The sequence below is a fragment of the Phodopus roborovskii genome, unplaced genomic scaffold (assembly GCF_943737965.1).
Source record: "Phodopus roborovskii unplaced genomic scaffold, PHOROB, whole genome shotgun sequence".
Taxonomy (NCBI): domain Eukaryota; kingdom Metazoa; phylum Chordata; class Mammalia; order Rodentia; family Cricetidae; genus Phodopus; species Phodopus roborovskii.
This window is the reverse complement of record NW_026126461.1, coordinates 14,952,844-15,190,000: the sequence shown is the minus strand read 5'-3', so window position 1 is coordinate 15,190,000 and position 237,157 is coordinate 14,952,844. Positions and strand designations below refer to the sequence as shown.

Here is a 237,157-nt window from a genome sequence, read left to right as displayed (position 1 = left end):
GGAAGACGTCCACCTGCCTCAGACAGCTCATCAGGCTTGCCGGACTGGTGACCCGACTGTGTCGACAGAATTTCCCGCTCGCCATTTTTCCTTTCTAAAGACTGGTGAATATTAAGTGAACAAACAGTTTCGTTGTGAGGTTTTCATACATGCATGTGACACACTTCTATCAATTTACCACCTCTGACATCCTCTCTCGTCCTCCCAACTCCTACTGGTTCTCTCTGTGGAATGTTAGTTTAAAGTATGTTACATTCATTTATGTGTTACTATGTGTGGCTAAAACACCTGATTGGTTTAATAAAGAGCTGAACAGCCAATAGCAAGGCATGTAACCCAGCCATGGGAGACTGAGACAGACGTGAGGCTGGTTTGGATGATGATGAGTTCAGGACAAGCCTGCACTGTGTAGACCGCGTCTCAGAACACACACGCGCTCACACGCGCTCACACTCACAGGAGTGGTAAGCAGTATGCTTTCTTTAGTGATACTCTGGTGCCTGGCGTGGCATTTTGCTATCCTTGACCACGATCCCTAATATTCATTCTTTTGTTTGATTTAGTAGTCTGTTGACAGTGCTTTACTTCATGTTCTTATTTGAATTACTGAGATTCTCAGTTCCAGTATTTGCTGGGAGTGTTTTAACTTCTGAGCATCTCTATTCTCACACGGAATTTGTCACTGAAGGCAGGCACTGCCACTCTGAGGCACTGCTTTGACCCTGGCCTGTGACTTCCTTACTCCACTCACAGATTCCTCCTCAGGGTCCCTGATCGGTTTGGGAAATGGACTTTTAGATTCTTTGTCATTTGCTGTGGCAGCGGTGAGCTGTGGCAGACCGGCTTTGCAGGGCCTCTGTGCCCCCCAAGTGCTGCCCTGCACTGCTCCCCCCCCAGGTCCCCTGCTGTCCCCCCCAGGTCCCCTGCTGTCCCCCCCCAGGTCCCCTGCTGTCCCCCCCCCAGGTCCCCTGCTGTCCCCCCAGGTCCCCTGCTGTCCCCCCCAGGTCCCCTGCTCCCCCCCCAGGTCCCCTGCTCCCCCCCCAGGTCCCCTGCTGTCCCCCCCCAGGTCCCCTGCTCTCCCCCCCAGGTCCCCTGTTCTCCCCCCCATCCCCTGCTCTCCCCCCCCAGGTCCCCTGCTCTCCCCCCCAGGTCCCCTGCTCTCCCCCCCAGGTCCCCTGCTGTCCCCCCAGGTCCCCTGCTGTCCCCCCAGGTCCCCTGCTCTCCCCCCCCAGGTCCCCTGCTCTCCCCCCCCAGGTCCCCTGCTCTCCCCCCCCAGGTCCCCTGTTCTCCCCCCCAGGTCCCCTGTTCTCCCCCCCAGGTCCCCTGTTCTCCCCCCCAGGTCCCCTGCTCTCCCCCCCAGGTCCCCTGCTCTCCCCCCCATCCCCTGCTCTCCCCCCAGGTCCCCTGCTCTCCCCCCCCAGGTCCCCTGCTCTCCCCCCCAGGTCCCCTGTTCTCCCCCCCCAGGTCCCCTGCTGTCCCCCCCCAGGTCCCCTGCTGTCCCCCCCAGGTCCCCTGCTCTCCCCCCCAGGTCCCCTGCTGTCCCCCCCCAGGTCCCCTGTTCTCCCCCCCCAGGTCCCCTGCTGTCCCCCCCCAGGTCCCCTGCTGTCCCCAGGGTCTCTGTTCTGTGCCTTTTAGTTGTCACCGCTGTGGGTCCTGGTCAATCTCTTTTTCTTTTCAAAATAAAATCCATCCTTTATCCCCCAGCTCTGTTCCTTCATAGTGTTTCCAAGAGGCAGCTCTGTCCTCGGTAAGAGGTTCCTCTCGTGTATTTGTTTCAGTGCATTACTTATTAACGGAAAAGCCTTTTGTCCAAAGTTGGTTAAATGCACAAAACTGAATTTTTATAATGACCTTTCTGATAGTAAGTCCTGGAGTTTTAAGTCTGATCTTTGATCTCAGGCATTTACATTTCATCACAGGTTGGGCGTGCGTGCCTTGCGTGCCGGGGCTGCTGTAGCGCGGGGTTGTTGGAACCTACAATGTGAAAGCTGACAGTCCTGACTGTGGATGGCCTGCTCAGGGCTTGTGGGATGGGAGACAAGACGTCCCTTCCGAGTAAAGTGTCCGTACAGTTTAATTCTGAGGTTCACATTTCTTACATTGTATGAGATAAACACGCGTTATTCTACTCTGCTCTCGCCAAACAAAATGTAAAAAACAGAAGAGATAGTTTTCTCCTCTCTGAATTTATAAAATTTGAGAATTTATAAATTTTGGCTTAACTTTTCAAACTTTTATTCCAGGGAAGGCATGCATGAAAGTCAGTATTAGACCTAATCAATATTAAACGAAAATTTTGTTTTTAAAGTGTGGTATGCAGGGAGTGTCCACCTGGTGTCCACCAGGCCCTAGGCTTGACCGTCAGCAGCACATACTCCAGCTGCTGTCACACACCTGTGTTCTCAGCACTCGGGACAGAGGGAGGAGCCTTGGCAGTTCACGGTCGTCCTTGTTATGACTTGAGTGCAAACTGTCCCTTCTTGGGTGTGAACCGTCCCCGTTGCTCATGTGTTGAAATGCTTGGTCCCCAGCTGATGGTGCTGTTGGGACTTTAGGAGGGGACGCTGCTGGAGAAGTCTCACTTCCTGCTCATTCTGTGTCCTGCTATGGACGAGACCCACCAGGAATTGCAGGTGTGCACACCTGGTTACACAGTGCAGGGGATTGAACTGAGGGCTTGATAGCATTTTAGCAACTGAGCTGTATCCCAAGCCCTGGTACCCAGTTTTCATGCTCACACTGTTTATTGAGTCAGTGAAAGTTGATGTTCTGTGTCATTGCATTGCCTTCCATGTCTCACACACTCACACGCTCACGGGCACACGCGCGCGCGCACGCACATACACGCATGCACACGGCATGTGTGCATGATGTGCATGGGCGTTCCTGGCTGACTGTATTTGTGCTACCAAAGCCCTGGAGTCACACTCCAGAACCCTGTGAGTAGTGGGTAGTTTGCAACCTTGATTTGCTCAGTGAGTGGTTCTCACTATTTTTTGCCCTTTCTAGGGATAGAAAGTCTGGAAAACACGCGGTCGTTGTGCTGGAAACCACAGGTTAACATACAGAGCCTTCATTCCAGGGGACTAGCAAAACGCTGAGTGTTATAATCCGCGAGGAAATAAATTTTTATTCCCTGTGTTTCCCCAGGGATGTGTAACCCTCGGAATTACAGCGACACCCCTCCCACTTCAAAGAGCACTGTGGAGGAGCTGCACGAGCCCATCCCTTCCCTGTTCAGAGCCCTCACTGAGGGAGACACACACCTGAACTGGAACATCGTCTCCTTCCCAGTGGCAGAGGAGTTGTCCCACCACGAAAACCTCGTTTCCTTTTTGGAAACTGTGAACCAGCCGCACCACCAAAATGTGTCTGTTCCCAGCAACAATGTCCACGCCCCTTATCCCAGCGACAAAGGTACCTGCTGCACTGTGTGGTGCCTGACGTCTATGTCAGGCCGCCTTTCCGAGCAGCTTCTAAGTTTGGATTTGTGTGAATGGGGGGACACTCCAGCTCGGGGGCTGTGCTGGAAGGTGCTGGAAGGTGTGTGTCTTCCTAGTGCTACGATTTATGTGGGTCAGACTGTGCATGGTGTCGGGTGAGTGTCAGGACTCCTCCTAAGTTAGATGTTTGCAAATGATGCCAAGGTCATCAACTAATTTATTTTTGTTTTGTTACTGTGTCTGTGTGTGCTTCTGAGTGTGGATGCACACATCATTGCACACACACTTGTGGACTTTGAGGGCTCAGTCCTATCCCCTCCCCCAGCTATGGACTCTGGGAGTAAATCCGGTGGGGTTTATACAGGACAGGTTTTACCTTCTTGCTGCCCATCAATTAAAGTGTTATGGACAGATTGGTATTACGGACATCTGACTTCCGGGTGTAAACTATCCCATTCTCTGTGGACATGATGATTGTTGTCCACTGTCTGAGAATCACAGCAAAGGACATTTACTGATAAGAGTAGATCAGGTCATAATTGTGAAGTATAGAGAGCTTGTAACTATGATAGTCTCCAATGTGTTCAGTATAATTTACAGAAGAAGAATAAGGCATTTATAAAGATACAATTGATGTGGCTTTTGTTTCAGTTTGAGATAGGGTCTGAGATGTAGACCAGGCTGGTCTTGAACTTGTGGCAATCCTCCCTCTGGGACACAGCTGGACACAACCACATCTGGCTTGCAGCTGAATCTTAAAGCATTAGATGACTTGTGTGTAGACACTATCATTTGAAGTCCTTTTTTAATGTGGCTATTTATTATGCCTTCCATTATAATGAGACCAATAAAAAATGGAACTTTGTGCATTAATGATAAAAGCAAAATGGTTTTGTTAAATGACAGTATGAATTCTTACCTCCTTTCAGATTAAGTTGCTTTATAAATCAAATGCTAGACTTTGGGAAAGATTGGAAGTGTGTAGAAAGTGTTGCTAACCACTTGCTGCTTTTTCCTTATATGGAAGTGTAATGTCATAGACATGTATTACTCATAAGATCTGCTCAGGGGCTACTTAAGTCATGACAGTGTAGACTGAAGCCAGTTTCTGAAGGAAAAACATAAAGTGTTTCCTTGGCGCCTCTCCCTCTCCTGGTATTTACAGGGTAGACTCTCAACTGTCAGTCTGTCTTTAGTGATAGGTCTACTTTCTTACCTAGCTCTCTGGACTCTGATCACGGGAGTCTGCAATGGCTAGTCCATGGTGGGTGTTCAGTAAACACACATGGAGTGACGTTAGATGAAATGAATTTAGTAGGCCCTTGGTGACTTGAGTGTCCCAAGGACTTGTCCCTGCCAGTCCGTCCGCTTCCCAGGGTCCCTCACCTCTGAAAAGCAAGGACTGTTGTTACTGTGCATGTGAGCCACAGCCCTTCTGGGACGAAGGGGGGGGTCTAGGGGTCCAACCGGCTCGCATGACAAGTCCTTTACCCACCAACCACCCACTGGGTTTCCCCTTTCTTTGACACAGTTTGATGCGTATTTGAATTCACTCTGTGGTCCTGGTTAGTCTTGAACTCATGATCTCCTGCTGCAGCCCCCACACATTGGGATAGCATGTGTGTGCCACTGTGCCTAGGCCTTTGCCATGTTCCCAAGGACACTCTGCTCATAGCCAAGGCTCACCCTTCAGTGCCCGGAAGCAACAGGGCTTTCTTGACCAGTCTTGGCTGCATAAGCGAGAGACTGTCTCCAGGGCAGCAACAGCATGCTCCTCCCCCCCCCCCCCCCGGGGTGGGGGAGCAAACAAAACAAAATCCCTGAGCCTTTGCTGGTGGACTCCCTGTTGATGACTCTTATTGTCTTTGGTTTGTTTTGTTATATGTTAGCTAAGCAGCCACGTGGGATTAACAGCTGCCAAGTTAAAAACGTGGCCATCCTGTGGCAACCTCTCTAGTGACGTCTGCTTGCTAACATGTTGACCCCTTCGCATCATTTGGATTACTTGCTTCAGTACAAATTCTCAGTATGACCTCCGGACAGTATTTTTCAGTCTTGTCTGGACTGGAGAAGAATGTCTGGAGAAATGTCAGTTTAGGAAGCAGCCATGTTGCTTCGAAGATGGCTGTTAGCCAGACAGTCTAACCTTTGTGTCTGCTTCTGCGTGTGAAGAGATCTGCCGACAGGATTAGCAAATGAAGCCCCCCCCCCCATTTTTGTCCTGTGCTGATCAGCAGTGAGAGAACTAGGAAGTGCTGGCATTATCCACTGAGTGGCGGAACTCTTGTTGCTTGTGCTGAAGTGTCTGTCTGTTTGATTTTTCAGAGCACTTGTGCACTGTGGTCTACTTTGACGACTGCATGTCCATACACCAGTGTAAAATATCCTGTGAGTCCATGGGAGCGTCCAAATACCGCTGGTTTCATAACGCCTGCTGTGAGTGCATCGGTCCAGAGTGTATCGACTATGGCAGTAAAACTGTCAAGTGTATGAACTGTATGTTTTAAAAGAAATGCAGAGCAAAGCCGTTTAGTCACTAGGAGGACATGGGAAAGACTCAGTGAGTCACGGAGTGTGCAGAAGTCTTGAGGCCAGTGTGCTAAGGACACATTAGCGTATACTATTAGAACTGTGCTTTCTATGTTTGGTGCCTGTTGGTGTATGTCTTTTCCATTGGCTAGAGTAGAACTCAAGTCCTAGGAGAGTAGGGTCAGAGGAGTCCTGGAAGATCTCGAGTTCTGACGGAAGGGCTGGTGCCTTCTGTTTCCAGAGGGGTAGAGAAGGAGGGGTTACGAGGAGTTGTGGCTTTTACCTGCCAATCCAGGACACCCGCCAATCCAGGACACCCGCCAATCCAGGACACCGCCAATCCCAGGACACCTGCCAATCCCAGGACACCGCCAATCCCAGGACACCCGCCAATCCCAGGACACCGCCAATCCCAGGACACCCGCCAATCCCAGGACACCCGCCAATCCCAGGACACCCGCCATTCCCAGGACACCAGGTCTCGACACTTACACCTTTCCTAACTGTGCTTTGGATTGCTTATCTGTTTTATATAAATGGAGTAATATTATAGTATATAATTCTAACAACTCATATTCAAGCCACTGTAAAAGCCTAATTTCAAACCATTTTACATTGGTTTTAGAAAGCAAATACTTACTATATTTTACTTTATATTACAACAGAAAACTTACGTAGGGCCAGTATGCTGACTGAGTGGGTAAAGGTGCTTGCTGCCACACCTGACAACATGTGTTTGGTCCCCAGTCCCCGGAGCAGAAGGAGAGAACCAACTCCCGAGAGTTGACCTCTGACATGCATGCAGATGCGCGCACAGGCACGCGCGTGCGCGCACACAGGCACACACACACACACACACACACACACACACACACACGCATGTTTAGAAGGCTGAAACAGCTTGCATGGTGAGGTCTGTCCCACAGCACTCTTGCTGACAGTGACTTAGACATTGTCTTCCACTCCCTAAGCCACAGTCCTGATGCCTTATGTGTAGGCATCGAATCTTCTGCACCAAGAATTGCAGCATACCTCTGAAACTCCACAGAAGCCCAGGAAGAGCGGCCAGGCCGTAGATCACGTGGTGCCCCATGAGGTGCTGGTGGCAGAGGTGACTGTACCAGGACCAGGGCCAGCTCAGCACTAGCAGAGCAACCAGCGCCCCCAGCTGGTGAGAGCCTGCCTGCACAGGGTTGAGGAGGAGTGCCCAGGCAGGCGAGAACTGGGAATGTCTGCAGTCACTACTGTCGCTACTTCGTAACATCACATCTGTTTCTGGACATCTGGATCTAGTATCTGATTAAATAAGCGTCCTCTTTTAGGGAGCTATATTTCTGAAAGTAGGAGGGGAAATCTGTTAATATATTCACTCCTAGCATACTGTGGAATCATCTAGTTTCTTATGTAGTGTTTCCATAGAGACAAGCAGAAAGGGCATACTATATGCCCTTCATAGAAATAAAATCCTTACCTTCAAGCATGAACCTAAAACAAATATTTATAATACATAGACTCAATTTAATAAAATTGCTATTTTCTGTAGTGTGTATTTGAATTAAAGTAACTTTTTAGGAATACTCTACATATTTTAGTACATAAAATAGGAAGTGCTCTTAAACACATTTTGCATTTTTATTTGAACAGTAGCTACTTACAATATCATTTGTGATATTATGGCTATCCGTTATAAAACCTGTATTCTTTCCGATAACTGAAGAACACTGAAGGTAAGGTACGTGAGCCTTCTGGACGGATCTGACTGTTAAATGTCAAAGTGTCCCCTCCCTCCCTCCCTCCCTCCTTCCCCTCCCCTCTCTCGTCCGTACCTCTGTTTAAAAGTGCCTTGCAAACATTTCAGCTCCTTTCTGAGCTCCGACAGCGGCAGACTGCCGCGTGCTGCCCACTCAGTCCGCTAGTTCTGGAGAGCTGTCAGGCCGTGACCGCAGAGCAGAGCGCGTCTGTGGTTTCAGGCAGTAAGCCTCAACTTTTCTGTTTTTGTTTGTTTTATCTTGATACAGGGTCTCTATGCAACCCCTGCTGGCCTGGAACTTGCTATGTAGATGAGGCTGGCTATCCTCATGTTTGCTTCTGATGGCCACAAACATTGTTAAAATATGTCTTAACCTTTTGTATGTCTTTTTTACCCCATACATTTCTATGTGGACAATTTGATTTTTTTTTTTTTTAAGCCTTGGCTGTCCTGGAACTGGGTCTGTAGACCAGGCTGGCCTCAAACTCACAGAGATTCACTGCGTCTGCTCCCCGAGTGCTGGGATTAAAGGTACGCCACCTCCGCCCGGCAAGTGGACAATTTCTTAAACCAGTTGCTTTAACTGTTTTGCTTTATTGCTTTATTTCTTTATTGCTTTATTCCCCATTAGAAATGATTTCCACAGATAAGTTTTATAGTTATATTTTGCATATGTCTCCTGCTTTGCCAAGGCCTTGAGGAAAGGGCAGCATTCAGCTGACAGATTGTTTTCAGAGCCAGGGTTGTGCACACTTGTGTTCCCACCACTTGAGAATCAGAGCAAGGAAATCGGGGCCAAAGCCAGCTGGGGATATATAGCAAGACAGTCAGAAAAGCAAAAGAAAACCCCTTCGTCTAATTCTGTACTCAACCTTCTGAGTAATGCTTTTTTAGTTGAAATTAAACATTTCAGAAATCAGTAGCCTCGATTCGCACCATCCTAGCATATTCTTCCGCACTGAAGATTTTTGTAATGGTTTGTTTCTTTTTCAGTAAAGAATGATGTTGTCTTTATTATAGCTAGGTTTTAAAAAACACTAGATTTAAGGGTGGAGGTGGAAGCCCGCCATGGTTACTGTGGGTGCAGCCCTGGGCCCCACCCTGAGTGCCAACAAGAAACAAACACCGGGGTGCGAATCGGGGTATTACTAAATTAAATCTATGCACACACACTTTCCTATAGCAAGGCACGGGCGGGCTGCTTCCCCGTGACATCTAATTATGACTGGAACTATAATTATGGTACAAAAGCAAACGTGGATTCAAGTAAAATGTTTGTTTTACTCATGATGCTATGAAAGGGTCTTCACACCAAAGAATAACTTTCTTTTTTTTATTTGGTTTTTCAAGACAGGGTTTCTCTGTGTAACCCTGGCTGTTCTAGAACTCACTCTGTAGATCACAGAGATCCACCTGCCTCTGCTTCCCAAGTGCTGGGATTAAAGGCGTGCACCACCACCACCACCACCACCACCTGGCCAAAGTATAGCTTCTAAAGTTTCAGGAAATAAGATTGTCATTAGCATATTTCAACAAAGATTTATAAATCAAAAAAACTGAAGCTTCTGTGGGAAAAGACTTAGAATTGGGTACAGTTGAAGGTTTGTACTTGGAAAATGTCATTTGAGACTTTCAATTCTTTTGTTCATTCCCAAGCGTCCTACAACACATGTAATTGTGTATATTCTTATTGGTTGTCTCTGTAATCAGAAAAGTATTTTAATAAAAAATAGAAGTGAACATGACTCAGGTTTTTTATTAATTTCAGCAGAGAATGCTGACTGTAGCATTGTGCCTGTGATATTAGCATTCTTTGCTGAATGTCCCCACAGAGTTGCAGGACCAGCTCGCATAACTATAACAAATGCTTCTGCGCACAGCTCTGACCTCGGCCATGCGCCCCAGGAGCCCCAGTTTAGCCAGGCTTGTGGCAGGCGCCGATGCCATGCTGCAGTGTCAGAGGCCAAACAGTCCTGACCGGGTGGGAAGAGGGGCGGGGCGTGGACGTCTCCTTCCTAGCTGTCCCACAGCAACGAGCGCACAGGCCAGTGTGACGGTTAGAACTGGGGAAGAAGGTGACAAGCTTCTGTTGCTGCGAGGACACCATGACCGAGGCAACTACCACAAGCACAGTTCAGAGGGCAGCCCGGGCCATCATGGTGGGCAAATGTGCTGGAGCAGAAGCTGATGGGTGATCTGCAGGCCCTGCACGTGTGACAGCCCCAGACCCTGATTAGCACAGCCGACGCCATGATAGAAACACTGTTGGGGCTGCCCAAACAGGGGCAAAGGTTACGGCAACGGTTCCAGGATGTGGCTTGAAAAGTTCCCAGGTGACAGTCCCTCTCCACTAACCCTGCAGGGTTGCTTCTGAGGGCCCACTTGGTGACTGAAGTGTGCCCGCCACCACATGGGTTTTTGCACAAAAGCTGTGAGGCTCTGGCCTACATATTTGGGGCAAAAACTTCTTGCGCAGCTGCAGGCCAACAATACCGTTTTCAACTTAAAACCACCCAAGTGGCGGCCTCTGCTGGGCTTACCGCACAACAGCAGGAGGCAGAGAGATGGAGACTACCCGGACAGAGTGCCCTTTCCAACCGTTAAAGACCAAGCTCCTCGGTGACGGTGACGCACCTCCTAACCCTCCCTAGCCCTCTGCTAGCTGGGAACCAAACATTCAAATACTGGAGCCCAGGGAAGCCACTCTCATTCAGACCACACTCGGTAAAAAATCACTGCCAAGTCACAGGCCGGTGTCGTCATGGACTAGTGTGTGTAGATGCCATGCCGGCAAGAGAAGGTAGGGCTGAGATTCGGAGTTGGAGACCACCCCCAGCCCGAAACTCAGGCTTCCGGACGGCAGGACAGTGCCAGGTACACCTGCCCCATCCCGAGGCCCTGGGAGATTACCTTTTTGGACCAGGGGTGGCGGTTTAAAAAGTTCCAGCACCTTTGAGGTGAGAGGACCTCTACTTTCCGAGTTCGACACCAGCATGGTCTGCATAGCAAGCTCCATGATAGACAGGACAATGGGGAGAGACCCTACTTCAAAAAAATATGTATTTTTAAATCGGTACATAGTGACACATATTTGTGGGACACAGTGTGACCCTTCAGGACATGTATACATTGTGTAATGATCACACACACACAGGTCACCTCTGACATTGTTTCTTTGTGTTGGGAACGCTAAAAAAAAAAAAAGCTACTATTTTTAAAATTTGCATTAATTCTTGCAGTAGTTACCCTGCTGTGCCATGAACACCAGAACTTCGCCACCCCCCCACACACACACACCTGCACGGCTGCACACAATGCCACCCCCCCACAATGCCTCTGACCCCAGGGCCTCCAGCAGGAGGCCACCTCTGCTCTGCTGTCTCCGTGTGCAAGCAATGATGGTCTTCTGAGCCCAGCTCATGTGACCTAACAGGCCCTGTCCCCACGGGACTGCAGAACACAATTCCTGATGTGGCTAAGACACACCTGTGTGTGCTCTTCCTATGCTCAATCTCACATTGAGCCCTTTGGGGCCCAGTAAGCCTGGTGTCTGTTATAGAGCAAAGAGGTGGCCTGAGAAACTGTGCATCTTCAGTTAAAAAGTAAACCCAAGCTGGGTGGTTGTGGCATGTGGCCTTTAATCCCAGCATTGGTGGGGGGGGGGTGGCAGAGGCAGGTGGGTTTTACCCAGTGTTGGTGGAAAATTACAGAGGCCACTGTTTTGGCCAAAGCCTCTGCATCAACAAGCAGAGCAAAGTCTCTCACCCCTGGCTCCAGCTGTGAGGAAGCTGGGAAGTCCCCTGACAGACCAGTTTTTCTAGAAAAAGCAGACTCCGGTCTGCCTGAGTATAAAAAAGCTCATTTGCTTTAATCTTTACCCAACAAATAACTAGCTGTAACTGGATCATAATCAGGGTTTTTCCTGTGCCTTTTCCTTGTGTTTAATTTACAAAGCCCACTGTGGTGAGGGGTGGAGGCTCTCTCTCTGTTTTGTAGAGGACAAGGACAGATCTGTGGCCAGGCTCCTACAGTATCGTTTTTTGACGAGGTCAGACTTTATTGTCTAGGCTGTGTAGTACAAATAATATAAACCCAGAGACAGATACTGGGATTTAAGATGAAGATCAGAGAAGCAAAGCATCCAAGCCACCAGAGAGCCCTCACCTCTACCTAGGCTGCAGTGACCTGCCCTCACCGAGGCTGGAGACTGATTGCCCAAGACTGAAGGCCAGCTTTGAGACCAGCTCCTGTCTTACACACCTCTCTAGTGCTGGGATTAAAGGCCTGACCTCTGTTTCTCTTTTAGACTGGTTCACTCTGGTGTAGCCCTAGGTGGCCTTGAACTCACAGAGATCCATCTGCCTGTCTCCTGAGTCCTGGGATTAAAGGTGTGTGCCACCACTGCCCAGCCTCTATGGCTGTGGCTGGCTTTGCATTCTGATCCCCAGGCAAGCTTTATTAAATCATAAACAATGTATCACCACACGGCTGGGCTCTAATTCTTGAGCTCAGTGACCCTCTCTCCGAAGTCTCGAGTCTCTGGCCCACAGGCACCAGCCACCTCTCCTTTTAACCAGCAGTGGCGTGTAGTTTGCGCATAGCCCCAGACATGTCAGCATGGAAGCTCACAGAAAAGAGCCTGCGAGAGTTCTCAGACTAGCTCCGTGGAAAGCCGAGGCCCTTTCTGCTGGCCAAAGACGCAAACATTCCCTCTCTGCATTCCTGGGAGCCACTGAGGTCGGTTACCACCAAACTATATCTAGGGCAGGATGGCCCTGTGCCCCGGGAAAGCCAGACGAGGAAATAAGATCTCCTGGAACTGGAGTTACAGGTTCTGGGAACTGAAACAGCGTACACACACACACAGGACTAGACAGCCACAGTCTAATAAAAATCCTACTTCCTTGAGGACTGGTTGTGTGGATTTCAGTGACTCCTGCTTACCTCACTTGCCAAGGGCAAGGACCCGCGCTCCCTCAGCCACCACTATAACAAAACAAACAATGCTGCCTCCATAACCCAGTACTTGGGCTGCTGTTTTGCCTTGTGTTTGCTGTGCTGGGACATGACCCCGGGGCTGGGTAAGTTATCTGCCATTCAGCCATCTCAGCGTGTACACATATTTCAGACAGATACTGTAGATTCATTTCTCAAAAATAGTTTCCAGGTGGTGGCGCACGCCTTTAATCCCAGCACCTGGGAGGCAGAGGCAGGTGGATTTCTGTGAGTTCCAGGCCATCCTGGTCTACAAAGTGAGTTCCAGGACAGCCAGCTGCACAGAGAAACCCTGACTTAAGAAAATGACAACAAAAATAGGGTCTCCGTCTGAATGATGGCTTTAGGACAGATAATCCTACGGTTTGTAACTTTTCCTACCATGGGATTTTTCCTTCTCTTTCCTCACAGGGGAGTTCAAGAGTGTAAATTCAGTTCATAATATCCCTTTAAGCTACTACATCCAAGCATCCTTAGAGTTTTTCCCAATCAAAACACAAGGGAGAAATTCCAAGCCATTGATTCACAACTCTTCAGTTCAAGTAGAATGCAGAGCATCCGTGAACACGGGAGAAGGGGGAAATTGTTTCTATTCAATAGTTGAGTCTTCTGATGCCAATGAGTTACATAGATGGATTAAAAACAAAACACCCATAATTTCAGTCGTTTTCAATGCAGATCTCCCTGCTGGAGCAGGACATGGCCAGGCCTGCAATGGGGGCCTTTCGCAGGGGAGGCAGCTGCACCCCGGAAGGGTACCTCTCCCATCATCCACAAGCCACTTATGGCATGTCCTGGGTGTTTCATGGACACAAGCTAGAGCCATCTGAGAAATGGGAACCCCAATTGAGGAAATGCTTCCCTAAGATTGGGCTGTAGGCAAGCCTGAAGAGCATTTTCTTAATTAGTGACTGATGGGGGAGGCCAGCCCATAGTGGGTGGGGCCATCCCTGGGCCGGTGGTGGTCCTGGGTTCTATAGAAAAGCAGGCTTTGTAAGGAGCAAGCCAGTAAGCAGAACCCTCCATGGCCTCTGCATCAGCTCCTGCCTCCAGGTCCCTGCCCTGTGTGAGTTCCTGTCCTGACCTCCTCCAGTGATGAACAACGATGCTGACATGTAAGTCACATAAACCCTTTCCTCCCAACTTGCTATTGGCTGTGGTGTTTTGTCCCAGCAACAGTGACCATAACTAAGATGCCCTCTTTTCTTTCCTCTCTTCTGTGTGTGTGTGTCTCTGTGTGTGTGTGTGTGTGTGTGTCTCTGTGTGTGTCTGTGTGTGTGTGTCTCTGTGTGTGTGTGTGTATCTGTGTGTGTCTGTGTGTGTCTCTTTGTGTGTCTGTGTATCTGTATCTGTGTGTGTGTGTGTGTGTGTGGCAGCCAAAGGGCACCTCAGTGTCATTCTTCAGAAGCTGTGCAGCATGTTTTTTGAGACCAGGTCTCACTGCCCTGGAAGCCGGCTGGCCAGTAGCCTCTCAGGCCGTCTCTGCTTCCCCAGTGCTGAGTTGTGTATGCACCATGCCTGGTTTTTTGTTTTTGTTTTTGTTTTTTTTTTTCTCCTTTCTTCAATCCTGGTTCTTGGGATGGAAGCGCTTGGCTGACAGAGTACTCTCCACAGCTGCCACACACACACACACACACACACACACACACACACACACACACACACACGGGAGGGGGGGAACGGACGGACGAGGAGAAGTGCTGGAAGGCTGGGCTGCTTACAAGGCGGGGTGCAAACATGGAAGCTCAGGGACGGCCTCTCAGTAAAGCAACCTGAGTGAGAACTGGGCTAACCCATCCTAATTACAGGGCTGGGGAGGGTGGGGCTGATAAGCTGTACAAGTCTCGTCTGTGAGGGGAAGAGAGCCAAAGCGGGCGTGAGAAACTGGACAGTGCCCAGTGACATGCCGGTGCGGCTGAGGCGCGCAGCCCGGCCGTGATGCCGGAGTTCTCCGTGTCTCCGTGCGCGCCTGCATGCTCGCCGGCTTCCTTGGCACCAACCCATTAGTTCTTGAATAATTCCAGCTGATATTTACAGCCCAAACCCTGAGAGCTGAAACAGTCTTAAACTTTGTGTCTACACAGATCTAACCGTATAGTTATAAGATGAATCGGATGGAAATGATACACTGAGACCTTAGCATGACAGTATATTGTGAACATTCCCCTGAGTTACAGGACCCTTGCAAGGCGCCCAAGCCTGTGAGCACTGTTATCCACACAGTAAAGCCCAGGTGGGTGCCATCGTACTGACGTACCCCACCTGCAACAGACTTCCAGAGTGTGGGGCAGGGACTGGGGGGCTGTGGGGGGCTTTGGGGGCCAGGCTGCCTTCCTGGAACCTGGACAGACCACCCTTTAGTCTGGGTTCCCTCAGCAGCAAGCACTTAGTGGCTTCTACTAGGAGGCCACAAGTAACTTTCCCATAACAGAAGCATAATTGTCACAAAAGCTGACCCGCGTTCCATCCCCAGCACTCACATAAAAACTGTGTCCCATCACCCCAGGGACAGGACAGAGTAGAAGCAGACAAATCCCTGAAGCTAACTGGCCTGCCAGCCTCCCTTAAAGACTGTCAAATAACAAGGCGGCCACGCTGGCTCAGCAGGTCAGGGTGCTTGCCACCTAGCCTGCAGGCTCAGCTCAGTCCCTAGGTCCCCGTGAAAGCTGGGAACCGGCTCCTGGAAGTTTCCTCCGATCTATTCACACACACAATCGATCCACCAGCCCATGGGAAACTGCTAAAAGCGAGGTGGGCTGCTCCTGAAGATAGACAGCCAGGTGTGACCTCTGGCCTACACACACACACACACACACACACACACACACACACACACACATCTGTGTACCTTTTGTAGGTCTGAGGTAAACATTGATGACTTTTCTTACTTCCTTTTCTGAAATAGCTATTCATCAATTACCTTTCTACCCGATAAACTGGCTACCTGGTAAACTCCTGCCTGTCTCTACTCTCCAGATCTCCAGTTACAGGAAAGTGCACTCTTGCCTGGCTTTTATTCAGGGATTTGAGCTCAGGTCCCCATGCAAGCACTTTACTTACAGAGCCAACTCCCCAATTCCAGAAAGATCTTTTGAGCCGATCATGGGCATCTGTCCTATTTAGCATTACCTGAGGCTAATTGGCCGGCCAGCCTACCTTAAAGACTGACAGTCTAGATTCATCTGAGAAGAAACAATTCATTAAGGCATTGCATTTCTGTGGGGGAGTGTCTTGATTGTTAGTTGATGCAGGAGAGCCTATGTGGACAGCACCGTGCCTGTGCTATCTGAGAAAGTTAGTTAAACAGCAGCCTGTGAGTGAGCCAGGAAGCAGTGTTCCCCCAGGATTCCTGCCCCAAGTTCTCACCTTGAGTCCCTCAAAGATGAAGTATAAACTCAATAAACCCTTTCTAACCTAGTTACTGTTGGTCAGAGTGTTTTTATCACATCAGTAGAAATCATACTAGGAGCTGGATGGGGGTGGCACACGCCTTTAATCACAGCACTTGGGAGGCAGAGGCAGGCGGATCTCTGAGTGAGTTCCAGAATAGTTAGAGCTACACAGAGACCCTGTCTCAGAAACCCCCCCCCAAATAAAATTGGGAGAGCAGCATAGACGATGGGTGATGGATGGATGGTGGATGGGTGGATGGATGGATGGTGAATGGATGGATGGGTGGATGGGTGGGTGGATGGTGGGTGGGTGGGTGGATGGATGGATGGATGGTGAATGGATGGTAGATATACTGTCTTAGGGTTTTTATTGCTATAAAGGGACAAAGCAGCAACTCTTGTAAAGGAAAATATTGAGGCAGCAGCTTATATTTTTAGAGGTTTAGTTCATTGTTATCATGGCAAGGAGTATGTTGACTGGGAGTATGGTGGCATGCAGGCAGACATGGTGCTGGAGAAGTACCTGAGAATTCTACACCTGGATCTGAAGGCAATGGCGAGGTCTGTCTTGATGGGTGTGGCTTGAGCACATTTGAAGCCTGGCTTGCAAAGTTGTCTCCTAGGATATTTGGGTCACTTGAGTCTTCAGTTAACTGGGTTTGGTTTGTGCTCAAATGATTCTAGCAACTGCTGAGCTAGCAAGGTTGAGTTGCGTTTGGCACACATGTGCTGTTTGAAGTGGTTACAATCCAGAGTGGTTATGGCACAATCTAAACTGATTGTGCCCAGCAGAAATGCCTCAAGTCTGAAACACTGGCTCACTCTGTATTGTGTCTCAAGGTTTTACCTCAGAGCCTGTCCCCCTCAGAAAGTCGATGATTCATTGTAGTCAGCTGGGATTCTGTGTAAGTTAGCTTCCCATCATGTGGCAATCGAGCCTAGATGGTACACTTCTGGGAAGACAAGGTTTATTGGGCACTTTAGGAGTGCCCATCCTCATGGCTACCCCACCGCACGACTCCGGCAGCAGTGGGGGTTTGTGCTCAGGGAGCCTGTTGCTTAATGTCCAGGAAGTAAGCGTGGAAGGGGCCAGATTCCCAGTACTTCTAGGGCACAGCCCAAGACCCAACTTCCCCTGGCCAGGCCCCTCTTTCTAACTGTGTACCACCTGTAGAGCCTGAAGGCTAGAGACTAAGCCTTCAAACCCCCTGCCTTTCGGGGAACATTCTGGAACTAGCTATAATGGTCCTTATTTCATATGGCACAAGAAGGGAAAACGTGAACGAATACTTATGGTACAAATGCAAAAATATATGAAAGCCTCGCCATGGTCTCTTCAAGTACTTCCCTTCCAGGGTTCTAGAATTGGAAGGAGGTGCAGTTGTGGGAAAAGCAAGCGCTACTCTTCGAGGAAGCACTTAGGGGAGACTTAGGGCAGCAAGGGGCTGGTGGGGAAACCTTGCAGGGGCAAACCATGTGTATCTGAGGGGTGTCCACCTAGGCAAAGTCAGGGTACCCCCTGAGGGCTGTCTCCCAGGGAACAGCCTCTCTCTTTAGGGTCCACATTTTGAGGTTGAGGTGATCTGAGCTGGTAATTTAGTTTCCTTCCATGATTGTCTCCGCATCCCTCCCCTGCCCCAGGCTATCTTGGGAGGCCTGGGAAAGCCAAGGGAAGGGACAGGAAGGAAGGTCCACCTGCCTCTTCAATCCTCCAGCATTCTACAAGGGGAACTCCCTGACAGCAAGAGGCACGTAGGGAGACTCGCCCAACCCTACCAGCGTGGCTAAACAGGGTCAATGAATGGAACAGAGGAGGAGAGTTTCCTTTGAAGACACACTCATGGGCATCAGGCATGCCACTGAAATCCTAGAGATTTTATTTATTGTAATTTAAAAAGGAAGTCTGGGTTGCCTGACAGACAAAAGTATGGCCTTGGGTTTGATTGCCGGCCAAAGACATACATCCACATTGTATGTGAGCAGAGGCTCATTTTATGTATTTGAAAGATGAGGTTCTATTTATTTTTAACCTTTGTACACACAAGTACAATTTTACAAACCATAAACGATCAGGGTGTGTTGGTGTTCAATACAGCGGGCGCTTCCATGGCTGGGGAAGGGTTGTGCGATGGGGGCCACTCTGGGCCTCTGGAACAAGATCCTGTCTCCCTCCCTCCCTTGAAAATGGAAAGTGCAAACGGATTTCTGTTGAATTTACTGTGACTGGCAGTTTTCCTTAGTATATTACAGTTTTCTGTGCCTGTGCAGGTGGGTCTGTTTGATCTTCCAAATGCACAGAGTACCTTCCCAGTGAGAAGAGGTTGGTGCAGGGTAGGTCCAGGGCTCCAGTGTACACAGCAGGAAGAGGCTGGAAGACAGGGGTGAGGCCAGCGCTGGCAGCGACTTGTCGGCATCTGCCCTCTGAAAGCCCCTTTGCGGCTAACCGCCATGCCCTGGGGTTAGCCTCCACCACTTGACACTGCCTCTCCTCTCTATGGAAGGGGAATGCCAGCTGCTGTGGGAAACCCCCAAATTCTACCACTCTGAAAAGGGTTCCATGCCCTTTCAAGTTTACATAGCACAAGCCCCCCAAGCTAAGTCATGTTAGGGCCCATTCCTCTGCAGGGCATGGTGGCTCATGCTTGCAATCTCGGTGCACCCCGGGATTTCCACCGGTGGGAGGCCCACCAGGAATTCTGGGCCAATCTGGACTACATAGGCCAGCAGGGGCTGTGGTGTGAGGTCCAACGGCCCCAAATAAGTGAGTCAAGCAGCCCTCTCCCTCTCCCCGTTTTTTTTTTTTTTTCTCGTACTTGTAAGGAATCAAAGAAAAACTTCCAATGTATATGTAAACTGTCAACTGCCCAGCTCGGTTCTTTTCTATGTATTGCCAAGGAAGAAATTTCTAGAAGCCAATCTGTAGAGATGATCTTCATGAGGGGGCAGGTGCCTGGCCATGCAGATGCCTATCAGTAGGTCAGGCTGTTTGTTCTCTAGGCAGGTCTCACCAGGGAGCCCTGGCTGTCCTAGAACTAACTATAGACCAGGCCTGCCTCGAACTCACAGATCTGCCTGCCTCTGCCTCCTGAGTGCTGGCATTAAATGCGTCTGCCACCATTCCCAGACCCACAGGATGATTTTTAATGTTGAAAACTCTTCAATTATTATTATAACTTGAACTACAAAAATATTTTAAAACTATGTTTAGGTTTTGTTTCTCTCTCTCTCTCTCTCTCTCTCTCTGTGTGTGTGTGTGTGTGTGTCTGTATGTGTTCACACCATGGTGCTACTGTAGAAGTCACAGCACAGCTTGTAGGAATTCTCTTTTCCACCTTGTAGGGCAGGGACTCAGGTTTGTGGAGCTTGGGATCAGGTGCCTTTACCCACTCAGCTCTATCTACTTCTATTCTTTTTTTCTTCCTTTCTTCCTCTTTCTTCCTTTCTCTCGAGACAGGACTTCTCTATGCCTCCCTGGCTCGGTCATCTATTTCTTCTTCTGTTATCTTTCTTACATGATGATTATCAGCATTTCATTATCAATAAAAAGGAATGCTAGAGGTATGAGTAAAATAAACTCTAAAAAAAAATAAAATAGCTGCCATTCTTTTATAATCAATTGTAATTATGTTATGTTCAGGGTCAGGGGTTCTCAATCTGTGGGTTGCAACCCCTGCATATCAGGTATTTACTTTGTGATTCATAACAGTAGCAGCATTAGTTATGAAGTAGCAAGAAAATAATCTTATGGTTGCGGGGTCACCATGACATGAGGAACTGTATTAAAGGGTCACAGCCACTGGCCTAGATCATTTTCATGTGTGAGCCATAACTACCCTAACTGTCTGTGTTTCCCGAATTCTCCATGCCGTTCTTGCGTGTGACAGCCAGCCAGCCAGCATGCCTGCTCTCCGTTACACATGTGGGGCACATCTGTTCCTTCAGCATCTCAAGTATTTTCTGTCGGCTGCTCCACACCACACATTGCACTAAGATGTGCAGTTCAGTGATCTTCCTAGGAGGGATATGTAAACATATTCTTTCTACATTTTGTGTGTGCAGGTGTGTCTGTGTTTGTGTGTGTTAATGTGTGTGTCTATATGTTCATGTGTGCACATGTGTATTTGTGTGTATACTTGTGTGTGGCGGCCAGGGGTTGATGCTAGCATCTTCTTCAGTAGCTTTATTATTTTTTTTACAGTTAATGATTGTGTGTCTACGTGTGTGTGTGTATGTAGTGACTGTGTTCAATAGCATGCTCTTGAAGGTCAGAGGACACCTTTTGGATTTGATTCTCTCTTTCCACCGTGTGGGTTCTGGGGACTGAACTCAGATTATCAGGCTTGGTGGCAAGCGCCTTTACCTGCCGAGCCATCTTCTTGGCCTTCCACCTTATTCTCTGAGATGGGGTCTTTCACTAACTCTGATTTGGCCAGGCCTGCTAGCCAGCAAGCTCCAGAGGCCCTCCTGTCCCCACCGCTGGGATGCATGGGCACACTGTGGCATCTGGCTTTTTTCAATGGGTACCAAAGATCTTCACACTGAATAAACCATTTCCTAGCTCCTCTGAATTCTTACCAGTGAGCAAATACCTTTATTTTACTTTCTCCTTTGGCCAGCAGCTTGGTTTATAATGGGCCTTTTAAGTTGAAAGCATTTTGAATGTGTAAGCCAGCGCCCTCATTTAACCTTGTTTTGCCCCCAAATCGGTTTGTGACCACAGCATTTTCCCTCTTTCTAGCATATTCTTGGATCCTTAGTTGTTCATATTTACTCTCTGAGCGATTGGGGGTCTACCCTCCATTCAAAAAGGCATGGCTACAGGATGGTAGCAGAGACATTTTGGTAGTGGAATCAATTTTCTGGTAAGAAGGGTCTCTGAAAAAAAGTCCCAAGCCAAGTGTGCTATAGGCCTTGCAGTCAGGAAGCCATGACTTATTTCTGTATGCTACCAGGTTCTAAAGACTGTAGAGTCAAGCTCGTTAGTGCATACAAGTCCCCAGAAACTGCTAGATATCAGGAATAGGACTGGGGTGTGCTTCAGCAGTAGAGCTAGATGTGGTACCACCTTCTGTAGTATTCACAGGTCCAAGGTTAAAATATATAAATGTGTTTCTTGTCTCATGAGGAGGTAAATTTTATTTGATAACAAGATAAATGGAAGGAAGCTGGGTATAGTATTGCATGCCTTTAATCCCAGCACTTGGGAAGCAGAAGCAGGTGGATCTCTGTGAGTTTCAGGCCAGCCTAATAGACAAAGCAAATTCCAGGACAGCCAGGACTACACAGAGAAACCCTGTCTCTAGAGAGAAAAAAGGATAATACTAGGCAATTTTAGGAGAATGATAAAGTGTAAGAAGGGGAAATTATGTTGGTATTGTATCTCCCACTTTCTGTATATAAACCAACTTCTTTATATCTTTTTTCTTTCTGAGATGCTCCTGCTGTGTATGTAGCTCAGGCTGGCCTCAAAGTTGCGGCAATCCTGCTCCAGCCATCTGTGAGTTGGTATAACAGGTATTCAGCACTGTGCCTGGCTCTTAGATCAGTTTATTTTTTCTTGGATGCGGACTGTTTGAAATTTGACAGCTTCATACGTGTGCACAATGTATTTTGGTCACTGCCACACACTCGTTGCCCTCCCTTTCTCCCCTCCCACTAAATCCTCCCTTCTTGGTAACAGCCTGCCTTCTACTTTTATATCTTTTGTTCTGGTTTTGGGTTTTTTTTTAACCCACTGAATTTAATTAGTTACTTAGATGAACATTGGTATGGGTTATCCGCGGGCACACAGGCAGCCTACCAGTGGTTATACCGCTAGTGAAAACAGCTCTCCCTCCCTCAGCAACCACCGACGATCCCTTTCCCCATCCACGATAGGATGCTGATGGCCCCATCTTAAGCAGGTGTCCGTAGCTGTTTTGAGGTCAGGAATGTTCTGGCCACGTCATTTCCAATAGACAGTCCTTCATAGTACTTCCGCTCATCCTCCGGCTCTTACATTCTTTCTATCCCTTCTTCCATGATGTCCCCTGGGGGTTTTGAAGAAGGTAATATGAATATCTCGTTCCCACTCAGCGGTATTTTCAGCACGTTGTTCAGTTTCGAGTCTCTGCAGTTCCCATCACCCACTACAAACAGAAGCCTGTCTGAGCAGGGTTGAGAACCGTACTTGTCGTGGGCATAAGCTTGCATATTCAGAAGGCAGTTTGACAGCACATCCCATGGGGAGACAGAGACAGCTCCGAGTGAGTGAGGTCCTGAGTGATCTGTGCTGGTGACACGATCATGGCCATGTCAAGGACTCAGCTCCATGAGGAAATGGTTACTCCTATCCCCACCCCCTAGATGAGGCTCAGAGGGATAGCAAAGCCTTCCTCTGGCCCATGTGTGGATATTGATAGTGTGTGGGAAACACATCCACCATAGCTTTCTGCCCCTGGATATCTGTGGCCTGAAGACTGCTGCCCTACAGAGGCTGCTCCTACCTAGAGTAGTTAAACCTGGCTCTGTGAGCCACCTGTATACCACTAACCCGAATTCCTTGTTTATTTTCAGCTGTATGCAATAACCCCACCTCTGTCCAACTGTATATAATAAATGTGCCAAGCTTCTGAGCTGATAGGTTCTCCGTCAGAGGGTGCAGGCCTCCCCATCCCAACATTCTTCGTGTGTGTGTGTGTGTGTGTGTGTGTGTGTGTGTGTGTGTGGTCTGTATTTTCTTCATCCCTTCATCCCCAATCAGGCCCAGGAGTCATGCAGGATTCAACAACATTGGATAAGCAAAACAATAGTAGTAGGTTGTCTCCCAGGGCCTATGACCTCTCTCCAGTCATTAAAAAAATCATGTCTATGGGTGTTTTGCCTGCATGTACCATGTGCTTGCCTGGTGCCTGCTGAGGTCAGAAGGGGGCATCAGATTCTCTACAACTAGAGTTATGAATGGTTGTGAGTCACCATGTTGGTGCTGGAAATTAAACCTGGGTCCTCTGGAAGAACCACAAATGCTCTTAACCACTGTGCCATCTCTCCACCCCAGAAGCTGCTTTTTTTTCTTTCTTAACTAGTGGGGAGATATTTATAATTGCTAGGAGGGAAGGGTGGGATGTAGGTTAACAAAAACTAAGGACATGTTGAAAGTCTTATGAATACCATTACTTTGCAAGCTTATTTTAAAATAGGGGTTTGTTTGTTTTTTAAAGAAGGTGTTTGGACAGAGGCAACCTTTGTTATGAGCAGTTTTCCTGACAGCCTGGTCTCTTCAGCCCCAAATAACATACAGAGACTGTATTATTTATAAAGCTGTTGGCCAAGGGCTAGAGCTTCTTATTGGCAAGCTCTGTCTTAAATCTTAACCCATTTCTATCAATCTAAGTGTTTCCACGTGGTCTTATCTTATCCGAGGGAGGGTGTGGACCTCTTCTCTCAGGTCTCTACATCTTGAATCTCCTTCTACATCTCCCAGAATCCTCCTTGTCTCACAGTCCTGCCTATCTTGCCTTCCCATTGGCCAATAGTACTTTATTCATTAACCAGTAAGAGAAACACATTTACAGAATGACATTTTCCATCGAACCTTCATGGGTGAATGTTTTCCCCAGAAGACATGGGTTATTAAATGGCAGGTGTGTGATACTTCCTACAAGCTGTTTATCAGGGGGGCCCAGATGCCCCCCAAACAACACAGGCTATTGCAGTTGCCCTTGGGTGCTCACAGTAACTACTGCCAACACCACATACTTTGGTTGCATGACAGAAATAAAGTCAGAACGGACCTGGAAACTCCTTCCTTATGGACAGCTTTGACAGTAGAGGCAGGAATTCTGCAGGTCACTGGGGAAGGAAGGTCATCTGGCCTTACTCAGTAATGGACTATGCATTCTCTAAGAGTGACCAGTCAGGTACGACATACAGATAACAACACAATGGTGCTACAACTGCTCAGGGGGAAGCCAGCTGCTTTCTGATTGGATTTGGAGTCTGTCCCAAAGAAGGAAATGCTTGCCTATTACTGCACACCTGGTCAGAGACCCATGGCTGGAGGGGCTGAAGAGACGGCTCAGTGAGAGCACTGGCTGCTCTTCCAGAGGGCTGGGTTAATTCCCAGAACCCACATGGTGACTCACAACCTTTCATAACTCTAGTTGAGGAGGACCTGAGCCCTCTTCTGACCCAAAAGCACCAGTCATACATGTAGTACAGACATACATGTGTGCAAGACACACATAAAAACACAAATTAAAAACATTTTTAAAAAAAGCAGTTTCCTTCAGATGGTGGTGACTTAGTCTTTTAATTGATGCCTGAATGTAGAATCTCCTCCATTTTGTCTTCTATCCCTGATATTTGTTCTCCTGCTTTATCTTGCTTACTGGTAATACTTTTCCCTGTAGTTTTTATTTGATGTACTGAGCTTTTTTTTTTTTTTTTTTTTTAAGTTTTATTTATTATGCATACAGCGTTCTGCCTGCATGTGTGCCTGCAGGTGGGAAGAGAGCACCAGATCTCACTACAGATGGCTGTGAGCCTCCATGTGGGTGCTGGGAACTGAACTCAGGTCCTCTGGAAGAGCAGCCAGTGCTCTTAACTTCTGAGCCATCTCTCCAGCCCCCTTAAACATTATTTTTATGTGCAAGTGTCCATGTGAGTGTGCTGAGGGTATATGGGTGTTCACAGAGGCCGGAAGGTGGCACCAGACCTCCAGAGCTAGACTCAGAGGCAGTTGTGGGCTGGTTGTTGTGGGTGTGGGAACTGAGCCCAAGCTCACCGCCTCGTTTGGAAGAGCCACACGTGCTCTTTAATAGGTTGTCTGTAGCCTGATGATAGGTCTTTCTGCCGATGAACTAAGCCAGATCAGGCAAAATTGAAAAAGGAAAAGAACAGATTTGTGTTGAACAAAGCAACTCCCAGGTGAGTCCTCCAGCCCCAGCGATCAAGGTGGGAGAAGTCACACACCTGAAATAAAGCAGGGAGCTTAAATGCCCTGCAGGGAAGGATGAAGGTGGTGTGCCCACACAAGTTGTGTTTGTGCCCAAGTACCGTCAAAAGCTGAGCACTTCAGGCAGGAGCTTGGGCTGCTGTCAACTTTAGGGGAGGAGCTGCTATAGCCACCAAGAATGTGGGCCTGGACTTTTTGGAGCTTTTCCTTTGTTGGAGATTCTCTGAGAGGGCGGGGTTTGGAAAGACAGGGATGGGGATTTTCACAGGTGCAGCTGGAAATTCCAGCTGAACACTCTTAACCACTGAGTTATTTCTCCAGCCCCAGGTTTGCTGAGATTTTTGTTCTCAATACAGATGTTCACTTTTTGTTGTTGTTCTTAAGAAGCTCAGTTTCCATGTTAAATTTCGTCTGTCACAGACTTTCTCATCAACACGGCCAAATTTCTTCTCCAGATCCTGCATTCATTTCCTTACTTCATTCATTTCGTACGTCAAGTCACTGATAATTTTTCCAGGTAGACTTTTAAATTCTTCTAGCATTTCAATCATTTTATTTCTTCAGATTCAGTAATAGAAGAGTGGTGATCTTTGGAGGAGGGTTCCGTGTGTAAGAATGGTGATCTTTGGAGGAGGGTTCCGTGTGTTTCTGTGCTGTGATTTGCACATCTTTTGGTGTGGCTATCTCTGTTTTGTTTGGAGATCTCAGTGTCCAGCCTTATTTTGACAGCACAATTCCCACTGCAGCTCAGCGAGTAGAAATCACTGTAAGGACTATAAAGCCAACACACAGATACAGTAATATACTCCATACCACAATGACCCAGCCACGCAATGAAGTTAAATATTATATAGGATAAATTCATAATGGTAGTTGATCTAAAAAGTGTGGTAGGTGAAGTATAAAAAAGAAAAACCAGATTAAATGAAAGAACTACAAAGAAGAATGGGAAAATGTTATAAAGGACGAAAAAGAACACATGTTAAGAAAAATCTGGTTGCACAATAAAGCAAAAAGGGGATAAACAAAGTTAGGTAAAGGTAAGAGGCTAGAAAATAAAGTAAAATATTACTAAAGTATAGGAAAGGGGAAATGGGAAAATACTTAGGAACAAAAACACAGTATCAGAAAAATAAGTTTCCCAGTTCTTTTTTTTTTTTTTTCTCCTGGACCCTTTAACAGTGTAGCCAGATAGATGGGCAGGGCAGTCTGTCAAATTTGGAGTCTTTTTTCTTCCCTAACACACACACACACACACACACACACACACACACACACACGTGCTTGTGAATAGCATTCATAGCCTTGGTCCTGTAAATAACAGTGTTTGATTTAAATTATTACAAATAGGTGTATTGGGGGTGGGAGAGAAAAAGTTACATGTACATGGCTTGAGTATGATGTGGTGGAGGGACTGGATTAGGGAAAGGACGATTCCTACATATTTCATGTGACTAAATCAATTGTTAGATTAAAAGTGACAATAACTGGAGGGAGCTGAAGTTTGATTTAAAAAGGTCATACATTAGCCTGTCACAGATCATTGATGCTGATGGGGGTTATGAGATTTCTGGGTCATGACTAATTTTCGTAGAGCAGGGGTTGCCTAAGACCATCGGAAAACACAGATATTTACATTACGATTCACAACAGTAGGAAAATTACAGTTCTGAAGCAGCAATGGAAATAACTTTATGGTTGGGGGTTGCCAAAGCATGAGCTGTAGCAGCATTCGGAGGGCTGAGAACCACAGGTGTAGAGCAACGAGCACTATCAGCTTTCTGTTCACATTGACTGTCGGTGTCCTCCCGCGGTGGTTCGCCAGGCAGCTGAGATGGATGTTGCACAAGCATAAGGTTTGCATCATAGGTGAAGAAAGTTTGAATTAGAAAACCCTGGTCTTGTCCTGGAATTCAGTGGTGTGATGTCTGCGTCGTGTGTGTAAGGCCCTAGGTTCGATCTCTAGCGTTGCAGCAAGTAACAAAGCCAATCTTTTTATTAAGAGGGTGCAAACAACCCCACCTAATTATGCCCTAGAACACACGGTACTTGTTTGACATTAAACTGGGTTCTCTCCCTGAATTCTCTCATCTGTTTAGCTTTTCCCTGGTAGAAGCTAAAGTGGTCCCTGCATTTGCAACTCTCAAATAATTAATTGTGCCGGAAGAGAGAGGGACTTCCGGTTAGTTGAAGCCTCGGTCCTTGTGAGCTCACTGGTTCTGGTTGGACACGATGCCTATTTCTAAATTTACTAGAGGACATCGTTATGTGGTGCCTCTTGAGTGGGAGGAAAAAAATGCTGATAGAGCCGATACATATGCTCTATATTTGTACCTCCTTAGCACAAATAAACTGTATAGATTTATTATTCATGCACTGGCTCGCCCAGGAGGGCTCACATAAACACAGCACTTAAAGATCTGCACAAGCTGCTGCTCAGAAGGGGGTCAGTCTTGCTGACATCCCTTGCTTTTCTGTGTCCTCCCCGGGATGTTACAGTAAAAGTGACCACCGGTAACAACTACTCAGTGAAACGCCTTTCCCCACCTCAGAATTCTCTGGCGATGGCTCTATATAAAGATCTGTTTGGGTCAGTGCCTATCTCTTGGCCAAATCAGTGCTGCCAGCGGGAAGGAATATTTTAAAAGGGCACACTCTCACAAGGCCATCTCCTCACGGGGCTATTTAACTGCCGCGGGGGGGGGGGGGCGGCCTGGGAAGGTTCCTGTAGCCCTCGGTGTTGCCCTGGGAGGGACCCTTTTGTACGAGGCTTGGGCTTGTCGCATTCGAGGAAAGACGGGATGGGGACATAGTTCACGAAGGACCACAGCGATCGATTTAAATAAGCAATGAAGTTCTAGCACGTGGCTCCCGAGAATGGCGGTGATCGCGAAGAATCGACCACCAGAGACCCTTACTTCTCTTCTTTCTGTTAATATCACACAGGCGGAAGACTTCAAAAGACTGCCGCTTTCCTCGGTTCGCTGTGCCCCGGCGAGCACTCCCGAGGGTCTTCTGCAGGACTCGCGGCTGTTTGTGCGTGCCAGCTGAGCACGATGCTGTAACCCGGGCGCTGACTGAGTGCTGAGTGCTGAGGCCCGAGGTGGGAGACAGCGGTGGGCAGCCGTCAGGGATGCTGCGGACGGCCCCGCACTGGCCCCACAAGCTTCCTCTCTGCAATGCCCCGGCAGGGATTCTGCAGGCGAAGATCCCACCCAGAGAAGGCCAGCGAGGTGCTCCGCCCAGAGGCGGGGTGGCCCGGCAGCCCAGGCCGGTTTATCCGGTTGGAACCGCCGAGGTACGCGGACGCAGACAAAAGTGTCACTCTAGGGAGCCGAGGACGCCAGGCCGGAGCTGGAGGGGGAACGCGCTCTCTTTCCTGCAGCCCGCGGCTTTCGCTAGGACTCGCTCGGGTAGGTGCGCGCGCGCGATCCCCCCCCCGGGTGCCCGGGACTCTGCGCAGGCGCCTGCAGAGCTCAGCGCTCGGCACGTCCTCTCGCGGGTTCCCCGTCTTCCCCAGCGCCTTCCAGCCCCGGGAGGCGCGGTGCTTTCTGGGTGTTGTGGTTTACGTCCGAGGCAGGGCTTCAGGCGGCGGGGGTTACCAGAACTACGACTCCCGGCGTGCCCCGCGCGGGGCCACGGGGCGGTTTGCCCTGGGCGGCCCTTGCCGTCAGAGCCGAGGCTCGGAGGACCCGGGAAGCCGGCTGCGGCGGGAGGAGGGCGTGCGCGTGCGCGCTGGGCCGGCCCGGCCCGTCCCGCTCCGTCCCAATCATTGTAAACAGGCGGAGGCTGGGCGGGGCGGGAATGGGGCTCCCGCGGCCCGGCAAGCGGGCGGCGCAGGAGGCGGCGGTCGAGGCGGCTGCGTGAGTGCGTGCGAGCGAGCGGGCGGCGGCGGCTGCTGCAGCGGAGCCGACGGTCAGTGGCGGGCGGCGGGCGGCGGGCGCTTGCGGGGGCCCGGGAGAGCCTGTGCCTGTCAGCAGCGCGCGCCGGGCTCGGGGTCCCGGGCTGAGGACGGGAGTTGGGGGTGGGGGGCGTGGCTCCCCGGGAGGTGCGGCCCCGAACCTGCGCCCGGAGCCGGCGCCCCGAGCCTGCGCCCCGAGCCTGCGCCCGGAGCCGGCGCCCCCCGAGCCTGCGCCCCCCGAGCCTGCGCCCCGAGCCGGCGCCCCGAGCCTGCGCCCCCCGAGCCGGCGCCCCGAGCCTGCGCCCCGAACCTGCGCCCGGAGCCGGCGCCCCCCGAGCCCCCCGAGCCGGCGCCCCGAACCTGCGCCCCCGTGGGGCGGGTCACGCCGCCTGCCTCCCCGGCTGCTCCCGGGTGTGTCCAGTGCTGCGCTTGCAGCCGGGGGCGAGCCGGGAAGCCAGCGGTTTCTCGGAGCTTCCAGGCCGCGGGGCATCTCTGCGGGCCACACCTGGCCGCGGCTGCGCCGGGGGACGCGCCTTCCTCAGCCCTCGGGTCTGCGAGTGGCAGCCGGCATGCTCTCCTGGCCCCGGGCTTGCCGGGTGGGCTCGGGGAGCAGCTCCTGCCCTTGCACGCGGCTGGCGTGGGGCACGGGCAGCTCCTGGTGCAGAGGTCCTGGGTGCAGGTCTCAGTGGCGATGGGCCGCAGGATCTGGAGTTCACTCCGGACTCAACGCAACTGTTTTGTTTGTTTGTTTTTTGTGCCACGGTGTACTTAATCGAGGCCAGCTTTCGTTTTTAAAATATGTGCTTGGGAAACAGGTTTGACAAAATTTTCCACTTCTCAGTCGCCTGAAGTAGTGCCGGTTCAAGCTTGGAGATTATTTCAAGCGTTCTTCCGGGGAGGGCAGCTTTCCTTGCCCAGGGTTTAGTATGGTTCTTGAGGCTCACTGATGCTTCCGTGGGAGGTCTGTGCTTCTGACAGAAGCGCGACAGTCGGAGACACTGAGCTGCTGCACTGCCCAGCCTCGGTGGTTTTAATGGAGTGGGTGAGGGCTAACGCTGTGGCGCTCTGGGTATCGACCCATCACAAAATATTTAACTGATAAGGAACAGGCCCTCCTTTGGTTCAGTGTTTAGGTTGCCAGCACCTGGAAAGGAGAAAGAACACTGGGAATAGAGGTCACATCACTTTTCTGTGGTAGGGATTACCTTGGCGATGTCAAGATCCCAGGTATCTTTCCTGAAATGAAACGTCTGCGGTGTTGGCATTAATAGGGATTGGGACTCAGTAGAGTGGTTCCTTCCCGCTTTTCAGAGTGTCTCATAGATCCAGGAGAGAGAGATTAGTTTAATTGTAGCTGCTGCTAAATAATTTTCTTAAACAAAGTATCTAAGATCAGGCTGGCCTGGAACTCATGGAGATCTTCCTGCTTCTGGTTCTAAGCGCTAGAATTAAAGGCATGTGCCACCATGTCTAGCTAGTTGTTCTTTTCAAAAGAAAGCCCCTGATAGAACTTATGCTGGTACATGTAAGACAGAAGGTGGGAAAATGAATATTACTGAGAATACTAAAGTTACTGTGTTTAGGTTCTCTGCCAAGTGAAGAGTATTTGAAGATGGTTAAGACCACCTGTGATCAGATGGTCAAGTGTATCTCTTGAATTGTCAACAAGTGATAATCCAGTATGTATAAAAACACATTGTTTTGTACACCCACATACACAGATACATGCTATGCTGGGGTTTGAACCCAGGGTCTTGGAGGCAGTCAACCACTGTACTACAATGCTCAGCTCACAAACTACTATATGTTTCTAAGATTGCTTTGTACAAAATATGGGGGTTCTGTGAATGTATAAAGAGGTAATGTTCATTTCTTAAGGGAGAAGCTATGGAAGAGGGCAGTATTTAGAAAAGAGCCATCTATAAACTGCGAGGAAAACATTGCTGGGAATACTCAGTGGAAGATGCCTAACATATAACCAGACAGCTATAGAAATCATGGGCAGTTAGATAAGTAAATGTGTGTAGAGTAGCATCCGCAAGGGTGTGTGTTTGTGTATGCTCGTGTGTATACCTCAGGGTTAGCTGGGGCTGGTGGTGGTGAGACAGGGAGCTGGGGACATAGTCTGTACCACCAGCACACTTTCCGCTTTGTCCTGCAAGCAAGTAGTCATTGAAACAGAACAGAGAAGGGGACAGTAAGGGGCTGGGAGAAACCGGCCGAGAAACCGGCCGACTGGCCTACCTGTGACAGTCCAACCAGTGTTTAATGCTCTGTTACAAAGGGTACGTCCTTAAGGAGCCATCAAAATTAATTAGCAAAGGAACGTAAGGCTGAAGAGGTTCAACAGACAAATGGCAAGCGTGAGCCCTTTTTGGAACATTGCAGAGAGCTGGGCTGTTTCTGTATCTGTGGCATTGGTTGTGGACAAGGGAGCAGAAGTTGAGGCTGTACTGATCTTCAAAAACTGTATGTCCAGCTAAGGGTTTTAGCACCTCCCCCACAGGGGATGTGTGGGTTTTAAAATCATGTTTTCATTCTAGAAGGATCATTCTAGAATTGCACAGTGTAGATGTTAGAGCATGGAGACTGTATAAAATTGAGTATGGAAAGGCTTTATAAAGCCTTCGCTCTTGTCAATAACCGAGGTGAGAAATGGGGACTAAAACTACCACAGTGTGAGGATATATAAAAAGAGCAGAAATACTTAGAAAATACACTGGCTAGGGTTAACAAAATTTGGTATTGGAAAGTGAGGGTCAAATAACTGGGAACCATGACCTGGATTTCATCCTGGGTCCTTGAGAAAACAAAGATAAGATACACAGAATTCAGGAAGGGGAGTAAACTTGAGGAACTGAACGCTTGCTTCTGGCATGTTGAGTGGATGTTATTTGTGAACCTCCAGGTAGCATGAATCCTCTGCTTCAAAGTTTTCTCTCTCTCTCTCTCTCTCTCTCTCTCTCTCTCTCTCTCTCTCTCTCTGTGTGTGTGTGTGTGTGTGTGTGTGAGAGAGAGAGAGAGAGAGAGAGAGAGATGTAGAGCGAGCACAGGAGAGGTCAGCACACTATCTTTTTAGTTGTGAACATTCAGGAGTTGAGCCGTCGCTCTGGTCTCATAAAGTATATTGTAAGTGGTAGCTGAAGCCTTGATTTAGAGACCACCCTACAGTAAGGGCGTGTTACAATAAGCAGTTCTAGGAATAGGTCACAGAGAACATTTAAATCCAGACAGGAGGATGTGTTGGAAAGTGACATTCAAAAATGGTTGGTTGGTCAGATGGTGGTATCGTACACCTTTAATCCCAGCATTTGGGAGGCTGAGGCAGTGGATCTCTCTGAGTTTGAGGCCAACTTGGTCTACAGAACACGTTCCAGGATAGCCAGGACTACACAGAAACCCTGTCTTGAAAAGCAGAAACAAAAACGTTTGATGTCAAGGCATCCACGAGGAAATCTTGTCCTAGAAACAAAAATAGGGTTTTTTATTTTGTTTTAATTTTTTTTTGAGATGGGGTCTCATTCTGTAGTTCAGGCTAGCCTGATCTCAGAAGGAGTATTCCCTTTGCCTCAGCAGTCTGATGCTGGACTTTAGGATGTGACTCACTATGTCTGGCTGATAGGGTCATTTTTAGAGAAGGCTACTATCTTCACAACCAACTCCAGGAAAGAAAGTAGGAGAAAGGTCCTGCCAGGTGTGGTGTCAATACCTGTAAGCCCAGCACTTGGGAGACTATGGCAGGAAGTTTGAGACCAGACAGCAACGCCTATCTTATAAAATACAAAATAAAACAACAACCCCAACAAAAAAGATGCAAGCCTTACTTGAAATTCTCTGAGTAGGGGCTGGAGAGATGGCTCAGCAGTTAAGAGCTATCCCTGTTGTTCTAGAGGACCTGAAGTCAGCCCCCAGCACCCAGAGTAGGTGGCTCATAACTAACTTCCTGTAACTGAAGCTCCTGAAGGATCAATGCCTCTGGCCTCCGGGCCACCCAAACTAACCCACACATATTTGTTTGTTTTTTTAAAGGGTCTTTCTGTGTAGCCTTGGCTGTCCTGGAACTCACTTTGTAGACCAGGCTGGTCTTGAACTCACAGAGATCTGCCTGTCTCTGCCCGCCAGGTTTTTAAGTGGGCTGTGTTCTGGTTTTTGTTTTGTATCTTCACATGCATAAACATTTCTAATTATGTTTCTTTGATGGAGTTACCCACTGCCCACTTATTATCTAAATTCAAGAGGTAGTTTAGTTCTGGCACTCTAGGTTACTGCTCGTGTGTATTTCTTGACACACACACACCCGGTTTTTTGGTTTTGAGACAAACTGTCTGTGTAGCCCTGGCTATCCTGGCTTTCTCTCTGTAGACCAGGTTAGCCTCAAACTGACAGATCTACGTGCCTCTGCCTTCCAAGTGCTGGGCTCAAAGGTGTGCGCCACCACTGTCCAGCTCTTGTCATCTATTTTAAAAAGTATTTATTAGTAGGAGGGGTTTGTCTGTGTTGTCCAGGCTGGCCTCAATGTGGGGTCCTCCTGTGTTAGCCTCCTGAGTGCTAGCCTAGCATACGGGAGTGTGTCACCATGTCTAAGGAGGGAGATTTTTAGCTGCTTCTGTTTTGTATGTTTGATTTTTGAGACAAGGTTTCTCTGTGTAGCTATCCCCCTGCCTCTGCCTCTGTCTACAGACTGCTGGGGTTAAAGGTGTGTGCTACCACCTCCTGGCTAGATTTTAGCCTCTTGAGGTTAATTTTACACTGACAACAGTTTTCTAACGTGACTTATTTTTTTTTCCCCCTGCTAGTTAGTCCTTTAATAGTTGCTGTTAATAAGGAAGGGAGTATATATGATACCTGTTGTATTGTAATTTTAAAATGTCACTTTTGATAGGATAATTTCTACCTGCATGGCTTGCTTTAGGCATGTTATTTTACTCTGCCTGGGGATGCAAGGAGGCTGCATGGGAAACAAATTATGTAGCTCAGTGAATTTCTGTGAGTCACATATGGGGACTGTAATTAAAAGTTCATTTGTTTGGATAAGCACCTGGGGGTAGGGGAAACCCAAGTCAAAGCTTAAGGCCGAGGACTTACAGGGAAAACAACCAAAGGAGTGAAGTGGCTGTTAAGGACCACCTGAATGACGTTAACAGATCTGAGGGGATTAGCTGTATAGGAGCTCAGCTGGGTAGTGATGTCCATAAGGAGTCATTCCTCTGAAATGTGTCCACATGAGCCTAACACATGTCACATGTGATCATGGGGAGCTCTCGCCACTCTGTCTGGAGAATATTTCTGACCCACTTCAAAGTTAACGAATAGTGTTCATATTTTAGAGTGAGCTTCACCTACTTCACAAGATTTATGATATTTTTCTTCTCTCCTCTTCCCTCCCTATTCCCTCCCCCTTCCCTCTCCACCACCCCTGCTCCATGAACTGGCCATGGGACTTCATTTTAGACTCCCTGGAAATAGACACACCTGTTGTGAGTGTGGAGTAGAATACGGACCTTTGGAAGGGACGAGCCATCTTTTTAAATAACTCATCAAACTTTCTTTACGGTTTATACTCAGTGAAATACGACATTTGATAACTTTTAGCAGCTGTGTTCTGTAGCCCACATGCCTGTCATAACAGCATGCTTCTGTTCCTGATGACATAGTCCCCACTCAACAGTTCCTGGATGACAGCTAGTTTTAGACCCTCACCGATACGGGAGCACAGGGTTGAATGTCAAATGTCAATGTCACTTGTTGCACTTGGAGAGGACCCAGGTTTGGTTTCCAGCAAGCACGTTGGGTAATTCATAGTTGCCTGTAGCTCCAGTTTCCAAGGGCTCTGATGGACTCTCTGGCCTCTATGGGGACTGCACGCATTTCATGCACATGCGTGAACACTTTCTCACACAAGTATACCTGGAGTAAATGAACCTTAAAAACAAACAAAACTGGCATTATCTGCAGGTCTTCCTGCCCTTAGGCTGTGCTTAGCTTTTGCATTAATTGGTTGCCCTGGAGCTTGCTGTCTGACAGCCCTGGTCTCTTGAGTTTGGGGGTTACAGGTATGGCCCATTTCCCCTGGCCACCTTTGCTTCAGAAGCTGCTGTGTTTGGACCAGTGTCCTCTGCTTTCCCCTAAGTCCCATGTGTGCCTGTTTGTGGGTTTACCCCTCATGCTGACCTTTCTAAGCATACACGAATGAGCTCAGTGTTGTGGAAGGGATGTGGGTTTCATCTTTCTCTAGCTGTGTGATTTGCGGAAGTTGCCCTTAGGGTTTTTTTTTTTTTTTTTTTTCTGTTTGTAAATAGAAAGCCATGAATTTCCCTGTAGCTCTTGCCAAATGTATTCATTATGAATTCCCAAAGCCAGAGGAATCCTGTAAAGACCCTACACACACCTTTTCTTTTTTCTTTTTTTTTTTCTTCCTGAATTGGAGTTGAAAGCTAAGGGCAAGGTTTGTGATTTCCTCATTTTAACAGCAGTACACATACATGTTAGGAACAGATAATAGTTCATTGAGTAGACATTGACTATGTGGGTGCTTTGGGTTGTATTAATCAAGCAGATAGATACATGAATGTATAATTCAGATAGGTCCATTCAAGTTGCTGGGGCCTGTGGGTAGTGGATGGAGTGGCTGGCTAGGGCTGCTGGTGCTTGCCTTTTCTTTTTTTAAAACGTTATTAAGGTCATTTTACGTACCACAAAAATTACCAAGAGCCAGGTCTGGTGGCCCTTGCCTGTAATCTCAGCACTACAGAGGCAGAGGCAGGCAGATCTCAGTTCGAGGCCAGCCTGGTCTACAAAGCAAGTTCCAGGACAGCCAGGACTGTGTTAACACAGGAAAACTCTATCTTAAACAACCAAAATGATAACAATAAAAAAATTAAAGAATGTTTTTGTTGTTTGTTTTTTAAGGACAGGGTGTCATTGTACAGCCCGGGCTAAAATTGAACTTGTTTCTTTGTAGCCCAGGCTGGCCTTCACTTTGGGATCTACTTGGCTCTGACTTCCGAGATTGGGGTCACAGGGTGCACCACAGTGTCTAAGTAGCTTTTGAACACAGTACTTTGTATATAATCTGACTGAAAAGGAGCCGCAACCAAATTGAACACCTCTTCTGCCTGTCTGCTGTAGCGAGACCACTTCTGTGTAGGGTTGGTTAAAGAAGGTTCCTTTATTTCTTTGGTATAACTGTCAAACAGAGTGGATTTGTTACTCCCAACACATGAACCATCTGACTACACATAACATAAAATTATAATGAGTGACTGCTACTATGTGAGCCATTAAACATTGTTGCCAATGTAAATAACAGTGATAGACATATCAATTGTTCTTGTATATAGTTGTACTGCTTTTGTAATTAGTTATTCAGTTACATGGATGGATCCCTTTACATTGATGAGTTCTTTTTAAAATTTATTTAAGGAATTTTTTTTTTTTTTTTTTTTTTTAAGATGGGGTCTCTCTATGTAACCCTAGTGGCTGTTCTGGAACTCACTAGGTAGATAGACCAGGCTGGCCTCAAATGCACAGTGCTGCCTCAGCCTGAGTGCTGGGATCAAAGGTGTGCGCCACCACCACACCCAGAGATGAGTTGTTTCTAAAAAGAACTCATTGTTAGTACTGCTTTGTTTGAATCAGGATCTCCCTCTGGAGCCCAGAATAGCCTAGAATTTACAGTGTTGCTCAGACGTGTAGCTCAGCTTCTGACTGCTTGGATTACAGGAGCCTGAGCCCTGAGAACTGAAGTCTGTGACACCTGGAGTGTTCCTTATGGTACAAGATCAGGGGGCTTTCGTTAGTGGCCGAGTGTCCACGGCGGCTCTGATTCTTGCTGACTGGGCGTCTTCTTCCATGCAGGTGTGATGGGTAGGTAGGAGAAGACGGCTTCCCTTTCTTGTCAGGGCATCAGCATGACAGAGTGCTTCCTGCCCCCCACCAGCAGCCCTAGTGAACACCGCAGGGCAGAGCATGGCAGCGGGCTGACCCGGACCCCCAGCTCTGAGGAGATCAGCCCTACAAAATTCCCTGGATTGTACCGGACGGGTGAGCCCTCGCCTCCGCATGACATCCTCCACGAGCCTCCTGACATAGTGTCAGATGATGAGAGAGACCATGGCAAGAAAAAAGGGAAATTCAAGAAAAAAGAAAAGAGGAGTAAGTGCTGGTTTTCATTTTGTTTATTTAAAAATTACAACAGTTTTTATTCTTTGGATATTTCACATCATGTACCCCATCCCACTCATTCCCTAGCCCTTCCATATGCACCTTCCATCCTTGTAGCATCCCCTGGATGTTAAAAAAAGGGGGGTGGATGGGGGAGCTGGAGAGACGACGGCTCAGAGGTTAAAGAGCACTGGCTGCTCTTCCAGAGGTCCTGAGTTCAGTTCCCAGCACCCACATGGTGGTTCACAGCCATCTGCAGTGAGATCTGGTGCCCCCTTCTGTTGAGCAGGCAGAGATGCAGGCGGAGCACTGAATAACAATAAATAAAACTTTAAAATAAAAAGAAAAGAAAACAAAGCCGAAACACCATTTGTGGACCCCTCTGGGCAGTCGCCTGCCCCTCCCTGTCAACCGTGTTCTGTGACGTGTTCTGCTCCTCTGTCTTTCCCACATCTCCACCGTATATCCATCTGTTCAGTGGCGTTGGAGGTTGTGGCTTATCACGCAGTACACCCTTTTGCCCAACCGCTTTATTTGGGAATGTTCACTGCAATGACTCCTTAGGCTAGGTCAAGGCCTCTGGCTTCCTCGATGACGTCCATACTGGACCCTCATGGAGACTCAGCTGTCCTGCTGTCCTGAGTCATGAGGATCCTGCAGCTATGGGTCAGCAGGGCTGGCCCCTTCACACAGTCCAGCAGCTCCTAGGAGGGGAAGATGTTGGGCTGGGCCAACTCTAAGCCCTGGAGCTAGGCCTGGGTGGTGGTTGAGTTGCTGAGCCTGCCTGCTCACCACGGTTCATGCCTTCAGAGCCGGCTCAGTACTGGCTTTCTTTATGCTTTTGGTGTATAGTAACAAGTTGCTTCAGCCTCTTGAGCCAACAGGCACATGCCAATGCATCTAGCTTGGTATATTATAGAGCTTCTGCCCTGATCACATGCTCCTGGTGTCTTCTGGAAATAGTCTAGGCAGATGAGCTCATTTGCCATTCCTGTTTTTTATGTTCTTCATTTTTCTTAGTGTTACAAATAAAGACACCAAATTTCCAGAAATGGTAAAATTTTCCAGTCTGTGTTTTAAAAGTAGTAGTTCAGAATAATGCATAAAAAGTAGAAATTGGAATTTTACCCAGATAGTTACCCTTTAAGGTTTTGTTGTCATTTTGGGCACTCTAGTGGAACTGTGAAAAAAAATATTTGTCCGAGCGTTCCATTCCAGGTGCCTCCTCCTAGGGAGCATTAATCGCCTAATTTTGGCTGTTTGGTATGTTAAAAGCTTATAAGGTGATTACTTAGGAATCATAGTGTTTTAAAATTGATTGCCCGGGAACTGTGGCACACAGATTTCATGAGTGCTGTGCAGCTTGATGGTGGATTGGACCATGGAACAGCACAAAGACCTGGAAATCAAGCGTGATTGAAATGTCCTGACCTTTCACAGCCAGCCTGGTCTACACAGAGAAACCCAGGGCTATATTTTTTTGTGTGTGTGTGGGAGGGGGGAGGGATTAAGAAAGTGGAAGAATAATTCTTTTGAGTCTAGTTTCTTTTGCCCAGTATAGTTTTGTCAGTCATTAATACTGTCCTGTGTGGCAGTACTGCTCCATTCTGTAAATAGGGCGTATTTATCCATTCTGGTGGTGTTGGTCATTTGAGTGAGTTCTTTTTGCTACAGTGCTTGCCGTTGGCTTTTGGTTTACACGTACTGCATTTCTTTGTGTGTCTGCCTGGGTGTAGAATTGTGCACAGGCTCTATGCCCTCCAGCTTCAGCCTGCGAAGGCGTTCTCCAGAGTGCTGGGACCAGTTTTTACCCCGGGCAGACAGTTCTCACTGCTTTCCCTCACGGTGTTTGCTTAAGATGTCAGCAGGGTTTCTCTGTGTAGTCGTGGCTGTCCTGGGTCGCCTCCAACTCAGGGGTCCAGCTGCCTCTGCCTGTGCCGCCACCGCCTGGCTTGCACCTAAGATTTCTGTATTCTGGTTAGTAGTCCACGGTTCATGGTGTTTGAGTTAAAAGATAACTTGTGAGCTACTTTTGCTCTTTGTTATAAAGTAACTTGAATTGGAAAGTCATGGCCATTAAAGAACAAGGAATTAGGGCTGGAGCATAGCTCAGTGCTTCAGAGTGCTTGCTGCTCTTCCAGAACCTCCCATCACGGTGACTCCAGCTCCAGGGGACCTGACACCCTCTTCTGGCTTCCACAGGCACATGGAACACACATTGATGTGAACATACACATAAAATAGTAGTATGAAAAACCCTGCCAGGCACTGTGGCGCACGCCTTTTATCCCAGCACTTGAAGGCAGAGGCAGGCAGATCTCTTTGAGTTGGAGGCTAGACTGGTTTACATGTGAGTTACAGGACAGCCAGCTATATCAAGCTTTAAATAAACGTCCAGGAGCAGTGGTGCATACATGCTTATGGTTGAACTGTTGTGGAGGCTGCTGCAGGGGCATTATCTGTGTAAGTCCACCTAGGTAACACTGAGATTCCACCCTAAAAACAAACCAAAAGAAAAGCAAGCTGGCAGCTCAGTGCAGAAATTAATGTGTCAGCCACAGTGAGGGAATAATCGCATTTGGCCTTCAAGAGGTCTGTGGTCCCCGCTCCAGCTCCCCCAGAACGGGTAGTTAGTAATGGGCGGGAGAGTAATGGGCAGAACGGTACCTGCCGCACGGAAATGACTGGCCTCAAATCCGCCATCGATGCGAGCCTCCCGTTAGGGACGGACAGGCAGAGCAGCTAAGCAGCAGCAGCACGGGCTCTGTTCTGTAGTGCTTCATGTGTTCAAACCTGGTTTCTCAGAACCCTGCTTGCTTATACATAGTGAAATACCAAACTGCTTTCCTCCCAATGTTGATACCCAGAAGATAGCTGCTGTCCGTTGCCCCCTTGTGGCCATTAGGTGTCACAGCACTCTTATTCTGGATGGTTTTCTGGAGGCCCCAGATGTAAAGGAAGCCGTATAAGCTGCTGCCAGGCGGTACCTTTTGTCCTTTGTAGGAAGCATGTGGACAGTGTGACATTAAAAACAATTTATACCTACTGTATTTCTTTGGCAGCCGAAGGCTATGCCGCCTTTCAGGAAGATAGCTCTGGAGATGAAGCCGAAAGTCCATCCAAGATGAAGAGGTCCAAGGGAATCCATGTGTTCAAGAAACCCAGCTTCTCTAAAAAGAAGGAGAAGGATTTTAAAATCAAAGAAAAACCCAAAGAAGAAAAGCACAAGGAAGAAAAGCATAAAGAGAAGAAATCTAAAGACTTGACAGCAGCTGATGTTGTTAAACAGTGGAAGGAAAAGAAGAAAAAGAAAAAGCCGATTCAGGAGCCAGAGGCGCCTCCGGTGGATGCTCCGAGTCTCAGACCCATTTTTGGCGTTCCCTTGGCTGACGCGGTAGAGAGGACCATGATGTATGATGGTGTTCGGTTGCCGGCTGTCTTCCGTGAGTGTATAGACTACATGGAGAAGCACGGAATGAAGTGTGAAGGCATCTACAGAGTTTCAGGTATGGGGACGTATGTGCCGCTTGGTGTTTTTATTAACTTGACTTTAATTTCCTAAAGTAAGGAAAGGATGTTAACTTGGGAGGGACATTTTGGCTTGGATCCTAACCCTTGGTTTTTTATCCCAGCACTCAGGAGGCAGAGGCAGGCGGATCTCTGAGTTAGTTGAGTCCAGCCTGTTTTACAGAGCGAGTTCCAGGACAGGCTCCAAAGCAATACAGAGAAACCCTGTCTCAAAAACCAAACCAGAACAACAACAACAAAATAGGTTTGCCCCTAAGTCATTCACAGCTCACAGAGGCTGGGCAGAGTGAAGTGTGTGAGCTGTGCCATATTTCGGGGATGTGCCAAGCCTGTCTTGCCATCCTTCTGGGCCCAGTGGTGGGGAGGCTGAGATCTGCTGCAGGAAGCCTCAGCCAAGAGATACGGTTAATGTCACAGCCTTGTCCTGTGTTTCCTGTGCCTGACTAAAGAGGAGACGTGTTATTTTCTAAATAACTGGGCTCTAAATGTGAGTGCTCTGTCAGCCACGTATAGTTATTGCAAATGTCAATGAAACCGATACCCATTCATCTACGTAGAGCTTATTTGGACCACTGTAGTTCATACTGGTTATCTAAAATCAGCAACCTGTAAGTTATTTAGAAGTACAAAGATTTCTTTCTTCAAAAGCAGCATGAATTTTGTGCTAACATGGGATTCAGGTTTGCATCAGTCACTCTGTTCCCGTAGAGGATTATTATTGTGACATTCTCTTCAAGGGGGGAAGACAGTCACACATGTCTAGAACAGAGAAAAACTAAGCAAGTTTTCCACTTAATTGGTTTATATTCTTTCCAGCAGATAGATTTGATGTTTGGGATAACGTTTATATAACCCAATAGATAAAACACAATTTTATAGAAAGTAAAACACAGTGTATGTAAATGTATAATTCCTTACTTCCATATAAAGTTCAACACAAAGTTACAAATTTGATTTTTAAGTATTTATTATATATTGAAATATCTTTATCTGCATCTTTTGGAGAATCCCATCATTCCTAATGGGTTGTCTCTTGTTTGTGGGAGCTCAGTGGTTCCCACATGAGCTCTGTGGTGGTGAAGGTGTCTTCCTGAGTGTCATGCATACTCTTCAGTCTGTGACGGTGTGCTGCAGGCTTCATAGCTGCGTCTCCTCTCTGCTCGCCTTGTCTTTGAGAGATTCCACCCAGGGCCCTGTAAATGCTGAGGGGCTCTGCCACTCAGCTACCTCCCCAGCCTCAACCCTGACTTTGCTTTTTGAATGCCAATATTATAATGTTTTTTGCTGAAGATTTTGGTTTCTCATTCATAAGTCAGTTCCAATTTAAAAGCTAATAGCCAGGCAGTGGTGGCACACACCTTTAATCCCAGCACTTGGGAAGCAGAGACAGGCTAGCCTGGTTTGCTGATTGAGTGCCAGGACAGCCTCCAAAGCTATAGAGAAACACATACAAAAGTACTTTATACTGTCCTATTTCTCACTGGAATTCCTTTTTTTGAAGTTTCCAGATTTTAAAAGAAACATTTTAATAAAATTGTCTATGGGGGAGGAGTGAATGAAAGGTGTGTGGTGGAGTGTGCTTATAGGTCGAGGCAGGAGGAGTGTGAGTTGATTAAGGCCAGCTTCGGCCACTACATGACAAGACCTTCTCTCCAAAAGCCGTGGCCATCAACATGACATCCGAGTGTGACGGTGCCCTTCGACAAGACTCTCAGTGAAGTTGATAATCTTGTTCTACTCATACTGTCATAAAAATAAGAAAATGGAAATTACTTTCTTTTCAATCTCAAAATAAAGACCCATCAAGAGAGACATGCTGCTATCTTCATAGTCAGTGCCGTTGACTTTGTCAGCGATAGGGAGCAGATGATTATAATGCCATTGACGGTTGGCACATAAGGCGGAAATGTCAAGTCCCAGTGCAAGCATCATGTTGATAAAAACGTTCAGATTAGCTGGCAGTTTGACATTGTCAGCCTTAACCTGTAGAATGTTCTGCGAAGCTGGTCTGCAGTTTTACGTTTTAAAAACCACAAACTATTCTGACCACTGTCACGAACTGTGTCACTTATATAACGGCACTGAAGACATAAACTCTGGCGTTTGGAAAGTGTTCACCTCACGTTATTTTTTTCAGTACAGCATAAAGAGCCAAATGGTTGTATTTTAGTCTCTATTTTCTTGTTCTAGCTAGGTTCAGATTTTCAAAAATTATTATTTGTTTTGTTTTGAGACAGGGTTTTTCTGTGTAGCTTTGTAGATCAGGCTGGCCTCGAACTCACAGAGAACCACCTGCCTGTGCCACCTGGGTGCTTGGATTGGTGAGTGCCACCAATGCCCGGCTTCAGATTAAGAAAATTCTTAAAGAATTCAAACTTTAAGATAGGAACGAGGTGGGTGTTCCATAGTGGAGAGCGCCTGCAGTGTTTTTACTACACTCTGTAAGTCTCTGACTTAGAGAAGCAGCTGGCCCACTGCACTGGGAGAGGGAGCATCCTGCCGCCTGCCTTGGGGACTTACGTTTCTATGGACAGTGTGTATGCTTGGATTATGGCTGCTTTCCCCAGGAACTTCTGTCTAATTACCATCATTTCAGTTAAGCGTAGTTTTTAATATACCATAGCTTCTGGGAATATTACATTTTTCAGCTCAGGTTTTATGTGCTGGTGTTTGTAAAGAAGTCCTGTGACTATGCAGTACTGATTCCCACGCGGGGAGGGGCTCTTTATTAGGTCCAAGCGGGGCCTTGTTATGTAGCCCAGGCCTGGCTTGAGCTGGTAGTAGCCCTCTTGCCTCGGCCTCCGAGTGCTGAGTTAGGGTGTGAGCCACCACACCTGGTCCTGGAGGGGAGTACTGGCTGTCCCTGCTACTTGGCAGCAGGTGTGGTAGTAAGGAAAGCATATCTGATTTCTGTTATTCTCTCTCCTGCATTTCATGTTTTAAGGAATCAAGTCAAAGGTAGATGAACTAAAAGCGGCCTATGACCGGGAGGAATCTCCCAATTTGGAAGATTATGAACCTAACACTGTAGCCAGTCTGCTGAAGCAGTATTTGCGAGACCTTCCGGAGAATTTGCTTACCAAAGAGCTTATGCCACGTTTCGAAGAGGCTTGTGGGAGGGCCACGGAGATGGAGAAAGTGCAGGAGTTGCAGCGCCTGCTCAAGGAGCTGCCGGAATGTAACCACCTTCTGATTTCCTGGCTCATTGTGCACATGGACCATGTGATTGCGAAGGAGCTGGAAACGAAAATGAACATCCAGAACATCTCCATAGTGCTTAGCCCAACCGTCCAGGTATGTCCTGGCCACACCCCCTGTTGTGCTGACACTGGGAGTTAGGAGGAGTCTGTTGCTGAGTTGCCTGTGAAGCGGTGAATCCAAGAGCAAGCCTGGCATGCATATCTGGCATCTTTGTGTATGTGCGTTCAAGTTCATATGTGGCTGTACATGTAAATGTATGCATACTTATATGGAGGTCGTAGGACAAACTCAAGTATTGTTCTTAACACCAACCATCTGTTTCCCGCCGGCCTGGTCCCACAGCCACACCAGCCCAATAACACACAGAGATGCTGTATTAGATATAAAACTGTTCGCCAGTTATTAGTGTTTCTTATTGGCTAGCTTGTCTTAAAACATTAACCCATTTTATAATTAATCTAAGTGTTTCCACGTGGTCTCATCTTACTGGAGAGAGGATCGGGACCTCTGTTCTCTTGGTCCTACATTTTGAATCTCCTACCTCTTCCCTGAATCCTCCTCATCTCCTAGTCCCGCCTATCTTGCTTTCCTATTGGCCAACAGTGCTTTATTCATTAACCATAAGTGAAACATTTACAGAATGACACCTCCCATCAACCATGCATCTTTTCTTTTCTCCTTTAGACAGGGTCTCTTCACTGGCCTAAACTGACAAATAGACTAAGCTGGCTGGCCAGCAAGGTGCAGGGACTCTCCTGGTCTCCGCCTCCCAGCGCTGGGATTTACAAGTGTGCACTGCCATGCCCATGAGCTTTAGGGAGGGTAACTTGGGCCTCCATGCCTGCGTGATAGATACTTGAGTGACTCCGCCACCTTCCTGGTCTCCTGTCCGTTTGTCACTGCTCAGTGATGCTATCAAAGGCTGTGTTTGCCCTTACAGAAAATATTTTTGTGTCAAAAGAACAAAGGAGATAGTAGCTCTAATTTTTTTCGTTTCGTTTTTCCTTTTCAAGACAGGGTTTCTCTGTGTAGCCCTGGCTGTCCTGGGATTTACAGAGATCCATCTGCCTCTGTCCCCTGAGTGCTGGACTAAAGGTGTGTGCCACCACCGCCAGGAAACAACTGTTTCTTAAATTTCTCAAATATCATTTTTGTTAGCCTGGGTTTCAGAATTTGTTCAATACTACATTGTTACTCAACATTGCCATAATGTGGATGATTGGACCACAGAAGCTCCAGGGAGATTTTAAGAGAGAGTTTGAGTCGGGAAGAATATGCCTTTTCTTAGTTGTTCAGCCATCCTGCAGTACTGGCTTCCTAGCCTGGGAAGTCATGGAACATTGTGAATGTGTCCCCAAGAGCTTCCAGCGTGTGCACCTGACGGGTTCCACCTCTGTGGAAAGGTCTGCAAATACAATGAGAGGTCATTAGATACTTAGGACCAGTTAATGGGTGGCAGCAAAGTGCTGACTGATGGTAGGGTTTGTACCCTGTAGGGCTCCTTCCCTTGTGCTTGAGACATGGTTGATGGTTGGTTAGTGGCCCGCTTTGTCCCTGCTGTGGGGAATTCTCCCTGGTCCAGGTTAGAGGACACAGTGACCAGGGCAGATGGAGTGAAGACCGCTGCAGTGGTTTTCTGAACCCTGACCCTGTTTTCTGCAGATCAGCAACCGTGTCCTGTATGTGCTCTTCACACATGTGCAAGAGCTCTTTGGCACCGTGGTCCTAAAGCAAGTAACAAGACCTCTGCGTTGGTCCAACATGGCGACGATGCCCACACTGCCAGAGACCCAGGCCGGCATCAAGGAGGAGATCCGGAGACAGGTGTGTGCTTGGACCCCGCCTCAGCCCTGCCCTGACCCCGCCCTCTCCTTCCCCCTCCCGGCCTGCATCTGTGCTGGCCACAGCGGCTGTGGACTTGAGGTGATGAGCTCTAGTTTATTGAACAGTGGTTCCTGAGCTGCTCCCTTCAGCTCTTGATGTAGAGGTGTGGCACACGCTCAGTTCTATGCACTCCTGGGCCTGGAGTCCAGGCCCTTACGAAAGCTCTGCCCTCCCCCCTTCGGCCCTCCCCCTCGGCCCTCCTCCCTCTGAGGCACATTTTCAGCTGGCCAGAGTTCACATCATGGAAGTAAACAGCCCCGGTGGAAATGACATAGGATTTTACACAGTACGAATTGGTTTTAAGCTCCTGCTCAGCTCACTCCTGACATGCTAATTTTCAGCATATTGTTCAGTGTTAAAGCCTTGGTATTTTCATCTTAAAATGGATGAGCTCTGGAATTAATATGGGAGATGACGCATGGGGGGGGGACTCCGCCCACGGCCGGGAGCTCAGAAATGTTTGTTTTTCTAGACTAGGTGCTCTTGTTATCCATCATGTTTTACAGCTAGAATAGTGAAAAGGGAAGTTTAGTAATTTACTCTGGCATAGTTTCTAGACAGTGTGACCAAGACTTAGCTCAGAACCTGAGCCTTCTCCATTCTACCTTGCTGTCTAAAAGCAATCCTGAACGCGTGTGCGTGCGTGCGTGTGCGTGTGTGTAGAGGGGGTGGGGGACTGGATAAAAGGCTTGCATGAGCACTATCACATGCCTGCTGTCTGTCTGCTGACTTCTCCTTAGCAGTTGCTGTGAGAAGGAAATAAAGGACACGAGTTGCTTGCTTTTGAACTACTGGAAGCATGATGAGGGTCTAATTCCCAGGGAAAGCAAATAAGGATGGTGTTTGCAGTCAGCGCTGTCCTTGTGGAGAGACCAATCAGAGCTGCTGCGTCACACCGGAGAGCCAGGTCCTCCTCATAGGGTCACAGGTGCTGCTTTGACACGACTGGACACTGAACGGCACTCTTTGTTTTCTAGGAGTTTCTTCTGAATTGTTTACATCGAGATCTGCAGGGTGGGATAAAGGACTTATCTAAAGAAGAAAGGTTATGGGAAGTACAAAGGATTCTAACTGCTCTCAAGAGAAAACTGAGGGAAGCTAAAAGACAAGTGAGTGATGGTCTTACACCCTGTGTCTGCTAGAGGTGCACAGTGTAGGAGACTTCTGTGTAGCCGGCCTTCTGGCCTGCCAGCCCCCGAATCATGACTGGAGGGTTAATATGGGTTATGAGTGCGTGTTGTTATCTGGGCTTGTCCCAGTAGCTCTTATGCCTTAACCTGTTGCTCTTCATCTTGTGCTTTGCCTTGGGGCTGGTTACCTTTCCTTAATTCTGTGTGTCCCGTTTTCCTGCTTCCTATGTGTCTGTCTGTCTGGAGCTGCCTGGCTGCCTCTCCATTTTTTCTCCCTTATTCCTCTCTCCAACCTAGATTCTTCCTACTTATTTATCCTCTGCCCGCCAGCCCTGCCTACCCCTCTTCTGCCTAACTATTGGCCGTTCAGCTCTTTATTAGGCCAATCAGATGCCTTAGGCAGGCAAAGCAAAACAGCACTTCTTTACCTAGTTAAACAAGTTCAGCATAAACAAACGCAGCGCGCCCTTACATAGTTCAAGTGATATTCCAAAACACTACAGTAAGTTATTTCCTTCAGAAGTAATAGATACATGCTTGTTATGTTAACTCTCTGGTGGGAAATTTATTCACATAAGTGTTTGCTGTTTTGTGTTATTTATATATAAATCAGATGTTTCATTAAGTTCAGATTTTTTTTTTAATTAAGAAGGTGGTGTTTTATTTCCTGCCTAGTTTGTGTTGTATACAGCTTTCTAAGGGTGAGAAGTATAGTAGGTAGGCTGGGCGTGAGGCCTGCGGAGCTTGCAGAGACGTGTAAGCTTTGAAAGGCAGTGCAGGGATGAAGGCCCAGGAGGGTTTCCTACATCGGGGCAAGAACTGTGCTGCTGTGCACGAGTCGCTCTGTGGACTTTGTACTAGTTTAATGTGTGAGGCTGGTTCTGGACTCAGTTTCCCGGCTGCACCAAAGCTAAAATACACATCCCTGAAGACCTTGCAATTTACATGCAGATCCAGCAACAAGTTCTAAGAGTTCTCTACAGAGTCGCATCTCTCAGACTTGAAGAGTGGTGCAGGGGTTGTTACATTTAAAGATAACCACCTACGTCCTTTGCTTCAAGGCTACGGGCTTTGTTGGGTGAACAGTCATGCTGTGTTAGACCTGTGCTGCAGGTGTGAGGACCTGTAGTCTAGCAGGGGCCTCTGCATAGTTCTGTCCTCCCCCCCACTCATTAGATTCTTCTGTTTCCCAGCCTCTTTTTTAAAACACGATGTCACATGGCCTGTGATATTCTCACACTTGTTCTGTAGCCAGCACGACCTTGATCCTGCTGCCTCTACCTCCCTGGTTGCGGCAGTGGTCTCCGTGGGTCACTTGCTTGGCTTTGGATGCAGGTCTTAGTGTCACAGGGCAGGCCACAGTTGTGGATTGGATGGCATTGTTCAGCAGCCCTCAGTGTGATGAGTCCCTGACTTAGAGCACAGTGAATGGAGGTTTGGCTTTTGTTTCTCATGTTGTACATCTGTTTCGAATAAAAGAATCATGGTGTAGGGGCTGTGGAGACAGCTCAGCTGGCAGAGTCCTTGCTTTTGCAAAAGTAAGGGACCGGAATTCAGTCCCCAGCACCCACATAAAAGCCAGATGAGATGGCTTAGCTTGTACTTCCAGCTCTGAAGAGGTGGAGACAGGAGACTCTTGGCTAGCTACCCTAGGGCAGTCTGTGAGTTCCAGTTCAGAGACATTGTCTCAAAAAAAGGTAGCGAACTGATAATGACACAAAACAAATGACTTCTAGCCTCTACACACATGCACCCAAGTACCCAAACATTTGTATAGATGCGCACGTGCGCGCGCGCGCACACACACACATACACACACACACACACACACACACACACACACACACACACACAGCTCTGAATTGAAACCAGAGGCGGTATGCAAAGGGGATGGATATCTTCATTTATCAGCTTGTTTCCTCCCCTATCATTCCCTCTCTTGCCTGCTTTTTGGTTTTTTGAGACAGGGTTTCTCTGTAGCTCTGTATAGACCAGGCTGGCCTTGAACTCAGAGATCTGCCTGCCTCTGCCTCCTGAGTGCTGGGATTAAAGCTGTGCACCACCATCTGGCTCACTCTCTTCCTTCCTACCTTCCTTCCTACCTTCCTTCCTACCTTCCTTCCTACCTTCCTTCTACCTATCATCTGTCTATCATGTATCGTCTACCAATCTATCTTCTATCATCCATCCATCTTCTATATCTATCTTCTATCATCTATCTTCTGTCTGTCTGTCATCTATCTCCTGTCTATCTATCATCTATCTATATATCTTCTATCAATCATCTGTCATTGCTACACACCCAGGCTCCATCATGTTGATGTCACTTTCGAGGGGGAAATGACATAAAGACAGAAGAATCATTCAGTGGACTAATGACTAAAAATAAGAAAACATACAGTATCAATTTAAACTGTATCATCTTGGCACTTCCTTATAAAATTAAACATGATTACTTATTGTATAACCTAGAAATTTATCCCCTAAGACAGCAACAACCCATGAGCTTTCACAGGACATTTATCAAATGCTCAAAATAGCTAAGAGCAGCGGAGGCCCCTGAGTGGATAAGGAAGTTGAGGCCCATCCATGCCCTGGCTGTCACTCAGCAACACTCCCATCCATCAACACAGGAGGCAAAAGCGTCTTACAGCCAAGTGTGAAGCTGGAGAGCTACCTGAGTCAGTTGTTCGGAAACAGGAAGAAAGGCCGTAGGGTTAGACAGCAGGTCTGGTTGCTGGGCGTGAGCAGATGGTAGAGCCCAGGGGTCGTTTCCTGACAGAGGGTGGTGGTGGCAGTTCCTTGATTAGATGTATTTGGTAAAATGAGTTAAATCAGGCCCTTAGAACTGGCAGCCCTGGACGCGTGGTCCAGGAGTGACGAGTACTCCATCAGAATGAGCCCCAGACCAAGGGGACCTGCCATGTTCTTTCCTCGCTTTAAGTTTGTCATTATTTATGTGTGTTAGTGTGCACATGGTGTGGACATGCCACGGCACGCGTGTGGACGACCAAGGACCACTTGGAGGAATCCGTGCTCTCCATCATGTGGGTCATGGGGAGGGATGGACTCGGGTTGTCAGGGTTGTTGACAAGTGTCTTTACCACGGCGTCACCTTGTTCTCGCTACCCACATTATATTCTCTTTTGTGTTTGTGCTTTTTGTGATAGGGTCTTTCTGTGTCATCGTGGCTGTCCTTAGAACTCACTCTTACAGAGCTCCTCCGGCCTCTGCCTCCTAAGTGCTAGGGTTAACAGCGTGCACCACCATGCCGGGCTCTACCACGTTATAGTCTAACCCCAGTTAGCAAATGCCCCCCCATCATGTCAGACAGCGCACCTGACTGCTGTTGGGGTTCTCTTTAATTCCGGCGTGTGAATGTTTTACACACTGAACAGTTCATCCTGTGTTGTCTTTAACAGGAGTGTGAGACCAAGATTGCACAGGAGATAGCCAGCCTTTCAAAAGAGGATGTGTCCAGGGAAGAAGTGAATGAAAACGAGGAAGTTATAAATATCCTGCTCGCCCAAGTAAGCTAACCTCTTAATTTCCGAGGTCATTTGTTGGCTAGAAGCTCAACCAAAATTGTGAAGAGACCCCCAGGACTTGCTCTGTTCACTGGCCCTGCCCTCCTCTTGTGTTTGTTGAATTGTTGTGTGGAGAAGCTACCTCCATCTGGTTTCTTAGTCTCGTTTAGTCCACGCAAGTTCATGTTGTAGGCATTTTTTTTGATTTACAGGAGAGAATAAAGTTCCAAATTATCGTCAAGGTTTCCCGTCTGAGGTTTCTTGGAGTGTTATCTCCATACATAGGAGAAACATCTGTGTTTAAACACAGAGGAGAAAAAGAAAGTGTCCTTGATAGCCTTTCAGTACTGGGGCTTGGCCATGGCGTCCCCTTCTTTAGAAGGACGCTGAAGCTCTGTCCTCTCCAGCTCCTCCTCCCTGCTGACTGCTTTCCAGGGTAGAAGACCCTGGATGTGAGCCCACAGGAACTCTGTGATTATCTGTCCAGCAGAGTTCTTTCTTTCTGTATCTGGAGGGCATGGCGGAGTGTGGCAAGGAAGCCTTCTCTCTGGTCTGCCTTAGACTTGCTACTGCAGCCAGCCAGCTGCACATCTCTTGGGTCCTCCTTTTCCTGCTGACCCTGAGTCCTGAGAGACAGGAAGCTAAAGCAGATAGTTTTTAGATTGTGTCTATTTGTGTATATGTGCTGCACACATATGTTCAGGTACCTGCTGAGGCCAGAGGAGGGTGTTGGATCTGGTGACGCTGGAGTTGCATGTGGATGTGAGTCCTCCAGTGAGTGCTGGGAGCTGAGCGGGCTCTCTGGAAGAAGAGTGAGCTCGCCTAACTGCCAGCCCCTAGGAAGTTCAGGCAGGTGACCTTTGCTCCTTGGTCTTGGGTGGTAGGCTCATGGGGAGAGAGTCTACACGTTCTCTAAACAACTTGGTGTAAGTGTCCTTGATTCTGAGGAAATAGTGAGGCTTTGGTTGAGGTAACCCGTGTTCAGCACCGAGCAGGGTGGGGACCCTGGACAGGTGGCATTTCCTGTAGCAGAGCTTGGAAAGGTGTTCTGCAATCATTTCAGGAGAATGAGATCCTGACTGAGCAGGAGGAGCTCCTGGCCATGGAGCAGTTTCTGCGACGTCAGATCGCCTCGGAGAAGGAGGAGATCGAACGCCTCCGAGCTGAGATCGCAGAGATCCAGAGGTAAAGGGGGGTTGGGCGTTCCTGCCTCGTGTCTAAATGGGGACAGAATGTTTAAACCCTCCTGCACACGCTTCTGAAATCCATCGCTTCACGCTTCATAGCAGGCCTTAAAACAATGTGGTGACCTCAGCGAGCTGGCTGCCAAGCCACAGCAAAGTTCCTTTTGTCTGTCTCCTCACAGTCGCCAGCAGCATGGCCGGAGTGAGACTGAGGAGTACTCCTCTGAGAGCGAGAGCGAGAGTGAGGACGAGGAGGAGCTGCAGATCATTCTGGAAGACTTACAGAGGCAGAACGAAGAGTTAGAAGTGAGTTTGGGAGGGCAATAGCCAGAAATCACTAATTTTTGAAATGTGCTCCCGACTACCTATTTTCCCACTGCAGACTTGTAGAGAGGAGGCCAAGGGTGTTTTGCCCACCATGAAATGTGTGTTCTGGGTTGCTTTAAGTGTGGTAGCCTTGACCTTAGTAAACATAGGTGGCTGTACCTACCACGGTCCCCAGCAGCCTTGCGTGGTCTAGTCTCCACTGGAAAAGATGTGAATGGTAAAGTGAGGGACGGTTGTCTTTTAGTCCCGGAGCCCCAGAGTAGTGTGTGTCACAGAAAGCAGCTTGCTGGGAAGGGAAGGGCTGATCTAAGCAATCTCCTTTCTTACCCCAGTGAAACATGGTCTTTTGTGGTGGGACTCCATGAACAGAGAGGTAGCTGGCTTCGTTCCCGGTCACTGAACTGGCAAGCCAAGCATAGCCATGCCCACGTGAGCCCCTAGGCCCAGCTTCTGAGCAAATCTCGACTCCCACGTGGGCATGGCAGCCAACCTGGTCTACAGTGTGAATTTCAGGACAGTTAGGCTCAAAAACAACAGAAGACACGAAAACTATCATTTTAGGGGCTGGAGCGTTGCCTCAGTGGTTAAGAGCCCTGGCTGTTCTTCCAGAGGACCTAGGTTCGATTCCCAGCCCCCACAGAGAACTTAGGTTTAATTCCCAGCACCTGCACGGCAGTTCACAACTGTCTGACTCCAGTCCCAGGAGATCTGGGATCTCTCCTGGGGAGAGACACAGAGGTGCATGGGGATGGTGAACCAGCTGCTCTGTAGCCTGGGGGGGGGGTGCTGAGTTACAAGAAGGCTCCCTCCTGCAGGGCAGGTTGTCCTCCGATCTCCATGTACAGTACCTGCACCTGTTAAGTGGTACCAGCACTCGGGAGGTTGGGGCAGTGGCTCTCTGTGAGGTGGAGACCAGCCTGTCTACAGAGTGAGACCTTGCTTAAGACAAAACAAGAGGGGAAGTGAGCAGGGATGAGATGGGGGTCGCTGGGGATTCTGTTGTTTAGAAGACCACATTGGCACCTTAGTTTGATCTCTGCATTTTACTGACCAGGAAGATGGCAGATTTAGCATAGTGTTTTATTGTGTGGATTGTGTAGGCCCCTTGTTCACACAGCTTCCCCACTTGGGGCCAGAGTGGCTGCCCTGAGCCATGCCATGTTCTTAGGAGGGACAGGAAGTGTCTGGGCACACCCAGTGTCCTGTGGAAGGGCACAGTAGGCCTTACGCTCACCCCATTTAAACAGGGTCTAGTCACATGGCATACCCAGCTGCTTAGGATGAAGAGAGGGTACTGATGGGTATGGGCTGCCAAGAGACAAGGATTAGCTACTCTTGAATTACCCAAACTCTGCCGAATAAGTGTATATCATTTAGAAGTGATTGTGGTTTCCTACGGACTTTAAGTAGCACATTTGGATGTAGTCATGAAGACAGATTGTGACATGGAAAAGGATCTCAGCTTTTATCCTAGCTCCAACTCCGTCTCCTAATTCCCCATAAAATTACCTTTGTACTCTCCTTGAAGGCTGTAAGGGAAAAAAAAAGCCCATTTAAATGCTAAAATACTTCCTAAAGTAACTGTTTCTGTTGATAACTTTGTTTTCTAGATATGTTTACTCGTTTGTAACTCCGACAGAGTTTGTTTCTCAGAGTATATACCCATTCGGAGCTGTATTTATGTTCCTGGCTTCTGTTGCACCAGCCAGGTTGGCTAAAGTAGAACTAGATCCTTCTCTGGGGTCCTGGCTCCTTGTCCTTGTGGCCCTGTGGAAGAGGTAACTGCTCTTTTTGTCCTTAAGATCAAGAACAACCACCTGAACCAGGCAGTCCACGAGGAGCGGGAGGCCATCATTGAGCTGCGCGTGCAGCTCCGACTGCTCCAGACGCAGCGAGCCAAATCTGAACAGCAGTTGCAGGAGGACGAGGAGCCCGAGAGGCGAGGGGGCGTAGGCCCACCGCCCTGTGATGGCGTCCTGGAGGTCAAAGCAGCTAAGGAGCAGGTGAAGCCCTCCCCCAGCAAAGACCGGAAGGAGACGCCCATCTGAACTGCGTGCCGGGCCCTGTGCATCACTGTAAGCGAGTCAGCTGACTGCTGTTCATGCTGACAAGGGCCTCAGATCTTCCTCTTGCACACCTCTGACTCCTCATCAGGCTCAGGCCCTGGGAGGCAGTGAACACACTGGGGCTTACAGGGGACACACGCGTTTCCAGATAGTGTCAGCTTATTGGAAAATTAATTTTTCTTTGTTAAAAATAACTATTTTAACCCTTGAGTGGCTTCTTTTTAAACCAAAAATCGTCTTTCTTTGCTTTTTTTTTTTTTTTTTTTAAATCACAGCAGAATCAGGATCTCTTATGGAAGGGTGGGAACCAAACCAGGCCCCTTCTGCACCTGCCTTGTGGACGCTCGTGGTCTCGCAGGCCCACGGGGCCCTGGCTACTCTTGATTGTGCCTTCCACACCTTTCGGTGCAGATTGTTCAGTGAGGAGCCGCCTCACATTTTCTGACTGGGTGACCCTTCACCCCCCCCCACCCCCCCGTATCACTTTGCTTTTATGGTTCTGAATCCAGTTGGTCAGTGTGAGTCATCAGGATGACCTAGTTTGGTTGCAGATAGAGAGGGTGCCTGTGGAGCCTGCCCCTCACTGCCAGGGATCAGCAAAGGCCTTTTCACTGAGGTGGTGAGATGTGACCACCTTGACCCTGAGGCATTAACACAAAGGATGCTTCTGAAATCGGAACCCTTTTATACACCTGACCTTCCAGAGTGACCCCAGTTGTTTGCATGGGCTAGGGTGTGCACGCCTCTGCCAGGATAAGCCATGTACATGTTCTCCCGCAGAAGTTTCCACTCTCCCTCAGACAAATCTGAGCAGCAGAAAGTGACAGCTGCAACTGATCCCACGTTATTTTGCTCCTAGATCAGGTGACTGCTCCAAGGTGTGTGGGAGGCCTGACTCTTAGGCAGATTGGGTAGTCAGGTGAGTGGCCCCCTGGGAGGTCCCTTGTGGCTCTGAAGAGGACTCCACACACTAAGATGAGAAGCGGACCCAATGAGGGCTCTAGTCTCCCCTCCAGCTAGTATTTATTTCAGCACCTGTCCGATGAGATTCTTTTTAGTCTCTGCCTACCTATTGCACTGTTGTGAACTGTTGGCCATTATTTGATTTTTGTACGGGGGGAAAAGCTTTGTTATAGAAATCAGCATACTATTTTTTTAAATCTGGAGAGAAGATATTATGGTGACTGGAAATATGGTCAGGTGTCAAATATAAGCATACAAACGCCTTGCTGTGTCCTGTCAGACATACTACATTCATTTTTATATTTGCTGGCAATATTGAAGACTTCTTTTTGTTTGTGTAAACTCTAATTTCTATCACGGTATCATGGGTTTTTAAATTAGTATTTCATTACAAACGTCTCAATGTTGGTTAACTAACTTTTGCCAGGATCATTATTGATCAAGGAAATAAATTGAACAGCCATTTGAGAAAAAAAAAAAAAAAAAAAGCTTTTCCTTGTACAGTGTTTTCTTTGCAATAATTGCATGGCAGCTGGCAGAGCTAGACAGGAACATGAGGGGGGTGGGTAGGATGCCGGTTCACCATGTGTTCCTCTCTGTGTAGACAACGTGGTTCCGCTCATGCTTTCCATCCTTCCTCACACCCATGCCTGCTCCTGACTGACACTGTTGCCCACAGTCTGCAGCTCCTGAGCTCAGTTTCCTCGCTTTGCCCTTAGGTCAAGTCCAGGCCCATACCGGCCCCCGTCGTTGGTGTTACAGAGGTTTGCAATTCAATGTGAAAGGAGGGCTCAGCATTTAGCATGCTAGGGATGGAGAGGCGGTGGCGCACGCCTTTAATCCCAGCACTCAGGAGGCAGAGGCAAGTGGATCTCTGAGTTCGAGGCCAGCCTGGGCTACAGCCAGAGCTATTACACAGAGAAACCCTGTCTCGAGAGAACAAAAAAAAAAAAAAAAAAAAAAAAAAAAAAAACAAAACAAAACAAAAAAAAAAAACCTAAAATTTAAAGCATGACAAATATCTGGACTTTCTATTGTATAGTAAACCATACCACAGAATTTATGTAGGTGACTTGGTTTACAGAAGGTTCTAGGCATCCCAGTGTAACATCCGGAGATTGAGGGCTGAGAATGTGGATCAACTCCCACAGCTTTCATGGGTTAGCTTTTCACTGCAGATGTCTCTGTGAACTGTTTCCCATGGGCTGGGGTTAGCACTGAGGCTACAGTGAAGACTTGAGTTCGGTCCTCAGGACCCACACAAAAAGCTGCGTGTGGGCTGGGCTGGGAGATAGCTTAGTCTGTCGGTAGCCAGGAATGCTGGGGAGAACCTGTAACTCTGCCTGTGCACAGGTGCAAACAGGAGGGCCCCATGTTTGGTAGCTAGCTAGTCCAGGCAGGTCAGTAAGCCTTGGGTTCAGCGGGAGACCCTGTCTCAAAACATACAAAAGGAATCTTCTGTCCCGATCGTGTCCTTTTGCTGTGCTGTGTTGTGTTTGAGAAGAGACCATTGTGTATCAGATGTCCTGGCCCTCAGCTCTTAGGCTCTCTGCACTTCCCTCCAGGATGTGCCGAGCCTTAGGAATGGAGGTTGGGTTGCATTGATTGGAACAAACTCCAGTTGTCCTCTGCCTTTTGACCAGTTGTGGCCTTCTGTACACTCCTCTTGCTGCAAAGAGCACCTTCCTTGACGGTCTGTAGTAGGACGATAGGTAGGGTGACCCTGGTTAGGAGAGTGGCCATTGTAGTTTCTCCCGTAGGTCCCTGATCTCATCAGGCATAGGTAGCTGGCTAAGTTGACAGGGCTAGGCATGGATTCTCTATTAGGTGGGCCTTAAGTCCAGCTAGGTGACTGTTGGTTACCCATGGGATAGAAGTGCCACTATTGTACCTTTTGGAATACTTTACATGTTGGTCTCTGTTGTAGTTCATTGGTGTATTAGCTAGATGGCGCTTTTGATAGCTTTACTCTGTTGGCAGCTTGCATGATTCCATCCAAAACTCTCAAGAACTTTCTCAGTGAGGAGGGTGCAGGTCAGTTCTTGTGAATCCTGTGTTGTACATATATGATACCTTCAGCAGTGGGGTCTTGGCTTTTTTTCTGAGAGATTCCAAGGCAGCAGCAAGGCCTGAATTGTTTGGGGTCTCTTGGTCTCCTTGACTGACAACTCTGGCACTACTGTGTATTTTGGGGAAAGTTGTCACTCTAAATGGCAAAACTTCCTTTATATGATAATGTGTGTGTGCATGTGTGCATGCATGCGTGTGTGTGTGTGTGGTTTTGTGACTAACTCTATAGCCTTGGCTCTCCTAGACTCAGTATGTAGACCAGGCTGGCCTCAAACTCACAGAGATCCACCTGCCTCTGCCTCCTGAGTGCTGGGTTATAAAGGTGTGTGCCACCATGCCTGGCTGTGTATGTAGTTTTGAGTAATCATAAAATAAAACTCTCTGTAGCTTTTCCAGTATCCTTGGTGTTACCCTCCTCCTCCAGGTAGCTCTCCACCCATTCTCCTTTTCATGGCAATCATGTTTTACTGTCCCCTCTCTGGTGCCGCCCCATCACCCACCACGAAAAACCAAAATCCAAAAAACTCCTTTTCCTGGTATCTGATCCTCCTGGTGTATTTGTATCTGAAGGTTCAGAGTGAGTATCTACAAATAAGAGGGAAAGGATGTTGCTTTTCTGGGCCTGATATTTTCTACTTCCATTCCTTACCTGCAGATTTAACGATTTCATTTTTTACAGCTGAATAGTATTCCGCTGTGTGTATGTACCGTGGTACTGCTTGAGATGAGGTCTCATGATTCTTACAGGTTCATCTGGACTGCTGGCCAGTGAGTATTAGGGTTATAGGCACATACCAGTGTTGCCCAGCTTTTTACATATAAAATGCTGGGGAGTGGAGCTTACGTTTTTATGCTGTATGGCAGGCACACCACTAACCACAAGGCCAACCCGATATCTGTCCACCCTTTCCTAGATGGCAGCGTCCACGGTCACTACAGCTGGAGGTGAGAAACTAGTGTGTTTACTGCTCACTCTGGGCCCAGGGTTCCAGCAGAGTCAGACAGGCAGATAGGTTTGAAGCTGATGCATGTATTCCTGGCCACTGTCTGGGGCTGTAGCCTGTAGATCCCCGGCAAGGTAGCGCTGAATATCCCAGCTCTAAGTAGAGGTGTGGGAGGTGTCTTTGGCTGCAGAAGGTCCACCAGCTGTCTCGAATTTCTCAGAGATTTTAAAAATTATTTGCATTGCTGCTCTTTGTTGTCAGATTTAACACGGGAAAGGCAGTTTATAGAAGGGATGGTCACAAGTCCTGTGACCCCTCTGCCTGGCTGTCACCTGGGCATGTCCGTAGGAGGAGAGGTAGTCTGGAGCGCGCTGTGGTGTCTCTGGACTTCATTCTGTCACCTGAGGTCTGCCCCGCTGCATGGCTGCCTTGTGAAACAGCACCAGCTTGCATTGAAACTCAGACCCTGAATGTTTCAGGGTGTGTCCTGCATTCTGATTGGCTACATCTGGCCACCCTGCTTTAGTCTCGTGTCCACTACGGAGGTTTATTGGGTCTAAGGACTGCATAACAGTTAGCTAAGTGGCACCGTCTGGGCAGTGTGAGGTGTCCCTGGCACCTGAATGGCCCCTGCTATCTGCTGTCCTGCCCGAGGTGCTTCCCCGTAGATCTGTGGTCATGTCAGCCTCTTCATTACCAAGTGAGCTGGGGACCTGGGCACAATGCCTTTGCAAATACTGATGGGGGGGAGGGCTGGAGAGATGACTTGGGTCAAGAGCACAGGATGTTTAATTCCCAGGGCCCATGGGCAGCTACCTATACTATCTGAAAGTGTAATTCCAAGGGATCTAACACCCTCTTCTGGCCTCTGCCAGCACAGACAGGCATGCAGTCACACTCCTCACCGATAAGATAAAATGAAAACACAGATTAAATGCTACTGTTCTCTTGAGTTCTGCAGACTCCGTATGGTCTTACTTAGCACAGCACCCTGTCAGCGCCCCCCCCCCCCCAGGCCGGTCTGCCTGTCGGAGCAGCTGGGACTCCGAGGCCCTACCATGACGCCTCCCTCAGTTACCAAGTCAGTCACAGTGACATCCCAGGATAATCTGGGGTTGTGGGCTCCCAGTCTCCTGTTCCTCAGAGCCACATAGGCCCTGGGACTTGTTCTCTGCTGCTTAAGAATGCGAAACTCTTGGAAATTCGGGAGGGTCTGAGGGCTGGACCACTCCTCACCATCACCTTAGTTAGGATCAGGATTTCAGGATCAGGATTGGGGAGGAGAGAGACATGACTTTGTAGGTCCTGACTCAGGCAGGCCACTTGAAACTCCATCAGAATCCCTATGGGAGCCCCCACCCCCTGACTTCCCATGGCCTCTGGTTTGAATGGACCAGAAAGCCTGCTGATGGCTAAAGGACAAAGACAAGAATTGTAAAATGCAATAGAAACCCAAGTTTTTGCACACATGTCCTTATTTCCAGATAGTTTCTTTTCCAGCACGCACCAAAAGACTGATTTTAAAGAAGTCATTCTCCACTTTTAGTTGGCAGGAGTCTCTCTGCTTGTGCTTGGTTCTGTGGGGCACTGTGGAAACACCACTGGACTGGAATCACTTCTGAGAGGCAGTCAGAGCCTCCCCACCCTGGGCCTGCACTTCTGCCCTGTGCTAGCTCTCAGTCACTCTCTCTCCTTAATACACAGCATGGCTGATGCTTTAGGCAGTGTTGAGATGCCTCCAGAGAGGTGAGACCCTGGCAGCTAGGGCCTTGTCCCCTGCCTGCCCAGCAGCCAGAATGGCCCAGGATAGCTGCTCTGTCAAGGTGACGTTCTAGGGACAAAACAAAACAAAAACCCCAGTGTGAGTACCACAGTTAACCCAGGAAAAAAGGCCATGTGCCGAGTAAGTGGCCGTTCACAGGCAACCCTGCATACAAACAGCAAGTATCAGCAAAGGGGCATGGGGCAGTAGCGCTAACCTCGGGAGGGGCAGTGGGGACAGCTGGGGTAGCCTGGGTAGAGCCGGACCAAGCTGAGCCTGGTCATGGCGGAAGTGGAGAGAGAGGCCACAGTGCTCCCAAATGCCCGCCTTGGTGCCCAGGGAGTTAGTGAAAATGCCAGACTAGCGCGTGCCCATCTGTTTGAAAAGCATTCTTTGCCCACCTCAGGTCTGACCTGTACTCTGAGCAAACCATTAGCGTCCACCGGTCCAAAAAGAAAGATCGTCACTAGATAACCCGAGGTCTACAGCAAAGTTGTTTTACTGTGACTGCCCTCCCAAACCCAATGTTCCCACAATGTGGAAAGTGTCACTTAACTTTGTTCTGTTACTAGAAAAACTTGATGACACCAGTGCCCCATTGGAACACCAGAGCAAAATGAGTTTGTTCCCGGGACAGAATAAACTTACTTCCTTTTGAGGTGAGGGGCTGAGTTTACTGTCACCCACTCAACAGTTGAACAAGGACATGCCATGGTTAGCTACACAGCATCAAGCAGCTAGAAGGTATTTATTAGTTGTTATTTTGTACTGTCCATAACTGTCATGGGAATATGTTATACCTTTGCTTGCTTTTACATCAGGAAAATTACTTCAAGCACTAACTGCTCTTTGGCTTTTCCCTACAAAGCATGTAGCTTTCTCCCTTAGCAGACTCCCAGTCTCCTGCGGTGCCCTGCAGCTGCTGGCCATCCCTAGGGCCATTCCTGAGCATCCCAGCTACCAAAGAGCCTGCATTAAAAGGTGCTGTGTGGCCTGGGGGGTGGGGTGGGGGGTAGTGGTGGCACCTGCCTTTAATCCCAGCACTTGTCAGGCAGAGGCAGGTGGATCTCTGTGAGTTTGAGGCTAACCTGGTCTATAGAGCGAGGGGGTGATGTGTGTGCTAACCTAGCACAAGGAGTCACTGGGGGAGATACCCCCCTTGAGGGTGTTTTTGCCCGTGGGGCATTTAGATCAGTGATTTATGGGGGGCAGTGTCACTCTGAATTGTAGGAGAAAGCAGGCTGAGTAAGCTAGTAAGCAGTGTTCCTCCAGTTCCCGTTATGTTCCTGCGCCAGCTGTCCCCCGTGCTGGGTTTGACCTGGGCAGGGCCAGGACTGCAAGCATCTCCCTTTCTTTTTGAGTTAATGATTGCCATGGGAATGTCCGGCTCACTGCCACCCTGGGCAGGTGGCCCAGAGATGTGTGAGACACCAGCTCCTGCCCTGGTTTCCCTTAGACAGTTATCATCTGTCACATCAAAGTCTTTCCTTCCCAAGTTGCTTTTGATCGCAGTGTTTACCCTCGAAGTTGAAAGCAGACCAGGATGGGAGCTGGTCTCGCGGGACTGGAGCGATGCTGTGGCAGATGCGCCTGTTTGTCTGGGTTATAGAGGGTTAGGAACTTAGTCTGCAGAGACGGTTGATCAGCAGGCTTGGTGAGCCGTTCTGTAGGAACGGTAAAACTGAGACACGCAGATGATGGAGTCTGATTTGTGAAATTTGTGTAGCATTTTGAATAAAGTATTTGTGTTTTGGTCGGCTAGGGTAGAAAAAATGAGCTGTGATTAACAGGAGACCAGTACTACCGAGTGAAAACTTTGCTTTACAGAGACAACTGGTGTTGGTTGGCTCAGGCTGAAAACTCAGCTGTGATTAAGGAACAGGCGACACTGAGATCAAGTCCCTGGGAAGTATCTCTAAGGGTCAGCACACAGGTGTGGGCCAGAGCGGGCAGAGCTGCATGAGTTCAGTGCTCAGCTTAGCAATGGCTTGGTGCCCATTCCACGTGGTCCTGGTTTTGAAGGTGTGGGAGGATGAGCCACTGGTGGAGAGGCTGGGAGTCAGTTGTAGTGGAGACTCCAAGATTGAAGAGACCCTGGAGAGAAGCTAAGGCTTGCCATGAAAGACAGGGTCAGTCCTAGAGAACCGGGAAAGGCTACTTATGCTTGAGGTCTTCGTTACAGTGACGAGGCCAGGACCACTGCTGGGCAGTTACCAAGGACAGTGCAGAGCACAGCAGACCTGTGTCTATGAGACACGTGTGCACAAGGTAGAGACATGGGGGCCACGGAACCCTCAAGATTGAGCTCAAGATTTCACACACAGAGATTTACATTGTTGAGAGTTTGCTTTTGCTGTTCTTTCTTCTTTGAGTAAGAAATTGCATGAATCTTGGACTTGTGCAATGTTTTGTGATGTTAACACGAGACCTCGGGGACAAAGGAAAGGTTAGGATTGAACAGTGATGTACTTGTGCATAGGAAAGGGCTGATTGTGCCGAGTCAGTCACCTGGAAAGGGGACCTTGTAATTGACGGAGGCCATTTTCCTGGCTGACTGTAGTGGGAGGGCTCAGCCCAGCGTCGCTGATGCTGTCCCACGGGCAGGTGTCCTGGGGGGGGGGGTGTAAGAGCGTGCCAGCCAGCAGTGTCCTCCATGTTTGCAACCCTGACTTCCCTCTGTGATTAGGAAGTGTAAGCCAAAGGTCTTCCCTTCTCATAGTGGGTCCTGGTGCTTACCCAGCAATGGAGGTCCTTGCACCGTTAGAGTCGTTGAAGGATGCGGGGCCTTTCTGTAATGGTGGTCAAGCAGCAGGAAGAGCACACTTTGACAGATGCTCTATCTAACACAGCAGACTGCAGCTCCTCACTAAGATACCGTTTCCATTGCCACTGTCTTCAAAGCCAGTGTTAACCTAACAGAACGCGGGTTCTGAGGGGCGTGAACTCTGAAGTTAGGAAGGAAGGGTGAGGCTGCCCTCTCCCTGGCCCACCCACTCCCCACACAGTGTGTTAGTGCGGGTCTCCTGCACATTCCTGCTGTTCCACAGTGGGATTCGTCCACTTGGGTGTTTATTGCACAGGCTTTCCTGTGGGAGTTTACAGGGAAGCAACCCAGTCCTTCGCAGGCTCCCCAGGACTGACAGGGATTGCACAGTTGCACCCGGAGCCTTCTCACGGCCTTGTGCAATTGCACAACCCCGTGGGAAACTGGGCTTTCCCAGGTCCCATCTTACAGATGAGGAAATCCAGACTGGGGGATGTCTGTCTGTGTTTCAGGTAAAGTTGCTGATCACAGCATCCCTGGTCTGAGGCTGCAGCTGTGTGCCCAGGGTATGGCTGACTGATGAACACCTGGCAGATTCCAAAGACACTACTGAGCTAGGTAAAGACAAATATTTTAATCTTTCCCCCATCTTATGCTAAGTAATACAGGTCACATATTACATTTATTTGTAGACATTTAGAAAACAAAGTGGGTGGTATCTCTTTATAGATCCTATTAATAAATTTTATTTGGAACTTGTACCACAACAGTTCTAACCGCATGATTAAGGCTGCACGCCCCAGAGTGGTCACAGGTCTGTGCAGCGTGGGACGAAAAGGTTGCACCTCAGAGCTGACCATGATCAAGTTAAAACACCTGACACAATGTTTGTGCTAAGAAATTCCCTTCAGGTCATGACCAGCATGAAAAAATCAGGAGATATTCTGTAAATATACAGCAATGTGCTGCAATAGGATTCAGAGTCAGATTCTAGTTAGTGTTAACGTCAAGCCCTTAGGAGAAAAACATTCTCCTTTGTCATTTACATATGCCAAGAACTATTCACACTTAGGGCTGGGCAGGGCAGCCAAGGAGCCGGGCAGGCTCGCACCTGTGAGGAATGCTTAGGCTAATACTGAAGGTTTTTCCCATCCGGTGCACATCCTCCTTCTGGCCTCGGGAATCTCTTATCAGCCATTAAATAAAACCAGGAGAAAGCAATGCAGGCCTCTGGGAAACCATCCTTTCCCAGGGAAACCGCTCTGCCAATTTTCAAGTCATTCAGTCAGGAAGATGAAGTAACAAGTTAAGGCTTTGGTGACATTATAATCCTCTGAGAAATTACTTTCCCTTAAGTCAAGATAAGATAATAGTGTTTACTGTACTTTCTCTTGACTCTTAAAGCCACTGGTATTGGGAGTAGGCAACTTGCACTGCGAATGAGTGGCAGGAGGAAGGCCCCCGCAGCTGTCCCACACTGGGCAGGGCAGTTGAGCCTGGCTCTGGTAGAAGCAGAAAGGACACGATTCTGGGGTTCAGTATGTTGAGGAAGCTGTACTCATTGCATCTTCAGAGATTTTGGTGCTGGACGGGTGGATGCTTGCAAAGTACTTGACGTCACTGTCTCGATCCATCTGAAGGGCCATGATTGTCTGTTCCACGGCCTCTTGATGACAGCTGGCAGAGGCTAAGAAGTATTCTACAAATGACATATGCAGCACACAAGGTTAATCTTGACATTTTAGAGCAAGTGTAGTCAAGTATAAAAGCTCACTAATAAATACCGCTCTTTGCAAGTGTAAATAACCATGTGACTCATAGTTTGAAAGCACTAGAATCAAAAGGGATTGTAAGGGTTCTTTAATCAGCTCATGCTTATTAAAATGATAACTATATGCACACTTCTTGGAGGGGAGGGAAGCATCAATTTTATGTAGCATTTGGAGAAGGCAGTCATAGTACCCAAACCAACAAACCAAATACTCAGGGTGCCTGTGTGTTCTGCCTAACAAATGAAGGGAAAAGACGAACCTCCTCGACCCTCAGCCACAATGCCTGACAGCCAAGTGGTACACGACAGGCAGAGTCTCCACAGTCCTGTATGTATGTAACGGGGTGTGCATGTCTTGGTACATATGTATGAACGTGAGAGAGCAACTTTTGGGAGTCTGCGAGCATTCTCTCTCCCCTCCCTCCCTCCCTCTCTCTCTGGGTGCTGGGGGTTGAACTCATTCATGTCTTCAGGCTTGGAGCAAATAGTTTGGCTGCTTCCCATTAGTCAGATTATTAAAATTGTGTGTCTGCGTGTGGAAGGCAGGAGTTGGAGCATGCCATCCCCTCTATTTGAGACAGGTTCTCTTACTGAACCTTGTCACCTTAGCTAGACTGGATGGCCAGTGACTTCCAGGACCTGCCTTGCCTGTCCTTGCCTGGGAGCACCCGGGCCTCTGCCCACACCACACTTTTCCACACAGGTTCTTGGGATCAAATGCAGATCCTCACACTTGCAGAGTTAATCAGACTGAGCCTCTCCCCAAACACCATCATTACCAAACCTTTAAGACTACTAAGTTTTAAGTTACAAAAATACGGTATGTCCAGGATAAAAGAAACAGTTACCCCAAACACCAGTATCTTAATTAAAAGACCTTTTAGTGTTCTGTACACTCAGAAAACAACCATGGTCTTATCTCCCTGCCACATTCTTTCTTCCTCATGTGTGATCCAGGGAACCTCCTTGCCCACCACACACGCACTCTCAGCCGCCACCCACCTTTCTCTAGAAGAGTCTGGCGCAGGGTTTTTGCAAGCAGCACTCTGACATTTGGAACCCTATCGTTTGCCAAGGTCAGCAAATGTGGCATCAGGTGCACAGCAAACTGGTCCATGGGGAGGCAGTCATCTTCAATGACAGTCTGGTGGGAGAAGCAAGCGCCTCAGCCACTGCGCTAGTGTCCAAACCGGCACAGACGACAGCCCCGAGTGACTACTTAGTGTCCATGCTTAGATCAGAATTCCAGGTGCATGGACACTCAAAACCCAAACAACTTATGTATATGGTACATGCTAAACCAAACATGTATATTGTGCATGCTAGGTAAGATACCATCTCATGCTGCAGTAGCTTTATGATGTTCCAATCAGGGTAAACAGGTGGTGTCTACTAGGATGCTTCCCCTGCCCCTGGTGCTGGTAAAAAGCTACTCTTCCCCCATCCCTTTTAGGTGGTTAGGAATTCATGATTCTTCCTGCGTGTACTTCTCAGGTGCTGAGGTTACAGATGTAAGCCGCCCTCTGTGTGCACTGTGGCATGTATAGAGTATGTGGCCCATGAGGATGTGCTGGCTGAACGAAGCACACAGATGCTAACTGAGAACCCTGCAGCCTCACTAGACAGCCACAGTGACTTATGGCTAGGGTGGTCTAGAAGTTTGAGTAGGTGTGCCCAGACCATTCTTACCTGGCAGACAAAGACAAAGGCTTGCCGTCCAGACCATTTCGGACACCTGCCAAAATTCTCTACCAGCTCATTTATGAGGTCTACTCCAAATGTTGGGGGCGTTGCTGTGTGGAGTTTCTTCACCATCTCACTGACCTAAAGGAACCATAAGGTAAGGCTGGCTCCCATCAGTCCTGTGACTGGGCAGCAACGATGGAAAGGCCAACAAGCTCAAACATACCAACTTGTAGGAAATCCAACGGACTGAAGAAACCTTGTCTGCACACAGATTCAGAGCAATGGGACGCAAATAATCATAAACATCTCTGGGACTATACAGTTCTAGAAGTAAAATCAGCTGTCTACGAAGATATAAATGACAAAAACAATTAAAATCCAACCAAGCTTCACAAACACAACAGGTTATCTGTGAAGTGACTGTGACACTGGACACCAAGTTCTTAGGATGCAGTAGGCTTCTGTGCGCAGTGACCTCGAGGTCTCCTGGACTACATGCAAGGGACAGCCACACCGGTGGGTTCAGGGCCTCTGCGGCCCTGAGAAACAGGGTGGGTGGGGAGTGTCCTTCCGCGCTGGGACAGCAGACCACTAACACTTCCCGCCACTAGCGTCATGTGCCCATCCCCGGCTGTCAGGTGTTTTGTTACTGCATCAGCAGACTGAAAGCATCGGGAATGGAGACAGCAGAGCCTTTTCTTGACTGGAACGTCACGCATGGTTTTCCTATGGCATTGGTTTAGAACAGCGATTCTCAACCTGTGGGTTGTGACCAACTGTTTCACAAGGGTTGCCTAAGACCATCCTGCATACCAGGTATTTACATCAGGTTTCATTAACAGTTACACTTCTGAAGTAGCAACGAAGATAACTTTATGGTTGGGGTCACCACAGCCTGAGGAACTGTATTGGGGTCGAAGCGTTAAGGTTGAGAACCACTATGCTACGAGGTTCTGAGACCACAGTAACAGAATTGAGCTCCGCAGAGAGCTGAAGCGCACAGCCACCGCACGGGAGGACAGGGCACTTGCTGTGGTCAACAGGATTTACAAGTCCGCTCCTGACATTATGCCCACAGAGGCAAGCCCCAAGGGGACACAGTCATCTGGGGATGGTGTGAGAAGCCGCGACCAGACAGGCTACAGCCACCTGTAACCCCAGGTGCCTTACACGTGGTGCAGGTCACACATGGAGGCAGAGCCCTGACATAAAATTCAACCCTGAAACTCAGGGCCTCCTTTTGATGCCAGGCAAACGTCCTAGTGCTGGAGGCCTGCACAAGACAACACAGCGCACCTGGGTGCCGGGGGACAGCTCTGACAAAGGCCCGATGCCAGAGGTCTGCCAGCAGGGACCAGAGGGGGGAAAGGAACCCTAGACAAAGGTAACGGCACGCCAGCCCACTCTGGGCAAAGGCAACCCTGCCCTGAGTGACAGTGACCGCTCCGCAGGAGCGATGAGGAGGCCACGGCCTAAGACAAGCTCGGAGGTGCACGAGGCAAGGAGACCGTGCAAAGGGAAAGCTGCAAGACATCGTCAACAGGTAGAACTTACTCTGCCAGTTCGGCACGGAAGCGCCAATTCCTACTGTTATCTGTCACCAGAAACTCCTGGAGCTGATAGAGGTACTCCCTCCTCTTGTCAATGTGAAGGAGCTGTGGTAGCATAAGGAGACACTGTTACTGACTAGGACGGGGCACAGACGCTGCTTTTATCCAGAAGCAGGCTGAGTAACATGGCATGGCGTTCCCTTGGAGAGGCCACAGAGGGCAACTCCACTTGTTTCTTGAGTGAGCAGACTTAATGCTATTATTGAAGTGTCAACAAACAGCTAGGCAGTAGTGGTGCATGCCTTTAGTCTCAGCACTTGGGAGGCTGAAGCAGGCAAATCTGAGTTCAAGGCCAGCCTGGGTCTACAGAGTGAGCTCCAGGACAGGCAGGACTACACAGAGAAACCCAATAAAGTAAAATAAAAACATTGCTAGCAAATACAACACATAACTTTTAGGCTTAGAGTAGACTTTTAGCACAAAGATTTCAGAGTTACCTTCAGGAAGTCATGTAAGTGTTTCAGAACACCTATCCTGACTTCATCTAGGTCTTTTAAAAATCCATTAAAAATTGGAACCAGATCTGCAGCTGTCAACTGATCTCCAAGAATAACAGCAAGTTCATGGATGGAGAATGCTAAAGTTCTGCGAACTTTCCACTGTAGAAATAAAAACTGTGTTAGAAGTTTAAACACAAAATCTTTTGTTCTTTAAATGTTATTAACCTCAAAAAATTACATCAGGGCCAACGAGATGGCCCAGCAGGTAGATGCACTTGTCCACAGAAAGGTGAGCTGTGTGTGACTTGGGGGTCCCACAGCTTGCAGGGGAGGGCGGAGCCAGAGTGTCCTCAGATACACACACATACACACACACACACACACACACACACACACACACACGTATTTCCAGGCACCCGCATGCATAAATACATTTTTAAAAAATTACATGACGTCTTAAATCCCAGCACTTAAGAGGCAGGTGGATCTCTGAGTTCAAGGCCAGCTTGGTTTACATACAGATTCCCAGGTCATCCAGGGCTACATAGTGAGGACAGCTCACGCTGCTTTACGCCTCCTCGGTTCTCTGTGACACTAGCCACTTGCTAGGACACGGGTTCTCGAGCCTCGCCCACACCCGCCCTCACTCGCCATCACTCGCCCACACCCGCTCACCTGCATGTCTGATGCCAGGGTCTCGTACGTCTCCCTCAGGCAGTGCCAGTTCTGTCTCCCCAGAGTCAGGGCCACGCCAGGCAGACTGTACGCACAGTGCTTCGCGATCTCCGTGTCAACCGTCTGTGCTCGAGAGGGGTCGGTCATCGACAAGTACTGATCTAGTAACGCTTGTGGTACAACATCCTAACCAAGAAAAGGTGACATAGCACATTCGGAACAATTAAGACACATTTTCAGCAGCTTAGACACCAGTGTGACGAATTAACTTTAAAACATACCAACATTAACGTCAAAAACAAAAATGCCATGGCTGGGTGACACCGAGGAGCCAGCTAACCAGGTACAGTGCCTGAGTCGAGACCCCACAGCCATCTAGAGAGTCAGGCATGGCGGGTGAAGAGAGGGAAACATTCCAGATTGTTGAGCTCCAGGTTCAGTAAAGACCTTGTCTCAAAAAAAATAAGGTTGCGGGCGCTGGAGAGAGGGCCCAGTGGTTCAAAGTACATGTTGCTCTTGTAGAGGACCTAGGTTCCGATCCCAGCCCCCACACGGTGTCTCACAGACACCTGAAACTTCAGCGTCTGATGTCCTCTTCTAGCCTCCAGAGGGGACCAGGCACACACGTGGTGCACACATGTACACATGCAGGCAAAACACTCATACACATAAAATAATAAAAATTTTAAAAAAGAGTTTGGGAGTGACTGAGGAAGACACCAATATTGAGCTGTGGCCTCACACAGTGCACAAAAACACAGCACACGTCATAAACATAGACCCTTAAAAAAGGCCATGTACTAAGCAAATGTATGTATGAATGCACACATACAAAATACAGCAGCTTAAGACAGGTTAAAGGCCAGAATTAATGACCAAGTTGAAAAGACACATTACAAGCAACGCGGTGGTACTTTCCTTAGAGCTCCTGCCTGGGTCACATGATAATCGACATGCTTCCTAGCAAGGGCATGCCAGGGCGCCTGTGACCCCAGAACTCAGGATGCCTGGGCAAGAGGGTCAGCCTGTGCTACATATACGTACCAGAACTCTGTCCAAACAAAGGAAAAAAGATTAAAGCCATGTCCCTTCTGTGGAAATTTTAAAATGTACTGGAGCTGGGCATGGCTATGCACGTCTTTAATCCCAGCACTCAGGAGGCAGAGGCAGGCAGATCTAAGTTTGAGGCTGGCCAGAGCTACACAGTGAGACCCTGTCTCAAGAAAACAAGCAAAGGAAAGCCACATTCCTTTTACAGAAATTAAAAAAAAAAAAAAACCCAGAGTGCATATATCTGTTAGGAGATGTGTGAGGGAATGTGTGCATACACTTGCTAAGGTGTACACTGTACTTCTGGAATGGATGAGTGGGCTAGAACCCTCTGCCTTTCCCTTTTAACTCTGCTGTATGTAAGCAAAAGAAGTTTACTAAACATGAGATGATCTACGTGAACCGACTTTAAATATTGGTGAGAAAAGCATGTTTCAAAAGAAGATGCATAATGATTCTATTTTAATTAAGAAACAATTCTGACCACGTACTGTTTGACCTAAGAGTCTACTTACAGTAACCCCTCCCGGAAGCCAACAACACAGATACTACATTAGAGAGTGCTGGGGGGGGGGGGGATCTGCAGAGCCCCACAGGCAGCCGAGAAGATGAGGCTGGGCCACAGCTGTCAGACTAAGAGGACCCGCCTGCTTGTGGGAAGACTGCAGGTACATTTCCACTAAGGAAATGAAGGACAAGGTAAGACATAACCCTGTATTTACAAATCTGACAAATCTTGAGGATTGCTGTGGCCGGTGGCCAGCCTGGCTGCACCACTAGGAATGAGGGTAGCCTGGACCATATAGGGAGACCCTGACTAAAGAACAAACAAAACCAGGAAAATAAAATCTCTACTATCAATGATATTTTATATTGGCTTTGAGCAAATTTTTACATTCAAATGTCCTAAATTGAGCTATACTTTATAATCTTTGCAATTTACACCCGAGGAAATAACTAAGTAGCATGTGATGCCTGGATTATCTCCACAGATAAAACCCTTTCTTTACATACCCATACACACCAGGACTTAGCAGGACCATGTGCTCTGTGTTAGCTGTCTGAATTTCTCAGCGCTTACAAAGGTTAATTGGGTCAGAAGCTCTGGAGGAGGACAACAACTCCGTGTTACGTGTCTGCCACTCACCTGCACTTTCGATCTCCTCTCTTCGTCAGGGCTGAAGCTATCACTGGCGATCACATCTACACCTCCATGGACACAGTGAGGGGCGGCATCCATACTCTGTAAAGAGAAAAGTCTACTTTCAAAAGCTGCCTCCCAGAAACACTCTCCTTATTAACCTCTCACTGGGCTACTTACCCTCACAAATGTCAAAAGATACAGAGAATTCTTTAGGATTTCAGTGTTTATAAACCTGCTCAAGGCCTCCTAAGAAGTCCTGTGCTTTAAACCAAGCTTGTGGACCAGCTGTTAAGTGTACAAAAATGAGTTTTGGGAAAATGAAAGTAGGGGCTGGAGAGATGACTCAGGAGGTTAAGAGCACTGGCTGCTCTTCCAGAGATCGTGAGTTCAGTTCCCAGCACCCACATGGTGGCTCACAGCCATGTAATGACATCTGGTGCCCTCTTCTGGCCTGCACCATACACACAGGCATAACACTGTAATGAAAGAATGAATGAATGAATGAATGAATGAATGAATGAATGAAAGAAAAAGGAAAAGGAAAGTTTGTGGGGCTGGAGGGATGGCTCAATGGTTAAGAGCACTTGTTCTTGCAGAGGATCTGGGTTCCATCTTGAGCACCCACATGTTGACTCACAACCTCTATAACTCCAGTTCTAGGAGACCCAACGCCCTCTTCTGACCTCGACGGGCACCAGGCATGCACATGGCGCACAGACTTCCAAGCAAGCAGAACACTCATACACATTTTTAAAAACTTTTATAAAAAAGGGGAAAAATCAGTTCCTTTACAAGTTATCTGTGATTCCTACTCATGGTTTCTGATAACTGGTTTTACAAGTAGGTGCTTTTTAACAGCCACACTCCTGTCCAAACACACACAAATGCGCTCTACAGAGCAGCTGTTTCACGGCAGTCAATCTCCACCATGGCCGGTTCCTCTCCAAAGCACAAGTACCGAACATATTTCCAACTGCGTCAGATGCCAACAACAAACCAGAAATGCACTAACACACTAAAAACTCTCTGGCCCCCACTGCGAGCCTCTTCCCTGAGGGCTGTCACTTAAGCTGCATCCTGGCAGCGAGTGGCATTCCTTCTGTGTCACAATCATGCTGTGACTGGGACTCGGGTGCAGCAGGGAACCGGGGTAGGATCATGTCAGCTACATGGATGCAGCAAACAGCAAAGGCGATGCTGGTAGCAGTACCCACCCTCACACTTGAGTCCAGACAATGCCACAGCCCTCCGCAACATGGCCTCAAGTCCCGATCTTCTGCTCAGAGTACTGTGTTGCTTGCTGCAGTGAAATGGTCCGATCAGAAACAAAGCGCCTCTCCAAAAAGAAAAGGGAACAGTTAATTATTCTTGATAAAGGGCTTTGTTTCCAGTAAGACTGTTTCACTGCAGTGAGCTACGTTAACACCCACGCATCTAAAACGGTCACATTGCCGGGACTGGGCTTGACCTTTCTGAGCCTTTACCATAGCACTGAGGTCAGGACAGGCGTGGTGAGAACACTCATCTTTACTGGGTGCGAAAGGAACAGCTAGGAAATGAGCCACAAAGCAGAACCCACTAGAGAGCTGGTCACAAGTGTCCCCAACAAGACTGCATGCTCACAGACCTCACTCGGTAAACGCCACTGAGCTCATTACCTCCTCGACAGCGCTGACTAACGGCCCACGAGTGTCTTCATCTCTGCTACAGTCTGGCAGCTCCCCGACACCCAGGTCATCCTGGAGCACACTCTGATGCTCTACACTGCTGGCCTCCTCGTGAGCATCCAGGCTGGACGCGCGAAGTGCAGCCGACAAGACTTCTACCTGTGCTGTGGACAGAAGGAGACCGTGAGCAGGCAGCCACAGCTGCCGGATGCATTATCTGTTATCAGCACAGCATGTGTTCCTGACACTGTGACCAAATCGTAGTCCTTCAAGAGCGAGCATTGTGCTGTCCAGCTGCTGGAGACACCTCAGTCACCACAGGGCTCATTCTCAGTGACCAGCCCTACTCACTGCCCTATTCTAGAAGAAAGCTGCCAACATGGATTAATGGCAGAGACACTTAAACATCTGATTTTACCCCAGCTCACCGTCCTTTGTTGATGCAGAAATCACTATAGCTTGCTCCAAACACTGGGATCCCAAGAATATTGTCTTAGTTGCCCAAAGTCAAAACAGCTTAGCACTAGTTGCTAAATCTGACAATCAATACTGCTTTCCTTATACAGAAAAATCAAATTAATATATTATTTTCCCCACCCAATAAATGAGAAATTCACACACACACAGACCTAATATTTAAGTACATTCCCCTTGCACATATAAAATATACCATTTAAAGTTCAAATTCACATGTGACAGCATTCATAATTCCCTGCCTTGGACAGAGTCAGGGCAGACTCTCGTATCTGTCTGGGCAAAGTGCTAGGAAAAGCAACTGCTGACAGCCAGCGTTCACCTGGCCGTGCATGCTAACCCTCCTGCACTAAGGCAGGGGTGTGCAGAGCCAAAGGATAGGCAAGGCTGCCCTGAAACACTCGCCCAGATATGCATGGCTAGTGTCACTGTGAACCCGGCAGAGGGCGCTCACGAGACCATCCCTCTCCAAACGAACCGTTAATGGCAGCTAAAAGAGGAGGCCTGTCATCTTTTATGTTGTGGCCACTGGGTACTAGGTGGGAAGACAGAGCACAGAGGGAAAAGTAAGGGGGGCGGACAGTAGACAGTAACGGGGGTTCAGTATAACCACAGTATTGCATTATGTGTAAGAAACTGTCAAAAATAAAGAGAAAACTTTCAAAAGACCAAGAAGCCAGTTGACAGAAGATGGCAGTTTCCTCGCCTTGGTTATGCACACAAAGCGAGCACATCTGGGAAGCGGGCTCTGGGTCAGGGACCCAGGAAGGGTGGCCAGCCTTGTGGCAGAGCTCTCTGCTTGTGACCTGACTAGCCTCCTCTGGGTCTTCTTAATAAACTGATTTCTCTGGGGGAGTCTGAGTGCATTAAAGCACCTGGCCACGGACATGTAAGGAAATTCTGTTTCAGTGGGCCAGATCACCTAAGCAAAGCCAGCAACAGTGTAAACAGCTATCATTTGTAAATATCACTTCATCACTTCAGCTCTCTCTGGTTCCAAAGCTGAAGAGAACTGTGCTCGAAGCCGACTACAGCAAGCCACTGACATGCACATATGGATTGCTGCTCTTAACTCAGAGCACTAGAACATGTCTGACACAGACAGGCAACTTGTGTCCAGGCATGTCCACCCCGAAGGCCGTATGTGTCTCAAGATATGGACCGAAGTTCAACTGGCCATGAGAGGGCGTCTTTCTACCATCCGGGTGTGTCACCCTGTAGGATCTGTTCTGTCCTCCTTTCCATGGGAGCCCACTGTATAACAGTTAACAGAGGCCTTTTCCTTTTCCTAGTATAGTCTAATCAAAGGTTTAAACTTAGGCCAAACTCAAAGGAGGAAAAGGACATTAATGACCACAGGAAGGTTAATACTGCACTTAGCCGAAGCTGTCTTGTCCCCATGACAATTCCTACAGGGTAACAAGGGAGCAAGTGGCACTCAGAAACCCCTCACAGTAGCTACCACGCCCCCTCTTGCTAGGCTCCCTTACAAGGCCGCATTGCATTGGTATCAATCAGACCTTTGTGTCTAGTCTTGGGTCAGGAGTCTGCCTTTAAAAAAGCCAGACGCTTTCGGACAAGTTAAAGGGAACAGATGCTCTATAACACACCCTTTTAGAAAAGAAAAAGAAGCCTGCCGGTAGCACACAGCATTCGCCTTTAATCTCAGCACTCGGGAGGCACAGGCAGGTGCTTCTCTGTGAGTTCTAGGCCAGCCTGGGCTACAGTGTGAGTTTCAGGAGTTTCCCATCTCAAATAAATAAATAAATAAATAAATAAATAAATAAATAAAAATTGCAGGAAAAAGAAAAGGAGCCCCAAATTATAAAATGGGCACCCTTATAAAAATTCAGAACATTTTATGACACAATACAAAAGTTACTTAAATTAGTAGTTTAAACAAAATGCTCTCAGATTTCCACAAAACCTAAAAGTACTGCATGACAAATTTAAATTGTCAGTTACATTATAATATTTATATTATATATATACATATATATATACAGAATTTACAATGAAATCTCTTAACTACAATGTTACCTTAAGTCAAATAGTATATTAGCCATCTTCAGAAACAGACGTATTATGAAACTTAAAGTGATTATCACTTTATTCATTGGAAGAATTGAAAATGCATCAAATACTTCTATTAATATTTGTTGAGTGCCTGCCTACTATGCATTAGAAAACTAGCAGGTACTGTAATGAGAGCCCTAGAATAGATCTAAAAACTGGCTGGCAAGCCTTTTTCATAAAAATTAAGTTAAAAAAAAAAAAAAGAGCCAGGCAATGGTGGCGCACGCCTTTAATCCCAGCATTCAGGTGGCAGAGGCAGGTGGATCTCTGTGAGTTCATGACCAGCTTAGTGACAGAGTGAGTTCCAGGACATCTATAGACCCTCTCAAAAACCAAAAACAGAAAAATAGGAGAGTTACTGAATTTAGATGAATTTAATAAAACAGGTTGATTAATAAAATTAAAACAGCTCATCAGTGGTGGCACACACCTTTAATCCTAGCCCTTGGAAAGCAGAGACAGGGAGTTTGAGGTTACCCTGGTCTACAGGGTGAGTTTCAGAACAGCCAGGACTGTTTTACAGAGAAACTTGCCTCAAAAAAATAAATAAATAAAACATAAAGCTGGAGGCTGAAGAGATGCTCAGCTGTTAAGAGCACTGGCCATTCTTCCAGATGTCCTGAGTTCGATTCCCAGCAACCATGTGGTGTTTCACAGCCATCTATCTGTAATAGGCTCTGATGCCCTCTTCTGTTGTGCAGACAGACATGCAGCTAGTGTACTCATACGCATAAAATAATTACATAAATCTTTAGAAAAAAGCTAGAAGCAATAGACATTAAAGACTTGACTGTCGCCGGATACGGACAGGGCCTCCTAGTTTATTCTCATCTGGGGCTGAGGAGAATGGAGGATAGGTCCAGGGCTCTGCTGACAATTCCGCTTTACCAGCCCTCAGGACGGCTCTGTCCCCGAGCTGTCTGAAGATGCAGCACAGTAACTGCATCCCCAGTCACTTGGCTATTTCTCAGATCCCACAGAACTGTTCATTCAAAAGGGTGCTGACTTTCACTGATATGAATGTACGCTGGTGAGTCTCAAAGGTCAGAACTAGAAATATGTTATGCAAAGTAAGCCAGACTCAGACATACATAGTATGTTCTGTCATTTGTGGGACATGTATGTATGTATGTGTGTATGCATGCATGTATATATACACATGCAAATATTAATAATCACAGATGTAATAAGATGTAATTCTTTTCAAGTATACAATCACAACAGGGAATATTTAAAAATTAGTGAATGGAAGCAAATGCAGATGTCTGCTGACCTGACAGACAGCTGGGACTTTGCAAAGTTTAAACAGGTTTCAGCTGGGTGTGCTCTTATCTTCCCCACAAACAAAGAAACCAAAACAAAGGTTTTGTTTTAAAAGGATTACTTAAGATTTACTTTATTTGCATCAAAAAAGGAGGTTTCTCAATACTGAGCAAATTGATAGCTTAGAAATTATAGTTTTTGGAACAATCTTGGGGGGGGGGGAATCCAAAAAGTGGTATTGGATCTGAAAGATTTGCAGTTATGAGAGTCACAATTTTTTGTTCTCTCTGGCTGGCCTAGAACACACAGATCTGATGCTGTGATTAAAGGTGTGTGCCTTGATGCCTACACTTCAGAAGATTTCAGTGAATGGCCACAGAGTACCAAGGACAGGAAAGCATCAGCTGGACTACATCTGGCTCCTAAATCCCAGCAGGCAGAGCAAGGAGGAACTTGTAACGTCCTGTTCTCCACTCTCAGGGACTTCAGATACCGTCCACTTGAAATGAGGCCATGGTGTACTTAGAACTGATGCCATTGAGACTGTTGTCCACAATGGAGGCCATGCATGCACAATACCCAAAACAAAATACAGAACTGAAAAATCCTTCTTGTAAAAGTCACAGCTCCTAAAACAACATATGTGTGGGAAAACAGAAACCTATGCCCACCATATGGACTACAGTTCTTCCTTTAAAGTGAGACCCAACCTTGGTGGTGGCGATCTCTGTGTGTGAATTTTAGGCCAGCCTCTTCTACAGAGTGAGTTCTAGGACAGTCACGGCTACAGAGAGAAGCCCTGTCTCAAAAAACATTTTTAAATATAATATACATGGTAAATTTAAGACAATGAACACTGTAAAAATGATTTCTGAATTAAAACATCTATAAAATAAAGGAGAGGCACACATCTTAAACATCATTTCCTACAAATTGGATCAGTGATGTCTTCTTAAAATGCATTTGTAAAAATATTTTAACAAGTCTTTTTATTTTCAAATATTTAAAATTTATTAATTTATTTTTTACATTCCAATCCCAGTTCCTCTCTCTCCTCTCCTCCTGCTACCCACACTTCCCTATTAGCTCCTTGGGTAGGGTAAGGCTTCCCCTAAGAAGTCTACTAAGTCTGTCCCCAACATCTAGTTGAGTCAGGACCAAAGATACTCCCTAAACCCCCACCCCCGGTCTAGGCTGGGCAAGGTGTCTCTCCATATAGAACAGACTCAATAAGTCAGTCTGTGCATTAGCGTTAGGTCTCTGACCCACTGCCAGTGGCCTCATATGTTGTCCCAGTCACACCATTGTCACCTGTCTAGTTCAGGTTCCCCACGTGTCAGACCTGAGTCAGTGATCTCTCACTAGCTCGGGTCAGCTGAGCCTGTGGGTTTCCTCATCATGGTCTCCGGGAGCTTGGCCCATTGGTTAGTTGTGGATTTCCGCATACCTTCCATCTGTTTCTGGAAGAGGATTCTAGCTTCTTTGGGGTAGGCTGGGTGTCTTTTGCTTTATGTGTGGTACCTGCTTATGAGTGAGTACATTTTTTAAATGACCTTTAGAGAAAAGGAAGAATATGATGAACTCTTGCATACCTTTAACATTCGGGTCATCCATGTGTGGCTCCAGGTTCTCTATCATCTCTTCTAGCTCCTTCCGGGTAGCCATGGTGACATTGGGAGACTCTGGTTCAGTGATTCCATGTGCATCTTCTGTTCTCTCTGGGCTGAGTCTCTCCCCAGAGTCCAGCTGGAGCTCTTTATCAAGATCTATTTCAGGTAGAGGAGTCCTCCAAAAATGGAAGGAGTTGAACAATTCCTCATCTAAAGGAGCGGAATCTGGGGAGCTGGTGCCAACCTCTGGCCGGAATGCAGACTTGCAGTTAGCAGGCTTTTTAACATTTTCATCGCTAGCTGCTTCCTGATGAGACTCTGAGGACAAAGTACAGAGTGAGGAGCTGTCCTCTGGGACACTTATGTCACCTGCAGAGTCCCCAGAGGTCTCAGCAGCACAGTCTCTGAGTGTGCGCTCCAGGCTGGTGCTAAAGTCTGCAGGAGCATCCTCTGGCTGGGTCTGCTCATCTTCTGCAGCATCGTCATCTTTGAACCTTTGATCCATTTAGGAAAAAAAAAAAAAAAAAAAAACATGGAAGCACAGAAATAATTACTGGGAAAAAACAGGGTTAAGTATGACACACAGCATTTAGACTAGCTAAGTGTTTCAGAGTACATCACCCACGGGGACTCAACAGCCTTGCACGGGCACACGGCTGCACTTACAGCTGTCATGTATAAGCACCTGTCAAGCTGTCTAAACAGTCAGGCTTTATATTTAGTCAGAACTGGAGAAGGTGACACTTAAGAATCCTGGGATGTGCTGGGCGTTGGTGGCACACGCCTTTAGTTCCAGCACTCGGGAGACAGAGGCAGATGGATCTCTGTGAGTTCAAGGCCAGCCTGGTCTTCACAGCTAGTTCCAGGGCAGGCTCCAAAGCCACAGAGAAGCCCTGTCTCAAAAAAACAAAAACCAAACCAAAGCAAACAAAAAGAACCGTGGGCTGCTACAAAGTACTGGAATATCAGTAACAGCAGAGAGAAGAGGATTCTGAGACATAAACTTTATTTATTTGGGGAATGCTTGTATTGCCACTGTTCAATCACAGTCAAAGAGGACAAAAATCATTTTTGCTTATCAAAGAGGAATAAGGAAAAAATTCATTAGGGCAATAGAGAAGATACTTATTAACATCTCGTAAAATATATTAAAATCTACTTATGTGTAAATAAAGGATTATTTTTTCTTCACTCCCATGCTACTTCCAAACAGGTTTTTCTAAAAGGAAATCATGATGTAACAAGGAAAATCAGTACAAGCTCCTGGTGAACATCTTTCTGGCTACTGCCATCTGTCACCTCAACTACAGCCTTCAGTTTCACAGTCTCTGTCCTCCTGTCCTTTATTAACAAGCGCTCACTGGGCACCTATAGGGTTCAGGAATAAATCAAGTTTCAGGATTTGGCATGTGGGGCTAGGGAAAGTGTCTGCTGTGCCAATGAGAGGAATCAAGTCCAGTCTCCCAGCACTGATGCACACCTCTAACCCCCGTGCTGGGAGGCAGAAACAAAAGCTTTCTGGGCCTTGCTGGTATCCGTATCCCAGCAAGGCTGAATTGTCAAGCTCCAGGTTCAACAGGAGACCCTGTCTCAACAAACAGGGTGGAAAAGAACTGAAAGATACCTGGCCTCTGGCTTACACACACATACACATGCACACCCGCACACACACACAAATACAAACACACGTGTGCACACACACACAAATACACGTGCAGACACACACATACACACAAATACAAACACACACACATTCTAGCACAGTAATCTTTAGCATACACAAATAAATAACAATAAACAAAAGGAAATAAACTCTTGTGGTTATAGACCAATAACTAGAAACCAAAACCCTGAAAACTGAGTGTATGTTGTAGCTCTACCCCTGAGACTATAATTACAGTAAACTTCAAAAGCAAATCACCATGGTGACAATTAAAATGCAGGAAGGAGTGCTGGCTAGCAGCTTACACCTTTAGTCCCAAGAGAGGAAGCAAGAGGCAGGGGGATCTCTTGTGAGTTCCAGGTCAGCGTAGTCCACAGAGTGGGTTTCAGGACAGCCAGGCTATACAGGGAGACAAGTGTCTCAAAAATAGCTTTCCACCCCATCCCCAAATGAGGGTGTGATTCCCAGAAGAGAAGTATGCACACAAGCACAGGGCACAGAGAAGGAAGTGGCCCCAGGCTCTAGGCCCGGATAAGAGACCACCGCGTGACTCTAGAGCTAAGGGGAAGGACAGGGTGGCATGGAGGGACTGTCTTTGGAGGGCCACTGCACCTCAGCCACATACTTCCGAGTTTACCCTGTGGCCTACCAAGAAGGAAGCACGTAAGCAGCCTGTCACACAGGCTGTGACTCTACCAAGAAGGAAGCACGTAAGCAGCCTGTCACACAGGCTGTGACTCCGGAGGCTTGGGTGTGGACAGTGACACACGGACGAGTATTCAGCTAACAGACTACACACGAAATGAACTGCTTCCCAACAGAGAGCAGTAGGGGAAACACGGGGTAACCCACAACAGTAGGCAGCCAGAAACAGCACAACTGTTTCAACAAAGACAGCAGTGTCCATTGTGCAAAGTTACTTTGTCCTGATAGGAATCAAATTCGGGGCACATTCTAGGCAAGCACTCCACCACTGAGCTATAGCCCAGACCTTTTTATTTAACTCTGCCTCTGTAAGGACTGACACCCGACAGGTCTGATAAAGAGGAGAGGTCTATAACCAATAAACTTTTCTAAGAATACTAAATGACAGTAACATTTCAGGACAGATAAAACACTACACACAAAATTAATAAAGAGGAAAACCTAGAAAGAAAACTTTTCTCCGGGGGCTGCAGAGGTACTCAGCCACGAAGACTCGATGTTCCTGGTGAGGACACAAGTTAGGGTCTCAGCAGCCACAGTGGGTGGCTCACAACAGCACACACGCAGACATACATGCACGATGCATGCACACGCGCACACATAATGAGAGGGAGAGGGGGAGAGAGAGAGAGAGGGAGAGACTACAAAAACCTCTTACTCAGTCTGACACTGAGAAATGAATCCTAGAGAACTGAGAAACCCGAGAACAGAAACCAAATTCCAGTTTATACTGGGTTTTCAGCATTTATACTGGTTTTGAAAACATGCCAGTGCTTGTATTTAAGGCAAAGCAATCAAACCTTTGGTTCTAAGGTGGCAATCCCAGACTAGATGCATAAGTATTGCCCGAGCTTTTATTGCATTCAATTTTTATTGCATTCCCTCCCTACTCAGGAGTTTCCCTTCCTTTACTGAGTCGTTAACACAGTTCAGTGCTACAAATAATACAGACTCGACACCAAGACATGGCCGGTATCATAGTGCACAGACAGACAATCAAGAAGGCACACTACAGTGAATGGATGCTCTGTAAAGCCACACCCTCCAGCCATCAAGCCCGACAGCTCAGCAACTGCTCTCAGTAATGACATGTCACACCAGGGCACCATTCATACCCTGCTGATGGCACTTTTATGCTACAAGACGCCTAGCATTGTGACAGAGAATGAAAAAGATTTACTATCTGTCTACAGGGAATGTTCCATGCTGTCTTATAAACGTCCCTATTTATTTACATGTTCACTTATCAGGTCCTCTCCAGGTTTAAGACCAAGTTATATGCTATCTTCAGTATACCAAAATTGATCATTAAAAACGTAAATAAGTGATTATTAATAAATAAATGTAAGCTGAGTTCAAAAATGAAAAGCAAGTGACATCCACCCCACCCGACCCCACCCTTTTTAGAACATTCCTTCCAGCAGCTGTTCCCAAAGGCACCAAGCCCACGCCTGCCAGAGAGAACAAGTCAGAAGCCATCGTCTTCCTTTACAAAAAAACAGTACCTCAGACGTGTTTGGCAGGGCAGCAGGAGAACAGGCAAAGAGGTAAAGCAAGGCAGCAGGGGACAGAATTGGGCAATCAAAACCCCAAGAAAGCAAAGCACAGGCCAAGACTACAGGAGAGAATGGCCATTAACATCAGGCAGGGTTGTCTCAACAATATGTCCTATGCAGACGCCACACACACTTCCCGTGCACTGTCAGACCGATAGTTCTCTAGATATGTAACTCTAACAGGTCAAAACAACTAAGTAAGTGTCAGCTAAAACTCTTGAATGCAGAAATCTTAAAATAAGACTTTCAACCTTTACTGCAATTTTGGTTATCTTTAAGTTATGCTTTTATTTAATAAGCACATTAATTTAGGACCAATTATTAAAATGCTTCCTTCAATTGAAGGATCGCAATCATCGTTTTTATAAACAGAGAATCCAAGATCCACATTTAATTAACTGTAAAGAAAAGAGTCAGAGTGAACTATAAACAAAAGCAAACACATTAAAGTAGGTATTAGAGATAGAATTTAGAAACTACTTAATACATGTATAAGCCTGAGTGCTGAGCACCAGCAGTTTCCTAGGCAAATCATCATTAAATACTCAGAAACTACCAAATCTGTCACTCATACGTATTAAAAAAAAAAAAAAAAATTGTAAAACATTTACTAAAGAACACTTGGGTAAAACAGTGGGAATACTGCTTACAAACAGTACAAGTGGAATGCAGAGCTTTGTTTAACATACCTGTTTTTTTTGTCTTCTGCTGGAAAATCTTCTGAACTTTTGCCCTCGTCTTTAAAACACTGGCCTGAACTAGATGGATTAGCAAATGTAGATATGAAAGGCCCCAGAGACTGAAAGGCTGCTTGGCGGACCTAAGGAGAAATAAGGACAATAAGAAAACAATAAAAGAATATGATGAAGTAATGCACACACAGTCCATGACTACCCTGCACACACCAAGTACAGGACAACAGAAAAGCCTTGTCAGGGAACCATGAGTCTGTCTTTCCTTGGGATTTAGAGAGCATTACAATTTTTTTTTAACTTTCAGTGTTTCTTCATACTTGGCTATTCAAACAATAGGAGCCTGAGTGCAGCAGACTATAAAACACAGAATAGAACAGACCCTTACAAAGTCTTCTTGTAAGCTTTGAAAACAAGTTAAGTGACGAGAACAGAGACTATCCAATAGACAGTACACTCAGTCTTTCAATGAGGACAAACTGTTTGCTATAAAGAGGACTCTAGATTTAGAGGATCTAACACCCCCTTCTGTCCCAAGGGCATACACTGTCCCAAACACACACAGACAGACACACTTACTCTAGAATGGCAAAGGGTCTCACCATGTAGCTTTGGCTGGCCTAGAACTAATTATAAAGACCAGGCTGGTCTCTAACTACTGCCTCTACCTCTTCTTGAGCACTGAGACTAAAGGTGTAGACCCTCAGTGCCTGGTAAACGTGCATGCGCGTGAACACACACACAAAGCCAATGAGTGTTAAGCATCAAATCAAATTAAAACCAACATGATTTCTATTTGCAAAAACAAACAAAATTAAAAAAACAAAAAATTTCCAAGTACCAAACAGACAACCTTCAATAACCTTCTATTACCTTCTCTCATATACATCAGTATTGTAAACTCTTCCCTATTCAGGGATGGGGGTGGGGGCCTCGGCTGCCCTGGAGCTCACTCTGTACACCAGGCTGGCCTCAAATTCACGGAACCACCTGCCTCTGCCTCCCGAGTGCTGGGAATAAATGTTTTCACCACCACCACCTGACATTTTTAAATTATTTCTTAAATTTGAAATCATGGGGTCAGAGAGATGGCTCAGTGGTTAAAAGCTCTCCACAGGACCTGCCTTCAGTTCCCAGCACCCACATGGTGGCTCACAACTGTCTATACGCCCTGTTCCAGGGGATGTGACACCCTCTTCTGGCATCTGTGGGCCTCAGACACACAGGTGGTGCACATACTTACACGCAGGCAAACACTCATACACAGAGAAGAGAACAAAATCAGTTAGTTTGAAATAGACTCAATGTTAAAAAAAAAAAAAAAAAAAAATCAATGTTACCCAGCGTGAAGGATCACTGATCAAGTTAATGAACAGAGCTGATAACTTTGTCCGCCGGATCTCCTGGCACGTCGCACAGGAGACAGCCATGAAGCATTCAGCGCAGGCCTTTCGCACTCCCCACACGTTATCAGAGCACAGCTGGAAAAACCTGGGCAGCTGTGTGAACACAAACAGAAGGCGGCCACCGTTACCGCCCACTGTTTAAATGCTGGGCGCTCTTAAAAGGTAGAAAAGGTATTAATGATGAGTTACATCCACACATAGGTCACTCTCAGGTGCATGAGCACACTGCACACACGGGGTTTCCCAGGAGCTCACACCTGCCTTCACTTTGATCCAAGAGCTACAAATGCTAAGCACAGCAATTGTACGTGGGGTACGCACATGCTACAATGTAACTACTCTGCTACTAGGTCTACCTGCCAAAGTGAGTATCGTATAGTAAGACTGAAGACTCAGTTGAGTAAATGGATTTACTAAGTAGAAATGTGGAAGCTAACCCTGTGCCAGTGTTTCTCACACGTATTTTAATTTTTAATGAACCACCCTTTATAAAACACATTTCAAATGGCACCTTGCAAAAATTTAAATACTAAACTTATAAACATCATTCTGGTTTGGAGTCCTGGGGCCATGTTAATAAGCTCTCTATTACTGTGTAATACAGTGTTTAATTCTTTAATATCTGTGACACTTACCAACATATCCTCTGTAGCTTGCTGGCCAACTACACTGCAGATATCTCCGAAGTTGGCAGCACAGACCTGAAACAAAACCATTACCAACATTTCAATATCACATACAGAGTTCCTTAACAACAGTCTATTAAATGTCACTATTAGAGCTCCATGCATTGTAACACAAAGACCAAAACTAGATGCAAACACACCTTCCGAACGTGAAACATTCTACAGTCGCAGCACATCTCACAGAACCGAGGGAGAATGAGACGCTCCGTAATATCCTTCCCGACCATAGGAGCCATCTTGCACATTATCTGAAATAAGTGAGAAAGAAATTCACACTGAAAATCTCTCTCTAAGGCTTTTCAGTTAAATAACTTAAAAGAAATATATATCAACCCCATACACAGCAAATATACTAAATCTAGAAAAAAGAAATCCCATCTTATTTTTCTATTATTTATTATTCAATGACTTAATCACTCTGCTAGTAACTTTCAAAGAAATAAGAAAAAGAGAAAAAAGAAAATTCTACCTTTAATCCTAGCATTTTGGAAGTGGAGGCAGGCAGACCATGAGTTCAAGGCCAGCCTGATCTAAAAAGTGAGTTCCAGGACAGCCAGCGCTACACAGAGAAACCCTGTCTCAGAAACACAAAAACCACCACCACCACCCGCCGCCAATAACACCACCACCAAGAACAACAGGAGTCCCGTCTAAGAAGGACAGGGATGAGTACTATGTCACTGTCAGCTTGGGATGGGGTTAACTGAAGCAGAGGGCAGAGATTCAGGACACAGCTAACAGTGCATGAAGCAGAGTTACTCAAGTCTGTTATAAGTTAGTACAGAAGGAAGTGTGATGCCTGTCAGCATTTTCCAGATATTCCCAGATGTGAAAAAAATGACAAAAAGGAGAAAAAGAGCCAGGCAGTGGTGGCGCACGCCTTTAGTCCCAGCACTCGGGAGGTGAGGCAGGTGGATTCCCTGTGAGTTCCGAGGCCAGCCTGGTCTACAGAGCGAGTTCCAGGACAGGTTCCAAACAATATGGGGAAACCCTGTCTTGAAAAACAAAACAACAACAAAGAAGTAAAAGATACACAGATTGGAAAGAAACTCTTTGGTCATGTATGGCAAGATTTCCTATATAGAAAACTCCAGTGAATCTACAAAGAAGCCATCAGAATAAATAAGTAGATTTAAGAAAGTTGCAGGGTAAGAAAGTTGCAGAATAAAAAAAGATTATATTTCTAAGAATTAATAATGACCTGGAAAGCTTAAAATATACGTTATCTATAAAGTTAAAATAGGAAATCTAACAGTAACTTCAAATATAACTATATAATCAAATACTTCAGTGAGTCCCAAGGTCTCTCATGATCACAGGCTGTTAGGCTGGCCGTTCCCCCTAACTGACCTGCAAGTTCACCAGGATCCCTACCAACAACCCCAACTTCACCTGACTGCAGGGAGAGTCACAATCTCCCAACCCCCACAGCCAGCTTCTTGTTTCACTGAAGCACAGCTGAAAATCTGAAGCTCTGTCTACTCACTCATATAGGCAACACATTAGAATGATTTTTTTCCTAAAACAAACATAAACCAGATGTGTATGTGTTGGGGGTGGGGGAGAGGAGGCCACAGGCTTCCTACCAGTGCCAAACATTATAATCATGTTTTTAAGATAGGCTCACCTTAATATAACCAACATTATGCCTAAACTGATTTTATTTTTCCCGAGAAATTTCTGAAATTAAAAGCAAGTACTTTGGAGCTAGGAAAGGGTGATGACTAAATACCACTGAACACTGGTTAATTTTATATGAGTTTCACATCAACAAAAACATTACTGAGGGGAAAAAAAGCATCTAAATGGATTATCAATTGGCAGTGAGTATCTTGGGAATACTGAAAAAGGAATTCTTCAGGGAACAGAGACTAGAGGTCACCTCGGTTCCCATGGACGACCTGGACGCCCAGCTGTTACAACTTGTGTTACAAGGTCAGTGTTTAGGGATTATAAGAACAAATGCCAAGTGTCCAGGGAAATGTGCATAAGGCCTCAGGTCCATTAGTACTTTGCTATCTTGTTATCAGGAACCACAGAGCTGAATGACAGCATTTATTACAAGTACGGAGACAGACTCACAGCCACGGCCTCTGTCTTCACGTCGTCGTTGCTGTCTGGGGCAGTCAGCTCTATGAGAACTGGGCACACCTTAGTCTCCACATCAAATCGCTCGATCAGCTCCTGCTCCAGCAGAGCCAGCAAAGCTGCCTGACTGGTTTTCCTCACCTGCCAAGAGAAACACCATATTATAAACAGAGCAGCATGACTTCATCAAATGCAACATGAGCCAGGCGGTGGTGGCCCAGCACTCAGGAGGCAGAGGCAGGCGGATCTCCAAGTTCTAGGACAGCCAGGGCTACTAGTTTCGAAACCTGGTTTCGAAAAACCAAAACAACCTTCCCCACCAAAAAGCTACAACATGATTATGAATTTTGCAAATGCTTCTGAACACAATGTAGTAACTCATACTTGCAGAACCTAGCAGACATCTGTGGGTATTGCCTCTATTCTTTTCCTGTTGTTTCTGTTTTTTGTTTTGCAAGACAGGGTCTCTCTGTGATGCTCTGGCTGTCCTGCAACTCACTCTGTAGACCAAGCTGACCTCAAACTCACTCAGATCTGACTGCCTCTGCCTCCCAGGATTAAAGGTGAGGCCATCACCACCAGGCTCCCTTCGCTCTTAGAGACAGAGCTTGGCAAACAGGGACACTGAGGACGGGCACTGGGAAGACTGGTAAGTGGGTGCCCAGCACGGGAGCATTGAGGGGCTCTCAGCACACCTTAATCTAAAACAAGTACTTCCTTCTGGAAAGAACAATAACCAAGTTAGACCCGAAAATTATTCCAATTCTACCACGTAGGTTAGGCCCGCTCTGCATGAATCACACAGCAGAATGAGGAGCGTGATTCTTACCTGGTTATTCTGATCTGCGAGATATCTGACCACAATGGGCAGTAAGTATTTGGAAAAAGCGTATGGTATGGAAGGCCGGTTCTCTTGACAAAACAGTGCGATGTGCGGCACCTGCTCCATCAGCTCCGCTCTCACAGTTGGCTCTAAAGAGACAACAGCAACATGAACAGACACACCCTTTCACGGAGACACTGGCTCTATGTGCGCTTGAGGCTACTCAGGAACCAGCATGCTAACAACTGGTCATGCTCTCTACCCCTGCAGATCGTCCCTTAGTGAAAGAGGAGGAAGTCACTTCTTACAATGCCTCTACAGTGAGTGACAGTGAGCTTGGGATTAAACGCCTCACCTGGAATATCTATCAAGTCTAAGGCACCGTAGCATTTGTAAACTATTTCAATGCTATCACAGAATGCCATCTGCAAACTCCAGAAGTTAAGAACCTCCTAGGACAAGTTATGAGGACCAGTGTCTCCTCCTCCCCACACCATCGATGAAAAACTCATAACCAGACCTAAAGCAACTAACTTCACTGTATAAAAGCATCATTATAGACAAAAGGTATCGCATTAGTAAAAAGGTGAAACAGCCTAGGAGAAAATAAGTATTAATAGTTATATATATTCATGTCACTGCTGAAGGGATCTAAGAAAAAAATTGAAAGTTTGAAACCAGCAAGTATGTGGTTGAAAGAGACACAGTCGCCACCATGTTAGGAGACCCAACGGTCACACTCATCAATCACATCAGACCTCAAGAGAACCCTGGCACCTAAGAGTGACTATGCTACTATGCATGAATATGTTCAGTAGAATTCCAGACCTCAAAAGAGAGAAATTAATCTGTCTTCAGTAAAAAATGCACTGGCGTTTTACAAAGCTGAGAATCCTAGCAACAAACCCATTTGGAATCTGGCTACGCTGTTGTGTGATGTGAGATGACTTCACTTGAATAAAAGTGTAAATGTGAGTCGCAGGCATACAGGCTTATGGTGTTCTCCACACGCTCTATTTACAAAGCTAACGACAATTTCATTGCTTCGTGTGTCTGTAAAGCACGGTCGCAGCTCAAGTTTCGGCTAAGAATGAATGAAGTCAGGACTCGCTAGCGAGAAGTGAGCTCCACACACAGACGTACAGAGGGAAATCAAGAGCAGTGAATGCTGCTGTCACCTGGCTGCCCTCAACAAAGGCTGGAGACGGCTCGGCAGTTAAGAGTGCACTGCTCTTGCAGAGGATCTGGGTTTGGTTCCCAGCACCCACATGGGGCTCACAACTGCTTGTAACTCCAGTTCCAGGGGATCTAACACCTTCTTCTGACATCTGCAGGCTCCTGAACACATGGTGAACACGCGCGCGCGCGCGCGCGCACACACACACACACACACACACACACACCCTAAAGCAAAATAAATCTAAAACATGTTTTAAAATGTGTAAAAAATAGTTCTATCAACATGTACCCTGTAATATATATGTGTGTGTGTGTGTGTGTGTATCTATCTTTTATTTGTCAGTTTTATGTGGACTATAAAAACATAAATGTCAAAAGCAAGAACAATAAAGGCTGTACAGTAGAGAATACATGAAGGTAGTTATGACTGAGGTGGGAAACGGCACTGGCTGGGAAAGCTGGGCCCTGATGGCGCACATCCTGATCTGGGCGCTCAGGACGCAGGTCTAGTCCAGTATGTGATCTCTGTGAGCTCAAGGGCAGTTTGGTCTACACAGGAGCAAGTTCCAGGCCAGCCAGGGCTGTGTACAGAGACAGCAGAAGAAAGCGAAGCCAGGTGCAGAGACACAGTGGGGTGAGCCCCAGCCACGCAGGCCTGTATTAGCAAAGAGCCTCAGGGAAACGCCAAGGAAAACACACGCTCGTCACACACACGCTTGTCACAGCCTCGTGACCCAATTCTGAGTTCCACACCACCGCCAGCTGCTAGCAACAGTGTTAGCAGCTAAAACTGGAAACACTACGGAGTGCAGCATGCTACTACACATCAGATTAGTATAGATCCATATATACCGCGACATGCATAGCCACACAACAGGGACTACATCACGTATGATCTACAGGGAGTCTGGACACCACTCTTTCAGGGTGACTGGGGCTGGCACAGGGATGGCACCAATGTAGACGCTGGCTGCACTTCTCTTCGTCTGAGTTCTAATCTTATGTATGGCGGGGTCTTCACTGTGGAAAAGAGGTAAGACTCACACACACTTACTCACGGGCTGCAACATGTGCTGTACTCAGGGTTAAAATAACAACAGCAAAAACAAAACAAAACACCCGCTCCACATATTTCTGGAAACCTGGATAGATGCTAGGACTGAACAGAGCTCCGAGCTTACATCTCCAGCAGTCACAGGGCCTCTCCTCACTCGCGGCATGGGACACTCACTACCAGTGCTAACATCTCCAAGTCACTGTGGGACACTCGTGACCAAAGCCAATACTAAATTCCTGAGGACCCACTAAATAAACTCACAATCCCCAAGGGCCATGAAAATGAGCCCTTGGCAGCAAAAACTCCAACAGAAGACTCAGCATACCAAGACTTCAGCAAACTAGACAGGGCTGACCCATTCCAACCATTCCACCTCAGAGGTGGCTCACACATCAGGAGACATAAGCCAGAACAGAACACAGAGGGCGAGAAGACAGGAGCCAGGGAGACCGGAGACTGAGAACTTGAAGCTCCTAAAAGGAAAAAGCACTGCTAACAGCAGCAACCCTCAAAGACCAGGTGTGGGCCTGGGCTTTCACAGCAGGTACATTGCTGAGAGAGACTATCAAAATGCCCGTGGAAAAGAGCGAAAATAAAACCAGCGAAAAGCATGGAGGCCTACGCTATAGTCACACACAGCTCCACCTTCTCAACCGCGTCAAGTGTCTACTCAGCTGGGGCTGCAGCTCAGGTGGGGTGCTTGCCTAGCGTGCACCAAACCCCGGGTCCAGAGCTGAGCACTGCAGAAAACTAAGCAGGGCAGACACACCTGTAGCCCCAGTACCTGAGAGATGAAGGCAAGAGGGTCAGAAACGCAACATTAAAAGAATAAACCAAAAGTTTTAGGCTGTATGATTTTTTTAAGACCGAGATTATTCTCAGTTACATATTCCATAGTTGAGGCCAATTGGACTACATGAAATCCTATCTCAAATACATACATAAAAACACACAACCCAAACTAAGCTTAAAAGATTTTAAGGTAGAAGAAAAACAATACTGCAAAAGTTAATGGTTGAAATTTCCTGAGAGTCACCCTCAAATTCAAGGAAAATGAAAAATATTAGTAGAATCTATTTACACACACACACACACACAAAAAAAAAAAAAAAAAAACCAGCACAATAAAACTAGAGCTCACCACATACACAGGGCTTTTAAAGGCAAGAAATAAAGTAGGAAGAAGCAAAGGCAAAATTAGACAAGCTAATTTCTACATACGGAAATAGTGCATTTCCGCACAGCCTCTTTGTTGGCCACTGCAGCCAGGCCAGCCCAGGCCAGCCAGGGGACCTCAGGGTCAACCCAAGCTTCCTTCCTACTCCTCACTGCTCAAGTCACTCCAGAATGGCTCCTGGCACCTAACAACTGGTAACATCTAGCATGACTTCTCTATTAGTCTTCCTGTCCCCCACATCCCCCAGTCATGCATACTGCTAACCTGCTATAAACCACAGCATGCTAACTCTAACGGCATCGGCCCACCCCACCCCCCACACACACACGTGACCAAAGCTGCCTTCTTGAACTTATCCGGCTCCCACCTTGTTTTCCTCACAAGTATGTGCTTTCCCAAGATGCACTTTGTCAATCTAACAAATCCAAAATAACCTGTCACATGACTGAATACCTTATCTTAAAAAAATCTGAAATTATAGTTTATCAGGCCTCCCTAAAGCCCTTTCAGAGTAAGTAAACACAAGACAGTAAATACATGACAAAGATCAATGAATGACTTAGCAGTGTTCATTTCACTCTCTGAGAAAAAACAAACATTTTACCATGAAACTTTAAGGCTAATAAATGAACTGCTTATTAAATGATTAGTTCATCTCAAGTTAAAAAAAAATGAGCCTCGTTTAGAAACCAGAGTTGGTGAGAAATTAAAACATTTAATAAAGAGACTTCAGGAAAAAGAGTTCAACATTTATTTTCAGATTATTTGTAAATTCAAGTATAAACATGTGCTTAGGACTGACTTGCAGTTGGGCCGGGCTTGGTGGCACACGCCTTTAGTCCTAGCACTTGTGGAGGCAGAGGCAGGTGGATCTCTGTGAGTTCAAGACCAGCCCGGGCTACAGAGTGAGTTCCAGGACAGGACTGAAAGCTACACAGAGGAACCCTGTGTTGAAACAAAACAAAACAAACAAACAAACAAAAAAGAAAGAAAGAAAGAGGCTTGCAGTTGGGGCTGGGACGATGGCTCAACGGGTTGGTGCTTGCTGTGCAAACAGAAGACTGGGAACTTCAGGCAGCCACCATCCTAGCCAAACAGCAAGTTCCAGGCCCACCGGGAAACCTGTCTCAAGGGGGTAAGAGCCACACGCACAACAGCCAATACCCTCCTCTGGCCTTTGAATGCACACATCACACACACAATTTGTCTTAAAAATGTCCTATTTTATTATATGTTCATTTTACCACAATCAAAAAATTCTTTTAAAAAATGTCACATCATTATTATGTAATTTTCAAACCAAGTTCATCCCCTATCTCTCTTGACATGGTCTCATTCTACAACCCATATTAGCTGGAACTTATCATTCGCCTAGGCTGGTTTCAAACTAGAGTAATCCACCCATCTCTGTCTTCCAAGAGTTAGGATTACTAACACGAACCACATGCCACACTTAAGTTTACCTCCTTCCTAAGAAAACTGTCTTTTCTTTCAACAATAAGCCAACTTCATCTTACCATGATTAGACATGGGCATGCTGGCAGACCCTTTTAATTCCAGCATCCAGGAGGCAAAGGCAGGTTGATCTCTGTGAGTTCAAAGCCAGTCTGGTCTACATAGAGTTCCAGGACAGCCAGAGTTATGAGACTGGTGTCTCTGTGTAGTACAGGACAGCTCTGAACTCAGGCTCTTCCAGAATGCTGGGATGAGAGGACCGGGCCACTTGCCACTCTCTCAGGAGGTCTTAAGAAACCCCCCCACCACAGTAATCTCTCCAACAGGGTAGAAGAAACAACACACTTGTGTTCTGTGTGTGTGCGTGCGCGCGCACATACCTGAGTCATCAGCTAATCTGCCAATTCTTTCCAAAACAGCAACGCAGTCTCCTTCATCGTCACAGACCTCCCTCAGGGTATCCAGCAGACTCCGGGCCACCATTTGTCTACACAAAAAGAAATCCATGGCGTTCAGTGCCATTGACACTCGCTGGCTACAACTTTGAGATACAGACCCCTTATGTTTCGCCAAGACAACATTTCTTATTGCAAGTCACACAGGAAACTTGGGATTGCCCAGACAGCAAAAGCTAGTGCAGACACTGCTGATAAGATTATTACTAATTTTTTAAGCCTTTACCCAAATAATTGGGGCAATTTCTAGTCACTGAATTTTCATTTCAATTATCCTCCCATCACAATAACGGTAAAATATATTCATTATTACATTAAATGTTGTATTTACTAGTATGAGGTTTTTAAAAATATATTCAAAAAATTCAGTAAAGACTGAGATTCCAGGAGAATCTGATACAGACTCTCAGTTTCAGCAGCATAGCAGGAAGGATCCTGTCACCGCTGTGCTGTGTCCTGGTACACATGACGTGTGTCATGTCTTCTGGTAGAGGGATACACTCCCGGTAAACAATACACGAATAACAAAATGAGCTCAGCAACTAACAAAAAGCAATGGCTAGAGGACAGCGTACAGATCACGCTATGGACTTGGCTGTGAACTCGGCGACAGTGACTGCACCTGACATCTCCTGTGGGGTAGGTAGCTTCCTCCCCCGTCATGCTAACGAGGGGCACACACCTGTTAAATATGTTCTCACTTGCAGCATACTTGTCCAGCCTCCCCAATGGTGTCAACATTTCATCTTGTGAGACGAAGTCCAGGGCTGAAGGTATAATAATCACGTCAGACTCTGAGCAGCAGCCATCCACACCAGCTAGCAGAGACATCACAGATACTCTTTATAACATCGAGACTGGAACCCACCCTGCCTGCCTGCCTGCAGAGACATCGCAGATGCTTCTTAAAACACTCAAACTGCACCGTGCCCCCCCAAAAACAACTACAGGAGAACCCCAGAAGCAGCCCGGTTCTAGTTGCAGCTCAGGACATTGTCCCCCTCCAAGCACAGTTCTAACAGCCCCTCTCTAGCAGGACATAGCCAGCGGCTTCACAGACTCAGGAGAAAGGCACACGACTCCCTCAAGAATGCACTGTTTAGCTGGGTGCGCTGCCGCACACCTTTAATCCCAGCACTCAGGAGGCAGAGGCAGGTGGATCTCCGAGTCTGAGGCCAGCCTGGTCTACAGAGTGAGTTCCAGGACAGCCAAGGCTACATAGTGAGACCTTGACTGAAAAAACTTGAAAAAAAATATTTTTTACATGCTCAGTGAGAGCAATTTGTGAACAGCAGGTAAATAATGCCTGGTCAGCTGTGTGACCCGGACACTGGAGAGCGTCTCGTCTCACTTACTAGAAAAGAACTAAACGCTATAATCAGTGTTGACAGGCATTAAACAAATACTAAATACTCTTGTGTCAACTACTACGTGGCTTATGCTGGGGAAACAATCATGAAAATACTTGCGTCTTCTAAGAGTCAACATTCTGGTGAGAAGTGTAAAGACAACGGTTATGGCTCACGCAGGTACGCACCCCCAAGTAAGATCTGCTGCAGCTGTGGGGAAGACTGACCTCAGCCGAAAGCTAAGAGAAACGTGTGAGTTCAAGAGAGCTAAGCAGAGATTTGAGAGGCAGGGCTAAATAGTTCTGACCACCAAGAGACGGGGAGGACGGGAGGGACGCCCCCTCTGCTTGCTAAGTTTCTGTCACACGTCCTCACGGGAGGACGACGACTGTGCAGTAAAGGGGATCCGGGGCCGTGAGGCCACAACAGCCCTCCAGAGCTGCAGCTGCCAATCAATCAGCTGGGTCCGACTAGCTCCAGAGCCGGGGGGTGTTCCAGTTAGTTGGAAGAGGAGTGTCAACTGAGGAACTGCCTCATCAGACTGGCCTATGGTCAGCTCTGGGGCAGCACCGTGGTCGGGTGGCCCTGGGAGACATGAGAAGCTTAACACAGGTCCCGGATCGAGCTGTGTGCAGCAGCTCCCCTCCATGACTCTGCCTCTGCCCAGTCTCACTCCCAACTCCAAAGCCGAGTGTGATCAGGACATGCAAGCTAAAGAAATAAACCCACCAGCCATAATAAACACGCAAATAAACACAGATGAGCTAATATAAACAAATCCACCAGCCATATAAACACGCAAATAAACGCAGATGAATTAATAAACGCTTTTGCTCATGGTGTTTATCACAGAAATAGAAAGCAAATTTAGTACACAGGGTCTTACTATATAGTTCTGATTGGCCTGGAACTCAGAGATTCACAGGAAGAATAGTTTTAAATTTTATATTTTGTTTTAATTTTCTTTCTAATACTTAAAGAAGCTGGGTCTGGTGGTGCACACATACAATCACAGCACTCACAAAGCTGAAGCAGGAGGATGAATTAGAGGCCAAGGCAGACTACTGAACAGGCAGCAGGCCGCCTGGGGAGGGAGGGAGGGAGGGAGGAAGGGAGGGAGGGAGGGAGGGAGGAAAAGCAGCTGAAAATGACAGACATGGACTAGAGAGACGGCTCGGTGTAGAATTGGCCTACTGCTCCACTCCCAACAGGCAGGAACCTTTCAAATGAAGCTTTTTCAGACATGCAAAGGCTGGAGTCAGCAGACAACCAGGAGAGGACCAGAACCTACATCCACACGAAGGAATAGAGTATCAGAAATGGTGAAAAACAAAGAGGCTATCAGCTTTGAAATGTAAAGCAAAAACATAAGATGAGTAGTATACATAGTGCATGCATATATATAAACATGCAACACTCACAAAACAAAAGCACACAGAACCCTGATGCAGATGGCTGTGACAAGATACATGACACCCGAATTATAAACTTGAAAGCAACCGTTATTTTACAAATTAAAGATGAGTAAATCCTATAAATAATGCAAATGAAAGGAGAAGATAAGGGGGTTAGAGATAGGACCCACAGGAGGAAAAAAAAAAAAAAGAATCAGAAAGGAAATTTAAATCCAACATATTACAATTGGGAACATTAATTGTAAATAGCCTAAATCTATTACAAGTACAGAGACTTCAAACTGGGTATAAGAAAACATGTACATAACTACTTAGTGTAAACATTTTCAAATCTGTAACTCATAAAGTACCTTATTCATTATGAACTAAAGAGCTAAAAATGCCACTGGACACCCATTTGCCATCAGTTTTCTCTCGCAATGTAAAGACTGCTGGACTAGCTTGGCCTCGGGCGCCTTCATGCAGACTCTAGAATTCTGTGACTATGACCACACTGTTTCATCAGAGCCTCGCGTGTGTTCACCTTAAAGATAAACATGTTTCTGGTTCATAAAAGGTGGGGAAGAGCAGGAGAGCCGCGTTTAAGACCAGAGCATCTGAGATTCACCGAAAACGCACGCCCCTAGACCATATGCTCAGATATTGATTATGCAGGTCTAGAAAGGGGCCTCCAGATACCTCTGTCTGATGAATACCCTCATAATTTAAATGTGGACTTTTCAACAATCATATCTGAGAATATCCCCCCAGACAATGACAAAACCATCTGTCCCTACCTTCGGTCACCATTCTATCAATCATGGATGATGACACACTCCACTCTGCCCAGTCTGCGAGGACATGGTAACTGGGTCCTCCTGAGGCATCTCCCCTAGTCTGTTTAGAAGAGCACCTCCCCCAACCTCAGTCTTCCTGCCCCCGAATTCTAAGTCCGGGGTTCTCCACATACACATGTACATGTGCACAAACATGCACATACCACACACACACACACACCGTGTTTTCTTCAATTGTACAATTTAAAGTGTTTTTTTCAATGTTGCTCTTAACAAATTCTGACAAACAGTAGACCAATCTTTAATGAGAAGGCAGCAGTTCTTGGCAGCACAACACAAACTCGAGTCAGCTGAGGAGGAGCTGTATGTACACAAGCAGCATTAGTGTCTCAGACAGGTGTAGTATGGTTAGATGTGGAATTACTTTATTAGCAATTGCTTACAGACTCCAGGAGGGAGATTCAGTTCCCAGCTCCCTTCCTACTCCAGCCCTGAGGGAGAGGAGCAGGGTTGCAGAACATGGCCCTCCAGACAGGCCATGCCATTTCACTGTGAACTCATACAACAGCTGTGCTGACACAACACAGGTCTGGGCCTGTCAACACTGTGAGGGAAGGTAGGAGCTCACAGGGCCACACCCTCCCCGGAGGACTTTATAAGCAGTTAATGGAGGTGAGGAACTTCAAGGAGCCTCAACCCACCTAAGAGCTATTGGCAGTTAATGGTTACTGGGGGGGGGGGAGAAACACTATGGTGAACAAGCAACCCCTCAGCCTTGCTCACAGAAGCAGCCCTAAGTAAATTGGCGGCTACTGTCCCCAAAGGCATAAACACAGGAGGCAGAGTAGAGAGAGGGAGGGAGGTAGCGGGGAGTAGGAGAGGCATGATGGGTAATGAGCGCCAATTAATCAAAATACATCACCTACTGTGTCGGCAATACCCGATAATCATTGACTACATCTGGGGTCAACTGAAGCCCAAGCAGCGGGGATGGGGATGAGCGGAGGATTTTCTTCAGTGGGAAGCCTCACTTTTAATCTTCATCTTTTTTGTCTGTTTTTCAAGACAGTGTAGCCCTGGCTATCTTGGAACTCACTTAGTAGACCAGGCTGGCCTTGAACTCAGAGATCTGCCTCCTCAGCGATGGGATTAAAGGCGTGTGCCAGCACCGCCTGGCTAATCTTGATCTACAGTGGAGACACCTATCTATAATGTAGGCCACCCTCTGCAGGCAGCCTGCAGAGAGAATGCGGGAGAAGGGAGCGTGCTCTCGCTTGCTCTCGTCCTCACTGCAAGTCTGCCCTTTTACTGACACTGGAGCACATTCCCTGGGAATCCCAGTGAAGACCAGAGGAGACATCCAGGCTCGTGACCAATTATTAAATTCTTGGCCCTTCCATTGGCAGACAGCAATTGTATGGCGAGTGGACGACAGCCTGCAAGCCAATCAATAAATCACACAGACACACACAGACACCATACACACACATACATACACACACACACACACACACACACAGATACCATACACACACAGACACCATACACACACACACACAGACACCATACACACACAGACACCATACACACACATACATACACACACACAGAGACACACACAGATACCATACACACACACACAGACACCATACACACACACAGGACCACAGCCTGCAAGCCACTCTAATAAATCTCTCACACACACATATGTATGTACATACATATACATATATATTCTATCAGTTCTGTTCCTCTGGAGGCCTGAGTAATATGTCATGTGTGAAATTATTATGAAAAAATAAGAAACGGGGCTTTAACACTTGAGCAAACGAGCATACCAATCGGGCCAGGCTCCTCTGCCAGCAGAGTCCCAGCTAGTTAGTATGACGGACTCAGGGCAGGTCAGCATGGGACGGAGGGCACCAAGGCTGTGGCAACCCTCCATTCCTCACACCACGGAAACCCGCTGTGTCTTCACAGCGCTGAAATCGGGCCGCCATGACGTCAGAGAAAGTGGTGCTGAGAAGCAGGGCCACCACCGTGGGCTTGACAAATACCGGCAGCCCTGGCTGAAGCACTCACACGCCCTAATCGGACTCTGCAAAGTCTGAGGTCAGCCAGCTTCCGGAACAGAGGAAACACTGTCTAAGGTAAAAACAAAATAGGTAAAGGAGACTGGAAATTAAAGCATACGGCAGCATCACAGGTGAGAGCTGAGGAAAAGAAAAAAAAAACGAGACAACGCAATGTGCGAGCTTCAGTCACCCGGCCAGTTCCGAGAAAGGCGGACAGCTCTGCCTTTCAGTCTACAAAGTCACTATATTTGTGCTACTTTTGTGTGAGAGTGAAGACTTAAAACTAGTAAGCTTAATTTTAAAGTAAATTGTATAAAACAAGTTAGGATTGTGTTCTAATTTATCTTGCTCAGAAAGTAAAGGTCCATCCACCTCAGTAGATCTATCAAAGTCATACAAAGATATCAGGCCTATGTCCTGGGGGCTCAGCTGTGGGTAAAAAGAAACATGTCAGACCTTGGGTTCTACAATAACGGACTCAGTAAACTATGGCCAGCAAGCCAAAAACAGTTCCATCTTCAACTTTTGTAAATAAAATTTTATTGAGGAACAGTTATGTTTATGCAATTATACAGGTACTTTTACTACTTCGTGGCAGATCTTAGCAGCTACAAAAGCAGCCATAAGCTAACAAAATGGAGTGCTTATACCACCTGACCCATTATAGACTAGCTTAGTGATGTAGCAAAAACATGAGCCACATTTTGGGGGGAAAATACTATGTAGCTTTCTCTGGCTGTGTTAGAACCCACTCTGTACAGCAGGCGGGCCTGCCTCCGTCTGGGATTAAAGGCATGTGCCATCATGCCTGGTGTTTTTTGGTTGTTTTTTTTCTTTTGGTTTTGGTTTTTTGTCTTTTGTTTTTGGTGCTGGGGATGGAACCCAGAACCCTGCACATGCTAGGCAACAGCTCTACCACCAAGCTACAACCCCAGCCTACACACTAGTGTCAAAGAGACAAATCTGAAGAGCATGCAACTCTGTCCTTACAGCCTCAGGCAACAGAGAAGTCAAACTGTCAGATTTGAATTTGTACTTTGCAATCACGTGCCAGATGTTCATTAGAACACATTAAAGTTACTGAGGTAAATAAAGTCACCCAGCCTTTAGAAATGCTTTCTATGAGTAATTCAAACACTTTCCAGGTAGGTGGTGGTAACACATGCCTTTAAGGCCAGCACTTGGGGTCTCTGTAGGTTCAAGGCCAGCCTGGTTTACAGAGTGAGTTCTAGGACAGACAGGGCTACACAGAGAAACCTGGTCTTGAAATAACAAAAGCAAACCCATCATCACCACCAAACCACCATCCTACAGTACAATTCGCAGACGAACTTGAAGCAGTTTTTTTTTTTTTAATTTTGTTTTGCTTTTACACTTATTAATTTATTTTTCTATGCACACGCACAAAGTCAGATGGTCAGAGGCTAACTTACGGGAGTTGGGTCTCTCTTCTACCAAGTGAGTCCCGGCCGATTCATCTCACCAGACCATACTTTTGGTTTTTAAGACAAAGTCTAGGCCTAGAATTTGCTGTTGTGTAGCCTAGAGGGTCTCACACGCACTCTCTGCCAACCTTAGCCTCTCTCGTTCTGGGACCACAAGTAAGCTTCCCCACAGCCGGTAAGGCTAACAGTAATGTGCAGTACAATGGACTCCCATGACTGACTGAATGAAGGGAGGGGGTGGGGAGCTTGCTTCTATACTGAGCACATACAGTGTCTGCATTAGGCAGGAGTGTAGAGCTGACTCAAGGCAGGCCCAAGCTGCAATCAAAGGTGTCACTTGGTAAAGGGACACGCTACAGCGTTCTGTTCTTGGGTGCTGGCTGACTGTACACACAGCATAGACAGTGAGCTCCCAAGGTTAAACTTTCTAACTGCTGCTCCACACAGAGTCATGGATGGTGTGCCCTGAGGTGCCCACAACTGGTTCCCCTCAGTGAGAACCAGTCCCCTTACAGTCTTATTAGCCAATTACTTTGTTACTAATCCTTTTTTCCCATGTGTAGTTCAAATTAAAAATGTGAACCAGCCCATGTCCAAATTACCATAAATTCCCAGCAAGCCAAGAGTTAAACAGATGAGTTATTTCTACCAAAACAAAGCCGACATACTTACATGCAAAAAAAAAAAAACGATCTGCACTAGAACCCGGCTGTGAAGAAGGCACAGCGCAGCACTAACCCTGTACTGACCAGCGCACACAGCCCGTGTGTGCCCGCTCCCCGCCCTCCGCTCAGAAGCGCACGCTGGACGGGATAAAGGGAACATAAAGCGCAGGGAACATGACAGCTCACCTGCTTTTGTGTGTGTCTAAATTCTTACCCTAAAATAATGTTTTTAAAAACGCAACAAATCATATTGGAAACTAAAACTATGCAATCTTCTTGCTACTGGACAAAATCTAACACTTCTTCCTAGTTTTCAAAACTATCAGCCAACTTTAGGGACTTTCAGTCTGATACAGGCTGGAGTGTGACAGGAACACAGCAGCGCATTCTAGACTCATCCTTTCTGTCCTCTGCTTTAACACCCCCATACCCCCAAAGCAAGCTGAAGGACTCTAAAGCCTCCCCAATGGAGAACCCGGCTCCAAAAGCTCAACACTGCCCTGTTACTGTTAAAACAGGAGGAAAGAGAGCTGAGCTGGACCGGCTGGTGCCGCAGCACCCCAGCTGGGACTAAATGGACTTTCAGAAGAATTTCAGGCATGGCTTCCAACAAATTGTCCACATGGCTATTAGTGTTATAGACTAGGCAATTTAAACCCTGAGTGTTTCGCTTGGATGTCTATGCACCACCAGGCCTGGTGGTGGTGTTGGAGCCCCTGGAACTGGAGTAACAGCCCGTTGTGAGGCATCATGGGGTGCGAGGAATTGAACCTGGGTCCTCTGGGGGAGCAGTGCTCTTACCCTCTGAGCTGTCTCTCCAGCCAAGAAATATGGTATTTTTAGGAAGGAAGGCACAAGTTAAAGTTCCACCTGAACTAGGTAGGGAGTCCTGTCCGTGTCTACAGACCTCATCAGCATCAGAGGGCCACAGCCCACAGCCCAGCGGGAGGAACATCTCTCTCTGAGCCACTATAAACTAACAGGTGTTTACTTCAATATGCTACTTTAACACTCTCAATTTTAACTAAACTCCTACAGCAACTTTCTATCCACAGTAACAACTGTTACTGTGTAAGTCCTAGCTCATCCATTTAAGAGAGTCAGCAACATCAAACTGTACCTTTGGAAAACTAACAGTAAGATGCCTAAGCATTTCTCTAAAAATCTAGAGTTATGTATTGATTCCATTATTTGAGAAAGGCAATCACAACATTTCAATTTTTTTACTCTGAAATCTGCTGAAGTGTATGTTCAAAGGAGTCACCTGTTGGACTACACTTTAAAAATGAAAGTATCTGGGCTGGAGAGGGGGCTCAATGGTTAAGAACACTGGTTGGGCCACGCATTGGTGGCACACGTCTTTAGTCCCAGCACTTGGGAGGCAGAGGCAGGCTCATTTCTGTGAGTTCAAGGCCAGCCTGGTCTACAGAGCGAGTTCCAGGACAGGCTCCAAGGCTACAGAGAAACCCTGTCTCAAAAACCAAAACACTAGCAACTACATGATGGCTCACAACCATCTGTAATGAGATCTGGTGCCCTCTTCTGGCCTGCAGGCATGCATGCAAACAGAACATTATATACATGATAGATAAATCTTAACAAAAAAAAGAAAAAAAAAAGAAAGAAAATGAAAGCGTTTTACACAATATAGTACTGAAAAGTTCTAAACATAGAAATACATTTTACTATATCTTTACCTTTATGGCCTTTTCATAAATAACACAACTATACACATTTTTCAGGTTTTATAACTGAAGGGTTCAGCTACACTGGTCTTTGGTCAACCCTTTCTCCCACACTACAACTCAGAACACACTGAGGGCCCAAAACCAATTATAAGACCTGGTCCCCACCCGTGTTCTCTGTGTCCCTTCCAACATGGCCTAAGCACGCATCTAGAAAAGAAATCCATGCTGGATTTTCTCTCTATCATAAGGGCCCCCAGCTGGCTGCAGGGGGGACTCTGGGTACTTTGATGGCTGCCCTCCATAAACCAGAGATTCATGCTTGCAAGACAGCAAACCAGAGCCTTCTACCGTCCCATGCTCTAGCACAGCGGTTCTCAACCTCATGGGGTCAAAAACCCTTCCACAGGGGTCACCTACAACCATCAGAAAACACAAATATTTACATTACAAATCACAACAGTAGCAAAATTGCAGTTATGAAGTGGCAAGGAAAATAATTTTATGGTTGGGGTCAGCACAGCATGGGGGACTGTAACATGAGGAACTGCATTAAAGGCTGCATCCTTAGGAAGGTTAGAACCGTTACTCGAGGATATGAACCCTTCATCTCTTTAGCGGCCATCCTGTTCTCTCTGTGGCGCTAGAGCCAGGTTCTCTCCTCCCTCTTTCTCCCCTCACAAGAGATCAGAGTGGCTGTTCTGAACACTCTGGGTAAAGGTGTTAACTCTGAAAACTTCAGCAACAGAAAAAAAACTAGCAATTTCTCTAAGAATGTCTTCAACCAAATTATAAAGAGCTAATAAACTGTTCAGGCTTCAAACATGTAATGTTTTCCCTAAAGGAACAGCAAACCAAGCCTTAAAAGGGCAAATTGCAAGCATTAAGCAACATTTCTAAGACCCCACAATGTCTGCAACCCTGTTTCCTTCTGTTTCTGGAAGCCACCTTTGCTGGTGGCCACAGCGGCACTGTTCTGAGTACCACACACACTAACTGGTGTCACTAAGGGGACTTTTCTATACCTGTGCCAATGGCAATGGGCACGATGGAGCTAGGTGAGCTGCAACAAGGCGGGCAGGGGGCACCTTCCGGATAGCTCTCAGTGAGTCACATATAAGCCACTAGAGGGCTCAAGGGGTACCCACTCTTTCAGGCCCAGCAGCCCCTGGCTCCCTGGTGAGTGCTCCCTCCAGAGTGTGCTCCCAGCAGCCCAGGAGAAACTGCTCTGTGCCTTCTTCAAGGGTGCATGGCGCCTAACTCAAAGTGAACCAACACTCAGACGTTCCTGCTACAGCCAGCCACAAAGGCCCTTTACACAACAAAAGGCCCCTGCCTCAAGACAGCAGCAATCAAGGCCACAAATGGAAGTTGACCTCGAGGAGATCTAAAAGCAATAGGTGCCTTGACTGCTATGTGAAGCTTAAGACCAGGTCACTAAGTGAACCGAGTGGGAAACTAAACAGCTGTCTTTCACAGTGTGAGCTTCCCCCTCAGAACAGCTACCCTGTATCCCCACCGACTCATTAACAGCTAAGTCTGACAGGCAGGGCAGGGCGCATGAGCTCTGAAGACCCTCTTCAGAGAAGTCTCCAGGGCAGGTGGCAGGCCCGCTCTAAATCAAGGTAGAGAAATCTGAGAAGAGGGAGCCTCGTCATCCTGCCGCGGGCACACCTGTGGGGCATTTTCTCAACCACAGATGTAGGAGAGCCCAGCCTATTGTTGGCAGAGTCATCGATGGCTGGGCCCTGGAAGAAAGCAGGTTGAGCAAGCCGGGAGGAACCGGCCGGGAAGCGGTGCTCCTCTGGGGCTTCGGGATCAGCTCCCCTCTTCAGGATGCGGCCCTGTTTGATTTCCTGCCCTAACTTCCTTCGGGAATGAACCGTGATGTGGGTGCCCGAGCCAAATTAACCCTTCCCTCCCCAAGCTGCCTTTGGTCATGGTATTTCATCACAGAGATAAGACACCCTGGATGAGACACTTTCCCGGCCTTTTGCTCACAGGGCAGGAATTAGAATTGGGTAAAGAATGCTAAGGATTATGTACACGGCGTCTGGAAGGGCCATTTCAACTGTGCCATCTGTGGGTTACCTGGGCAGGGACTAAACCTCACTTCCGGGTCTGGGCAGGGCTTCCTCTAACTAGGCAGCACTTGGACCAGGGCAATCAGCTCAACTCTGCATAGTCTCTGGTCCCCCTGAAGCCTCCCACGAGCTACACTTCAGTACATTTTGAGCAGTCTTTAACGCATTTCAAAATCTAGGGGTTTAATTTTTCATCAGTCATTACCTGCCTCAGCACGGGTGGGACTCATTTCTAGTTAAGTGTAAGCTACAGCTTGTCCCCACGTAAACTTAGCTAACTCATCGTAGTCTCCAACCCACAGCATTTTCCGCTTAGAAAAACGTATTCAGAATGGGAGCTATCTTCCTACAGCTCACTTCCTTCACCGCAGGGGAAACAATGTCCAAAACTTGAGCAGCTTTCTCTTTCTCTTTTTAAAAAAATAAAAATGTACAAAAAGAACCAACTCTTCCAAAACTTCAGTATCTCAACGAAACCTGCGACGGTGAGCTTTGAGCATCCCCACGATGGTCACGAAACCTGCTCTCGGGACCGGGTCCCTGCAGACCGCCAAGGCCACACCTTCCCTCCACCCCGAAACCCCCAAATCAGGAGTGTGAGTGGCGGCGGGAGTGGGGGGGACCTAAGGCGGCTCAGAGCTCGAGTTAAACCCGGGTCTGCACTGTGCACGCACTCGGGCGAGGGAACCCCGAGAGGGCGAGCCGGCGGCCCGCTGCGCAAACGCCGCCCGGCGCCGGCCGCCCGCAGCTCGGGGCGAGCGTGCGGGAGACCCTGGGGGGCGGCGCAGCCCCGTCCCGTCCCGTCCCGTCCCGTCCCGTCCCGGGCCCCCGCCCCACGGCGTCCGCTTCCCCAACAGCCGCCCCGCGGCCCGAGCCTGCGGGCGGCGGCCCAAGTGGGGCCTCGCGGGCGTCCCCGGTGCCCGGCCGCCCGCCCTCCGGGAAGGGCCGCCACTCACGTCCGTCCGCGTCCTCCGGCAGGTCCTCCTGGAGCAGCGACAGGTCTGCGCCGGGGGAGAGAAGAAAGGCCGGGTCAGCGTGCCGGGCCGGCGCCGCGCCCCAGCCGCCCGCCGCCCGCCCGGCGGCGTCTCCCCGCGCCGGCCCGGCCCGGGCTCCGCCGAGCGCGGGGAGCCGCCGCCGCCGCCGCCGCCGCCGCCCGGGGAAGTGGGGCCACGTACCCGCCATCTTGAGCTCGCCCCCGCCTCCTCGTCTCCCGGGATCCCGCTCCGCCGGCCGCGCGAGCCGGGAGCCGGTGGGCGCGCGCGGGGCGGGCCGGCGGGGGCGCGCGCGGGGCGGGCCGAGGCCCGGGCCTCCTCCTCCGGCGGCGGCGGCGGCGGCGGCGGCTCCCGTGCGCTCGGCGGAGCCCGGCCGCCCGCCCCGAGGCCCCGAGGCCGGCGCGCTCCCAGCCGCGGCTACGGGCGCCCTGGCGCCGAGCGTGCGGAGCGCGGCGCGAGCTGCCCGCCGGGGCCCTGCGGCGTGTGCCCCAGCCCCAGCCCCAGCCCCAGCCCCAGCCCCAGCCCGGCGGGCGGGGTCCCCGCGGCCCGCGGCTCTGTTGGGTCACCGGCCTCGCCCACCGCCCCGCCGCGCCGCGCGCCGCTCGCCGCCCGCGCCCCTCCCAGACCTGCTCGTGCGTCGCCGGGGTCCGCGGCCGAGGCTCCCGCCTCCGTGCGCAGCAAGCGCCGCCTCCGCCCGCCCGGCCGGCCGGCCGGCCCGGGCCGCGCGAGTGACTGAACAAAGCCCAGGCCCCGGGCGGACGACGGTTGGGCGACACAAGCTCGGCCGGCCCTTCCCGTGCGGCCCGTTAGAGCCGCGGCACCGGCCGCGGAGCCCGCGCGCCGCTCGCACGCCCGCCCCAGCTGACCCTGAGCGGGCCCACGCCAGCCACGCCGGGCTTCTTAGCCTGAGACCGCGGGGAGGACGGACGAGGACACCGGCCCCCTCCGCCTCTCCGGGGAGTGGCACACTGCCGCGGCTCGAGCGCGGCGCCGGCCGCCTAGGGGATGCGGTGGCCCGGTGCCTGGGGTTGGCCTGGGGTTTTTGTTGCTGTTACTTGGTGAATTAGCAAACGCGTTTCTCAAGTGAACCCTCCACCACAGACCTTACTGTCCCCTTTGTTTGGAGAGACTTAAGTGCTGCTCTGGGGCTCCCACGAGCAAAGTAGGGCAAAACCCAGGCTTTCTGACTCTGGCTCATTGTCCCATTTTTGAGTCTCCGGTCTAAATCCAGCGCCTGCAAGGTCTCCAGATGGCATTGCCCTGAAGCGGGGCAACGGAACACCGACCTCCGTACTTGATGCCAGTTTGCAGATATGAAAAAGGGAGAGAATTTTTAAATGCTCAGCGCGTTCCTTTCTGTGCTGTGATCCTAATAAAGGCTATATATTGACGTTTTTAAAACATCGGAGGACCAGACCCGTGTAATCAGATCCTCGGGAATGCATAAATCTTCTTAGAGAAAAAGAGTTATCCGTAGCTACTTCAGCATCTCCCCTTTGGATACATCACTTAACAACAGATAACACAGAGAATGTATAGCGTGAATTCAAACGCCAAGAGACTAAAAAAATTAGACCCCTAGCTCCAAAATGTGTCTAACTTCTGAAATAGAAAAGACCAAACTTACACATGCGTTTCTTTTCGTCGCAGAATTTTCTTTTGTGAATTCAAATAACAAGGAGTTGGGAGTTCACAGATTAGGACGACAAACCTCAGGTGTTTTTCAGCCTCTCTCTACCTCCTTCCTCTCCTCCCTCTGCTTCTCTTCCTTTCCCTCCCTCTCCTCCTCCCACATCCCTCCACAGGGCCTCTCCCTGGTCTGAAGTCACCATTAGGGGTAAGCTTCCTAGAAAGCCCCAGGGACCTGCCTCCCCAGCACTGAGACCACAAAGGAGCTTTGGGGGTTAAATGTGGGTCTTGATGCTTGCAAGGCAAACACTTCGCCAACTGAGCTAACCCCTCAGGCCTTGTATCATCTCTTCATAAAGGGGCTGGGGGGCAGAGGTTTATTTGAAACAGGGACTCAATACTTGCTCTGGCTGGCCTAGAACTTGCTATGTAAGATCATGCTGACCTCAGATTCAAGAGATTGGCCTGCATCTGTCTCTCCAATACTTGGGATTAAAGATGTGCACCTCCATGCCTGGCCCTTATTTTAAAGTCTTATTACTGTATAATCATTATACAAAGTGGTGGGTTCCATTATGCCATTTTCATACATATTTAATAAATGCTTTGGTCATATCCACTAGTTACTGTTTAAAATGATTTTGTTCATCAGAAAACGAGAAAGCCATGATAAAAATGCTTTTTAAAATAATGCCTTGAGATTTGTTTCTGTGTTTGAAGCCAGGTTACCATGCTGTCCGTTAGCAAAGCCATTTCCAAGTACTGGGATTGTCATTCCATACTGCAGGCCTCGTCTCCGTGGTTTTAATTTCATGAAGGCAAATGTTTGAAATTGTTCTCATCCTTCGGACGTTTTTGATTCTCTGCTCAGTGCTCCTCCTGGAGCCCTGTTAAATCTCCCAGTCAATGGGATGTTCCCCAATGGGAAATTTTAGCCTTCCCTTGTGTTTTCACAGTTGAGTTTTTGTTTTCCAAAAACCCATCATCTCTTTTTTGTTTGCTTTTCCTGAATATGTGTTTTCGAATACCAAAAATAAGAAGGGAAGTATTGCTAAAAGTCCTTCCCTAGGAGGAACTTAAGCAAAGTCTACCCCTCCTCCTCAGGCCCAAGGTCAAACAGAGGCAGTATTCTGCCAAAGTTCATTCTGAGGAATCCATGAGTTTATTGGACTTCCTTACAGAGCATAGGCAGGAGGTTACAGGGGTGTGGCTACCCTCCCTGACACGTCACACCTGGAAGGCCTTTACCCTGCAGGGATGAAGGCTTTCCCTTAGGCATCTCTATGGTACCCTCCTTCCCTTAGTCTTCCCTGGCCTAAAAACTCTAGGTCCGCCCCAAGACCATGTGCAAATAAGGCCAGTGTTGCATACACAGGTGAGGGCCTGGCCCTCCTTTACCTCCTTGTATGGGAGTGCAGCGGTCAGCAAGCCAGGCTGGGGTGATTGTTAGCAAGCCCCTGTAGCTGAACCCCACAGGGTGGCAGTTGTTTGGTTTTGAGGACAATCACCATAGAGAGAGCAGAAAGGAAAGAACAGAGTGTAAGAAATGCATCAAGAAAATTAACATTGTTGCAGAATCCACGCACTGCCGTTTACACACTCTGGTTTCTCTAATGGAATTAAGTGTTTACAGAGGATGTGTGAGATGCCCCGGCTAGGTGGGAAGAACTACAGAATTCATCTTTGACCCTGCTCACTCAGAGCAATGTAGAAAGCACTAGAGCTTAAGGAACAGGGTTGGGAGGGGTGTTCACTGGGAGTATAGTTCAGTCCTGGAATGCTCGCCCAGCATATGCCCGGGGCCCTGGGCTCCACCCTATATACTGCAACAAAAAAAAAGGCAGGGCAGGGAGGCGCCGGAAGAGAAAGACGGGGCCCTGGAACTGAGTCCTGCCCGCAATTGGTCCTGCTTACTAGCATACTGTCCCTTCCCTGATTACAGGAGCAGGCTTATCAGAGAGCAAGGCCTGCCCTAGATGTGGGGCACCATTCCTTGGTCCTGAGTGAAACACTGGCAGTTCGTTCTCTGCTTCCTGATACAGCGTATGTGGGCAAGACGCCACAGCTTCGCTAAGGTATTTTTTTAAAGTACTGTGTTCCTGCAGAGATGACTTTGATTTTTTTTGTACATGTCTTTGTGTGCGCTCATGCGCATACATACATGCTGTGGCATGCTCACGAAGTCCAAGGAAAACCTGCAGGCGTCTCTTCTGTCCTTCCACCATGGGTTCCAGCGACTGAATTCAAGGTGCCAAATTTGGCACAAGTGTCTTTACCTGCTGTGTCATTCCGATGGACCCGGCAGTCAGGCTTTATCTGTCTACTTCTGTCTTTGGTACGGTCCAAACAAGAACTTCTCGAATCGAGAAACATGATCAGCTTTTAAAGACTGGAAGGAATTCTTTTTTTTTTTTTTTTTTTTTTTTCACCCATTAGATTGTAAAGACTGGTCAGTTACTTTTTTCTGTTGGAAGAATCCCGTACAGAATCTTCTGCGATGAATGATCTTCTGTTGCTTAGGAGACTCCATAATCCTACTGCACGAATAGCTCCTGATTCTGAGATGTGGCAAGCTCTCGTTTGGACCACCAAACCAGCTCCCAAATCATGGCATGGAGACTTATTACTAGTTAGGCATGCTCAGCCTCATCTTACGAGTGCCCCGATAGCGCTTATAACTTAACTGTTCCTCTTCGTCTGTTTTGCCCCAGGGCTTTTTTCCTCTCATTCTGTATGTCTTACTCTGTTCGGTGTGACAGACATCTCCCCTTCTTCCTCCCTCTTTCTCCCAGCTCTCTCCTCTTGAGCCTGGATTCCTCCCCCTACTTATCCTCTCTGCCCACCAACCCCACCTGTCCCTCTGCTGCCCAGCTATTGGCCCTGCAGCTTATTAGGGCCAATCAGGTTCCTTAGGCAGGCAAAGCAGTAAAACTTTCATCATTAAACAAATGCAGCATAAACAAACGTAAAGCAGCATCTTTGCCTAGTTAAAGCAATATCCCACAATACTGAGACCACGCTATGAAAATTGAAGCTGTGGTCTCCTAGACCCTTGGGTGCCACAGGAAACTAGTGTTGTCTGAACACCCATCATAAAGCAGATGAAGGTCCTACTTGAAAACTGCCCCAGACGAGCCATAGAAAGGCTTTAAAGTGTTTCAGATCATTTTAAAACCTCTAAAATCAGAGGTCCCTTAAGTTCTCATGTGGCCAGATAATTACATGCATGTCTGTTTATCCCCAGAGTCATTGAAAAGGGCCTTGGGGTTGCTACTTCATTCACACTGCGTTATTAGCAGAAGGGTTTATGATAGAGACGGAATCTGAGTAGTTCCTTAAATGATGCAGTTCTTCACGTGATGGGCTGAGAAGAGGCTGGTGTGAGGAGGGTGTCTCAAGGCCTGCTGGGGAGTTAAGATTCCATCCTGGAGGTGTTGTTGTTATCAGTCAGCCCAGGGCAAGAGGCAAGCAGTGCCAACCAAGCCAACAGGGACGCTGGAGACGCTGCAATCTGGTTGGTGTTCCTGTACTGGTGCGATGTGCCTGTCTTTACTCTCAGAACTGAGGCCCATGCTTGCCTGCCTGCTCATGTGCCCCTAGGTCCTCTGTGCTTGGTAGGCAGAAAGACGGCACACAGCTCGTTATTGTCACCTGAGGAATGTCATATAGTAGCCATCGGGCATTCTGCACGTGGAGAGATTGAGGAAGATGCTACAAGCTTGGTAGGGAGCCACTAATGCCTGGCCCTGGCTGTCCGTGACTATGTCCTGTGAAAATCGGCTCCTATGCAGGGGGTGGGCAGGGGAGGGGGGATGGGAGGGTGAGGTGGAAGGGCGGGAGTGGGGGAGTGGGAAGGGGGTTTCCAGACACTGAAACAGCACAAAAGTGGAAGCCATTTTTAGCACGCTGGCTTTTCATTTTACAAAGTACTGAAGAGAAAAGCTTTTGGCTGTTACCTACAAAGTTATATACAGCTCACTTTCTTGCTTCCTTCCTTCCTCCCTCCCTTCCTTCCTTTTATTCTTTCCTTCAAGACAGGGTTTCTCTATGTAGCCCTGTCTGTCCTGGAACTAGCTCTATGGCTCTGTAGACCAGGCTGGCCTAGATAGAACTCAGAGATCCCCCTGCCTCTGCCTCCTGAGGGCTGGGACTAAAGGTGTACACTGGCTAGCCTTTCAGCTTTTCAAATTGTGAGCTAAACCAACTTCCTTATAAGGTTTGGGAGCCTCAGTGACAAGACACCTACTAACATAATGAGCCTGTCCACTTACTTTAGCAGAACAAAATAGAGAACATTGTGCTGTTAGAAACCTGGAAGCTACTTGGGATCCATTGTTCCCAGAACATCCTGTCGCACAGCGGTCAGATCATCTGCCTTCCTTCCGGCCACAGCCTTATGCAGGTCCCAGGCTTGGTCATGTGATCATGGGGATCTGGTTGTCAAAGTCTCCAGAGGGAGACCTTGGTGAGGGAGAGAACAAACCCATGAGCACATCTGGTTGACAAACTAACAAAGCCAGGTGTGGTGGCACACGCCTGTCATTTTTAGTGCCTGGGAGGCAAGATAACCAAGAATTCAAGAGCAACTTCCACTGCATAGTGAGTCTGAGGCCAGCTGGGCTGTGCAAGATCCTGTCTTCAAAACAAACAGCAGCAGCAGCAACAAAAACCTGAACCCCAAACAATACCCGCGCCCCGCCAAGAAACTTGACTACAGTAAGTTAGGAATGAGGTAGTTTTTGGGTGGTCCCGGAACTGGGAAGACAAACAGGAAAAGTTTTGGCAGGGGACCTTGTAGGGAACCCTAGAAAACACTGGTGACTCTCAGACACCTAGACTAGGCAAGAAGAGCAGAGTAAGGAACCCTACAAAGACTAGGCAGCAGGAGGGCGCTCTGTCTGCGCATGTCCTACTGGGCATAGCCCTCTCGGCAGCTACTCAGCCACCGCAGTTTTATGAATCGCCCTCCTCGATCCACAGGTCGTGATGAATGGTCTTTAGAAGGGACAGGCTTCTGTATGGAGGATCAAATCCTACTGGACATGGGACATTTAGGGAAAGCAGGGCAAAGCCCTGGCCAAAAGCGTCTGGAGCTTCGTATAACAGTTGCCCTCAGCTAAGCAACCCGGGACATAGAGGAGGTATTGTGCCCTAGCTGGACACTGTAGCCTGTCTCCAATCTGCCCGCACAGAACTGGCTGTCCTTGGATGCCCAATCAGGGAGAGATACTGACACAGAAGAGATTCGGGATAGGACCTGTGTGATCTGTCCACGCGGCTACTTTTTGACCAATTCAGTCCAGAAAAGTTGGCCTCTATAAGCCTGCACCTGCTTGATGCAAACTTCCTGTTACTCTGGGCAATTTAAGTAATTACAAGCCTGTCAGGCTCCAGGGATCTAGAGCTGTTCTGTTTGTGGGCCTCGCTTTGGAATTCTCACCATGAGGGGCCACTTCGGGGTCAAGTAGCTTCCATCTGGCTTGGAGAGGAGTAAAAGCCAGATGACGACCAAGGTCTGCTGGGAAAATGGAAGGAGCCATTGGTCAGATGTGAAAAGTTATGAGAGAGGACAGAGGATTGAAGATGCTGAGTGACTTGTTAAGACTGGCTTCGGGGACCTGGAGAGACAGACAGCTCAGCACTTCAGAGCACTGGCTTCTCTTCCAGAGGACCTGAGTTCAAAACCCAGTTCCCACATTCCAGCATCCCACATGGCAGCTCACAATCATCTACCTATAACTGTAGTTCCATGGGATCCAATGCCCTCTTCTGGTGTGCAGCTGTACATGCAGACAAGACATCCATATATATAAAATATATAAACAAATACATAGCCCGGCGTCGGTGGTGCATGCCTTTAGTCCCAGCACTTGGGAGGTAAAGGCAGGTGGATCTCTGTGAATTCAAGGGCAGCCTGGTCCACAGAGTGAGTTCCAGGACAGCCTCTAAAGCTACACAGAGAAACCTTATCTTGAAAAACACCAAACCAAAACAAACCCAAATACATATTAAGACTGGCTTTTTGGGCCAGCGGTGGTGATACACGCCTTTAGTCCCAGCACTCAGGAGGCAAAGGCAGGTGGATCTCTGAGCTTGAGGCCATCCTGGTCTACAGAGCGAGTCCCAGGACAGCCAGGGCTGCACAGAGAAACCCTGTCTCGAAAAACCAAGCAACAAAACAACCAAACAACAACCAGACCCTGGCTTTTGTTTTGTTTATTTGACACAAGGTCTCAGGTAACCCATGCTGGGTTGGAACTTTCTAGGTAGCACAGTGTAATCTTGAACTTCTGATCTTCTTCCTGCCTGAAATTAAGGGTATATGCCACTGAAGGGTTAATGACTTATAAGACAGGACTTCAGAGGAGCCGAGAAACTCCAGACTCAGCATACTGATAAGAACACCTGCCTGACAAGAAAGCCAACAGGGTAATGAGAACATCTGCTGGCATTCAGGGCCTTTAAACTGCAGGACAGGCATCTACAGAAAACACTTCCTCTCCCTGACATCCCTCTTTTGCCCTACAAAGCCCCAAGCCTCCCTAGCAGTCCCCACCACTTCCTCTGAGACCGCTTCCCTTCATTCCTATTAAAGCACAATTCTGCTTTCTGTAAAAAAAAAAAAAAAAAAAAAAAAAAGCCTGTGTCTTTATTTCCATGTTGCCTGGGTCAATTCAGATCTAACACCCGCCATGCTGGGGTTTATGGGGGAGTACGTGAGGGGATCTGGCTCAGGGCTTCAGGCATGCACTGAACCAACCCAGCCACATCCCAGGCCAAACCGGGTTGTTGCTGTTTAAAATAAAGGTTACATTGAGAAGGACCAGTAAGCTTAGATTACTCCCCCCCCCCAAAAAAATAAAAGCTAGCATTTGTATGCGTCAGCAAATGGAGCCCTCCCAGAGGCTCGAGGCACAAGAGGCCTCACAAGGCGTCCCTCTGTGTCAGAGGAGTCTGGAGAAGGGTCGCCAGCCCCCATCCTAGCTCTGCCTCTGGCTGAGCTCCTGCCCACACAGCTGTAGGGTTTTCTACGTGGAGGAAAGGGGGCTTCCTCTCCAGGGTGCGCCCTTCCTTTCCCAGGCTCACTCTGGCCAGTGTTGGAAGCGGGAACAAACGACCGCTTCTCGGATTTTCTTTCTTTACACACAGAAAAAGGCACCGCAGGGCAAAGTGCAGTACTGGAAGGGAGCGATCTGAAGGCCGGGTAGTAGATGAGGCAAACTGATCCTTTCCTCTACTCATCCCGGTCCTCGCCGCCCTCCTCCTTGCATCTAGCCGTCACTTTACGGCGGGACTGACTACCCAGCGACTTGGAAGCGCCTTCTTAGGACCACAGCCAACAGCATAAACTGTACGAATGGCTCTTTGTGACGCGACGGGTCGTGGGTTCAGGTCTCCCGGGGCAGGTGGTGTCCGACCGGGCTCAGATCTGATTGCGGGAGGTCTGCCCGCAAGTCCGGTGTTGGGTGGCCACCGAGGCGGACGCCGACCGGAGCCGGGCGGAGCCGAAGCCCGGCGGCTGGGCTAGACTCGACGCGCCGGGAGGAGCCGGCCGGCGGCACGTGACCGACCGCGGAGGCCGCGGCCCAGAAATAGCCGCGGCGACAGTTCCGCCCCGCGGCGGGCGAGCCAGAGCGCTGGGAGACGGCTGGACGCAGGCTGGGCGCGCTGCGGCCCGGACGATGCTGCTGAGCCCCGGCCCGGCCCGGCCCAGAGCACATGATGGCGATACGGGAGCTCAAAGTGTGTCTTCTCGGGGTGAGTCCTGGCTCCATCCTGCGGGGATCCCGGCTCCCGCGCGCCTTTGTCCCCTCGCTGCCCGGCCCCGGCGCGCTCCTTCCCGCGCCCCGCACCGGCCGCCGGGTCCCAGCTGCTCCCGAGCGACTCCGATCGCTCCATCTGCGCCCGCGCGTCTGGGAAGCTTGGGTCTCGCCAGGCTGGGGGACGGGCAGGGTAGCTGGGCTGTCGAGGACCGGACGACAGCGGGCCCTGCAGCCCCGCGGGGCCTCTGGGGCTCTGGCTTCCACCACGGTGGTTCCCTCCCAGAGGAATGTTTAAGTTACTCCGCGGAGGCACTGGTTTTCCTCTGCGTCCGGCGGGGGTGGGCCGGTGGCAATTGCTTTATTCGCTGGGAAAACAAGCCAACAAATCAATCCTTCCTGCCCAGGGTGGGAGACCTGGGGCTTGGACTGACTGCCGAGCAGCGGAAAGAGCGAACTATGTGTGAACTCTGTGTCCGGCACACTTTTCTCGCGGTGGATGAAAAGAAGTAGAACGAACCCCCCCCCCCCGTCACCCTTCCCCTTCCAAAATGAGTCTTTCTTAGTCCCAAGAAACAGAAGCAGTCAGAAACAAAGAAACAGCACCAGACCCGGCCCGTGCGACCCAAGGACCAGACCAGACATTGCTCATCACACAGGGCTGCTGTCCCTTGAAAACCGCCCCAGGGGATTCAGTGTTTGGGGGTCACTTCCTTGGGGCTACCCACATCAAATTCCAGAAATCTTCCAAAGTTAGGGCTGGTGTTAAGCCATGTTTTCTGTAGCCTTTGGCATCCATCCGCACCGGGTGTACCGCCCTTGACGTTGGCAATTCTGGCTCTGCAAGGAAAGTATTTCCCAAATAAAAGAGCAGGGCAGGGTAGGGCCACATTGGTTCTTCTGAAAGAAATGTCAGTGGGTCTGTGAGGATGGATGTGGAGGTGTACACAGGCCATGACTGTAGGTTGATTAGGATCCCACGTCCCGATGGGCTTCCGTGAACCCTTCGGTGGAGGAGTATTGGGAACTGAGCCCACGCTTTCCTCACCGGGTACCACCAGTAGCTGTGGAATGGGAGGAATCCCAGGGGGTCTTTAGTGTCCAGGGAGGCCTTGGCTGGGCTCCTCACCCTTGGAGACTGGGGTTCTGTTCTTGCCTCTCTCTCTTGAAGTTCTGGTATTAAAGCAGTAAACTTCATGTCTTCCGGGCTGTCCAATATAGTCTAGACCTAAATTCCACAAATCCGTGGGAGAAGGGCCTTTGAAGATTTAAAAGTTATGTCGGGCCCCAAAGAAGGAAGAGGAAGCTTGGGTACGAGGGACTTGTGGCAATTAACCTTGGGAAAAGATGGAATAGGAAACATTTTTGGCTCTTGAGGGTGGGTGACACCTTTTCCTTTGTCCATACTCATGCTTCCAAGACATCACCCTTACTTTTTAGTTTCATTGTTTGTCCACCCTACTAGGACAGTGACTTGGTGGCAAGGGCTCAGAAGCAGAAGTTGGGGGCCTGGTCTGTCTTCTGGTGCAGGGTCTGGAAGGGCTGAATGAGTGGTTGAATTGTACAATGGGCCCCTCATCCCCTTCTCCTTGAAGGCAGAGAACTATACCAGATATACATGTTACCGGGCGTTGGAGGCACACACCTTTAATCCCAGCACTCGGGAGGCAGAGGCAGGTGGATCTCTGTGAGTTTGAGGCCAGCCTGGTCTACACAGAGCTAGTTCCTGGACAGGCTCCAAAGCCACACAGGGAAACCCTGTCTTGAATAACAAAATAAAAGAACAACAACAAAAAACCCAAAAAACAAAAACAAAAAAAGATATACATGTGACCGTTTGCTGGTGGCCCATGATGCCAGAGTAGACTATATAGCAAGCCTGGCTGAGCCAAGGCCAACTAGACAATCTCCCCCATCTCTCCCCCCTCCCTCTTCATTGCTGTAAACATGCAGTCTCCACCAGCTTTCTGGAGGCGGTGACTTATTTGAATTGCTGTCTTTTTGTGATGGGCCTACAGGTAGGAATTTGAACTGGGGGTGGAGGATTCTGTAACAGGGAAAGAAGTAACTTATGAAAATTTTGAAAAACTTCATATCACACCACATCGGCATCATCCTGGTTTTGAAGGTAGTTACACATTTTATAGTCTTATTGAGATGGGAAGGTATTTTATTACAAGGAGCCGAAGAATTGTGTCCACACTGAGTGCTGGTCTTCAGGCTCCCTGGCTTGTTTGGTTCTTTTCTGAGTCAGCCTGCATCTCTGTCTGCTTTTGGGAAATAGGCTGGTTCTCTCTATGAAATGGTGCCTGAAGGGGGTCTATGGCCCTGGTGTACTGTCTGGATTTGAGAGATCCTCAGGGCCTGAAGATGGGTGAGGGGGTCAGTGATGAGCCCTATGGTCGCGTGAGGATTTTAGCAGGAATCCTAGGGCCTCTCTGTTGTCATGGTGACGGCCATGCATCTGTTCTGGGTGAACTAGTGCTTGTAGATGTCACACACCTCCATGAAGTCTTAGTGTGACCAAGACCCTGCCAGCTTTACCCTCGGTTACGGAGAAGGTGACAGAGTGTATTCTCCACCTAGCAAAGCCTTACCCTTGCTGGAGAGGCTTGCTGGCTAGTCTGTGCTGGAAGACATGCTCCCCGCTCAAGCAAGGCACAGGCTGTTTTTAGGGTGGGTCTCTGCTGGTGACTCTTTGCTATTGTCTCAGGCTCTTGCCCTTGGGTTGGAGGATTTATTGAGACCAGTAGAAGTGTGAGTGGGCCAGGTGGCACTGTCTCTACCTGTTCCCGTGATTCCAGAATGCAGATGCGCCTCCTGTTTACTTGGTTGTCTGACTTTGTTCCTTTTGATGAGTGTTCCACATTGGATTGGCTTTAGCCTATCAGACATTCTCTGATAGTTGAGTGTATTGGCTGTTTTTTTTTTTTTTTTTTTTTCTTTTTTTTGTGCAGTGGGGGAAGAGGGGCATTTAAGACAGGTTTTTTTTTTTTTTTTCTGTGACATAGTCCTTGGCTATTCTGGAACTCACTCTGTAGACCAGGCTGGCCTCAAACACACAGAAATCTGCATGCCTCTGCCTCCCAAGTGCTGGGATTAAAGGTGTTTGTCACCAATGCCCCGCAACATGGATATCTTAAAGGGAATCACCTGGTATAGTTTTCTGCCTTCAAAGAGAAGGGGATGAGGGGTCCATTCTACAGTTCAAGTGCAAGTGCTGGGATTAAAGATGTATATCACACTTCCTGGCATTGCATGGACTGTTTTTTTTTTTTTTTTGTCATCTTGACACAAGCTAGAGTCACCAGAGAGGAGGGACCCTCTACTGAGAAGATGCCCCCATAAGATGCAGCTGTAGGGTATTTTCCTAGTGATGATGGGGGAGGGCCCAGCCCACTGTGGGTGGTTCCAAATCTACGCTGGTACTGTGTTCTATAAGAAAGAAGACTGGGCAAGCCATGGGGAGCAGACCAGTAAGCAGCACCCTCCATGGCCTCTGCATCAGCTCCTGCCTCCAGATTCTGGCCCTGTTTGAGTTCCTGTCCTGACTTTCTCTGGTGTGGAAGTATAAGCCGAATAAACCCTTTCTTCCCTAACTTGCTTTTTGGTGTTTCATTGTAACTATAGAAGCCCTAACTGAGGGGCTGGAGAGATGGCTCAGCTGTTAAGAGCACTGGCGGTTCTTCCAGTGTTCTTCCAGGTCCTGGGTTCAGTTCCCAGCACCCACGTGGCAGATTACAACTGCCTGTAACTCTTCTTCCAGGGGATCCAACATGGACATGTGTGCAGGCAAAATACCAGTGCACATGAAATAAAAATAAACAAACCATAAAAAAAAAAGAAAGAAAAAGAAACCCTAACTAAGACAGTGGTCTTGAAAGTCGAGGGCTCAAGAACACGGTCTATTTATGTTGCCTGCTATACATCTGTGGGCTTCTCATGTTTATGGCACATGTGATACTGCAGCCAGCCTCTGTGAGTACCCGCCCTTCCCTGGGGTCAGTGGGCACACTATGGAAGCCAGCCGCCATTGCCATTAGGGGCATGTTTGACCATGCTGGGCCAGGTTCAGTGGACACGCAGGACCCATTAAGTCAGTTTTACCAGTAATGTGCCAGGCTATCACACTGTGGAATCTGTGCTAGTATTATGAAACAGGATGCTTAAAAAACAACCTCCCCAAAGTTCACTTTTCAATCCCGGACAAAAACAGCTGTCTGAACCTCAGAGGTGGAGCGCTTCCCAGTCCAGATTTTTCACACACACATAGCCATGTGGCGAGAGCAGGAGACAGAGGAGACAAGGAGGGGGAGGGGGAGCCTGTTTCTTCTGGGCATGTGTGCTTAAAAAACTGCTTCCGGATGGGATCCCGAGCAGGTTTGTATTTGTGCTTTGGTTGTCTTGACAACAATTTAGAGATTTCTGCTACTTCCCTAGCAGCTGAGTGAGTAGTTAAAACACAAGTGAGGGCTTCCCTGCTTCTGGTGAGGGTGGTGGGAGCCTCTCTCGGTGGCCTTGTTAGTGTCTATATGTGTGTCACCAAACAGCGTGCACACACCAGGGTTCTATGAGACATCTGGGTGATGGGGATGAACGTGTATGCAAGGCTTGTCCAGGGCAAGGCTCTGTGAATGCAAGGGCACTAGGACCCAGAGTGGGCGGTCTTCTCTCACCCCAAAGCTCAGAGACGGGAGCCACGGGACGTCAAGGGGAGCTGCGTGAGCTTTGCTGCTGCCAGCATCTGATAGGGTTAGCTGGGAGTTACTGGGAATCCTTGCCGAGGACTGTGAGTTACAATAGGAAGTTCCAGTCTTAATCTGCTTTCTGTTTCTATGTAACAAAATACTCCAGGCTGGACACTTTGGGAAACCAAGATGTGGTTTATTGCTCTGGTAACTGTAGAGTCCCAAAACTATGTGTCTCTGCCCTCTGACTGCATCAAATGTGTGGGGAGGGGAAACCAAAAATGGTGGGGACTCTGTGGGGCAGTGGAAGGGAGGTTGTGTTGGGAGAGGAGCCCGCTTTTCTCTCTCAAAGCCTAAAGTGACTGCTCTAACCCTTTGCAGTCAGACTGTCTGGGTTCCTTTTCTCCAGCTTCCATTATGTCTCAAGTACCCTGCACTGTCTCTCCGCATCACGCCATCAGTACGGTCCATGACTGTCACTTTCTGTGCACACCGCTGTTCCTGCCACCTCACGAGTGACCTCTCTACCTTGGATAGGGACAGGATTTACCTTACCTACTTCTTCAAGTAGGGCTAGTGCACACAGACCTCAGCAGGCAGCCTGGTCTTCACAGGTCCCTCCTCCAAGGAGAGAACACTCAGTCCCATGGTCACACTGCCAGGCCCCTTCCTTATCTCCCTGTTCCAGTCCTGTTCTGTTGCTCTGATAAACAGTACTCTGATCAAAAGCATTTTGGGGCAGAAAGGCATTTTTTTAGTTTACACTTTTAGGTCAATCCATTATTGTCTCTTAAAAAAAAAAAAATCCAAAATCTCTAATCTGTGTGTTCCTGTAAAAATGAAAAAAAAAAAAAAAAAAAAAAAAAAAACAAACCAACAACAACAACAAAATCAAAACAAAACAAAAAAACAAATAAACACAAAAAGTAAATACTTCTGATCCCAAAATGAAAGAACCAACCAAGAATAATCATTTTGAAGCTAAAGGCAGGTATGGTGGCACAGACCTTTATCCCAATCCTCAGGAGACAGGAAGAATCTGGTGCTCTGAATTTGAGGCCAGCCTGGTCTGTATAGTGAGTTCCAGGACAGCCAGAGCCATGCAGAGAGACTCTGTCTCCAAAAACAAAACAAACAAAAAAGCTTTACCCAAATCTGTGTTCTGTAGTTCAGTGTGTAGTATCTGGGACTCACTTATCTTCTGGGCTCCAAAAGGCTCTGGATTCTGTTTCTCCGGCTCTATCATCTGCATAATAAATAGCTTATTTCACAGCCTCAGTTTAGCTCCACTTCACAAAACCTGCTGTTGCCCTTGGTACTCTTCCCCTGGCCACTGCAGCGCCCATACCCCGGGGGTCTCCTCTACAACCAAGGCTGTGATAAAACACAGTGGCCGGAAGGGACTTGGGAAGGAAAGGGTTTATTTAGAAAATCTTACAGTTCTTTATCACAGGGAAGTCAGGAATTGATGCAGAGGCCATGGAGGGAGCTGCTCACTGACTTTTCTCTCTTCCCAAATGACTACAGCTTGTGTCAAGTTGACAGAAAACTAGCCAGTATAATTGATCCTTTGTCAGCTTGACACAAAAGCATATCGCTATTCATCTAGAACCTTTCCTTTATGATGTGTCCCCAGTGATGGTGTGCTAACATTAATATCACATTATAAAACACTGAAACTTTTAAAAGTCTCATAGTTTTTCTTTTCTTTTCTTTTCTTTTTTTTTTTTTGAGACAGGATTTCTCTGTGAAGCTTTTGTCTGTCCTGGAACTTGCTTTGTAGACCAGGTTGGCCTTGAACTCACAGAGATCCATCTGCCTCTGCCTCATGAGTGCTGAGATTAAAGGCATACACCATCCAGCAAGTTCTATAGTTTTTAAAAATTCAAACATTTTAAAAGTTCAGCATCTTTAAAACATCGAAAGTCTCAAGTCTTTCTAAAATATTCAAAGTCTTTGTAAAATCCCAAAGTCCCTTTTAAAAAGTTTCCTCCCTCCCTCCCTCCCTTCCTTCCTTCCTTTTTTCCTTTCTTGCATTCTTTCTTTCTTTTTCAAGACAGGGTTTCTCTGTGTGTGTCCCTGGAACTTTCTGTAGCTCTGTGGACCAGGCTGGCCTCAAATTCACAAAGATCTACCCGCCTCTGCCTCCAAAGTGCTGGGATGAAAGGTGTGCTTCGCTCCTGCATGGCTTTAAAAACTGTGAGCTCCTATAAAATAAGTCACAAACTTTCGTAGTCTCCATGAGGGATGAATCACGGCACAGTTATATTTAACATGGACTACGGCATCCTCTCCTGCCACCCCCCACCCCCCACCTCCCCACCCCCCGGCAGTGAGTGAGGGTGGATGAAGACACCATGTGGCAATTTGACTTTCATTGTGGTGACAAAATACTTGAGAGAAACAACTTTGGCAGGATTGGTCTTGGCACACTGCTTCCAGGCATGGCTCGAAGGGCATGAGGGAGTCAAGCTGTTCACCCCAGCGTGAAACAGAGGCAGACAGACAGACAGACAGACAGAGGGAGGGAGGCATGGGATGGAATGGAGTCTCCAGAGGCCTCCTGCTGAGGAAATGGATGACATGTAGCAATAGTTGGGTTTAGTGGAAATGACAGGTAAAGGGTTAACACTAAGAGGTGAGTTTGGGTCAGAGGGGCCTTGGGATTTGAGTCTCTGCCTTTGTGTGGAGTGAAATGGCAGGTCTGGCATCATCAGGACAGGTCTCTCCCTGGGGACAGCAGGAAGGTATGTTTTTATTTGTGCAGGCTGTACTAGACCACTGTTCCACGCATGGACCGTTCTCAAAGTTCAAAGTGTGATGCAGGAAAGATGTAAGTCCACGGGTATGATCTCAAAGTTAGGCAGCTTTGTGTACACGCTCTTTCTGTTTCCTGAGAGCTTTTTCATCCCCTCCCTTCCCTCCTTCCCTCCTCCTCCACGAGTAGGTTGAACCAGGACCATAGGCACACGCGCGTGCACACACACGAGCTCTACCACTGAGCAGACTCCAGTGTGCTGACTTGGGAAAATTCCATCCTGGATCTTCCAGGCTGTCATCCTTTAATACAACTCTGTAGCATGCCGGGTGGTGGTAGCACACGCCTTTAATCCCAGCACTTGGGAGGCAGAGGCAGGTGGATCTCTGTGAGTTCAAGGCCAGCCTGGTCTGCAGAGTGAGTTCCAGGACAGGCTCCAAAGCAATGCAGAGAAACCCTGTCTCAGACAACAACAACCATCACCACCACCAGCAGCAGCCAGGCTGGTTTAAACTGGTGAATGCAGAGAAGAGGCAGCTTTATTGTGGAACTCGCCACCCCCACCCAGCTCAGATAAGTGTCTCTGGGGCAGGAACCACAGGTATCTGCCAAGTGCCTGCTGGGTGCTGTGGACCATTCCAGAGATGACAAAAGGAACTGTGACCTCTACCTCACAGAGCTGACAGCCTCGGACTGACTGCTAGAGAAAAAGGAAGGGAAAGGGTGGTTGATGGCGGCCATAGGAGGGTGGAGAGGGTGGTTTCAGGAGCCATAGCCGGTGTTCAGCCAGATTGAGTGTGCGTGTGAGAGAGCGTGTGTGAGTGTGAATGAATGGGCTAGGTTTGTGGCACATCTAAGGAGGGAAGATTGGTGGACCAGGGACTTGGTCAAGGCCTTTTGTTTTTAAAGATTTATTTTTTATTTGCTTGTGCATTCATAAGTGCATGTGCCTGTCTGTCTGTCCAGATACAGGAGGAGGCCGGAAAAGGGTGTCAGATCCCTGGGAGCTGGAGCCAGAAGTACTTGTGCTCACCCCATGTGTGAACTAGGTGTTTCTCTGACAGAACAATAAGCCCTCTTAGTCACCCAGCCTCTGCAGCCCCTCTCAGTTTTGTCCTGAGCAGGTGGGTTGTGAAGGGGCGGGGCTAGCCACAGTTCCCAGGCTGGGTTGCTCACCAGAGAGTGCGCACTCAGTGTTCACCACACCTTGTTTCTGGTCCGAAGGTGGTCTTTTTTTTTGGGGGGGGGGGTGCGCCACTGCCGCCCGGCTCTGCTAGTGGCCTTTTGGGCTGTTCCGTGTTTCACAGCTCCCTTACTAGGAAGTAACCCTGTGACATTAACCTTCCCCCTTGGGTTCCTCATAGGCCACACAGAAGCACTCTCATTTGGTTCAGGAAATGTCAGCTTGCAAAATGTGATCAAGCAGGGGGACCGGGGTGGGGCCTGTTAGATTTAGAAGTTACTTGACTGCCAGGGTGGGCAGTGGGAGGTGGGTGAGCCCAGGGGTGGGGGGTGGGCACGGGGTGAAGACTGGCACCTGCTGACTGGCAAACCTCACGTCTGGGGTGCTCGGCGTCCTTACTTGTGAAATGCTGACACTTCTACCATAGTCCGCTCTCTTCTCCCTGACAGGGCGCAAGGGAAGTGGGAGAGTTCAGTTCATCATGTTGGGGAAAGCTTAGCGCCTGGAGTGGCTGGGTCTGTGGCAGCAGAAGTTTGCAGGGTTTGCTCACACATCAGGGATAAACCGAAAGCCGAGGCATCTGACCAGGATTGTCAGGCCGTGACCCAAGCCCAGTCCTCACTGGTCCACGTCTGTCAGCCTGACCTTGCCTTTTAGGGGTTCTACAGCCTCCCCAAACAGTTCCACCAGCTTGGGGCCACAGGTTATGAACCTCTAGGGGGATGCATTCCATACACATGCCAACTGGAGCCTTGGCTGGCATGCCACTTTCAAAAACTTTCCCGACCAGCTTGTTCCCCTAAGTCCATTTTACAACCGTTGAAAGGGTTTTAAATGGATGCCTTTGTAGGAGGACTCCTGATGGAGAAGTGTAAGGAAGGGATACTGCACATTTCATGACTTCCTTCAGCTGACCAAGTTTATGACAAGATTTTTACGTACAGCAAAGCATACAGATTAAGTTGAATCCACAATGGTCTAGCACAAGGTAGCCAACCTGTGTAGACACTTGGATTAAGAGGTTGTATATTTTAAAAATAGCAAAACAAATAAACAAAAGAGGTAGAATATTGTCACCTCTCCATTCTCCCATCCAGGCATTACCTTCCGCAGGTGGGGTTACCCTGGAGATTTTATTTTTGCTTGTTTTAAAGTTGAACTATATGCATATTATAGGCTCATCCTTATTTTTATTTTATTCCATCCTTTTTTTTTTTTTTTTTTTTTTTTTGTTTTTGTTTTTTTAGTCAGGGTGTCTCTGTGTAGCCCTGGCTGTCCTGGAACTCGCTCTGTAGACCAGGCTGGCCTGGAACTCACAGAGATCCCCCTGCCTCTGCCTCCCGAGTGCTGGGATTAAGGGCGTGGCCACTGCCCGGTGTTCTTCATTATCTTTAAGGCTCTGTCCTAGTGATGTTTGCCGAAGTTCCCAGGACAGGGGATTGCTAGGCGGGCTGGGGACCGCCCTGGTCCCTGGGATGGAGGTGTGGAGGCTGTCCTTAGCAGGCGGAGCTGGGAAGGCTGCAGCCTTAGTCCTCAGGCTGTCTCTGCTCCTGCCCTCCTGCGGTGGCTCCATGCAAACCATGCCACCTGCAGGGTTTTCTGGGATGTGGCTAAGGTAGTAAAGCATGTCTTCTTAGAAGTCTTTTTAAACCAGTTAATTGGGGAGCTAGAGACATGGCTCAGCAGTTACAAGCCCTCCCTGCTCTTACAGAGGAGCCCAGGTAGGTTCAGTTCCCAGCCCTCACACCAGATGGCTGGCAACCACCTGCGACATTAGCGCCAGCAATCTGATGCCGCTGACCTCTGCTGATGCCTCCAGTTTCTGTTGGCACATGTTCTCCGGTGCACACACCCACGCACGGCCACACACACAATTAAAAATAAGACAAATAAGTTAATTAAAACAGGGAACTCTTTCACTGTTTATAACAGCTTTTACATTGCTTTCCAAAGTGTTCAAAACAATTCTGTCAAGTCTTGAAAGCGTTTCTTGGATTGATTGTTGACACAGAGTATTGATTTGTAGTCCGTGCTGACCTAAAATTCACTGTTTTTTTAACCTCAGTCGTGTCCCCCCCCCCCCCAGTGCTGGAATTTCAGGTGTGAGGTATGCATATGACTCCTGCTTCCTGTTTCCTTTCCTCTTTAATGCATAGGAGAGTTCTGTCTGATTATATACCTGCACATCTGAAGAGGGCATCAGATCTCACTACAGATGGCTGTGAGCCACCAGGTGGGTGCTGGGAATTGAACTCAGGATCTCTGGAAGGACAGTTGGTGCTCTTAACCTCTGAGCCATCTCTCCAGCCTTTTAAGGTTCATCTAAGAGCAGGGTTTCTCTGTGCAACCCTCCATCCTGCTCTATAGATCAGGCGGACCTCAAACTCCAAGATCCACCTGCCTCTGCCTCCTGAGTGCTGGGATTAGGGGCGTGTGCCACCACCACCAGGCTGAGAACTGAAGCTTTAAACTGACTACCAATGATTGAGTCAGTTATGCCTGCATGATGAAGCTGCTACCAAAATCCAAAAGCAGCACAGGGCTCATAGTGTCTGGAGGGGCTTCCAGAACTTCCATACCTCCTTTCTCTTTTCTCATTTCTCACCCTGCACATCTCATGTGTACCTTACGATAAACCCCAACTCCTCATGATAAACCAACGAGTACTTCCCCCAAGTCCCGAGAGCTGCTAAAGTTAATCAAAGCTGGGTAGAAGGAGGTCATGGGACCTTTTGTTATAGCCCTCCAATCAGAAGAAAAATGTGTATACCCTTCACATTCTGCTTTTGAATCATCATAACACAACGTGAAAAACCGAAAGCCAGCGTCTGAGAACCCTGCCAGTGTTTAGTGCGTAGGGTACAGAACACAGACGATCCACAACCCCACGGATAGCCACTGTCCTCATCCCTTGTCTCTTTCAGCTCCTGTCTCCAGGAGGCCCTGCTTTCTTGGGTTCCCCGAGTCACCTGACTCGGGTTGTGGCCTGTGCAGGTTGGTTCTGTGTTTCAGGAGACGAGGGGCTGTGCTCAGGCTGGCACAGACGAAGATTGGACCAGCTGGGGGCTGAAATGTCACTAAGTCTGCCCAGAGTGCTTCCTCAGTAGTAGAACCTAATATCTGTGTCCCAGTGGGACAGATCTGTCCCCGTAAACAGATAGCATAGTCCAGCCCTGGAGTGACAGTAGTTACCAGCTGGCAGGCTCCTCCCCTGAGCATGCTCAGTAATGACGTCTGGTTCCCCATCAGTCTTATTAGCAAGATCAGGTGCTGATGGAACAGGCCTTGCATCCAAGCCTGTAGGGAGGGGCTAGCACGGAGTGCTGGCTGGGGTGGTTCCCCGTTCTGAAATGTGCAGGCCACTGCATTTGGTCAGTGGTGGGAAAGCATGTGAAGTGTGTAAAGCTGTGTTTTGTTCTTTTGGCTTTTTGAGAGGTCCACTACCCAGCTGCCAAATGAATCACCCACAGAGGCTTATTCTTAGTTATGAGTGCCTGGTCTTAACTGGCCTTGTTTCCAGCCAGCTTTTCTTATCCTAAATTAACCCATCTATGTTTTCCTCTAGGCTTTTATCTTATTTGCTCCTGTATATCTTACTTTCCGTCTTACTCTGTGGCTGGCTGGCTGGCCGGCCCCTAAAGTCCTCTCCTTGTTCTCCTGCTGCTACTCCTCTTCATTTCTCCTATTTATGCTCTCTGCCTGCCAGCCCTGCCCGTCCTTGCTCCTGCCTTGCTATTGGCCGTTCAGCTCTTTATTAGAACGGCAGGTGTTTTAGGCAGGCAAAGAATCATAGCAGCCCATCCTGTCCCCAGACCTGCATCAGCAGTATCAGGGCTTCCAGAAGCCCAGGCTCTCTTGATTAATTGCTCAGCCTAGAACTCCAGTCCTTACTATCTGCATGGAGGTGCCAGCTGAAGTCTCAAGTCCCACTCCATTTCCTGTGTCCCAGAGACGGTGTGGACAGCGCTCGGGATCCCGGGCAGCTGCCCACCGCAGCCTTGTTTCTCTGCCCTGCATCCTGGCTGCCATCTGCCATCCATCTGCAGCTTGCCTCTCTGTCAGTTTGCCCTCAGGCTTGGGACCATCCTTCTCTTAGGGACATAGGGACTTCATGTTGTAGTTTTCAGTGTTCCCCTGGGGGAATAAGGCCACTAATGTTTGAAACAGTGATCATTTGAAAGAACAAGCTAGAAAAGAGGGGTGGGAGGCAATAAAGTTGTTATTAAAAATTACATAGCCATATAAATAAAAGCAGCTGGATATTGGTGGCTCACGTCTTTAATCCCAGGACCCAGGAGGCAGAGGCAGGCGGATCTCTGTGAGTTCAAGGCCAGCCTGGTCTACAGAGTGAGTTCCAGGACTAGCCCCAAGCAAGACAGAGAAACCCTGCCAAATAAATAAATAAACAAACAAACAAAGAAAAGCAAATTTCTGCGTGTGTTCAGGGTGTAGAGGTAGAGTGTCCATCCAATGGGTTCAAAGCCCCTTGTTTGAGACCCATCATCACCATCATCAATATCAAAATTCTGTGTCTAATGCTCCTGTTGACAAAGTTAATTTGGCATCTGAATCCAGTTAATTTTCTGGAATGGGCCTAATTCTTTTTTGGGGGAGGGCGTTTTGAGACAGGGTTTCTCTGTGTTGTGGCCCTGGCTTTCCTGTTCTGGAACTCACTTTGTAGACCAGAGATCTACCTGCCTCTGCCTTCCGAGTGCTGGCACGCCTCACTACCACCTGCCCTAATTCTAACTGAAAAGAGAATTATCGGAAAACATGGAGGGGAAGAGATGTGTTGTTAGACGGGAGCAGATTGTAGCCTGGTTAGTGCCTACACTCACACCCGGCCCCCAGACGGTTGTAAGAAATCCAGTGTTGGTGTGCTGACTTTGGGCGTCACCCTGAGCCAGTGAAGGGGCTGTTTCACTGCAGGAAATCACTTAAACCAGAAAGGAAGCATTGCTCGTTGCCTCTAACCCTGAACAATCGTGAAGCGAAGGCTCCCTGGCCAGTTTCCCGGTGCTCAGAGAGCTGTTCACAGAGTGCCTCACGAGTGTCTTGGGAGAGGGCACTCCTTCCAGCCCACTAACCCCAACTCGTCCAGAGTGGCCAAGCTGGCCGAGTCCCGCATCTCCATTACACAGACCATCGGATCCGTGTGACAAATGGGAAGGTGTTTGCCTTTTATTTCCTTGTGAGTCCCACCTTGTTCCCTTCAGGTCCCTTCTGACCAGAGGCTGAAAAGACCAAACCCTTCTCTTCCATCTGCGAGTTAGCAGATGACCAGATGCTCTGGATGCGCTCTGAGAACAGCCCCCGAGGAGCTGAGATGGAGGGGGTGTGATTGTATGGGACAGACAGTGATCACGGTGGGTCCAGGTGCCATATGTTGGGCAGACGTCCCTCGACAGCCTGGTAGTGTGGTGTGGTTTTGGCTATGACCAACGCTCCAATTCCCCGGATATCTTGTGGGAATTTGATTGTTGAGGGGTTGGGGACCGAGCCCGGAGCCTAACGTGTGCCGGACAAATCCTCCACACTGAGCCATACTCCAGCCCTGCGCGTCCTCTCTGCACACACTTAGTGAGTCTTAGTTTTGTCTCTGGTTGCTGTGATAAGATACCCGGACAAAAGCAGCTCAAGAGAGAGAGGGCTTGTGTGGTTCCCAGGTCTGGCTCACACAGCTCTTCACTGCAGCGAAGTCAGTGCAGGAGAAAGGGAGCCGCTCACCTGACAACCCGGTCGGCAGCAGAGAGCGGTAGATGAGCGCATGCTTGCTTGCTTGCTCCCAACTCATTTTCTCCCAATTGTATCTCAATCAGAGAACTGTCCCCACTCAAAGTGGGTGGGTCTTCCTGTCCGTGGGTTCTGTCTGTTTCCGTTTCTGACCAGCACCAGTCAGGAAGTAGGCGGTATACAGATACATATAGTGTATATGCAACATGTGGTATATGATAATAAATAATATAAAGACACAAATCCATTAGCAATGTTTTTGTTTGTGAATTATATTTGTTTCTCCATTAGGTGCTTGGTTTATGGCAGGTAGATAATGCAGGTACTTATGTGTTACCACTAATGAGCAAGTTAGCATCATCTGCACTATAGCTCTTCCACAGAAATGTTGCTCCAAGGGGAAGCACATGTATTTATTATTCTGGTCATGGTCTAGCACCAGGTGTTACAGACAATCATTCATGGGTTGGTAATAGGTTGTCACAAAGGCAGAAAATTGCAGGCAAAACCAAGTTGTCCTATGCTGATTGCACAATCTCCAGCAGTTATGGCTGGCGATGTTGGCAGGGGCAGAAAACACTCTGCAAAGAAGGAACGTGGCAGAGGAGGACTCTAAATGGGTCAGAGGGTTCTAACAGACCCCCCCTCCCGCCGTGCTTCTTTTAATAAAAAGCTCTTGTTACTGAATGGTCATAAAAAAGAGTTTGTCTAACGGACAGGACCGGATTACCAAGAGCATGATTCTGGCAGGCACCCAGCCTGCTGGAATTTAAATGATGCTCGCTGCTGTGACAACCTATGGGACCCTTTCATGACGGGAGGCCCAGCTGCCTAGGGAGGTGCAGGTGTCACTTGGAAGGTGGCAGCCAGGAATATTTCCCTGGTCCAGTCCTGTTAGGAGTTGACAGTCTACCGGGCAGCTAAACATGGTTGGATGTGATGGTACTGGGAAGTGTATATTTGGTCTTAATCTCTGTGTTCTGACACCACCAAGGTTTAGGGCTCTTGAAACGCTTGTAGTCTCCAGAATGTTCTCTGACAGTGACGTGACCAATAAGTCACTAGTCACTTTTCACAGCAAAGACCAAGCAAGGCATGATGAAGAGATTTTTCGTTCTTACTCAGGACATCCGGGAGAGGGCGTGAAGGTTGACTTGGTCACCAGTGGCTAATGGTTTAATCAGATACACTTGTGCTTGGTGCAGTGACCTAAAGGTCACTCCCTAAAGGTTCAAAAGGTCAGCATTGGAGTGCTTGAAGACAGAAGAACTTTCGGAGGGAAGATTCCTGGAGGGGGGAGGGTGGGGGCGGGGCTTCCAGAGAGGGTGTGGCAGCACTGAGCTCTGCTCCCATACCTTACTCTCTTTTCATCTCTGTCGTGGTAGTATCTGTTGTAGTAGACTGGAACACAGACTTACGTTTTGCGGGCAGGTGAAGAGAATTTGAGGGGGTTCAGGGGAACCCCATAGATTTGTAGTTAGCTAGTCAGAAGCAGAGGGCACCCTCTGGACTGGGCCCTCAGCCTGGGTGTGTGGCATGGTCTCTGGGTAGATAGCATCAGAACAGAGCTGAATTACTAGAGACCAGCCAGTGCTTACCCTCTGTCTTACAGAATTATCAGAAGCCAGCCTGCAGAGTGCTTGGTGTCTGGCGTCATGTGTGGCCACAAAAACGGTCTGTTTTTTGTGGCAATATTATATAGTAGGGAAACTAAGAAAGAAAAAAATACTTTTCTAATCTACTGAGATATCACTATTACCAAGTAGGGACATTGGGAAGAACATTGGATTTTAAAAAATAGATTATATAATACCTGGTATAATGACGCGTTATATAAACAAATGCTGTAAATATGGATTTCACTGCTGTAAGAATTTGTAAGAAGCAGGTTTGGTAGCTTATAGCACTTGAGAAGCTAAGGCAGGAGGATTGCTGTGAGTTTGAGGCTAGCTTGGCCTACTGAGTAAGACTTTCCTAAAATAACAACAATCCCACAGAAACCAAAACCGACATAGAATCTGTAAGAACTCAAACACAGAGTCTGGGAGGAATCTGTCCTTTGTAAGGGAATAGCACCCAGCAAAAATAGGCCAGACAGTGTCAGGCACTGGAAAACAAGCTTGTGAGTTTCTTAGACTCCCTCCACTCCTTCCTTCTCTGATATGAGGCCTTGCCATGTTACCCAGGCTGGCCTCAAATTCCTGGGCTCAAAGGACTCTTGAGCCTTAGCGTCCCGGGCAGCAGCGATACAGCCTCACCAGCCTAGGCAACCACAGGAAGGCAGGTCTCAAACATGCTCCTCCTCTGTCATCTGGGTAGCCGTTCCAGTGGGGTCAGCACATTGCCCACACTCCCCTCTTGTCTGTCAAACCTTCACAGGCACCCTCCGTGGAAGGGAGACAGGGAAAGGGAGATTGGTTGGGTGACCAAGCACTTTTGTAAAACTCAAGGTTCCTGCCCTTGTAGGCAAGCATTGTGGGATTGCAGACCCCAGGGGCTCTTGAACATGCCTTAGGTTCCAAGAAGGACCTCGTTAGACCAGCTCTGCGCTACAGATGTGGAATAGATTGCTGCCGCAGACTCCGGGCTCTAAGAGTGGGAAGTCTAGTGGACTAGCCTTAACGTCCCGGATCCCAGCTCTACCTCTGGCTCTTCAAAGGGTTCTGACAAGGGTCCCCAGAGTTGCTGGATCAGCGAAGCAGCTCAGGGCACTGGGGAGACCCAGCGCAATGTCCCTCTTGTGACAATTTCTCAGCGCACACTCGACTGTTCCTCTCTAACCAGAGTGATAGATGGCTTCTGCTTCCCCGACACTTCTAGAAAAGCAAGTTCTGCTCAGAAACTTGATTTACTTTGCATGATTGCCCCAGGATGATATCACTTTACAGTAAAGACAGCCTCTTGAAATGCAAAGTCGAAACTTCCTTCCATTTATGGGTGAATGGTTGACTAGCAGTGATTCCCATTGTCAGCTCTCACCTTCTACTGGGCTCACCCTGCCGATGGCCGGTGGCCGATGGCCACCACACTGATGGGGTTAACTAAGCAGGGTTCCTTGGGAAGTGATATTGACAGTGGCTGCAGTGGGCACTGTGGTAGTACAGTCTTCTGACTGGTAGCTGGTGACCCTGAGTGCATAGGCCTGGTCTCTGCTGTGTAGGAGAGCCTGCCCCTGGCAGGTTCTTTGCCGAGGAAGACGCCAGATCCTCTGGGAAGTCATTCTCAGTATGCATGAGAGGGCTGACACTGGGCGCTCCTGGGATGGAACGAAGTTCCAGAATTGGACAACCAAGATAAAACCGTCACAAGGATAGAAGGATGGAGGCTTGGCTCCCAGCTACAGGCCTCCTGTCAGAGGCAGCCTGTCCGCGTGAGAAGGGCCCTGAGCATCAGCCTCCCCTCTCTGGATTGCGCTCACCAGCTCACCATGCATATTCAAATAGTGACTGTGTACTGCTGGCTTTCTGAGCCATAGAAGGCTGCGCGGTCAATCCCAGGTGCCCTGACTTCTCCTGCAGCCCCAGAAGTCTTCATGGACCAGCTTGCTGGAGATGATGAGGACTTACCTCCTTTTTCCCATCGGGCTCTTTTGTGTCTTTCGTGGGTAGACCTTATGCCATAGTCATTGTCCACGGGCATCCGTCCTCGTCCTGTACAGCAGGGTGACTGGAGGCCTAGGAGAAGGGATTAAGTTGGTGTATTTCCAAGGTGACTACCAGCCTGCGTGCACAGAGGGAACTCTGAGCTAGGGACCATTCCCTCTGTGTTGCTCAGCCCCTTTTCTAGCCCGAATTGTCTGTCAGAAGAAGAGTTCACATCATCGCAGCCCAGGCCAGACTTCACTGAAAGTGGCTTTCCAAACAGGCTCTTTGATGGGGTTAGGTAAGTGTCTTCTGGAGACAGCCGGGCTGGGTGGTAATGCTGTACATTGCAGAACCACTGGCCCCTGCGGGCTGCCATTACCAGCCTTCCACTCTGTTCAGCAAACCCACCTGGACACAGATGTGCTCCTGGGAGGAGGAACAGTAGACCCTGAAGGATACCGGAAGTTTCCAGGGCCCTTAAGGACACGCTATGCATTTTTTCCATGGTTCTTTCTTTTTGCCTTCTAAAATGTGTTTATTTATAGATGTTGTAGACGTCAATAGTCCTCACTTAAGAAGCAATCTGATACTGAGGTGGCACACGCCTTTAGTCCCAGCACTCAGGAGGCAGAGGGAGGGGGAATCTCTGTGAGCTGGAGGCCAGCCTGCTCTTTATAGTGAGCTTCCGGACAGCCCTGACTAAATAGAGAGACCATGTCTCAAAAAAACGAAATAAGAAGAAATAAATAATATAAATTAAAAAACAAGTGATCTGGTCAGGCCTGATGCCACAGGCCTGCCATTTCAGCTGCTGCAGAGGCTGCGGGCAGTAGAATCCCAAGTATAAGGCTAGCCTGGGCTATGTAGTGAGTCTTGTCTCAGAAATGAAAAGGGCCCCATGCAGCTCAGTTGGTAGAGCACTTGTCCACCAGCCGTGAGAACTAGTGTTCAAATCACAGCAGCAGGAAACAGAACAGGGCCCGTGTTATCTTAAATAACTGAGTGTTTAAGGCCGTGTGAAGGTTAGGCCCTGCGTTTCTCAGCCAGGACGGCTAGTTCCCACGGAGGGAGCGGCTGGAGTAACCCTTACCACAGCTCCTGCTGATACAGATGTGGGGACAGTAAGGTTCCCCAGCCCGGATGCACTTCCTGCTCCCAGCTGCTCTAGGGTGTCTGCTCAGCGACTTGCAAAACCAGTAGTGTTACTCATCGCTGACACTCTGTGAGTCAAAGGGGCCTTGACACGGCCCATCTGCAGGCCTCATCTGCATCTTTTCCCTTGTGGTCCTAGCCCCGCCCCCCGCCCCGCCCCGCCCCGCCCCACCGTGGCCCACCGTTCTTTAATCACTGCAGCTCTCAGTTTTACTAGTGAAGTCACTGGCTCTGCAAATTCCTTTCCTTGTGCACACCTTTGGTTTTCCTCCCTTTATTTTTCACGTCACATTGATAGGAAATTTAATCTCTTCTCCGTGCTTGTATGGGCTGTATACACTCATGCGACAGTGTGTGTTTGGAGATCAGATGGCATCCTGAGGGAGTTGGCTCTCTCCTTCCACCTTGTGGGTCCCAAGAATCTAACTCAGGTTTTCAGGCTCGGCCACAGCATCTTTACCAGCTGAGCCATCTTGTAGGACATGTGGAACAAGATGAAAATGTTTTATTTATTGTCTACAGTGGGGAAATTCATTGTGCCGATACACTGTTCAACATGCCTGGTCACTCTCGTCTCAACGAGCATCCATGTAAGTCATTAGCAACACAAAGTCATTATTATTTGTATTTAATAATAATAATAATAATAATAAAGAATAAGTTGGCAATGACTAAAACGAACTTCTCAAATCTAGGAAAAGCCAGTTTTGTGTTTGTAATTTTATTTTCTATCCATTTGTTTTGTTTTGTTTTGAGACAGGGTTTCTCTGTATTGCTTTGGAGCCTGTCCTGGAACTCGCTCTGTAGAACAGGCTGGACTCGAACTCACAGAGATCCACCTGCCTTTGCCTCCCGAGTGCTGGGATTAAAGGTGTGAGCCACCAATTCCTGGCTTTTATATCATTTCTTTACTTGATAAATTATGCTTTGACCACCTGTTTTGTTTTTTTAAATATATATATGTATATATATATAATTAAAAACTTAAAAAAATTCTTTTTGAAGATGGGGTTTCTCTGTGTTAACAACCCTTTGTAGACCAGGCTGGCTTCCAAATTATAAAGATTCACCTGCCTCTGCTTCTCAAGTGCTGAGATTAATGGCATGTACCACCATACCTGTCATGACCACCTGTTTTAATGGATTGTGACATCCCAATTTTTCACTAGTAATGAGTTGGCACATGTTTTTAACCCCAGGCAGAGAGGCTGGTGGATCTTTGAAATCAAGGCTATTCTATCTACAGATGGAGTTCCAGGACAGCTAGGGCTACACAGATAAACCCTGTCTTGAAAAGCTAGAGGGCGGGGGGAGGGAGGGGAAGAAGAGAAATTGCATCAGAGCCATAACTGGCAGAGAGATTAAATCGGTGATGAGAAACCTCCCAGAGAGCAGGTCAGGGCAGATGGTCTGTTCGAAAGTTCAAGTGATTAAAGAAGGATATCAGCAGGCTTCTCAGATTCTTCCAGAAGAACAGAGCAAGAAGAAACACATCCTAACTTGCCTTATTGAGGTCAGTGTTACCCTGACACTCCAGCCTGAAACAGAGATGCAAGGAGACTACAGACAAGCATCCCTTGCTGTATAGTGTGTGTATACAAAAATCATTGGCAGAATAATAGCAAACAGAACCCTACCGATATTAAAAAGATTTTCACTAAGGCCAAGTAGGATTTAGCCAAGGAAGTTAAAGATACACTGGAAGCTAACAAACAAAACAAAACAAACAAAACCTAAGAACATCTAACTAAGGCTAGGCAATGGTGGTGTGCACCTTTAGACCCAGCACTCGGGAGGCAGGGGCAGGCGGATCTCTGTGAGTCCGAGGCCAGCCTGGTCTACAGAGTGAGTTCCTAGACAGCCAGGACTACACAGAGAAACCCTGTCTCAAAAACCAAACAACAGCAACAATAACAAAAAAGCACTTGTAAGTAAATGGAGCTATATCCTTGTTCATGGAATAGAAGAGCTAATGTGTTTTGACAATGATTCTACCTAGAGTAGTCTACAGAGGCAGTACTATTACTACCAAAGTGGAAAAGTCATCCCCTCTCTGCAGAAGTAGAATTTACACTTTCAGAGACGAGGTGAGGTACAGTCAGATGGCATAGAGAATGAAGAAGAGGGTTTGAGGTCTCACACTTCCCTTTTTTTCTTTCTTTTTGGGTTTTTTTTTTTGTTGTTGTTCTTTTATTTTGTTTTTCAAGACAGGGTTTCCCTGTGTGGCTTTGGAGCCTGTCCTGGAACTAGCTCTGTAGACCAGGCTGGCCTCAAACTCACAGATCCACCTGCCTCTGCCTCCTGAGTGCTGGGACTAAAGGCGTGTGCCACCAATGCCTGGCTACATTTCCTAATTTTAAAGCTTATTGCAAACCTACACTAATCACAACAAAATGGTGTTAACGTAAAGATAAGTCACTGACCAATGGAATAGAATTGAGATTTCAGAAATTAACCCTCCTCCGGTAGTTGACTGACTTTTGGCAAGGGTATCACAAATCATCCAGTACCAAAAATAGTCTCTGTCACAACGATACTGGGAAAATGAATATCATGAGTTTTAATTGGGCCTTATATTAGTCAGGTTTCTTTAGAGGAACAGGAAATGTAGGATGAATCTCTATATAGAGAGAAAGGGGATTTATTAGGATGGTTTACAGGCTGAGGTCCTGCTAGCCCAGTAGTGACTGTCTACAATGGGAAGTCTGGTAATCCAGTACTGTTCAGTCTTCCAGCTGGATGTCTCAGCTGGCCTTGTATGGGCTGGAATCCCTAAGAAGTAGGCTCTAATGGCAGTGAGTAAATAGTCTTGCCATCCAGAACAAGGGCAAGCAGGCAGAGAGAGCCAGCCTCCTCCTTCCTGTCCTCACACAGGCTGCCAGCAGAAGTGTGGCCAGATAACAGGTCCATCTTCCCACCTCAGAAGAGCTGGGTTAAAGATGGGTTTTCCCACTTTTAATTAAGAAAAATCCCTCACAGGTGTAGGAGGCCACTTGGATTTCAGTTAATTCTAGATATAGTCCAGTTGACAGCCAAGTATGACCATCATAGACCCTTCTTCATCCTGCATATAAACAGTAACTCAAGGTGCTGGAGAGATGGGCTCAGTGGTGGAGAGTGTCTGGTGATCTTCCAGAGGACCTGGGTTTGGGACTCACTACCTGCCTGTAACTCCAGCTCCGATGGGTCTGACACAGTGCTCTAGACTCTGAGGGTACAGGCACACACATGTGCACACACACCCACGTTATAAACCACAATAATAAAACAATTTTAAAAAGTAGTAACTGAAGGAATTGGTAGAGGGGAAGAGCATGATCAGAATGTAGTATATGGAAACATTTTTAAGTTAAAATAGCTCGAAAGGAATCAAATAGCTCAATATAAGAGCAAAGGTCTATAAAACTTGTAATGGAAAAGTATAGGGTGGAATATTCCCGACCTTGGATTTGGCAGTGGATTCTTAGGTAACACAATAAAAATATGAATCACTAAAGAAAAATGCATAAGCCTAACAACAGTCAAGTAAAGAGCTTATGTGCATAACAGGGTAATAGCAGCAATAGGAAAATGCAGTCAGGATGGAGGGAAACGGTTAACAGCTCAGCTCAAATGTGTGGGGTCTGTGGGGGTCTGTGGGGTGTCTGTGTGGGGTCTGTGGGGGTCTGTGTGGGGGTCTGTGGGGGTCTGTGTGGGGTCTGTGGGGGTCTGTGGGGGTCTGTGGGGTCTGTGGGGGTCTGTGGGGTCTGGGGGGGGTCTGTGGGGTCTGTGTGGGGGTCTGTGGGGTCTGTGGGGGTCTGTGGGGGTGTGTGGGGTCTGTGGGGGTCTGTGTGGAGGTCTATGGGGGTCTGTGGGGTCTGTGGGGAGTCTGTGGGGGTCTGTGGGGGTCTGTGGGGGTCTGTGGGGGTCTGTGGGGTCTGTGGGGGTCTGTGGGATCTGGGGTCTGTGTGGGGGTCTGGGGGGTGTCTGTGTGGGGGTCTGTGGGATCTGGGGTCTGTGGGGGTCTGTGTGGGGGTCTGTGGGGGTCTGTGTGGGGGTCTGTGGGATCTGGGGTCTGTGGGGGTCTGTGTGGGGGTCTGTGTGGGGGTCTGTGGGGGTCTGTGTGGGGGTCTGTGGGATCTGGGGTCTGTGGGGGTCTGTGTGGGGGTCTGGGGGATCTGGGGTCTGTGGGGGTCTGTGTGGGGGTCTGGGGGATCTGGGGTCTGTGGGGGTCTGTGTGGGGTCTGGGGGATCTGGGGTCTGTGGGGGTCTGTGTGGGGGTCTGGGGGATCTGGGGTCTGTGGGGGTCTGTGTGGGGGTCTGTGGGGGTCTGTGTGGGGGTCTGTGTGGGGGTCTGTGGGGGTCTGTGTGGGGGTCTGGGGGATCTGGGGTCTGTGTGGGGGTCTGTGGGGGTCTGTGTGGGGGTCTGGGGGATCTGGGGTCTGTGTGGGTCTGTGTGGGGGTCTGGGGGATCTGGGGGATCTGGGGTCTGTGGGGGTCTGTGTGGGGGTCTGTGTGGGGGTCTGGGGGTGTCTGTGTGGGGATCTGTGGGATCTGGGGTCTGTGTGGGCCTGTGTGGGGGTCTGGGGGTGTCTGTGTGGGGATCTGGGGTCTGTGGGGGTCTGTGTGGGGGTCTGTGGGGGTCTGTGGGGGTCTGTGGGGGTCTGGGGGGTCTGTGTGGGGGATCTGGGGTCTGTGGGATCTGGGGTCTGTGGGGGTCTGTGTGGGGGTCTGTGGGATCTGGGGTCTGTGGGGGTCTGTGTGGGGGTCTGGGGGGGTCTGTGTGGGGGTCTGTGGGGGTCTGTGTGGGGGTCTGTGGGGGTCTGTGGGGTCTGTGTGGGTCTGTGTGGGGGTCTGGGGGGGTCTGTGTGGGGGTCTGGGGGGGTCTGTGGGGTCTGTGGGGGTCTGTGTGGGGGTCTGTGGGGGTCTGTGGGGTCTGGGGGGGTCTGTGGGGGTCTGTGTGGGGGTCTGTGTGGGGGTCTGGGGGGGTCTGGGGGGTCTGGGGGATCTGGGGGATCTGGGGTCTGTGGGGGTCTGTGGGGGTCTGTGTGGAGGTCTATGGGGGTCTGTGGGGTCTGTGGGGAGTCTGTGGGGGTCTGTGGGGGTCTGTGTGGGGGTCTGGGGGGGGTCTGTGGGGGTCTGTGGAGGAGCTGTTTCATGTTCGTGTGCTTGTCATCGTATGCAGCGCCATTTTTAAGATAAACCTGTCATACAGCGTTGCACATGGCAGATTTCCCTTCACACATGCTGGAGCTCTTGTCCACCATTGAGCCCCTGGAGATTAGCTTTGCTCCTCTGAATGGCCGAGGCCGAGGCTACCCCCTCAGGACTAGCAGCTGATGAGCCTTTGCCAGCATATTTTGTTTAACCTCCACACAATCAAGGGGGCAAGGATTCCTCTCGCCCTGTTTATACAGACCAGAGCGCCCAGGAACAGGGATGAGCTCTAAATCTTGGGTGTCTGCTCCAAGACCCTGCACCTTTGAACTGTGTGTGTATGTGTTTAAAATTTATTTTTGTTTTCTATACCAATATTATCAGGCTCTTTCCTGAAAGATGCATCTCTGGGACACCCTGGATCTAGATTCTATGGCAGATGCCTCTCTGCTTCTTCTGTTAAACTTGGTAACAAAACCCTCCCCAAGAGCAGCTCCAGATCTGGACCTATCAAGCTGAAATAGGGTGAATGTAATTTGGTATTCGTTTCTGTACCATGAATAGCTGACTGCTCTGTGCCATGCTGAGACAAGACATGTTTGTTTCTGGAGGATGCTGTGGGGTTGGGCCAAAGGACCCCATCCCATCCCCTCTGGCTAGTATCCCTGTCGTGAACACACACACACACACACACACACACACACACACACACACACACACACGCCTCTGTGTCTTTGTGTCTCTGTATGAGGGGATTGCAGGTGTGGTCTAGGCTCAGCTTCTGTCTTCTCTTCACCCTGTGTTAGTGTCTCTCTGGAAACCGAGCTCCCTAGGGTAGAATTCCGGTAGCCAGCTGACAAGCAAGCCTCACCTGAGCGGGTTGGGGGCGATCTATTTGGGGAGTTTGGGGAGATGTGAGTATTTGAGGTAGAGATCTCCTGGCCAAGGTGCTCTGGTTTTGTGAGGGACTGAAACAGAATGCCCCGGATGCATAGAGCCTCTGTGTTCCAACTGTGGGTGAGGAGGGGACATCAGTTCCCTGCTTGGAATCTAGCATGAAGAAGAAATGCAGTTTAAAACCTCAAGCTCCGAACTTTCTTCTGTGCTCAGCAGAATAGCTGGGTGCACCCTGGCTGACCCTGGTGTCCGTGGCCACATGGTTTCCTATTTAGAGCCACTTAATGGGAATGTGTGTTCATGGAGAAGGACCCTGGACGCTTGGATTTGCTGCGACTCTGGGAACTCCTCCTGGGGTAATGATCCATGTTCTGGAGAGAGACTGTCAGTTGCATGCATAGAGGGAGGGCACTGGGCACAGGTCCCTCTGCATGTGTTTGCGGATGACAGACTGGCGCAGAGTTTGTGCTAGTTTGGGTGAGAAGCCTGATTCATGGGTAAGGAGGCCAACTTCCCAAATCTGCTGTTCAGGCGAGGCAATCGGAGTGGGCAGAGAAGAGATGTGTGCAGAGTTCAGGGAAGGCCTCACAGCTTTCTTGGCCCCTGGAGTTGGCCAAGCCACTAACTGAAGAAACAGACTTCCTCTGGTATGTCTGACCAAATCATCATCTGTAAACTGGCTAGGTTGCCTCAATTAACCACAGTCTTCCTGACTGTTTGGGAGAGAACTGGGAGCAAACGGAAACATCCTCCACTTGGAAACCGGAATGTGGCTGCTGTGGCTCCTACAGCAGGTCACTTTCTTAGCCCATCCAATTATCTTCCATTCTCCCCCATCACACCGATCATGCTCCTATAAAGCTGGAGTGTAGACAGGCATATTTTCTGGTAGATGAACGGCGCGTATAACTTTGTGTAACTTAAGCTCTGCAGCTTCCATTAAGTTCACTGAAGCAATGCCCCCAAACCATGACCTTGGCTCCCAGTGCTAGACAAACACCCACCCCGGCACGAGGCGGCGTCACATGATCGCGTCTGATGCTTTTGGCAGAAGACGGTGACTGAAGCTGGCAAAGCCTCCACACCAGACTGTAGCGAACTTTGCCAGGCTTCACATGTGAGCTTTTCTCTAAGTAGGGGAAGTGATTTTCGGGGCATAGATTACATTAACAGTCAGATGACAAGCTTTTACGTGTGTGGGTGTGGTGGACGTTAGACACCCCAAAGTCCATTTCTAACATCCCAGGGATGACCAAGGAGACACGTGTTTGCTTGGGATGGAGATAGGAAAGGGAGGGAGCGGACTCCAGCGCTCTCCATATGTAGCTGTGCCCTGGATGTGAACAGAGTTGAATTTTGCCATCAGTTTTTTTCTAACAGGCGAAGCGCCACACAGGATCTTGGGGTGCTGTGACTCCGGTTTAACCATGAGTGGGTTAATAGGCTGTCTACTTCAGAAGGGAAAGAGGGAAAGCATTACGCTTTGGGTGTGAAATGTCTTCCACGGGATCATGTGTTTGAATGTTTAGTTTCCAGCTGGTACACTGTTCGGGGAAACTGTGAGCCATTAGGAGGTGGCACCTACTTGGGCAGTGGGCCTTGAGGTTTTACAGCCCACGCTCACTTCGATCGACTCTCTGGTTCCCTGATGAGTAGAACCAGAAGCATTCATTGTGTTCCTGCGCTCAGGACCGCGACTGCCCCTGCTGCTGGCCCTTCCTGACCACGACAGAGTGGACCTTTAAACTGTAAGCCAATGAAACCCTTCCTCCCTTGGGTGACAAATTTGGTCAACAAGACCTGCAACAACAAGGGAAATGCAGTGCAGGTGGCGTGTTGAGAGCCAGGGTAGTGGCTGTGGGCACAGCCCCAGGAAGAACCAGACATTTGCAGGTCACTGTATTAGGCTTTGGACAGAGCGGGTGGGTGGTTCAAGAGGACACTGAGACATATTTCCATGGACAGAGAAGTTTATCGGAAGAATTGTTAATGCCATAGACAGACAGGCAGACAGACAGACACACACACACACACACACACACACACACAGAGAGAGAGAGAGAGAGAGAGAGAGAGAGAGAGAGAGAGAGAGAGAGAGAGAGAGGCAGCAGCATGGCACGGGCTCCAAGGACAGTTTAGATCCCAGCACCAGAGGCAGACAGTACGGTGGCAGGCATCTCTGCAGAGACACAGAGCCCGTGTGTCAGGGGACGGAGTCTCTCTTTATATATTTGGGGTGGGGGATGTTCACAGCAAGGGTCTTTGGCCAGCCTCTCTGATTCTTGTGGAGAGCAAGTGGGGAGCAAGATGTGGCACTTGAGATGTCAGGGTGTCCGCCAACCTGCCAGCTCCCACAGCAGGATGCCTGTCCGTGCCCGGGAGAGACTCCAGCAGAGGCTGGGTCCTGACTCCGCGTCCTCACACATTGCTTGTCTGAGACTCTGCTGTTCAGCATTTCCCCCAAAGCCCTTTGGGATCCAGTGTAAAAGCATCTTTTATGAGGTGTTAATAGGATGACCTGAAGATCCCAGATGAAGGAGCACCACCTATCTCCTCAGCCCCGCTGGGAGCACCATCCCCACGGGCGGTCCTGCTCACTGCCCTTCTGCTGGATGGAGGATGCCCCTGTGCAGGGAGGACAGGCCGGGTGGCTTGTGTTGGATGCCTTGCTGAGTCACGGTGTATGGAAATAGTAGCAAACGAAGGAAAGTTTTCTGCTGAAATGAAAAGGCACTTAATCCAACAGCACAGCGGCTCTCAGGGAACCGTGCCAATGCCAACTCAAAGCAGCCCTTTCAATCTATTGCTCTGGGAGCTCCTCTCCAGTTTCTCTGCTTTCAATCTACCGCTCTGGGATCTCCTCTCAAGACTTGCTCTTTGAATTACTGTGCGTGGGGTGGCTTGTCGTGCGTGCTGACTTCATTTGTTGACTTTAGGTTATCCACTGGTGTCGAATGGTACCAATTTTGTCAGATATGCAATATCACAGTTTTCCTTCCTTGTAGTCCAAAGAGCAGACCTCTGTGGAACATTCCACATTTAACACCTGTCCAAAGGGCAGGGTGTCTTCAGTCCCCAGCCGGGTTGCCGTCCTTCCCTGAGGCTGTTGCGTGAGTAAACATGCCGCCTATGGGTGGAGTTGGTGCTTCATAGATGCTCTCTATTAACAGCTGCAGTAGTCACACGCCGCTGCCGAACCAGTCCCCCCTCCACGTAACAAAACGACACGTTCTTGTTTCCTCACAGTTTCCGTGTGAACCGTGAGAACCCTCCTGGTCAGGGTCTCTTACAAAGTCGCAATCTGGCGTCAGCAGGGACCGCAGCCACGCCACGGTGGGCCTAGAGAGTGTCTGCTTCCGCATTCCATCTGAGGTGGCTGACAGAATGTAGTCCCCTGTGGCGTGTGGCCGGCCTGCTCTGGGGTCTCTCAGTTTCCCATCTCGTCTTGGTCCTTGTGTGACAGCTTGCTTCATTTCGATGAGCAAGGCCTGGTGAGGGCAAAGGGGAGCGTGGGGAGAGGGCAGCCACGCTCCTCAGAAGGGACAAGGGACAACGTTGGTGTGCCCCAAGGAACAAGTCATCAGTCAAAGTGTACACTGTGAGTCCCAGCACTTGGGGACCCCTGGGAGCCATTTTGCAGCTGCCACCACAATTGTGCTCACTTTCACTATCACTGCAATTCAGGAGGAATAAAGGCTGTATTGAAAAACAGCAACAACAAAAACCACCACCAAACCATGTAACATCGAAGCCTTGATGCCTGGTAAAGCAGGCATTCTCTATGATCAGGGTGTCCTCTGAGGACCGGGGCTTGAGGCTTTTCTTCCTCGTTTGCTGGGTGACTTGTCTTCCTCAATCAAGAGCTTCTGAAGAAAGGAAAACTCACAGAGGTTGGTTCCTTTGGCACACCGCCCCCAAAGGGAAATCTGTGTTGTCTTACTCCTTTGTTTTAACACGGAATACTTTCAAAGACTCACTAGATTAACCGAAGTTTCTGTTTAGCTTCGCAGAGCTTGCACGTTGCAGCAAACTGCTCTCTGAAAGTGACCGGATGCAGCGAGGGCTATTCTAAGAAAAACAAGAAGTGAAGCAATCAAACGTCCTCTCCTTCCTCACTCAGAATTGTCCTTGTTCTTTCCTTCAGTTATCTGAGGAGTGAGGGTGAGGAGGGAGTGGGGTCCCGGGCATGGGGCCTGCAAACGAAGTCCCTGTACTTACGAGGCTGGGCAGAGGAGTCATGAGTTAGAGGCCAGCCTGGGCTACACATAGTGAGACCCCCGTCTCAAAGATAAAAGCAGATCAAGTCCCCCCCCCCCCAGTCTATAAAAGTGGGTTAAAATATACAACTGAAAAAACTATAATTGATATTTGGACATTGCGCGTGGGCCCCTCATCCTGTTAGGTGTATCTGTAGGGAGGATTGGAAGGGAAGTCAAAGGGAAGTCTCCAGAATGGAGTTCAGAAAAGGGAAGGGTAACGAAGAGAACAAGGTATGCGCAACGGATCTTTTCTTTTCTCTTAATTGAAATATCTTGAGTCCCAGAATATAAAGTATTTTATAAGGTAGAAGTAATATTTAGGGTCCAAGGGTATATCTCAATGGTTAGTGCTTGGGGTCCTGAATTCCATCTCAAACATCACACATGCACATAATACATGTATACAGGTGCACACCTGCATGCATACACATGCACACAGGGGCTCACACACACACACACACACACATACACACACACACACACACACACACACACACCGCTGAAGAGATGCTGGCCGATCCTTTTTCATATAAATTTCATATAAAATGTTTAGCTTGGTGCCTGGGGCTTTATATGTTGTCAGCAAATACTCGCTTTCCTCTTGCCAGTCTAATAATTTTACCCACCCCTGCTCCTATGTAATATTGGCATTATGATCCTGGAGTCCAAACTGACTGGGCCTCTGTTTCCTCCCAGTCCTGGGAATCTCAGCTCCTTCTAAAGACTTGGAAGTCTAGGTTTAGTTTGGTAGAAGTTGCCTTTGGAATGAGAGTTTTCCCATGGGCTAATGTTGCTAGTGGATTCAGGTCCCCTGCAGAGCGCTGTAGTCCAGCGGCAATGCGGGAAACCAGCCAGGGCCACTCCGGCTGACCAGCTCCCAATCCCTGCCATGGCTCCTCTGTCACATTGAAGTCTGCTGTGTCGTGTCCTCACTGCGGGAACCAGGACTTAACTTTTCCGCCCCCACCCTCACACTGCTGGCCTGCATAGGGTATCCCTGCGTAGATGGACCGATGGATTTGTGCCACCTGCCCTCTGGAGGGAGGGGCCTCAGTGGTGACCCGGCACTGGCAGAAATGATGCCAAGTCTGAATCTTGACTTGTTTTCTAATGAGAGAATTACTCCAAGTGCATGTTAAGACTCCGAGCAGTTTCCGGATGTGAGGATTGTGGACAATACCATCTTTCTCCCCTTCACCAAGGGCTGCTGGGGGGAGGGGGGCTCTAAGGAAATGCCATCTGTGGGCTGGGTGCTTGGGTCCCCTGTGACTAAGACTTCCTACAAGTAACAAGGCTTAGAGTCCAAATATTGCTTCAGTGAATGGCAATAGAATAATTAATGCGAGATTCCTCGCTGTATGGTTTTGAGACCAGAGGGCTGCTTGAATTCCCAGGTTCTCCCAGAGGGGCCATGGTGTCCCAACTCACTTCTGATGGCTCCCAACTCATGATGATTTGACTTAAATTTCACCTCCATGTGAAAGTACAACCACATAGCCTTTCTGTTTCCTACTCTACAGGAGATACTCAGTATTTTATTATAAAATGGCTCCTGTTAGAAGATTTTGTCAGCCAGGTGTTGGTGGCACAAGCATTTAATCCCAGCTCTGGCTGTCCTGGAACTCACTCTGTAGACAGGGCTGGCCTCAAACTCACAGAGATCCACTGCCTCTGCCTTCCGAGTGCTGGGATTAAAGGCATGTGCTTGGCTGGGAGATTACTTTAGCCTTAAGGAAGGTCTGACAGGGACGCGGAACATCTGCTTCTGACTTTCCCAAGTGGCTGGCTGTGTGACCTTAAGGAAGTCACACAAGCTTCCGCTTTTGCAAAATCAGAGGATTAGACAAGATGGTCTGTGATAGTCTCAAAATACAGAATGGAAAAACTATACGTAGACAAGCTTCCATTAGCATCATCACTAAGTACGGTGGGCAGCAAGGACCTATGCTTTCTGCTCTCTGTCTTTTTGTTTTTTTGAGACAGGGTTTCTCTGTAGCTCTGGCCGTCCTGGAACTCACTCTGTAGACTAGGCTGATCCTCCTGCCTCTGCCTCTCGAGTGCTGAGATTTCTCTGTCCTTTTTAATGGATTTTTTTTCTTTCTAAACCAGTTGGCTCTGTTTTCTCCTGCTTTCTATTTCTGTTTCCATGTGTGGCAGCCAGGACTCAATAGTCTTTTCCTCCATGAATGTAGTCACTGGTCCAGTTGTTTCTCTGGGCCCATCCCAGTCGGGTTCTGGCAGGAAAAGGAGGTCCAGCCAGTAGGTGAACATGTCTGCCCCTCGTGGTCATCCGTAGAACAACAGTTCCCAGAAGATAGTGCCCACAAGTCCCAGAGCTGGGCAGCTCCTTCACCTGTCAGCAGTCAGAGAAAATTTTTGGCCCTATTCTTTACAAGACATCCTATTTTCTAGCCAAATTAAAATGAATATATTTTGTTGTATTTTGCCTATGAAATACATAAGCGGTAGATATTAAGTCAAACCGTGAAAGTCAGACGAGACAAGTAGTGTACGTGTGACAGGTATCCGGAAACACTTGAGTGGACTTGCTACTCGAGCGCGCCAGGAGAGCCGGCATTTCACCTGGGCCGTCTATAGAAGGCAAGCAGTGGCTCAGTGGTTGTAAGATGGTAGTTTGAGGGCTGGCCTTCAGGCAGGCTCTCCTGGGCTGAGCTGGGGACTGGGGGCACTGAATGTGTGCTCTCCGGATGAGCATCACAGCTGAGAAGATGCAGCATCTGTCCTGGCTGGTGCATGGTGGGGCGGAGTCACCCTGAGAGTCACGACAGAGAGTATAAGAAAGGAAGACCGTGGGCCAGGAGAGCTGTGGGCATTCCCAAGAGGCAGTTTTAGGATAGAGTGGGGTGGGCCTGGGCGTGACCCGAATCACGAGGGTGGGGAGGGCCATGTGGAGAGTCTGCTCCAGAGCCCTAGGTGCTGGGGTTGGACACTGGCAAGCACCTCAGAGTAAGCAGACACTCTCTGCTGTACACCCACAACTTCCCCGGGACCCCCACAGGCTAGGAAGGGTAGCCTGCCATCTACACCAAAGCAGTGTGCAAACCAGGGAGGTACTGACTACCAGTGGGGTCGAGCCTACTATCCGGACAGAGAAGGCAGGACTTTGGAAGTGCTTATTGGATGAGTGAAGAATGAATACATGAATGGGAGATCCCTGAGAAAGAGTGCTTAAACCGTGAACCCTGCCGTACAAAGAGAGAGAGAAGAAACGGACCTGGGGACCTCACCCTGCCCTTGTCGCAGCTCCCAGGGGACAGTTGTTTCCGGGAGGGATGCTTGCAGCATGGGGTGCTCTGCCTTCCTGGGCAGGGCAGGGCAGGGCAGGGCAGGGCAGGGCAGGGCAGGGCACTGTAGCTGTGTGGTTTCTGTTTCTCTGGGGTGGCATGGATGAAGAAATTCTTCTGTAGGAAGGGCTTAAAACAGCTGACGAGGGTACATGAGCTGTGGCTCGGAGGGTGGCGAGGGGGCCTGGGCCAGGCCAAGGCAGCAGGCATTGATTAGAATCTTACATTTTTAAAAATTAATTAATATTTTCCCTTGCTCTGGCTTGTTCCACCCTCCCCTCCCTCGTGATTCGGGTCATGCCCAGGCCCACCCCACTCTATCCTAAAACTGCCTCTTGGGAATGCCCACAGCTCTCCTGGCCCACGGTCTTCCTTTCTTATACTCTCTGTCGTGACTCTCAGGGTGACTCCGCCCCACCACACACCAAGCCACGACAGATGCTGCATCTTCTCAGCTGTGATGCTCATAGTAAATGAATAAATAAACAAGGGAATGAACAAACAGGGTCACATTTCTAACACGAGGGTCACATGTACTATTCATACATCTCTAAGGTATCTGGGTTAGTCAGCTTTTCGTTCCTATGGAAAAATGCCTGTCGGGTGGTGGTGGCGCACACCTTTAATCCCAGCACTCGGGAGGCAGAGGCAAGCGGATCTCTGTGAGTTCGAGGCCAGCCTGGTCTGCAGAGCGAGTTCCAGGACAGCCTCCAAAGCCACAGAGAAACCCTGTCTCAAGAACAAAACAAAAACAAACAAACCAAAGATGCCCATGCCAAGCAGTTCAAAGCAGGGAAGGTTTATTTTGTCTCGTAGCTTCAGTCCATAGCGTGTTGAAAACTCTGGGGTTGTTGGCTGGAGCACACAATGCCCTTTAATTGGGAGACCCTGGAGTCTGTATTTGTGGGGTGTCCCCCTCTACCCAAAGAGGGCTTTGCCTAAGCTTCTGTAGCCTCTTGCTCCGTCTGCCTGATGTCTTAAGTCCTGGCTTCCTGAGGGCCTCTCTGTGACAGACACCTGTTTCTCCACCCTCCACCGCCTGCTGCTTCCTGAGCAGGAGCAGACTTGCTGCTGCCTGCTGGGCTTCTCAGGCCTGAGCTGTCTCTCCAGACGCTGCCGGTGTCATCTGTCTGGGCTTTGCCTTTGTGAATTTGCGTCTGTTGTTCCCTAAACCACTTTGCAAGGGTTTAGGAGGGAAGTGAACACACTTGTCTGCGTTTGATTTCCCTTGTGTAAGGGATCCCTGTCTTGGCCAGCCTTAAAGAACTGTTTAGTCAAGAACGATCTAACATGAGATCTTTACTGACGTCAACAGATCCGGAGGCTGTGTCCAGTCATCACGTTCTGAGGCGATGCTGGAAATGGGGGGATTGGAATTCAGAGGTCTTCCAGGGACCTAGAGAGACTGATTAACCTGACAATATGACTTTCAAAACAAAACAAAACAAACAACAACCCAGGTCTCTTTCTAACAACACGGCAGGATGCCACACATCTTATCTAGACCCTTCCTCTGTTCTCGGACTCTGGAATCATATGCATTATGAACATGCTAACTGCCGCATGTATGTGAGATGTGTTTTTAAACTTGCTTTTTTGCCACGCTTGTTTCTTCTTATGAAAGAAGTGCATTTACATTATAGAATGTTCTAGTAGGAAATGGTGGACGTCCTTTTCTGCTTCTGCATCCAGCTCTGCCGCTGTGCCCTCTTGTCACGAGTCACGAGCGTGTCCCTTTCTGGTCAGAGATGTGGGTTCTCATGGACATGCTTTCATTCTCTTCTAGGACACGGGGGTCGGGAAATCAAGCATCGTGTGCCGGTTTGTTCAGGACCACTTTGACCACAACATCAGCCCCACCATCGGGTGAGTGACAGTGTGTCTCTCTTTTGACATCATCACTTCTCTTTAGGGCAAACATTTCCAACTCTGGAAATTTAGGGCTACTCTTGCCAATTTTTTTTTTCCCCCTTGCCAACTTTCTTCCTCTTGAAGGACAGGACTGTTTTCTTGCCTATCAAGACCATGGACCTGGAAAGCAGGTTGCCTTTATCTCCGGATGGGAGATGGTGTGCATTATCAGCTCCTTCCTGGTGGGTGGCCTGGTTTTAATCCCCGCAAAAGTTGACCACTGTAGATTGGAATAATCTAATGCCCCCTCCCTGTAGCTTAAGTTTACTGTGATGACACAGTTTCTGATGGTTGTGATGCCTTATGGGAGCTGCTCTACTTTCTGCCTACGTTGCTCCTCAGTGTCTTCTGGTGTGTGCTCAAGAATATGTAAGGCTTTTCCTGACATAGTTAACTTGCCTCACATTTTCTCTTTTGGAACTTTGAGAAGCTGTTTCTAAGCTCTTGTTCCAGAAAAAACAAAACAAAACAAAAAAAAACAAACAAACAAACAAAAAAAAAAACCAAAAGAAAAAACAAAATAAAAAACCAAAAAAACGAGGCTACCAGGAATACTTCCTAAGTAAACCATAGACTTAGTGGAGGGTAATGAAAATGGAATTCTTAATTTCGAAAGGCTTGATAGATTACCCATACCAAAGCGTGTTAACTCAGTGAGCCAGAATTCTGGCCTGAGGACTCTTTTTTTTTTTTAAGATTTTTATGGCACTTTCAAAAACTTAAGCCCACGCATCAGTTATTTTCTTTCTACAGTAAACAAATAGCTGACAAGGAGGAGAGGTTTTTTTGGCTTACGGTTGCCAGGGTTCAGTCCATGGCTGCTTGGCTTCGTGCGTGGGCTTGGACAGAAAACACCATGGCAGTGGCTAGTAGCGTCTAAGGGCATGGCCTCTGTGACCCCCTCCCTCCACCCAGACCTCACTTCCTACTTTCTATTCATGCTATCACGTTATTAACCCTTCAAAGGATCACCCAGTCAGAGTCATCATGACCTAGCAGTTTCTGGGAATGCCCTCATGGCCACACCCATGGCCACACCCACATGCCAGATGTGTTCCATCACTCTCTTAGGTGTCTCTCCACCACACCCAACATTGAAGAAGTGAGAGACTTGGTGCTTCTGGCTTCTCTTGAGAGATCCATGGATGTGGAGCCGTGGGGTGTGGCCGCCTGCCCCAGCCAGAGCCAGGGCGTGCTATAGGGTGATAGATTCTCAAGCTTGCGGATTCCCTATGACTTACTATTACTGTTGTTTTTGTCAGTACTGTTGACTTGCTCACTGTCTTATGTAACCTACCTGATGCCCTGACTGATTCAGTTCATGTCCCTGACCCAGGGGTTAAGTGTGATGGTTTCCACGGGTCGGAGCACATGGGTGGTCACAGAGTTACAGTCCTGACTCAGACTGAGCCAGGTAGAGCTGGGGGCGTGGCTTCAGAAACATTACCCCACGTTATCTCAGCGACTCATACCGGTAGTCACGCAGATTGGCAGATTGCGGGATGTGGCTATGCCATGGGCTCGGTCCAGGCATGGAAGCTGTATCCCTGAGCTCCCTGTACAGCCTGCACACATATGATCACACATGCAGCAGCTCGGTGAGTAGGCGTCGATTTTCCGCGTGCATCTTGTTTTATTATTTCATAGACGGGTATTTACTGGGGAGGGGTGGCGTTTGCGTGCACGTGTGGCGGTGAGAGGAAGAGCTGGGGGAGTTGAGTCTCCCCTCCCATCCTGTAGATCCTGGGGCTCAAACTCAGGTGTTCGGACTTGGTGACACACAACTTCCTGGCCCGTGCTGCGAATCTTGTAAGTTTTTATTTCCTTCTTAGTTTTCATTTCTTGAATTTCCTTTTGTGTGTGTGAGCAAAGGAGACCTCAAAACCGCCCCCCACAGTGACACACTTCCTCCAACAAGGCCACCCCTACTCTAGCAAGGCCACACCTCCTAACAGTGCCAACTACATTCCAAACACCACAGCCTCTTCGGCAGAGTCCACACAGGAGCTTCTCATAGCTTGTCAGGATGCTGACACTGCTTACAGCTTTTTAATGAGTAGAAAGAGTTAGTGCACAGAAGAGAGGGCATTACATATTCTGTGTATTTGATTTTTACACCTCTCATGAGCACAAGGAAGATTGATGGGTATGTCTTTCTGTACGTATGTTTGTATTATTGGTTAATGAATAAAGCTCTGTTTGGCGAGTGGCCAGGCAGGAAGGATAGGCGGGGCTGCCAGGCGAGGAGAATTCTGGGAAGTGTAGGCAGAGAGGAGTCGACCTGTGAGCCCGGGAAAAGAGGATGTGAGTCAGGCATTCTCTTGTAAGAGAAGACCATGTAGAAATACATAGATTAGTAGTTATAGGTTAATAATTAAGAAAGAGCTAGCCAATAAGAAGCCCAAGCCACCGGCCAACAATATTACAATTAATATAAGTCTCTAAGTGTTCATTTGGGGCAAGGGTGGGAAATCCTGTAACAGAAAATGCTTGTTCAGAGAAAAGAGGTAAGAAGAAAATCGAGTGTTTTATGGTTTACTGATAACCTTAAGGTATTTCCTTTTTAGTAGAAGCATGCATATGTTTTTGTTATTTATCCCCATGTTGTTCAGTTTTACATCAACGGACACAGGCTGAAGCCATCTGAGAGGAGGGACTCTCCATTAAGAAGATGCCTCCATAACACTGGGCTGTAGGCAAGCCTGTAGGGTATTTTTTAAAGTTAGTGACTGATGTAGGAGGGCCTAACCCATTGTCAGTGGTGAAATCCCTGAGCCTGTGGTCCTGGCTTCTATAAGAAAGAAGGTTGAGTAAGCCATGAGGAGCAAACCAGTAAGCAGCTCCCTCCATGGCCTCTGCATCAGCTCCTGCCTCCAGGTTCCTATCCTGTTTGAGTTCATCAGTGATGAACAGATGTGGAAGTTTAAGCCGAATTAACCCCTTTTTTCCCAAGTTACTTTGGTCATGTTTTTTATTGAAGCAATGGAAATCTTAACTAAGACAATCTCTACATTTATGCAGACAGCTTGAGGTTTGGCTATATTTTTCTCTACTTGCTTCTAGTATTGAATTCATGTCATCACAGGGAATATGTTATTTTTCTTTTCTTTTTTTTTTTTTTTTTTTTTTTTTTTTTGATATTTCCTTTTAAGCTATGGCTATCCTAGGGGACACTGACTTGGGTTCCCGTGTTTCTGTGGAGCTTCGATAACGCAGACTCTCTTTTCAGGGCGTCTTTTATGACCAAAACTGTGCCTTGTGGGAACGAACTTCACAAATTCCTCATCTGGGACACTGCTGGCCAGGAGCGGGTAAGTACACACTGCTTCTGGGACTTCTGGGGACGAAACGGAGCTAGTGTCTGTGTTTTGGTTGGTTGTGGTCTTCTGTAGTGATTTCCATCTGTTATAAAGAGAAGTTTCCTTGATGGGGGTGAGGACTGCACTTACCTGTGGCTATACGAACAAATATTAAGATTGTAGTTAGGGTTTATGTTGGTTTATTACAGCGGTAGTTGTAGACTGACCTGGGCCAGTAGGTTATTCTTCAGTGGCAGGGTCCTACGTGGGACCTGGGGATGGGAAAATAAAGAATATAGAAAAGTTTGGCAACAGGATGTCTTGCATAAGCTGTGTCTTATGCCAAGCAGGCTTACTAAGAAGTACAGCACCTTACATACTGTTTTCAGGGGTTAGACATGGGGCAGAGTCAGCAGAAGCTGTCACACAATGGGATGGAGTCAGCGGGAAGCTAATCAGACAGTGTTGCACAAGGGACCACAGAGTATCTATCTCAAGAGCATCACAGTCCGGGCACACGGAGCCTTGGGACTGATAACCACAGCCCCGTGCTGTGGGAAGAGGTGGGTTCTCAGGATCTGAAGCCGAAGCTCCCTCAAGGCTCTGGCCCCAGGCCATTACCATCTCTGCCAAGTGTATTCTTCAGGGTTCCTTCTCCAACATCAGGGTCTCGGGGAAGCCTGGGATCAGCCCGGCCCTCGGTTGTAGCACCAATAATAAAAATCCAGAGACAGATATTGGGTTCAAGCTGAAGATCAGAAAAGCAAAGCAGACAAGCCACTGGAGAGTTCTTCTGTACCAGAGTGACTGCAGATTGCAATGCTCTCCACCAAACCTCACACTGCACTGAGCTCCTGTCTTAAATTCCCTCTAGTTCTGGGATCAAAGGTGTGAGCTGTTTCTCTTTTAGACTGATTCACTCTCATGTAGCCGAGGGTGACCTTGAACTCACAGAGATCCATCTGCCTCTGTGTGTCCTGAGTGCTGGGTGAAGGTGTGGCCACCACTGCCTGGCCTCTATTGCCAACTAGTGGCTTAGTGTGTGTCTGGTTAACCAGCGGCTTAGCTCTTATTTAGGTGTGTGGCTAATAGCTCTGCACCCTGATCTTCAGGCAAGATCATAAACAAAACATCACCACACTCAATAGCAGATTCTCCTCCAAGGTCTGTTACTTGTCTAGACATGGGTAGTTGGCTGGGTTTCCTGAAAAAGACTTGCTCTGCCTCTTGAGTGGGTCTTAAACCCGATCAGACCCACGGCCGCACCCATAGAGTTGTGGTGCCTTGCTGGCTGTTGATGTGGTCCCTAGGCATCTTAGGTGGGCCTCTTGGTTGCTTTGGAAGGTTGCATGGCACCTTTTGATACCATGGAAGCTAGACCCCAGGGAGGGGACACTTTTCAGCTCAGGAGCCTCTGAGCCCTGTTTCTGGAGTGCAAGGTGTCTTCACAAGAGGGACTTCATTCTCACCTCGGTGGGGGGGGGTGGGGGGCACAGAAGGCAAGAACAATAGCCTGTAGTGTGTTGGGAGTCTCATACAACCCTGACCAGCAACTCAAAAGAGGGTGTCTCATGCCTGGATTTGGTAGATGGTCCTTGCTCTTGGAGGGAGCCTTGTCAGCTCAGATGGGAAATTTTCATTTATACTATTATGTATATTTATACACCGACTTAAGTGTCTTATAGATATTTTTAGGTAGTTAAAAATACGATTCCTTATAACTTTTTTCAGCCATATTTACTGTTACTTTAGCCCCTTCTCCCTCCCTCGTCAGACCCCCGCCCTGCCACCCCATTTACCCCATCAGACCCCCATACCCTGCCACCCTTTTCTCCATTGCTCACCACCCCCAAGCCCAAGCCTGGCAATGGGCTGTTTTCACATGTCCCAGAGGTTTTATTGTGTGGTGTCTTCGTTTCCATTCATTTCATTCCAGGAACGTTTTTGTTTCTTTCTTGATCTCTTCTCTGACCCAGGCATATATTGCTTGTGGACAGCAGACTTTGTTTCCTCATCCACTCAGTCTGTGTGGTGTCCCAGTTAGTGGGGCTGTTTGCGAAGGATGAGGAGGTGTGGCCTTGTTGGGAGAGGTGTGTCACGGGGGTGGGGGGAGGGGTGGAGGTTAGGGTGGGGGGGGTGGGCTCTGAGGTTTCAAAAGTCCACGCCAGGCCCAGTCTTGCTCTGTCTGCCTGCAGACAGCTCTTCAGTGTCCTGCTTACCATCCTGCCTCCATGCTCCCTCCCTGCTACGATGGTCATGGTCTAACCTGGAAATGTAAGCAAGCCCCAGTTAGACGATTCTGTTGTGAATTGCCTTGATCACCTCGTTTTCACCGCAATAGAACAGTAGCTAAGGCAGCCTATTTCTTTGGATGGGAGAATTGAGGCCATTGATGTTTGGAGTTCTTATGGAAATGTTCATGTTAATTGCAGTGATTGCATTGTTGATTTTGGGAGGTGGTATTTGTGTTCTCAGTGGTGATAATTATGGCTTTGTGTTTCTTCCCACGGTCTCTTGGATTTGCTCATTTCTTTCTTTGGCCTGAAACATCACTCCCTATATATGTTTTAGGTTTGGTTTGTTAGACATACCCTTTACTAGGCCATTTATATCCTGGGAGGTTTTCCTTTCTCCTTCAACTATGGTGGAGTTTTTCTGGATGTGTTAGTCCAGGTTGGACAGCAGATCTTTTGACTGGAACACACTTCTTCAGACCCTTCTGCCTCTCAGAGTTCCCACTGAGAAATCAGCTGTTTTTCTGATGGGGTTTCCATGGTATGCAACTTGTTTGCTTGCTTGTTTTTTTCTTGCAGTTTTCTAGACATTTTCTTTGTTCTGTATACTAATGCCGAGAGATTTTCTTTCTGGTCTCATCTATTCAGTGATCTATATCTGTATGAGTATATCTTTCCGTTGCCTGGGGAAGTTGTCATCTATGGTCTTGTTGAAGATCTGCCCTACGCCATTGACTTGGGATTCTTCCTTCCCATCTATGCCGCTGATTTGAAGGTGTGGTTTGTACACAATGCTGCACATTTCCTGTATGCCCCTTTGCCGTGATTTTAATTTTTTCATATTCCTTCCTTACTTGGTTCAGATCTTCTACTTTTCTTCTGCGTGTAGAGTGTTCCTTTGAGCTTTCCAGTTGACTTACTGGGTTTTCCAACTCCTTCTTCATTTCAGCTTGAATCCTCTTCAGTGTTTCCGTCTCTGTATTGAATTCTGCCCTCAAGCCCTGGATTGTTCTTGTCATTTCCTTCCATCAGTCTCGTTTGTGTTGTCCTGGGCATCATTCAGGATCTTTCTAATTCTGTGTTCTCACCTAAGTAATTCTCATTGGCAGACATTTCTACAGGACTGGTAGGGTGTGTGGGGAGACCCTGACCTGATCTTTAATGTAGCTTGTATTTTCTTGACGAGAGCTGGGCATGTGGACTTCTTTTGTGAGTTCTCTGTTGGATGTGCACAGAGCAGGTTGAGACACAGGATGTGCGGGTTGGTTGGGGTTGGAGGTTAGAAATGACTTAGGTGGCTAGAAAGGACTGGGCTGCTGTGGAGGATGTGCATCTTAGCCCAGACTGAGAGTATAGGGGTAGATCTGTCTGGGTGAGAGGCTGGATGTGGTGTGGGAGGGGCCTGGTCTAGAGAGTGATTGTAATGCAAGCAGGTGTGGCCAGACTTAGCAAGGGCACTGGATCTGGGATCTGGGCTGGGTCTGGAGGGTTCAGAAGGATCAGGCAGACTCTGGACAACAGTGTACAGGACCTGGCCGGGTGGAGAGATTGGATATTCAGTCTGCTTTCTTATACAACCCAGGACCACCTGTCTAGGGGCAGCGCTGTCCACAGTGGGCTGGGCCTTCCCACATCAATCATCAATCAGGGGGATGCCCCCAATGCCCAACCGAGTTGCAGCATGTTCCCAACTGAGCTTCCCTTTCCCCAAATGCCTCTAGCATGTTGGCCAGAAACTATTTTATGTAGACCAGCTTCTTCTTTAATTCACTTAATGATCTTGTCTGTCTCTAAAAGCCTTCTGTTTCTTATCTTCCTCACAATGGAAGAACAATCCTTACTTTTTATTATCTGATTCTTATAAGTCCTGTGCTCATGCGATATTCATCTTATAGAAGTCCTCCCTTTAAAACTGAAGTTTCAGCCCTTGAGAGGCAGAGGCAGGAGGATCTCTGTGAGTTCAAGGTCAGCCTGGTCTACAGAGAGAGTTCCAGGACAGCCAAGGCTACATAGAGAAACCCTGCCTCAAAAACAAACAAACTGAAGTTCTAGTAATTTTAGGTTAAAGCATTTTAAAGAATATTTTAGGAATTAGATAATTTTCTGGCCTACAAGGGCTAATTTCATTAAGATGTCTTTTTATCAGCTGTTAGGTTTAGCTCACAGCCTTTGGTTGGGAGATTTTCAAAACAGGGTTTGTCTGTGGAGCTTTGGAGCCTGTCCTGGAACTCACTCTGTAGACCAGGCTGGCCTCAAACTCAGAGATTCACCTGCCTCTGCCTCTTGAGTGCTGGGATTGAGGGCGTGTGCCACCACCACCCACTGAGAGTACAGACTTTTATAAAGTTTAGGCCTGGGGACCTTCTCTAAGCTGCCAGTCAGCAATTCCTGCTGATCCCCAAATCCAGCTACCATATTCACAGAGAAATGTCTACTTAAAGGGGGGCTCATGTCTTTATTCACCTGTGTTTCTTTGCAGTTGTCTGGCTGTTTTTTACTCACTTTTTTGTTTTGTCTCTGGGTTGTCCTAGAAACCCGTTGCCTTGGCCACGGAACAGGTGCTTTTATGAATGATGCTCAGTCAGTTTCACAGGAAACGGGCTCTGCGTGAGCAAGCAACAGCAGGGCTCCTACCACCAGCCGGTGTTCCTTGTGACTTGCTGTGTTCTGACATTGCCCTGAGTGCCATGTACGTGGTATCCTCTCTCTGCTGCACCGTGAGGTACCTGAGCCTTACCTCATTGAGAGAGGTCACTAAATCACAGAAGTCGAGGACGAGACTCACAGCCACATGGCTAATGGGGCATAGAGCTGTATCTGATCCAACAATCTGGGTCCTGGGGTTCCTTTTTATTTATTTTTAATAGGAACCATACAGGTGAAAGCAAAATCATCTACCCAATTATTCCTACCATTGGCACAGCCTGTCCGTCTTCAGTTGGCTCTCTGTGCATTGAGGACTTTCAGGGGAGGGAGGTGTTGGCCTCAGGTTAGCTGTTCCCATCAGGTTGTACTATGTCTTCTGGGAGAGACACAGAGCACTGATGTTTACTGACCTGCTCGATCGAGCTGATTGCCTTCCATGACTTTGGCTCTCCATCCCACTGACTAGGCTAGTTTGCCCAGTTTCTGTATCAAAGGGAAACGGCATCAGGAGAAATCCAGTTGATATTTCTAATAACACTAATTTCTAATAGTCTTAGTTTATTTTCCTAATGTTCGGCTGCGATGGATTGTGGATACCAATGATTATAGTTACACATATGTGTGTAATTCGAATATATGCATATGTATGTTAATACAGTTCAGAGTATGGAACGGAGCCACCTTCAGTCTTACATTCATAATTTTAATAAAGATTTATTTATTGATTTATTATGTATACAGTGTTGTGCCTGCAGGCCAGAACAGAGCACCAGTTCTCATTACAGATGGTTGTGAGCCATGGTTGTGGGTGCTGGGAATTGAACTCAGGTCCTCTAGAAGAGCAGCTACTGTGCCATCTCTCCAGCCCTCATTCACAATTCTTAGGAGCACTGCAAGGCAGTGATAGTCACCTCTGTGCTTCTGGGAAGGGGATCTCCATTTTGGCTAACTATTTCAGGTGAATGTTTTTGCATGTAGGAGGGGTGTGTGGGTGATGCCCACTGTCCTTGCAGGCCTGGTCTGCTGTCCTTTGATGGGGTCCCCATTCTGCCCAGTTGTTTTTGCAGCTTGCTGCCAGCTTTAATTGTGGCTATAATGACATTGCCTTACGGAGGGGCTAAAAATAAATTCTTGGCTACTGCCTGTGCCTATTGCTATTTGTTCTGTTTCATTAATTACCGGAGTCCAGTAGATTTTATTACACACACACACACACACACAAACACACACACACACACACGCATGCATGCATGCACGCACGCGCACACACACCTTTGTAGAAATCTGCACACACCTTTGTAGAAATCTGCTACCATCCTCCTCTTAGAATTTTAAACGAGCAATGTCTTTGGGGCAACATTGTAGCAGCACAATGTTTTGTGTTGGCAGAGGGTGAGCACACTTCCTCTTAGTGAGTCACCGTTTGGTCACCTGTGAGGAGAGCCTGCCAGCTTCTGCCTGGCGCCCACATTACCTAGACAATGCCCTACTTGCTGTCCAGCACTAAATTATATTTGTGGCACAAATTTGTGCACTCTGCAGGTTATTTCCTTATATGCGTATGTATACCTACATGTACATGTACATACATTTGCACATATCTATCTATCTGTCTATCTATAATAACATTGGCCTGTCCATATCCCTTCAGAGATACTCACTGCTTCCTTTTGTCAGAGATAGGGCCTTTCCTCTGTGTTGGAGTCTGCCACATCTATGCATGGCCTCTAGAGTCTTGGACATGCCTGGGGTGATGAGCGAAGAAAGAAAAGACAGACAGACCCACAGAAATGCTGGAATTGGGTGGACAGGACACTCCAGAAGCTCAGCGTGGACAGGGAGGCGGGGTTATTACGTGCAGACAAACAAGGAGGCAGGGATCATGGTATAGAGATGGCTCAAGGTGGTATGTTTGGCCAGTGATGGTGGGAGCAGTCTCTCTCTCTCTAGGGAGCTGTCTTCAGGCCTTGCGTCTTCTGGAAGAAGCGATGGTGGACCTTCCTGTAGACTGTTAACGTTCCCACAGGAAACAGAAGGGAAAGCTTCCACGTTTCCCTCTGAGCCTCACCCAGGGGAGAAGGCTTGACATTCCTCCACTGGCCTAAGGCTATGGGGTCCTTGACAGGACCATGTCAGCAGCCCAGACTCTCTCAGGATTTCACTCAGGCCTTCTCTGCTTCCTCCAGGGAATTTGCAGAGAAACAGCCAGTGAAGGGAGCCATAGCTGTGTGAGTCTCCCCTGCTTCCCCCCCCACAGCTCCCTCTTTGCTCGCTCTCGACTTACACAAAGCTGCAGCCTTTTCCTTTGTCTCAACGTCCCATTGCCTTGGGAGTATTGGAAGCCAGCGTCCGTACTTCATGGGCAAGTCACCCTGGTGGCTTCTGTGCTTAAGAAGCAGGGGTTACACAGCATGCCGAGTCTGAATTTGCTTGCTCGTCACTTGTTGGTGTGCAGAGTGTCACTCAGCTCCTTCCTTTTCCAACACTCAGCTTCATCTAGATATAGTTTATATAGTTCACATGCAGCACATCCCACCTGTTTAGAATGTGGAGTCCAGTGGGGTCTGCAGAACTCAGACTTGTGCAGCTGTACGGAACGAAAATAGGGACACATTTGTCTTGGTTAGGCTTTCTGTTGCTGCGACAAAACACCATGACCCAAAAGCAAGTTAGAGAGGGAAGGGTTATTTGGTGTACACTCCAGCATTGCTGTTCATATTGAAGGAAGTCAGGGCAGGATCTCAAACTGGGCAGGATCCTGCTTCCTCTGGCTTGCTCAGCCCACCTTCTAGCACCGGGGACCAACAGAACCCAGTAGGCAGAGGCAGGCGGGTCCCTGTGGTTCAAGGCCAGTCTGGTCTGTGTAGCAAATTCCTGTCTAGTCAAGCCTACATAGTGAGCCAAACCCCAGCACTCATTTCTTTTGCTTCTAACTGTGTGGCCAGCTGTCTCGGGTGCCGTTACCACTTTCTCCACCGTGGTGAAGTCTACCCTTAACTGTGAGTGAACTGTTAGGAATTATGATGGCGGCGAGGAGGGTGGGTCAGAGCCCACGTGTACGTCACAAAGTCTACGTCTGTTCCATACCCATCTTTTATCTGTAGCCTGAGGGTAATACTGCAAAGCGTATCATTTTTACTGCAGTTAGTTCCAGCTTGTGGCACTTATTTGGCACTCCATCTCAAATATTGGAACGTTTTGGACTTTCAGAGACTATTATGTCTATTTTTTTATTGGCTGACACCCATTTCGAATATTTCCCCTTTGGGTTCTGATGGGTGATGGTGCTGTGAACCCTGACGGGCAGGTTTCTGAGTGGATGTGTGTTTGTAGGTAAATACCTATGCGTCCACTTAGCGAGTTATGTGGTAGCTATGGTTAGCGTTCAGAAGAGCCACCAAGCTGTTTTTGCCAAAGTGGCTTTGCCATTTTAGGTTCCCACCAGCAACGCAGAAGGTTGTAGCTACTCCATATTGTCACCAACCAGGGTCGCCAAGATGCACACTTACGTTTTCTTCTCCAAGATTTTTATAATCTTAATACTTAATCATGCTTCTGTGCTCCTTCCGTTTGGAGTTAAGTTTTGTGTATCTTGTGTGGAAGGGTTCCAACTTTACTTGGTGCATCTGGCTATTCTGTTGTTCCGCTGGGACCTACCGGAAAGACTACTCTCTGCCCGGTTGACTGCCTGGAACCTTCATGGGAAATGGCTGAACACAAATGTGAAGTTTTCCTTCTGGACTTGAGTTTACTTCCTTTTTTCTTTTCTCCCAGGATCTCTTTTTTATTTTCTGAATTTCTCATCTGGGTTTCTGACTTTTTTACCTGTGTTCGTGAATTCTTGTCTAGGTCTTGAACTGATTCTCCAACTCATTGATCTTTTTGTATCCTTGTTGAAGTTTTATAAGTTGAGTTTTGAATTCTTTGACAATTTCATCCATTTCAGGATTTTGATATATGGTGCCAAATTGTTAGGATCTTTGGAAACATTGTCATATGTGTGTGTGTGTGTGTGTGTGTGTGTGTGTGTGTGTGTGTATATATATATACATATATATATATATATTACCAAATTAGGATCTTTTTGTCCTTTTTGTCCTGGAACTCGCTCTGTAGACCAGGGTGGCCTTGAACTCACAGAGATCCACCTGCCTCTGCCTCCCGAGTGCTGGGATTAAAGACGTGCACCACCAATGCCTGGCTCAAATTAGTATCTTTGGAGGCAGTCTTTCTTTTTTTTTTTTTTTATTTATTATGTACTCAGTGTTCTGTCTGCATGTAACCCTGCAGGCCAGAAGAGGGCACCAGATCTCATTATAGGTGGTTTTGAGCCACCATGTGATTGCTGAGATTTGAACTCGGGACCTCTGGAAGAGCAGCCAATGCTCTTAACCTCTGAGCCATCTCTCCAGCCCTGGAGTTATTGTCTTAACTTCCTTTTTTTGTTTGTTTGTTTCTTTTCTTTTTTTTTTTGTGGTTTTGTGTTGCAGTTTGTGTAGCTGTGGACATGAATATTTCCATTTTACTTTGGGATCATCTTAGGGAGACCATCTCCCTGAGAAGATGATTCCAGTACTGCTAAGAGCGCAAACAGACAAGGAAGTGGGCACAGAGCTGGGTGTGCAGTCTGTTAAAACCGACCTTTAGTAACAGCCACAGCATGAGACGGCATCTGCAGCATAGATTGCGTATTTGTGCTGTGCCTGGACTGCACAGGTCGGATGTCTGTCAGAGCTGGCTCCTTGTTAGGGGCTCCTCTTTCTCTGTGTACCAGGAGCCTCTGCTGGCCACACCTGGTTTTGCAGCCTGTGGGTGAGGCCCTGTCACACTTCAGACACTTCCAAGGGCTGTCTCCACCAGTGCTGTGGAGTTGGGAAAGCAAACAACCTTTGAGGTCTATGCTGTAGGGTCAGGTCTCACTCAGCGCCTCCCCCCAGCAGCTCTAGTCACCAACAGAAAGGATGGGGCTGTGAGGTCAAGCCCAGTGCTGGAGGTTAAGAGTTCTCAGGCCACAACGGGTAGTGAGCCCCAGAACAGGCAGCTCCAGAGCCTGGGCCTGGGCCGACACCTGACTGCAGGCCATGGGCTGTCACCGATGTTACCCTGTGAAAGAATCTGCCCAGCAGCCCAGGCCAGGGCAGGCCACCACAGTGCCTTCACTGCTTAAGCGGACTTTCTCAAGGTTTCCGCTTCTATCCTCTTCTCCACAATGACCTTCCGTGGCCATCTCCTAGCCAGGCTCTGTAGCAGGCTGTCAGCTTCCCTACCCTGTGGCTGTTCTGCTTTTCGCAGGCTTCAGGGTTACCTCAGTCAGAAGCAACAGGTTTCCTCCTCCAGTTGCAGCTGCAACCTTCATAGGCACACAAGGCTAAAATGGTCCTCGTCCTATTTGCATTCTGTTGCCGAGATGCACAGCATGACTTAGCAGGAGGAAAGGGTTAACTGGCGTAGAGTTCCAGGTCACAGTTCATAATTGAAAAGTCAGGCCAGGAACTGAAGCAAAAACCTTGCTATCTGTCCCCTAGGTGACTCTAGATTGTGTCAATCTGTGTGAAAATCAAGTCACACAGCTCTCCTCTCAGATTCCAACCGGCTGCACAGGAGTTATTGTCTTACCAGATTCTCAACTGGATCCAAGACTCAAAAGAAGAGTAGCTTGTCTGTTTAAAGGGTTGGCTTAACTACGCAGGAAACGAAAGAGTTTGCTAGGCTCTTGCTTCAAAGGCTTTGGTAGAGCCCTACGTAGTGGTGCACACACCTTTAATCCCAGCACTTGGGAGGCAGAGGTCAGCCTGGTCTACAGATCGAGTTCCAGGATGGCCAGGGCTACGCTGTGAGACCCTGTCTTGGAAAACAAACAAACAAACAAACAAACAAAAGAAGGCTTTGATAGGAGAGTGGGGTCGTTATCACACCTGTGTGTGCACCTGTGTGACGGGAAGCTCTTTGAAGACCCGCCTTTCCTCACCAGGGGCTCATGAGCTACTGTCCCACTCACCAGGGGCATTTCCTGAATCTGGGCGCCACACTAGGGCAGAAAGGACAGAGGGGAAGGTGCAGCCCACTCTCTTTGACACTAGTTGTCCACATTGAGCACTCTGTACGTGCACGGAGTGTCAGCGACATCTGATGATGCAGGGGGATAGTGCAGAGGGATAGGAGGGCAGAGAAATGATGGTACCCAGCTCTAACCCTGGCGCTTGGAGACTGAGGCAGGACTGCCCCCAGTTTGAGACCAGCCTGGGCTACATAGTGTGACCTTGTCCCAGTAAACCAAGCAAGGGGAGGGGGGAGGACAAGGAGATGGAGGAGTACAGCAGCAGCTTGGAGCAGGACAAATTGGGGAAGGAGGCATCCCTAACAAGCCAGCCCTGGTCAGGGTTAGCCCTGCCTGGGGCTGATCTGGCCTTAAGGCTACTGCAAGCATAAAACAGTGCTATCTTTGAACCGTCAGCCTTGAAGATGGATGCAGTGTGTCAGGCAGGCAGTCAAGACACTCCTAAGGCTGCCCAATGCCTCCAGCGAACACAGACCCCCTCAGAAGGAGCTGTATCAACAAAGATTGACTCATTAGAATTCTAGTTCTGTGCAGAGGTTGGAATGTTATGGGTACAGAGGCTGCTTACCTTATCTCGGGCTAGTTCTAGTCCTTTGGAACATCTTTATGTCTGAACTAACATCCTGTGACCAATAGATAAAAATATTTTGGAATTTATTAAGTTAGCAGACCGCTACCTTCCAGAAACCTCAAAGTTCAGATAAAGCTCTAACCTAATTGTGTCTGCCTCTCTGATGTACCCGCCAATGTATTTTAAACTAGCCTTGATTCATGACTTTCTTTGTTCTGTAAAATTATAAAAACTAAACAAAACTGCTTTCACATTGGGACGTGGAATTTGGAGTAACCTAAATCTGTGCTCTTGGGATATGCTCACTCCAAATGGTTCCAGAATAAACCACTTCTTATACCCTTTAAGATGAGAGGCGAGGTGTTTGCGTCGACTCTAGTCAGAATCAAACAGGAGTTTGATCCATAGTAAAGGAGGCAGGCAGGGGATGGAGGAGGCAGGCAGAGTACCTGGCTTCCACTCTGCTTTTACTTTCCTTGTGGGCCTAGTGTGGAGTCAGTCTTTTTTTTTTTTTTTTTTTTTTTTTTTTTTTTTTAGCAGAAACAGGGTTGGGGTGACTGTTATCACCAGGTGTTATTTTGGACATTACTTGCCAACACCCTGGAATCTGAATCGAAGCTCATGACCCTGGGAAGCAGTTGAGGGAAGTACATTTATTTCTGCAGCAGAGCAACTTTTTAAACATGGATGATTATTCCAGTACTTGCAAGATTCTAGTCCCCCCCCCCCCCCCCGCCATCTTTTTGTTTATTATTATTTAATTCTGAGAATTGAACCTGGGGCGTGACCTGGCCAAGAACAAGCAAGCATTCCACCACTGAGCTACACCTGTCTCATAAGAGCACTAGCCTTGGGGCTGGAGACATGGCTCAGCAGATAAGCGCATTGGCTACTCTTCCAGAGGGTCTGGACTTGGTGCCCAGCACCCACATGAGGACTCACAGTCATTTATAACTCTAGTTCCTGGGGATCTGACATCCTTTTCTGAGCTCTGCAAGGACCAGGCGCACCATTGCCACACATGCATGCAGGCAAAACATTCACAAGCACGAGATACTCTAAAAACACGAGCAACACCCCGGAAGCACACCGCGCCCGTCCTGGTGGTGTTCGCCTTTAATTCCAGGGGGCAAAGGGACTACGGAGTGAGTTCCAGGTCAGCCAGGGTCACTGGAACATTCGTCTGCTTCCTTTTAGTGGGAAGACCCTTTGATCCATATCGAATCATTTTCTGTTGGAGAGGAGTTTTATGTTGTGCCTGTCAGAAAGGAGGCCATGTTGGTTCTAGCAAAGGCTCCTTGGAGGCAGCGGAAGCTTTTGTTTCTTTCTCTTTCTTGCTTTATGCTTTGTTTTGTCTTGTGTTTTGAGACAGGCTACGTAGTCCAGGCTGTCCCGAAGCTCACTGTGTAGACTAGGCTGGACTCACAGGCCTCCTCCTGCCTCTGTCTCTTCAATGCTGGGATTAAAGACGCCCGCTCCTAACCCTCGTATGAGGAAGCACTTTTGGCTTCAGTGACATGCTTACTAAAGAGGAAAAGAAGAGAAAGACATTTCTTGTTGTTGCATAAGTCATGCATCATATTTCAAACAGCTTTTCATTAACTCGGAACTATGAGCAGGGGCCTTGGCATGTTGGCGGCACTCTTTAGTGGGAACCATTGTGAATGGCCCTGTCCTTGCCTCCCAGCCCCCTTTCTGTTCACTCCTCCAGGCGGTCAGGTGTCAGCGTGTCTGAGCAGGCATGCTAATGAGTCTCTCTGCTTTTCAGCCAAGAAAGAGGGCCTGTGTGAGAGCGGGACAGAGAGACCCTTCATCACTGTCTCTCCGTTCGCCTTCTGCCAGCTGAGGACGCTGGGAATGGCGGGAATTTTCTTCCATCACTCCCTCTGCCCCAATCCTTGGGCCTTGGGCGCCTTCTTGGCTTCTGCCCTTGACTCACCCCAGCCTTGACTGTGGCTGCTGGGCATTCCTGGGGAGGGCTGGGGGCTGGCACCTGAGGCGGATCTGCAGACTGGCCACAGACTGGCATTGTCCCCGGCTGCCTCTGACTCTCCAGGGACAGATCATTCTCGGAAAATTGTCCTGCAGAATCCACCCTGCAAGACGCAGGACCTGAAGCCCGGGTGTCTGCCATGGGTAATTCTCCTCTCGGAGCAGGACCCGGCTGGAAGCACGTTTGTCAGGAGACTGTGTGTCTTTCCTTCACTGCTTGCTCCTGAGTAATACCTCATTCATCCACAGAAGCTGAGAATTTCAAAGTGCTTGAATCATTCCTTTCTCTTTATGATGTAGATAACCACAAAAACAAAACAAAACAAAACAAACAAACAAACAAAAAAAAACCCAAAACAAACCAGTCAGGGCTGTTGAGATAGTGCACCACTTAAAAATGAATATTGCTCTTCCAGAGGACCTGAATTTGGCTCCCAACACCCATATTGGGCAGCTCATCATGTCCTCTGTAACTCCAGCTCCCGGGGCGGTGGGGGGGGGGATGGCGGAAGAGGAGGGTGGGAGAGGTGGGGGGAGGGCCCAATTGACATATTCTTTTGTGCACATGCACACATATGAGTAATAAAAATAAAATCTTAAAAAAGTCACATGCCCAAAGGACGTGATAACCACCTCTTTGAAGAGGCAAATTGGCTTTCCAGAATTTTCTGTGCTGTTCCTAAGTGAATAAATTGTACCTGGGGAGTCATCTCAACATTGAAATCTGAAGTCTCTATTTTGTTGGGTAGCTTGCAAAGGGTTAGAGTCAGCATCTGTTGTGTTGATTTTAAAATAGCCTTTCAAGGTGAGGTTTTAATATGAAAGCTTTTACCAACCTCCTGGAATTGTGACCTTTATTTCTGGAAGAATCTTTTGTGTTATCCATCGATGTTAATTCTGACCTCTTGGAAAGTAAATTAAACCACAGCAGCTGGTGGCTGACTTGTGTGTGCACTTATGTTCTACTTGAATGTAATAAAAGATATATACTGCAAGCCAGAAATGATTTATCTCTTTGTCCTTCACAAATATTACCCTTTGGTCAGGGCGTTATTGAGTTTTGGGACGAGACGCTAACTTTGAATTTATTAAGACCCCTCAGTCTCCAGCAATAAAGCCCTTTAAGTGGCTGCACCAAAAGATTTATTTCCAAGTGGTTCCTTTGTGGGGAAGGAACAAAGCATCGCCTACCGAGGACTTTCAATAATTCATGAGATCTGCACTATTGGCCGTTTGAGAGGTAGCTTTTGGCGTCAGAGTCCAAAGGGAAATCAGTCACGTGTCTGCCTTCCGGGAAACGGGGCTCGTACCGACCCTAGCTGAGGCTGTCTTGAAAACAAGATAAGAGCAGGACCCTCTGCAGGGTTGGCTGAGAGGCCGCTCTTTATGCGCCCTCCACCCTCAGCTGAGTCCAGGGTTTGCAGACCTTGCCTTTTCCTCCCGTGAACAGACATTCTGACTGGTTTTGATACATGAGGCGCACATTGCCAAGGGTGGGCTGAACGTGCATCCTTGGAGCTTAGTAGTTAAGACAGACACAGGGGAGGTCTGTGACTGTAGTAAGGCATGTGTGGCATCTTGTGCTGTGAGGCCTGGAGTGGTGTTTGTGTCCAGACGGAATGTGGCAGGGTCTTGGTCTCCATTCAGCGGTAAGCCTGGCTCTCCCTAAAAGCCACCAAACTCCGGGGTGGTCCTTCCTTCTAAGGAGAGACCTGTTTGTAGTCATCCATCCTGCTCCCTCTCTTGACCTTCTGAGCATTCCGTGAGAAATGCCACGCGGGAAACATGCATGAAACCAGTACAGTTTTGCTGTTTGCCAGGGAAACTACTGGATTCATCCATCCCTCATTCCTCCCTCTCTCCTTCACGCCCCAACAAAAATCACTGGTTTTTGTTTTTCTTGAGACAGGGTTTCTCTGTGTAACAGCCATAGCTGCCCTGGAAGTCACTCTGTAGGCCAGGCTGGGCTCAAACTCACAGAGCTGCTCCTGTCTCTGACCCCCCTGCCCCCCATCCCAAGTGCTGGGATTAAAGGCCCGTGCCACCACTGCCCTACTAAATAGCTGGGTTTTGATTAATCTTTTGAAATGTTTTATTTGTTTTGTGTGGGCCATGCCACACCACACAACTAGGAGTCAGGAGACAATTTGCAGGATTCGGTTTTGTCTTTCTACTGTGTGGGTTCCTGGAACTGAACTCAGGTCTTCAGGCTTGGCAGCAAGCGCCCTTACACGCCGAGCCATCCCAACTTGCTTAAAATTACTGTGAAGTTTATATTATGCAGCCTTTTGAATGTACATATCACAGAAGTTTTACTGGTAACATTTTGAGGATGATCACATAGGGGGCTGGAGAAATGGCTCAGAGGTTAGGATGATCATGTGACTTTAGCATTTGTCCATCCATTGCTGCCCACATTTTCATATTAAATGATAGCATCTTTGCTGCCTTCAGACGTTTCTCACTTAACACTATGTCAAAAGAACTTTTTCCTTTAGATAAAAATTCTCATTTCAGCAGTTATGGGAACACTCCGTTATAAACGTATATCTCAGTCAGCCTCAGATGCAGAGAGAACGGTTTAGAATACCCACTTTCGTTGTTACGGTTCTGGCGGTAGATCGCGATACCGGCAGACTTACTATCTTGTGAAGCCTCCCTTCCTAGAGCACAGATGACCTAGATCCTTCTGGATCCTCACACACTGTGTGTGCAGGGCTCTAATCCCATCTTGGGGACTCCAGCTTCGTGACCCCAGTGACCCCCACCTGACCTCCCATGACCTTCCCTCCTGAAGGTCATCACATTGACAAGGATGTCAATGCTTAAGTCGTGCGGGACACGCGAGCATTTAGTCTGGGGTATGACACAGTCCAGTGATGAACATTCACATTCTTCTTTGATTTTTCTCTCCAACACAGCATGGAGAAATGTCTTTTCTGGGCATGGTGGTCACTCTAGAATGTAGGTCAAGGGCATGCACAGCTCAGCTTTTGGTGTGTCATAGCTAGTGGCATCGTGGTGATAAATGCCATCCCCATGTAGTAGACAAGAGTATCTCCCTCTCCAGGCCCACTCCAACACTGGGTCTAAGGGTTTTTAATGTTTATTAAATTAAGAAATACCTCATCGATCAACCTTTTTGTTAATTGTAGACCAGGCTGGCCTCGAACTCACAGGGATCCGCCTGCCTCTGCCTCCCGAATGCTGGGATCAAAGGCATTTGCCACCTCCACCCGGCCAAGACTTTTTTTTAATTAAAAAAAAATACAATTTAAGACTAGGCCCTCCTTCAAAAATATGCATATAATGTATTCATTTGGAGAATAATTATCCCTCTTATTTGAGGATGAAAGTTTCCAGTAGGTAGTGACACTTAGGTTTCTGGCTTTGGGGATCAAGTCCCTACCAACTGTCTCACCATTAGCTGACCCTGATAGGCAGTAAAGCTCTGCCCGATAGAGATGGCAGCCAGCAGGTCTGAGGGCACGTAGCCTGCTTCTGCAAGGATGTAGTAGTCTTTCCTTATTTTCTTTCCCCTTGGAGTGTATCTTTTCCTTACCACTCTATAATTCTAATGAGATTGGAGAGAAAAGAAAATTCAGAGGATGTCAACACTGAAAATAAATTCTGTGTCTGTCTTTTGGCCAAGAGGAGATTTCATGGTCCGTAAGCCACAAATGTATGTATAGTTGGGGGCAGAATTTATTGTTTAACTTAAGTTCAAGAGATGTCCTAGGGGGAACTTAGAGCTCCTAGGGGGCGATGCAGCGTAAAGATTTGCCGTGTGGTTAGGAATGCTTGCAATCCATGTGTTCACTGGGGCCTAACTGTTGATTGCTTTTGCACAGTTCCACTCACTGGCTCCTATGTACTACCGAGGGTCGGCTGCAGCCGTCATAGTGTATGACATCACCAAACAGGTAAGAATGTCTTCCAGCTTCAGACGCCATGTGTGGGGACTGTCCCAGAGACACCAAAGCAGATTGGCGCTTTGTGAGTCTTGCCAGCACCTTGGGAGACTAGATGGTGTGGGGGCAAAGGCAGTGAGAGCTATGTGTGCAGCACGTTTCCCCCACAAACCAGCTTTGATTCATCTTCTCAATTACGAAAACGACACGTTCCTTTTAAAAACTGACCTCCCCTTTTAGATCTATTTATTTTATTTTATGTGTATGAGCATTTTGCTTGCATATATATCTGCACACTGTGTGTGTGTGTGTGTGTGTGTGTGTGTGTAAGAGGGCATTGGATCCTTTGGAACTGGAGTTACAGATGGTTGTGAGTCACTATGTGGCTGCTGGGAACCGAACCTTGGTCCTCTGGAACAGCAACAAATACTTTTAGCTGCCTCTCTGCCTCTCTGCTAACATAGAGAGGCACGGTCATGTCTGTTTGTACTTTCCTTGAGAACATTTTAAGTTCTGCATGTTTTATCATTTTAGGTTATTTTCTGTTACTGGTTCAGTGACACCATTCAAAGATCAGAGATAATATGTATGTTTATAAGAGTGAATATGTATGTGCTTGTAGGCAATCGTTCCCCATTTATCTGTGGCTTGATTTTTTTTATAGTTTTAGTTATTCAAGGCCAACTGCCGGCTAAAACTATTAAGTGGAAAATTCCAGAAACAAGGCATACATTTTAAGTAATGTATTATTATTATGATTATTTTAGTTTGTTACATCTCACTCTGCCTCATTGTTTACTTAAGCTGCACCCTAGGGACTCATGGGACAGAGACACATTGTTTCCAGGGTTGGGTTACAAACCTCAGCTTCAGGGACCCAGGAATGTATCTCATGCAGTAATATTTTGAGTTATATTCATTAGCACATAAATGCTTTGATTTGGGCATTTCTCCCGCCTCCAGTCCCTCTGGAAAGCTGACCAATAGCTGGTTCATTGCTGTTATATCCTGACCACTTCCACCTACATGTCCTGTCCACGTTGGCCCTCCTCCCTGGAGCAGGACCTAAACCAATGCATTTCTCTCTCGAAGCAAGCATTCACTTGATCCTGATGTCCTGGTTCCCACAGTGTCAAGGCTACTATCAATGGTATTTACTGAAAAAACTCAATAATGTGATTTTCAGCTTCACGGTTTAACTTTGAGAGAGGCATTGGCTATAGGCTGAGTGAAGTTAGCCGATGTTAACTATGTATCCCTTATGACATTTTTCCCCCATTGAGTCACATGCCTCCTTGTTTGAAATGTATTGACCAGTGTTTTCAGTGACTCTTCTTGTTCTTGGTTAGGATTCATTTCATACCCTGAAAAAATGGGTTAAGGAGTTGAAAGAGCATGGGCCAGAGAACATTGTGATGGCGATTGCTGGGAATAAATGTGACCTCTCAGATATTAGGTAAGATGTGTTTCAAATATGCACGTGCATGTGCGTGTGTGTGTGTGTGTGTGTGTGTGTGTGTGTGTGTGTGTGTATACACGCGTGCACGCACATCATTCACATCTCCCGTCCCAAAATGTCTCTGACTAACATGGGATTAGTCTTTCCTTTGTTTATGTTCTCTGTGTAATGATTTGACTGATGGCCCCTCACTTGTAGTCGCCAGTACGATATTAATCAACCAGAGTGGAATTAAGGGAGAATGACATAAACCTGATGGCACTGATAACGGTGAATGTTAACGCAAATGGTCTATGCATAACACAGCTGATTCAATAACTCTATCTATTGTTGGACTAGATTGCTCTACTACCTTTTTTTCCCCTTATCATTAGAACTAATATAATTTTAGTAACACTTTCATATACAAAAGGCCACAGGAAGTCTTGATATTTTCCATAACATGTTTGTTTTAGATGTCAACCCAAGGATGTAGTCCATATAATGCTACTATTTTGATTTAATGTCTGAATACGATGTATTCAGTACCCCATGTGGCAATGGCTTATGGAACTTCGTGACCTTATGTCTTAGTCCTTTTTCTGATTGTTAGATCAAAATACCCAAGGCTGGGCTTTTATAAAGAAAAGAATCTCCTTGTGCTTTGCCTAGAGTTTCAACAATGGACCGCTGATGATATATTAGGTTTAGCATGGTGGAGAAATAGGAAGGGAATGGCGGCCATATGCAGAATCGGTCACTCGGTGGGGCAGGGGCCCAACGACCAATTTGTCTCCTATCCCAAGTGGGATCTCATGAGAATTACACTGATCCCTTCTGAATGTGTCCCCACCATGCTTCTAGCTCATGAGCCTTGAAGAACACACCCAAACAACATACCACACTGTAGAGAGGGCATTAGAGACATGATGACAGTATCTAGCCAGCTAAGCTAGGTTAAGCATTAGCCGTCCTTTCTCATGACAGGTCTATTCCCGGACTATAGTGGACATCTGAGACCAAAGGTTACACCACACCCCATATATGTTATGGTTTCTATGTATACAATTCTGTCATTAAATGTATTTTATATATCAGGCATAGCAGCAAATGATTTAGAACAGCAACTAGTAAAATAGAACAGTTTGTAATAATATAATATAGCAAAAGCTGCTTAGAATGTAATGAATTAATTATTTCTGGAATTTTCCATTGATATATTTGGACTGGATTGTGGGTAACTGAAGTCCTGGGAAGCAAATGGGGGAATTAATATACTATTGCAAACTTGGCTCTGAATCCTCAGGGATTCCCGTCTCGGGTTTTAATAAAGACAGCTGCATCACACTTCTAGTTTTGATATCTAATGTGGTGAAACCAAAATTAAATAAGCACTGAAGCCATATCTTGCAAGTCTTTTCAGTGGTGTTTGGCAAATTACTCTGTTTCTTTGTGTTTGCAAACATGCCGTATCACATTGCATCAGGTAGGTTTATAATACCCGTGAACAGCACTTAATCGCTTATTTTTCTGGGGGTTGGACAAGTCTTCAAACTCCCCAGACTTAGCTCAGATATACTTCTTCTTTATTGTAACCCCGAAGCAGCTTTTTGGCTCGTGTTTCATGCATTGGGTGGGTCGGTGGGCAGAGTCAGCCTTGGTGAAAGAGGTGTGTTCATCTGACACCTCGCTGTGGTCATGGGGACTCTGACAGAGAAAAGTCCCCCTCTTTCTCTCTTGGGGGCTACAAATGTGTGTGAGTATGCGTGTATGCGTGCGTGCGTGCGTGCGTGTGTGTGTGTGTGTGTGTGTGTGTGTGCATGCACGCTAATAGACTAAACTTTAAGGAGAAATTGATTTCTAGTTGAATGGGATAGTATTGTTTGCTACGCTGAAACTTACCATTAATTTTAGGAAAAAAGGAGGCAGGAAGGCACTGATAGCCACACCTTCCTTGGGCTTTGGGATGTGGGATGTTCCGGCTAAGCTGTGGAGAAACACTGGTCTGGCAGTCTCTGTATTTCAATTCTGACAAGGACCTTGCAACTAATACAAGACAACGACGGTGGGGTTTCTTATGAGGGACAGTCTCAGATCAGCACAGTCTCCCGGAGGTGGCTGCCTCGATTCCCCGGGTGGGCTCACTGGTGTTCTCTGAAGACGCCCTGCTGTGTGCATCCCACAGCACACATCCAGCCAGGATGACCTGGCTGAAACCCACCCACTTTACTCCGGACTATAGGCTCACTCACAGCCCTTCTAACCCCCATGTTACCCAGCTACAGCCTCCAGGGGAGACATCAGGGCCTCCATCCCTGGCTGTCCGCCAGCCTTTCTGCTCAACTTCCTTTGCTTTGTTGATTTGGCCTCTGTGAAGCCTGACTCAAGCTCATTAAGAGCCCACAGGTGTTCAAAGCCTGGAATATATCTTTGTACACTCAGTCATCCGAGAGGGCACCGTTCTGATTATGCAACAGAGGGAATGACCTGGTTTTGTAGTTTTTATTCAAACTTCTGAATAGGTCAGTGAGAAAGACTTTTGTTTTCAAAAATTAATAAATGAATAGCATCTATCTATCTATCTATCTATCTATCTATCTATCTATCTATCTATGTGTCCACCATGGCATGCCTGTAGGGGTCAGAGACAACTTTTGGGGCTGGTTCTTCTTCGTGTAGGTCCTGTGGATCGAACTCAGGTCTTCAAGCACCTTTACTCACTGAGCCATCTCACCAGCTCTGGGTTAGTTTCTTGAGGTTTGTTTTATGGCTTAGCCCTGCTTTTCCTAGAGAATGTTCCGTGGAAGCCTCAGGCCAGCGAGGGGCCCCCACCCTGCTGCAGCTCCATTTGTGTCTGTGGTGTGCGTACACTTGCTTATGCATGTTTACATGTGTGCAAAGTGCATGCGGAGGTCAGAAGTTGATCTTTGACCTTCTACATTGAAGCAGGGTGTTTGCAGAACCCAGCACACCAGTTCAGCTAGTACAGCTAGACAGACTGCCCCGGAGACGAATCTTCACAGATAGCTGCCATGTCATGACATTTATAGGTAATGCTAGGCATCATATTTAATTCTTTACATTTTCTGCAATTACTTCCCTACCTCGCCATCTCTATTCCTCCCATCAAGATTTTTTTCTTTTTAAACACCTCCTAGTTTAATTTTTTTCTTTTTAGTGGAAGTAGAGATTGAATTTAGAGTATGTGCATGCTAGGCTAGTGCCCTACCACGAATGGCTAAACAAACCACGGGTCTCACTAGCTGACCTACACGAGCTCAGGCCGGCCTTGCACTGTTACCTGCCGGGCTCGTCTTCCTGAGCAGCTGGGATTGTAGTTCAGCGCCACCAGACCTGCCTGGCTTGCACACCTGTTTTTATGTTTGCCTTTTCTCTTTGAAGAAGGAAAGAGAGGGAGCGAGCGAGCGAGCGAGAACCGGCCTTTTGAAAATAACACTGCTTTAGCCGGAATTAATGTTTTAAAATTATGCTAATTTTGAGAATTGCCTCCTTTTGTGATAGTTGGTGCTGGTGTTCCCTCCCCCTCTCTTTTGTCCTGCTCTCTGCCTTCCTCCTGCTTGCCATGATACCCTTCCTTCTCTGCTGCGCCACCCTTACTGTGACGCACTGAGATTGAAACGGCCAGCAAAGGCGAACCTTCCCTGACTGAAGTTGTTTCTGAGGTAAGAATCTCAGCAACCCAAAACTAACTTCAGTATGTGGGCTGTAGAGAACTCTCAGAACTTAACGTGAAGAACAAAGCTCCAAACTGAGAATGGGTGAGAGAATATGAAGATATGAAGAGACAGATGTTCAGCATCATTACTGACCTGTCAAGATGGCTAAGGGAAAAACAGCCTCTACCTGGTGTTGTTGGTGACGGGCCAGCTAGATGTCTCAGTCACAACACGGGTTGTGCAAGCCTGAACTACTTAAGTCCCGTTCCAGAAACCCATGGTGGAAGGAGAAAACCAATTCTCCAAAGTTTCCTCTGACTTCCACAAAAATCCTGCACTCGGGCATCATCGTACGCACACAAATAATATCAGCTATTAATAAAATGTTACTGAGACTACCGCAAGGCAGGTCGTTGATGCCCACTGGTGTGAGTGGAAGGCAGGGTTAGTGAGCAGAGCCTATCTGCAGGACACTTTAGCAATCCCATGCAAAACCAGACCTGCAGTTTCTGTCTAACCAAGCAGCCTCTCTCTCCCTTGGGCATCTGTCCATCGTGGAGAGGTGGAACAGGTTCACACAGAACCTCTTCATGAATATTCATAGACTTTTCGGGTACCGTCTCCAAACTCTAATGAGCCTAGATGTCCTTGAGCAGGGGACTGGCCAAACAGATTGTAGTGCAGTCACTCCATGGACACGGCTCAGTTGTCAAAGGGAAAGGATTGCAATCCTTTGAGTCTTTGGCGGTGAATAAAGCTATGGGAGAGAGCTTTTCGTTACGGTAACAAATGCCTCACATAGGTCAGTTTACAGGGAGGAAAGGTTGGTTCACACCTTCGGGATTTTGGCCTCTGATGGGTTGGCCCCTTTGCTCGGGGCCTGTGTTGGTGTTTTATAATAGAAGAGTGTTGGGAACGAAGCAGACCCATGCTTCAGGATGCTCTTCCGAGGTGTGTGAGTAATGACCTACCGTCTCACGAGGCCTCACTGTGAGCGTCACCACCACCTCTGACATCCGTAACGACAGGTTACTTACAGGAGCAGAGATGACTCCAGGCAGTGAAAACCCACTCAGGTGTGGATGATGATTCCCGAGAGCTGGAGCCCAGCAGCAGGAGGCTTGGTCAATGGTCCCATCCAGGCAGCCTGCTGCTTTGAGTCTCCTCAGAAGTCCCCACTGGTGACATAACCCGGGGAAGGACAAGCCTGGTGCATCTAGTCAGTTACTTTTTCTTCAGTCTTAGAAGAGCCTCCTTTCAAGGCGAAATGTTTCAATTTGGAGGAAATGGATACATATACAAACAGGAGGCTGCAAACAGACCTGGGAAATCCAACTAAGAACATGTCAGTGGTACATCATCTAGTTTGCAATATTATGGGATAGTTTGCAAAATGTGACCAAATTATCTTGGGGCTTTTTTTTTTTTTTTTTTTTTTTTTTTTTTGAGACAAGATCTTGGTAGCCTAGGATGGGTTTAAACTATGTAGATGAGCGTGGCTTTGGGCTCATCTCCCTGCCTCTGTCTCCTGAATGCTGAGACTATAGGTGTGCCTCGCCGCGCTGGACTTTTGCTTATTTTTCTCCTTATTTTCTCCTTCACTTTATTTACTGTGTGTGTGCTGGGAGGCAACAGTAAGCTGCTCAGGGAGGTCGGAGGGCAATATGAGGGAGTTGCTTTTTAATTTCCACCTGGAGTTGGAGCTCAGATCATCCGGTTTGGGGCAATCGCTTTTACCCATTACCTGCCCAGCCATCTTGCTGCCCACCCTCTCACCCCTAACAGAATTTCACTAAGCAGCTCAGGATGGCATTGGACTTGTAATCCTCCTGCCTCAGTCTCCCGACTGCTAGGAATACAGATTTCCACTATGACTGGCTGCCTTCGTAAGGTGGCGATGGCGGTGATGGCGTGTGTGGGGGCCAGACAACAGCATCTTCTTTAGTGTGTCCCTAGTGTAATTTTTGACATAAGAGCTCTTGTTGTTGAGGGGCCCAGCACACGGAGCTTGTTGTTAGTTATGAGCTTGTCTTGTTTCTTGCCAGCTTTCCTTAAATTATCCGCCCACCTTTTCCCTCTTCTATTTTATCTTCCTCTTGCTTCTGTAGATCTTACTCTCACTCCATGAATTGCTGTGTAGCTAGATGGCTGGGTGGCTGGCCCCTGATGTCCCCCTCTCCTATTTATGCTCCCTGCCTGCCTGCCTGCCTGCCCGTCCTTGCTCCTGCCTCCATATTGGCCGTTCAGCTCTTTATTAGGACCGCCAGGAGTTTTAGGCAGGCAATGAATCCCAGCTTCACAGAGTTAAACAAACGCAGCGTCAACAAAAGACACACACCTGAAAATAATGTTCCCCAACAATCTCTCACCAGTTTGCCTGGACTCAGACCTTCTTAGAGGTACACTCTGCTGCACCCATTTTTTTTTCCCTTAAATATAGGTGTAGGAACCCAAACTCAGGCCTTGATGCCCACGCAGGAAATTCTTTACTGACTGAGCCATCTCTAACTCCCTTAGGATGTTATTTCTTATAACTGTATGTCAATTTATAATTGTGTCAATAAAAAAATCCAGTAAATAAAATTTTGATTTAGATGGAGGAAAGAGTAGAGTACTGGTGACGATATGCACTTGCTTATTATGCACGCATCATTTGCAAACCCAGCAAGACCTGACGAGAGCTCTGACTGACGCTTTGACAGTGTACTAAGTGACTAATTTGACCATCCCAACACACACAGGGTACAGAATAAATACAAGATAATGCTACTGAAAGCTGACACAGAGTGGTAGGAATTGCGTCTTTGGGCTCAGAGTTTGAGTGTCAGGTACACATGAACACACACTCACTCACACGTGCACTCGAACACACACAGGCATGTGTGCTCCACCACTACCAAGAAAAACAACTCCAAAAGAAGACAGGGGAACCCTGCGTATTGGTCTCTGTCCAGAGTGCATGTGTCTCCCTGAGACAGAAATAGTCTGGCAAGTGACAGGGCCTGTGAACCCGGCGGGCACAGGCCCGTGGGGAGCGCTCTGTGGTAGGAGACTCAAGCAGTTGGTCAGCCAATCTGGCTGCTCCAGATTCTGCCTACTACCGTGATACTTCTAGGGACTGAGCCAAGTCTCCAGGTCCCAGACCTTATTCCAAGCCTGACCTCATTTTATCCTAATCCCAAAGTTGCTTTGCTCCTCTGCAATTTCCAGAAAATTTTCTGGATGTTTCCTTGGGGGTTACACAAGGAGAGTTTCTCTGTGTGTATCTCTGTCCCTCTGTCTCTGTCTTTCTCGATGTATGTATGTATGTATCAATGACCTAATGACCTCACTGAACAGACGCTGGTGGAGGAATCTGGTTAGCTCTTGAGAAGAGCTGGACACAGCACGTTTTGAGAGTGTTCCGGGAACGAATGGGGCAGAGCCTGAGTGAGGCCCAGAGGACAGACACGGAGAGCAGGGAGGCCCGCTCCACACCCAGGGTGCCCAGGGCCAGGGCACTTGGAGTTCAGATTTCACAATTATTTTCGTATACATAAAGGGCTGCCTTAGGTTTGGAGCCTAAATCTAAATGCGTATGCCTTACAAACACAGCCAGAGAGTAACTTCATACAACATGGTGAATGGTTTTTTTGTGTGTGTTTGTCGTGTTTTGTGGTATTGAGTTTTCTACTTGTCCTCTCCGGTTCTGGATGTCTGAGTTAGGGTTGCTCATGCGGTCTTGAAGGCCTGCCCTGCAGGGAGCATAGAGAGTACACAGGTGATGTTCTTAGTGGCTGCAGCTGAGGGCGGATCCTGTGAGGACCCCAAGGGCAGGCCAGTACAGATGCCTGAATGCTAACAGGTAGCACTCATGGTGGTAAACTGAGCCAGTAAACATTCTGTATTCTGTCGTGGATCGAGGAGGGACTCATGGGGGAGGAGGTAATGGCAGTGGCGGGGGGGGGGGGCTGCTAGTGGAGAAGTATTGTCTTCTGGTGAGTTTGCTCAAGGTCTGACCCCTTGGCTATCCTCACACGCATTCCCATATAACTGAGCCTGTTTAAGCCCAGGGAGTCACAAAGCAAAACGATGTTAAAGTAGGGTAGAGACTGGGTAAGAGGGCGGGGTGGTTGTTGGGGGTGTGGGGAGACAAGACAGGGTGGAGCAATGCGTGTGATCAGGATGTATTCTATACCTGTATGAAACTGCCAAAGAATAGTTCAGAGAACTCTCCCTCTGCTGCGATGATGGAGAAGCGGATAAGGAAGACGCTTGAGGAGAGGCAGCGCCTCAGCCTCAGGCGGCCGGTCTGAGTGGCTGTGGGGCGACGATGCCCCTGGGACCTCTCTTCACCATCACTTTTCTTCCTTTCTGCCGCCCTGACCGCCAGTGCTGACCTTGGATAAGAGCTCTGGCCCAGATCCCAGCAGCCTGGCTGCTTCCTTCCCCCGACCTGAGCATCTGCTCGTGGCAGAGGACTGCAAAATTGGGGACATTTAAAGGATGTGCCAATATTGAAAGAAAATAAGGACCTTAACTGTCCCTGGACATGTGGTACTGGGGGCATAACAGCATAAATGTGGAGAGGAAACGATCAAGACGCACGAGAGGCTGACATGTGGGCACAGCATGTAGCACCCGGCCTGGGCTCGTTCTAGGCACCCCTGGCTCCAGGTGGCAGGCTGGGCTTGTGAGGGGCACCGAGAGAGGGTCAGCGAGAGAAATTGCAGGAGCTGCTGCCATGAGTCAGGAATCTGTTCTTGGTGAGGAGGTTGCTCACCAAGAAGAGTCATCTGGGAGTTGAGTAAAAATAGGACCTAGAGGTAGGAAGAAAGAATTCGGTTTGCTCAGTCCTCAGTCATCCGATTAGCAAACAGGTTTTGTGTGCAGCAAAGAACTGTGGGAACTACGAGAAAGGACAAGATGTGTGTCTCAGAGAGCTGTCCGGGAGCACTGACCCCTGCCTGACCCTTCCCCTCACAGTGGTACAAGGATATAGTCCAGTGCAGACAGGAACTTGGGATAGGGGACATCCACAGGCAGGGACGATGTGTACCCGAGTAGGGCTCTCCTGGGCGACTCCTGTCAGAGGCGGGGTAAGAAAGGACGACCTGGGTAAGAGGAAATCCTGGGAGCAGGAGGTTCCCAGCAGAGCTAGAGGTGGGGGTGAGCTGGGCTTTGGTGATGGGAGACAGGTGGTGAGGGACATCCATTTGAGAATGGCACCATGTGTGGAGGGTGGGAAAGACAGAAGGGGTCTGGACGGTGTGCTGAGTGGCCAAGCCTTTGAGGCCGGCTGTCCTAGGGTTTTCATCGCCATGAAGAGACCCGTGACCACAGCAACTCTTATAAAGAAAACATTTAATTGAGGGTGGCTGAGGTTCGGTCCACTGTCATCATGGTGGGGAGCAGGCAGCCATGGTGCTAGAGCCCAGAGTCCTTACATCTTGACTTGGAGGCAACAGGAAGTCAACTGAGAGAAGCTTGTGAGAAAGAGCCCAAAGCCCTCCTCCACAGTGACACACTTCCAACAGAAGGCGTGGCCCAGGTTAAAGCCTCAAGGTCTCGATTAAAGGAACCCGTCATCCAGCCTCCAACAAGGCCACACCCCAAATCGTGCCCCTCCCCATGAGGTTATGGGGGCCAAATGCATTCAAAGTGCCACACTAGCCAGCATGGCTCCTAACTCCTCTTCAGGCCCACAGCACCCTTGCCTGGCAGCCAGGATGGGGCCCTCTCCTGGCCAGCACTGGCCTCAGGCTTCTTATTATCACTGTTGTGGTAGACCCGGCCAGCTCAAGATATAAAACCAGTTTGCCAACCGTGAGGTGACTGAGAGAGGACCCCTGGGCCCCAGAATGTCCCATGGGCCATGCCAACTAGGCTGCAAATCCCCCAAAGCTCGGTCATTTTACACTGTTAATAAAGCTGACGTTTCTAGATTAAAAATATCCCTGGCCCAGGTGGTTCTTGCTAGCAACCTGTCCTAGGCTCTCTTTGCGGTACACTAAGTGTCTCAGGGTTTCTGTCGCTGTGAAGAGACACCATGGCGATGGCAGAAGAGAAAACTGAACCTAAAGAAAGGTCTAGAGACCTACAAGACTGCCGCCAACTAACAATTTGAACAACCGTGGAAAGGCTACCATAAATGCCCTTCCCGGATAGTGAGATCAACAACTAACTTATCCACCATCATGGAGCCCTCATCTAGTACCTGTTGGAAACAGAAGCAGACACCCACAGCTAAACACTGAGACAAACTAGAATCCAGATGCAGAGGGAGAGGACAAGACCAGGTTGCAGAAACACACAGAGACAGCTGACCCGAACAAGGAGGAGCTAACGGCCCCCAGACTGATAGCTGGGAATCCAGCATGGGACTGACTCAGACCCCCCTGAACGTGGGTCTCAGCCAGAAGGACTGAGCAGTCTAAGGGACCTCAGACAGTGGAGCCAGGATGTATCCCTGGTGCACAAAAGGACCTTGCAGACACAAACCCCATGGAGAGATACTACTGCCTTAACCTAGAGACAGGAGAGAAGTCCTAGTCCCTACTTCAAATGACTTGACAGATTTACATGACCCCACTTGGATGGCATTGCCCTACATGTGGAATTAGGGTGAGGGGATGGGAGGGGAGGGTGGTCAGGGTGCATGTGAGGGGGGAGAGAGGGTAAAAAAGAGGGAGGGAGAGGGAACTGGGATCGACATGTAAAATAGAAAAAAAAAAAAAAAAAAAAAAAGGAAAGAAAAGAAAAAATATTTCACTAAAAGCTAAAGTGCTTGATTTCTTTCATACAACCCTAACAGCTACCCTGGTCTTGAATGGATCACAGAGTATGTACAGAAGTATCTTTAAAATAAGCAAACAAAGTAAAGGAACTTGAAATCCTAGATATCAAATATCCAATATATTCTAAATGTCAAAAACACAAAGCCAAACATCATCAACAACAAAACCACAAAGCCCAGGAATGTGCCAAGCCTGAACAGCTACAGCACTGTTTGTGCAAGGTGAGGAGCCATGGTAGCTTGTGCTGTCGCAGAGTATGTTCTGTACCCAAATGTCCAGCCTCCGTGATGCTTTTACCGAGACGAGAGCTCCCAGGAGCCCAGAGAACGTATCTGGGATCTTTCTTCAACTGTAGAGTGTTCTTAAAGGAGAATCTGTGAAACACTGGTGGGTGTTTAAAGAATGGCACTGGAGAGAACAAGGGGAGAGACCCGTTGTGTTGCCATGCCTAATGTCACCATGTCAGACGGCCCTCCTCCCCAGCTCTCATGGCTTCCCTCCACACAGAAGCTCCTGCCGTCCTGAACCCTAGAAGCATGCCTTGTTTTTCTGCTCTCTCAGCATCCATGTTTGAGTGTTTGTGAATGGAGTGATTAATGTCTTATTGTATGATGACGCGTCTCCTGTTTAGAACCAGCCTGTGAGAGTCACCCAATGAACGCGGCTGTCGTCTGGTGTCTTCATGTGGGTCTGTTTTACGTGTCTACCCATCCTACTACTGATGGGCATATGGGTTATTCTGGACATTGGCTGGGTAGCCTCATCCATATCCCACAGTGCCATGCTTAGGCATGCTTCTAGGCTGAAGCAGTTTAGTGTGTGCGTGCCTGTGTGTGCACGCGTGTGCGTGTGTGTGCGTGTGTGCACGAGGTAATGCTAGTGTTTCCCAGGGTGGACCACAGCAGCGTGTGAGGATACTTGTCCTCTCATCCTGACCTAGTCTTATGAGGGTTCAAGCTATGTCAGGGAATCTGATAGTAACCTCAGCTCGCATTTCCTGTGTTACCGGTAGTGGAGTGGGCAACTTTGCATGTATCTGCTGGCCATTAAAATCTGCTCTTGTATGAAATTTCTCTTTGAATCATTAACATTTCAACTGGGTGGTTGAGTTGAATCTTTTTTTTTTATTTGAATCTTATGTATTATGATTTTTTAAAAAATACATGCAGTTAATGCTGTTCCTTTGTTTTCAGTGTGTGTTTAAAACATCTTCGAGTTTCCTTCAAGCCTAGGTTCCGTCTTCCCACTGCACCTTATCATCCCTTCCTTACAGTTTCTGGGAGACGATTTGTCAATGTTTTCCCGTTGTCCTTTGTTCTTAAAGGTTTCTTATTAGAAATCTTCCCGCAGCCCCAAGCTTGGTGATTGGCCCTCTGTGTCAACTGCTCTTCACAGACTTACAGGCATGAATTACGTCTTTTTACCGCATGCTGTTGCTTACTTATTTATACTGTGTGCTTTTCCCTCTTGGAGCTAGCTGGTTGTCACACCATTATTGGTGGTGCGGTCCCCTTCTTTCCCCCACCGACAGGCACGCCTGTTTCAGGCTGATACCACGTGTAGATCTGTTTCTAGGTCCATAATCCGTTCTGCAGCACACTTGTCCGGTCTTACGCCAGCGCCACCTGACCTAATTCATACAGCTTTAGTCTTGGGAAGTGACGTGCCCTGTAATATTTAACCCGTATTTTTTGGCCCGAGAGAAGTTGTAACAGTATGGATACGGATGTGTAATGGTCTGGTGGACTAGGTTTCTTTTATACGCTGTTAGAAAGCAGTGTTTGTGGGTTTTGTTTGCTTGTTTTGCTCAAACTCTTCCAGTTTCAGCCATCAAGGAGCCCTTCTCTGTTGGCTCTTGTGTTCTTGTACCTTACTGCTATCGAGGTAAGACAAGCAGGCTCGTCGCATATGTATATTTCTTTAGAAGCAGACGGTATTAGACCCCACAGTTTGAATGTCAGGTGTGTTCAGCGCTGTGCGGTCTCTCGTCAGAGCTAGGAAATACATTAAAAGACAAAGAACTGTTGGTGCCTCTGACCCCGATTTAGAACCTCGGGCTTCTAGCCTTGGAGATCTGTGGAAAGAATGTTTCAGAACTGTTGTATTATTGAGCAGAAGCCATACCTTTTGTTCTTAAAGATTTTCTTAGACTATAGTTACTTTGTTTTTCTTTCTCTGCTCAGGGGATTTCAGGGTGTATAATGCAACTTTTCTCAAGAACTAAAATTTCCTCAAAGTTCTTTTTTTTTTTTTTTTCATTTTAGATTTATTTTATGTGTGTGGGTGTTTTACCTGTGTGTAAGTATGTGCACTGCATGTGTGTATTGTGCCCATGGAGGTCATAAGAGGGCATAGGACCCCCTGAAACTGAAGTTAATGATTGTGAGTCATTGTGTGGGTTCTGGGAACAGAACCCAGATATTTTTGCAAGAACAGTTAAGTTACTACTGAACTATCTCTCCAAACTCTCTATGACAAATTCTTGATGGTGTGTGTGTGTGTGTGTGTGTGTGTGTGTGTGCGTGTGGGCACTGTCTACTGTTCATCTGGTCGGTCGCTTAAAAACAAATTATTGATGTGTGTGTGTGTGTGTGTGTGTGTGTGTTTATGCATGTGTGGTATGCATGCAGATATTTCCTTCTTCCTGTCCATATTGCTCTCTACTGAACCCAGAACTCATCATTTTGGCCATGTTGGCTGGCTAGCAAACCCTAGTTACCTGCCTGCCTCTTCACATCCATGCTCTGGAGTTGGGGTTTCAGGTGCAACCCCACTGTGCTTTCTTATCAGCAATGGGTTTTGAACCCAAGTGCTCATACGGGCACAAGGACTATCGCCACTGAGCTCTCTTCCCAAGCCTTGAAAGCAGACTCGTTGTCTTCACCTCCAGCCTACCCTTCCTGTGCAGCTCACTAGACATGACTATCAGCAGGCATGCTCATCTATATAGTCCTACATATCCAAGAGGCTCTGTGTGACCAGATGAAAAAACCCAGATAAGGAGCCCGTCCCAGGCCCTGAGCTGGCACACACATATATGGCATGGCTTTATACCTGCCTGTCACCTGTCCCAGAGCCTGTGCCTCTGACCTTCGTGTCACATCACATATCCTAAGAAGCGAAATGACAAACCAGATCCAGGATAGGGAATGGTATCCAGGGCACTAAGAGGGAGCATTGGTTCTGACAATCTCACAGTCCTCCCTGGGGTTCTCCACACTCTTTGGGACCAGCTGGAATTCGTTTGAGGAAGGGTCTTTGTTTTATTATTTATTTGTTTTTGCTTTTGCTCTTTGTTTTGTTTTTGTTTTGAGACAGGGTTTCCCTGTGTAGTTTTGGAGCCTGTCCTGGAACTTGCTCTTTTGGACCAGACTGATCTTGAACTCACAGAGATCTGCCTCTGCCTCCCGAGTTCTGGGATTAAAGGTGTGCACCACCAACGCCCGGCTGGGGAGTGGTCTTTAGAGGAAAAAGAATGACCAAGTCCCATCTGGGAACCCGTGTTTTCTCCACGGTCTTCCTTCTATTCCAAATTCTAATAGTCTCCATGGGATAACAACCCACTTAGGTCTGTGCCCAGGAACCTGATGCTGCCTGCTTGAATTTGACACCAGGGATTTGGCCACAGGTGAATAGCGATTCCTGTGGACTTCATTAAGCAGGGCCAGATCTCATGGGAACAGAAGCTCTTCCCAGGGTACCCATGTCAAGCGCTGTAACCGGAAGGGCTTACTCGGATCCCTGTAGCAGGTCATTGCCCAATTCGACATTTGCTCTGAGGGTAGCAATTATCCTTCCTTCCTCAAAAGAAGTTGATTTGGTTTTAGTTCCTACCTCATGTAAGTCGATCTGAGTGTCCAAAGTGCCGAGTATTTTGCTGCTTAGAGCATTGTTAAAATGGCTTTGCCTCTGCATTACACAGATGTTTTTGGTGTTTGCAGAACATAAACGCCAGCGACAGTATGAAGGACCCTGACTATCTGTCTTGGTGATGCTTGAGGGGATGGGGAAGCATGAGAATCCATTTCATGGCAAATGCAGCCTGGGCAACTCTCCCCTTCCCCCCAGGCCTTCCTCTGCTTGAGTTGAGGGAATGTTGTGAATGATTCCTGTTGCTCTTGGCTGCAATACACTAAGCGTGGGATGGTTTTGATGAAAATAGCCCCACAGGCATTTAACAGCCGTCTCCTGATCACTGTCGCTGAGCTACTGGGGACAGCCTGGCCTTTCTTTTTATTTTACATTTATTTATCATGTGTGTATGTGAATGGACATGCCTACACATGTTTGTAAATAGAACTGGAGGGGAACCTATTTTCTCCTCCCACCGTGTGGACCCCAGGGAGGTGTTCAGCTTGGTGGCAGGCAGCTTGACCTGCTGAGCCATCTGTGGGTCCCTGGTTGGCTTTTTAAGCTTGACATCAAGACAATTTGTAGCACGAATACTAAAAGCTCAGAGACAGATATTGGGGTTCAAGCTGAAGATCAGGGAAGCAAGGCAGATAAGTTAGCAGAGAGCTCTCACCTCTACCAGGGCTGGGGGACCCTGACCTCAACGTGGCTGGAGATGAATTGTCTATGGCTACAGCCTTGCTCCTCTCTTACTGGATGAGAAAACAAAAATATAGCACATGGTGTTTAAATGAGATGCTAAGGGCTAAATTCTGAGAGTGTAGCACGATGTAAAATGCTCAGTTCTTGCTAATATGAAGTTTGAGAAACCTAATGCACATGCTAGAAAGTACTAGATTGGTTTGAGGAGAAGTTGGTGTCTGCTGTTTTTTTCGTTTCGTTTCTTCCTATCACAGAATGGAGTCCGAGCAGTGGCTACTTTATCACAGCTTTCATCCACACTGTTGGTTTCATAGTGTTATGTTGTAAATAGTCCAAAACACAGTCAGCCAGCTGCTTTAGAGCCCACTGCCGTCCAGGAGTACTCCCCGGCTTTCACACACATGAGTTGCAGGGAAGCATGCTTCTGTGATGAATTCTGGGGTCAGCCAGGAGACATTGGACTCTTGGTGTCTAATGAGTTCAGAATGCTCAGTGGTGGGCACTGGTAGCTGTCTGGAGGGAGTCCTGGCTTCTCTTTCCACGCCCTTGTTGTTACCATGAAGATGCTTTTTTTTTAAATAATTTTTTAAAATTTAAATGTGAAACAAGCTTGTTTTACATGTCAGTCCCAGTTCCTGAACCCTCCCATCCTCCCCTGTCCTCCCTACCAACCCCCATCCCATCCCCTTTTTGCTCGAAGGCCTTCCTTGGGGGGTCTTCAAAGTCTGTCACATCATTTGCCGCAGGGCCTAGGCCTGCCACATGTGTCTAGGATGAGAGAGTATCCCTCCATGTGGAATGGGTTCCCAAAGTTCATTCATACACTAGGGATAAATACTGATCCACTACCAAAAGCCCCATAGACTGCCCAGTCCTCCTAACTAACCCCCACATTCGGGGGGTCTGAGTCAGTCCTATGCTGGTTTCCCAATTATCAGACTGGGATGCATGAGCTCCCCCTTGCTCAGGTCAGCTGTCTCTGTGAGTTTCTGTAGCCTGGTCTTGTCCCCTTTGCTCATCGCTCCTCCCTCTCTGCAACTGGATCCCAGGAGTTCAGTGTTTAGCTGTGGGTGTCTGCTTCTGCTTCCATCAGCTACTGGATGAAGGTTCTAGGATGGCATGTAAGGTAGTCATCAATCTCATTGTCCAGGAAGTGCATTTAAGGTAGCCTCTCCACGATTGATTGCTCAGATTGTTAGTTGGGGTCACCCTTGAAGAGAAGATGCTTTGTTTAGTAACTTATGTGTTTACTCCTCTGAGCAAAGGGCCGCTTCTCTGCAGAAGACACAGCTGGTTCGCTCCATCTCTGTGGACCCTTTCTCACGCCAAGGCTCTCCTGCCTGCCCACACTCTGACACTGTCTGTTAGCGAACTCTTCATCACGGCCATCCGTGGGATGGACAAATATTGTGCTGTCCATTCTCAGGCTTTTTTGTTTTGTTTTGCTTTGTTTTGTTTTACTATTAGAAGGATTAGGGAAACCAAGGTTATTTCTCCATAACTATTAGAATAGGCAAGCTATTCTTGTGCCTGCACACAAATAATAACCACTGGGAGAACAAGAGTAGGAACGGTACTCTTCATTGTGATGGCGACACCCGGTTAAAACACCTCGCATCGCCTTTTTGTTTATATGTTGTAATCTTTCAAGTTTTGAAAATTTAAATCTTAGGAATGAATTCACGCAAGAAGCAAGCAAGCCTCAACAGATAAAACTTCACAACACCATTGCAGGGCACAAAAGAAATGAAAATAATGTCTAGTTTTTTCCCCTTGATGTCGGGTCTGCTTGAAGTTAACCTGTGAACGCACTAAAGTATCAGGCCAGTTACCCACGTAAGAGCCACTTTGGAGGGTGGTCCCCAAAACTCATCTAGAAACAACAGGCAGACAGAACGTTCTATTTGGGCCTCTGGCATAGAAGTCACTGAATCCCATGGATAAAAACTTGCTCAGAATTAATGTAAGGTTTCCTAAATTCAAGGAAGCCACACAAAATGTGACCGTTTTATTGTCGCTGCCATTTACCGAAATGAATGTTCTTAGTGGATGGCTAACACCCTGGTGTGCCCCCTACTTGTCTGTGGAATAGTGGTCAGGACTAGGAGCCTTCCCGGAGTTTGAATTCTATCCTCTGGAAATATTGTAGAATTTGGCACTGTGTTATCATTGCTGCTGAGACACAGATCTAACTGTTGGAGCATTTTGTGGATTGGGGGGGGGGTACTACATCCGACACTGTAAAGTCTGGTGGATGAATGGGCGCCGGACTGAAGAGGTAGGGAAGAGGTGGGCGGTTCCCCTTGCTCCCTGAGCAATGCTTGATGGACGGATGCCTGGGCCTGTTCACCTGCTCTCATGGCTACTTGAGCTAGGCTGCCAGCAAGCAAGCAGTTCTGGGCTGCCCTTCATGGAGGTAGAGAGGCCTGAGTGGGGGAAGGGTCCTGGGAACTGAATCTCCCACAGACCCCTCAGGAGGGTGGTACATTATGCTCCTGAGACCCACTGACCTGGCCCCTCCTCACAGGTGGGGCTTCTGGGGTCCCTGGTGTTAGGAGCAGAGGCCCATGGCTACTTGAACAGTCCTGAAATTACAGTGAGTCAGCTGCTATGTTACCCGGCAACACCCTTGCACAACAAAACAAAGACCCTCCCCCCCACTGGGCCGCACGCAAGGGCATGTTGAAATTCTAGAGTGGTAGGAACTCCGTGTTCCTGATCTCCCCCGCTGAGAAGTCTTCCAGTACAAGGGATCAACTCAGGGCTTTCTGCCTGAGTCCAGGGGACACAAAACTGGCTGCCGTCCAGAGCTTGATAAGACCCAGGCTGATAAGCTGGGCCTACTAGGAGCCTTCCTTTGGTGTTACCTTCACCCCAGAAGCCTCTTCCCGGCCCACTTAGCCTCAGCACTCACACAGCCTGTTAGGTCCACTCGGCCCCTCCTGAATTCCTCCTCTTTCTGTGGATGGCAGCTGAGGGCATTTGCCATGTAGCGTTACGAGTTATTTACAGACCACCTCTGGGGTATCAGCCACAGCAAGGGTTGTCTGTGCTGCAACAAAACCATGGTTCTGTCTGGCCTTTGCCCCACTGTAGCCAAAGTCACCCGAGAATTTCATAAAATGCAAAGCTATTTCATTTTCCTTTAAAATATCATCTCTGATGATGTTGTTTCCTGGGCATTTTTGTTTATTTGTTTTGGGTCTTTTGTTGTTTGTTTGAGACTGGGACTGCCTTAGCTGAGACTTGGACCCTTCCACTCAAATTCAAACTTTCTGGCTTTGTTTTGTTCTTAAATCCTCTCCCCAGGCATGACGACACACACAGATAATGTCCCATTAAGGCATCATGCAGAAAGAGTGATGCTAATTAAAAGCCAGACTCATCTGGCAGACACAATCACTTCCGGGCTAGCCTGGGCTACACGTCCGCAGCCTGTCTCAAAAACTTAACAGGGGAAAATAGGAGTCACTAGCATTTCAGGCTCCTATCTAAAGCACTCCAGTGAGAAGACACTCCGATAGCAGCTACTGTGAGAGAGTGTACCCTCTTCTCCAGGTCTGGTCTCTCAGGGACAAGAAAGACTCAAGCTGGGACGTTTGGCGACTGAAATGGGCTGGATCCCGCCATGGGGAGGAAGTGAGAGCTGAGTGGAGGGTAGCCCCGAGTCCTCTCCAGCTCAGGGGCTCACTGTGCTTGGCAGTGGATGAGGACAAGCTCCTGGTGTACTCTGATGACAGGTAACAAGGGAGCCCGTCCTGGGATTCAGGTCTGATAGCTAGGCAGTTACCAATGAAGAGGGCAATGGACTGTCAGAGGTCACCGTTCTGTGCCGCACGGCACCCACCGCCTCCACAGCCCTGTCTCTCCTCCTCCAGCCAGCCGCGAGGGCTGGGCTGCCTTGTTTAGAAAGATGTGAACTTCGTCTCACCAGAAGCGCGGCGCCCCCCCACCCCACCCCCGGAATGCTGACATTGAAGGGATGGGCAGACTATGGTTAACCTGGATGAAGGGGGGGGGTTCTGGGGTTCTGGGATGGGCAGACTATAGTTAACCTGGATGAAGGGGGGGGTTCTGGGATGGGCAGACTATGGTTAACCTGGATGAAGGGGGGGTTTTTGGGATGGGCAGACTATGGTTAACCTGGATGAAGGGGGGGTTTCTGGGATGGGCAGACTATGGTTAACCTGGATGAAGGGGGGGGGGTTTCTGGGATGGGCAGACTATGGTTAACCTGGATGAAGGGGGGGTTCTGGGATGGGCAGACTATGGTTAACCTGGATGAAGGAGGGTGTCCTGGCAATACTTTCCAGCTGTAACTTCTTGGTGATTCTGTGTGTAGCATGGACTAGAAATCCTAAAGGTAGTTTTGCCATCAAAGCTGACTGCCTCATGTGTCCATCTTGACCAGGTCTAGGTAGTTTCAATTTAACTGTTTCAATGCCTGTCACAATGCCCAACATATAGCAGACATCCAATATTTTCTGGCGTGACCAAAACACTGGACGTCAGGGCTGGATGGCTCAGTGGTCAGTGGTTAAGAGCACTGGCTGCTCCTCTAAAGGACCCAGGTTCCTATCCCAGGACTCACATGGCAGCTCACACACAGCCATCTATAATTTCAGTTCCAGGGATCCATAGCCTCTTCTGGTGCTTTGGGCATTAGACATGTGTGAGGTGCACAGACATGCATGCAGGCAAAAGACACACACACACACACACACACACACACACACACACACACACACACACACTAAACAAATGAGCCCAAACTGGGCTCATTTTTGCAGAAGGCTAATGGCAACAGCCTTTCAACCCGTGCATGGTTATCCCTGAAACAGAGCCGGGGAGTCCCCATGTGTGCGCCACTGTACATGAATAGGTATGTTCTCACCTTGCCATTCTGACAGCAGCTGGTACCTCGCAATTCTCTTCCGTTCTGACAGAGACCAGAGTGGGTGAGAAGTCCACCCACGGAGAGGCTCAGAACCACATTATGCCCTCGTTTAGACTCCAGCCGTGGATCTCTAGTAGCCCCGAATTACCCACAGTTTTGCCCGGCAGACTGCAAATTACAGGGCTCTCACGACCTCCCTCCTGGTGCTTGCTAGAAAGAACACGGGAAAGCACTTATGTAGAATTGTGAAGGTTGCAGACTCAGAGCAGCCAAATGGAAGAGTTGCACAGGTCGTGGTCTGACCGTCAGGGAGGAACTTCGGTGCTCTTTGAGTGGACCGCTCTGCAGTGGCTGTGCGCTCCCCAGCACGAGGTTCTCCAGGCCTCCTGTCCAAGAGGCTTTGTTGTTGTTTGTGTGGACCTCCTTATTGAGTGACTGCTTGAATCCACAGCCCGAGTTGTGTGAGGGGCTGGAGATCTGTCTCTAACGTCATACTTGGTTTCTTGGGTAACCAGCCCAATTCTGCAGCTCCCTAAGGGTCCAACACTATCACACTCTGTGAGGTCAGCGGGAGAGCCTAGTAAGAGGCAATCTTATCACTGTATCACTTGCCAACTGGGGGAGCTCTGTGTTGTGAGCTCCGTGCAGTGACTGCAAATGTACACAGAAGTTTATTTGTGCGTGCGTGTGTGTGTGTGTGTGTGTGTGCGTGTGCGTGCGCGTGCGTGTGTGCATGCGAGCGTGTGTACGCGCACATACATAATGTGTGTAGAGGGATTAATTCTCCCCTTCCACAGTGTAGGTCCTGGGGAGTGAACTCGGGCTTGGTGACAATCACCTTTCCCCAGGTTCTCATCTTGTCAGCCCATGTACTTTTTATTGAGCACAGTAAAACACATTCTGGCAGACTCAGGAGTGCTTGGTCCTTTGTTTATTCTGGCAGGACTCTCTGGCCTCCAGCACACTACAAATAATGGCTTACACTGCAGAAGGGAAACTCCCAAAAGTTGTTCTCACCTCCACGTGAGTGCATGGCAACCCTCCATGGTTGCCGGAGAACAGTCCCTCCTCCTCTTCCTTCTTTTTGAGACAGGGTCTCTCTCTGTGCCCCTTGGCTGTCTTGAATCTCACCATGTAGACCAGTCTGGCCTTAAACTCAAAGGCACCCACCTACTGGGATTAAAGCATGGCCCACCATGCCTGGTAGAGACCGGTGTCTAAGGGCCACCCATCGTGGGTCTTCAACCCTTGATGAGTGATCACATTGGTACCCTATAGGAAAGCAAAGGTATCGTTCCCGTGAGTGCTGCTTGTTTGGTCTCTTGAGTATTTATATTTTACAGACACAAATTCACTCTTTGATGGGTCTGACCGCTTTTCCAGGGAGGTGCCCCTGAAGGACGCTAAGGAGTATGCTGAATCCATAGGCGCCATCGTGGTTGAAACAAGCGCGAAGAATGCCATTAACATCGAGGAGCTCTTTCAAGGAATCAGTAAGTGGCACGTTTGTGTCTTCAGCCTAACATAGCCTGCATGGTTGTGCTTTGTGGGGTCAGAAAGGAACATTTGAGCTTATCTGGTGCTATCAACAAACCCTGAGAAGCCTGGTGTAACCTTGCCTGTGTGCCCCACAACTGAGTTCGCTCACATTCTTTTACATCCTTTATCTATTTTTTTAGGAGTATGACGGTTGGCTTTAATTTTCTTTTTTCGAAACTGTCTGTTTAATTGAAATCATATTATATCCCTCCCCTCTCTTCCCTCCCTCCAGCTTCTCCCGGGGACTCTTTTTCACCCCCTCCCACATTCCCCACCATTCTGATAGCCTCGTTTTCTTTGATAACCATTGTGCCATACATAAACGCTCCTATCTGAATGCTCAAATATATACATGCAACCTGCTGAGTCTGTTTTTGATGTTGGTGTGTATGTGGTTTCAAGGCTGACCCCTCTTCATTGGACGACGAGTAAGTGTGCTCATCCCGGGGTGGGTGGGGATGTTGCTAATTCTCCTTCCCCCAGGGGCTGTCAGCTGAGGTTCTTGTTCAGGGGTGTTATCTCCTTTCCAGTGAAAACAGCCATTGTTCCAGTCTTATTAATACACCCATTTCTAAGAGAAAGTTCGCCTCACCTCAGACCAACGTCTCTGACTCTGTGTCTTGCTCTGTTCCTTTTGTTTTGTGAACAAGAATGACATAAACATTACAAGGATGGGATATATACTCGGAATTACATTTGTAGTTACCCTTAAAATTATGTGTTCTGTGGTATTTTCTTCAGTGTTTTGATGGTAGAGATGAAGTAGACCGTGGTATGGCAGAAGTTCATCCAATGAGAGTTGCTTTCTGTTACTCTTGTTCCTGACAAGTGACAGCTCCGGGTCAGTTCCCAGTTCTGGGTCACGTTGTACTCTCTTTCATTCTGGTGTTTCCCCATGAGGGACCACTCTCTCAGCCATTTACCTTAGATGGCTACACCGACACATCTGTCCGCAGCTGTGGAGTTTCAAGCACAACAGATTTCACCGTCATAAACCCTGGCCATGGCATGTGTTCAGGGTTCCCCGCTGAAGCCCCAGAAGTTTAGTAATGTGTTACCAGAAGCTGGGAGAGGTCTCCAAAATCAGTGAGGTTGTCACCATGGCAAGCCCTGGGGACCCTCTGTGGGAGGATCAGAATCCTCGTCAGTTATCTGCTGTCCTCGGATGCCCTGGCTCTGGCAGTTCCAAAAGGGATGTGGTCCATTCATTGGCTTTTCTTCTGCTCTTTCAACTTTGGTTGAACTCAAGACCAATAGCTGTCAGGAGAGAGCTCATCTCCATTACACTGGCTCCGGTCCAGGGAACCTTATGTTTGTTTGTGTTGACCTAAAGGACTCATAGGCAATGGAGAGCCCTGACCTGGATTACTTCTGCTGTGTCAAAGTGTGCAAAACAAATGTGCCAGAGGGTGTTGTTAGGCCTCCCCCAGCAGCCCTGGGCCCAGTCACCACGGTCATTTGCTGCCTTCCCTTCCATCCACCTCCATGAGGACTTTTCCTGCTGCTGTTGACACATGCGTCAGGGAACCCTCGAGCTCCCTGGGCTGAATGGTTAATCTCTAGCTTGCTGAGGCTGTGATTCTGTGTTGGGCACCTCATGTCTTGTGATGGGCTGTAGCAGCACATGCTCTCTGTACCTGAGTCACTCTGAGAGACTGTGAGAAGTTTGATTTGAACTTGCTACATTGGGTCCTTTATTACCATAGAGGGAAATGATTCTTGTCCAGTGGCGTTAGGCTTTTCTGGAATATTCACTCACTGAGCATTTTCTTTGTAAAAGTGTTTAGGTGATTGTATGTATGTATGTGTTTGAGATACAGTTTCATTACGTAGCTGAGGTTGGCCTTGAACTTGCAGCGACGTTCCTCCCTCAGCTTCCTAAGCACTGGGATCACAGTCACATCACTAGCCGGCACAACCAGCTGCCTTACCCAGTGCCTTCGATTAACAGCTCCTTGTGTTTGGTAGAGCCTGCTCCCCTGTGTGAGCTCCTTCAGCCAAGGCCAGCCAGGGGCCAGACAGGAATATCAGCTTTTATATGTGTCCAATTCACCTCACCATTTCTATCTGGGGGCGCTCTCTGAGCTCCATGAAAGTTGTTATTAAAATGAAAAAGTCGAATCAAGACCCCGGAGAGAACGAAAAGTCTAGATATTGAGTATTAACATCTCAGGAAAATTTCTTTGTGTAACTCAACCACTGCAGATCCTTTCCCATGCCAGGGGTCGTCATGGGTCACAGTGATGTAGGTTTTGAATAATTACTCCCTCATATTCTAGCGCTCTGCCTCATTTAGAAAGAGTCTTTCGCTTTAGCATGTGGAATAATTCCAGCTTCAAAGCAATTCCTACACAAGCCCATGTCTCCTCTTCTGTGTCAAATAAACCAATGTTTGTTCCTGTGTATTATAATTTGGTTATAGATACTTAGCTAAGAAAGCATGTACATGGCAGAATGATGGCAGAATGGCTAGTCTTGTCTATACACCCATCGCATATCTGGCTCATCTTAAGCCTGATCCCCATGCGTCCATTGTCTACAGTGCTATGTGTCAATGCCCATCCATCTATACTTCTTCCTATCCCGGTCAACCTGTTTTCCATCTCTTTCCATTACTTCTAGCTGTCCATCTCTGTGCAACCCTATCCTCGTATCTGTGTCTCTATCGATCCATCTGTCTGTGTATTATCTCTACCCACCTTCTTCTACTTCAGCCTCTCCTGACCCTTGTCTGTGAGCTCGGATGCCTTCCTTTTGTTACTCTTTTAGGTGAACTGCTTCAAAAAGGGGTTTTGTAGGTAAAGTACAGGTCAATTTAAAACAGAATTCCAATGATGGCCGGTATACTGCAGCAGACATTTCATGTGTTTTTTTTTTTTTTTCTCGGTTCCTACTAATATTACATGCGCTCCTACCCAAGCTTAAAATGGAGCCGGAGACTGCTGACAGCTATGCTCTCAAAGCAGTGTCGTGGAGACAAACATGCCCCCGAGGAAAGATGCAGTGAAACCAAGGAACCGCAGTGAGAATAACAGCCCCTTTAAAAGGTGTGCTCACACAGAACCGCTGCACGCCGACTGGAATGCAGAGACAAACGCATTTCTTTTGCATTCCCACGGTGTTCATGAACCAGAAATGAGACAGCTGTGTTTTCTTGAGCATAACGCAGTTCCTTTCCCAACTGCAAACTGTTCATCAAATTGTTCTGTCTTTTGAAGGCTGCAGCTGCCCTGGAAAGGGCCCCGCCCCTGCTCTGTCCTGGTTGGTCCAGGCCATCTGTTTTATGAATCCACATCCCCTGGTGCCTGTTCTTCCAGATGCCCCTTCTCTAGGGACCATCTTCAGACTGTCTTGACCCTGCTGGGTGGAGCTCATTCCCTTCCTACACTTTTACCCAGGGGCTGTTCGTTTTCCCTTTTTGGCTAAGAAAATGATTATATGCTTGATTTTTTTAATTGGTATAAGAAAACACGACTATTCAGCTGTGGCAGTGTTAAACCCCAGAATAAGACATGTGGGTGCCTCCCAGTGCTCTGCTCTAGATGAGGGCGGAAACGACTTCGGCTCTCTTTTCTTTTCTTCCTTGTTCAGTTGCTGACCCTGGACCACGCTGGATGCCCTTCCTTCTTTGTAACCCTCATTCCTTCCAGGTCCCTTCAATTCTCCTTCTTCCTTGAGAACCTCCGACCATTCAGTTCTCTCTAGCCGTAAGAATCTTGAACGTGGTCTCTTGCGGTCTTGATGTGTGAATGTGTTCCATCTCTCCAGCACTCTCAAAGAGTCTGTACCGACGTGTATGTTTTCCACAGCAGACACTTTCTTCACGTTCTTCATGAAGCGGGACAGCTAAACAGTGTAGAGCTAAACTCAGTTTGAATTCAGATCTCATCCGTATCTCAGAACGTTCTAGTCAGTCACATTTCCACCGGCTCACTAGATCAAAGGAAGTGTGGTGGACTTTTCCGTGGTGACTTAAATTTGAATAATACCGACAAATTGGACAAGCCTAGAATCTCAGGTTTCATTTATTCAGAAAGTGCACAGTGTTTGCTTTTATGGACTGGAAGATGTGCTCGACATCCAGTGAACAAAGGACACTGGCGGTCGGTCATGTCATGGAACCGAGGGTGAGGACCGTAAGAGAGAACGACAGGTGAAGAAAGCCTCCCTAGGACATGGTTAACCTGAAGCTGGAAAGCAAGGACTCAGTAGATGCTCCTAAGATGAGCCTGGGACGATGGCAGTTAAGTCCAGAAATGGAAAATGGCGTGTAGGATGGGGAAGCGAGGCCTTTCAATGAAGAAAGGATGTGACATTCCCAATGCAAGGGAAAGGCCCGCTTATGTTTTAGCAAGTTAACATTTACAAACACATTCCCTCTTAGGAGAGCGAACATCTAGGCAACATTCAGTCAGTTGGGATACTCAATGGATTTAGGCTAGATGAGGCTGGAGCTCGGCGGACGGTACCAGAAGCAGGGGAAACAGCTCAGTTGCTAGCAGCCTGAGGAGTCTTTCCTCAGAGAAGTCTACTTAGATGAAGCCTGATCTTCATTTAGACTTGGGGGGAAAAGCCAGGCAGAGGTGGCACACACCTTTTAGTCATAGTGCTCTGGAGGCAGAGACCATGGATCTCTGTGAGTCTGGGGCCAGCCTGGTCCGTAGAGTGAGTTCCAGGACAGACAGCACTACATGGAGAAATGCTGTCCTGAAAAAGCAAACAAGCAAAAAATGGACTTGGGGAAATAATTTTAGAAGGGATCAGTGTGGTGGATAGAATGTGCAGTGTCCTCCATAGGCGCCTAGATCGGAACACTTGACACTCAGTAGGTGCCACTGTTTGGGAAGTTATGGACCCTCTAGGAGGAGGAGCTGTGCTGGAGGAAGTGTGTCACTGGAGGCGGGCTTTAAGAATTTATAGCTTCACACATACACACATACACACACTCGCACACACTCACACATACTCACACACACATACAACACACTCACACACATACGCACTCACACACACACTCACACATTCACATGCACACACACACACTCACACACATACACACTCACACAAATACATACACTCACACTCACACACTCACACATACTCACACACATACACACTCACACACATACACACACTCGCACACTCACACATGCACACACACTCACACACATACTCACACACACTCACACGTGCATACACTCACACACATACACACACTCACACACATACATACTCACATACATACTCACACACACTCACACTCACACACATACACATTCACACACATACACACTCACACATGCACACACTCACACACATACACACTCACACACACTCACACACATACACACTCACACACACATACACACACACACACACATACACACACACACACCGCTTCAGTTTTGCTCTCTGTGCTTTGTGTTTGTGGCTGGAGATGTGATCTCTTGGCTTGTCCCAGGCACCTGCTTCCACACCTCCCCCCACCACTATGGACTCTCCCTCTGGAACCATGAGCCCAAATAAATCTCTTCTTTCATTAGATGCTTTTTGTCACGGTGCTGTAATTTTTCTTCTGAAAAACACCCAGGAGACTTTGTGGGCATTAGAGCCTGGGTTCTTTGTTTTGGGGTGTTTCTTGTCAGTATAAGACCAAATGAGAAATCTCTCTCTCCCTCTCTCTCTCTGACCTCACTTTGTAATCTCAGTGGGAAGAGTTCAGGTGTGACACACAGTGTTGGAGACAGATGATGACTGGGGCATTTTTAACAGACAAGAAAGGTGATTGACGGACCCATTTGAAGTAACTCTTAAGAGAGAGGACCACAGAGTGTCCTTGTTCTTTACTAGAAACCTTCAGCTATCTGTTAATCTTCGAATGCATTTAGAAGGGCATGTCCCCACCCAGGGTCACATGCTGTGACTCAGAGTCCTGCGGGTTCAGTTCCTGGCTTTCTGCTATGCGAACTTTAAGGTTGTGATCTATCCTCAAGGTCCTTTCGAGCCTGCTAATATCTAACCAGTTACCTGTGTGCTTGTGTTTAAAATACAAACAAGTGGAGATGAACACAGAGCTGGCTGGGAAGGGTTCGAAAATAGGACCGAGAGGAACGTGTCTTGTTCTGCAATTGTCACACAGCACGCTGGCTATTGTACGTCTGCTGGGATTTGTAATTCTCTGGTAGTTACTTGGTTTAGAATATGTTAAAGAAATCTGGAAGCAAAACAAAACTTTTGAAAATTTTGTAACAGTACAGCAAGCTGCCAGTGAATAGAAAGGCAGGGACAGTCCCTTCCTTACCACCAAAAAGTTAATTCAGAAGAGAAGACCCTGGTACGGGACCCTCTCAGGCCCAGCAGTTCTAAGGGAGTCTCAGCTGCACAAGGCAGTGCCATTGGCCCTTGCGTCTGAGGGGTTTAGTCGTAGGACCCTCCAGGACACCAAATCTACAGATGCCGAGGCCCTATGTAAAACACCGTAGCATTTGTGTGTAACCACACATCCCTTCGTATGCCCCGTCATCTCGGGGCTACTTATGCCCAAGCATAGTCTATAAAGAGTTGTTATACTGTATTGTTTAGGGAATAATGACAAGAGTCTGTATGTGTTCACTACAGACACAGCCATCGCAGGCCTAACTGTGGTTTTGATGGACAGTGCGGCCAACCATGAATAAACCTGAGAAACAGGCAGATACAGGGACTGATTGTAGTGGGGCTTTGCATGGGTGACACTCTTGTTCCTTGTCATGGCTGGGATGCTTAAAGCGTGCGTGGACTCGCTGAGTCCCGTTGGCTGTGAAGTAGGCACCCTGCTGTCCCCATTTCACCGTGAGGGCACCACCTTGTGACCTGCTGTGTCTCGTGGCTAGTGAGCCAGAGGCCAGTCCCCGGAGTCACAAGCTCTCAGCTTTAAGTGTGGGTGTCCCTGGCCCCTGACTTTGTACAGCAGTTTTCTCGTAATATTATCCACACCAGTAGAAAACAGGAAATGACTAAACTACCCTGAAGTTGAGAAATAGTTTGGCTTTTTTCACCGCCACCACCACCAAATCACGGTGCACTAATATAAATCAGTGTCTTAAAACGATGATTCGACTCTTGTTACTCACCCAAAAGGAAAAATTGTTTGTGAAACAAACGCTAGACAGTGGTTTATATAAAATTCTGATTTCATATAATCAAACCCTATAACATATAATAATAGAAAATGCATTCTTCCAAGGCCCTCTTTCTTGTAAGGTTGTCTGTTAGATTGCTAAACATGGCTACTTTGTAACAGTGTGTTCCGGGCAACTTCGGAAAGTGACTTTATTATAGAAAATGTCAAACTTACAGTAGATAAGCAGATTGACTCATCATGAACACATAAGCAAGCCACATGCCCGTCTCTATTCCCCCACCCAACTATACTGCTTTATTGAATTTAACTTTTATTGTCAGGTAAATAGGTCAATTCCGTAGTTGTCAGGTTGAGGGAGTGTCCCAGTTTGGTTTCTATTGCTGTGACAAACACCATGACCAAAAGCAAGTTGGGGAGGGAAGGGGTTTGTTTCACCTTTCAGCTTAATGTCCATCATGAAGGGAAGTCAGGGCAGGAGCTCAAGGGAGGAGCCTGGAGACAGAAACGGATGCAGAGGCGTGGAGGATGCTGCTTATCGACTTGCTCATTTTCCTTTCTTATACACCCCAGGGCCAGCTGCTCAGGGACAGCACTGTCCACAGTAGGCTGGGCTCCTCCTTATCAACCGTCAACCAAGATGATGCCTATAGGCCAACGTTATGGGGACATCTTCTCCATTGAGAGGCCTCTTCCCAGGTGGCTTTAGCTTGTGTCCAGTTGACAAAAACCAGGACAGGGAGGAAATACGTCCTGGGGGTGGGTTTAGGGCTGTGAGATGATTCTATTTGGTGCTACAACGATGGAGACACCTCACTGAACATTGCTCGAAACCCGCGGGATGTATAACAAAGAGAACCCTATGCAACTACCATGGGCTGTAGTTAGCAGGCGCGGGTTAATGTTAGCTCATCAGTTGGAAGTGGCGTTTTATACTAATGCAAGAAAGTAGCAGGAGATGGGGGGTGAAGAGAGATACACAGAAGAGCTAAATTGCTCAGTCTTCATGTAAGTCAAAAAATGACCTTAGAGAAAGTGTCAGCTTCGAGAAGGAAAGGGGAAGGGAGCTTTTTTTTTTTTTTTATAGCAAAAGTGCAAAAGTCTTCCTGTTGAAGTCACTCCCGGTGACATCTGACAGCACCTGCTGTCGAAGCCCTTCCGTTGGTAGCCAATGGGAACGGGCCCTCTCTCTCTTCTTCGTAGCGTAGCTATGACTTTGGCTCTGTAGACATATTTTTAAATGTCTTTTTAAAACAAACAAACAAAGCACAGGGTATGTGTTAGATAGTGTTAGGGTGTGTGTTTTTTGTGGTTAATGTTTATTTATTTATTTTGTAGTGCTTGGGGTGAACCCATGCTAGGCACGGTTGAGCTACGTCGTTCGCTGGCTCCCCAGGCTCGTTTCTACTCGGTTGTCATGTCTCATCTGGGATTTTCTTGTGTCTCTCTTTGCCTTTTTCCTTTCCAGCTCTTTCACTGAGCTTACTTTAGCTCTCCCAGTCTTGGACCTGAGCGTTCTGTGGGTTTCCTCACCACATTCAGCATCTGCCTCCCAGTCCATTCTGGTTCTCTATAGGATCCTAGCTCACTCCTCACATCGATTCTTGGCCTAATAGTGACCCTTTTCCTCTTGTTATTTAACATCCCGACTGCAGTTTCCTCCGTCTCTTCCTTGTCCTTACTCCCTCCCACCTGTCCTCTACCCCCCCCCCATCCACTCCTTCTTTCTATTCAGAAAAAGGCAGGCCTCCCATGGATTTCCACAAAACACTGCATGTCGAGTTGGGCTGAGTGTGAGCGGTACACGGCGCTGACCCCAGCACTACTGTAGACACGGTGGATCTCTGAGTTGATGGTAGAATAGTATCACTTCTGAGTTCCAGGATAGCCAGGGCTGCAAAGAGAGACCCTGCCTCAAAAACAAAACAAACGAAAAGGATTTCTAGTATCATCTCTGTTATGGTAACCAGAGGACGACGACGACCCCTAGGAGTGATTCTTAGCCATGTAGGAGCCACCGCAATGGTTCACAAAGGCCGCTTCTCCCAAAGGAGAAGCCCTCGGGCCGTTATCAAGAGATAAATCCTGCCAGGCCCTAGCAAACGGATGGAAGACGGACAGACGGAACCGTTGCAGAGCAGTCGGAGTGTTCAGGAGCGGAGTCTTATCACCTGCTGGGAGCGCTCTGCTTTATGGTTCCTTGTGTGCCTTAGGGCGGCTGCGCCAGCCAAGCTGGGCTAGACTCATAGGTCTGGAATTTATTTCCACACTTTGCATTCCCAAGGAAGTGTGTGTAAAACATGCTTTCCTCCTGGAAACTTCCAGGAAAACGAGGATAAAAGTCTTTTTAATACCTCCCCAAGAGAATCTTGCACAACCCAAACTGTGTTAAAATAGACACACTGGCCTAGGGTTCCTGTTCAAGAACAGGTAGCTTGTCGTGGAAGTTGCACGCTTAAGGGCTCTGTAGGAGAAGAAACATCCAGAGAACAGTGTGAACCTGTGTAGATGCTGTGGTCATTTTAGCTCAGTTCTGTGTCCAGGTAAATATAATCCTCTGAGCTGTGATCCAGGGAGTCTCCTTGGTGCAGAACGCTGTGGCCACTTCCCAGAACTGCTCTTTTGTTTGAGGACATTTACCCAGCAAGTTCTGAATGCCTCAGTGCACAACGCAGGGGGTGGGGTGGGGGTGGGGATAGGGTGGAGGGGCTGGCACTTGTTTTCAAGGTGTTGTTTGTTTAGCTCTTTAACGGTGCTTGGCTCGAGGTTGGGATCCAGTTCTTATCTGTCTCCCTTTAAAGTGGGTGCCCTTCATTTGCTCACAGTTTGAAGGTGGAACTATGTGATGTCCGCAAGCAGGGTGGTCTCCGAACCATTCCTCCTGGCCACGAACACTGGGCGTTTCTTCCCACGCCAAGACCACTGAGGCCTGGCCAGAGCTTGCTGCTGCAAGGAACCCGAGTTATTGTCCCGAGTTGTAGTGACAGCTCTGCCTCCACACCTGTGCACTGACCACGCCTTTTCAAGTGGTCACAGGCTCAGACAAGACGGGTTAAAAGGAAAGGTAGAGGGGGCCAGTCAGAAGCCCCTTGGGTCGAGGGGGACATCAAGGCACATGTATCAGTATGCCGAGTCCCTTGCATGCAGTGTGTAGGAGTTGTCAGGGTTACTGTCTTTGTGCTTTTCATAGTGGAGGGAAGAATCTCTCGGGGAATTCACATAACTGGTCCAGGCTCATTTGACTGATTCTCAAATCTCAAAATGCGCTCTACCCAAAGATAAAATTGAAGTCTGCAGAAACCACACTGATTTTTGCCTCTGAGAAATACTGTGGCATAGACTGAAAGTACTGAATGGAAATCCCAGAAATAAAAAAAAAAAAAAAAATCACATTTTAACTTTCAATACAGCCTGCCGTTATAACTGCTCTAACTTATGACTTGTTACTTTATAAATCTCTTGCTGTATCTAACTCACAGGTGAAACCTTATCATAGGTATACCTGTTTCAGAGAGTAAGGAAGGTAGCTAAGTGCTTGGTGTTCCCCATGGTTTCCGTTGTCCACCGGGCACTCACTGGTCTTGAAGCATAACTCCTGTGGGTTAAGGAGGCAGCGGCATGAGGAGGGGACCTAGTCAACAAAACACTTTTCAACAGACTGGAGACCCTGCCCACCCGGACTTTCAGTAGCGTGTGGGAGAAAAGCCCGTGCCTCTGTTAAGGACTTTCTCACTCGCATTCCCAGAACTGTCTTTCTCTTTCTTAACGAACTCTCTGCTTCCCATACTGTGTGTCCTTGGTGCAGTCCTTAGTCCTTGGCCATAAGAACCCAGGAACTTCAGTGGGTCCCTTCAGGACTCAGCCCTGCGCCGTAACCGGGAGGCTCTGGATGCCATGAAAGGCAAAGGAATCTGGCGGCTCAAAGAAGCCACGTTTGCCAATGATTTATAACACAGGCAAGGAGGCCGCTGGCACACACGACGCCAAAGCCTGTTGTCTGCGAGGGGAAACGACTAGAGCAGGGAAGGTGCAGGAAGGGCGGGGGTGTGGATGGACGGACGGACGGATGGACACCCGGTGCTCCTGGCGTGCTCACGCGTGCAGTTTGTTTCTAGGCTTCCACTCTGCCCGCATCACTTTAACAAACCCCACACATCGTAAAAGGCGTGTGGAGAGGCCTGAAAGGTACAGTGTTGGTGCTCACATGAGGCAGAAGGAACGTGTCTGTGGGACACGATTGTCACAATTGCTAGTTTCTTATTGTTGTTTTTGAGACAGGGTGTCTCTGTCTAGCTCTGGCTGTCCTGGAACTCTCCCTGTAGACCAGGCTGGCCTCAAACTCAGCAGAGATCCGCCTGCCTCTGCCTCTCAAGTGCTGGGACTAAAGGGGCGCATCACCACTGCCCGGCTCACCTGCTAAAAGTTTAATTCCCTTGGCTGGGCAGTGGTGGCACACACCTTTAATCTCAGCACTTGGGAGGCAGGGGCAGATGGATCTCTGTGAGTTCAAGGCCAGCCTGGTCTACAGAGTGAGTTCTAAGATGGACTTTAAAACCACAGAGAAACCCTGTCTTGGGGGGAAAAAAGTTTGATGTCCCATACTCAACAGTAAATAGTTGCTGTCCTTTAAGTCAACCATATTGTAATAGAATTATGTAGCTTGACACTATGGGCCTGTGAAGACATGACTGGCCTGAGGAGCAGGCAGCCCTTTATTGGCAGGACGTGACTGGAGTAAATCCTCAGAGCAAGCTACTTCAGTTGACAAAGTAGAAAGGGCATTTTTACTTTTACCTCCCTTTCCATTGTGACTCTGATTGGGAAGAACACGTCTTCAGGACGAAAGTACAACACTGGCGATCCGATTGTCTCTGCTGAAGTCTTTACGAGAATGGCCTACGAAAGTTCTGTATAACCTGTTGGCTGTGTATGACGGCAGAAGATGTAGTTATGGAAACTGCTGGGAACTCTGTATCAGATGCTCATCAATCTTGAGTCAAATGCCAGAGGACTTATGTCTGTCTGTGCTTAAGCTTTGCCCGGTATCGACATCACTCCATCTGCACAATGCACTAACGCCTCCGGAATCGTATCCTGCCTCTTAGCCAAAGGCCTTTAGCCTCTGGGTCTTTTGGCTCTGGCTTACTCCAAACAGAGAGCATCTATTTGCCATAAAAACAAAAGCAAAAATCTTTCTTCTTTGGAAACAGTTTCCCTTTTAATTGTGTGTGTTTGTATGTGTGTCTGTGAGTGTGTTTCTGTCTATGTGAGTGTATCTATGTTAGTGTGTGTGTCTATGTGTGTGTGTGAGAGTGTCTCTGTGTGAGTGTGTATCTGTGTGTTTGTGTCTGTGTGTGTGTATATGAGTGTCTGTGTGTTTTATTCTTTCATTTTAGAACTAGTGTTCTATGTTTTTTTCAGGACGAATAGAAAAATAGAAGAGAGAGGGAGAGAGAGAGAGAAGGAGAGAGACAAGGACAGTACGGGTAGCACAAGGGTTGAGGGTCCATCGGGAAATGCAGTTATAGTGGGAGCCACCATCGGGTTTGGCCTTCGGCAAAGCCACAGAAAATGGCGGTGATAATGGGCATTATAAGGCTTCCTGGGAAGGATCAAAGATGACTCTTGGATAGGATGAGGCTGCCTAAGCTTGCTGCTTCTAGGTTTCCCGTGTTCTGTTGGGATGCAGGTCACACATTCCATCTGCGTTGTGAACACAGCTCGGTGGTTTTAGTACAAACACAGATGCCTGCCACGGTCAGCACAGTCCAGCAGAGCCTAAGACCCCAGACCTTAGCTGTCTTATCCCTTCTTTGCAAAAATTCAGATGAAATGAAGTCAAAATAAGGTTGCTTGTATGTGCCATTAAGGCACTGACTCCTGGGAAATACGCCCGGAGGCCTTCTGGGTAAGTTAGGCTGGTGAGGTGCGCGCTAGCCCGTGGTAGGTCTACAGTGATTGCAGTTCCCGGCCCGTTTCTCTTTGTGAGTAGCGGGAGAGATAGAAAATGCTTGCTTGCCGTTATTATTGAAGTCCAGGCCTACAAAGCAGGGAGGCTCCATGGAAAGGCCGAGGGCCCTGAGTGCGTTCTCCTGTTCCTGGGATGCTTGCATGGTCAAGAAACTGCTGGTAATTGCCCTCAACCTTTTAAACATGGATTCGACTTCATGCGGAAGAACTAAGAAAAGGAGAGAAGAGCGAAGACGGGGGTGGGGGGGGGGAGGCTGGAGGCGGGGAGGGGACTGAAGGAAAGGAGGGAGGAGCCGCTAGCCCTCCCCCTGGGACTACTACTCTCTAACCCCAAACAGGCCCACGTTTTAAAATAAGAGAATTCAACGTTGGCCTCCTTTTTCCTGCAGGCCGTCAGATCCCACCCTTGGACCCCCATGAAAATGGAAACAGTGGAGGAATCAGGCTTGGGACCCAGAGCTTGCAAGCCAGCCGGCGCTGCTGCTGACCCAAGGCCCGCGGCGTTTGGAAGAAACTCGAGCCCTCTCCGGTGTCCAGGACGGACCCTGCCCTCGGGACTAGCTGCCTGCTGGAGAGTGAACAGCATTGCATGCTGGGACACCAGCAGGATGCTGAGCTGGGAAGTTTGCTAAAAAGAGAGTCTAGAAAACTCCGAAATACTCACCTTATCACCACACCGTGGCCTTCGGTTTGTGACAGGCACACGACAGGGTTGTACTTACTAGGTTACAGGCATAGTTGCCATTCTTGTTGAAGAAATACTAGAAGATTTCTAGATTTGTTCACAAACCTTGGCATGCTATTCTCCTCTGACTTCCCATGGCGCCTAGTTGGAGTACAATAACTCCTCCGGGGCCAGGGCCTTCTTCTCCGGGCGGTTCACCGAAAGGCAGAGGCAGTATAGAAGGTTAGCTTCTAGGTGGCTTTGAGAGAAAGCGTTTATTGGCTTCCCGAGGGAACTCAGAGAAGTAGAGCTGGTCTGTCATTAGAACCGAGGACTGCTCTGCAAAAGAGACAAAAGTTGTATTAGAAACTGCCATCTCTGCCCCCTTTCATGTAACCGATGAACTTTTTTCTAAGGTATCGTTATGCGTAGACCAGCAAAGTCAGATTAGAACATGACATCATTTTGGGAGTGGGTTGTCCGGTGTAAAAGAGTTGGTGTGTAAGCACTGGTAGGTGGGGGTTATAAATAGCACCCTGCGTACCACCCAGCTTGTGTCCTCCCCATTGCAATGCGTTTCTTCTCTTGGAGATGATTAATCCACAGGGCATTGCTTTACTAGCAGACCATGCCAGAGCGTCACGTCTAAGGGAAGAATCTAATCGCAGGATGTTGAGTCTAAATTGTAGGGCAAACTTCTGTTAATAGCATGGCTGCTACCATGGCTGTAGCAGGCCATCCAGAGGAATGTTAGTTACCACCTTAAAATTTGCACTCCCCCCACTCCGCCCCAAGGCATGAAATCAGAATTACTTTGATCTTCGCCAGCTTTGGAAAGAAAGGGCCGTCAGGCAGACAGAGGCAGGTTCCTGTCACCGACGGTGGTCGTCAACCCCGGGATGTGTACTTACACCTATGTTTTTCCTGATTCCCCCAACTTGGGAGTTCATTGAACCTTAGAACATGGAGGGTAGAAAATCCTTGTCATGGCATCTGTATGTCACGTGCGCATGTGCATGGCAAGGCCTTCTCGAGGACTGTCAGTGCCTGTCCCATGTTGCCAGCATCGCTGGCTGGCAGGATCCTCGTGCTGACAAAGACCTTAGTCCAGAACACAAACAGAAAACAATAGAGTCTGAACGGAAATGGCCCCTCTCCAGGTAGTACCAAGCTCGTGTGTGGACCTTCCCCTGCTGTAGGGAACCTTCCTGGGAGCTTCCATTTGTCTAGCTGGCTGTCTAGATTTCCAAGCCGAGATGGTACTGTCCCCGGAAGAGAATGTCATGGCTTTGGATTGGGTTTGCAGTGGCTGAATTTTGCATGAACCATCTGGGCTTCGCCCCGACAAGTGAGCCACTCTAGGTGTATTGGAGAAAAGCACATCAGGGAACGAAGCCTCCCTTTTCCTGGGCTGCACTGCCCAGGCCATTGTCAAGTCCAGGCAGAGGGTAAGTTTGTCTGTGCCGCCACCACGGACGAAGAGACCAAGTGGCCTTGGGCACACGAATATTCATACCATCTTGGGCCTTCTCTGCAGATAGATGCCTTTGGTGCCTTTCTCCTCTTGGCGTGGGAGTCCCTTCTGGGCTTTTTAACAATTGGCCTTTAATCATGGAAAAACATAGAAAGACCCAGAAATTACAACTGCTCCAGTCACAGGCTATAGTGCCCTTATCATCATCCCCAAATTTCCTTCCCATCCCCCCCTTCTTTCTCTTACTTGTGGCCGGTTTGTATATGTGTAAATATGATTGATGTTGGCTACACCTACATGTAACCCATTTCAGAGTGGCTGGGTTTGGCTCATGGGACACGTTGTCAAAGGGAATCTTTCCCAGTAGAAATCCCGAAGGGCAGTGCTAGAGTTGTTCATGTGTTTTACATAGGTACAGAATTGACTTGCCATTTTTTACGAAAAAGTGGTACATTAAGGTACTGAATATGATGTCGCTGTGCAGACCAACCTGCATTCTCGCCAATAGTAAGGGCTGTGCCCCGGGGGGACTCTTTCCTGAGGGAGGACCCGAGGATTGAAACGTTCCCTCTGACATCGAGGACTGTGGTCTGTGCAGGCGTCGCTCCTTGCCACTGAGTAATGCTCAGGGCGGGCAGGGAGCTCTGGCTGTGCTCAGGCCTGACCATGCCTTTCACCATCATTGGACACCCAGGGACCCACTAGTCACGCAGTCACACAGACTGTCGCCCTTTCCCGTGTTTTGGTAAAGGGTTTCTGCTTGGGCTGGACCCAGGTTTTGCACCTAGATGACCCCTCCCCAGGCACCTAGGATCTTCACGTCTTGTCCCTGTCCTATGGTGACACATTTTCCCCACGCTCATTTGTATCCATTGCTTTTGATTTTAACCCATACTAATAAATATTTTAAGTTTCACCGAGTATCTTCTTATTACAACCAGTACAAAATGGTTCTTTCAAAGTTAACTCAGAATAAAAAGGAACATGTAAACCTGTGCATGTGAAGGTTCGGAGAAGACTGTTCACAGAGGCCCTGTTGACAGTAGCTAATTGTCATCCACTAAGAAAACAGATAAGTAAAATGAGGCATGGTCACATGAGGAATCCCGTGGCGTAGGATGGATGCCTTGTCTATAATGAATCACCTTGCATCTCTAAGCGCTGTCCCGAAGAAGCCACTCACAGGAGTCTGTGCAGATAGCCCTCAGTAGCTGTGTACTGCATGCCGTGGGAGATGGAACCGTGACCTTGGATGCATGAGTGAAGACAACTGAGGTTGCCTTAGTCAGGGTTTCTATTGCTGCAAAGAGACACCATGACCACAGCAGCTCTCATAAAGGAGGGCATTTCATTGGGGCTGGCTTGCAGTTCAGAGGTTTGGTCCATTACCATCATGACAGAAAGCGTGGCAGCACGCAGGCAGACGTGGTTGGTGCTGGAGAAGGAGCTGCGAGTTCTACATCCCGATCTGCAAGCAGCTGGACGAGACTGGGTGTCACACAGGGCATAGCTTGAGCATAGAAGACCTCAAAACCTGCCCCAACAAAGATGAACTTCCCCCAACAAGGCCATACCTATTCCAACATTGCCATGCTCCTTAATAGTGCCAGTCCCCATAGGCCTGCATTCACACACATGAGTCTATGGGACCATACTCAAACCACCACAGGAGTATAATAATGACTGTTGATGTATGGGTGGAAAGTGAAGCATAAGGAAAAGCCTCAACTTGTGAAGCAGATGACGTCAAATCAGGTCAGAAGTACAAAAGGCATTTAATTATCAGCAATTTTCATTTATTTAATGGACTAAAAATATGAAGCCAATACCTGACATGGTAGCATACTCCTTTAATCCAAACACCAGGGGTCAAAGGTGGCACTCGCTTTTAATGCTAGCACTCAGGAGTCAGAGGCAGTTAGGTGGACATCTGTGAAATCCAGGCCAGCCTGGCCTACAAATGGACATCCAGGATAGCCAGAGCTATTACACAGAGAAACCCTGTCTCTGAAAAACAAAACAAAACAACCCAACCCAAACAAACAAACAAAAAGATTCATAAATCACAGGTTTTCTCTAGAAGCCCACAAGTGTTAAAACATTTTTTTTTTTTTGGTATTAATTTTCCCACCATAACATCTTCACCCCAAAGCAATGATTCTTTTACTACTGATTAACAAAGTTTTAAGCAAGCTAATTCTATTCCAGCCTGTTTCTCCTGTACTGGCAGACAGCTGTTTGCAGTTTCAGTGTGACTGATCTCTAATTGTGCTCTAGAGAAACTTTAAACCAGCGGTCAGTTCACTACCCTTGCACACAATAGGGTCCTTCCCTTTTCTTTTACAACCTTGCTTTTTTTTCAAGGAGCATACTGTGATTAATTCTGTAAGCTAATGACCAACGAGCTCAGCTCCAACCTTGGGTATAGGGACATAACTGATTTCTTTAATCATTAGCCTGTTTCCCCACAGGCAGAATTCACTTATAATGCGTGAGCCTTCCTTGTTCTTATTTTCCATCCTCTGCAGATCTCACATCTAACAAAGGGGAAGGTGACTTTTAGCCTATATTTTCCTTTTTTTGTATCTCTCATTGGAGCAGTTGGCAGAAAAACCTACACCGTTTCCCTAATCATCTTTACTAACTGTCCTAACCACCTTTGTCTGTTAGGCTAACTCAGAAAGTCCAATAAAATCATAGATCTAACTAATCATCATCGCTCTTAGAAACATCATCTTCATTATGATCTGCAGTTAAACTGTCCAGTGAGGAGTGGGATTTTCCCAGGAAACAATCACACTGTAGTAGACACAGAGAGGTCCCTTCATAAGGTAACCACACCGTGCCAAACTCAGCAGGAGCAGGGCAGCAAGCAGCCCGCAGGAGGAAGTGCAGGGAAGCAAGGGGCATTCTGGGAACAACCCTCCTGGGGCTTTGCCTCCATGGGAGGCACCCAGTGTAGCTTTGTCACACTCTGGGCCGCGTCCATCCATTCCATTGCTGTCTGCGGCTCACCTGTCATGGCCACCCGCGGTCTGCGGCTCACCTGTCATGGCTACCCGCAGTCCCTATTTGCTTCTCTTCTCCCAGCCTTCTAACCATTATAGATTTGGGGACAGCGGGTTAGCATCTAAATTAAGTTCAAATAGTAACTATCAAAGAGAGTGATAGCTTGCATTAAGGCAGAGGCTAGCCCTAAAATGATGGCTTTATTCTCTTCCCCCTTATGAAGTTAGTCAGACATTACCTTGGAGGAACTCACAGGAGACGGGCATTTCGGTCCTACTGTACAGTTGTCACACTATGCCAGAGGCTAGAGCCACTGAAGCTTGTGCTTGAGCATGAAAGAGGTCACAGGACTCCCATTTCTTCAAGCGCGGTTGAACGGGAGGGCTGAGGGGCCATGTCCTGGTTGGTGGCATTTTAAACTTTATTGACTTAAGCACTTGCTTTCCAATGTTGTTTCTGCACCTTCTGTGAAAGGTCTGTAAAAGTCTTGTAGGAACAGTTCATTCCCTTCACCTCTTTTCTTTATGCAGGATTTGTATTAGGATTCTCTAGGAATTGATTTACAGGATGAACCTATATATACTAAAAGGGTGTTTATTAGAATGGCTTACAGGCTTTCTGGATAGTCCAACAATGGCTGTCTCCTGATGGGAAGGCCAAGAGTTCTGTAGTTGTTTAATTCATGAAGTGAAGATGTCTTCAGCGTAATACCAGTGAAGTCATGCCTCTGCAGCAGGACAGGCAGAGTTGCCACCCAGAGTGAGGGCAAGCAGGCAAAAAGCAAAGAGCTTCCTCCTGTGCCCTGGGGTGTGGGCTGCCACCAGAACGTGTGGCCTAGACTTAGGTCTGGTCTTCCCACCTCAAACAATTAGAAAATCCCTCATAGGTGTACCCAGCTCTTTGGGGTTTAGTCCATTCCAGCCGTAGTCAAATCGACAACCGAGGTGAAGCTAGAGGCTGCTAGGTAGGAAACCATATTTACAGCAGGAAGACACAACCTGAATCTTCTGCAGTTGTTTCTCATTAAACTTGTGAAATTCACCTACGTGTCTTATCTGTTGTTACCGATGCCCGCTGGGTATGATAATTGGGAGGATGAAATGGGGTTCCTCCCCCAGGAAGTCTAGCATGTTGACTCTGAACATCAAATCCACAATTACCACACTAAGAGATGGTTAATGGGGCTTGTTAATTTGCTTTACTCTTTGGCAGGCCCGTTGTTTCTGGAAGTGGACAATCTATAGGAAGGAGTCTGCTATTTCACTGGGCTGGGTCCCTTTAAGGGTGAGCGCTGGTAGATGGGTCAGAGAGCCATGGAGCTATGGCCAGGAGGCATGTGTGTTACCATCATCTTTTAAACAGTGTGTTTTGGAAATAATTTGGGTTTTACTAAAGCCACTTTAGACAGATTCTCCAGTAAATATTCATACAATAGAGCTCTGAACATCATAGTAGAGGTCAAAATAGGACGTTGGCTGCTGACTTTGCCCGGATAGAATGCCCAATGGTACGATTCAAGTGTTCAGACTCCAGAAGGCTCTAGAAGCCAAAGCTTGTCTGTGTTGATGCTTACACCAGCAGTTACAGACAAGCCCGAGCTGTTTGCTCTCCACTTCTGGTCTCTATCACTACAAGCATCTGTGTCTCTCTCAGGGTGGCTGTAGGCCATGGATGTGGCAGACTTAATGCTCCTGGACAAACCAGTCAAATGGAGACCAAGTCAGTTAGACTTGATGTAGAAAAGTGCCTGGCCGCCAAGGCAGGTGCCTGGATTACTAACGCACACTCTCAACCCCTGTTTAGGGGTAATCTCCCAAATAAACGGCTTGCTCTCAAATTATTAAGATTTGCTTTCCGTAGCTGATTCAAATGCATTATCTAACTTGGTGTGGCAGCCCACATCTTCAGTCTGTTCCTAAATGCCATTCTCTGATCAAAGGGTTGTAGAAAAGCAGGATTCTAGAGCCAGGACAGTGAACACATCAGTGGTCCTCAGCCTCTCCAACGCTGCGACCCTTTAATTCAGTTCCTCACGTTGTGGTGACCCCCAAACGAGATTATTTTCCTTGTGATTTCATAACTGCAGTTTTGCTACTGAGCAGTGTCCGTTCCTAAGAGCATTGCAAACATGTTTTTGGATGGTTGAGAACCGTTGTACTAGGTGAACCTGGAAAAGTGCCTTAATTTCTTGACACTGTAATAAAATACCTGACAAAGGAAACTTAAGGATGGAGGGAGGAAAGGGTTTGTTTCGGCTCAAGTTCAAGGGTGCAGTCATGGCGGCAGGATCTGAGGACGCTGGTCATGTTATACATCTGTGTTCAGGAAGGAGGGATTGTTGAGTGCTTTCTTTAGCTTGCTTTCTCCATTTTATTCAGTCCAGGAGCCCAGCCCACAGGAAGGTGACCCTTCCTGGAACAGACCTCTTAGCACCACTAACTCCATGATGAAAGTACCATTTGGGCCATGAAACTCAAATGTAGACAGCATTACCTGTCAAAATGAGAACAAGGACCTAATCCTTCAAAGTCCACAGTTCTGGAACAGTCTCTCAATGTACTGACCTTGTTTTCCAGCTTCTGTGTCTCCACTTCTGGCTAACTGTTCTTGAATGGAAGTATGTCAATCCAGAATATGGATTTTTGTGCTTAAAATGTCACCTGACAAAGATGTGGACCTACAGTGGGGTCCTGAACAGCCAGCATAGTCGCCGGCTGGGCTGGCTAATAAAGATTTTCTGTTGGCTTAAAACACGTCTGAGTGGTCGTCTCTGGAGGACCCCCCCATAACACCTCTGACCTGACTGAACCTAATCCAGACCCTGCCATGGTGATGGTCAGCACTGATGATCTTGTAAGCAGAAAGCATGGACATTTGCAAAGGTAAGTTCGTGTCAAAGGGAAGTGGGAGCCATTCAAAAACACTCTCAAATGCTGGGACAAGCTGAAGAACGAAACAGCAAAGTCCAGATTATAAAACAAAGTATAAAGGGAACACCAAGGGATCAACCCTGATGTGAACAGATGACTGAATAAAAAAAAATGGAGAACAAAACCTCTAAACAGAAGAATTCTGAGAGATTTATATAGGATATTTCTCTAGAGCATGGCTGTGAATAGTAACCTCCCTCCCTTCCTCCTTTCCTCCTTCCCTCATCCCTCCTTCCCTCCCCTCCCTTCTTTCCTCATCCCTTCCTCCCCCCTTCTTCTCTCCCCCCTTCCCTTTCCTTCTTTGCTATGCAATAAGGGAGGGGAAGGAATTAACACCCAACAGAGAAACTGAACAACAGTTCAAACGCATTAGATCTCAGGCTTGTTGGTGGCGTGACCCCTAGATATATTTAGTTTATAATAAAAGGATGACAGTGCTGTGCCTCATCTTCCTCTGTAAGACTCACTGAACATAAGAAACACATCAGATAAGCCCCAACTGAGAGGCGACTCGCTAATACTTTTCAAGCTACTTGGTTGAGCCCTAGTGAGATGGGAAGTCAAAGCCCATAATATAACGAATACCTGGGTCACTGTGCAAGAACACACTCCCTCCACCCCCCCCCCCCAGGAAATGGTCCATTGAGAGGAAGAGGCCAAGAGGCATTGGTTGGTTCTTGGGCCTCCTGCTGTGAATGAACACAGCTCACAGAGGACCTGAGTTAGGTTCCCTGCTACACACACACACACACACACACACCACCACCACCACCACCACCACCACCACCACCACCACACTCACAAGCTCTGTTACTCCAGCTCCAGGGGATCAGGTGTCCTCCTCTGAACTCTGTGGGTACCCACACTCACACACGCACCCCCCCATAACTAAAAGCAAAATCACTCTTAAAACAGAAAGTTCTCATTAGATTCTATCTATAATCAGGCTAGCAAAATGGCGGAGCTTGCTGCGCAAGCCTGAGGACCTGGGTTTGATCCCTGAGATCCTGGAAGGACAGAAGAGGTTCTTCAGAGTTGTCCTCTGACTTCCACATACAGGCTGTGACACACATGTCCACAACACACATAATAATTTTTAAAGGAAAGAAAATATATGCATATAGAAAAAGACAGTATGAGTCATAATACTGACAGCACTAAGCTTTGAAGATGGACATCGAGTGGTTTGGGTCTGAAATGGTCCCCACAAGCTCCTGTTTAAAAATCTCGTCCTGAATTGATGGCAGAATTTGGCAAATTATGAAACTATAGGAGGTGAGCTCAGGCTGCCGCTGTGGAGTTTGATTGTTACAGCCCATGCCTGTTCCCAGTCCTGTTCTCTGCTCACATGACCAAGCCTCTGCCATGGGCTTCTGCTGCCACCCTCTGAACTGTGACACACACCTTGACCCCAAGGCTCTTTCTGACGGGCATTCTATCAAAGCAGTGGGAAACATGACCAATACATACAAAACGGATCGGTTTTATTTTCTTTCCACACATCAGTGTGCTAGTTCTCTCAGGGATCTGTGCACTTTGTAAATCAAACAACTGATGCCAGCTTAGTGTATTCAAGGCCAGTCCACAGCACTCTCCTAGGACTTCCCAGTGCTAACCCTGCTTCCTGCTGGCACGCTGCTCAGTGCAGTTATAGCCCTTTGCAGCTGGGGCTCTGGGTGCAACTTAGATTCTCTCGGTGGCCAACCTGCTTGGGAAGGAGGCCATGGTTCACACCTGGCTGTGCCGGAGCCCAGTAGGGAGGAATGTGCAAGCAGAAACCAATGTTTACCTCTGACTTTGAGCTGGAGGAAATCTAGGGGCTCACTCTGGGATTGCATCTCTAGCAGAAAGTTCTTGAAGCCAGCCTTGACTGTGGTGGTGCCTCCCTGCCTCCCTGGGGTCTTGGAGGCTGCCGCCCCATGGGCTGGTAAGTCTATTCTACAGAGATCCTTTCGGGATATTTTATAAGCGCCTCAACCATCTTATGCTTCAAGCAGCTGGTTGTTTACTCTGTGAGACACACCTGGCTCACACACTTAGAGCCTGGGCTATGTGTGTTTTTTCTTCTGGCTTCCTCACAACACAGAAGGGGAGATGTTCTCACTTCCTCTCAGCTGGGAAGTCTCATCTACAATCACAAAGCCATAATCCACTCCCTGTGGCCTTGTAAAGCCCACATCCCAGGGATGACATTTATGCCACAATGATCAAGGCTCAAGGACACCCCTTTTATGACAGCAGCAACCATCTAAGTGCACTCTGCCCTCCCCAGGAGGCCCGTGGGTCATCATAGAAAAGAGAGCAGGTTGTGAAAGAGGCAGGGGAAGGGAGGACCACTGTGTGATGCTGTCTTCCGGATATGGCATGGCTCTTCCACCGGCAAACCGCAGCAGCAGTCAGTGGTCACCTACAGGAGATGAAGCCAACAAGACCAGTCAAGTGCTCCAACAGGCAGTGCTAACTAGACTCAGTGGGCTGCAAAAAAGAAGTCATGGAGAGAGCCAAGAAAAGTGGAAAAGTGTGAGGTGTGGGGGGAGGGGGAGGAGGCACTGGGGGTAGACATCAGCCAGACATGTTGTTTGGAATTGTCAAAGAACAGATAAAATATATTCTACTGAAAAACGAATTTACTAATACCGGCATTACTTTCCACCCTCATGGAATATGTCCGATATCAAAGCCCAGGTAATTAAATCACTACTAGTAGATGTCTCAGATCTTCTATAGACAGTATGGGCACTCCACTGTTTAGACAACCTTCTTAGTTTTGACTTCTCATAGAGCATCGAAAGAAACATGAAACTTTGTTTAAAAAAATATTATATATGCAAAACTTGAGCACAGTGGTGAAGAGCACCGAATGCTCTTCCAGAGGACCTAGGTCTGATTTTCAGCACCCAGATGGAAACTCACAACTGTCTGTCGCGACAGTTTCGGGGGATCCCATGCCCTCTTCTGGTCACCAGGGATGCAAATGCTGAACAGACACACATGCAGGCAAAACACCCATACACATAAAGATAAATTTAAAACTTTTTCTTTGGAACGCAAAACTTCATTTTCACACACATTCTTGGGACTGGATGTGCTATGCAGAGTAAATGTGGAAAACAAGCAAATACCCTTAGAATTCTTTCTACAAGGTGTGTGTGTGTGTGTGTGTGTGTGTGTTGCTAATGATGGAACCCAGAGCCTCGTGCTGCTAATGATGGAACCCAGAGCCTCGTGCATGTTAGACAAGCTATACTGCTGAGCTCCACAGCAGCCTTGTGGAAAGGTAATTTGACTGTATTTATGCATCAGTGAGGTACACATGGCTGATTCAGCATGGCTGATTCAGCTGGGACTAGCCACAGCTGCTCTTCAGGTAAGAGGTAGAATTAAGCAGGGCTGGTGGGGACCGGAGGAGGCTGTCTGGCAGGAGGTGCTTATCTGCTGTGATGTGGTGTTCTCAGAGCGGAGATGCATAGGAGGTAGTTATAGTGAGCACTTGGCTTGCTCCTAACCTGGAGCTTGGCTCTAGTACAAGAATGTCGAGAGGTGGTCTCTAGGTCTTTTGGGTTCTTTCTTTATGAGGAATTAAGGTTGTTTTCATGTGCTAGCTAGCTTTATGTCAATTGACACAAGCTGGAGTCTCTCAGAGTGGGAATCCCCAACTGAGAAATTGCCTGGATGAGATCTGGCTGTGGACAAGCATGTAGGGCACTTTCTTAGTTAGTGATTATTGTGGGAGGCCCAGACCATGGTGGGTGGTGTTGTCCTTGGGATAGTGGTCCTGGGTTCCGTAAGAGAGCAGGTTGAGCAAACCATGATGAGCAAGCCACTCAGCAGCACCCTCCATGGCCTCTGCATCAGCTCCTGCCTCCAGGCTCCTAAGGGCGCTGAGCCCCTGCCTCGGCTTCCCGAGTGACTGTGATCCATGATATACAAGCCAAGAAAATCCTTTCCACCCCGAGGTGCTTTTGGCCACGCTTTTGCTCACAGCAACGGAAACCCTAAGACTGAGGGTAGAAGCTCTACCTCTTCACGCTCTGGCTCCCAGTGTGGTCTTGTTTGTGCTTACCTCATTGTTGGAACTTCATATCCATCTGCCAAGGAGCCTTCATAAGAGCCAGATGGATGCTGATGCCATTCCCTTCATCCCCCCAGAACTATGAGCTAAATAAATCTCATGTCTTTGTAAAGTGCATAGCTTCGGTTATTTTGTGGCAGTATTAGAGGAAGAGACTAACATAACTAATGAGTCATAAAGAGAAACCTGGTGCTAGAGAACACCGGGGGGGGGGGGGAAGAGAATTATAAAAAAGTTGGTTTATGCTCCTGGCATAGACAGGCTATTTGGGCAAAAAGTAGGCTTTGAACCATGACCTTTGAACCTTGACCTATCCTGGCCATATAACTTCTCTAGGGCTCAGTTCCCCCGCCTGTAAGGTGCTGATCACAATGGACCTTACCTCAGCAGTTGGTTGGTTGTACTTGAGGAAATAATGCCTGTTTATGCGTCCACGGCCCTCACCCAGCATGGCCACCCGCGCTGAGGCTGCCATGAAGCTTTCAGGGGCCACTGTTGGAGGACTGGTTGGGGACATCAACTGTGCAGTGCTGTCCCAGTATTAAGTTGTTAGTACGTGTTGTTCTTAGTTTGGCTAGAGAAGAAAAGTCTAAGAAGAACACCTCACCCCCCCCCCAAATGAATCAAGACCAAGAGAAAGGGTTGGAGGAGAGCAGTGTTGAAGCAGGGGGCCCTGAGGAGGAGGAGTCAGCCGTGATAGAGAGCAATCAAGGAAGAAATGACAGAGGCAGCAATGGTAAGACGGGAAGGAGGAGGGTTGCCTCTGGGGTGCATGCGTTGGGGGAGCTGGGTTAAACAGGGAAGGGAAAGGGAGAAGAAACGCAGAGACCCACGTAGCTCTCCCTGGCCTGCCTGGCTCTCTGATGAATGAAGTGTGTGCGCTATTCATCAGAGTCACTCATGGTCTCTGAGAAGAAGTCTTCCATGGTGTAGATAGTCAGTCTTTTCTTTCTTTTGCATTTCTATTTCATGTATTTATTTTTTGTTTAGAAAATCCATTACAGGTTCTATCCCAAAACGAGGCTCTTCTGGCCCCAGAGTTCTTGGTTACAGCCCCGGCCAAAGAGAAGGCCGTTGTTCCCGTGGCCAGCAACACAGTCCATGTGTCCAGAGAGGAGTCTGAGATCCTACAGCAGGTTAGTGACAGCCTAAGTTTTTCAGAAAATACCACCCATCCTAAACTTGGCGATAGCCCCAAGTCCTCAGCAAAAACCACTCAGCTGAAACAGGGGGATGCCTCAACGCCCTCAGCCAAAGCTAATAATCCAAAACAGAAAAACATTTCTAAGAACCCAGCCCAACCTGTGCAGACCAAGCCTAGCAACACAACCAAATCCTTGGCAAAAACCTCCCATCCCAAACAGGGGGCCCACAAGCTTGCAGCAAACAGCAGCCGCCACAAGGAGGCCAGCATGCCCAAGTCATCAGAGGATACCACCCAATTCAAGGAGGGTAACATCCCTAAGTCCTCAGAAGACACCTTCCTGTCCAAGGAGAGTAACATCCCCAAGCTCTCACAGGTCACCATTGTATTCAAGGGCAGTGACATCCCCAAGTCTTCACAGGACACCAACCTGTCCAAAGACGGTAAAATCTACAGGCCTTTAAAGACCAGCATCTGGTCCAAGGAGAGTGACATCCCCAAGTCTTCACAGGACATCATCCAGTCCAAAGATGTTCAAATCCACAAGCCCTTAAAAGACAGCATCTCATCCAAGGTGAGTGACATTTCCAAGTCCTTACAGGACAACATCCAGTCCAAAGATGTTCAAATCCACAAGCCCTTAAAAGACAGCATCTCATCCAAGGTGAGTGACATTTCCAAGTCCTTACAGGACAACATCCAGTCCAAAGATGTTCAAATCCACAAGCCCTTAAAAGACAGCATCTCATCCAAGGTGAGTAACATCCCTGAGTCCTCACAGGACACCATCCAGTCCAAAGATGTTCAAATCCACAAGCCCTTAAAAGATAGCATCTCATCCAAGGCGAGTAACATCCCTGAGTCCTCACAGGACACCATCCAGTCCAAAGATGTTCAAATCCACAAGCCCTTAAAAGACAGCATCTCATCCAAGGTGAGTGACATTTCCAAGTCTTCACAGGACAACATCCAGTCCAAAGATGTTCAAATCCACAAGCCCTTAAAAGATAGCATCTCATCCAAGGTGAGTAACATCCCTGAGTCCTCACAGGACACCATCCAGTCCAAAGATGTTCAAATCCACAAGCCCTTAAAAGACAGCATCTCATCCAAGGTGAGTGACATTTCCAAGTCTTCACAGGACAACATCCAGTCCAAAGATGTTCAAATCCACAAGCCCTTAAAAGACAGCATCTCATCCAAGGTGAGTAACATCCCTGAGTCTTCACAGGACAACATCCAGTCCAAAGATGTTCAAATCCACAAGCCCTTAAAAGACAGCATCTCATCCAAGGTGAGTGACATTTCCAAGTCCTCACAGGACAACATCCAGTCCAAAGATGTTCAAATCCACAAGCCCTTAAAAGACAGCATCTCATCCAAGGTGAGTGACATTTCCAAGTCCTCACAGGACAACATCCAGTCCAAAGATGTTCAAATCCACAAGCCCTTAAAAGACAGCATCTCATCCAAGGTGAGTGACATTTCCAAGTCCTTACAGGACAACATCCAGTCCAAAGATGTTCAAATCCACAAGCCCTTAAAAGACAGCATCTCATCCAAAGTGAGTGACATCCCTGAGTCCTTACAGGACACCATCCAGTCCAAAGATGTTCAAATCCACAAGCCCTTAAAAGACAGCATCTCATCCAAGGTGAGTGACATTTCCAAGTCCTCACAGGACAACATCCAGTCCAAAGATGTTCAAATCCACAAGCCCTTAAAAGACAGCATCTCATCCAAGGTGAGTGACATCCCTGAGTCCTTACAGGACACCATCCAGTCCAAAGATGTTCAAATCCACAAGCTCCTAAAAGACAGTATCTCATCCAAGGATAGCAACATCCCCAAGTCCTCACAGGACACTATCCAGTTCAAAGATGTTAAAATCCACAAGCCCTTAAAAGACAGCATCTCATCCAAGGAGAGCGAAACCCCCAAGTCCTCACAGGAGGACATATTGTCTAAAGATATTAAAATCCACAAGCTCCTAAAAGACAGTATCTCATCCAAGGATAGCAACACCCCCAAGTCCTCACAGGACACTATCCAGTTCAAAGATGTTAAAATCCACAAGCCCTTAAAAGACAGCATCCTATTCAAGGCAGCTGACACCCCCAAGGCCTCACAGGACAACATCAAGTCCAAGGAAGGTAAAGTTTACAAGTCCTCAAGAGACACCATCCAGTCCAAGGAGGGAGAAGTCACCCAGCTCCCAAAAGCCAGCATCAAGCCCCAGGAAAGTCGAATTATCAAGTCCTCAGAAGACACAATGATGCCCAAGGAGAGTAAGATCTCAGACTTCGAAGGGGAAATAGAGCTTCCAGAAGAAGACATGGTGAGATTGATCATAGGCAAGGAGGAATTTGAGGAGGTGCTCAAAGAGGCCGGGGAGAAGTTGGTGGCTGTGGACTTCTCAGCGTCTTGGTGTGGGCCTTGTAGAGCCATCAGGCCATATTTCCACTCCTTGTCTTTGAAACACGAGGATGTGGTGTTCCTGGAAGTGGACGCCGATGACTGTGAGCAGCTGGTGCAGGACCGTGACGTCTTTTGCCTCCCAACTTTCCAGTTTTATAAAAAAGAGGAAAAGGTGGGCGAGTTTTCTGGTGCCCTCGTGGAAAAACTGGAAGCAAGCATTAAAGAATTAAAATAATCGTATATTCTGAGAATATCACAAATCTTAACAGCTGATTTCTTTTTCATTTACAAGAAAAGATCGAATAAGACAAATGCGTTCTCCCAAACAGCTCTGTTTATGTATCAGAGACGTGGAAGCCCACTTTTTATCTGAGAGAGTCAAACCAAGGAGTGGCCATGCGTTTTCTTGGCAAAAGGGGCAAAATTAGAAATTCCTTGAGTGGAACCAGAAAGTCCTGCTATCTTATTTTTCAATCTTTTTTTTTTTTTTTAAATTCACATTTGGAAGTGCTCTTTGGGTATCTGCAGCAACATTGGAAATGCAGGCATTCGTGTCTGCAGAATTATACACCTGAAGGTGGGTAGATAGGAAGTTCTCATCCCGTGCATTTTCTGGCGCTCACACGTCTTTAGGGGTTTTGGTAAGAAACTGTGGAAACAAAGGGTTGGAATGAGCCAGGTGACGTTGCTATTCTTTTGTACTAGGAGTGTTACAGAGATCCAGACACCAAGGCTGTTTCTGGTTTGAAGGGATCAGTTTTACTAATCTTTGGTTGAAAAAATCTGAGGTGGAACTCTAAAGCAGGCTTCTCAGAGGCTTAAGTCTGGATAGTCATTGATGCCATTATGACATCACTGCTTTGGTGAAAAGGACACATTGTCTCCTGGTAACTGGGTCTCTGCTTCTTGTTCCCTGGCGTCTTGGAAGAGCAGAGAACTGGTGGTAACTTGGAGGTCTTGTCATTTGTAAGTGGCCTGTGGAGGTTTAGTTGATACACAGAGCTGGCCCCACATAACAAGACAACCAGACTTCACTCCTTATGGGGTTATAACCCTTGCAGGGGCTACTTTGTGTCCCTTTGCTCTGTTTGTTATTGTTGCTCTTGCAACAAGAAAGTCTGATGGGAGGCCTACCCTCAGTGATTTTTAAGTGGCCAACCCCTTATTATCAGTTTGAGACACTAGCTTGTATAGCAGAGTTCTAGAACTTACCTCATACGAAAGAGTCTTTGTGCCGTTGAACAACCCTCATTTCCCCTTGTGTCACTCTGGCAACCGCCGTTCTGTTTTCTATGGATGCTATGTATTTTTAAAATATGAAGTATTAGTAAATATTAAACTGGAACTCCAAAGTTCATTCACATTGATTCAAGAAGTAAAGCCAGTTTTAGGGGCTGACTGTATGTCTCCTTATTGGGAAAGGAGACGCGCCCTCTAGCCCTTGCCCCAGACCCTTGAGTGGCAATCTCTCTGGTAACTCAGAGTAGGACGGCCACTTCCATCTTCCACTGGGCACCACTGACCCTCCTTAGAGACACCTGTCACAGGTTCCTTTGCAACAGTGACAACAGCAAAGGAAATACCCTATACGCTTGGCCTTCTTTCCAAAAGTGATTCAGAATGACCTACAAGAAGTATTAATGATAAGAGGCAAACCAGGGAAGAGGAATTAGAACCACGAAGGGAATACTGTGTCAGTCCTGAGGGCATTAAATGCTTGCTCTGGCTGAGCAGCAGGTTTTGCTCTGAGTTCCTTCAGCAATGGGAGAGAAAGGGAAACTCACTACCCAGACTCTGTCTCCTGAAATAGACTGCCTTCATGTGCCATGGCAATAAGAAGTCTAACAGAGCTAGTGTTATCATAGGCAATACCCTGAAAGCCTCATTAACAAACAAGTGTGACCACAGATTTTACAGGTGGTTTAAGAATGTCTTAATGGAAACCAGGATAAGAAGGCAGATTCTATCGGGCTCGCAAATGGTTTGATGCTCTGGTTTGAACCAAGGATAAAAGCTATGCCACAGGCATGCCTGTCCAGCTTTCCACTTTCAATGCCATCAGTGACAATGGGACTGGGACCTGCCAAAGTTATAGTCTCTCTCTGAATGCCACAATGTGGACACTCTGTGTTGCTGCAAAGTTATATTCTCTCTCTGAATGCCACAATGTGGACACTCTGTGTTGCTGGGAAACAGAGGGCTGAACTTAAAGTAAGCAAGGAGATAGTTTTAACCTCTAATGGAAGCGTTTAGAATGAGGGTTCCACATAATCATATCGGCTATACATGATGATACATGATGATAATCTAACTATAGCCTTACAAAATAATAGAAGGCTAGTCATGGTAGCTTTTAATCCCAGCACTCAGTGGAAGATGCAGGTGGATCTGTGAATTTGAAGCCAGCCTGGTGTACAGAGTGGCTTCCAGGCTACCAAGTGTCTCAAAAATACAATAAAATACAAAGAAAGAAAGGAAGGGAAGAAAGGGGGAGGAGACCTGTTATGATCAATAAGAAAACGCCACAAAGTGAATACTTGAGTATTCCTGAATCAATAGCTTTCATGTGATTTAATAATTAAAATTCTGTGTGGAAAATGGGCATCATTCAGAACAGCCACAATATAAACAGCCAACCAATGGTCCTTGAGGGGTTTATAATAAATAGGGTTGAATAAAGTGACACTGTTTTTCTCATTGGAAAGATGTAATAGACAATGGAATTTTAACTGATGTCTCAATGAGTATGTTTGGGAGAATATAACAAATTAAAATTCACTGAGTAGAATGGACATAGGAGAGTCTTAAATGCAAAGGACAGAATAGCTAAATATATAATTGGTGTAGCAATTATAAGACAATAGCATTAATGATGGAGAAAAATAATTTATGGAGAAAAATAATGGATCACAATAACCAATAGTCAGATCCTGCTGTGTAATAACCTAGAAAATGAATTGTTTCAACTTAATGAACTGTTGAGTGGATTTCCCCCATAATATTGTATAGTAAAAGTTTGCTATTTGAAGGGGGAAAAAAATCAGTGTATATCCAACTAGTATACCACCAAAATAAATATAGGTCAGATTAAGGAATACAACTAAATGATAGAATCATCAAATCAGAGGAAAACTCCCTGTGAACCATCTGACTGATAGTTAGGCAAGTGTTTGAACATATGTAAACCTAAATTCTCCATGATAAAATAAAACAGAATTTACTGAAAGCAAAAACCAGAAGGAACATTTGCCAAATGAGCAAACAGTACCATTTCTCCTCCAAACTAACAGGCAAAGTAGAATAGTCTCATCTAAAAGTAGGCAAAAGATACCCAGCCAGGTCCAACCAAAGCAAAGACAAGTCCTAACACGTGTGAGAATTTTCCATTCGCAGGGGACGCATAGGGATCCATAAGCAAAATTTCCAAAGTTTCTCATAGGGAAGCACTCAACTCACGTGCTGCTGGAGTTGGGATTGCGACTAGCCTTCTGCGAAGTACAGATAAGTCTGCAAGCTTTAGCTCATGGGTTTGCCTAGACAAGTGGGTGGCCTTAAGCATCAGCTGTTTCCTCCTCACAATTCTGAGTTTGGGGCCAGCCTGGTCTACAGAGTGAGAGGCCAGCCTGGTCTACAGACAGAGCAGCCAGGTCTCCACAGAGAGATCTGTCTCAAACAGAAAAACAAACAAACAAACAAAACAAAACAAAACAAAACAAAACAAAAAACCCTTTCCCTTATCTAGAGGAAAATCGCCGTACAAAGCAACCCTGTGCACAGCCCTTTCCTGTGTACCCTGAGATTCCAACCCACACTTCTTGCCCTTAGGGGAACTGGCCTCTGGGATAGCATCACTTTCATTTAATGTCACCACCTTTCCAGGAATACATGGCCCCACTCCAGGATTTGGAGTGTCCTCTGGATTTGGAGTTGGTCCCCAGCTTTCCGCCTTTGGTGGTCGGCGGAGTCTTCGGGATGCGGAGACTTGTGGGAGGGATTTAGGTTACTGGGGGGGCCGGGACCCTTGAGTAGAGGGGCCTTGCTTCATCGTGGCCTCCTCTTTTTTGCTTCCTGGTTGCCAGGAACGGAGCAGAAGACTCTGCCATAAATCCCTGTGTCGCCACGGTCCCAAAAGCAGTAGCGGGACAAATGACCTATGGACAAATCTTCTGAATTTGTGAGCCACAATAAACCTTCCTTTTTATTTCTTAAGGTGTATGAGTATGAGTGTTTGGCTGCATGTGTGTGTGTGTACCGCATGAGTGCCTGGTGCCCATGGAGTTCAGAAGGAGGGTGTCCTAGCCCCTGGAACTTGAGTTAGGGATAGTTGTGAGCCAAGCCTGGGTGCTCTGCAAGAGCACAGGGTTCTCAGCCTGGAGCAATCTCTCCAGCTCTCAGGCTCTCCTCTGTGAAAGGGTTGTCTCAGGTATTTTTCTCACAAGTGAAGGTGATTAACACACCTGGAACTTGACGAGGCCAAGTCAGAGGAGCAGCAGGTGGCAATTGAAGTTCCAGGTGTCAGCCCAGCAGGGAGAGACACTCTGATGGGTAAATCTCAGTTAGGCAAGGCCAGAGACCGCAGACCCTGCACAGTCTTTTACTTCTGCTGTGCCTTTACGAATTTGCTGCTGCCCTGTTAGTCTTTCTCTGGTGTATGGTGTGGTTGAATTGGGTGTGGGAAGATTCTCACTGCCCGAAATGTGTTTATCTCATGGAAACATCCCGTTCCATTTGGGCATTTTTTATCTTGCAGATTAGTATTTTAAAAAAATGATTCCTCTCTAAGCTGTACTGTCTGATTGATAATAATGTTAGCTTATACAGAGTTTTGACGAATAAAAATAAATACAAGGAAATGTTACATGGCAGGGGCCTACGGGAGCTGTCTAGATTACAGCTCAAGTTAAAATTAGGAGAAACAGCTGAGGCTGGGCAGTGGTGGTGTATGCCTTTAATCCCAGCACTTGAGAGGCTAAGACAGGCAGGCCTCTGTAAGTTCAAGGTCAGCCTGGTCTACAGAGCTAGTTCAGGGATGGCCTCCAAAGCTACACAGAGAAACCCTGTCTTGAAAATCAAGAGAGAGAGAGAGAGAGAGAGAGAGAGAGAGAAACAGTTGAGTCCCAGCAGGAGCCAGGCTGGCTGAAATCCCTTTAATCTTAATTCTGAAAGACACAGTCACAGGTTTTGGTGTGCATCACTAGCTGAAACACAGCCTTGTAACCTGTACTCTGTACAGGTTAGCAGAATCACTTTGTGGGGTAGACATTAGAATGAATTGCTGCTTTTCAGAAGTAACTTGACCTTAAGAATCCTTGAGGGGGTCTTGTGGCCATGCCATGACTTTGGTCACAAGATACCTGAGACTCTTGCATTACACACCATACATAATAAGGGACTAGGGTCATAGAGGCATGTGGTACTCTCCTTCAGTAAGGCAGCTTGGTCCAGTCCAATTCAGTCCATCAGAAGAGGTTGGACCTACTTGCTATCATATAGGTCTTAAAATTTTGTCTTGAAATACCTTTTTTTCCCCCTTGAATCGATAATAAAAGAACATGGAAAGAATACAGAAGAACAGATAATAAAGAAGGAAAGTATCAAGAGAGAGTGCAAATGTCTTGTTTCCCTAACTCCCTCAGATAGAAAAGTCTAGTAGCTGACACCATGGCTTCCTTTCAAGCCCTGTGCTGTCTGGAGGCTGCAACAGGAGCTGGTTGCTTTCACAGTGGCATTTTCTCCTTCACTGTTAGCCCCTCAGTTTAGACGTTCACCACAGGGAAGTAAGGATGCATAGTATGTCAGTCGCTACCACCCAAGTTCCATATGAAAGGCTAGGGCTTGGCTGAGTCCAGTGCCTCTCCGATTTCTCCTCTAGTCATGCTGTCTTCTCAAGCGTGAGCTAGGTTTGGGAGCTGGAGCAAGAGTCACTCCCAGTGACTGGGCTGTGTAACCCATGCTGAGCTGTCTTCCTTAGGAGCTTCCTCAGTCTGTGGTGACAGCTGATGTTCCTATGAAGTCAGGGTACCAAGCAAGGGGTGCCACTCGCCACTCATCATGCATAGAAGCCACAGTCAGGGCCCTGACTTCTGCAAGAAGAGAGATTTACTAAAGGTCAACTGGGCTAGCAAGATATCTCAGTGGGCAAGAGTTTGTGTTACACAAACCGGATGACCTGATTTGATCCCTGGAAACCACAGTGAAAGGTGAGAACTTTTGAATTCTAGGAGTCTACCCACAAATGTGAACTATGGCGCGCACACACACACACACACACACACACACACAATAATTTTACAAAGCATTCTCAAGTCTCCTTGGTAGTCTAGGGTGTGTTTGCTTTTATTTGACTGTCAGGAATTGATGGGTCTGATAATGTCTTAGGGTTTGATCCCGTACAGTTTCATGTCTTCTGTTTTCTACTTTAGGCATGGTCTCACCACACAGCCCAGGTCAAGCGCCAGACTTGCTATGGAGCCCAGAGTGCTCTTGTCTCAAGCTCGAGGCCTTCCTGCCTCACCCTCCTCGTGCTGCCAGTGTAAGCTTGAGCCACTCCAGCGGCAAACACCGCTCTTCTTGCAGATGGAGCTTCCTGACCTGAGCTCTGTTAACCCTGAGCCCACTCTACCGTGCTTGGGTAGTTGAGATTTGAAGATGCCTCATACGATTGCCCATCCCGTATGACATCTCATGCTGTGGTTGAAGTCAAGAAGTGGCTTTACAATGCTTTGCATCAGATGAAAGAGCTCAGGTTAGGAGTTGTAGAGGGAGGCAGAGGAGGGGGCTCGGGAGAGAGGAAAAGGGTAAGGGCTCCATGTTAGCAGCACCAGGCCGACTGCTGTGAGCTGGGGATGATCAGAGTGAAGACGAGGTCCCCATGGCGTCTCCTGCACAGCAAGTGTATGCTTTTGTCTCGTTCCCTTTGATGATGACACTCTTGGGAATGGCTCTGGGTCTCTGAGAGAGGCTTTGACTTCAGCGGGAGGTTGTGGCCTGTCAAGCAGGGGCTCCTTGAATTCCAATCAGTGGCGTTTTCACCTCATCACAGCAGGTCATCGGGACAAATTCTTTGGTTTTTTTGCTCAGCCACAGGGACACTGAATTCCAGCAGGGGGTACTTTTCAGAACAGGCCTGGCTTTCTGCCACTTGGATCTGGCCAGAGTTCTGAAGCTTATTTCGACAGGGGCCTTCCTCTGTGGATGGGGTTACACATGGAAGAGAAGGGATTTGCACTCCATAAATTCACTGATCCGAAGCTCTGTTATGCTGGCACAGGCTATAGTTCCAACACCGGGGTGGCTGAGACAAGATCTTTACCTCTGAGCCTGGGTTAGAGGGCCACATATTGAGTTCAAGATCAGCCTGGGATACATAATGAAATCCTGACTCAAAAAAAGAAAAAGCCGGTCAGAGTGATCCAAACAGAACAATTCCCTAATTTATAAGAGATGAACAGAAGGCATCCTGGGATACAGGCTATCTCTGGGGATAGGTATTTTTATTCTGCTTACTCATATGATAAGGAACTTATGAATAATAAGCAATAATGGAGGCCTCTATCACTCACTGCTAAGATACTTCTAAGGACTACTAACAACTGTTAGAAACTAACAAGCCTGTGGGAACCGAAATAAAGAAGAATGTGTCCTTGGCCCATCCTTGGTCAAGGATGTTCTAGGTGACCGTTCCCAGAGCATTCGTGTCCTACCTGGGTGATCTAAGAACAGAGATGGAGTCAATAGATGTTCTGTTGGGAGATGAATTGTGTGAAGGATCATGGGTAGTGAGACAGGTGGTATGCTCAGTGCTCTGGTTGCTGTTTTTGTCTCGTGGCTGCAGGGGATACAGCCCATAATGGTGGGAATGGCATGGTGGCAGGAAGTTAGCCCTTAGCAGCAGGAATGACAGCCAGCGTGTCACATTGTGGCAGCTGAGCAGGAGGAGACAATGGCAGAAGTGGGTATGAGATCCACGACCCCAGACTAGGTGCTACCTCCCGATGATTCCATAACCTTCCTTCTAACACAGCACCGCTACCTGAGGACTAGTCCCAACACACAGCGTGTGTGTGTGCGTGCGTGCGTGCGTGCGTGTGTGTGTGTGTGTGTGTGTGTGAGAGAGAGAGAGACAGATTGTGAGTGCATGTGTATGTATAAGAGTATGTAAGAGAGACTGTGTGTGTGTTATGAGACAGACTGAGTGTGTGTATATATAAGAGTGAGTGTGTAAGAGAGTGTGGTGTGTGTTTGCATGTTTGTGAGAGAGACTGAGTGTGTGTGTGAGAGAGAAAGAGACAATGAGACAGACTGTGAGTATATGTGTGTGTGTGTGTACGAGAGAGGAAAGTGAGTATGTGTATAAGTGTGAGAATTGTGTGTGTGTGTGTGTGTGTGTGTGTGTGTTTCAGATTCAAACCTTAACACAAAACCACTTTAAAACTGGTCCAGCCAATTCAGAGTTTATCAAATCTTGAAGTTGCAAATTATTTTTAGAATGTTTCATTACATTTTGTTTCTTTTGAATGCATACTGTGCATATAAGGGTGTGTGTCATGGTGAATGTGTAGAGATCAGAGGGCAACTTGTCAGAGTTGGTTTTCTCTGTCCATTATTTGGGTCCCAGAGATCAAACTCAGGCTGTCTGTCAGTCTTGACAAGCAAGAGCCACTCACCCACCTCCCTGACCCCTAACCTGTGAATTCTAAGGGAGCCAAATATTTCGGATAGATGTAGACATTCAAACACAGGAATGTCCCCACGTCTTGGGTCTGCCATCCACCTTGACCTTATCATTGGTTGCTTTGTGGATCATGATCACAGACACAAACTGAACCTTGTCTGCTAAATGCCTCAGCAGAAGTCCTATGCTCTGATTGGCTGGCTCACGTGCTAGTCCCTGAACTATTTGGAGGAGCTGAGACACCCTGATTTGTGAGGCTCATGAATTTGTACGTGCCTAAAGATGGCCAATGCCTTCGAGCCAGAGAAGTGGAGAGGGCACCGCCTCAGGAAGTGGTTGGGAAGTGGGAGGAAGGAATGGCTGCTATGAACATGAGCATATTGATTTCAGGAAACGGCATTGGAACACCACTGCATTAGACTCTGAGCCCACACTAAGAACACACCAGAGTCAGCCATCCCCACTTACAAACCCCATGAAAAGCCCAGCCCACAAAGGGCTATTTATCTGTCAAATTCCTCTCCCACACAATCCTCATTTCACTTTGGCTCTCCCTGATCTTCTTGAGTCTTAACTATATGGCCTGAAAACTAAACAGTATCTGTCTCACTCAAATGACAAACTATGATATTAAGTAACTCACTAAAATTGGCATAATGGCTATGAATCAAAAGAGAATATGGAACATGACATTAGTCTGTTTCATGCTGCTATGATAGAACACCCGGCATTGGAAGGAAAAGAAGGACCTCATCCATATAGCCTCTGGTGCCTCACAACATGGCAGAGAAGCAGAAAGGGAAGCATCCTGCTCTCATGAAAATGGACTCCACGAAACCAGCGTTACCCACTTCCAAATACGGCACACCTCTGACCTTATCTCCACCAGCCCATAAAGACTTTTACCATCTCAATCGCCATGCGGGACACCAAGTTGAACAAACCCACATAAACCATCTTTACACCACTGCAGACAGTGATCCGGAAAAGATGACTAGGGAAATAGAAAAGATGTGAATGGCTAGGACAGTTCGGGTCTGCTCTTCTAAGCAATACTTCATCTGGACAATTAAATAGCAGGGTTTTGTCCCTTTCAGTGTTAACTCCAGTGGTTCTGGTAGAAATGGTTACTTCAAATAAATCTCATGGAGCCCAAACTCAGACGTTATGGTGCATTGTTGCTTAGAATTCTATTGTTATTTTTAGCAGATAATTTCATGCTTCCCAGATGTTGTAAGGGAACTATGAGAGGCTGCATTCTGTGGTTATATAAAGAAACCAGGAGCTAGAAGATGGCTCAGCGGGTAAAGGTCCTTGTTACCAAATCGACAACCTTATTCAATCCCCAGATCCCACCTGGTGGGAGGAAGGAACCAATCCTGCAACTTTTCCTTTGACTCCCACATGCATATACCAGTATGTATACACACACACACACACACACACACACACACACCCGCCCCCTCACAAACATATACACCCACAAAACACACACACACACAAAGCTCTCTCTCACACACATACACACACAGAGCTCCAAATCCAGACACACACACAGAAACACACACACAGAAACACACACTCACACACAGACACACAGACCCACTCCCACACACAAACATACACACACACAAAACACACACACACACACACACACACACACACGCCACCCTTGCCTCTGAAAGCCCACAGCCTGTGGTGTCTGAAAAGCCAAGCTAAATGTGAGGCTAACGATTCCTCCATCAATATCCTCCCCTGACCTCAGACCGAGGCGGAAGCCACTGGGTAGCTAATGGTTCTGGGCTGGGAAGGTACAGGTGGAACAGGGATCTTTCCCATAGAAGGGTGTAAAGGGACCTCTCTTAAGTCACACCAGGTAGCTGGTCAGACTGTGAGGTGTGGCCTGCTGACAGAGTGAGTGAAAACCAGGAATTCGCAAGGCTTCTTTGTATGGTAATTCAACTCCAGTCTGGCGTCCCTGCCAAACTGGAATCTCTGTGTCGGGAAGGCCCACCCCCTTTTCCTTTTGTTCCTGCCCCTTCTTTTCTCCCGCGGTCCCCTTTCCCCGTCTCCCTAGGACTTGCTATACAGCCCAGACTGACCTAAATTCAGAGTGCTCCTGCCTCAGCCTCCAGAGCCCCAAGGATGACCGGTGTACCACAAGTTTGTCTTGACGGAATTGTTTGGGAAGGATTAGGAGGCGTGCTCCTGGGAGCAGGCTTCGAGGTTTCAAAAGACCGCTGAATTCCTAGTTAGCCCTCTCTGTACCGCGCTTGTGGATCGAGCTGTGAGCTCTCGGCTACTGCTCCAGCTTCACGCCTGCCTGCCTGCCTGCCTGCCTGCCTGCTGCCTGCCTGCCTGCCTGCCTGCCTGCCTGCCTGCCTGCCTGCCTGCTGCCTGCCTGCCTGCCTGCCTGCCTGCCTGCCTGCTGCCTGCCTGTCTGCCTGCCTGCCTGCTGCCTCCCTGCCTGCTGCCTGCCTGCCTGCCTGCCTGCCTGCCTGCCTGCCTGCCTGCTGCCTGCCTGCCTGCCTGCCTGCCTGCCTGCCTGCCTGCCTGCCTGCTGCCTGCCTGCCTGCCTGCCTGCCTGCCTGCCTGCTGCCTGCCTGTCTGCCTGCCTGCCTGCTGCCTCCCTGCCTGCTGCCTGCCTGCCTGCCTGCCTGCCTGCCTGCCTGCCTGCCTGCTGCCTGCCTGCCTGCCTGCCTGCTGCCTGCCTGCCTGCCTGCCTGCCTGCTGCCTGCCTGCCTGCCTGCCTGCCTGACTGCCTGCTGCCTGCCTGCCTGCCTGCCTGCTGCCTGCCTGCCTGCCTGCCTCCCTGCCTGCTGCCTGCCTGCTGCCTCCCTGCCTGCCTTTCTGCTGTGATCCACGATGAGGAGATCTGGACACATTGAGAACTGTGTCCGAACTCTAACCCTCTGGAGTAGTGGCCCCAAAGTAAAATGCTTTCTTTTGTAAATAGCCTTAGTCATGGTGTTTCATCACAGCAGTTAAAAAGTAAGTCAGACAATGCCACTAGTCATCTCTACCTGGAATTCCAGATGTTTCCATGCTTCAAGTGAACTTTCAGATTCCTAATGGATGACGGTTGGATATCTTTGGATTAACTGTAGAGTGACATCATCTATTTGGCTTGTAGACTTAAAGGATGGGTTCAGCACTGTGAGTAGTTACTTTTCTGTACAGTAAACATAATGCCCACATGGGCTCACATTCCTATTTTTGATGTAAAGATTAAGAATTCACCCAGGCATGATGACACATACTTTTTTCTTTTTCTTTTTTTCTTTTTTTGGTCTTTTGAGACAGGGTTTATCTGTGTGGCTTTGGAGCCTGTCCTGGAACTCGCTCTGTGGACCAGGCTAGCCTCAAACTCACAGAGATCCGCCTGCCTCTGCCTCCTGAGTCCTGGGATCAAAGGCGTGTGCCACCAATGCCCAGCTGACATGCCTTTAATATCAGTGCTCGGGTAGAGACAGGTGGATCTCTGTGAATTTGAGGGGTGGTCTACACAGCAAGTTCTAGGCCAACCCGGGCTACACAATAAGACCCTGTCTTGGAAAAGAAAGAAGAAAAAGTTTTTTGTTTTTTTTTTAGTATGACAATGGAATTATAGTTTAGACTTAAACAATAGTAGCAGAGCAGCACATTCCTTTGGGAGTAACTCGTCGGCAGGCTGTGCCACCGGATCCCCAGTGGTAACGATCCACTTTTCAGTGTGTAGTTTTCCTCAGCCCCGTGACACAGAGTGTCTCCCTTTTTGTAGTCTGCTGCTGGCTGTAGCTCCTTACCATGGCAGGAGTGGGTTGGGGCCCAATGGGAGGTGTTTGGCCATAGGGGCAGAGCGCCACTGGTAAATTAATCTCTCACTCTGGAGAGCAGATAATCTGTGGTGGAAGTTCAGCTCCACCCCATTGTCTTTACTATATCCATTCCTTCCTCTTACAGCATGCTTGGCCCAGACCCAGAGCCTTGCCAAGTTTGCTCTTCCAAAGCAAACTCTTTTTCTTTATAAGTTACCCAGTCTAGGATATTCTGCTGTAGCAACAGAAGATGAAGCAAATAAACAAAACGACGTGTATGGATGTGAGCTAACAGTTACAAAATAAATAACACTAACAGTATTATCGGCAAGTATTATGATCAGGTATCTAGAAATACTATTCACAGTGTGAAACATCTATTGGCCTCATATTAAAATATTTTTATTTGGCTGGCACACACCTTAGTCCTAGCACTCAGGACGGCAGAGGCAGGTGGATCTTTGTGAGTTTGAGGGCAGCCTGGTCTACACAGTAAATGTCAGGACATCCAGAGGTACACAACAAACAAAGATTTATGTTACATGTATAGGTGTTTTGCCTGTGTGTCTGTGCAGTGTCTAAGGAGGGCAGCAACTGCTGAGCCATCTCTCTGGTCCCCTATTGGCCTCATTTTAATAATAGAGTTGAACTTAGACCTAGACTTTTGATCCATAGGCTGTTGCTTAAGACCATCGTACATGAGGCAAGAGCTACTGAAGACAGGAGACATCAAAGACACTGCCAGAGCACTAAATGATTAACCATTTGTGCTAAACGACAACAGCAAACATTTTTATTCTTTTATTGTGGTGAGCTATGCCTTAGCCATTATTAGCACAGTCCAGTCATGTTAAGAATATTCACACCTTTGTACAATCAATCTCTAGAACTCTTTGTATCCTGTAAGACCTAAGCTTTACATTTCTCCCTCCCCATGACCCCTGGGAATCACACCCTGCCCCCATCTCTGTGACCACATCGGGTACCTCATGTGGGTGGAATCACATTTGTCTTTTAGTCTTACCTCATTTTAGATTCTCAAGGCTCACCTCTGCGTAACCCTATGTTAGAATTTTCTTTTCCCTTTTAAGACAGGGTCTCACCATGTAGCTCTGGCTAGCTGGGAACACTTCTGTGTAGAGCAGGCTGGCCTTGGGTTTATCAAAGTCCACATGCCTCTGACTGAGTGCTGGCATTAAAGGTGTGCCCTACCACGCTCTCTGACTGTTGCGTTTTACAGACAAGGTCATACCGTGTATCCCAGGCTGACCTGGAACTTATTGTGTAGCTCAGACCTTCTGGAGCTGGAGTCGTATTTGTGAGCCTACTCATATGGGGATGGGGAACTGAGCTCTGTTACCCTGAAAGAGCAGCAAGCTCTCTCAACTGAGGAAGCCATCTCTTTAGTTCCCCTTCTTTCTTTAAATATTATTTGTAAGTATGTGTAGTTGTGTTTGTGTGTGCCTTTGTGTGTCTCTGTGCTCGAGTGTGCAGGCGCTCAGGTGCTCAGGGCCATCAGATTTCCCTGGAGATGGAATTACAGGCCGTTGTGAGCCTCCTGATGCCAGGAACTCGGAGCCTCCTCCCCAGTTCCAGCCCCCTTCCTTCCTAGGGCTTAGTAATATTTGACTGCAGGCAAATCTTGGTTACTTTTCCCGTCACTATGGCCAAGTTGCTGAAAACTCCATTTGACGAAGGAAGAGTCTGCTCAGACTTGAGGTGATTCCGTGCCGTCATGGCCAGGGAAGGCTGTGCAGAGGGAGTAGAGGAAACCAGGCAGATTGTGTGCGCAGTCACATAGAGAGAGCCAGTTGGGGGTTCATAGCTTGCTTTCTCCTTTTCCCACTTAAAAACTTCAGCCAGCCCCTGCCCCCAGCCTAGTGGATGATGCCACCCATGTTCAGGTTGGGTATTTTCCCCTCAGTTAACCCTTTCTAGGAACACCAGCAATGTGTCTCCTAGGTGATGCTACGGTCGATCAAGTTCATGATAATATTAGGCATCTTGGTACCATATACTTAGTGTTGCTACTACCTCGTTGGAGGGTGGGCACTCGGGTTGTTTCCATACTTTGGATACTGTGAACAATCCTGTTATGAACACAAACGATCTTATTAAAAACTCTTCCCTGGGAAAAAGGAACTTACTTGCTCTAGTAGGAAAAAAATCTTCAAGAAGTATGTTTCTGTGTCAGTATATACCCAGACATTAAAAAAAAAAAAAAAAAAAAAAAAAAAAAAAAAATGCCGTGGTCTCTGGTCTCAAAATGGCCAGACACTTCCAGAGGCTTTCTCAAATATCCTAGATCTCACTTTCCTTTCTTCCATACCTCCTTTCAAGTCCTCCTCTTCCAGTGGCTCGCGCATTAGGCAGTGCCAGTTCAAGTTCACTTAGACTTTTTACACATTCAGCACTAAACCCAGACCTCTAAATACATCAGCCATGTTTCGACTAAGTAGTACAAAAAAGTCTTCATACTCTTCGGAAAAATCTAGACGTTGGCTTCTGTTTAAAAGGCATTTGAACAAAGAGACAGAATTTGGTTGTAGATTTAAAGGCCCAAGAAAACTACGCCTCAAAAGACATATTACTACCAAATCATTTCCATTAATGTTTGGTTAAATAGAATTAAGTGTCTAACAAGTTATTCATTTAGTTCTCATAGGTAACAAGTGTGAGTTTGATTGTTGCTACTTTATAAATGAAGACATGGAGTTTAATTGTATAATCACAGGGGGCAGCCAGCAGAAAGTGATAGGGACCTAATACGTCTTATACTGCTGCTGTACAGAAGGCCACGAGCAGCCAGGTAAGGTGTCAAGGAAGGCTTTGATGTTCATTGATATTTTTCTCTTGTTGAATTCCCTTCAAGAGCAACTGCAGCTGGGTGTGTGTGTGGGGGGGGCATTACCAGCTCAGAGAGTGACAGAGGCTTTTGTACACTGT

General features: G+C 47.9%; 5 protein-coding genes across 7 annotated transcripts in view; 4 read left to right on the top strand and 1 right to left on the bottom strand.

The window, feature by feature from the left end:
* Twsg1 (twisted gastrulation BMP signaling modulator 1) overlaps positions 1 to 9,462 on the top strand; it is a 30,532-nt gene extending 21,070 nt beyond the window's left edge. Inside the window, exons 3-4 of the mRNA XM_051190898.1 lie at positions 3,151 to 3,417; positions 5,769 to 9,462. Coding sequence (XP_051046855.1) covers positions 3,151 to 3,417; positions 5,769 to 5,950 — 449 coding nt within the window. The 3' untranslated portion in view covers positions 5,951 to 9,462. The remainder of the gene's footprint in view (positions 1 to 3,150; positions 3,418 to 5,768) is intronic.
* Positions 9,463 to 36,808: 27,346 nt separating this feature from the next.
* Ralbp1 (ralA binding protein 1) lies at positions 36,809 to 55,331 on the top strand. Its single transcript, XM_051190894.1, has 9 exons — positions 36,809 to 37,099; positions 40,171 to 40,614; positions 43,581 to 43,930; positions 45,500 to 45,661; positions 46,699 to 46,830; positions 50,274 to 50,381; positions 51,442 to 51,563; positions 51,745 to 51,868; positions 53,692 to 55,331. Exons 1-9 carry the CDS (start codon positions 36,856 to 36,858, stop codon positions 53,935 to 53,937), a joined length of 1,932 nt encoding a protein of 643 aa, XP_051046851.1. The 5' UTR covers positions 36,809 to 36,855; the 3' UTR covers positions 53,938 to 55,331.
* Positions 55,332 to 63,073: 7,742 nt separating this feature from the next.
* On the bottom strand, positions 63,074 to 105,988 carry Ppp4r1 (protein phosphatase 4 regulatory subunit 1). Of its 3 annotated transcripts, none has more exons than XM_051190893.1 (20): positions 105,979 to 105,988; positions 105,317 to 105,361; positions 93,549 to 93,633; positions 92,792 to 92,898; positions 87,550 to 87,692; positions 86,715 to 86,861; positions 84,773 to 84,880; positions 84,582 to 84,647; positions 83,881 to 84,039; positions 82,538 to 82,668; positions 77,907 to 78,418; positions 72,493 to 72,665; positions 70,838 to 70,933; positions 68,641 to 68,826; positions 67,963 to 68,124; positions 67,470 to 67,570; positions 66,139 to 66,259; positions 65,919 to 66,053; positions 65,232 to 65,373; positions 63,074 to 64,157 (listed from the first exon to the last, which is right to left on the bottom strand). In XM_051190893.1, exons 3-20 carry the CDS (start codon positions 93,605 to 93,607, stop codon positions 63,994 to 63,996), a joined length of 2,712 nt encoding a protein of 903 aa, XP_051046850.1. In that variant the 5' UTR covers positions 93,608 to 93,633; positions 105,317 to 105,361; positions 105,979 to 105,988; the 3' UTR covers positions 63,074 to 63,993. The 3 variants fall into 3 exon arrangements, with proteins under 3 accessions (XP_051046850.1, XP_051046848.1, XP_051046849.1); XM_051190891.1 differs by lacking the exon at positions 105,979 to 105,988 and adding an exon at positions 105,536 to 105,692 and having other exon boundaries at positions 93,549 to 93,684; XM_051190892.1 differs by lacking the exon at positions 105,979 to 105,988 and adding an exon at positions 105,536 to 105,692.
* An 8,469-nt stretch (positions 105,989 to 114,457) lies between these two features.
* Positions 114,458 to 209,083, top strand: Rab31 (RAB31, member RAS oncogene family). Its single transcript, XM_051190886.1, has 7 exons — positions 114,458 to 114,739; positions 149,223 to 149,302; positions 152,577 to 152,658; positions 169,999 to 170,070; positions 171,408 to 171,514; positions 192,784 to 192,893; positions 206,419 to 209,083. The coding sequence occupies exons 1-7, from the start codon at positions 114,701 to 114,703 to the stop codon at positions 206,514 to 206,516; spliced, it is 588 nt and encodes a 195-aa protein (XP_051046843.1). The 5' UTR covers positions 114,458 to 114,700; the 3' UTR covers positions 206,517 to 209,083.
* Positions 209,084 to 218,796: 9,713 nt separating this feature from the next.
* On the top strand, positions 218,797 to 222,004 carry Txndc2 (thioredoxin domain containing 2). Its single transcript, XM_051190674.1, has 4 exons — positions 218,797 to 218,914; positions 219,169 to 219,754; positions 219,794 to 220,256; positions 221,472 to 222,004. Exons 1-4 carry the CDS (start codon positions 218,797 to 218,799, stop codon positions 221,973 to 221,975), a joined length of 1,671 nt encoding a protein of 556 aa, XP_051046631.1. The 3' UTR covers positions 221,976 to 222,004.
* The last annotated feature ends 15,153 nt before the right edge of the window (positions 222,005 to 237,157 follow it).

Coding starts and splice junctions, on each gene's coding strand:
- Ralbp1 (XM_051190894.1), top strand. CDS start 36,856: ATGACAGAGTGCTTCCTGCCCCCCACCAGCAGCCCTAGTGAACACCGC. Junction 37,100..40,170: donor CAAGAAAAAAGAAAAGAGGA/GTAAGTGCTGGT, acceptor TTTCTTTGGCAG/CCGAAGGCTATGCCGCCTTT. Junction 43,931..45,499: donor TGCTTAGCCCAACCGTCCAG/GTATGTCCTGGC, acceptor TGTTTTCTGCAG/ATCAGCAACCGTGTCCTGTA.
- Ppp4r1 (XM_051190891.1), bottom strand. Junction 92,899..93,548: donor AGTGAGAACATATTTAACAG/GTGTGTGCCCCT, acceptor CTTTTTGTGTAG/ACAAATGGTGGCCCGGAGTC. Junction 68,125..68,640: donor CCCTGGCATCAGACATGCAG/GTGAGCGGGTGT, acceptor TTATTTCTACAG/TGGAAAGTTCGCAGAACTTT.
- Rab31 (XM_051190886.1), top strand. CDS start 114,701: ATGATGGCGATACGGGAGCTCAAAGTGTGTCTTCTCGGG. Junction 170,071..171,407: donor TGTATGACATCACCAAACAG/GTAAGAATGTCT, acceptor GTTCTTGGTTAG/GATTCATTTCATACCCTGAA. Junction 192,894..206,418: donor GGAGCTCTTTCAAGGAATCA/GTAAGTGGCACG, acceptor TTTTTCCTGCAG/GCCGTCAGATCCCACCCTTG.
- Txndc2 (XM_051190674.1), top strand. CDS start 218,797: ATGAATCAAGACCAAGAGAAAGGGTTGGAGGAGAGCAGTGTTGAAGCA. Junction 218,915..219,168: donor AAATGACAGAGGCAGCAATG/GTAAGACGGGAA, acceptor TTTTTTGTTTAG/AAAATCCATTACAGGTTCTA. Junction 219,755..219,793: donor TCTTCACAGGACACCAACCT/GTCCAAAGACGG, acceptor TTTAAAGACCAG/CATCTGGTCCAAGGAGAGTG.